The 271,043-nt window shown below is 42.0% G+C and overlaps 2 protein-coding genes, 1 long non-coding RNA gene and 1 pseudogene across 8 annotated transcripts; 1 reads left to right on the forward strand and 3 right to left on the reverse strand.

Annotated features, from left to right (window-relative positions):
- Positions 1-1,358: 1,358 nt before the first annotated feature.
- Positions 1,359-52,107, forward strand: oc90 (otoconin 90). 2 transcript variants are annotated; one of them, XM_039814499.1, is made up of 20 exons: positions 1,359-1,669; positions 3,618-3,669; positions 7,799-7,867; positions 9,133-9,307; positions 10,328-10,434; positions 11,347-11,478; positions 17,246-17,311; positions 19,674-19,763; positions 21,704-21,793; positions 22,830-23,036; positions 27,558-27,776; positions 28,577-28,717; positions 29,735-29,830; positions 38,167-38,334; positions 40,008-40,223; positions 44,404-44,502; positions 45,828-45,999; positions 47,029-47,135; positions 50,044-50,317; positions 51,785-52,107. In XM_039814499.1, the coding sequence occupies exons 2-20, from the start codon at positions 3,627-3,629 to the stop codon at positions 52,101-52,103; spliced, it is 2,790 nt and encodes a 929-aa protein (XP_039670433.1). In that variant the 5' UTR covers positions 1,359-1,669; positions 3,618-3,626; the 3' UTR covers positions 52,104-52,107. The 2 variants fall into 2 exon arrangements, with proteins under 2 accessions (XP_039670433.1, XP_039670432.1); XM_039814498.1 differs by lacking the exon at positions 1,359-1,669 and having other exon boundaries at positions 3,453-3,669.
- On the reverse strand, positions 36,646-50,163 carry LOC120567597. 2 transcript variants are annotated; one of them, XR_005640595.1, is made up of 3 exons: positions 46,991-47,125; positions 45,801-45,991; positions 36,646-37,211 (listed from the first exon to the last, which is right to left on the reverse strand). It is a non-coding gene; the product is annotated as an uncharacterized LOC120567597 (long non-coding RNA). The 2 variants fall into 2 exon arrangements; XR_005640594.1 differs by lacking the exon at positions 36,646-37,211 and adding an exon at positions 49,970-50,163 and having other exon boundaries at positions 45,863-45,991; positions 46,991-47,211.
- A 7,048-nt stretch (positions 52,108-59,155) lies between the features above and the next one.
- Positions 59,156-227,749, reverse strand: efr3a (EFR3 homolog A (S. cerevisiae)). 4 transcript variants are annotated; one of them, XM_039815921.1, is made up of 25 exons: positions 227,640-227,749; positions 227,229-227,336; positions 162,563-162,639; positions 159,104-159,231; positions 156,818-156,968; positions 144,356-144,477; positions 138,956-139,105; positions 118,669-118,812; positions 100,177-100,255; positions 96,718-96,853; positions 93,747-93,824; positions 86,152-86,319; positions 85,742-85,856; positions 83,228-83,279; positions 79,791-79,963; positions 78,016-78,091; positions 77,752-77,913; positions 74,495-74,626; positions 73,430-73,497; positions 72,403-72,530; positions 65,263-65,348; positions 65,106-65,154; positions 64,368-64,471; positions 64,227-64,276; positions 59,156-63,135 (listed from the first exon to the last, which is right to left on the reverse strand). In XM_039815921.1, the coding sequence occupies exons 2-25, from the start codon at positions 227,236-227,238 to the stop codon at positions 63,030-63,032; spliced, it is 2,544 nt and encodes an 847-aa protein (XP_039671855.1). In that variant the 5' UTR covers positions 227,239-227,336; positions 227,640-227,749; the 3' UTR covers positions 59,156-63,029. The 4 variants fall into 4 exon arrangements, with proteins under 4 accessions (XP_039671855.1, XP_039671854.1, XP_039671856.1 ...); XM_039815920.1 differs by lacking the exons at positions 227,229-227,336; positions 227,640-227,749 and adding an exon at positions 212,445-212,549; XM_039815922.1 differs by lacking the exons at positions 93,747-93,824; positions 227,229-227,336; positions 227,640-227,749 and adding an exon at positions 212,445-212,548.
- LOC120568409 lies at positions 88,956-90,741 on the reverse strand (annotated as a pseudogene).
- Positions 227,750-271,043: the final 43,294 nt, after the last annotated feature.

The raw sequence follows: 271,043 nt of genomic DNA on the forward strand, positions 1-271,043 counted from the left end.
AAGCAGAAACTGTCATTATGACTCTAGAGTCACTACTCACTCTGAAGATAATCACACACACTCACACACACACACACACACACACACACACACACACACACACACACACACACACACACACACACACACACACACACACACACACACACAGAGAGACACAGACTTACAATGAAATAAACAATGAACACAGAAACAAATATATACAAAATAGCTGTTCAGAATGTGCAAAATATATCTAGTAGTGAAGCGATGTGGTTCTTTGACCAGAAACCCTGTTTTCTCCCCACGGTTTCTTCTCATAAAGTAACTTACATCAACCTTTTTGGACTACAATGGCCCTAATATGCCGTATCACACACACACACACACTGTCAGCTTTTTAGGCACCTTAAAAAAAGGGGACATTTATTCTAACCAAACTTGTCAATACTGCAGAACATTTGCCAGATGCACCCAAACAAACAAAATAAAAAAATATACAAAATAGCTGTTTAACATAAGAATAAAAGAAACTGAATGGATTGAGTGCAGAATGTGCCAAAAAATATGTGGTTCTTTGACCAGAAACCCTTTTTTTCCCCAAGGTTTTTTTCTCCGAAATATTCTACTTTAATCTCAGTTTTCAGAGTTTTCTCTTTGAATATTACCCCCTCCCCCAGCTACATACATGGTTTTGAACTACCATGGCCTATAACGGACAGACACACACACACACACAGAGACAGACACACACACAGACACAAGGAGACAGACACACACACACAGAGACACACAAACACACAACCACATACACACAGAGAGACAGACACACACACAGACACAAGGAGACAGACACACACACACATACACAGAGACACACACACAAAGACATGAACACAAACACACACACACAGTGACACACACACACACACACCCCCAGCTACATACATGTTGTTGAACTACCATGGCCTAGAACAGCTTTTTTCGGCAGCTGAAACAAAGGAAAATAATAAATCATAATAATTCTAACCAGACTAGTGAGTGCTGCAGGACTCGCCTTTCTGTAATTGGATCCACTTCCTGCATGCATCAGGACATTTGCCCTAAACATCTGTACCACCACCCCCCCACACCCCCCAGATGCACAGATGCACCTGTCCCCACACAATGCCCCCACTATCAGTCCCCCCCCATTATTAAACCCCCAGCTCCTCTGCTTCACTGACCCCCCCCCACACCTGCAGCGGGTCATTGATCAGAACTGCTGCGAGGATCAGATAAGACCGGGTCAACCCCCCACCACCACCACCCATAGCGGGACAAAGGCCACTCTGTGGGTCCCTCTGTTTAGGACCCCCCACCTCTGTTAGAGCCTCAAATACCTGCCCAGGAACCCAAAGCATGAGAATCTGCTGCTCGGGTGTCACCTAATCGCCAATAAAGGCTAAAGCCCCCCCCCCCTCTCCTCTCCTCCTCAGTTGGACTGATAAACAGTTAGCGGAGCTCTGAGTTTATTCTTTCGGGGGAAAGAAGACTGCAGAGCACTAAAATAAAAAGGCTTCCACTCTCTCTATTGGCTGCTAGCCCCCCTCAGAGCCGCGTGGGGTCCCTTACGATGACTCAGCTTTTCACGCGTTTCTTTATTCAATGAAGAGGCCGTAAGTTCTGGTGCCGTCCAACCGCCACTAAGGTAAGACTTTTCAGTTAGTTTGACCTTTTTGAAGCTCTGTTGTTGGGTTAGCGGTTGCACTCGGAGGCTTGTCGGGTTCCTAAATACAGCTCTTACTCTGTGGTGTGGTTGTTTGTAGGCTTCCTGCACACTGGCTGCGTGGCGTGAGCGCAGCGTTTCGGTTGCGTGGCGGCTTGGTGGCGTTTTCTATGTCTTTACACACCAGAAACGTGTGTGACGCGCTGCTGCTGCTGCTAGCCTTGTCTGTACACATGGATGTTTCCCATTGATTTACTGCACTCAGGCAGTAGTATACTTCATGTTAAACATGAATATATATACTGATCTGATTACAGCAAAGACAACGTCGGCAGTATTGACGGCAAAATAGGCTCCAGAATATTTCCTTCTGTATTGACAGGTGCAATATTTGAAAATTGATATTTTTTTAAATTACATTTATATATCTGCATTTATGTCAAAACCTCGAGACTTTCAAACATCAAAATGTCATTTATGAATATGTATTCGTGTCAAAATGACATATAAACAGCTTTTCCTATTATATTTTGCTTGGAAACGCTTCCAAAATAGGCGTCGGTCCTATTTCTAGCACGCACGCGTTTTCACCGCGGCTCGAGCGGCGTCTGAGACGTTCGTGTCACGCAGGCAGCGTGCAAGCTCTAAGCTGTTACCATGGGAGCCGAAATAAAAACAGACACGCCACGCCGCTGACACGCTCACGCCACGCCGCCAGTGTGCGGGAGCCCTTAGAGTTTGTATTCTACAGTATATGACTTAACCCTCGTGTTGCCTTCTTGTCCAATACATTTACTTATTTTAAAAAGAACTTTATTGGTTATTTTTTTCTGTAATTTTTGCTCATTTTCAGCGCTATAAACCTAATTAATATGACACCATAACCAATTTTTTTGCATAAAAACAGGAATTATTTGGACTGTTAGTTAAGATCGGAGGATGTTGAGTGGATCACAGACAGTTTAGTCAGGAGACTGTTTTGAAACCATTTCATTTTTTTTTTTTTAATGCTATAAAATTGAATGAAACCCCTAAATGTAATGGAAGTAATCATTAATTTGTTAAATTGTTGTCTGGGTTCCGTAGAACATACATCCATGTTATTTTGGCGACAATTTGGTTGAAAGAAACCCATATTTCTGTAATTAAATACTTTGAAAACGGGTCAAATTTGACTCGAGGAAAACATGAGGGTAAAGTGAAGGTGGACAAAGCTTTTTTCTGCCTCTTTTTAGCTTCTACTTTTGGTTTTGCAGCCCATTTCCTGTCCGGTTCAGTCTCAGCGTCTCCAGCAGCAACCCGTCCCAGTTAGAGACTAGCTGGTGAACATAGTGGAGCATCTAGCAGCTAGAGAAAGAGATGTTTCCTCAGGAGTTGGTTCATGTTGCTCTGTGTCTGCTGGATGTGGATACTGGGCAGCTGTTTACTAACCCACTAACAACTTTAAGGCATTTATACCCTGTTAGCGTCCACTAAAAGTTCAGTTGTTGCCGCTGACAGACTCCGATTAATATTCTAAGTGTCTGACAACATTATGGAAAGGATCACTACAGAGATAGACCTTTAAAACCTCTTTGAGACCTTTCTGTTTAACCAGAAACAGCTCTGAAGTCGCTAGCGCTAAACCCACCAGACTCCATTTAAAAAAACAGTACTTTTAGCGTGTATAGAGCCAACATATTTTCACATGTAAATCAGTAAACTGTGTGTTTATTTCAACCAAAACTAGAGTTGTGATGGTTGGAAAAGTGGTTTCATAGTCATATTATATATACTGTATAATTGCCAAATTGAAGCTATGCTCTGCAGTAACAATGATCAGAGCAACATTTGTGTCTTTACTCTTAAAGATGGGAGTTCTCAGATTTCCCCCCTTTGCACCTAATTGAATGTTCATCATTAAACAAACACTTTCTCCCTCTGAATGCAGGTACGAGTCATGTTTGTGATATGGATTTTCACGCTATCTGCTCTTCCAAACGGTGAGTTTTCATATAGACACACTCTGATGCATCTGGACCAAAATCCGTCAACGTCTGATTTGATAGATTGCTACAAGATTCCTTTATTAATTCTTAATCTGTGCAAAATTCGACCGGTGCGCAGATGATGTTAAAACCGCCCTTTTTAGAGCCTACTGTACTCCGCTCTGTACAGCCCACTTGTGGTGCAGCTAAGGCAAAACTGAGAAAGCCTCAGAAGGCATTCAGAATCTTTCTCAGACTGCCAAGATTACAAGTGGGAGTCATGTGTTTGTGACTAGTAATGTTCCCACCTTTCATGCTGTGTAGAGAAATTCTATGTTCAAATGTATGTGTCACTTAAAGGTGCAGTAGGTAAGAGTTATAAAACTAACTTTCTGTCATATCTGCTGAAACTGACCCTATGTTCCAGAAGAACTACATGAAGCAGGTCATTAAAATAAATCCAGCTCCTCTGGCTCCACCTACAGCCTGGAGTGAGATTTGCAAAAATCCTCCGCTCCCTGTTCAGAGGCACCAATCAGGGCGGGCAGGGGTGTCTAACTGCGTGTCAGTCACTGCTCATGCACACACATTCATTCTCCCTCGTGGGGGGAGGGGCTTAGGAGACCGTTTTGGGCTTTAGCGGAAAGGGGGGAGGGACTGAGAAGTTGTCGATGTTCACATTTTTTGGCTAAGTCCTGGATCTTCCCAATCCTACCTACAGCACCTTTAACTTATTCAAACATGTAATTATAATGGCTGTAACTGAGCCCACACGGAGTGACACAAGGTACACTTCTTGCTTTTGGAAACATTGGAACAAATGTCTATATGTGTTTTAATCACTTTGATCTTATGAACTTGTGTGTTGAGTTTTACATATTTTTATACTGATGTAGGCCTGTAACAACTATTAAATAATTGTCTAACCGCAATTTTTTGTTTACATAATCACGGTTATTTTGTATAACCACAATTAAAGCATTAGAGCATTTTTCTACTGATATTGGTCACACTATCATTTTGATCCATCAAACGTGTTTGTAATACCTGTGTAGCATCACCTAACAGTAACGTTAGCTCACGTTAGCTAGCCTATGGATTCCTTCCAGAGGACGCCCCACCCTCAGGTGCAAGTCCGGAGGTTGGGCAGTTGAACAGGTGGCTGTCGCTGGGCTGTGGCTCTTTGCCTTGTCCTGCTGATACTCAGGTCCTGGATGACCAGGTGCCGGCCCTAGACTTTTGGGGACTAAGCAGGATTTGGTTTGGGGACTCTCCACATTGCAACATGTTGCCACTGCACTTGGCACTAGACCAACTTGTGTATTGTAAATATTAGTTTAAGCACTCATCATGTACAAATAAGTATTTAAAGACTTATGTGAGACCTATTTAGAATAGAATAGAATAGAATAGAAGATACTTTATTCATCCCCGTGGGGAAATTCAAGTGTCCAGCAGCTCACACATAAACACACACTCGTATACACCACACAGTTCCCTATAATTAATAAATAAATAAATAAATACACTGCGAATGCATACACAAGAGAGTTAAAAACAGAATAAAAGCAGCATAATTATATTATGTCTGCGTTAAGAGTTAATGGGAATTAAGGGGAGGGGAGGTGGGGGGGGGGTGTCATTTGTTGGTGTTAAATAGCCTGATGCCTGTGGGGACAAAGGATCTCCTGAACCTCTCTGTCCTACAGTGCAGCGAGAGCAGTCGCTCACTGTAACTGCTCCTCTGTCCAGCCAGGACGTTGTAAAGGGGGTGCTTGTCATTCCCCATTATGGCGTACAGTTTGTTGCATGCACGCCCCTCTACTACAGTTCTCAGTGAGTCCAGTCTTCTGCCCAGCACTGAGCTGGCCTTTTTGACCAGCTTGTCGAGACGTCTACTGTTCTTGTCTGTCATGTTGCCACCCCAACAAACCGCCCCATAAAACAGGACACTCGCCATCACAGTCTGATAAAACATGAGCAGCAGATCGCTACTAATGTCAAAAGATCTGAGCCTCCTGAGAAAGAAGAGACGGCTCTGTCCCTTTTTGTACAGAGCATCTGTATTAGCGGACCAGTCAAGCTTACTGTCCAGGAGTACACCCAAGTACTTGTAGGTCTGCACAACCTCAATGGCCTCCCCCTTTATGCAGACCGGCTGACAGTTTGGCTTTGACCTCCTAAAATCCACCACCATCTCTTTAGTCTTGGTGGTGTTCAGGAGGAGACAGTTCTTATTGCTCCAGTCACAGAAGTCCTCCACAAGGTCCCTGTACTCCTCCTCCCGTCCACCTCGCACACATGCCACAACAGCCGTATCATTGGAGTACTTCTGGATGTGGCAGGACTCAGAATTGTACTTGAAGTCCGATGTGTACAAAGTGAACAGGAACGGAGCCAACACTGTCCCCTGTGGAGCCCCCGTACTGCACTCCAGCGACCCCGAAACACACTTCCCCAACTTGACAAACTGCAGCCTTGATGTTAAGTAGTCCGTTATCCAGTTGGTCAAGGAGGGGGCCACCCCTATACTTACGAGCTTGTCTCTCAGTACAAGGGGCTGGATGGTGTTAAATGCACTAGAAAAGTCAAAAAACATGATCCTTACATAAGAACCAGGCACATCCAGATAGGCATAGGCCCGGTGCAACATGAAGAGGACCGCATCCTCCACTCCTATATGTTCCTGGTAGGCAAACTGAAGGGGATCTAATTCTTGTGCAACCTGCGGTTTCAGGTGGCGGAGGATCAGCCGCTCCAGAGTCTTCATAATGTGGGATGTTAACGCCACTGGCCTGTAGTCATTCATCTCCACCGGGCGTCCTGTTTTGGGCACTGGTACAAGACAGGATGTTTTCCACAACACCGGGACTTTCTCTGTCTGTAGACTCAGGTTGAAGAGGTCATGGAGGGGCTCCGCTAATTAGCTACTATTTCGCTATTAGCTATTAGCAGCAACTATCTTTAAATAGACCGGCTCTGACATGAGCTCTATTGTGGGACATTTCAAGCGCTCTTGGGGGGCCCTCTGGTAGCCACGGGGCCCTAAGCAGTTGCTTACTTCGCTTATGGGTCGGGCCGGCTCTGTGGATGATGTTGGGCTGGTTAAAGTCATGGAGGTGGGACAGCTGAACTAGTAAGTTAGTGGCTGCTCGTTTACTGTCCTCTTCGCTAGTAACTCACGTTAACGTTATCAATATTCCCCGCCATCGCCAGGCTCGTCGCTAGCGAGCCGACTTTTGAAAAAAGTCTAACGTTATGTGGTCGGTATGCTTTTCTGAAGTACAGTGTCTCTGCTGTCCTTTTCTTTTTAACCCTTTGGGTTTGCTGCTCCGTCGTTTTTAGTCAGCGATAACGCCTCGCTCTTGCATTCAGCCCTCCGCCATGTTTAGCGCGGCGAATGACGTCAATCAGATGAGCCGCCAAGGCAGAAAAAAGAAGAAGCGAACGGAAACTCAACAAGCAACATCAGTAGGCTATTAATAATCGATTATGGTCTGACACTCGAATACAATGCCGAATCAATGCATTGTAAAAATGATTAATAAAGGGCATTTTTAGATATTTTGAATTCCTCTTTAAGGGTATTTGCATGTAACTGATCCCCATGTATTTCATATCAAAATGTTCAGTGCAAATTTAGCTAGCCCTAACCATAGCTTTCTGTATAGCGATGCCCAAAATAGTTCCAAAAGCAATGTGTAGAGAGATCATTTGGCCCTAAAGCGGAAATATTTCTCAAATCTCTTGTGAAAACGTACTTTCACTCAATTGTTTTGCTGCTTGAAATGAGTTTACAAAAGTCTTGGCTTCATTAAAGTAGCGTCCTATGAATAAAATAGTAAATAAATGTCTAAAATGAAATTTTGTGACATCACTTTTTCAGTAGGAGTGTTTGGCAAACATCGCTTGGACTCGTCTTTTGTCCTCAGAGGGTTAAAGAAATATGAAACGGGCCATTTCAAACAAACTCCAGTGTCCTTTAAATGTACATATAAAGCCGCGGCTGACTTTTCCCGTGATGCTTCCATGTGTTTTGTGTAATTATACTAATGTGGCACGTGTGTGTAATAATGTGGTGGTTTACCGATGTGTTAAATGTTAATCAAATCTCAGTTATAATCACATTGGTCTTTGTCTTCAGCGCTGTCTGCCGGCTCCATCTTCTGCCCGGACCCAGAGGCCGGCGACCAGATCACAGATTACATGACTGGTGAGTGGTGACGATGAAACATAATGGCAGCGAGCGGTGTGACACATAAGCTGCTGATTATTATTATTAATGAGTGAGTCAGAAGTCTGATTCATTGGTTCGGTTTGGACCGACAGAACAACAATCTTTGAAATTGGTCCAGTATTAAAGCGTGATCGTTGTAACCGGCAGCCGCAGACCGGGCTGCAATGTAACCCTACGGGGCACGTGTACATCGTCAATTTCTGTCCACTAAAAGTTCTCTTTGTGCCGCTGACAGGCTCATATTATTGTTCTAAGTGTCTGACAACATTATGGAAAGGATCCCTACAGAAATAGACCTTTTTAAAACCTCTTTTGGCGATTTTAGCGATTTTTTTTTAGCATCACCTTCGTCGAAGTTCCAAGCGAGCCGAGTTGAGCTGCAAGTGAGAAGACTACTGTATGTGAGACATGCAATAATACAGTCACAAATATTTGACTTTTTCGAAAAAAATTTTTTTTAAAGCATTTTAATAAACTCTACGTGTCTGGCCCTTGATGTGATTCCTATTTTCCAGTGTGGCCCCTGAGGGAAACTGAGATTGACACCTCTGTAATGACGCCGTTTAGACACAAATACATATTACTAAATGGCATGTTGATGTTTGAAAGTCTCAAATGAAGTCTCAGATGTTTGAAAAGGTTTTGATATAAATGCAGATATAAATGTAATATAAATAAATATATATATATATATATATATATATATATTTATATATATTTTTTTCTAATATTGCACCCGTCAATACAGAAGGAAATATTCTGGAGCCTATTTTGCCGTCAATACTGCCGACGTTGTCTTTGCTGTAATCAGATCAGTATATATTTATGTTTAACATGGTATTTCATTTTATCAATGGGAAACATCCATGTGTCCAGACGAGGCTGGCAGCAGCGCCGCGTCAGAGACCTTTCTGGTGTATAAAGACATAGAAAACGGCACGCAGCCGCCACGCAACAGAAACGCCACGCTCACGCCACGCAGGCGGTGTGTAACCGGCTTAGAACATGTCCTCTGCCACTACTGTTATGGTGTTGTTGACTGATTCCCTGAAAAGCTCCAGTCCTACAGCCTGTGGCCTGAATGATTTTCTGCTCTGCAGGCGCCTCTGTGACTCAGAGAAACAGGATTATCTGTGATGAAATCACTCTGCTCTCCACCTGCGAGACGGAGAAATATTGAGTTCCTCTCACAGCCTCCGTGTGTGTTTGTCTCCTCTCGTTTCCCCGTCTTCGTGGCGCAGACTGCCTCGGCCCGCGCTTCACCTGGCTCCACTCGGTCTTCGATAATTTCCCCGCGCTGCTGGGCTTTGCTGTGAAGCTGCGCTGTGCGACGGGGCTTTGCCCGCGCGACCTGGAAGACTACGGCTGCTCCTGCAGATACGTGGCGGCTGGAAACCCCGCGGATCCTCTGGACACGTGAGTACAACTCTGATCGCAGCGGGCAGTGGCTGCTGCTGGATTTAAAATACAGCGTGGGGGCCGAATGGATTTCGGAGGCCTGGAGGCAGGCATGTGCAAAGTGGACTGGGAGAGTTTTAAAACAGATTGGAATATTTTTCGACTACCGGCTGGAGAGTGAGGTTTTAAAACATTATAGAGCCATTGGTATTCTTAAATACCCCCTCCCATCCCCACGAGGTATTTCATTCAGTTTAAAGGTCACATTTTATGCTTATTTTCTGGTTGATATTTGTATTTTGGGCTTCTACTAGAACATGTTGACATGAGTTTCATGTTCAAAAAGCACTTTATTTTAATGATATACCTGAATAAACCTGTAGTTATCCTCTGTCTGAAATGCTGTTTTAGCACCTGTCTCTTTAAGCCCCCAATTCCACACAAGAAAAGCCCAGTCTGCTCTGATCTGGGCCACGTTCAGCCCCGACAACCACAACTTTACAGACAGCTCTCTGCTGATTGGTTATCCCCTGTGACACAGCGACTAAACGAAAGACAGAGAAAAGATTATGGAAAAAAAATCATAATCACAATTATTTAACACACGATTACTCATTGACTTTTGCAAAGATGTTGCATTTTTTTTTACTTAAAGTAAGAGTGAAACATGGCGGCCTATAGCTCACCTGGTAGAGCGCGCGCCCCACATAGGCTCAGTCCTCGCCAGCGGCTCGGGTTTGAATCCGACCCGAAGCCCTTTTACATGTCACTCTGTCTTCCCTATTTCCTGTCTCTCTTCAGCTGCTCTAAATAAAGAAAAAAAAAACTTGAAGAGTGAAAAAAGTGAAACAAAATAAGACTTTACTCGCAAAACGTAATGTGCAAAATATTAGTTTTGCTCAATGACCTTGTTTTTGTGATCGTTAGGAGCCAGAATCGAAATTGAGATCACAATTAGATTCATTGCACAGCCCTGCAATGATTGTGTGTAACAATGATGTCATTTTAAAGTTGTTGTGTATTTCCTCTTTCCTCCAGCTGCTGTGCGACTCACCGGCAGTGTTATCAGGACGCTGCCCCCTGCAGGCAGCCCCTGCCTCCCCTCCCCGACAACTTCACCTGTTCAACAGCAAACACCAGCTGTGGTAAGACCCACACGCTACGGGACATTTTGGGAAATATGCTCATGTGCTTCCTCGCTGAGAGTTATAAGAGTAAGATAAGAAAAGCACTCATGTGTCTGTACAGTAGAGCTGTCGGTCTTCCTCAATAATACCATTCAAATTCCATTTGTTATTTGTTTTAAATAATCAAATAATATTCAAATATTTCATGCTCATATGCTGTCTGTCTGTCTGTCTCTCTGTCTGTCTCTCTCTCTCTCTCTCTCTGTCTGTCTCTCTCTCTGTCTGTCAGTCTGTCTGTCTGTTTATCTCTCTGTCTGTCTCTCTCTCTGTCTTTCTGTCTTTCTCTCTCTCTCTGTCTGTCTGTCTCTCTATGTCTGTCTGTCTGTCTCTCTCTCTCTCTGTCTGTATGTCTCTGTCTGTCTGTCTCTCTCTGTCTGTCTGTCTCTCTCTGTCTGTCTGTCTGTCTGTCTGTCTATCTCTCTGTCTCTCTCTCTCTCTGTCTCTCTCTCTGTCTGTCTGTCTGTCTCTCTGTCTGTCTGTCTCTCTCTCTCTCTCTGTCTGTATGTCTCTGTCTGTCTGTCTCTCTCTGTCTGTCTCTCTGGCTGGCTGTCTCTCTGTCTGTCCGTCTGTCTCTCTCTGTCTGTCTCTCTGTCTCTCTGTCTGTCTCTCTGTCTGTCTCTGTATGTCTATCTGTCTGTCTGTCTGTCTCTCGGTCTCTCTGTCTATCTCTCTGTCTGTCTCTGTATGTCTATCGGTCTGTCTGTCTGTCTCTCTGTCTGTCTCTGTATGTCTATCTGTCTGTCTCTCTGTCTATCTGTCTGTCTGTCTGTCTGTCTGTGTGACACGAGTCTTGCGTGTCTTTCTGTGTGTTAGATGACAGTCTAACAGTCTGTGGACATTAACGAGTTGTCTGTTCTCTGTCCCGGGGAGACGCTGCTGATGGCTGTCAGCGGAGGTTTTGTGAATGTGACCAGGCCGCCATCGACTGCATGACTCAGAGCGCTTCCAGCTCGGAACTGAGAGGCCTCGCCGCCGCGTCCTGCGCCGCTACAAACCACACAGGTGACGTGTCCTAATACACATGCATAGAAATGTTAGTTAACTGAGAGCAAAGATATTTAGGCCGCGTTCTATTTACCTCGCAACTCGTTTTTTTTACGAGGTTAAAGTCGGAAACACGCCCCCTGACCTCGGATTTACGAGCTCGGAACTCGGACAACCTCGCAGTAGCCCAAAATCCAACACGGGTGCCGCCCCGTATCAACAGTTGTGAAAGCTGCAGTAACATAAAGTTATAAGCACTTCTGTCTTATTTGTGTCACTAAAAATCTCTGAAGGCGCTAGCGCTAAACCCACCAGACTTCATTTAAAAAAAACAATACTTTATACAATGTAAGTTAAGGGCAATTGTCCAGCTTGTATTTACCTTCACAAAGTGCTCATTTTGCCGCTGACAGACTCAGATTAATATTCGAAGTGTCTGACAACATTATGGAAAGGATCCCTACAGAGATAGACCTTTAAAACCTCTTTGAGACCTTTCTGTTTAACCAGAAACAGCTCTGAAGTCGCTAGCTCTAAACCCACCAGACTCCATTTAAAAAAACAGTACTTTTAGCGTGTATAGAGCCAACATATTGTCACATGTAAATCAGTAAACTATGTGTTTATTTCAACCAAAACTAGAGCTGTGATGGTTGGAAAAGTGGACAGACGACCCAAAACGGCTTTTCATAGTTTAGTTTTCACATTTAGTTTCTGTCCACTTTGAACGAAGTGTATTTTACGATGCTAAAATTACTGGTTATTTACATGGAGTCTGGTGGGTTTAGCGAACGCAATTTTGTGGAGGTTTTTATGGTTAAAAAAAGGATCTTACTCTTTAACAGAAAGGTCGACCTCCTTAGAAATCCTTTCCATAATGTTGTCAGACACTTATACACTTAATAATAATCTGAGTCTGTCAGCAGCAAAACGAGCACTTTTGTGAAGGTAAATACAAGCTGCACAATCGCCCTATTAACTTACATTGTAGCTTGTTTCACCGCTGCCGACTGCAGCGATCTCACTTAATACTGGACCAATGTCAAAGATTGTTGGTACCATCAGTCACTTAGACACAGAAACATAGGAAAATAGGGGTTGAAAAAAACGGTAGTTACCCTTTAAAGGTCCCATGGCATGACAATTTCACTTTATGAGGTTTTTTAACATTAATATGAGTTCCCCCAGCCTGCCTATGGTCCCCCAGTGGCTAGAAATGGTGATAGGTGTAAACCGAGCCCTGAGTATCCTGCTCTGCCTTTGAGAAAATGAAAGCTCAGATGGACCAATCAGGAATCTTCTCCTTATGAGGTCATAAGGAGCAAGGTTACCTCCCCTTTCTCTGATTTGCCCGCCCAGAGAATTTGGCCCACCCATGAGAGAGAGACATCATGGCTTTCAAACGGGCAAGTTGGCAGTTGGTCAAGGCCACCCCTCCACCTCCCCCTCCACCTCCCCCTCCTCCTCAATAGCTACAGACACAGAAATGGCACATCCTAAGGAAAGCTCATTGTGGGACTGGCTCTAGTGGCTGTGATTCTGCACCAAGGCTGAATTTCGGGAAAGAGACTTCAGATACAGTATTAGGGGACCACTAAGGTCTATATAAAAGAGACTTCAGATACAGTATTAGGGGACCACTAAGGTCTATATAAAAGAGACTTCAGATACAGTATTAGGGGACCACTAAGGCCTATATAAAAGAGACTTCAGATACAGTATTAGGGGACCACTAAGGCCTATATAAAAGAGACTTCAGATACAGTATTAGGGGACCACTAAGGTCTATATAAAAGAGACTTCAGATACAGTATTAGGGGACCACTAAGGTCTATATAAAAGAGACTTCAGATACAGTATTAGGGGACCACTAAGACCTATATAAAAGAGACTTCAGATACAGTATTAGGGGACCACTAAGGTCTATATAAAAGAGACTTCAGATACAGTATTAGGGGACCACTAAGACCTATATAAAAGAGACTTCAGATACAGTATTAGGGGACCACTAAGGTCTATATAAAAGAGACTTCAGATACAGTATTAGGGGACAAATAGCAAGGGATAAAAGCATCCAAAGAGCACCATGTCATGGGACCTTTAAGATACTGTCCATTCAGTATTTATTTATTTATTTATTAAGCACAATTAAGATCTCAATAGTTCAGAACAGAACTGAAACAAGTTAATACAACATGATGCACTATGCGTCAATAATTTGGACATTTGTGCTCATGAGTTACGACCTTCCCTCTCCAGACGAGTGCGTCAGCCGGGATTTGCGTCAGCAGCGATGTCGGAGCGCCCTAGATCAGAGGGAGCAATTGATTAGGTAGGTGCGCAGATGCCTGAGTCACACCTCTGCATCTCGCAGCCAATTAAAGCGATGACCTCTTGACGTTTAATCCTGCAGTTGCCTGCCCACGCACAGCCGGAGAGAGAAAAAAAAAAAAAAACAGTTCATTTGATCTTTCTCTCTGTCTGAGAGAAGCCGGAGGAGCGGAGTTACAGGAGGTTATTAAAGTGGAGAACTTCACAGGAAAAGTTAAAGTGTAAAGCCGGTTGGGTTGCAGTTTGACAGTTCAGGGGCGAGTTTTTCTCTCGGAATAAATATTTTACTGTTTGAACCTTATCTCAACTTTAATTACGTTTTTGTTGATAAAAAGCAAGTATGACACCCCTCATATGTTGTAGCCTAGTTCTTAAAAACCCAAATTATTGAAGAAAATAAGGAGTAAATCAGGAAATTAAGGTCCAATATGTAATATATTTACTGTAATAAATCCAAAAATGACCCCAATGCGTCATCAGATATTAAGGAAAGATGCTAAGTTGAAATACTATCTTTTCCGACAACAATGCTAAAGCCAGATGGCCTAGAAATCTAGACGCACCCTAGTGGCAGCAAATGTATTGTGCAGTCAGGGTCAGTCTAGGCACTCTCCGTTGGCTTGCGAGCTGGAAAAACCAAATCTTGGTCAGGCCAATCACATCATGTATAGAGTTGGTGGGCGGGGCTTATGGCTGCTGCTGCTGGGAACAGTGGTCTTCTGGAAGACTTGGAGTTCAGCTTTTCTTTGAGAAAAGAACAAAGAACGGCACTGAAGTCATTCTTAAAAAAGGAAGATGTGTTCGGAGTTTTGCCGACCGGATACGGCAAAAGTTTAATCTATCAACTAGCTTTCCTACCTTCTTCGTTGCTCTGGTTGGTTGCAGCGCTATCCTATTGCGTGCAGAGGGAATTTGAAAGACAACCGTTTATCCCGCCACTCGGATTGAGCTCCGTCAATGGTGAGTTCCCAGACCCAACATCTGGATGTGGGTCAGGCTTGTCAGGCTAAAAGCCAGTATGTTCTCCTTTTGAAATTTCCGTTGCGTGACAGAATGTCTGTCTGTGTTTTGGCCTGTGTGTTGGTGTCTACGGCCCAGTCTGACAGCCAGGCCGGGTTGCCAGATATACCTGTAAAAACCTAAACCCCAACGTGACATCATGACTTTGCGTAAACGTACACGCCACTTGTTATCTGTACGCATTTTGAGCTATCCGCGTGTATGTCTACGCCGTATTGACAATGAGGACATACGTCATGGTAGCTTGCTGTCACGTGACGATTTGGGAGGCGTCTGAGCCCGCCCACCAGTTGCCAGGGGTAACAGTGTAAGAGCGACACGTAGACGGAGCAGGAAAGACGGCTCGAGGAATTAGCATCACGGCGAACGGGTTGGGTTTAGGAAAAGAAGAACGGGACGGTTGAGTTTAGGAAATGTGACACGCGGGACCCGTCTCCTGGGTGAAAGTCCTGTGTTTGACCCATCCTCCCCCCCCAACCAACCTCCCTGTGCAGATTTTCACCCTTTCATACTACTCGCTACGGCGTCAATTCACACGCAATCACAAGGTAATGTAAGTCAACGGAGGCCAAATGGCGTTGATATACACGTTAAAAAGAGAGTATGCGTCTTGATAACACGCCAATAATGCCGTACGGATTGGCGTGTCAAACATAACGCCACTTCGTGAGATCAGTCTGTAAACCCAGCGCGCTACAGCTGTAACGTTAGAGAGTACTTCCTGTGTAGCCCTCAGCTAACTTGAATGGGGATTCAATTATGTAATTGCACAGCTCCTCTAGACTTTCCAAATGTTATCGGACTGAATGGATCAAATTCTGATAGTGAAACGAGTCATTTTGGTGCCTAAACTCAACTGTCATCGCCGTAGATGCTCACTTTTTTCTGGCTAGACTCCTCTACCAATACACGGCCCCTGAAAGGAGCATCATCTGGCGGTGCCTGTAGCCGGCTCACGGTCACCTGTTGGCGGCTAAACAACCGCCGCTGATAGCCGGCGTCCCGGAGCTCTGGAGCGGCTAAATACAACCAGCAAATGCTGCTCAGATTTTATCGTTTTATGGCACTATAGACCACACGTGTCAAACTCAAGGCCCGCGGGCCATATCCGGCCCCTTGCTAATTTTGATCCGGCCCCTATATACATTTAGGTTCACAATACATTTTGGCCCAAATACTTTTTGTCACATTTCACAACATTTTTTATGCTTTTTCCAAAAGTTTTTTGGCATTTTCTTCATACTTTTTGTCGATCAAACTGTAAGAGAGAAGACTATTTGAAACATGCAATAATACAGTAAAAGATATTTGACTTTTCCCATGACATAAAAGCAATAAACTCTATGTCTGGCCCTTGATGTGATTCTCACTTTCTAGTGTGGCCCTTAGGGAAGTTGAGTTTGACACCCCTGCTATAGACGTTCACGTTACAAAGCTTTATATTAGTTTAAAATACTTCTATTTTAGGTATATAATACATGGTCTATTGGTGAAGTAGATGATCACTTTATGGGGGTGAACAATTTGTCCCCACCGGGGATAAAAATAATTCAGCAGAGGCAGGGATATGTAGACCAGAAAGGGGGAAATCCCATACATCCCCCCTGGAAAATCGCATCCTGGTTGTGGCGCTCAACAAAATGTCTCCACTAATTTACAGGCGCTGTAGTCTGTATCCACGACGCTCCATTTCTGGACCGCCAGGTGTCACTCTTTTCGGATGTCCATCCCCTTCCTCTTCCTTTGTGTTAGCGTTCTAACCTCCGGTGGATTTCTGAGGACTATGGTTAACTGCTCCTCAGATCTCTGCAGGGTAAATCCAGACAGCTAGCTAGACTATCTGTCCAATCTGAGTTTTCTGTTAAAGACTAAAACTACTTTTGAACGTATACGTTCCACCAAAAGAAGTTCCTTCTAGGGCTGGGCGAGATGGAGTAAATCAGATATCACGATATTCTTGACCAAATACCTCGATATCGATATTGCGACGATATTCTAGGGTTGAAAATTGGTGCTTTTAACAAAATATCTTCACACTTTGATTTTAGATAAATAATCATCAGTAATGTGGACATAATGTCTAAGTGGGGAAAAGGCAGGATTGTCCGGCAAGAACATTTTTAAAGTGGTTTGCTACAACACAATGAAATGTGAACAATTACAGCCAAGTTTGTCACATTTGGCTTTCAAAATATCAACAGTGGGCTGCGAGAAAAAGGGATTTCATGATTGGTGTAACAAAATGAAGGAGAGTTTCTTTAGTTTGTAAGTTTGTAATGAATTCATTCTTTTTGAGTGAGCACTTGAGTTAGAACGGCTGCAGGCTTCATGTGAAGTGACTCTTTGGAGTGGATTTCTATTAAAAGAGAGACCGAAATTCATCCTGTTCGTCTGTCTGCTGGTCTCATCATGTCCTCCATCTCCTTCTCTCCAGATGTTCTCTCAGCGGGCAACGACTCTGCGAGCCAGCAGCTGTCCAACTCTTCCTTCCTGTCAGCAGGTAAAAAAAAAACCTGTTTGTGGTCGAGTTCACTTTGTGAAGCTTTCTGTTGACGCTCATCACATCACTGCGTCTCAAGAGAGACTGTGAGTTTTCAACGATGCCGGAACTGGAGTGTGAAAACTAGGGCTGCAACCAGGGCTTTAAAGGTCCCATGGCATGAAAAGTTTACTTCACGAGGTTTTTTAACATTAATATGAGTTCCCCCAGCCTGCCTATGGCCCCCCAGTGGCTAGAAATGGTGATAGGTGTAAACCGAGCCCTGGGTATCCTGCTCTGCCTTTGAGAAAATGAAAGCTCAGATGGGCCAATCAGGAATCTTCTCCTTATGAGGTCATAAGGAGCAAGGTTACCTCCCCTTTCTCTGATTTGCCCGCCCAGAGAATTTGGCCCACCGATGAGAGAGAGAGAGAGAGACATCATGGCTTTCAAACGAGGAAAGTGGTACTTGGTCAAGGCCACACCCCCACCCTCCACCTTGCCCCCCCTCTCTCCTCCTCAATAGCTACAGACACAGAAATGGCACATCCTAAGGAAAGCTCATTGTGGGACTGGCTCTAGTGGCTGTAATTCTGCACCGAGGCTGAATTTCGGGAAAGAGACTTCAGATACAGTATTAGGGGACCACTAAGGACTATATAAAAGAGACTTCAGATACAGTATTAGGGGACCACTAAGGCCTATATAAAAGAGACTTCAGATACAGTATTAGGGGACCACTAAGGTCTATATAAAAGAGACTTCAGATACAGTATTAGGGGACCACTAAGGCCTATATAAAAGAGACTTCAGATACAGTATTAGGGGACCACTAAGGCCTATATAAAAGAGACTTCAGATACAGTATTAGGGGACCACTAAGGCCTATATAAAAGAGACTTCAGATACAGTATTAGGGGACCACTAAGGTCTATATAAAAGAGACTTCAGATACAGTATTAGGGACCACTAAGGTCTATATAAAAGAGACTTCAGATACAGTATTAGGGACCACTAAGGTCTATATAAAAGAGACTTCAGATACAGTATTAGGGGACCACTAAGGTCTATATAAAAGAGACTTCAGATACAGTATTAGGGGACCACTAAGGCCTATATAAAAACATCCAAAGAGCACCATGTCATGGGACCTTTATATTCACTTTTTTTTATTCACCAGACAACATGGCTACTACATTTTTAAAGTTACCCGCCAACTACCGGCTAGAGTGCTAAGATCTGCTAATCTCCTCCTCTTGGATGTACCGAGAAGCAGACTAAAAACCAGAGGTGATCGAGCCTTCAGTGTAGCTGCCCCTAACTTGTGGAACAACTTGCCAGTCCATATCAGAACCTGCCAAACTGTGGAATGCTTTAAATCATTGTTAAAAACTCATTACTTTTCTTTGGCTTTTCCTAGGTTTGTTACTTTCCTGGTAATTTTTATTTTATTTTAATTTCACTATACCTCGTATATTGTATATTACACGTTTTATTGTTGTATAAAATGTATGAGCAGTAATTTGTTGTGTTTTAACCTGTGAAGCACCTTGGTCAACCATGGTTGTTTTTAAGCGTGCTATATATAAATAAATTGATTGATTGATTGATTGATAGCCAATTTTTTTTCCCAGGAAAAAAATAAAACAGATTACGAGTGCCGTTGAATAAAGCTTGAGAGTGTTGAGATCATATATCGCAATCAACTCTCTCGCGCCACGCAGTTCAAAGTACGTATTACAGCTACGGTGGCCTTCACGCTTCAAAAAGGGTCCGGGAAGCTACGATACCCGTTAGCAGCATTAGCAGCATTAGCAGCAGCTGTGAGTCTATCATGTGACAGCGAAAACGTGAAAGGTGGAGCAGTATGTCCTGTATGTCCTTTACCGGCTAACGTATTTCAAGATGGAGCATGAATATGGAGCGTCTACCCCAGGTCATGCAAATGTAATATTTCAAGCCAAAAGGAATACTTGGAATTGATGGTGGTGATTAATATTCATGAAAAAGGACAAGTTTGTGAACGGGCAACACAGATTTTGATAATAAACAACTAAACACGTTACACATTGGACCTTTAAGCATCCGTGTTTGAAACCTTACATTTCAGAAAACAGAGAAATTTTGTGCTATTTTAGATTTTACAAAATTTTTACCCTATTCACCTGCAGTGTGTTGCCTTCAACTAGCTCCGCACAAAGACTGGAAGACTAGCTCCGTCAAAAGTACAAATCAGCTTCTTTTTTTTTTTGGTCCAATCTTCCAATCACAACACGTGGCTGACAACCCAGCTTTCTCCACCTCCGCTGTGACTCACGCAGCTCGGTGGCCAGTGTGTGTTTGCTCCGACTCGGTCTGAGCCGTTATTGTGTTTGGCCTGCAGAGATGGACCCGCTAATGACCAGCAGCGTGGGTAACCGCAGTGACCTCATCACCCCACCGCCAGGCTCGCCCCTCCTGCTGACGCACGCAGGTACGCTCTCTAATAGTCACGCAGGTCACCGCGGCAACACAGAGACGAGAGGAGGGCAACAGCAAGATGGATGGATGGATTGATAGATAGATAGATAGATAGATAGATACTTTAGTGATTCCTAAGGGGAAATTCCAGGTCCCAGTAGCTTACAGACATCACACACAACATACACATACATCATAAACAGGATGATAAAATGACAAATCCACATGAATAATATGGACAATAAAAGAAAAGATACTAAATAAAAAATCCACATGAATGTACTACAAGGGATGTATAAGCATGGTAAGGTGCTGTATGAGAGGGTGTGTCGTGGTGGTAGTGCAAGTAAGTCCAATAGTGCAAGGATAAAGTCTAGAGACCAGCATTCAATATGGACAATATAAGAGAATAATGTAGACATAGTCATATAAAAACTATAGCAGTGCAAGGATAAAGTTTAAAAAAAGACAGCATTAAATATGGGCATTAGAAGGGAATAAAGTAGACAGTAGGATAGACACAAATCAACAGTCAACATTAAATAGAAGGATTCTTCTACACACTCACTGCATGTCACCTCTCTGCTGTATACGTGGTCACACACAGGGCCCTATTTTAACGATCTAAGCACACGGCATGAAGCGCCTGGTGCAGGTGTGTTTAGGGCGAGTCCAAATCCACTTTTGCTAGTTTGATGGCGGAAAAAAGGGTCCGTGCACCGGGCGCCTGGTTCTAAAGGGTTGTACTTAGTGTCTTCATTAATCAGAGGTGTGTTTTGGGCGTAACATGCAATCAACCAATCAGAGATCATCTCCCATTCCCTTTAAAAGCCAGGCGCGTTTGGACCTTGGAGCATTGCTATTATGATGGAGGATTAATATTTTTATTTGTAATCTTCTGCATGTGTGTGTGCTGCTGTGTGTCCCTGTGTGTGTAACAAGCATAGTGTGCGCGCGCTGTGCACGAGCCTAGGAGCATTTTACTAATGCTCTGTTAAAATAACAATGAAATGCTGCGTTATTGACTTTAGACCAGGTTTTTGTTGGTCAATGGCGCGATCACTTCCCGCTGCCTCATAGATAGCAATACGCCCAGAATGCACGTGAACACACCTCCCTGTAAGACCAGCACGCCCAGAATGCACCTGAACACACCTCCCTGTAAGACCAGCACGCCCAGAATGCACCTGAACACACCTCCCTGTAAGACCAGCACGCCCAGAATGCACCTGAACACACCTCCCTGTAAGAACAGCATGCCCAGAATGCACCTGAACACACCTCCCTGTAAGACCAGCACGCCCAGAATGCACCTGAACACACCTCCCTGTAAGACCAGCACGCCCATTTAGAAGACGTTCTCATCCCTCTCAGAATGAGTTCTAATGCTGATCCTGCGACCAATTGTTTTTTGTCAGATACTTACGTTTTGCAGGCATTTCTGATAAATCACATTCCCATCAGCTTCAGCTGTACTTTGCATGCTAACATGTTAAACTATGATTGTGAACATGCTAAACACACCGAACAGCACCTGCGTCAGCATGTCGGCATTTTTAGCATTAGGGTTAAATCTCAGCAGTGCCCCACTACAGCCTCAAAGAGCCCGGCTGTATACGTTCAGTCTTGTTGAACAGTGTTTTTTTATACTGACATTATTAGCTGTGTTTTTGAGAAACTTAAAGCCATCTGTGTTGCAGAGGAGGTAGAAGAGGAAGAGACGATTCAAACAAGTTACATCCTCTCGTTTCCATCTGTACGTTCTTTTCTAAGATCCTCCATGAAGTACTTCTCTGGCAATCTTGTGTTTTCCCAATCTGCTCATAATTACATTTGGCTGGAGCTAAACCATCCTTCAGCTTTACAAAGCACCCAAAAATTTTTTTTTCCTTTTTTTTTTTTCTGTGTTTGTAATTAATTTGGATAGACATGTCGTGCGTGTCACTTTTGCAGATTTGAATGGGGGTGTGACGGAGGAAGCGCTGGAGCAGGAAGACGTAAATAAGGATCAGACGACCCACAATCCACCAGCAATCAGTCGCGGTGAGCCAATAACACGGTCTGTCTTGATCAGGATTGATAACAGCAATGGAAGAACAGATGGCGATGTGTTTGTTTTATGTGGATGACGTGATAGTGTTTATAATTCCTAGAAGCAGGCAGTGATTCAACCGATGTCCAATTCACAAAAAGAACATTTCTAAATGTTGCCTGTCTGGTCGCTATGAACCGCCACACAGGAAGGGATGCATTTGATCTCTGCTATGTTTGGCATAAACAGAAAAAAAGGAGGAAAGAAAGATAAATAACATCATCTGTCTTGAAAAGTTAATGGTCCCCTCCACTCAAAAATGTGTTTTCCTTCTGTTAATGTCCCCGAAGGCCTGAACTTGACTATCCTGACTTGTATCCGTGCAGGTTAGGTTAGGTTAGGTGACTTTATTGGTACCCGTAGGTGAACTAGTTTTACAGTCTAAGAGGCAGGACATACTTAAAATGTTGTAGACCACAACATAACATACACAAAACATTAAAACATATAATAACAGGTAGTAAAACATAGAAAAAAAGAGGAATAGAAAACAGTACAAGTTTGTCACTAGAGAAGTTTTTATTTTTATTTCTTTAACATTCCTCTCCTAAAGTGTCTTTGCTCTTCCCTTAAAAATCGATTCAAACGGCAACCTAGATTTGGGAGATCGTGATAAGCTCTATTTCAACAAACGGTGGCGTATCCCTTTAAGCAAGATGATAAAAGATTATAAATATGGTTAGACGGGGTTCATAATCTGACATAGACTTTGCTGACTTGAACTCCGTTTACATTTGTCTGCGGTTAGGGAAACTTAGTGTCATTTTGTGACCCCACAGTTGTGTTGTGTAAACTTGAATGCTGGACTTCAGTAAACTTTCTTGACTTTAATCTATCTGTCTCAGTTTTGATCTCTGAGTTCTGGTGTCATTAGTCTCATCAACCAACGCGTGAGGATAACAGTGTGTTAGATAACTGGAGTCAGAACTTCCTCTGGCCTACATTTCTCCAAACTCTCTCCATAACACATTCAGTTCCCTGTTGCAGATTCAGTTCCGTTCGTCTACGACAGAGAAACGCTGAGCGAAGAAGAAGCAGAGCCGGACATACTCTCGGCACTCAGCTTCGGAGATGAAAACACGGTGACGTCTTCAGCACCCACAGCTTCACGCGCTGACACCTCACCTTCCAGTCGGACTACAACCTCCCTGAGGACTACAACTCCCAGAGAGATGGAGAAGTCATCTGAGGAAGGTGATAAAGAAATGCGGATGGTTTCGGGGTGACCTCTAGCTCACTTGGTAAAGTGTGTGCCAGTGGTGGAATGTAACTAAGTACATTAAATGGAGTACTGTAATTAAGTCCAAATGTTGAGGTACTTGTACTTTACTTGAGTCTTATCTACTTCTACTCCGCTACATTTCAGAGAGAAATATTGTACTTTTTACTCCACTACATTCATCTTTTCCAGCTTTAGTTACTAGTTACTTTAGTTACTCCGCTACATTCATCTGTTGCAGCTTTAGTTACTAGTTACTTTAGTTACTAGTTACTTTAGTTACTCCGCTACATTCATCTGTTGCAGCTTTAGTTACTAGTTACTTTAGTTACTCCGCTACATTCATCTGTTCCAGCTTTAATTACTAGTTACTTTAGTTACTCCGCTACATTCATCTGTTCCAGCTTTAGTTACTAGTTACTTTAGTTACTCCGCTACATTCGTGTTACAGCTTTAGTTACTAGTTACTTTAGTTACTCCACTACATTCATCTGTTACAGCTTTAGTTACTAGTTACTTTAGTTACTCTGCTACATTCATGTTACAGCTTTAGTTACTAGTTACTTTAGTTACTCCACTACAGCTTTAGTTACTAGTTACTTTAGTTACTCCGCTACATTCATCTGTTACAGCTTTAGTTACTAGTTACTTTAGTTACTCCGCTACATTCATCTCTTCCAGCTTTAGTTACTAGTTACTTTAGTTGCTCCGCTACAGTCATCGGTTACAACTTTAGTTACTAGTTACTTTAGTTACTCCACTACATTCATCTGTTAAAGCTTTAGTTACTAGTTACTTTAGTTACTCTGCTACATTCATCTGGTACAGCTTTAGTTACTAGTTACTTTAGTTACTCCGCTACATTCATCTGGTACAGCTTTAGTTACTAGTTACTTTAGTTACTCCACTACAGTCATCTGTTCCAGCTTTAATTACTAGTTACTTTAGTTACTCCACTACATTCATCTGTTCCAGCTTTAGTTACTAGTTACTTTAGTTACTCCGCTACATTCATCTGTTCCAGCTTAGTTACTAGTTACTTTAGTTACTCCGCTGCATTCATCTGTTACAGCTTTAGTTACTAGTTACTTTAGTTACTCCGCTACATTCATCTGTTCCAGCTTTAGTTACTAGTTACTTTAGTTACTCCGCTACATTCATCTGTTCCAGCTTTAGTTACTAGTTACTTTAGTTACTCCGCTACATTCACCTGTTACAGCTTTAGTTACTAGTTACTTTAGTTAATCCGCTACATTTATCTGTTACAGCTTTAGTTACTAGTTACTTTAGTTACTCCGCTACATTCATCTGTTACAGCTTAGTTACTAGTTACTTTAGTTACTCCGCTACATTCATCTGTTCCAGCTTTAGTTACTAGTTACTTTAGTTACTCCACTACATTCATCTGTTCCAGCTTTAGTTACTAGTTACTTTAGTTACTCCGCTACAGTCATCGGTTACAGCTTTAGTTAGTAGTTACTTTAGTTACTCCACTACATTCATCTGTTAAAGCTTTAGTTACTAGTTAATTTAGTTACTCCGCTACATTCATCTGGTACAGCTTTAGTTACTAGTTACTTTAGTTACTCCGCTACATTCATCTGGTACAGCTTTAGTTACTAGTTACTTTAGTTACTCCACTACAGTCATCTGTTCCAGCTTTAGTTACTAGTTACTTTAGTTACTCCGCTACATTCATCTGTTCCAGCTTAGTTACTAGTTACTTTAGTTACTCCGCTGCATTCATCTGTTACAGCTTTAGTTACTAGTTACTTTAGTTACTCCGCTACATTCATCTGTTCCAGCTTTAGTTACTAGTTACTTTAGTTACTCCGCTACATTCATCTGTTCCAGCTTTAGTTACTAGTTACTTTAGTTACTCCGCTACATTCATCTGTTACAGCTTTAGTTACTAGTTACTTTAGTTAATCCGCTACATTTATCTGTTACAGCTTTAGTTACTAGTTACTTTAGTTAATCCGCTACATTTATCTGTTACAGCTTTAGTTACTAGTTACTTTAGTTACTCCGCTACATTCACCTGTTACAGCTTTAGTTACTAGTTACTTTAGTTAATCCGCTACATTTATCTGTTACAGCTTTAGTTACTAGTTACTTTAGTTACTCCGCTACATTCATCTGTTACAGCTTAGTTACTAGTTACTTTAGTTACTCGCTACATTCATCTGTTCCAGCTTTAGTTACTAGTTACTTTAGTTACTCCCACATTCATCTGTTCCAGCTTTAGTTACTAGTTACTTTAGTTACTCCACTACATTCATCTGTTACAGCTTTAGTTACTAGTTACTTTAGTTACTCCACTACATTCATCTGTTCCAGCTTTAGTTACTAGTTACTTTAGTTACTCCGCTACAGTCATCGGTTACAGCTTTAGTTAGTAGTTACTTTAGTTACTCCACTACATTCATCTGTTAAAGCTTTAGTTACTAGTTAATTTAGTTACTCCGCTACATTCATCTGTTACAGCTTTAGTTACTAGTTACTTTAGTTACTCCACTACATTCATCTGTTCCAGCTTTAGTTACTAGTTACTTTAGTTACTCCGCTACAGTCATCTGTTCCAGCTTTAGTTACTAGTTACTTTAGTTACTCCACTACATTCATCTGTTAAAGCTTTAGTTACTAGTTAATTTAGTTACTCGCTACATTCATCTGTTACAGCTTTAGTTACTAGTTACTTTAGTTACTCCGCTACATTCATCTGTTACAGCTTTAGTTACTAGTTACTTTAGTTACTCCGCTACATTCATCTGTTACAGCTTTAGTTACTAGTTACTTTAGTTACTCCACTACATTCATCTGTTACAGCTTTAGTTACTAGTTACTTTAGTTACTCCACTACATTCATCTGTTCCAGCTTTAGTTACTAGTTACTTTAGTTACTCCGCTACATTCATCTGTTACAGCTTTAGTTACTAGTTACTTTAGTTACTCCGCTACAGTCATCGGTTACAGCTTTAGTTAGTAGTTACTTTAGTTACTCCGCTACATTCATGTTACAGCTTTAGTTACTAGTTACTTTAGTTACTCCTCTACATTCATCTGTTACAGCTTTAGTTACTAGTTACTTTAGTTACTCCGCTACATTCATGTTACAGCTTTAGTTACTAGTTACTTTAGTTACTCCGCTACATTCATCTGTTCCAGCTTTAGTTACTAGTTACTTTAGTTACTCCGCTACATTCATCTGTTACAGCTTTAGTTACTAGTTACTTTAGTTACTTCGCTACATTCATCGGTTACAACTTTAGTTACTAGTTACTTTAGTTACTCCACTACATTCATCTGTTAAAGCTTTAGTTACTAGTTAATTTAGTTACTCCGTTACATTCATCTGTTACAGCTTTAGTTACTAGTTACTTTAGTTACTCCGCTACATTCATCGGTTACAACTTTAGTTACTAGTTACTTTAGTTACTCCGCTACATTCATCTGTTACAGCTTTAGTTACTAGTTACTTTAGTTACTCCGCTACATTCATCTGTTACAGCTTTAGTTACTAGTTACTTTAGTTACTCCGCTACATTCATCTGTTACAGCTTTAGTTACTAGTTACTTTAGTTACTCCGCTACATTAATCTGGTACAGCTTTAGTTACTAGTTACTTTAGTTACTCCACTACATTCATCTGTTACAGCTTTAGTTGCTAGTTACTTTAGTTACTCCACTACATTCATCTGTTACAGCTTTAGTTACTAGTTACTTTAGTTACTCCACTACATTCATCTGTTACAGCTTTAGTTGCTAGTTACTTTAGTTACTAGTTACTTTACACATTAAGATTACTTCACACAAAAACACATGTAGTTTATATAATCTGATGGTTTATTATAAAGTAAACTAGACGACAATATATAAGTCCAGCTGAGATGATCAGACCGTTAAACACACAAGTGTGTGTGTGTGTGTGTGTGGTGTGTGTGTGTGTGTGTGTGTGTGTGTGTGTGTGTGTGTGTGTGTGTGTGTGTAGACCATTTAACACACAACTGGTTGGATCCTTTGCACTTTTGTACTATGGGAGGATTCTTCTTTACTTTTAATACTTACAGACTTTTACTGAAGGAACATTTTCAATGCAGGACTTTTACTGTAAGAGAGTATTTATACTGGAGCCCGACCGATTAAGGATTTTTAAGGCCGATATTGATACAAATATTTGGTGATTTAAAAATCCGATATATCGGCCGATATATATTTAAAATAAATAATCCAGAAACATATAACAAAATATAAACAGATTTCCCTAACATTAGCTATTTGTAGTTATGTATGAGTCCTCACTTAAATAATGTTAATGCAGTTTAAAAATAAACTTTTTAGTTTTATTGTCACAACAGAACATCAAAATATATTAAAGTTCTGATGAATAAAATGTATAATCTATCTGTAGAAATGTTTTAATTGTTAATATTGTTGATCGATGAACATTTATTAGTGTGAGTTGTTATTATTGTTAATGTCTGATGTCTCTGCAGGTTCAGTCATCGTTACAACTTCATCACTGACAGCAGCAAAACCACAAATCAGTCCACCGGAGGAAATAAAGTCGTTATCTAAAGAGGAAGAAGAGGAAGAAGAAGATGATGATGATGATGATGAAGATGATGAAGATGATGATGATGGTGGTGATGATGGTGGTGGTGATGGTGGTGGTGATGGTGGTGAAGGGGAGCAGGGAGCTTCAGATGAACACGGTGAGTTGAAACCAAGCAATGCTCCTTTAATATCACAGGATCTTCTCATTTCAAAATGTTTGTGTCATTTTATCAGAGTAGAATTTCATGATTTTTTTTACAGGAAGTCGGACAGAGCTGTAGAGACTTCGAATCAGACTTGAGTAACAAAAATCAGGATTTCTTTAGGACTGCTTCCTAAAACTTGAAAACAAAAACCCTTTAACCATCAAATTCGGACCTTGTAAAACCTCAGAACAATGACTTAAAGAAGCCAACACAGACTTGTATCAGTTTTAATTAATCATCAAAAATTGACCATTATAGAGCGCAACAGTGTGGTTCCGGAAGAAAAAAAATCCCGTACGTTTTCTCCATAAGGATTTAGATTATGAGCCATAATGTCTAAACCCTCCGAGGTCGACTGACTGCGAGCTGTGAGGTATTGGAACAAAAGTTTCTGCTCCTGTAGAAGCTAGAAGTCTGTATGAAATCTAAATTCTGTACATGGTCTTGTATCTTTTACCTTTTTTTTTTTTTTTTTTTGCAGTTTTCAAAATGTTTTTTTTTTGCATCAAATCAAGGTTTTGACATTCAAAATGTCTACTTTGCTCAAAAGTGGAGATCTCAACCCCCCCCCCCAATGTTGAACCCAGAGTTTCCACCCTTGCGTGGTCACTTTGTTGCTCAGCGTTCAGCCCTCCCCTTTGCATATGGAGACTTGTGACTTGACTTGAACTCCCCCTTAAAAGCAGCTGTGGTCTGAGGCAGAAATGGTTCTGAATCTGATTAGTTTTTTTATCGTTGTTGTTCTTTCTTAGTCCAGGGTATACTCCCAAATCGGTTTACGACTACCACCGCTAAAACAGCGACATCTACACCGACTGTAACCACGGAGAAGTCCAACGGAGGGAAAGGGAGCTCGACACCGTCTGCAAAGAGAACTTCAGCCTCACAAACAGGTCAGCTTGTTACATATAATGTGAATACACACACACACATAGAGACAGACACACAGAGGTTTGTGACACTATCTATATGGGGACCCGTCATTGACATAATGCATTCCCTAGCCCCTTACCCTAACCTTAACCATCCCAACTAAATGCCTAACCTTAACCCTTACCCTAACCTTAACCATCCCAACTAAATGCCTAACCTTAACCCTTACCCTAACCTTAACCATCCCAACTAAATGCCTAACCTTAACCCTTACCCTAACCTTAACCATCCCAACTAAATGTCTAACCTTAACCCTTACCCTAACCTTAACCATCACAACTAAATGCCTAACCTTAACCCTTACCCTAACCTTAACCATCACAACTAAATGCCTAACCTTAACCCTTACCCTAACCTTAACCATCACCACTAAATGCCTAACCTTAACCCTTACCCTCACCTTAACCATCACAACTAAATGCCTAACCTTAACCCTTACCCTCACCTTAACCATCACAACTAAATGCCTAACCTTAACCCTTACCCTAACCTTAACCATCACAACTAAATGCCTAACCTTAACCCTTACCCTAACCTTAACCATCACAACTAAATGCCTAACCTTAACCCTTACCCTAACCTTAACCATCACCACTAAATGCCTAACCTTAACCCTTACCCTCACCTTAACCATCACAACTAAATGCCTAACCTTAACCCTTACCCTAACATAACCTTAACCATCACAAACTTAATGCCTAATAACACAAAATTATAACAAGCCCACACACACACACACACATACACACATACACAGAATGATTTTGTTAAATGTCACATTCCTGCCATCAGGTAAAAAACATGTAACAGTTTAAAGTGCTAACTTTCCTCTCAATGTAATTCCACACATTATAACCATGTTCATTTTTAATTTCAGGAAGGAAAATGAAGAAACAGAGTTCTTTAATGCCTTGTTTAATCAAGTGGAATGTATAAATGTGTAGCCCCTGAAGGTCTTTGTGCTATGCTCTCCTCAGGTGGAGGAGGTGTCACCTTTCCATTTACACCAGCAGCACCTTCAGCTTCAGAGGAGGCCCGAGAGCAGGCTGGCAGCCCGGAGAAGGCAACTCAGGGTCAGCTCACTGGTTTTCCATTACACAGAGTTTCAGATAGCAGCTTTAACTAACATACTATACTATGATGTTTTTTTTGTCATACTATACTATGACATTTTGAAAAATAAATTTCAACATACTATACTGTGACTCATTTTTGAAAAAAATCATGTATACTATGACTTTTTTATTTTTTTGACATACTATACTAAGACTTTTTTTCGACATACTGTACTACTATGAATTTTTTCGACACACTATCCTATGACTCATTTTCGACATACCCTACTATGACCTTTTTGACCTTTTTCCCGTCATACTATATGATTTTTTGACTTTTTTCGACATACTGTACTATGACCTTTATTTAAAAAATGTCGACATACTATACTAAGACTTTTTTCGACATACTGTACTGTGACTTTTTTGACTTTTTTTCAACATACTGTACTATGACTTTTTTGACTTTTTTTCAACATACTGTACTAAGACTTTTTTGACTTTTTTTCAACATACTATACTATGACTTTTTTGACTTTTTTTCAACATACTATACTATGACTTTTTTCGACATACTGTACTATGACTTTTTTCGACATACTATACTAAGACTTTTTTGACTTTTTTCAATATACTATACTAAGACTTTTTTCGACATACTATACTATGACTTTTATTTAAAAAATGTCGACATACTGTACTAAGACTTTTATTTAAAAAATGTCAACATACTGTACTAAGACTTTTATTTAAAAAATGTCGACATACTATACTAAGACTTTTATTTAAAAAATGTCGACATACTATACTAAGACTTTTTTCGACATACTATACTAAGACTTTTTTCGACATACTATACTATGACTTTTATTTAAAAAATGTCGACATACTGTACTAAGACTTTTATTTAAAAAATGTCAACATACTGTACTAAGACTTTTATTTAAAAAATGTCGACATACTATACTAAGACTTTTATTTAAAAAATGTCGACATACTATACTAAGACTTTTATTTAAAAAATGTCAACATACTATACTAAGACTTTTTTTCGACATACTATACTAAGACTTTTTTCGACATACTATACTATGACTTTTTTTCGACATACTATACTAAGACTTTTTATTTAAAAAATGTCGACATACTATACTATTTTTACTATTAGATTTTTTTGAATACTATACTATGACTTTTTTTAATCAATTACTAAACTTTTCACATACTTACACTTTTTATTAAAACATACTATACTAGACTTTTTTAATCTATACTAGATTTTCCACTCTACTACACTTTTCGACATACTATACTATGTTTTTTACATACTATACTTTCATACTATACATGCTTTTTTCGACATACTATACTATGACTTTTTTCGACATACTGTACTATGACTTTTTTTTACTTTTTTTCGAAATACTATACTAAGACTTTTTTCGACATACTGTACTAAGACTTTTTTCGACAAACTATACTATGACTTTTTTCGACATACTATACTATGACTTTTTTCGACTTTTTTCGACATACTATACTATGACTTTTTCGACATACTATACTATGACTTTTTTTGACAAACTATACTATGACTTTTTTCGACATACTATACTATGACTTTTTTCGACATACTGTACTATGACTTTTTTTTACTTTTTTTTCGAATACTATACTAAGACTTTTTCGACATACTGTACTAAGACTTTTCTACACATACTATACTATGACTTTTTTTTCGCACATACTTGTACTATGACTTTTTTTACTTTTTTTTCTAAATACTATACTAAGACTTTTTTCACATACTATACTAAGACTTTTTTCCATACTGTACTATGACTTTTTGACTTTTTTTCACATACTATACTATGACTTTTTTGACTTTTTTTTCAACATACTGTACTAAGACTTTTTTCAACATACTGTACTTATGACTTTTTGACTTTTTTTTCGACACATACTCATACTATGACTTTTTTGACTTTTTTTCTCGATATACTGTACTAAGACTTTTTTCGACATACTATACTATGACTTTTTTGACTTTTTTTTCGATATACTGTACTAAGACTTTTTTCAACATACTGTACTAAGACTTTTTTGACTTTTTTCGACATACTATACTATGACCTTTTTCGACATACTGTACTATGACTTTTTTTTACTTTTTTTCGAAATACTATACTAAGACTTTTTTCGACATACTGTACTAAGACTTTTTTCGACAAACTATACTATGACTTTTTTCGACATACTATACTAAGACTTTTTTCGACATACTATACTATGACTTTTTTCGACATACTATACTATGACTTTTTTCGACATACTATACTATGACTTTTTTCGACAAACTATACTATGACTTTTTTCGACATACTATACTATGACTTTTTTTCGACATACTGTACTATGACTTTTTTTTACTTTTTTTCGAAATACTATACTAAGACTTTTTTTCGATACATATTGTACTAAGACTTTTTTCGCACATACTGTACTAAGACTTTTTACTTTTTTTCGAAATACTATACTAAGACTTTTTTTCACAAACTATACTATGACTTTTTTTTCGCACATAATATACTAAGACTTTTTTCACATAATTATACTCATGACTTTTTCGACATACTTATACTATGACTTTTTTTTCGACATACTATACTATGACTTCTTTTCGGACAAACTATACTTTATGACTTTTTTTTCGACATACTATACTATGACTTTTTTCGGACATAATTGTACTATGGACTTTTTTACTTTTTTTTCAAATACTATACTAAGACTTTTTTCGACATACTGTACTAAGACTTTTTTTCGACATACTTGTACTAAGACTTTTTTCGGACATACTATACTTATGACTCTTTTTCGACATACTTGTACTATGACTTTTTTTACTTTTTTTTCAAATACTATACTAAGACTTTTTTTCGACATACTTATACTAAGACTTTTTTTCGACATACTGTACTATGACTTTTTGACTTTTTTTTACATACTATACTATGACTTTTTTGACTTTTTTCGACATACTATACTCATGACTTTTTGTTCGGACATAACTGTACTATGACTTTTCGGACATACTGTACTATGACTTTTTGACTTTTTTCGACATACTATACTTGGACTTTTTGACTTTTTTTTTCGAGCATACTGTACTAAGACTTTTTCGACATACTATACTATGACTCTTTTGACTTTTTTTTTGGAGCAACTGTACTAAGACTTTTTCGGACATAATTGTAATACTTCTAAGACTTTTTGACTTTTTTCGAATACTGTACTCAAGACTTTTTGACTTTTTTTTCGACATACTGTACTAAGACTTTTTTCCGACATACCATACTATGGACTTTTTTTCGACATACTATACTTATGACTTTTTTTCGACATACTTATACTATGACTTTTTTTCGGCATACTACATACTATGACTTTTTTCGGTAAAACTATACTATGACTTTTTTTCGACATAATATACTTATGACTTTTTTCGACATAATTGTATCTTATGACTTTTTTTTACTTTTTTTCAAAATACTATACTAAGACTTTTTTCGACATACTGTACTAAGACTTTTTTCGACATACTATACTATGACTTTTTTCGACATACTGTACTATGACTTTTTTTTACTTTTTTTCGAAATACTATACTAAGACTTTTTTCGACATACTATACTAAGACTTTTTTCGACATACTGTACTATGACTTTTTTGACTTTTTTTCGACATACTATACTATGACTTTTTTGACTTTTTTTTTCAACATACTGTACTAAGACTTTTTTCAACATACTGTACTATGACTTTTTTGACTTTTTTTCGACATACTATACTATGACTTTTTTGACTTTTTTTTCTCGATATACTGTACTAAGACTTTTTTCGAACATACTATACTATGACTTTTTTGACTTTTTTTCGATGCAATTGACTAAGACTTTTGTCAACATATCGTATACTAAGACTTTTTGACTTTTTTCGACATACTATACTATGACCTTTTTCGACATACTGTAATTATGACTTTTTTACTTTTTTCAAATACTATACTAAGCAACTTTTTTCGGACATACTGTACTAAGACTTTTTCGACAAACTATACTATGACTTTTTTCGACATACTATACTAAGACTTTTTTCGACATACTATACTATGACTTTTTTCGACATACTATACTATGACTTTTTTCGACAAACTATACTATGACTTTTTTCGACATACTATACTATGACTTTTTTCGACATACTGTACTATGACTTTTTTTTACTTTTTTTCGAAATACTATACTAAGACTTTTTTCGACATACTGTACTAAGACTTTTTTCGACATACTGTACTAAGACTTTTTTCGACATACTATACTATGACTTTTTTCGACATACTGTACTATGACTTTTTTTTACTTTTTTTCGAAATACTATACTAAGACTTTTTTCGACATACTATACTAAGACTTTTTTCGACATACTGTACTATGACTTTTTTGACTTTTTTTCGACATACTATACTATGACTTTTTTGACTTTTTTTCGACATACTATACTATGACTTTTTTGACATTTTTTTCCGACATACTGTACTATGACTTTTTTCGACATACTGTACTATGACTTTTTTGACTTTTTTTCGACATACTATACTATGACTTTTTTGACTTTTTTTTTTCGTATACTGTACTAAGACTTTTTTCGACATACTATACTATGACTTTTTTGACTTTTTTTTCGATATACTGTACTAAGACTTTTTTCGACATACTGTACTAAGACTTTTTTGACTTTTTTCGACATACTGTACTAAGACTTTTTTCGACATACCATACTATGACTTTTTTCGACATACTATACTATGACTTTTTTCGACATACTATACTATGACTTTTTTGACTTTTTTCGACATACTGTACTATGAATTTTTCGACACACTATCCTATGACTCATTTTCGACATACCCTACTATGACCTTTTTGACATTTTTTTCCGACATACTATACTATGACTTTTTTGACTTTTTTTCGACATACTGTACTAAGACTTTTTTCGACATACTGTACTAAGACTTTTTTGACTTTTTTTCGATATACTGTACTAAGACTTTTATTTAAAAAATGTCGACATACTGTACTATGACTTTTTTCGACATACTATACTAAGACTTTTTTGACTTTTTTTCGATATACTGTACTAAGACTTTTTTCGACATACTATACTAAGACTTTTATTTAAAAAATGTCGACATACTGTACTATGACTTTTTTGACTTTTTTTTCGATATACTGTACTATGACTTTTTTGACTTTTTTCGATATACTGTACTATGACTTTTTTCGACATACTATACTAAGACCTTTTTCGACATACTATACTATGACTTTTTTGACTTTTTTTCGATATACTGTACTATGACTTTTTTGACTTTTTTTCGATATACTATACTATGACTTTTTTCGACATACTATACTATGACTTTTTTCGACATACTGTACTATGACTTTTATTTAAAAAATGTCGACATACTATACTATGACTTTTTTGACTTTTTTTCGACATACTATACTATGACTTTTATTTAAAAAATGTCGACATACTGTACTATGACTTTTTTTCGACATACTATACTATGACTTTTTTGACTTTTTTTCGACATACTATACTATGACTTTTTTGACTTTTTTTCGAAATACTATACTATGACTTTTTTTCAACATACTGTACTATGACTTTTTTGACTTTTTTCAATATACTGTACTAAGGCTTTTTTCGACATACTGTACTAAGACTTTTTTATAGTATACTGGACTCTCGGTCTTTGGACCCAACAAATATAGTTAAACAAGCCCACACACACACACACCCACACACACACACACACACGTACACAGAATGATTTTGTTAAATGTCACATTCCTGCCATCAGGTAAAAAACATGTAACAGCCCGGAGAAGGCAACTCAGGGTCAGCTCACTGGTTTTCCATTACAAAGAGTTTCAGATAGCAGCTTTAACTAACATACTATACTATGATGTTTTTTTTGTCATACTATACTATGACATTTTGAAAAAAAAATTTCAACATACTATACCGTGACTCATTTTTTGAAAAAAATCATAAAAAAGTCATAGTATACTATGACTTTATTTTTTCGACATACTATACCATGACTTTTTTTTGACATACTATACTAAGACTTTTTTTTGACATACTATACTAAGACTTTTTTTTGACATACTATACTAAGACTTTTTTCGACATACTGTACTACTATGAATTTTTTCGACACACTATCCTATGACTCATTTTCGACATACCCTACTATGACCTTTTTGACCTTTTTCCCGTCATACTATATGATTTTTTGACTTTTTTCGACATACTGTACTAAGACTTTTTTCAACATACTATACTATGACTTTTTTCGACATACTGTACTATGACTTTTTTCGACATACTGTACTATGACTTTTTTCGACATACTGTACTATGACTTTTTTCGACATACTATACTATGACTTTTTTGACTTTTTTCGACATACTGTACTAAGACTTTTTTACGTTAACTTTTTTCGATATACTACGAGTTTTTTGATGTTTTTGTCGACATACTAAACTATGACTCATTTTTCAACATACTATACTATGACTTTTTTTTACTATACTTTTTTTTTGACACTTTTTTTGTCATACTATAACGTTTTTATAACTTTTATCGACATACTATACTATGACCTTTTTGACGTTTTTTTACTGACATACTATAATATGACTTTTTTACGATATACTATACCTTTTTCAACATTTATCATGACAAATGATCATTTGAGTGATGGAGTGATTTTATTCAAGGACTATCAGGAACAGAAACAAAAATCCAAAAGATAACATGTTCAAGTGAAACCACTTATTTCCAGCATAGTCCCAAGATGAAAACACAAAAAAGCACAAGACATTTCTCACACAAACTAATTAAATCCTGAAATCCATAAACACATCACCACATCTCCCAAATCAAGACAGCTAAAATAACAATGTCATTGCAAATATCATTATACATCTGTTCCATAGTTAGGTCCTAACCTGACCCACTCATATTGAAAGACTTGCTGTGTAGTGGAAGGCTGTTCCACAACATGGCACCAGTGTAAAAAAAAAAATTTATTCACTGGAGGCACTTTGCATATACGACACGCTATACTATGACTCTTCCTGAGCCTGCTGGTCCTGGGACCGAGAGTCCTGTAGCGTCTCCCGGAGGGGACAAGTGCAAAACTGTGGCCGGGGTGAGAGGTGACCTCTGCAGTGCTTTTGGTCCGAGACAGAAGATGCCGTACTACACTGATGCAGTTGGTGAGGATGCTCCCAATGGTGCAGCGGTGACCAGAATCTGAGGAGACAGAGGGACTTTCTTCAGTTTAACATAAAGTCATAGTATAGTATGTCAAAGCCATAAAAGATCTTGTATGTTGTAAAAAGTCATAGTACAGTATGACTTATAGTATGAGTAATACATCCAAAACTCTGCTGCCCGCCTCTTCACCCATACTCGCTCCTGTGATTACATCACCCCCGTTCTCCTGAATCTCCACTGGCTCCCAGTTCCCCAACGCATTCAGTTTAAAGTGCTCCTCCTTACTCACAAAGCCCTCTATGCTTGTTTTATGTGTTGGATTTATTGCTTCATCTGTTTTTAAGCTAAATGTGCTGGTTTTACTGTAAAATGTCTTTGTGTTCCATGTAAAGCACTATATAAGTAAAATGTTTTATTATTATTGTGTCAAAAAGTCATAGTATAGTATGGAGAAAAGAGTCATAGTATGGACCTTTTTCACAGCAGACATTTTGACTTGTCATAGTAGGAAAAGCACAGCTGAAATTGATAACCTTAACGATAGCTCAATTCCATCAAGTGTCCCAGTAAGTAAGAAAAAGGTCTATTGTATGTCGAAAAAAGTCATAGTATAGTATGTCAAAAAAGTGATTAAAAAGTCATAGTATGTTGAAAAAAACGTCTAAAAAGTCATAAAAATCTATATTATAGTATGTTCGAAAAAATGTCATAGTATATTATGTCATAAAAGGTCATAGTATGTCGAAAAACAACATAAAAATGTCATAGTATAGCATGTCATATAACGTCATAAAGAAGTCATAGTATGTCAAAAAGTCCTCAACAATTCATACTATAGTATGTCGCAAAAAGTCATAGTACATATGTTATAAAAATGCAGAGATGATCTGGTAATGCTTTAAACTCCACCAACTATTTTTCAGAAAAGTTGCCTTTCCCCTCCTTAGCTAGGTATTGGCTCCCCTCACTCTGCAATCATTCACTTCCACAGGCCCAGAAATGGTTACCATGGTGACCAAAACACCCTCCACAAGAAGCTCCCGACCAGGAAGCCACCCAGAGGAAACGGCCGCCGTCTCACCCGTGTTACCTGATTCCTGGGAGGAAGACTTGAGTCTGCACACACCTGCTGCTCTTCCTCTCAGCCCGCTGAGCCAAGGTGAGGCAGCAGCACCACACTACCAACACAATCTCTGGAAGAGCATTAGCATAGCATTCACACATTGGCTAAGGGGAACTAATTACAAGTTTGCACCATCTTGGAAATTTGCATCTGTTGCAGAAAGTGTCAGAATCAATTTAATCTGCACGTGAGTGTGATTTCATCCATTCAGTCATGTAAGCTTTAATGCTCATTCCAAAAAACCTGTTTCTTCCTTTCCTCCTGTGGCAGCTGTACAGATGGTTTGGGTTTTATCCGTGCAGGTACTGAGATTATTCATCTCTGAGAGTTCTGCTTTCACCCCCAATACCACAGACATGAATAGCATTTAGTTTGTGGCTTAAAACATTGGGTGAAAATTATATTTAATCAATTCAGCAGCAACATCTCTTCATGAATAATACACTGAACACACTGGAGAAGTTTTTAATATATAGGAACATTTGCTTAAATTTAGCAAAACATAGTCTTAAAATAAGGAATTATATCTTTAACCAGTACAGCTTCACCAAAAACAAGTACATTTGTCCGGATACAAAGAAAAAAAATTAGGATATTTCTTTTTAAACCTATTAAAGATGCAGTAGGTAAGCCTTATAAAACTACCTTTCTGTCATATCTGCTGAAACTGACCCTATGTTCCAGTAGAACTACATGAAGCAGGTCATTTAAATAAATCCAGCTCCTCTGGCTCCACCTACAGCCTGGAGTGAAATTTGTAAAAATCCACCGCTCCCTGTTCAGATGCACCAATCAGGGCGGGGAGGGGTGTCTAACTGCGTGTCAATCACTGCTCATGCACACGCATTCATTCTCCCTTGTGGGGGGAGGGGCTTAGGAGACCGTTTTGGGCTTTAGCGGAAAGCTCAGTCCTTCCAGAAAAATGCGGAGTTTTTTTGTGATTGTTGCGGGCAAAAAACCTTGATTATGCGGCACGTTTTCTTAAAAAATGCGATGGAATATAAAGGATATTTATGCAATTTTATGCGATGAAATTGCGGGAACTTGCAAAAACTGCGGTTTGATGAAAAAGAGAAAAAAAAGTGATTTCCCCCCCCCCCTGCTTTTCAATGATGTTCACGTCGTGTAATTACATCACTTCATAACGTTCCCATGGCAACAGGGGAAAATGGCTTATCTTGTGTGAAGTAAACGCAACATTTTTTTTACTTTCTGCTAAGATATATTATGGGACTTTTTTGCAACGAAAATGCGGGGATTATGAAATCATGCAATATTTTGCGCGGAAATCGGCAAAAGCGGCCCCCGCATAAATATGAAGACTTTAGCTGATTATGCATTGAATTATGCGATCGCGTTTTTCTGGAGGGACTGAAAGGGGGGAGGGGCTGAGAAGTTGTCGATGTTCAGATGTTTTGGCTAAGTCCTGGATCTTCCCAATCCCACCTACAGAACCTTTAATGTCCCGAGTCGTAGGTTTGTCCTCATTCAGGTCTGTTTTAGACAACATGCTCGAGAAGACAGGCTTTTTTTTTTCGAGATGGGATTCGAACCAGCAACCCCCAACATGTGTGTTCTCTATTGCCATGCGCTGTATCCACTCTGCTAGGAAAATTCAGCAAAAATAAAATAAGAATTCATACATATTAGCATCCGCTACTGTTCTCTTAATAACGACTAAATTGGATTCTCTACGCTGGCCGCCGCAGGACAGGAAACTCCCCAATCCACAACGCCGACTTCGACGAGAAGCGTCTCTCAGACGTCGCAGGAAGGAAGCCGAGTCCCCTCCGCCAGACCCCGATCAGAGATCGGCGCCTCCAGCCGACCCACGCCGGCGGCTGAATCTGAGGAGGAGCGGCAGGAAGAGACGGAAACAGCAGAGGAAGAGGAGGCCGACAGCTCGCTGGAGAAAGAGACAGACGGTAGAGTTGGGGCCACACTCAGTACATTTACATGCAAACTACAGTAATATTCCACTATTATTCAGAATATGACAATATTCTGAATTTGATTCAGGTCATGTAAACAGCATGTTCCGTTTGGATATCCAGAATAAGGCCTTGTTCTGAATTTAGCATTTTCCGAACAACCCTTGTGTTGTCCTCGGTTCCAATTTGACCCGTTTTCAAAGTTTTTTTATATCAGAAATATGGGTTTCTTTCATCCAAATTTCACAAACATAACTTGGATGCATATGTGCTACGTTCTTCACAGGTAAAATTCATAATTACTTACTACTACTTACTCAATTTTATAGCATTTCAAAAACATGTGTAAAGGGTTTTAAAACTGTATCCTGACTACACTTCAACATATAACCAATCTGTGATTATCCACTCAACATCTTCTGATTTTAACTATTAGTCAAAATAATTCATAATTTCTGCTTTTTTTTAACTAAAAAATTAGGTATAATGTCATTTAAATTAGGTTTCTTGACCATGAATTAAAAAAAAAGTGTTGAGAAAAGTGACAGAAATGTTGAAAACAGCGTCAAAAGCTTACTAAAACGTTGGAAAAAGCACAAATTAAAAATCATTTTTAATTTAGACCCGGAAGGACAACAGGAGTGTTAAGACTTGTTGGGTGTGTTATTCAGGTTTTAGAAGCATTCCTTGGACATGTATACAGCGCATTCAGAAACTGCGACTCCATCAGGGTTTTTACTGCAGTTCGTGACAGTTTACGGCCTCTTGTCGGTTGGAATATTGTCTTTTTCTGGAATAAGGGCAAACAATTGAATATTATGTGCATGTAAACATAGTCATTTGGCCTCGTCGCTCTTTAAGCCAGGTTAAATGATATTAAATAAAATGAATAAATTAGGCAGGTTTCTTCCATGAGTTCAATAAAGTTAATTCTATTTAATAGGGGTGTAGAAGTAAAATGAAGTAACCAATGACCTGTAATGACAGCCAGAAGAAAACACCAGCCCATTATGGACATTAACCATAAATGCACATATTCCCAATCTCGGGGAGCAAAGTGGATAATTAGAGCAGAAACATCCACAGGAGGAGCTAATAAAAGTAATGGATCTGAGGTTTTCTTTCTTTGCTTCAGGCTAAAGTCGTTTTTGTAGGTTAAACGTGTTTTGGCACTAGTCTTTCCCTCATAGCCAGTAAGTGAGGAGGTTATGTATTATCGGGTCTTGGAAGTCATAAATCTAATTTAGAAAATTGCCTGGTACACAGTCCCTGGTACTGAACTTTTGATCAGTAATTCAGCAGAGAGAGAGAGAGAGAGACAACAACCAAGCAAGAGAAAGAAATGATAGCATATGACAAGTGTGGGGCAAGCTATCAGAAAAATCTACTGGGTTAGGGTTCATCCGTGAAGAGAACACCTCTCCAAAGTGCCAGACGCCATCAAATGTGAGCATTTACCCTCTCAAGTCGGTTACTATGACGAACTGCAGACAGGTAGAGAGAGAGAGAGAGAGAGAGAGAGAGAGAGAGAGAGAGAGAGAGAGAGAGAGATGAACCCTAACCCTGTCACCAGATACTGACTGGTTTTCGGACGCCCCCCGGACCCCACCAATACAGTAAAACTGCACATTTTAGAGTGGCCTTTTATTGTGTCCAGCCTAAGTCACACCTGTGCAATAATCCTGCTGTCTAATCAGCATCTTGATATGCCACACCTGTGAGGTGGATGGATTATCTCAACAAAGGAGAAGTGCTCACTGACACAGATTTAGACAGATTGGTGAACGAAATTTGAGAGAAATAAAACCTTTTGTGTACGTAGAAAAAGTCTTAGACCTTTGAGTTCAGCTCATGAAAAATGGGGGCAAAAACAAAAGTTTTGGGTTTATAATTTGGTTCAGTGTATAATCAGTTGACTATAACGGTCTGATAACATTTGAAAAGTCTAGAAGAGCTGCACGATTAAACCATTTAATCTCCATACAAGTTAGCAGAGCGCTAAACAAGAAGTAGGTTTAATTATACGTCTATGGTATGCAAGAACACATGTTCCCTTGTTTTAAGATGCACAATTCCACTATAATAGACACTATAATGGTTCAACTTTTAGCTTACTTGTGGTAGTTTGGGTTACTCCATAGGTGTAATTTACAGGGGGGATAGGGGGGAACCAATAATCCCAATAATCAAAACCGGTGCAACATTTTACTTTACATAAATAAAGACATTTTGCACCATAACTTGATGCAGAAAGGCACAAATTGTTGCAGAAAATAAATAAATTTCATGCTCAAAATTTCAAATTTGCTCAAAAGTAGAGATCTCAACCCCCCCCAATGTTGAACCCCAAAGTTCCACCCTTGGGTTACTCCCTAAAGATATTCTGCAGAGTTGCAAACTCAAGAGAGGTGTGCAAACATGGATGCAAAAGACCCTTTCTGATTTCCCAGTGGGACTTAGCAGGAGTGGGAGTTAGTCAGGACCTGGTCCTATTTCACGCTAGGCTTTAACATCACTCATGAGCAAAACCCAGACCTATTTATGTGTTACTGGAGGCAGACTGTCCCCAGACTGCGGAGACACTTCATTATTTTCTCCAGGTGTCAGCAGCCGACACTCGGGCCTCAGGGCGCCCGCTCTCATCTCAGCTGCCAACCCTCGCTGTGTGCACCGGAGGTTAGGCTGTGATGAAACCAACACAACGCCATCACTTGTAAAAAGCAGAGGTGACTCACGGCAGCCGTGAGCGCAATGGCTGATGAGGCTTCAGCAGCACAAACTACAGTAGGACTCCGACGAGTCTCTGTAGCACCAGCTACAACTTCCAGGCCCTGCAGAGGGACAGCATTAGGCTGTGTTCACACTTGGCGTCTGTTTTACCTTATGATCCTAGTGTGGAGTAAACCGTGGTTTCAATAAAGTTCTGAGCGCTTCTTTTAAACGCCACCGCTGACTTCTTTTTTGCAGCTCAGATTGTCTTTTTGAAGTTGAAAAAATGTCAACTTTTCTGAAAAGAAAAACCCCACACCCTACGTCAAGCACTTTTTTGACAGCTGACCAGTGACAAGCGGAGTAGCCAGACCTGTCGTTTCCATAACAACAAGAAAAATGGAGTCGGAGCGCAGCGAGTTATATGATATGACGTTAGCACCTCTCTCTCTCTCTCTCTCTCTCTCTCTCTCTCTCTCTCTCTAACTCGCTCCACCACTTTGACTTATCTAATGCTAGCATCTCTCTCTCTCTCTGTTCTTTCTCTAGCTCGCTCCACCACTTTGTTTATCTAACGTTAGCATCTCTCTGTATCTGTTCTTTCTCTAACTCGCTCCACCACTTTGACTTATCTAATGCTAGCATCTCTCTCTCTCTCTCTCTCTCTCTCTCTCTCTCTCTCTCTCTCTCTCTCTGTTCTTTCTCTAGCTCACTCCACCACTTTGTTTTATCTAACATTAGCACCGCTCTCTTTCTCTCTGTTCTTTCTCTAGCTCGCTCCACCACTTTGTTTTATCTAACGTTAGCACCGCTCCACGTAGCGCTCTAGGAGACTGTAGCAGTTGCTGTTGTTATAGCAACAAAAGATGCTCTCGGCTGCTTTGTGGAACCAAAACGCTGCCAGCTTTTCTTTTTTTCACTACAACAGCGCTCTAGTCAACTTTTTCTTGTCAAAAAAGACGTCAAGTGTGAACATAGCCTAAAGGTTATTTAGTTCTATCTCCTTTAACCCATGATATTTTGCACATAAAACACATATAATATACATAACATAAGTGCTGTGGCTCAAATGTTTCTAAAAGAGCTGCAAAGATGAATCGATTAGTTGTCAACTATTACATTAATCCCAAAGTATTTTGATAATCGATTAATCTGTTTGAGTCATTTTTTATCTACATTTATCTCTGATGTCAGCGTGTTAAATGTGAATATTGTTCTAGTTTCTTCTCTCCTCTGGGACAGGAAACTGAATATCTTTGAGTTGTGGACAAAACAAGATATTTGAGGACGTCTTCATGGACTTTGGGAAACACTGATCCACATTTTTCACCCTTTTCTGACATTTTAGAGACCAGACAACTGATCCATTCATCCAGATAATAGCCAACAGATTAATCAACAATGAAAATAATCGTTAGTTGCAGCCCTACATAAGTTCCTAAACGTATGGTTTGTCTGTCGGCAGACTGGGACGTGGCTCAGAAGAGGACGGTGCCGTTCTTCGCCTGGTCCCTGCTGGAGTCTGTTGGCTTGTCCGACCTCCAACTACAGCCAGACAGCAAAGGTAAACCTGTACAACTCCATTTCTTTGGCTGCATCTCACTGAGAAAATAAAGGCTTTCCTTCCTCAGCAATACCTTTAGGCCCCCTGCACACGGGCTGTGTGGTGTTTTCTCTTTTCACACCAGAAAGGTGTCTGACTGCTGGCTGACTGCTGGCTGCTGCTGCTAGCCTTGTCTGTACACATGGATGTCTCCCATAAATATATATATATATATATATATATATATATATATATATATATATACACACACACACTGATCTGATTACAGCAAAGACAACGTTGGCAGTATTGACGGCAAAATAGGCTCCAGGATATTTCCTTCTGTATTGACAGGTGCAATATTTTTTTTTAAACTACATTTATATCTGCATTTATGTCAAAACCTGTCAAAATGTCATGTATTAAATGTATTCGTGTCAAAATGACATATAAACATCTTTTCCTATTCTATTTTGTCTGGAAACTCTTCCAACACGCTTGCGTGTCGCGTGAAAAATAGGCGTCGGTCCTATTTCTAGCACGCCCGAGTTTTTGGCGTGGCTCGAGCCGAGACGTGCGTGTCACCCCGGCAGTGTGTAAGCTCTAACCTGCAGCCGGTGTGCGGGAGCCCTTATACAGAGAAACCTGTTCATGCCTTTGATTTTTAGTAGATTTGACTATTGTGACAGTTTCTTTACGGGTCTCTGTAAAAACATCAATCAGACTTCAACTGCAGCGTCTTCAAAACGCCAAACTCACGCCCGAGTCCTCACTAAAACTGAGACATTTGAACACATTACCCCTGTTCTTCGAGCTTTTAGTTTCTATGCAGCGAATTCATCTTCCAGGACACTTGAGGTCTGTTAAGTAAAGGGTTAAACGTTTCTGTTTGCTATTGGGTTCCCTGAGGTCATGGTCATTCCTACACTCTACACTAGGCTTCTGAAGCTTTTTAAATCTAAAGGTTTTTTTGTATGATTGTTGAATTTTCTCTTTTATTTGCCATGTACATTTATGCGTATGTAAAGCACTTTAAATTGCATTTGTGTCTAAATTGTGCTATATAAATAAATGGCCTTTTCTCTAGAATATCACTTTAACTCCAGATTTGCAGACCTGGCTTAAGCATCAGTGCGCAACCCTTTAATTAATGCATCTTAACTGCATTTTTACAATGTCCAAATCGCTCGCTGGTGTTTTAAGCCCCCAATGTCGACTTCAAGGCACCTAACCCTAACCTTAACCCTGACGTCGGGGGCTTAAAACACCAAACAGCGTCCAAATCCCTTTGGTCAGTAGTTGAAATGCATTCACCGTACCTGGGTTTCCTCCTACGGTCTCCCCAGAATGCAGCCGCTCCTTCACCGTGTTCGGCAGCGACGGGCGAGCCAGGCGGGAGATGGCGGCCCTGGGGGAGATGCTGCACTGCGTGACGGGACGGTGCCCGCATGAGTACGAGATGTACGGCTGCTACTGCGGACAGGAGGGCGGGGGGCAGCCTCAGGACCAGCTGGACAGGTCAGCACATAAGGAGGATAAGCAGCGATTTCTGGTTTCTGCGGGGTCTTGAAAAAGTTTAAAATTTAAAAATCTAAATTTTAGACCTTAAATTTAAAGTCTTAAATTCGCTCAAGTATTGTGTTCTAGGTCTTAAATCATTTTAAACAGGTCCTAATTTTCCTACGTCCATGCAACGCTGCCTCTAATGCTCTTCTTCCCTCCCTGTGCTGTTGTAGTTTTTATCTTTTCACTAGTCCAAATATAATTTGCTGTATTTACGACTACATATGAGACCAACATGTAACTCATACTGCAGCCAATCAGCTTTCGTGTTATCGGCGCGAGTCTTTTTCGGGATTGTACCACAGACATAAAACTGATTTTATTCTTCAGCTTTGGGGAAGTGCAAGTTTAGCGTAGCCTCGTGAGAGCGTCCTGATCTGGCGAGCTCCAGTTTTCTACTCTCAGATCAGTCTAGCATCTTAAGATTTGGGGAAATTTGGAGCCATTCGCCAGACGACCGACCAATCAGCGTTGAGTTTTGAGGCGGGTTTAGGTGTGACGCAACGAGAAGATACAGTATGAGACACGTTTTATCATGATACCATATTATAGTCTATATCGACTCGTAGGACACAGTATTTACTGGTATCACAAAGTGTGCCTCGATACCATTTCGATTCAATTCATAGACCGATACGAGACGATACATAATCTGTTAGATCAATATATATTTACAAAAAGAAAGTAAGATATGATTTGACAATGTCATTACTAAGCTCTTCCAGACATTTAAATTACAAAACAAACTACTCTTTCACATACGCTTAGCACCGCCCGAGACGATTCTGATTGGTTTAAAGACATCCCAATAAACCAGAGCACGTTGTTCTCCCATCCCAGAATGCTGTGTGGACTAGCCAGACCCTCCTCCGCAGCACTGTGGAGGAAGGTCTGGCCACGCGAGACTACTTTTATATGAAGCTGCTTTGAAGCTAATAAAACGTACCTAAAACAACGTTGAACATTCTTCCTCCTCTTCGTCAGGTGTTGCTTCTTCCATCAGTGCTGCCTGAAGCAGATCGGCTCCATGGGCTGCCGCTCGGACAGGACGCTCAACGCTCACGTCTCCTGCGACAACGGGAAACCTCGATGTGAGTACGGCACGTTGTTGTTGTCTGCTACAGCCAGAGGTTACAGCGCCGGGAAACAGGGCAGTCCTAACAGAAGCTGAATTTCAGGAAAGAGACTTCAGATACAGTATTAGGGGACCACTAAGGTCTATATAAAAGAGACTTCAGATACAGTATTAGGGGACCACTAAGGTCTATATAAAAGAGACTTCAGATACAGTATTAGGGGACCACTAAGGTCTATATAAAAGAGACTTCAGATACAGTATTAGGGGACCACTAAGGTCTATATAAAAGAGACTTCAGATACAGTATTAGGGGACCACTAAGGTCTATATAAAAGAGACTTCAGATACAGTATTAGGGGACCACTAAGGTCTATATAAAAGAGACTTCAGATACAGTATTAGGGGACCACTAAGGTCTCTATAAAAGAGACTTCAGATACAGTATTAGGGGACCACTAAGGTTTAATTTTTTTTTAATTTTAGGCCTTTATTTGGATAGGACAGCTTAGACTTGAAAGGGTAGAGAGAGGGGGGAATGACATGCATCAAAGGGCCGCAGGTTGGAGTCGAACCTGTTTTGCTTTTTTAAAGGGGTGATAGAATGCAAAACTGATTTTACCTTGTCATAGTTGAATAATGACAGTTTAGTGGGTAATTAGGACATACATAGAACCTCTAAATCCCATTGACACCTCTTTTCTCTGCAAATCTCACTATTTGAAACTGCCTCTGAAAACGGGCGAATCTCAACAAGCCCCATAGTTGACGTCAACTATTACGGCTCCTCCTCATTTGGCTCTAGTCTGTCTTTGTCACGCCCCAACATTTGCATAGGCTACGCAACTGACCTGAGATCAGTTAGTCTTCTGAATCTAGGTCGTGCAGATCTCAGAAATTGTATACATTGTTCATATGCTATTTTACCATTAAATTCACTTCTGAGACTTTTTTATGCGAGAAATCAACTATGTAGAGGTCAAATACGGCCGTTTTACGAAAATTGATGTCTAATTGCAAATTTTGTCCGACTGTGTGTCGGAGTTCAGAGGCTGGTGCTGCCTGTGTAGCTGCCTCGCCGCTTGGCCTGCCTTCCTCCACAGACCCCGGCCTGCTGTGAGGTAGATGGAGCTCAGTCACGGCTGGCAACCCACAGCACTCCATACTCGCGCAAAGTCACCGTTTTGGGCTAATGGACTAGGAAACGCCGCTGCTCTGACAGAGCTCCAGGGCCTTCAGCTCCCCTCTTCCTGCTAGCTAAATGCCCGGTGTATGTGAGTGAAAGCGCGGTCAGCGAGCTTGTTACGCCAGCATTCTCTTACCACAGGTTCTAGTTAATCTTATAATGTGTGTAATTATAATGTGTTGAGTTATTTAAACAAACGATTGGGGAAATAAACGCCGCTTGTCCGCGAGTCTCATTGATAGAGCCTGCGGCTGGATGGAGCTCTATCAATGAGAGCTAGCTAGCCTCCTCTTAGAATTCCTCTGGAATTCACAAAAATTCATTAACTTGAAATCGGACACCGTTGTTAGGTTTATAAGACATATATTTAGATGTTGTGTAAGTGGCGTGACGAAATTCAAACTGTAAATATACTCGAATTAAGGCGAAAAGGAAGCTAACTATCCGTGGTTTGTAGCTACACATAGCTAGGATTGAAGGGACAGTCGCAGCTAACGAAACACTTTGTCTTCACAAATATTCATTAACTTGAAATTGCACACAGTTGTTATCTTTACAAGACCTTTAGTTAGATTTTGTATAAGTGGCGTGACATGTGTGTAACATGTGGTAAGAGATTGCTGGTGTAACAAGCTCGCTGACGGAGCTCTCACTCTCACACAACGGGCCATTTAGCTAGCAGGAAGAGGGGAGTTGAAGGCCCTGGAGCTCTGTCAGGTTGGTAGTCCCTGCTGTGGGCTGCCAGCCGTGACGGAGCTCCAAGTACCTCATAGCAGGCCGGAGTCTGTGAAGGAAGGCAGGCCGGGCGAAGAGGCAGCACCGGCGGGCGGCGAGGCAGCACCAGCGGCTGAACTCCGACACACAGTCTTACCAAATTTGCAATTAGCCATCAATTTTATGTAAAACGGCCCATATTTGAGCTTTATATAGTTGATTTCTCGCTATAGAGCCATATTCACAGGGTAGTTAAGGGCGTAATAAAATAGCATTCGGGCAATTTTCAGCCCAACCAATGTTACATACCCCATTAGGAGACATTAAGGAACAGTGTAAAATACCCTATATAATCATTCTATCCATTTTCCTCTCACTCTGATTACCTAATGCACATTTACGCACTGTATAGTGGGAGGGGAGGGACGCTGTGATTGGTGGATAGGATATGGAGCAGGGGACTCACAGCGACATAACCAATCACACTATGACAGACGCACCAACCTGCAATGTTTAATTTGAAATGAATGTAGCCTAATGGCAGTCTGGCACACGTGGGTGCTCAGTATTTTCGAAGGGTGCTCGAGCTCCGGAGCGTCCACGGTATTGGCACCTATGAGAGCATGTAAATATGTTCTCGTAGAAATCCAAAATCCAAGTATGAACCTCTAAATGAGCATGGGTCAGTTGAACGCTTATCAGTTCAATTTTCTAAGCACCAAAGGACATTTGGAAAAACAGAAAAACCAAGCATAATATGGGCCCTTCAAAATCTAATTCCTCTTGTGGCCAATAGGATGTAAATGTTTTCCACTAGATTTTAGTCTATTTATTTATTTAAAGAGTCATTTGAAGTTTGGTAATCTGTGCCTTAGTTGACGGGACTCGGTGGTCGATACGTGCTCTACCAAACTCACTTCAACAAAGAGTAGAATAAAGGCCAAACGTACCTTTTGTTGTGAAACAACCCGGACTAACACTGACTGACTGACTGAGGCAGGACGTGTCCCGTGTCGTCCCCCAGGCCACGGCGTCTCCGTCTGCGATAAGCTGCAGTGTGTGTGTGACAAAGCCACGGCAGAGTGCATGGCAGCGGCCCACTTTAACCACAGCGTGCCGGCGCAGCAGTGCCGCGGCCCCGCGCCTCCCTGCCGCCGGGCCAGCAGGCCCCCGAAACCACGGCTTTCCCCTCAGTCCAGCGAGGAGAGCGACGAGCCGCAGGGATCCAACTCGGACGGGAACATCCGGGACACTTTGACGGACACAAACACGCCGCCGCCACGCCGAGAGCAGAACAGGTGAGAAGAGTTCGGAGCTCAAATCCTAGAAGGAAGCCGATCAGTGCAGTTTAGTCTATTATAAAAAAAGAACAGCTCATAGCAGACTTTGTTAATATCTACAAAACTTTATTAGGGCCCGAGCACCAAAGATAGTGTGAGGAAGCTATTGTTTTTGTGAAGATTATTATTATTTTTCTGCCGCGCTATCACATTTATGAGTAACTATGGGTAGTTACTGGGCCCGGGCGGGTCCAGTGGGCTCCATAGCGCCCCCAAAACCAACGCCATGAATGGGATGAAGGTAAAAAAATCATGAAATTTGGTGCAACATTTTTCTTCTCTGTCAGAAGTCAGACAGGCATTCGTTTTTATTTTACAAACACGTTTGAGGACTAAATGGCGCACAAAAACTAACTTTTACAGCCATGTTCAAATTAGTAATTATTTAATTGATATATAGCAGTGTTAGGGGTACTCTGGGGGACTACAGAGGGTCCGTGTCCCCCTAGGGGTACTCTGGAGGCCTGCAGGGGGTCCATGTCCCCCTAGGGGTACTCTGGAGGCCTGCAGGGGGTCCGTGTCGCCCTAGGGGTACTCTGGAGGACTGCAGGGGGTACGTGTCGCCCTAGGGGTACTCTGGAGGACTGCAGGGGGTACGTGTCGCCCTAGGGGTACTCTGGGGGACTACAGAGGGTCCGTGTCCCCCTAGGGGTACTCTGGAGGCCTGCAGGGGGTCCGTGTCCCCCTAGGGGTACTCTGGAGGCCTGCAGGGGGTCCGTGTCGCCCTAGGGGTACTCTGGAGGACTGCAGGGGGTACGTGTCGCCCTAGGGGTACTCTGGAGGACTGCAGGGGGTACGTGTCGCCCTAGGGGTACTCTGGAGGCCTGCAGTGGGTCCGTGTCCCCCTAGGGGTACTCTGGAGGCCTGCAGTGGGTACGTGTCCCCCTAGGGGTACTCTGGAGGACTGCAGGGGGTAACGTGACATTTTTTGCAAAAGGTTTTCCAGTTCCAAGGCTGTAGTTACTTCTACTGACTTTGTCGCTTTTTTCCAAGTTTTTGTCGCCGTTTTTGAAGTCTGTCACCTTTTTTTGAAGGTTTTGTCGTTTGTTTGGACCTCTTCTTGCCTTCCTTCCTGACTATGTCCTACTGTCTTTTTTTCTTCAAAGTTTTTGTCACTTTTTTCGAGTTTTTTTTGCTTTTGAATAGAATTTTGTCACTTTTGTCAGCCTAGTGTTGCCTTCCTTCTTTCTACTAAAGTTTGTATTACTATTTTCGACCTATTCTCGCCTTCCTTCCTTCCTTCCTTCCTTCCTTCCTTCCTTCCTTCCTTCCTTCCTTCCTTCCTTCCTTCCTTCCTTCCTTCCTTCCTTCTTTCTACCGTCTCTTTCCAAGTTTTTGTTACAGGCCTACACATAAAGTCTAACAGTCTGTTTTCGAGGCGTTTTGCAGAACGTATCGATGAACACACATACTGTCTGTCTGCAGTGATGAAGACTCTGACCAGCAGCACGAAGAGACGCCCAAGAAACCTCTGGCTGGATGGTCCGGCAGCTCCACACCCCCCCCTCCTCATCCTCCTCCTCTTCCTTTCTCCGGCAGCGAGGAGACCAGAGAGCCGCCCAGAGAGACACAAAGCGGGATTCAAACCCACAACCACAGGCCGAGTGCAGGGCAGAGCCAGGGCCAAAGACCAGGGGGGACGGGACCGGGGGGTACCGGGGAGAAAGAGGAGGAGAAGGAAGAAGAAGAGGGGGGAGAGGAGGAAGAGGAAGAGGGGGGAGGAGAGGAGGAAGAGGGAAACTAAAAGCAGGGTTTCCCCCAGTGTCTTGCAAGCCTGGTGGCCCACTGGGCCTAACTTGCCCCCCCACCAGGTCTAAGCCACTGGGATTTTGTTGTTGTAATGTATTTCTTGAAGACCTTTTTAAACTACAGTCAGGAGGGCGGCTCGGCTTGGAACTGGGACATCGTCATACTTTCAAATCTCCAGTTAGGTTAGCACTGTTGTTATCATGAGTCTGGGACCCCCCCCCCCCCCCCCCCCTTTTTGGGCCAACCCTAAAATGTGAATGTATTGCTTTCCAATAATAATAATTGTGATTAATTGTTTAAAGATTATTAACAGATGCTTTTGTTCCCAATAAGAGAAGTTGTAATTTATACATTTTTTTTTTACAGATTTGTGACATGAAACAATGTTCCAGAACACATTAAAGAAAAACGATAAATAAAAGCAAACATTCATGTGTTGCATCTTTCTTAAAAAAAAACCTGTAATAAAGACATCACAGCTCGCCGGTATTGATAGAAACAATTTATTTATGTCTGGAACATCAATCTCAATGTACAACTACCTATGAAATAGAGGCTTTGTAATAAAGCGCTGAGGCTCTGCTGCCACTGAAGGAAATCATTTCAATACATTTCATTTCTGTTGGTTCCACATATTTTCTTTTTTTTAAAGTTTACTTAAAGGGGCGCTATGCAGTTTGGGCCATTTCTTCTCTGGTTTCTCGCTTTTTGCTGGCAGGTTTCTCTATAGAGCCCCCCCTACAGGTTTCTCTATAGAGCCCCCCCTACAGGTTTCTCTATAGAGCCCCCCCCTACAGGTTTCTCTATAGAGCCCCCCCTACAGGTTTCTACTTTCTTTCAACCTACGAACTAACTCCGCTATCTCAACTCTATTGCAGATTTTGTCATTTATGATTAAACATTTTAGGGATGAAATGAAACAGGGAGCAGAGTGATTAAACAAATGCATGACAAAAAGTTCCGTCACCGAAACAATAGAAAAGTTAAAGCCGTTTGTATGGCTGTAATCTGTGGGAAAAATGTGAATTTAGGGGCTTCTGCACATGTGGAACCATCAGAAGAAAATAGTAAATTGTCGGCTCTTAAATCAAACTGAGACTTGAGCAGAACCCCAGCGCTGTTAGTGGTTAAAGTCCCCCGTGTGTTTGAAACAAAGCCGAGCTCGCTGTGAAGGCTGAACACAGACACGGTGTCTCTAAAACTGGCACAAAGACACAAACTGCTGCATCACAAACATAAGAAAACATCATCAGAAGCTCGGCTGGTTTTGTTCTTCTGTTCTGCAGAATTCAGCTGGGAAACTGAAAAAAGTCCCCCTTAAAAAGTGAACAAAAAGTTCATCACTTTATTATTTTTAAAGCGATTTTTTTTTTTTTTTGTGTCCAGCATTCTGAAGTAAGGCATGTCAACAGCGAAATGATTTCACCCCTCTTTACTGATTTCATCTCTTGTCTTTAAAGGGTAATTACATTTTCTTTTTTTCCAACCTGGACCCTGTTTCTCCATGCATTGGTGTCTAAGTGACTAATGTGAACAAAGATCTTTGAACTTGGTCCAGTATTGAGCTGGAATGCTGGAACCGGCAGCCGTGAACCGGGCTGCAACGTAAACACACAGGGCAAATGCTCACCGTCAGTTCGCGTCCACTAAAAGATCGCTATACCCAAACCCACCAGACTCCATGTAAATAATCAGGACTTTTAGCGTGTATAGAGACAGCATATCTCCACCAGACTCCATGTAAATAATCAGGACTTTTAGCACGTATAGAGTCAGCATATCTCCACCAGACTCCATGTAAATAATCAGGACTTTTAGCGTGTATAGAGACAGCATATCTCCACCAGACTCCATGTAAATAATCAGGACTTTTAGCGTGTATAGAGCCAGCATATTTCCACCAGACTCCATGTAAATAATCAGGACTTTTAGCGTGTATAGAGACAGCATATCTCCACCAGACTCCATGTAAATAATCAGGACTTTTAGCGTTATATAGACAGCATATCTCCACCAGACTCCATGTAAATAATCAGGACTTTTAGCACTATAGAGTCAGCATATCTCCACCAGACTCCATGTAAATAATCAGGACTTTTAGCACGTATAGAGCCAGCATATCTCCACCAGACTCCATGTAAATAATCAGGACTTTTAGCGTGTATAGAGCAGCATATCTCCACCAGACTCCATGTAAATAATCAGGACTTTTAGCGTGTATAGAGCCAGCATATCTCCACCAGACTCCATGTAAATAATCAGGACTTTTAGCGTGTATAGAGCCAGCATATCTCCACATGTAAATGGATTAATTAAGGGTTTATTCCAACCAAACCAGAGTGGTGATTGTTGGAACAGTGGAAAGACGAACCAAGACGGCTTTAGCGAAGGAGATTTCAAGGCTGTGTCAGGTTAAACTAAAAGGATCTTACTCTTTAACAAAAAGATCTGTCTCTGTAGGGACTGTCTCCTTTCCATAATGTTGTCAGACACTTAGCGTAATAATCGGAGCCTGTCAGCTGCAAAAACAGAACTTTTAGTGGACGGAAATTGAACATAATTGCCCCTTAAACTCACTTTGTAGCTTGTTTTTACGGTCTCGCTTAATACTGGGGACTAGATTATTGTTCCCATCAGTCACTTGGACATAGGGTCCAGGTTGAAAAACAAAAGCAAAGCGATAAAATTTTAAGACTTGATAGTGACTTTAATCACCGGTCAGGAGGGACTTTTGACAGTTTGACACCCAGTTATTCTTAAATACAACATTTTACAAACTAAACATTGGGGGAAAAATACCTCTGATGATCAAGTCGTACCAACACACTAATCTGTGCCGATTCATTTTTTGCTATAGTACCAGGTACACAGTGATCAAAGTGCAAACATCATGTTTCATAATGACGGTTATTAAACTGAGCTAATCGAGCTATATATCTATGAAATATACTTTATTAGAAGTAGCAGAGATGAGTCATTCACAGACTGATGATTGATTTCTGCATCCAGCTAAGCTTTCAGCTGTTCTCAGATCATTTGCCGTACTAATGAGTTAACTATTGACACGAAAGTTGCAGCTCCGGACAGATTCAGGCCCAGATTCACTCCACGCCGATTATTTGGGATAAAAATATGGCAGTTTGAAGATTATCTGTATCCGTTTTAAATTACTGATAACCGGTAAAGTCAATGGTAACACTTTACTTGAAGGTATCGACATATGTCATAACATGTCATTACGTTATAAACAAATCATAAACTTTTATAACGTCTGTCATTAAGTGTCATTTGGTTTTTGTCATGACAAGTTGACATTGTTTGGGTCGTCTTGATTATGACAACTTGACATTAATCAAAGTGACATTACCAGAAGTTGTCTTGGTCATGACAAGTTGACATTAAATTAGTTTGGGATGTCTTTGTCATGACAACTTGACATTAACCAGGATGACATTACCAGAAAATGTATTTGTCATGACAACTTGACATAATGTCATCCTGTTTAATGTCAAGTTGCCTTAATAAGGACACTTCAAAGAAATTTTATGTCAAGTTGTCATGACAAAGACATCCTCTGGTGATGTCATCCTGGTTAATGTCAAGTTGTCATAATCAAGACGACCCAAACAATGTCAACTTGTCGTGACGAAAACCAAATGACACTTAATGACAGAAGTCATAAACGTTTATGACTTGTTTATAACGTTTATGACGCGTTCATGACAGTGTCATGTCAGAGTTATGACAGTGTCATGTCACGATTATGTCGATACCTTCAAGTAACGTGTTACCAAGTTAATTATTATAAAGTGCTCTACTATGGCTCGGCTACAGCACTGTGAGCTGTCTGCAACACCTGCAGACAAACGTTTTTTATTAGATATTTTTTGACTGTGTATTATGTTTAGAGTTTCATCTTTATTTCATACTTTCTCAAAGCATTTAAACAAACTTTTTTTTGTCAATTTTGACTTAAAGATTTTCATTGTAACTGTGAACGCATACCGGTTCCAAATATCCGTTATCGGTTTCATTAACTACTAATAATCGGTATCGATATCGGCCTTGAAAAACCAGTATCGATAGTTTTTAGCCTATACTGTATTTGTTTGCATTTCGGCAGATTGGCGAATGATCCGGTGGATGTGCAGACAACTGTCTCTGGATTCGGACTCTGAGAAGAAGTCAGTGATTTGACCCTGATTGGAGCAATCAGGCGCTAACCTCTTAAAGTGCCTTTATAGCCTCTCCGAGCTGTGTGTCACAGACTCTGCTGAGCGTGCTGATGACAGCCATTGATTACATATTTACTTTTTCATCATGTGTCGGACCAAGGCAACAAGTTGTGCAAATAACCTCAATCAAACCTCAGAGATCTGTGTGATTGTACTGCCAGATTCACACTCTGGAAACTAAATGGTTCTCTGCTTTTTAAAAGGCCTAAATGGCTCTAAACAACACGTGTCAAACCCAAAGGCCCGTGGGCCAAATCCGGGTCCCTTGCAAATTTTGACCCGGCCAACATATCAATTTAGGTCTACAATAAATGTTGACCCATCTAGTTGTGCGCTGAGCATTGTCATTATAAAGACATTCAAAATTCATCGGAATATCAATGCTGGTTAATAAATAAAAAGCAGTTTGATGAAGTGGTTGTTGTTTCCCGGCAGTCTTTTAGAAGGTTTGGTTTCTGTCCCGATCTGAAATGCAGACATTTCTCTGTGAACACAACTTAAAGGTGCTGTAGGTAGGATTGGGAAGATCCAGGACTTAGCCAAAGAATTTGAACATCGACAACTTCTCAGTCCCTCCCCCCGCTTTCCGCTAAAGCCCAAAACAGTCTCCTAAGCCCCTCCCCCCAAAAGGGAGAATGAATGCGTGTGCATGAGCAGTGATTGACACGCAGTTAGACACCCCCGCCCTGATTGGTGCATCTGAACAGGGAGTGGTGGATTTCTGTAAATCACACTCCAGGCTGTAGGTGGAGCCAGAGGAGCTGGATTTATTTTTTTAATGACCTGCTTCATGTAGTTCTACTGGAACATAGGGTCAGTTTCAGCAGATATGACAGAAAGATAGTTTTATAACTCTTACCTACTGCACCTTTAACACTTCAAGCCGCAAGAGAAAATGTTCAACTGTGAAACAGTTTTTGCAGAATAATCGGAGTGAATCTGGAGCTGAGTCTTCTGGATGGAAGAAGTCTGGAAGGATTATGTAACTGAGACTCTGCGAGCTGCAACTTCTGCGGGAACATTAAACTCTGGATGCTAAAATTACCGCTGATTTAACTCTTCTCTGTTGTAAGCAAAAATACCTGACATCCTCTCACTTAAAGATATAATATTCACGAATTTCTCAGCATATTTGAAATGATATAATAGAGAAAGTAACACTGAGACAATTTCTCCCGCGTGGATAAGAACTGCACAATCCCGTTGAAACCCTGAACTGTCGACGTCATCGTAAACGACAACAAATAAACAAGAAATACATTTTCCCAATCTCTACCAGGCAACAATTCAACCGTACAGGATGCATACAATGTACAAAAATATATGATATACTGCTATGATGACACATTCATAAAGGAAGTGATCGTATCTAAGCAAACATCTACCGTTTGAATCGGACTTTTCTCCAAACTTAAAAGCAGTTTCCGCTGCGCTGGCTTATTTTACATCAGTTTGACGAAAAATCTGATTTTAGAAAATACTAATAACTTGTTTAGATGGATTTATATTCCCCGGTTGACGACGAGATATTAAAATACCGTGCAGTTAGTTTATATAATGCATGTTTCTAAGTCAAGCTATGATAACTGTGATATGAAAATCAAAAGAGTTTGCATTTAAAGCTAAGACGTTATGCAGATAAAAATCACTTTAATGCATCGGTGGAGGAGAGTTCTTTATACAGATGGAAAATATCAAAAGGGATTTTTTTATTATTTCGAGGCTGCTCTGCTCAGAAAACTACTGCAAACGCTTCAAGTAATGTGTCATGTTGGGGATCAGTGTGCCAACCTTCTCGTTCAGGAACACAACCTGCGCTCGACAACCTTTAACGTACAAAACCATCTGGAAACGTACAAAAATCCATCAAAACGCAAACAGCTTCAACCTCTTCTCTCTCTTCTCTTACATTCACTTTCCCGTCTTATTTCTCCATCGTTCAGCATCGAATTTAAACTCTAAACAGAGGAAAGGTGCAACGAGAACAAGCCGGACCGAAATTCCGGCAGCAATTTGGTGTTTCCCCCTCTCATTCTCCCTGCTCTGGCGTTTCCCCCTCTCATTCCCCCTGCTCTGGCGTTTCCCCCTCTCATTCCCCCTGCTGCGTTTCCCCTCTCACCCCTGCTCTGGCGTTTCCCCCTCTCATTCCCCCTGCTCTGGTGTTTCCCCCTCTCATTCCCCCTGCTCTGGTGTTTCCGAGCCCCTAAACCGAGACATTAGGAAACCCTTCTGACCCGTTCTGGTTGGTAATCTGCGTGGTTGTGTTTCAGTCTCAACGGCCGCCAAACGGAGACCTTTGGCAACAGCGACGCTGACGCCAAAGTTTCTCCTCTTGATTGGGTTTTATCGACACGACGTCTCGTTCTCTGAGACTAAAGCTACTAACGTTACCATGGCAACTACCAGCAGTGGGCGGAGTCTCCACGCTGCCTCCTGTTTATGCCCAGTATACCAGAATGATGATGAGATATTTTGGTTTGGGCGTGTTAGTTTGAACGGAGATTAGTTCTTCTACTGCAGCTAAAAACACTCCCGTGCACGGAGATACATTTTGACTCAAAACTAAACGCGTAAAAACCAAAATGTAGCGATGTAAATGTAGCCTAATTTTCAGCCGGATGTCCGTCCCCTTCCTCTTTCTTTGTGTTGGCGTTCTAACCTCCGGTGGATTTGTGAGGACTATGGTTAACTGCTCCTCAGATCTCTGCAGGGTAAATCCAGACAGCTAGCTAGACTATCTGTCCAATCGGAGTTTTCTGTTGCACGACTAAAACTACTTTTGAACGTTCACGTTCCACCAAAACAAGTTCCTTCCCGAGACTATTTAGCAGAGGCACCGTGGCTCCGTCCGGTGCTTAGCACCGCTCAAGACGACTGTGATTGGTTTAAAGAAATGCCAATAAACCAGAGGACTACTCCCAAACCAGTCAATCATCTCTGAGTGAAAGGAAACGCTGACCTTTGACCTGGAATAAAGCGTCCGGTGAAGATGTGCTCTGCACAGCTGCTCGTACAAAATGATGGCGGCAAGTTTCCCAACTAGAGGGTTTTTCTTCCGCCACTGAGCTCAGATCAGAGGAGACACCGATAACCATCTGTTATAAACAGATCACAGCTGCAGCTCCAGCAGATAAGAAGCATCTCGTTCCCGAAAAAAAACTGCCTCCTATCCCGCTCTCGCAAAACAAAACACGGCCCTGTGGTAAGTGTTGAAAAAGCACAGATGATTAAATCATCCCAAAATGTCACTGCTTTGTATCCGAAACTCCACGCGGCAGGACGCCTGCTCTGATAACATCTGGGATAATTTTTTTTTTGATTTAGGCATTTTGAAATTATGGAACAGGAGCGGAACGACTTCTGTCTTTGTCTTTTAGAAGCTGCCAACAAAGCTGTGTGGAGCTAAAAAGCTGCGGGGTTCGAAATGGAGACGCAAATAGGCAACGTATCAACTGTGCACAGAGAGTAGAGAACAAAGTCATCCTGCCCTATGAAATCTAATCCCACAGAAAGGACTTCTTCAGCCACACAGCTGCAATTACATGTTGATTCAAATCACAAAGTGAAGCCCCATTTGCACAGGTATTACCAGGGGACAGAGATTTAAAAAAATCACCGCCCCACATCTGCGTTTCACATTTGCACCGAATCAGTGAAGTCTGTATTTTACTTGAATTTACTGACATAATCCCCCACATGTGATGTAAAAACTTTCTTTTATGATTGCCAATGCAGCCAACACGACCCCGAATCACAGAGAAGCTGATTTGAAAGGGACTGATATTATCACACAGCCTCTGTGTTTGGCGACCGTCTGCAATTTGCGGTGGAATTTCGACATGACAAATTACAGGTGCACAGGATTAAGATCACAGACAACCTCTGGAATTATTACAATTTACTAGATGTCCCCAGGTAATACTACACGGAAGTGCTCAGTTTTAACAAGGCATATACTACATTTACAAGCAGTATTTTTCACATACTTGGCTGACTTTGTGCGTACTTCAAAGTGTATCCACTAGGGGGGAGATCAAGACCAGAGCCTGACTTCGGAGTACAAATGGAACGCACTATTTAGCCTGGTTTTAGACCTCTGAATCGCCGGCCACATCTCTGGGCTTGGGCGTGGCGCCCACTGATGCTTATTTCTGTTTTGCTATTTCTGTAATCAGAGCTTTGTTTGTGGGGTTACGTACTGTAGGGGGACGTCATCTTCCTACCTAGCTAGCTAGCTGCCTAACTCAATCCGGGGAAAACAGCTTCAGAAAAACGACAGCAAGTGCGATTGAAATGGACTGAGGTTTTTGTGAGTTGACTTACAGTAATAGGAATTCTTTAAATCATATATTTCTTTATTTTATTCTTGTGAAAAACTGCTGCGGCTAATTCTATGTTGGCTAAAACGTATGTCAGTGGGACAGAAACGTCACTAGCTTCCCCCTAACAAGACATCGGCTAACATGAACACAATGTCGGGCTGAATTGAAACAAAGTGGACAACTAAGAGTTAAACGCAAGTAAATAAGTGCTGAAATGTGTTGAGCTAAGAGTACAGGTACGGAAAAAGTCTCGACATAAGAATGTAATATATTTACATCCCTTAAGAGCTCATTGTGTATGTTCACGACTAAAGACGTGTGAACGATCCAGTCACATTTTATCCCTAAAAGGTCTTTAAAGGTTTTATTCCAAATCAGTTTAAAAACAACATGAAGACATCGGCTGATATAACTAGGGTTATGTTTACACTCAGGCTGGTGATGGAGATTATCTACAGTTTTCCTTTTGTGATCCTGCACATTACACTGAGACAATATCAGGTTTGGGTTTCTGAGACTGTAAACCAATATAGAAGAGAGCGAGGAATGGAAAATGTTGAACACGCTGATAAATAAACTGAGTGAGATTTTCTCTGTCAAATCATACTTCCTAAGGCTATGTTCGCTCTCGGCGTCTTTTTTGACAAGTAAAAATTGACCAGGGCGCTTTGTAGTAAAATAAAATAAAAAAGCTGGCAGCATTTTGGATCCAAAAGAGAACAAAAATTAGCGTCTGCTACAGTATACTAGAGCGCTATGTGGAGTGGTGCTAATGCTAACGTTAGATTAAACAAAGTGGTGGAGCGAGCTAGAGAAAGAACAGAAAGAGAGAGAGGTGCTAACGTTAGATACAACAAAGTTAGTTCCCTGCACAGGGAGCACCACTCATATCATATAACTCGCTGTGCTCCGGCTCAATTCAAATCAATTACATTTTTACAACAGGTCTGGCTACTCAAAAAAGCGCTTGACGTAGGGCTTTTTTTTTTTTCTTTTCAGAAAAGTTGAACTTTTTTCAACTTTAAAAATTTGATCCGAGCTGCAGAAAAGAAGTCGGCGGCGGCGTTTAAAAAAGCTCTCAGGACTTTACTGAAAACACGGTTTACTCCACACTAGGATTATAATGTAAAACAGACGCTGGCAGCTTAAAAAAAGACGCCAAGTGCGAACACAACCTTACAGGTTTACTGTAAGTATAACATATTTAAACCAAAGATGAACCATTTACCAGACAGGTTATTTTGACAGAGATAACGTTACTCAATGATGAAAAAAGGAATTTCAAAAAGCTACTTTGGTCTGATTCGCAAAGGTTTCACACAGTTACGCTGAAGCTCTCCAACATCAAAGTCTGAATATTTGACACTTTCAGGAGCTCTGGAACGCACCACATCCGAAGCCAACCCAAAATCGGCAAGCGTGAGCGAGCCATTTCTACCGAGCAGCGTTGAAAACTAAACACCCTTTAGCTTGTCTCTTTGGAGAGTCTCTGCCAAGCAGTTTATTGCTTTTCTTTTATCTCTGACAACTCAGCTGGTAGTTCTCATGCTTGTATTCCTTTAAATAGCAAAGACTGAGTAGCCTGAACAGTGGTGAGCCTAAAACTAATCTACCTTCTACCACCGGTGAAGTTATTTTCCTATGACAACGAATATATATTGTACGTTTTCACCTATTTGTGACGCCTACTTATCAACATGAGAACACATACTGAAGAGGCAGAAGCTGGCTCTGAATATAAGAGCGTCACACCTAAAACCAGACTCAAGTTTTAAGATTGAAACTGGTTTCAGCCGTTCGTAGGAGAGTGTAATTGTAGACTACGGTGTATGTACTGTACAAGGTGTGAAGCAACATCCGATTAAGCGTCTAGACACTGAAATCTCAAGAGCGGAAGCTGTTCTTTTCTTTTGTTCTTGACTCATAGGTTTTCGTTTAGTTTCAGGGATGAGAGTCAGGCAACAAAATGCAGCAAATCAGTTTATGTAGAGCTGGAGGGTTTAACGCCGGTCTGCTTTAGGCGTAATAATGGATCCAAGTATTTAATAAAGAGCAGAACGAGAGGTTTTTAGAGGATTCAGAAGTAACGTTTTGACATTTTAGGCTCGCAAACGAAATATCAAACTGAGTTGGATTTAAAGATAGAAGAGACGAGATTAAGGAAGTTTAGCTTTTTTTTTGCATAGGCAAACTCGGCTTTATATCAAATTGAAAATGGCTGTTTTGCTGCATTTTGCGTGACACCCTTGTGCTGGTCTGAGTAGAGGAAACTTGTGTAAATTGTGTAGTTAATTCTCTCGTCATTTCTTTTGTGAAGGTGTGCGTGTGTGCGTGTGTGTGAGAGATGTTATTGCTGCAGAGTTATCAGTAGACACACAGGTCTGGAAACTTCATCTCGTAGACGGGGACCGACTGGTGCTGAGTGTGTCCCGATGAGATGGAAACCACTCCGGACGGGCTGGGTGGAGGCCTGGGGGGGGAGGGGTGGGGGGTGAAGGTGGTGATGAGAGAGGGGCAAGATGTTACATTGGGATATCCCATATCACCAATTAGATGAAGAAACTAGTCCTAGAAGGTGACTTAGATGAAGACCTGTCTACTCAGAGATCTTTACGAATGAGCTATACCATTTGAAAATGTTGTGCTGTTGTTCAATTTGTTGCCTAAATAATTTTTTTTAATTTAAGGACATATAAGCATCAGCTTTAAACTGTCAGACTTGGCTTCGACATGTGTTTAGCATATAAGCAGGTTTCCATGGAGGTATGCAGGGTTACATGCTGACATTAAGTATTTTAGTGTAACTTTCTATTGTTCACCTATTAGCATGCTATGTTAGCATATATCCCAATGTATAGCCAGGGTTCCCTCACATTTTCATGGAAAAAAATTCTAAACGTTTCCACGGCATCTCCAATGAAGGATTCAAATTGCATTGGTCATTAGAGAGACATTTATATTAAATGTACACTAAGCCTGCATTATTAGAAAAATTGCCTCGACGCAGAGGGTCCAGGGTTTGAATCCGACCTGTGATGATTTCCTGCATGTCTCCCCCCCTCTCTCTCCCCTTTGCCACCTAGCTGTCCTGTCAAAATAAAGGCGGAAAAGCCCCAAAACAATCTTAAATAAAAAAAAAAAACTTTAAATGACTTTTCCGAGCCTGTAAAAAAAGAGATTTTTTCCGGTTTGCCATGACTTCGTGGTATACATTTGGTCGTAGTTTGAGACGTGTCCTGAGATAAACTCAAACCCACCCTGAAAGCAACACCGTGAGCATAGCAAGAGGAAATGTCACTACAGATGACGCTTCTTTATATTAAAATTAATCACAATGTAATTTTACAAAGCTGCATTCTGTTCAGTTTTCAGTTTTAACTTTAGATTTGCAAACAAGACCACAGAAATGTGTAACAGTTGCTTTGCTTGATGTTCAGCTACAATATCTGACAATGTACAGATACTCTATCAAAATCAAATCCTAAAATCAAGATTATTAAATTTTTATGAAATTGAAAAAGTTATTAACAAAGGTTATGAAAAAAAAAAAAGATGACTTACCTTATTGTAAGTTCAAAGATTTGCGCCAGCCGGTCGTGCAACATGTTGGCCTGCAGAAACACAGCGTTCACAGTGAGCTTAATGAGTTTACTGACACGGGAAACTTCACCGCTTTTCTCTTTCTGAGTGGTTGATTTCTACCTTGGACTCGCAGTGGGCAGCTATCTCCTCAAACGGAGCTTTCTGGAACTTCTCCATCACCTGACGCCTCTTCTCCCTCTCCTGCTCCTCCAGACCCGTGGTATCTGAAAACAGCACAATTGACGTGTCCAAAAAGAAAAGTTACTTAGCTTCAATCCCCATTATTTTTAAGGAGACAGAGAATGCTTATGCTTATTTTCTCTCATACAAGCACCCACGCACGCACAAACTTGTCATATATATTTACGCCAAATTAAATTGTTTTATCTTCAGCAGAACAGTAAAAAAATATTTGGAAAATCTTTTTTTTTTAAGATTATTTGTTTTGGCATTTTAGGCCTTTATTTGCATAGGCCAGATTAGACTTAAAAAGGGGGAGAGAGAGGGGGGGAAAGACATGCAGCAAAGGGCCACAGGAGCAAACCCCTAGACATGGGCGCCCGCTCCACCAGGCGAGCTGACCAGGCGCCCAATATTTGGAATAGTTATAAAAAAGGTGTGAGCTGTATATAAACTTTGACATTGATATCAGACTTCTTCAGCAGTGTCGTGTCCCTTTATAATTCACGGGACATTAATGTCGACATGTTGGCTGCTCGTCAGAGACGCTTGGGGGCCTAAAGGATGATGGAGCTCTTGACAGAAAGCCAATATTTCGTTTGCATTCAGGAAGACACTTGAGCGAGTCCACAGAGACGTGATGGGAGGCTGAAAGACAACTTCTCTTTTGGCTCTCACCGATGGCTTTCTTCAGGGTCTCGAACGTGATCTCCTCCGCCAGCTGGGACTGCAGAGAAATTAAAAAACAAAACGGGATATCAGCAAATTGTGCTTTCGCGAGAACTCTGGATTTCCAGGGTACCAGGGGTGTGTTCTCATGCAAAATTAGACCGACCTTGTCTGGAAGGCTGTTGGACACGATGTCCACTTGAAGGGAGATTGTGTCTACGAAACTCTTCCTCCTGGTCAGACGATCTTCATCTGCAGAACGAGAGACAAATCCACCACAGATTAATATCACTTTAAAATCATGATACTGTATATATACTAGCTTAACAACTAGTGCACACAATGGGCAACTTAAGAAACTCATTTATAGCTAAATGTAATTGCTGGTTTTACCATCCCACCTACTCTTCAGTGTGTTGTCTAACGTAGACTGTTCCAAGTAGGGACACTGAATTTAAATATGATCTGCAGGGTTTTCACTGGCATTATAAGTCTTAGGTGAAGCTCCTAAGCTGAATGAATGTGAAATGTATTCGCATTAAACTAGCTAACTAAAAGACTTTTCTCAGATCTAATGATTGTAGTCAGACTTCTTTAGCAAGTTTTGTCTTTAAGTCTTTTGAGTGTTATCTATTATCGCTCTAGCTTTTCCAACGATTAAGACACAGATATGGTGATAATAACGGTACAAAATAATGTCAAATTGCAGATTTTATTTAATTGAAAAAAATTTTTTTGAGGAAAGACCCCTTAACCCCTCCGCCAAATATGCGGAACTAGTCTAAGTCTTCCATAAACCATGAAAACACCGATCTGTGTTTGTTTTTTTTAAAGTTTAAAAAAAGCTATATTAGGAGTTTCATGGTGCTTTCAATGTTCACAGTGGTATTTAAAATGAATTAAAAAAAAGGAATCATTTCATCCACTTTGTTTTGTTCCAAAGCATGAAAAAATAAGCTGCATACCCAAAAAAAAAAAAAAAAAAAAGATAATCACAACAATTTTGTTATCAGTTGCCAAGCAGCAGTGTGCTCAGGGCTTACATCACAGAAACAATGACAATATGGACTCCGATACTTCCGCTGAAAACAACAAGTCTTAAGACACAGAAAGAAATATCACATCAAACACTAAGATTGGCTATCATTTTTTAGTTTTATTAGTTTTCAAAACTCAGTTTTATGTCAGTACTCAAAATGTCAGACGAAATAGTCAAAAAGTAACACCCAGGGCTTGAAATTAACATTATTTGCTCAGGATCTTCACTGGCAATACATATGTGGGGAATTACATTCTAAATAACTGACATCTTTGAAGTTTCTCAGTCATCCATCCATCCATCCATCCATCCATCCATCCATCCATCGTCGTCCACTTCATTATTATCCAATGAAGGGTTAAATTAAAGGGCAGCTGGACTTGGTAAAAGCTGCTTCAATGACGTCTTGTCTTCTTCAGTTCTGACTGAACGATAGAAAAACCGGGCTAATTAACCTCTGTGGGGCCGTTGTCAAGATGATCGATACCGCTTTGTACGTTACTGCTCCTGGCTGTTGGAACGCCAGTCGCTATGGTCGTTGGAGAAACCCGAGGTCAGCCGTGATCATCTTATAAATCACGAGGTGTCCCTTTTGTGAAACCGTGTATACTCCGAAAGGCAGTGGATGGGGGAATGCAGCTAATAGTGTCGCTTCCTTAGTCCCAAATGTCAGCACTGTCAAGATGGTTTGAGTAAATGGACTGCTTTATATAGATCTTTTCTCCTCTGATCAACCATTACAGGCACCATTCATTCCATTTACACACACATTCATATAGCGAGGGCCGCGGCTGCCATAGGAGCTAAACGTTCATGGCACAGCATCGGGAGCAGAAATGGGGACTCACACAGTGATTTCAGACTTGACTTGAGACTCGTCTTCGCAAGACTTCATCCTCGACTTGGACTTGAGATACGGGACTCGTGAACAATCTTTATATCTAGGAAATGTCTGATGTGTTATCCCCTTCCCAACCCTAGCGCCCGCGAGCACGGTACGTACGGTCGGGCGAGCTAGAGAGAGTGACTGAAGAGAGGGAGCGCCTAGGACAAAGCCGTGAATCAGAGAAATAAAACGATTTTGCCGATTCATCACTAGAAATGTAACTGTAGCAAGCATCTCACTTGCACTGTTATCCACATTCATATTTAGACGCAACAAATGATATATGCAGCTACAAAATGCCTGGAAGTCGGAAGTACAGAGAGTCGTTGCTGTAGAAATGATAAACCGTCTTGTCTCATTGGTGTGAACTGGCAGGTTTCAGAACGCTGACGACCGACGAGTTGCAAGTAGTTGGAAGTCTCAACTCGTCTCGTTGTGAATCTTTGGTGTGAACTGGGCTTCGTATAATGCTACGCTGTGTTCTCTGCAGCCCGGACTGACCGCAGCAGGTGATACAACACTTATTATAACCACTTGAGACTTGGACTCTAGCTCAGAGACTTGTGAGCATCCCTGATCGGGAGGAATTCGGGGGTTCAGGGATCTTGTCCAGGGACACTATGACATGTAGACTGCATGGGCCAGGGATCGAACCACCAACCGTCAGTGGCATGCTCATCGACAAAGAAATAAAGCTTCTTTTCATCCCCAATGGCGATTCCATTTTCCTGACTGCAAAGTGCTGAACCCACTTCGAATCAAAACATACTCTGCAGCTCTCCGCTTTTAGCCTCTTTTAACATTTTAAACCCTTGCCCTTGCTCGGGGAAAAACGCCTAAAATAACATACCTAAAATAAACCATAAATATCTCCTCAACCATTTGGCTCATATACAGTACAGGCCAAAAGTTTGGACACACCTTCTCATTCAATGCATTTTCTTTATTTTCATGACTACTTACCTAGTAGATTCTCACTGAAGGCATCAAAACTATGAATGAACACATATGGAATTATGTACTTAACAAAAAAGTGTGAAATAACTGAAAACATGTCTTATATTTTAGATTCTTCAAAGTAGCCACCCTTTGCTTTTTTGATAGCGCTGCAAACCCTTGGTGTTCTCTCAATGAGCTTCATGAGGTAGTCACCTGAAATGGTTTTAACTTCACAGGTGTGCTTTGTCAGGGTTAATTAGTGGAATTTTTCCCTTATTAATGGGGTTGGGACCATCAGTTGTGTTGTGCAGAAGTCAGGTTGATACACAGCCGACAGCCCTATTGGACAACTGTTACAATTCATATTATGGCAAGAACCAATCAGCTAAGTAAAGAGAAACGAGTGGCCATCATTACTTTAACAAATGAAGGGCAGTCAGTCCAGAAAATTGCGAAAACTTTGAATGTGTCCTCAAGTGCAGTCGCAAAAAACATCAAGCGCTACAACGAAACTGGCTCACATGAGGACCGCCCCAGGAAAGGAAGACCAAGAGTCACCTCTGCTGCTGAGGATAAGTTCATCCGAGTCACCAGCCTCAGAAATCGCAAGTTAACAGCAGCTCAGATTAGAGACCAGATGAATGCCACACAGAGTTCTAGCAGCAGACACATCTCTAGAACAACTGTTAAGAGGAGACTGCGCAAATCAGGCTTTCATGGTCAAATAGCTGCTAGGAAACCACTGCTAAGGAGAGGCAACAAGCAGAAGAGATTTGTTTGGGCCAAGAAACACAAGGAATGGACATTAGACCAGTGGAAATCTGTGCTTTGGTCTGATGAGTCCAAATTTGAGATCTTTGGTTCCAACCGTGTCTTTGTGCGACGCAGAAAAGGTGAACGGATGGATTCTACATGCCTGGTTCCCACGTGAAGCATGGAGGAGGAGGTGTGATGAACGACAACAAACACAAACTACTCCAATATTCCTAGTCTACATGTAGCATGTGTACTCACCATAACATTTCCAGATGCAATGCAAGCAAATAGTTAGCAGAAATGATCAAACCATTTTATTTCTGGGTACAGTATGATGCTACAGCTACACACAACAACTACTGTATCACTATAAACAAATAAACAACAAGGAAGGATTTCTCTAAAGTTGGTCAGCCATCTAAGGGTGTGGGATAGTGGTTGTATGTGGATGGCTCCTACAGTATGTATCTCAATGGGAAGGCATCTTAGCTGGTGGGTTGTTGGTTCTACCCCCTTTTTAGCTCAGTGGGTTTACATCCACTGTCACACAGGACACAATTTATCACCTGCGGATCGGTCATTGAAAAACTGCATTCAACACCCCTCATACTTATAAAGGCATCTTACAGCTTTTCTTACTGCTATACAGCAGAATAATCTCAAGTGTCAAATCAGTAACTCTCTACTACTACTTTTAGTCTCACTGCCACAGAAATGAGAGCGCTGTAATATGCAATTGAAGTCCCACTCATAGATGTAATTTGAAGAATTTTTTAAGAAGGTAATTAAACTTTTTTGTGGAAAAATTACATCAGGCACAAAATATTAATAAGGGGATCTTTAAGCATTGCGTTCATTTGTTATTGGTTCTTAAAAGCATGGATGGAGCCCTCAAATGGCTTCCCCGAAGTGATGAAGATAATCTTTGTTTTGATCTAGCACGGCAGTCTTCTATAATAACTGGAATGCGTCTGCAGTGTTTCCAGCTAAACTAAACCCAGCTTTAAAGAGCCCCTATTATACTCCTTTCAGTGTCATATTTGTACTCTTGGGGTCTACTAGAATAGGTTTACATCATTTGACATTCAAAAAACATATGTTTCTCATAGTGGCCATTGCTGCAGCTCCTCTGTCTGAAACACTCTGTCTGAGCTCTTGGCCCATCTTCCTGAAAAAAAGCCCAGTCTGCTCTGATTGGTCTGCTGGCCCAACATGTTGTGATTGGTCAACCAAATTCAAACAAGCTGCTGGGCGGGCTGTGCTTGCTCAGGCAGCACCTATGGGCAGCGGTAGGTCCTAAAACAGATCTGCTTGAAGGGTCGACGTAGTTAGGTATAGGCATGGGGAGTGGGGATTGGTTAGGTGAAGAATACCAGGGCAAGCCAATCAGAGGCAGAATAAGCACCGGTCTAGCATCTACCATGAGCAGCACATTTGAAAAACTGGGCTGGCTTTCTCAATCAATGACATCACTAGTAGAGGAATTTCAAACAGGAATGTGGGCGAGCCGTTTTTAGGGCAGTTGAGAAAAAGTGCTGTCTGTGGGAGAGATATAAATACATATTACACACTAAAAGATGGGAATAATCCCCAAAAAAAACATAATAGGGGCTGTTTAATGGCAGGAGATCAGGGACAGCAGGTAACCTTGTCTACAGTACGTTTTATTTACTGTCGCTGCACTGACTGCCACCAACGTGATTTTGTTGTGTTCATCCAATGACAATAAAGTATCTTGGATCTCAAAGAGTACACAACTCCACAGCGGACTCGTCTACAGCTCTACTCTAAACGGTTACCTCTGGACCGCTGCTTGCACCTGTGGAGGATTTTTCCTACTGTGTAGAGCACTGATGTTAGATGAAAGCATGTCAGAGGGGAGAAAACAGAAGGTTTGTTAGACCAAAGCTGTGCCAAATAAACACATTTCTAGGCCTGGGTACCAATACCCGGTTCTAATATGGCACTGGCGCCATAACAACCGGTATATACCGGACCCAATAGAAACGCAGATTTCGGTGCCTCATTTCAGTGCCACTTGAATGCCTGTGCTGCTCTCTGATGCTCTGAAACGTTAGCCTACCGTTAGCTAGCAGCTGGATTAAACAGGGTTAAAATGCTGACAGTTAAACGGTGTAGTGTTCTCAACCTGATACCGGATTTATTTGGAGTCTGTTAAATTAAAGTTAAATTAATCAAACTAGGTAAAAGAATGTTATATCTTCCTTGCTTTGGGTTTGTATGGTTTCAAGTTTAGCCCACTCACAAAGCTGGATTTAAAAAATGAAAGAAAATGAGTCTTGAGGATTAATCGTTGCTGCATAATCAGCTGTTGTCCTGATGTGAAATCTCCCTTTTAATTGCCAGGGAGGATGACGCTGACTGTGACAACCTTCTGTGTAATGAAGCCGATCTCACAATGGGTTCTTTAAAGTTGATTTTCTGTTCGCTGAACAACTCCTTAAGCTGTTAATCCCTCAAAGCCTTTTCGGCACGATCTTTAACCAAGAGTGCCAACAGTTCTGCGGGGCACTGAGAGTTTAAACCGAAGGGAAATACAAATGTAACACGGTGTGCCAAAAGACAACAATCTCCATGTTAAATCCTATGATCTGACTTTGTTTAATAACTTGTTCAACTCTGGATAGCTTGCGCAGAGGCTAATGGATCCGAAGTGTCTCTTAACATTACCCCACTAATAATGCCCGAAATGATACCAAAGCGTCTACAGTAGTACAAATAGGTTATGCACTCATAAAACGATGGATTGTAAAATTTGTAAGTACACCAGAAGTTTATGTAAATAACACTTGCCTGCTGGCTTCTGTTCTCTGCTGCTGCTGTTACTACCGGGCAGTAAGAGTGCTTAGGGACATCTACAAATTACAACACCGAAAAGAGATGCAACAAAAATATTTATTAATTTAATGATTAAATAAGGTAATGTCTCCAAACTTACCTCAATTATTACTTGTCTCCTGCTAGTTATACTACAGCACTTACTTTAAAAATAAGTTAAATTAAAAATATTTTTGTTGCATCTCTTTTTGATTTAGTTGTAAATTTATCGTGTCTGCTTCTGGTGTGGTCTGTGTCAAATGATCTGCCTCATCTTCAAATCCTGTCAGATGCTTAAAAAAAATGTATTTAAATAGGGTTCATATTAGTTTTGAGATTTTCTTAAATATGTTTTTGTTCTTTTTAAATAGATTTTATTAATTTTTATCGAAATAGAATATAACCAACATACAAGTGCTCTCTGTGTTCAGAAAAATATCAGAACAGGAAGGAAATAAACCACCATCCAAACCAAAATGACTTCAGGTAGCGCACGACTGTCCTTACCCCAAAAAGTTAAAGAAGAGAAGAAGAAAAAATAAATAAAAATAAATAAATAACATTGAATTAAAAAATAGCAGAAAAATATAAAAAAATAAAAATAAATAAATAAATAAAATAAAAAAGGAGAAAAAATTTAATAAAAAAATTTAAATAAATAAATTAAAAAGGAAAAAAATATACACATACATACATTTTCTTAAATATGTTTAAAAACTCAAAGCTCCAGGCTTCCCAGTTGATTTGCGGTTAAAATGTATACCATGTAATGCGACACCTTCACCAACCTTTATCGTCTGAACATAATTTAAAAACATCACAAAGCTCTGTAAAAGAGCTCCATGTACCTGTGACCTGCGGGATGTAGGGAATGGAGAGTCTCTCTGCGTTGTATCCCGGTCCTGCCAGACACTCGGCCATGTCGGCTGTCTGGAAGTACAGCAGTCGGTCCTCCTTGTCCAGAGATTCAGGGATTCTGGGAGAAAAAAAGAAGGAGAGGGATGAAGACCATTGGTGGATCCCAAGTCTCTTATTTGGTATCTTCTCGCTCGAACCAGAAGTCGTTTTGGCTAGGGGTAGGGGGAAAAAATCGATACAGCATAGTATCACGATATTTTCCGTGGCAATATTGTATCGATACACAGACACCAAGTATGGATCTATTATTATATATGTGTCGGTCAGTTTGTCTGCTAGACAATCCCATTTTGCAGCAATACAATTGAAGTGAGATGAACAAACAGAGAAATTTATCTTTTTAGATAAAACAGATGTTGACAATGTTTTCTTTTGGGGACATAATTTGAAATTGGGAAAAATTTGAAGTAAAAAAAAGTGAAGGCCGTCTCAAAGCTCTTATTCCTGCCCTGAGGAGCTAGGATGGAGGAGGGATCTCTGAGGAGCTATGAGCGAGGATACAGAGAGCAGCCATCTATGTAATTACAATAACAAAAGTGTCCAAAATTATACTTTTTTGATATCTTACAAATAAAACGAAAGTTACGAACTTAAGTACGGTTCTATGAATCCTGGATGACAGTAAGGATGAAATAGAAGCATGTTTTTCTACAGAACCTTACAACGTTGTCTAAACCGAAAAACATTGCCCAGATGAAATACAATTTAAGATCAGCAACACTTTAATTCAAATTAGGGACTTGATCAATGAAAGATTAGAAAATAAGACCAAGAATATGATCAGACATTAGACTCCATGTCAATATTCTGTACTCGTTATACTGAAACGTTGCTTTTTATAGTATATTATAGAGGTTTTATAGCCAGACAAGTCTCTTAATTTCTACAACTGATGTAAAACTGGTTCTGGATATGGTCATGAAACTAAACCTCCAGTCTGCAAAGTAGGACACTTACGGACACTTGTCTCTGAAGATGTGTTCTGGGAGGAGGTGCTGAGCATCCATGCTCCTCAGCTCAATAACCTGAAGAGAGAACAACGGAAACAACAAATATAATTATAAAGAAGAATGACAATAACTACAAACTAGGTTTAACAGCCAAAAACAGTGGAGCAACATCAGCATATTAGTAAACTTAAAGTATTAAATCTTTGAAATTGGTCCAGTATTAAGCGTAAACGCTGTAAGCAGCAGCAACAGACCGGGCTGCAATGTAGCCCTGTGGGGCAAATGTGCATCGTCAATTTGGTCCACTAACAGTTCCGTTTTTGCCGTTGACAGACTCAGATTAATGTGCTACGTGTCTGACAACATTATGGAAAGGATCCCTACAGAGATAGACCTTTAAAACCTCTTTAAGACCTTTCTGTTTAACCAGAAACAGCTCTGAAGTCGCTAGCGCTAAACCCACCAGACTCCATTTAAAAAAATCTGTACTTTTAGCATGTATAGAGGCAACATATTTTCACATGCAAATCCTCAAAACTAAAATTGTGATGGTTGGAAAAGTGGAAAGACGACCAAAAACGTCTTTTCATAGTTTTATTTTGTTTCTGTCCACTTTGAATGAAGTGTATTTCACAATGCTAAAATTATATTTACATGGAGTCTGGTTGGTTTAGCGAACGCAATTTCACAGATGTTTTTATGTTTAAAAAAAGGATCTTACTCTTTAACAGAAAGGTCGAACAATTTTACAAATCCTTTCCATAATGTTGTCAGAGTAGAATATTTATCTGAGTCTGTCAGCGGCAAAACAAGCACTTTTGTGAAGGTAAATACAAGCTGGACAATCGCCCTATTAACTTACATTGTAGCTTGTTCCTGTCTCGCTTAATACTGGACCACTGTCAAAGATTGCTGTTCCCATCAGTCACTTAGACACAAACACATAGGAGTTTTTGACACAAGTTTGGCTCATTTTACAACGTGGTCTCTAACATTCATCAAGATCTCAAAAACGATGAAGCTTGGTCGACATTTGGAGCGACAGTGAGGTCAGAACAAGTCGGTGGTTCACCTTGCTGACGTGCTGGCAGAAGGGAGGGTTTGCGATCATCTGGCTCAGGAAGTTGAGGTACGCCGCCACCAACGCCATGATGCCACAGCGGATGAACATCGGCATGCTCTCCTCGTTAGCCAGAGCCATGTCCTGCATGAACCAATCAAACGTCAGCAAACACGTTGACAATGAGGCATTGTTGTGGGCTCTAACACAGTGTTTGTCAAACGGGGGTGCGCAAGACTGTGAATGCTATGTGAACAAAGCCTTGTGTGGAAAGCTTCAGGAGACCGATAGGAATGAAAGTGGAACGTTTGGTGTGTGTGAGTGCTGCTGAAGTGGAGATTTCTGGTTCAGAGTCTGAGAACGAGACCTTAAAAGATGTGGATTGGAAAATTCTGACATTTTTTTTTTTTATTGAAAACCAATATTTACAGACACAATATATAATCAAATCCTTTGACTACTTAGCATAAATCTACAGATAGAAATAGACAAAGTACAGTAAAATAGACCTAAATGTGTATTTTGGTTAAAAAAAACAAACAATGTTTTTGCCCGCCATGTGTGTCCATAAAGATGTTCCCAGTGAAGGTAGAATTTGTGTGTGTGTGTGTGTGTGTGTGTGTGTGTGTGTGTGTGTGTGTGTGTATGTGTTTGCCTCTTGTCTACAGACACAAATGGACAAAGTGTAGTAAAATAGACCTAAATGTGTATTTTGGTTGTTTGCCTTTCGTCTACAATGCTCCGACATTTGGGATCTTAAACGATAAGATCTCAGCGTGACACAAACAAGAAGCTGGTGATGTGTGCAGAGTCTTTTCACACGTCTCTTCGGTATGTGGGAGGTTTGATTCGAGCGGCGTGCGGCACGTAGCCTCCGGTTTAACGACATTAAGGAACTCTGCTGCTGACAGCGCAGCTACTCGTCATTTAACCACGGAAATATGACACCTGGAGCCTTGAACGCACCATCGTCACATCAGGGATGCTGGAGATTAAAAGGTTGTTGAATCAAGTATCACAATATTATCACAACCAGAGAAGGGGGGGGGGGTAACTTCATGTGGAGTATTTCCATTTTGGGAGACTTCTACTTTATGTCAGCTGGAGATATTGTACTTTTTACTTCTCTACTTTCATCTGAGAGAGCTGCAGTTTGCAGACTTTATATTCTACATTTCAGCTGGAAATCTTAAAACTCCAAAAGGTTTAACCCTCATGTTGTCCTGGGGTCAAATTTGACCAGTTTAAAAAAAAAATATCATATCAGATATATGGGATGTCAAAATCAGTGCGGAAAATGTAAAGAAAAAAGTGACAATAATGTCAAAAAGAAGTGACAAAACGCTGGGAAAACTGTCCAAAATGTTGAAAGAAGTGATAAAAACGTAAAAAACATCGGAAGAAATGTCAACAATGTACAAAAAAAGGTTTAAAATGTAAAAAAAAAAAACGTCAGAAAAAGTGATAAAAATGCTGAAAAAGTGCCCAAAAGGTAGAAAAACTAAATAAAAACGTAAATAAGAACATTTACCCAACCTGTCCTGCCTATGCACCACCTGTCTATACTTTATTGCAATTCACTTTTCTCTTCAGTCAATAAATCTGTCCTTCACCGCCTGCAGTCCATTCAAAATGCTGCTGCTAGGCTTCTTACAAGATCAAACAGGCGTACCCATATCACCCCTTTACTCTGCTCCCTTCACTGGCTTCCTGTAGCTTACAGGATCCAATTCAAAATTCTGACCATAACCTACAGGGCTCTACATGGTCAGGCCCCTGTCTATCTTGCTAACATAATTCATTTACACACTCCATCCCGGTCTCTCAGGTCTGTTAATCAAAATGTTGTCTTGCGTCATCCCGCACGTCTGAAAACATGTGGGGACAGAGCTTTTGAGGCTATGGCGCCCAGACTTTGGAATGCTTTACCAACTAGCATCAGGTTTGCGGAGAATGTGGATTGTTTTAAGGGACAAGTGAAGACTCACTTGTTCAGGCTAGCATTCGGGTAGCCTATGTCTTTTATTTATTTGAAAATTGATTCTGTTGTACTTGTATCTTATTCTATTGACTATTTTTACCATGTTTTATTGTTTATGCACATTGTGACATTGTCTGTGAAAAGCGCTGTATAAATAAAATTTACTTACTTACTTACTTTATCGCATGGCATATATACTTTTCTGATTTTTTTTGCACTTCTGGTTGGACGCAAACTGCATTTCACTGTCTTTGTAACTTGTACTCTGCACAATGACAATAAAGTTGAATCTAAAGTTTCTTTCTTTCTACTTTCAAAGGAGCCCTTGAGTTCCCATTTCTTTATCTTGTGTTCTTTATCTTGTGTTCACAAATGAATGTGTTGTGCCCAAGTTAATTTCTTAAGTTTTAGGACAAAACGTTCTGACAAGAGATGTGTAAGAAACGTCCTCCTACTCTTCTTGCCTTGTTTTCTTTTTCTTTTGACTTCCATCTCATCCTACTGCATTTCCTTTCCCTCCCTTTTCTTCAACTAAACTCTGTGCCTCATCTTCTTTTTCTGCTGGTGCTTTATTGAGGACAATTTATGCCACACAAGTTGTTAAGTTTGACATTTGAATGATAAACTTTTACTGAAGTAAAGGTTTTGGGGAACCTCTCCAATGAATAAACGCTTTCCTATTTATTAATTCATCATCAATACTCATGAGCCTTTTCTGTTTAAATGTCATAGCTTTGTTTCCTTTTTGCATGAAACAGCACAGCAAAATGTTTAAAGTGCTCACATTATGCTTTTTGGCTTTTCCCCTTTCCTTTATTGTGTTATATATCTTTTTTTGTGCATGTTATGGGGTTACAAAGTGAAAAAGGCCAAAGTCCCCCCCAAAGGGACTTACCATCTCCAACAGAAAACACTGTTCACCAACTGCTCCAATCAGCTCTATTGTAGTCCAGCCTTTACTTCAGAGATCACACTCTGCTTCTGACTGGCTAGTAGTCCTTACCTAGCTACTGAGCATGTGCGACTCCCAACAGAGATGGAACAGAAGTGAGATGTCTCACTCTGTAGCTAAAACAGAGAGCTCAACACACAGGGTGAAAAGAGGAGCTGCAGCAATGTGCAGTACAACAAAAATATGGTGTTTTTTGAAAATTAAACCATGCAAACCTATTCTGATACAACCTCTAAATACAATTATAAACCTAAAAATGAGCACAATATGAGCACTTTAACAAAATGCCACCAAATCATATGGGCGAGATGTGCTGCGATGAGTAACTGCGGTTACCTGCAGAGCGATGGAGAGCCGGATGAGGTCGATGACCACTTCCTCGTTGGCCAGCTCGATGGTCAGAATGGCCAGCGTGGTGAAGAGCAGCTCAAAGTTTTTATGGACGTTATCCTCCTCTTTACAGCCCAGGTAGATGTGGCGGTAGAGCTGCTGGCCATGCTGGAGATTCAATCATATAGGACATATATAAATAGGATAGACTTAACACAATATGTATGTACACCGATTCGTATGAAAATAGTAACTTTTAGGATTTTCTACCTTCTTCATGAATGCAACGTCTTGCTTGGAAATCTTCTCTCTTTTAATCTTCAATGCTGCAACATTAGGGATGATTCTGCAACGGAGACACACACAAAACCAAAATTAGTAAATTAGTAAACAAGTCAATTTAAGGTGCTTGTACTTTATGTGAATATAGTTTTGTATAGTTTTTATAACTATAAGCTGCCGCTTAATACTGGACCAACAAAGATTGTTGTTCGCATTAGTCACTTACACACACAAATGCATTGGAAAAAAGGGTCCAGGTTGAAAAATACCCAATCACCCTTTAATTGAAACTAATATTAGACACTGACATTATTAAAAGGTCCTATGACATGCTGCGTTTTAGATGCATTTATATAGGCCTTAGTGGTCTCCTAATACTGTATCTGAAGTCTCTTTTATATAGACCTTAGTGGTCCCCTAATACTGTATCTGAATTCTCTTTTATATAGACCTTAGTGGTCCCCTAATACTGTATCTGAAGTCTCTTTTATATAGACATTAGTGGTCCCCTAATACTGTTTCTGAAGTCTCTTTTATATAGACCTTAGTGGTCCCCTAATACTGTATCTGAATTCTCTTTTATATAGACCTTAGTGGTCCCCTAATACTGTATCTGAAGTCTCTTTTATATAGACATTAGTGGTCCCCTAATACTGTTTCTGAAGTCTCTTTTATATAGACCTTAGTGGTCCCCTAATACAGTATCTGAAGTCTCTTTTATATAGACCTTAGTGGTCCCCTAATACAGTATCTGAAGTCTCTTTTATATAGACCTTAGTGGTCCCCTAATACTGTATCTGAAGTCTCTTATATAGACCTTAGTGGTCCCCTAATACTGTATCTGAAGTCTCTTTTATATAGACCTTAGTGGTCCCCTAATACTGTATCTGAAGTCTCTTTTATATAGACCTTAGTGGTCCCCTAATACTGTATCTGAAGTCTCTTTTATATAGGCCTTAGTGGTCCCCTAATACTGTATCTGAAGTCTCTTTTATATAGACCTTAATGGTCCCCTAATACTGTATCTGAAGTCTCTTTCCCGAAATTCAGCCTTGGTGCAGAATTACAGCCACTAGAGCCAGTCCCAAAATGAGCTTTCCTTAGGATGTGCCATATCTGTGTCTGTAGCTTTAAAAGCTATTGAGGAGAGGGGGGGGGGGGCAAAGTGGAGGGTGGGGGTGTGGCCTTGACCAACTGCCACTTTGCTCGTTTGAAAGCCATGATGTCTCGCTCTCTCTCTCATGGGTGGGGGGCAAATTCTCTGGGCGGCCAAAGCAGAGAAAGGGGAGGTAACCTTGCTCCTTATGACCTCATAAGGAGAAGATTCCTGATTGGTCCATCTGAGCTTTCATTTTCTCCAAGGCATAGCAGGATACCCAGGGCTCGGTTTACACCTATCACCATTTCTAGCCACTGGGGGACCATAGGCAGGCTGGGGGAACTCATATTAATGTTAAAAAACCTCATGAAGTGAAATTTTCATGCCATGGGACCTTTAACAAGTGCACAGCATGTAGAACAACATGAGCAGTGAGCGGTGATACAGTTCATGTATAAAGTGTTGCAGCCCCATCCCTCTGGAACAGCCGATGCTATGTCCCTCGACATATTTAAAAAAAGATAACTCCTCAAACACCGGCTGTTCACCACAGCCTACAACCTCGACAGTAGCCACAGTAATTCTATAAAGTGTCCTTGTCCTTCATGAAAGCTATTATAAATAAAAGTTATTATTATTATTATTATATTGTGTACGTTTGTACCTGATGCCGCGTAACTTGGCGCGGTTGTCATGGCGGTCGATGATGTTGTGCAGGATTTCGAACACCAGCTGCCTCAGCTCGCTGTCCTCCATCAGAGAGATGGAGAAGAGCGGATCCAGGAACGGGGACGGCAACGCAGCGGCCATGGACTTGGACTTAAAGCCAGAGGTTACCTGAGGGAGAGATGAGCGAGATGAGATTAATCCGCAGAGAGGGTCGTTGATTTTCAACACTTCAGCCCGGCTGAAAGGTTACGTTCCCACGCAGCTGAGACCTGAGCTGAGATGTTGACCTTTCTTCACGTAGGTGACGGATCTGATGATTTATGATCAGTGTGAACGGGTGGGGAGATTTTACATTGGATTTGGAACATATGCATGTGCTGTAAAAATGGCTCCTGGGGCCTGTGATCTACATGTAACTTCAGCTTTTATATAAAACTGGTCGGTCAGTGTGAGTGCTCTGCAAAAGAAAGACGAGCTGCATGGACTGCCTGCCCTACGGCATTTTATTCAAAATTAGATGACTTTTAAGATCTCCGAAAGAAAACAAAAACTCAATAGCAAGGCTCCGTATCTTTGTTTCCTTTCCATAAAACACATCTCTGTAGGCCTGGACGATTCGGGGAAAAATATGAATCATGATTTGATACATACTGGCCATTTAAGTACAGTACCACCAAAAATAGTGACATATGTAATACTGGATGTGTGTGAATCACTGCTGGGTGTGTGGGTGCCACCTGTGCCTCCTCGTCTCTCTCCCAGAAGAAGATAATGAAACAGAAGGAGTCGTTGAAGAGTTAACCCCAAAGAGCCAGAGCGCTAAAATGGACACGAAAACTAAATCTTCTTATAAGTATTTCACAGTTTAGTGGTTCATCACATAACTCTAGTACTATTTGTTTTTTCTTATTCCTTCTTATTCTACTTATTCCGGTCATGTCTTTTGTCTTTGTATGTTAATGAAGCCAGGGCTCGACAGTTACGGTTGGCTGGTTGCCCTTGGCAACCCGATTGAGTCAATTGGCAAACATTTCGTGGCCTCTGGTTGCCCCCCTTTGACAACCACCTGTTCAATATTTGTGATGAAAAACAAATCAAAACTGGGAAATCTTATTTCAAAAGAAGTCAATATTTTATTTGGTTGTCGCCGTAAAGTTTAAACACAACATTTCAGCTGTTGTGCGACCGCTTTCCATACATGTGCGTTTTGCCGTGAAAACATACAGGCAACAACATTTTCTGTTCACGTTAACAGCGCATTGTTAAAATCCGGTGCCAACATACGATATCTACTGGACGGAAAAGCAACGCCGATTTCGGTGCCTCATTACGGTGTCGCTTAAATGTCTGTTGGGCATCGTTTGGATTTTAACAATTCTGATTCCAATTCCGATTCTTCCTTTAGATTCCGGTTCTTATTGATTCTTGATTCAGATTCTTTGAGGGGTGGAGTTGAAGGGGGTCACAGGCTTATTTTCACAAATAAGAGTAACATTTTATTTTGATTCAAAGGTTGCAGTTTTACCGGGCTTTTTCAACGTAAAATAAAGCCACACTAGAGCACTGCTTACTTTGCACCATGGCTGCAACACAACAAGCGCCTGGTCGCTACGGAAACCCAAACTTGTGCATGTTAAATTTGGAGCCCATGATCAGATTTGAAACCAAATCCTCCAAACGATTCCAATAAAGAAACGATTCTACTGGAATCGTTAATTTTTGAACCGATTCAAAGTATGAATCAGTTCTCGATCGCCTAACCCTATCTCTGATAATCCGAAACAGAGGTTAAAGGCAACAGAAGCATCGCTGCATGTGACGCTAAAAACACGTTACACAGCAGGTAACGTTAGCCTACCGTTGGGTACAGTAGTAACTGGATTAAACGGTTAAAATGCTGACAGTTAAACGTTGTAGTGTGACTGTATTTCACTGTAGATGATTCCAACAGCAGGACGTTCAACAGTCTGCCACTAAAGCTATGAGCTAAAAGACACAAACTAGCACTACTACTACTAAAAAAACAAACAGACAGGACTAAATGTTGCGTTTACTTAAAACTGGTAAACCTTGTGGTGCATTCAAAGTTACTGTAAAATAACCCTTTTCTCATCTGTTTTTGTAGCCTAGAAATCTAGACCACCCTAGCGGCAGCAAATGTAATTTGCAGCCAGGGGCAGTCTACCAGCTCTGCATTGGCTTGCGAGCTGGAAAAACCAAATTCTAGTCTAGTAATATCTTGGCTTCTTCTTAGAAGAATGTTTGTCCTTCAATCATCATATAGAGTGTCTAACAAAAAAACTTAGAATGAAGTTGGGTTTCTATTATAGAAACAAAGGCTGTTTCTCTTTTAGTGCGAGAAAAACATTTCTGTCAATGCTGGATTATGGTGATATTTTATACATGCATGCAAATCAATCTTCTCTGAAAATGCTGGACTCCGTATACCAGGCAGCACAAGATTTGTAACTAATTCTAGTTTTTGTACTCATCACTGTAACTTGTATGAGAGTGTTGGAGCAGGTTGGAGCATTGGTATATTTTTCTTTTTAAGGCCATATTGTGTAAACTGCCTCCTTACTTATGTTCTCTCCTGACTCCTAAAGTCACTACTGGGAAATGTAATCTTCGATCAAATGGGCAAATCATGTATGACATTCCCCGAACCCGAACTGTTTTCGGTGAAAGTGCCTTTTTTTTGCACCCTCATCCTGGTATAAACCGCAGAATCATCTTAAATTAGATTACCTACCAACATTGATACAGTTTAAAATTAGGATAAAGGATTATTTGAGTACTAAATGCACATGTGCTGCTACTGAGTGCTGCTGGTGATTATGTGGAGATGATGTTAATTTGCCAACTGTTTTCTTTTTCTGTTTTCTGTTGTCTGTTTTTGTTGTATATTTTAAATATGGAACTTTTGTACTGCTGTCTTGGCCAGGACTCCCTTGAAAAAGAGATTCTGAATCTCAATGGGATTTCTCCTGGTTAAATAAAGGTTAATAAAATAAAATAGTCAGGCCAATCACATAGTGTATAGAGTCAGTGGGCGGGGCTTAACATAATGACGACAGAGTTGCGACGGTTCCGTGTGAATTCCCTGCTACTTGAAACAAAGACTAGCGTTGCTCCGGTTGGTTGTAGCGCTATCCTATTGCGTGCAGAGAGAATTTGAAAGACAACCGTTACAACTGCAAATGGTGAGTTCCCAGACCCAACATCTGGATGTTTTAACATTAAAAGTGGTTGCCGGCTTGGCAACCACTTTAAAAAGTTAGCGTTGAGGCCTGGAAGCTCGGGTTTGTTGTTTGCCGCAACATTTACTTTGTCCATGAAGCCACAGTGAAGTTCTGCGCCTTCGGTTAGTTACAAATAAACCAGAAATGTAAAATCAGGTGAAGGCTGGAAGGGTGAGAGAGAAGGACTCACCATGATGAGGGAGCTGAGCAGCATGGTCTGGATCCGCTTGGTACCCTGATGCCTGAGAGACGGCAGAGGAAGAGGACATTAGAGCCGCACAGGTTAACGGGTTAAACTATGAGCTGTCAACTATTAAGTTCATCGCCAGCTATTCTGAGAATCTTATGAACCAGTTTGAGTCAGCTCTGCTCGGCCATATAAACAGGGATCTAAGGCCACGCTGAGGCAAACGTCCAAAACTGCAGCTTCCTCATTTTAATGAAGAAACTACAATCATACAGCTAGGGCTGTGCTCGACTGAAGAAATTCTTAGTCGACTAACACTCATCCAATAGTATCGACTAATCGATTAGTTGATTTAAATCGACAGATCTTTAAATCTGAGTTTCTCCTCAAAGAGTCATGCTAAAAGCACCACTTTAATTCTTGTGTTTACCAGAGATGTGCTCGTACGTTTCTTGGAAATAAGTCATTCAGCATGAAAACAGCATCAGACATGACTAATGGACTAAAGAAATCTAAGTTGACTAAGACTAAAATGACCGATTAGTCGACTAATCGACTAAGAGGGAGCAGCCCTACATACAGCAGAGGCTGCCTCCTCTTAGTCGATTAAGCAGTTTTTCTCAAATGGGGGTACGTGTACCCCAAGGGATACTTTGGAGTACTGCAGGGGGTACGTGAAACTTTAGCAAAAAGGCTTTTTCGACCTTTTTTGGCACTTTTTTTTCTAAGATTGCTAAGGAATTTTTTTTGCTTTACGTGGACCTCACTGTAAGTGAGAAAGATATATGAGACATGGCAATAATCAAAGATATTTGACTTTTTTTTTTAAATAAAAGCATGTATATAAACTCTTCTTCTCATTTCCAGCGTGGCCCTTAGTGAAGTTGAGTTTGACACTACTGTTTTAATTTCCGGCGGCAACGGAGCAATCCCGGAAATGAAACCTCTTCGATACTCGAGACTAGCTGCAGTCCAACAACTGACTGGCAAACATTTACAGTTTAGTAAAAAACTGATACCAGATCTGTTTCTCAGTGTAACCTCAGTGTAACCTTGGTGTAGGCCTAACGTCAGCGAGGAGGAGGATAAAGGCCTGTAAACAGCAGCTGCAGCAGCTCTTGAATGTTGACAGTTTAAATGTTGGGAGTGCAGCACTATCAGACTTCCACTCCGTGACACTGACTAGCTGCGGAGCTCCATCTTTCCTCTCTGGCAATTACCCAAAAAGGAGAGAGACAGAGAGGATGAGGAGGAGGACGGTGTTCGTTTGATTTGGGATTATCTGTTCTTGCACTCCCGGGGCTTGATGGATTAGCTTGTTTTCCTTTCTTTTAAAATTCGCTGCAGGGCGTCCAGGAGGTGAAGTGAGGACGGATTAAGACACAATTCACTTTGGATGGTGTCTCGCGTTTTGGACACAACCGCTGTGGAGCCAGAGGCAGACTGGAGATGATGAAGCAATGCAATCTCATACCTTTTTAAAACAAAGGAAAAACCTTTCCATTTTTTAGCGAGACCGCTGTTGTCTAAACGTAGCCTGTGTGTGTGTGTGTGTGTGTGTGTGTGTGTTGTCACGTCACAGAAATAGTTCATTCCAGACCCTCAGTATCTTAAGCTTTTTTCATACCGAATATTTTTCCAAGAAAAATATGAGCGCATCTCTGGTAAACACACGATTTAAAGTGGGGCTTTCAGATAATTCTTTTTGGAGAAACTCAGTGTTACAGATGTGTCGCTTAAAGCTATGGTACGTAGTTTCTGTAATGACAACAACACTATTGGCGTGTCCACATGATACAAGCCTTACGTGATCGCGCACCACCCCCACCCCCTCCTCCACGCAGTTGCTAGTAGCCAAGGAGGACACGGAGGATTAAAGAAACATGATGCCGGACGCCACAATCTTCTGAACATAGTCATAGTGAGAAATCCAGAGAGAGTGGTGTGGAGCTGACAGTCTTAATTAGCTTTATAGCAACGGCTTGAATGTAACGGACGTTCATTAATATCAAAAAGTTACGCACTAAAGCTTTAAATCAACTAATCCATTGGTCAACGAGTGTTAGTCAACTAAAGATTTCATGGTGACACTTTACTTGAAGGTATCTACATAAGAGACACACATGACACATGAACCCTAACCCTAACCATAACTTGTCATGCCAAAACCCGAATGACCCTTACTAAAAGAAGCGTTATGTCATAAACATATATGACTTGTTTATAATGTTTATGACATGTTCATGACAGTGTCATGTCACTCTTATGTAGATACCTTCAAGTAAAGTGTAACCGATTTCTTTAATAAAAGGACAGCCCTACAGTTGCAGTAAAGCCAGGGCCATGTTTCTATCATACCCTAAAACAGCTGTTGTGTGCAGCCAACATGTTGGCTGCACACTGTCTCTACTGTCTCAACGTTCTGGAGGATTTCGGGGGGGGCAGTGAGCTTGTTTGCTGCAGCAGCAGTTTGAGGGACCCCCACCGGGGGGTGCTGGGATAATGAACGTGACTCACCCGATCTTGACGGTGTCCAAGGTGTGGCAGGGTGTCCCGTACACCGGCACTTTGCCCATGATGAACATCATGACTTCAGCTCGCTGGTAGTCTGGCAGGTTTCCACCGAAAAAGCCTGGCAGGAGGACGCAAGAAGGGATGAGTCAGCGCTCAAACACAAACACATTCTGTCTTCTGGGTGCTTAAAAAAAACCCCGAACCATCAGTAAATACATTTTAAACTTTGTCATAAAGCATACCTAACACAGAGAATTAGACATAAAATGGGATTAATACCTGACCCATATTGTTCATTTTGCATGCCCTGGAACCAGCTCTTTTACATGTTGTATGGGAGTTTCCAGGAGTATTTGATTTTTGGAGATTTGTGGTTATTAGAACACAATAAGGAAGTAAAAAAGCTGCGGTACCAATGGTCTGGATGATGGCGTTCTGGACGATTCTCTCTTCGCTCTCTTTGCCGCGGCCGGACGAGACGCTGGTGCTGGAGTTTCTCCTCGAGCTCTCGCCCAGCTCAAAGTCCACGCTCATCCTCAGGTGTTTGAGCAGAGTGTTGAACACCTCCAGCACTGTGGGCCCTGCAATCACATAGAGTCACCGTAGAGAGATATATTAAAGGCAAAGAATATGACTGCTGCCTGCACTGTGAAACTACCGACTCATTGACAACACGTGACGACTGTGAAGCAGAGATGGAAGTTCAGCTTTGCTTAAGAAAAGTGACTTTTTTTAAAACAATTTGCGCATCTAAAATTTCTTCTGTGCATGTGCGTTGGAAAATATCATCAACTTGGAACACAAGATAAAATCCCGCACTCTGCTCTTGCTACAGCATCACCGTTTATTTACAGAAAACTAACATTTCGGGCCCTCCGAAATAAACGGGAGCGCAGGATTTTTTCCTTTGTTCCAACTTAAGAAAAGTGACAACTTAACATCGGATTTGTTCTGCTTTCTCTTTCACTATAATAGCGTTAAGGCTTAAAACAAATCATCTTATTCCACGCTGTCTGACAGTAAAATATAGTCTGTATCGGTTTGTTCCACTTGACAATGTCTTGTGCATCATTTTATACCCATTTTCCCAAAAGTCACCCTGACATATTTAGTATCTTTGGAAACTCCACTTGACTGACTTAAATCTCTGAGAGTTTGACGAGTGTTTGGCTGCACAGCATCTACTGTATAACATTATGCCTTATTTAAAGTCAGACTGAACCGCATCATTGTGCAAGGCATTTAAGGGTTCGTAAAGGGTTCCCAGAGAACTATGGGACATGCAGTCCTCTGTACCAGATGTGTATCTGTGATGTTTGTGACGTTCACAAACACGTCTTCTCTGGTCCAGTTGTCTTACTTCTCTGGCCCAAAAAAGCAACATCTCGGATTATGACAAACTCTTTGGGGTCATGATAGCATGGAGAGAACATTTCAAAAAAAGACTCAATCTATTTTAAGAAAAATATTTTTAACAATTTTTTTATTTAACCTTTATTTATCCAGTTAAGTCGATTGAGAACAACTTCTCATTTGCAACGGCGACCTGATCACATTCACAGAGTTCCACATTCATACCTGGAAGCTGCCCGGTACAACCCCAGTCTGATCTGCTGGCCACTGAGCAGCTCCACTGGAGTGGTTGGAGGTTAAGGGCATTGCTCAAGGGCACCTCAGTGATGGTAATGAGGGAGGGGCAAGCGCTGCTCTTTCACTTTCCCCACCCAGATTATTATTTTCGGTCTGGGAATTGAACCGACGACCTCCTGGTCACACTTCTTTAACCTCTAGGTCACCACTGCCCTAAAAGATAGTACTTTTTTTTAAAGTACAAAACACTTCAAATTAATTGAAAAGTAGCCAAAAACAAACAGAATCAACCTTCTATGAGCCATAATAAAATAACGTAAAAGGTTTTACAAGTAAAAAAAACAACTTGTATTTAAGTAAAAGTAAAAATACTAAGGTGTAATACTCAAGTAAATATTTTATTGAAGTAAAAGTAGAAATAAGACAAGTAAATATTGTATTGAAGACATGCAATGAAAGAGAAACAACAACCTACAAATATATTGATACAAATATTCACCAAACATTTAGAGCTGTTCATTTTACATTTTTAGATCAACAAACATCATCATGAGCAGTGATAGCCTTCATGGCTAAACAGACCACCTAAAGAAACTCAAACATTTACACAACAACTAATGACAAGACGTCAAAGGACATCCCATAATGGTGGATTGACAGCTGATCGCTGTGCAATGCAGAAATGCCACAACAATTAGCTCTCAGCAACAAACATTGAGATAAAATAAGTTTAGGAGTTAAAACACAAAGTTTTAGGGTCCTATCCTGCAACCGGCGCAGTGCGAAGCCCGACGCGAGTGTCTTTGCTAGTTTAAGACCGACACAGTTGTCAATTTCCCATCCAGCGCCCGCGTCGTTTAATAGCAAATGCACCTGCACCCATGGGCGTGCTGGTCTTACAGGGAGGTGTATTCAGGTGCATTCTGGGCGTGCTGGTCTTACAGGGAGGTGTATTCAGGTGCATTCTGGGCGTGCTGGTCTTACAGGGAGGTGTATTCAGGTGCATTCTGGGCGTGCTGGTCTTACAGGGAGGTGTGTTCAGGTGCATTCTGGGCGTGCTGGTCTTACAGGGAGGTGTATTCAGGTGCATTCTGGGCATGCTGGTCTTACAGGGAGGTGTGTTCAGGTGCAATCTGGGCGTATTGCTATCTTGAGGCAGCGGGAAGTGATCGTGCCATTGACCAACAAAAACCTGGTCTAAAGTCAATAGCGCAGCATTTCATTGTTATTTTAACAGAGCATTAGTAAAATGCAAATATGTTTGTGCACAGTGCGCGCACACTATACTTGTTACACACACAGGGACGCACAGCAGCACACACACATGCAAAAGATTACAAATAAAAATATTACGGTGCAAATCCTCCATCATAACAGCAATGCTCCAAGGCCCAAACGCGCCTGGCTTTTAAAGGGAATGGGAGATGATCTCTGATTGGTTGATTGCATGTTACGCCCAAAACACACCTCTGATTAATGAAGACACTAAGTACAACCCTTTTGAACCATGGGCCCGGACCCTTTTTTCCACCGTCAAACTAGCAAAAGTGGATTTGGACAAGCCCTAAAACGCACCTGCGCCAGGCGCTTCACGCCGTGCGCTTAGACCGTTAAAATAGGGCCCAAGATGTCTTCTGTCTATTTCAGTTCACACAACTCAAAGATGTCTCCAGGAGTGATAGGCCGAAATCCAGCATAGAGCGGGTTAGTGAATGTGGTCTGGACTCTGTGGAGGAGAGTCATGGTTTCAGAGACTCTGTAGAAGGACAGAGTACCTGCACTGTGATCCAGGTACACTCCTACTCTGGAGGACACAGGACCTGAGACGCGAGTTTGGACATTGTTGTGCCAAAAATGGTCTTCGAAAGAATCTAACGCCCAAGATTTGTCATTCCATCCAAATGCACATTCATCCAAGAGCCCGTCTCTTCTGATATTCTTGTACGCGACTGCTACATAAACTCCATAACCTCTCCACTCCACCTCCCAGTAACAACATCCAGTCAGACTCTCTCTACTCAGGACCTTCCACCAGCTGGTGAATCTGTCTGGGTGACTAAAATAAGACTGATGCAGCTTTTCTGTTCCCCTCAGATAATAACAGCCGTGGGTGTGCTGTGTTTGGATCCAGTGTGATTTCACGTGAATATTCTAAGAAGTCAGCTCTGGTTTCGGGCTTTGGCTGTGGCAGTAAAACAGCCAGTTCAGTCCCTGAGATGATTGTCCACTTTTGTCTGAGAATCTCCTGTAGTTTATCTCTGACTTCTGACACGGCCGCAGTCACGTCCTCAAAGTAGCGCCTAGGACGGATATTGATGCTGGATGTAGATTGGCTGAGTGGTGACAGTGAGGGGTAGTTGTGTAGAAACTGGGTGTGATCCTCTGTGTGCGAGAGCTTCTTCAGCTCAGCGTCTTTCCTCTTCAACTCAGTGATCTCCTGCTCCAGCTTCTCCTGAAGCTCTTTGACTCGACTCACTTCAGTTTCCTGCTGCGATCTGACCTGCTGCTTCACATCAGAGCTTCTTTTCTCCATGAGACGGATCAGCTCAGTGAAGATCTTCCCACCGTCCTTTACTGCTTTATTAGCAGAGCGATTGATAGCCTCCACCTCCTGTTGAAGCAGCTTCACATCTTTCTCTCTGTCCTGGATTCTCTGCTGGATGTTTTTTCGACTCCTCTGGAGCTTTTTCTGCCTCTCAGTCCTTTCTGCCGCAGCTGAGACTGTGTCGTGGCCTTTGTGTTCATCCACAGAGCAGAGAGAACAGATGCACTGCTGATCAGTACGGCAGAAAATCTTCATCACCTCATCATGACGAGAGCAGATGTTCTCCTGGAGATTATTGGACGGCTCCACCAGCTTGTGTTTCTTTAACGGAGCTGCGTCATAATGAGGCTGAAGGTGTTTCTCGCAGAAAGAAGCCAGACACACCAGACAGGACTTGAGGGCTTTCAGGTTCCTCCCAGTGCAGACATCACAGGCCACATCTTCAGCTCCAGCATAGCAGTGATCACCAGGACCAGCTTGGAGTCCAGTCTTCTTCAGTTCCTCCACTTAAACTGCTAACATGGTGTTTGTCAGCAGGACAGGCCTCGGTGTGAACATCTGCATGCGCTGACGACAGCTGTAGATTTTCTTACGATCCTCTCCATCCCAGTGGCTTTTTATACAGTTCATGCAGTAGCTGTGTCCACAAGAAGTAGTCACCGGATCCTTCAGAAGATCCAGACCGATGGAACAAGAGAAAATTTCCCGGTCCAGCTGAACTCCTTTCTGTGCCATTTCACCTCTTAAGCCTGAGACACACCAAGCCCATAATCGGCCGTGGGACAGTCTGGCGAGGTCAGTGACTCGAGTCTATTCGGTGTGTCCTGTGCTGTCGTCCGTCTGAGGGGCCGTCGGCCTTCATTTTGGCCGACCTGACCTGTTCAGTCGGAGGCAGGCCAGTCGGGACTCACCTGGAAACGGGGAGCGGAATGAGGTGACTAGAGTCTCTCAAAATCTGAGGAAAATCTTTTAAACTGACCTTTGTTGATCTGAAATGAAGACAGATTCAGCAACTGCACGGCCTATTTCTGGCTTAAAATGTTTTCAGAAACATGTTTTGGTGAACTATTTTAGTACAATATGAGATCGTATTCTGAACGAGCCGCCATGACAGTCTGGCTTTGAATTTCCGGAGAAAACAAACCCATGTGACGCGTTCGTCCAATCAGCTGCCGGTTTTCATTTCTTGGGCAACAATACAGAGTAACGCCGCCTGCTGTTATGGAGACGTATTCTCATTAAATCATCCCTTATTCTGGTAGAAAACATGTTGCAAAATTGTAATACTTAAACCACTTAAGCTATCATGCAAATTTATAGTAACCTGGGATTTGTTAAAATATATTTGTTTCTGTCTGTTTAATAAACAACAAAGATACAACATCTAAGCCAGACAGACCTGGTAGATGTCGGAAGACGTATCGTTTCATTTAAGATAGTTAGGCTAACTTTCTCTTTCTGCTTGCAGTCTGTATGCTAAACTAGGCTAAACACTGGGGCTGGGCAATATATTGATATTATATCGATATCATGATACAAGACTAGATTTCTTCTTAGATTTTGGATATTTGGATATCGTAATATCGTGATATGACATAAGTGTTGTTTTTTCCTGGTTTTAAAGGCTGCATTACAGTAAAGTGATGTCATTTTCTGAACTTACCAGACTGTTCTAGCTGTTCTATTATTTGACTTTTCCCCACTTAGTCATTATTTCCACATTACTGATGATTATTCATCAAAAATCTAAGTGTGAAGATATTTTGTTAAAGCACCAATTGTCAACCCTAGAATATCGTCGCAAAATCGATATCAAGGTATTTGGTCAAGAATATCGTGATATCTGATTTTCTCCATATCGCCCCCAGCCCTACTAAACACACCTTAGATACAACTCTACTAGACACATAGCTGCAACAGATATCCATCTTCTCATCTGCTACATGCTAAATGAAAGAGTTTCCAAAAAGGTCTTTTAACATTGAATCTACAAAGGAAACATTTACAGAGATCTAGGTACAGCATCACGTTCCTCTGCTATTCTACAGCACCAACTCCCAGCCACAAAAACACAACTTGATCGGAATCAGAAACTTCCCCCCCACATATTCAGACTCGCTGCTGGAGATACTTTAAAGTGGATTTGTCAGTGGTGTTATAACAGTTTACTAGCCTGGAAATCCAGACCAAAATCCGAAAGATTAAGGTTCTGGCACTGAGTAATGAAAAGGGCCCAACTCAAGGGGCGGCACCAAGCATGCATTTGAAAATCTCACTGCACGCAATTGGATAACACTATGACCAATCACAACAATACACGGAGTGACGTATCCAGAGCCCCATACGCTTAGCTTTCAGATAGTAGATTAAACTCTTAGCTACCAGCGGAGCTAACTGGTAGATTAAACTCTTAGCTACCAACGGAGCTAACTGGTAGATTAAACTCTTCGCTATCAGCAGAGCTAACTGGTAGATTAAACTCTTAGCTACCAGCAGAACTAACTGGTAGATTAAACTCTTCGCTATCAGCAGAGCTAACTGGTAGATTAAACTCTTAGCTACCAGCAGAGCTAACTGGCAGATTAAACTCTTAACTACCAGCGGACCTAACTGGTAGATTAAACTCTTAACTACCAGTGGAGCTAACTGGTAGAATCAACTCTTGCCGTATCCGGTCGGCAAAACAGCAAAAACGTCCTTCTTGCAAAGGAATGATTGGAGCGCCGTCTTCTGTTTCTCTTTTAGATAAAAAGCCAAGTCTATCTCGTTCATTGTAGCCGCCAAAGCCGTTTCAAACAACTGGTGTTCATCCGTAGTCATCTTGCAATGTTTACTAATGACTTGGACGTCGCAGCGCTGTCATCATCTGTTTAGCTCGCCTCTGGCCCACCTATATCAGATACACCGATGTTAATTAGCATCATTACTGAATGCCACAGTGACTCACTGAGCAAATTCAAATTGTGCTCTCATGAGACAACTGGATTTCCAGGGTACCAATTTACTGGATAATGAGAAAAACAGAAACACCTGTAAAGTACTTTGTATTGAATCCAACAGTATAGTACTTTTGTACTGGAATGGATTATAGTTCCCCAAGTTTCTAATACTTTTGCTCCGTCATGTGTAAATGAGATAAACCAAATATTACAAACACCTTTCAATATATATACAGTATAATATATACTGTATGTAGTTTTAAAAAAATACCAAAGAAATACTATTTTCTAACATTTAAAGGGTTCACCCAAATTCCATATCAGTTTGTGGTGTTTCCATATTGTTAAATGTTATTATTCAATGCTGTGAGCACTACAGACTAAATTATGTCGATTTAATTGACTGTGAAAGCTAAAAACCTCTTGAACTATCTGCATGGATGGATAGCACTAGAGAAGTGAGACCATTTGTGTTTCTGTTATTCATGGCAGGGCTGTTGTATTGGATTCTACTCCATCATTCAGACGTTTCTGTCTTTGTGGTCACTCGGTGTATGTTGACACGTTAATATTAAGATCTGTTGGTACAAACAGAGACATTGTGTTCACCTGGCATTAACATGCATCTCATTCCCACATTGTGTCACGGTCTGACTGAGCTGGAATACAAATGAGCTCAGATTCGCTTTGTGCAAGAGTTTATTATATTTCAGGCTTGCATTTGACATTTCTCTTACTTTACTTGGTCATCTTTGTGCTGCAATTTTGGCCAGGACTCTCGAAAAAGAGTGTTTCTGCAGTATGTAGATAAATACAGACAGACTAAGATTACCCATGACGCTTGTAAATGCCAGGTGTGTGTGGGAGGGAGGGGAAGGCTACAGAAACTGCTCTATACATCCACTTTAAATCTAACCACACTGTCATACTGTACCGAGCCACAGACGGGGAGGAGTCGTGTTTTCACTTTCAAAGGTGAACCCATCACTTCTTTTGGTCTCGGGAATCATTCCTATCCAGGAGGAAGGTTGTTGCGTTTCCAGGGGGACGCAGTACAAACACAGGTTGGAGGAATTAAATACAAAATGTTGGCATGTTCCCGACTGTGCGTTGTCTTGGCGCCACAATGGCGGAACAAGCTTCCCACTGACATCAGGACAATAGAAACTCACAACACATATTTAGACAAAAAAAACCTCCCCTGTTCAGATGCATCTCTGTCCATGAAAAGATGACAAAGAAAACGTATAAATAGAGTATGATTCTGGCAATTTTGGTTGGTATCTTCACGGTTAAATGCACTTATTGTAAGTCGCTTTGGATAAAAGCGTCAGTGAATTTAATGTAACGTAAAAAGGTTTAATTCTTTCTCAGATTTAAATAAACTCACCTCAGCGGAACATATCACTTTCATTTAGCACAGAATTTAAAATTAAGTGAACTTGTTTTTGTTCATTTATTTCTATTCCCTCTCTGACAATCAACCCCCTTTTTGCGGCGGAGGGGTTTGTGCGTTACTGGGACTCTGGCAGCTGGGTTGTCAAGGGCAATAGCTCCTGGTAGGGTCTCCCAAGAGAAACTGGTCCCAGGTGAGGGGCTAGACTTTGATTGACAGACCCCGCTGCATGAATCAGCCCTCCCTGTGGAGGTTTTTTCACGGACACCAGGCGTCCCAGGTGATGGAGAGATTCTATATCTCCTCTGGCTTGGCCCAGATCTCCCAGGAGGAGAACATGTTGCTGATGAGGGGAGGTGGAGGTGGGGTGAAGGAGGCCTTCGAGGATAAAGAAGAGGCCTTTCTGCATTGGTTGACCCGGAAGTCTTCTCAGAACAGGTGCCACAGGGCCAGGAGGGAAGCACCCTAGGGCTACATTTACATCTCTACATTTTAGTTTTGAAGTGAGTTTTGAGCCGAAAGTGATCTCCGTGTACACAAGTGTTTTTATCTCCAGCAGAAGAACTAATCTCTGTTTAAACTAACACGCCCAGACCTACATATCTCATCAACATTCTGGTATACTGGACATAAACAGGAGGCAGCGTGGAGACTCCGCCCGTTGCTGGTAGTTGTAGCCTTGGTAACATTAGTAGTTTAGTCTCACAGAACGGGACGTCATTTTGTTGACCCAAATCGGCTTCATCAGTTTTCTTTGTACTATAGATTTTGAAATAGCTTTCATTTAATGTTTAAAGACCTAATCAGCCGGCGAAACGTTGGCGTCAGCGTCGGTGTTGCCAAAGGTCTCCGTTTGCGGCCGTTGAGACTGAAACACAACCCCGCAGATTACCAACCAAAACGGGTCAGAAGAGTTTCCTAATGTCTCCGGTTTAGGGGCTCGGAAACACCAGAGCAGGGGGAATGAGAGGGGGAAACACCAGAGCAGGGGGAATGAGAGGGGGAAACGCCAGAGCAGGGGGAATGAGAGGGGGAAACGCCAGAGCAGGGGGAATGAGAGGGGGAAACGACAGAGCAGGGGGAAAGAGAGGGAGAAACGCCAGAGCAGGGGGAATGAGAGAGGGAAACGCCAGAGCAGGGGAAAGAGAGGGGGAAACACCAGAGCAGGGGGGAATGGAGAGGGGGAAACACCAGAGCAGGGGGAAAGAGAGGGAAAAACCAGAGCAGGGGGAAAGAGAGGGGGAAACGCCAGAGCAGGGGGAATGAGAGGGGGAAACACCAGAGCAGGGGGAAAGAGAGGGAGAAATGCTAGAGCAGGGGGAATGAGAGGGAGAAATGCTAGAGCAGGGGGAATGAGAGGGGGAAACGCCAGAGCAGGGGGAAAGAGAGGGAGAAACGCTAGAGCAGGGGGAATGAGAGGGGGAAACGCCAGAGCAGGGGGAATGAGTTGGGGAAAAGCCAGAGCAGGAGGAATGAGAGGGGAAAACGCCAGAGCAGGTGGAATGAGAGGGGGAAACGCCAGAGAAGGGGGAATGAGAGGGGGAAACGTAGCAAAATATATTTGTTTTCAAACCAAAACGTAGCGATGTAAACGTAGCCTTAGAGATAGGGTAAGGAGCTCAGAAATCCAGATGGAGGTTTAGGGTAGACCCGGTACTCCTTGCTCCCAGGTGAGTTGGTTCTGGCATCGGATCAGGATGTCCCCTGGGTGCCTTCCTTTGGGGGGTTTCCCCAGAGGTGACCCAAAACACGTTTGAGAGATGATATATCTCATTTGGCTTGGCCCAGATCTCCCAGGAGGACCACCGTGACACGGCCCCCCGGACAAGCAGCCGAAAAGAAGTGGAACGGAAGAAATTCATTCTCTTCTCAAAAGGTGTTAAACTTCAAGCTTGTTTAATTATTAGCCAATTAGCACGTACAACCACTTCAGGGGAACGAAACCACAGAATGGAGGACAGATAAAAGTGAGATAAAAACACATCAGTGCCTTTTTAAACACCTTTATTCTCCGTTTCCACTTTATGTTCATGTGACTTTGTTGCCAAACGGAAAAAAAATCTAACTGAGAGACTGATGTAGGTGGATGTCTGGGTTAAAAATGTATTTAGTCTGACAAATTTGGGTATCAAACCTGGGAGCTCGTGATAACTGTCTATTGCTCAAAGTTGGGACCAAAGCAAACAACTTTCTGATATCTTTATATCTTAAGAAAGTAAGTAAATGTTGTGTTTTGAGCACTTTGTTCAGTAAAAGTGTACAGACATGTTTTGTGTGTTTTTAAATCTCTTCTTAAAACCCACCTCTTCTCCTTGGAAACCACACGTTTTCTTTTAGATTTTATTATTTGATTGTATGGCTGTCTTCCCCTCTTTTTATTTTATTTTATGCCTGTGTGAGTGATGTACTTTATGTCTTTTATTAATCTTCTGTACAGCCCTTAAGTCAACTTGAAAGTGCTCTATAAATAAAGATTGATTGATTGATTGAGATTGCTGCTGTAACTCACCCACTGAGCCTTTGGCGGCGATGGCCACCGTCTCCAGGAGGACCTGGACGATGCCGGCGCGGGCCCGCGGCGTGTTCTTGTTGTGGGTGTCCAGGTGATTCAGAACCTGTTGGATGACGTGGTGGGAGTGCTGAGCCTGGACCAAAGACACAGAGACAAAGAGGATTCAAGACGCGTCCCTCTGCACGAATCTGATCAGAGCTGGAATGGGACTGGCCGCTTTGTCAGCTGCTCCAGATCAGAAAGTAAATCTTAGGTTAATTATTTGCAAATATTTCAACTTAGCCTGGTCCTACCAGACTCTGGTACATAAGCCTGGTCCTACCAGACTCTGGTACACTAGCCTGGTCCTACCAGACTCTGGTACACTAGCATGGTCCTACCAGATCTGGTATACTAGCCTGGTCCTATTAGACTCTGGTCCATTAGCCTGGTCCTACCAGACTCTGGTACACTAGCCTGGTCCTACATAGCCTGGTCCTACCAGACTCTGGTTCATTAACCTGGTCCTACCAGACTCTGGTACACTAGCCTGGTCCTACCAGACTCTGGTACACTAGCCTGGTCCTACCAGACTCTGGTACATTATCCTGGTCCTACCAGACTCTGGTACACTAGCCAGTTCCTACCAGACTCTGGTCCATTTAATTTGTACAGAGAGTCTGGCCACTCTCCATTGACAAGTGTTAACTTCCTTGAAGGTGGGTACTCAGTTTAAGTTTAAAACTATTGGATCTGCCCAGAGCCACTCTGGATCTACCGTAACCAATCGCTAACGTTTGGTTGTGACGTCGGCTTAGCATCGCTAGCGTTAGCCTTAGCCAACTCCTTCACCACTAACGGAGCGAGCTGGAAAATCAAACTGTTCCTGAACCCCGTGGGGAGGAGGGCTACAACATCATGGCTACCAACACAACTCAGCAAAGATTGGTCTTGCTCGGGCTTTAACTTCTGGATATTCGGCAGCGTTGCCACAACGGACCGAATGGCTTCGCTCGCATCTTTCTAGCACACGTCCTCAACGTCATTGTTCTCAGCCACTCCCTCTGTTCGCTGACTAAAGATTGGCCGGAGAAAAACTGCAAATATACCACAAACCCAGACAGTGTACTGAAGGAAAATTGAGCGGGAGTACGTAGGAGGGCGGAGCCAGGCTAATTTAAACTGAGAAGGAAGCAGAAATCCAGCACACTGTCTTTCTGCTGGGTAAACATTTTTAAAATGTTAAATAATGTGGCAAAAATTTGTGAAGTGCTTTGGCAATTAAAAAGTAAGATAACTGCAGTGCATCCTGGTCAATTTTCCCGCTAATGTTTCAGGTCCTTGAAAATGTCCCTGGAGCTGCCGGATCTCAGCTAGACCTCGGACATTAAAAACCACCACCGGCAGCTGCTTTCAGATGGATTTCTCTTTTAAAATGGTCCTAACTTTGTCGTCCTCCTGAGAGCAGAACGTTGGACTACGTTTCTGCAGAACCAACCCCCCCCTCCCCCGGGACAGATCAGAGAGACAAAACTCTGTCAATTCCTGTAACACACTCACACAGTGCACACACAAAAAACAGACAAGACACATGCACACAGTGGCATCAACACACACACACACACACACACACACACACACACAAAAACACACACACACACACACACACACACACACACACACACACACAAAGAAACAGGACACACACACACACACACACAGAGAAACAGAACACACACACACACACACACAGAGAAACAGGACACACACACACACACACACACACACACACACACAGAGAAACAGGACACACACACAGAAACAGGACATACACTCACTCACTTGCACACTCTCTCACTCACACACACACACACACACAGAAACAGGACACACACTCACTCAGTCGCACACTCTCTCTCTCACACACACACACAGAAACGGGGCACACACAGTCGCTCACTTGCACACACACACACGCACACACACACACAGAAACAGGACACACACACGCACACACAAGCACCTTTGATTGTGTTTTATCTGTGGCAGCACCTCAGAGTCACCTGGGAACTCCTGGACGAGCAACCAATTAAACCACACCGAGTAAAGACAGAGAGAGCGGGGGTGGGATGGAGGTCTGGGCTATCAATGAGTGTAGATTGAAAATATAATTGACAGCAGTAATAAATGTGTCAGCAGTCTGATAGTAACTATATAGAAGCTGCGGCTGTGTGTGTGTGTTCGTGTCGCTCAAAGTCCGTTAATAATTAAGGTATTTTGTGAGCTTTAATCATACAGGAACATTAGTCCCTGAAAACCTGTTTTCACATTGTAAAATATTCATGGCTAAATATGCAACAATCTATTTTCTGACATTTTAGAGATCAAACAACTAAACCATTAATCCAGAACGTAATGGACAGATTATTCGACAGTGAAAATAATCGTTAGTTGCAGCCCTAATTACTGTAGTTCTGGTCCAGATTACTGTATGTAGCTGATGCATGTCCACTCGTCTGGCGGTTGGGACTTTGCTTCAAATGCTGGCATTTGTTTTTAAATGATAACTCCTTCAGCTTTAAATACATTTCAAATATGTAAGAACCACTGCCTGGTTCTCCTAGAGACCAACGAGTCCCAGCCCACTAGAGCAGTGCTTCTCAAATGGGGGTACGTGTACGTGGGTACGCAAAATGTTTTTCAGTTCACTTTTTTTCAAAGTTTTTGAAGTTTGTCACCTTTTTTTTTTGAAGGTTTTGTCGTTGGTTTTGACCTATACAAAAGGTATTTGTAAGAGGTATCAAGTTCAATTATTTAATTAGCTGCAGCCCTGAGCCTCTGGCTAGCTTTGGTTAGCAGACCTGTCACAGAAGGGATGTGAACGCACATTTTCAGATGCTAATAAGAGCGCTCTCTCTCCCTCTCTGAAATGACCTGTAACCAAAGTCACGGGCTTATCTTCAGCCTTCATTCAGAGCCAAGAGAAGGTGCAGAAGTCTAGTTTTCTCTCAGAACACTTGAATTACAATTTGCTTAAATGTTATTAGGTCTGCAACTAACAATTATTTTCATAGTCGATTAACCTGTTGATTATTTTCTTGATTAATCGATCAGTTGTCTGGTCTCTAAAATGTCAGAAAATGGTGAAAAATGTGAATCAGTGTTTCCCCAAAGCCGAAGATGAGGTCCTCAAATGTCTTGTTTTGTCCACAACTCAAACATATTCAGTTTACTGTCCCAGAGGAGAGAAGAAACTAGAACATATTCACATTTAACAAACTGGAATCAGAAAAGTTTGACTTTTGCCTAAAATAAAATTACTCAAACCGACTAATCGATTATCAAAATAGTTGGCGATTAATTTAAAAGTTGACTAATCGATTAATCTTTGCAGCTCTAAATGTTATCATCGAATTTATGCCCAGTAGCCTACCCTAACCATAAGTAACTTTTTAACCCAACATGTGTGTACTGTACCTGGATGGAGTACATGATGATTCTGAAGCAGGAAACGGCAAACTCATTGGGGTCCCACAGGTGGTGGTTGTCCAGGTGACTGGCGACAGAAGAAACATAAAGAACATCATTAATATTCTCACTTAAAGGTGCGGTAGGTAAGACTTATAAAACTAACTTTCTGTCATATCTGCTGAAACTGACCCTATGTTCCAGTAGAACTACGTGAAGCAGGTCATTTAAAAAAGAAAGCCAGCTCCTCTGGCTCCACCTACAGCCTGTAGTGGGATTTGCAAAAATCCACCACTCCCTGTTCAGATGCACCAATCAGGGCCAGGGGGAGTGTCTAACTGTGTGTCAATCACTGCTCATGCATTCATTCTCCCTTGTGGGGGGAGGGCTTAGGAAACCGTTTGGGCTTCAGCAGAAAGGGGGGGAAGGACTGAGAAGTTGTCGATGTTCATCATTTTTTGGCTAAGTCCTGGATCTTCACAATCCTACCTACAGCACCTTTAATAAAAGCTCACGAGGGGGGAGTCAGTGGGGATGGATGGATCAACAAAGCGTGTTGGACTCTAGTTTCCCACCAACAGTCAACATTGGTTTCAAAACCTACAAACTCGCAACATGAACAACCCCTGAAAAGTGCATAGTGCTGAAAAGGAGAATAACAGGGGCTCTTTGATATCTTTTAAGCCTTAATCATACGGCCCAGATAGATAGATAGATCGATAGATAGATAGATACTTTATTCATCCCAAGGGAAATTGTAGGCATCCAGTAGCTTAGACAACCATTACACAACACACATATATCTCACATATATAAAAATCGCTTAGAAATTTAAAGAGTTAAAGGTGCTATGGTAGAGTGTGTGCAATGGTGGTAGTGCAAAAGTGAACAGTGCAGGGATTGAACAGTGCGATAGCTCATTATTAAATATTAACTATGACTATGAAAAGACAAGAATGTAAACATAATAGAATTAGAATTGCTTGATAAATATATATATATATGTTAAGAACAATATATAACAGGGAATTAAGTTGATGTATATGTTATGACCAAAGTCCAGATTGTGTAGGAGGGCTAATATAGCCTATAAGACAGTCAGGAGTACAGCAGACATAGATATAATGGTGGTAGGGGCTGAGAGAGACAGGCTCATGCTGAGAAGTCCATTTCTCCCCTCCCCCCTTTGTGTGGTATTGAAGAGTTGGATGTCCCTGGGGACAAAGGACCTCCTTAACCTGTCTGTTGAGCATGCCAGTGACAGAAGTCTGCCACTGAACATGCTCCTCTGTTTAAAGAACGTGCTGTGTAGAGGGTGGCGGTCATTGTCCATGATCGCCAGCATCCTACTCATGGTCCGTTTCTCTGCAGTTGCTGTGAGCGACTCCAGCTCAATGCCGACAACAGAGCCAGCTTTCCTTACCAGCCTGTTCAGTCGCCCAGCGTCTCTCTCTAATGTATAACTGTTTACAGAGCTGCCTGCAGACTCGGAGATAAAGATAGACTGATATAATTAGATAGATGCAGAGGAGGATCAGATGTATTAAAAAAAACTGCAGGAAAACAAGAAGATAAAACCTGAGACATCCCACCATTGATTGTGAGAAAAAAAGGGCATAGAGGGGAAGCAAAGCCAATGTACTTAAAGCTGGAGCCACAGAGATGAGGTGTACACGGGGTCAGAGGTTTTAGAAAACACCACGTGTGTGTTGGAGACATGCAGATGAGCGTGAGCGGCAGATGGAGGATGGCAGATTTAATCATCTCTGTGGGAGCCGACCTGCAGCCTCAAGATACATTCAGCTATTTCATACATCTGCTACTTATGTCTGCAAACAAACACACACACACACCCACACACACACACACGTTGGAGGTTGACTAATTCCCCTACCTGCTTCCAGCTAGAGGAGCTACAAAAACATCTGTATTGTCTGAGTCATGCTAGAGGCTCTGTGAGTCTGTGTACACTAATGTCAGCAAGCATGCTAATATGCTCACAATTACAATGCTAACATGCTATGCTGGTACAATGTTTTGTACCAATCGTTACCAACCAGAGCTTTAACTTGACAGCCCCCAACCTGCCAAAGGCGGGTATAAATTAACTTTGGCGAATAACATTTTAAAGTTACTAGCCAATTTGGCCGGTGATGAATGACGCGAAGGGTTTGAATTTTGAATTGGCCGGATGCAGAAATGATGCGACAAGTCAGTGTTTCCAGATCAGCCTGTTTTGGGCAGTTTTGTGTGTCTTTGGCTTGGCAATGTAATCATTATCTGGCAACACGGCTTGTAGCACTAATCCTACATTTCCCATGAACACTATGTCATGACACGTCAGACAGCCGACAGCTACGCGCCTAGCGTGCGTGGTATTGATTACGAGCTGCGCTGAAATGGAGAAGACGAACGGAACAGAGCCACGCAAACCAGAGGAGCTGAAATTAAGACGTAAACTTAGTTTGGAAAGAAGAAAAAAAAAATGCGGCTAGTGGAAAATGTGATTGGCTGGTAACTTTAAACATCTACTAGCCATGTTGGCTAGTGATCAAAAAAGTTAATTGAAAGCCCCGTTACCAATATTATGTGATTAGTTTTGGGATTTGACCATGAATCAAAGTGTTGGTAAAGTCACATTTTGACCATCGTCCGAGAAGCACGGATATCTGTACCCCAAGATCACAATCCATCCAATAGTTGACACATGATAGACGAGGCATTTCACGTGGAAACGCAAAAGTCACTGTGGCATTTAAGGAAAAGCGAGATCATCACGACAGTCACTGGGGTTTATCGTCAGGTAGTCTCCACAGCGCTGTGGAGTAAGGTCTGGCTACACCACAGATGCATTCTGGGATATGAGACAAAAACACTATGGGTTGTTTGCATTTCTTTAAACCAATCACAATCGTCTTGGGCGGCGCTAAGCTCCAGACGCAGCGACGGTGGATCTGCTAAATAGTCTCGGGAAGGAACTGGTTTTGGTGGAACAGTAACGTGAGCTATTTAATTTAACTGGATACATTGTTTAACCTCATTTGCTCTTATCAGTATATGTATTCAACGATAATTCAGTTTAAAACGGACATTGTATGCTTTTCCGTATTTTCTCTCATATCTACATCATTTAATGACGGATTTTCATGTTAAACATGGCCAAAACAAATAATTCAAATAATGAGGTAAATGTATGTCAAAGAAATCCCCATGAGCTAAAACGTTCAGATTTCCAACCGTTCTGGTCGCATTACTGCTGACACATGTCCGATTGGGTAGTATTTGGTTCAGAAGACTTTATCTGTGATTTTTGACGGTAGAAAGTGCTACTTCCACTGCAATCCGGCGTTAGCATACTGCTAACTATTAAGTAGCTGCATGCCAACGCCAGATTGCTGTAATCTTGGCGGCCAATGTTGGTAATTTCTCCCCAATTTCGGGGTCACGTTACTGCTGGGACATGTCCGGTTGTGTAGTATATGGTTTAAAAGCCTTTATTGGTGATATAGCTGCCAACTGGAAACAAAACTGGAGCGCAGCGGAGATTCCAGGAAAAACGCTGGCCAATCAGAGCAGACTGGGCTTTTTCGGGAGGAGGGGCTTAAAGAGGCAGGCGCTCTAGCAGAACGGTCCCATACAGAGGGTGAATACAGGTGCAGCAGCCATGGGTAGTAGTATGAGAAAGATAAAATGTTTTTTGAACATTAAAGCATGCAAGTAATGAACCTGAAAGGGCTATATAATAGTTCCCCTTTAAACATACTGTCACAGCAGCCATTTTAAGCAATCTGTCAGGATGGACATGAACCAAACTAACATTAGTGAAAGAAAGGCAGAGGAAAGACAGCATTTGAAGAGAGCGAGGAGAAAGAATAAGTTGATAAAGATGGGAACGAGAGGAAAGCAGAGGACAGCGATAAAGAGGATTGGAGAGCTGGTTGTATGGGAACCAACATGACGTCAATCCAAACCCCCAAAACACTCCTCCCCCCCTCCCCGTTAACCCCAATCCCTGCTATTTATAGTCTGAAGACGCTTCCCCTTCCTCCTCTCTGCAGGAGGAGAACTGATTTCTCACACAGACAGAAGCACATCAGCTGTTTAATGGAGAGAAACATTAAAGACTGCAGTGACGAATGTATTCAGTTCTGTTCGGCTGCACCTGCATAACGCCATTATATATACACAGTAATCTATATATTTACTAGGGGTGTAAATCTCAAGTTCTATCACGATACAATATTATATTGATTATTTGGACAGCGATAAGATAATTGCTGGTATCTGTCACGATACAAATTCGATTTGATTCATTTCAGGGGCCCGCGATCGATATGAGACGATGTCATTAAAGAGTAACTACCGTATTTTTCAACCTGGACCTGGAACCTCAACCTATTTTCCTATGTTTTTGTGTCTAAGTGACTGATGGGAACAACAATCTTTGACATTGGTCCAGTATTAAGCGAGACAGCTGCAGTCGGTAGCAGCGAAACAAGCTACAAGTTAAGGGCAATTGTCCAGCTTGTATTTACCTTCACAAAGTGCTCATTTTGCCGCTGACAGACTCAGATTAATAATAAAAAAAATAAAAGTGTCTGACAACATTATGGAAAGGATCCGTTCAGAGATAGACCTTTAAAACCTCTTTGAGATCTTTCTGTTTAATCAGAAACAGCTCTGAAGTTGCTAGCTCTAAACCCACCAGACTCCATTTAAAAAAACTGTATTTTTAGCGTTTATAGAGCCAACATATTGTCACATGTAAATCAATAAACTATGTGTTTATTTCAACCAAAACTAGAGTTGTGATGGTTGGAAAAGTGGAAAGACGACCCAAAACGGCTTTTCATAGTCACATTTTGTTTCTGTTGACTTTGAATGAAGTGTATTTTACGATGCTAAAATTAATGTTTATTTACATGGAGTCTGGTGGGTTTAGCGAACGCAATTTCACAGATGATTTTACGTTTAAAAAAAGGATCTTACTCTTTAACAGAAAGGTCGACCATCTTAGAAAACCTTTCCATAATGTTGTCAGACACTTTTACACTATGAGCCTGTCAGCAGGAAAAAGAGCCCTTTAGTGAAGGTAAATACAAGCTGCACAATTGTCCTGTTAACTTACATTGTAGCTTGTTTCTTTGCTGCCGACTGCAGCGATCTCGCTCTATACTGGACCGATGTCAAAGATTGAATTGAACTGAATGAAACGTGACCTTTGAGTCATGAAACCCTGGTGGATTCCTCTCCATCAGGAGACTTTCAGACACATCAGCACTTAGTTACCTGTCTGGTTTACCAGACCCACCGGGGCACTCGGTCTTTATCTGTCACTGATATCACCACTGAAGCAAGCGAAAAAGAAATGTAAGGAAGAAAGAAAGCACGCAATAAAGGAAGAGAAAGAAAGAAAGCAAAAAAAGCGGGCAAGAAAGAAGGAAAAAAAAAGAAAGAAAGAATGCATGCAAGAAAGAAAGAAAGAATGCAAGAAAGAAAGAAAGCAGGCAAGAAAGAAAGAGAGAAAGAAAGAATGCAAGAAAGAAAGAAAGCAAGAAAGAAAGAAAGCAAGAAAAAAAGAGAGAAAGAATGCAAGAAATAAAGAAAGAAAGAGAGAAACAGAATGCAAGAAAGAAAGAAGGCAAGAAAGAAAGAAAGAGAGAAAGAAAGAATGCAAGAAATAAAGAAAGAGAAAGATGGAGTGCAAGAAAGAAAGAAAGCAGACAAGAAAGAAAGAGAGAAAGAAAGAAAGAAAGAAAGAGAGAAAGAAAGAATGCAAGAAAGAAAGAAAGCAAGAAAAAAAGAAAGAAAGCAGGCAAGAAAGAAAGAAAGAGAGAGAAAGAATGAAAGAAATAAAGAGAGAAAGACAGAATGCAAGAACGAAAGAAAGCACGCAAGAAAGAAAGAAAGAGAGAGAAAGAAAGAATGCAAGAAAGAAAGAAAGAGAAAGTTGGAATGCAAGAAAGAAAGAAAGCAGACAAGAAAGGAAAGAAAAAGAATGTAAGAAATAAAGAAAGAGAGAGAAAGATAGAATGCAAGAAATAAAGAAAGAAAGAGAAAGATAGAATGCAAGAAAGAAAGAAAGCAGACAAGAAAGAAAGAAAGAAAGATAGCAAGAAAGAAACAAAGAAAAAGAAAGCAAGCAGGAAAGAAAACAGAAGGCCTGCAGGGGCCGCAGGATGCCAGCTAGTCTGAAGGCAGGGGTGTGTGTGTGTGTGTGTGTGTGTGTGTGTGTGAGAGAGAGAGTGTGAGAGAGAGAGAGAGAGAGAGAGAGAGAGAGAGAGAGAGAGAGAGAGAGAGAGAAAACAAACCTGACTGGACGGACACACGCTGCAAACTGGAATCAACACTCAGTCAATCCAATAAATTCGCGGGGCTAAAAAGATCTCCAATATGAACCGATGGCCATCACGAGGACTGTCGCCCCCGAGAGGCCTGTTCCTTGGGAGGGTTTTAATCCAAACCAGGACCCTATTCCTAAACTGAACTAGTCGTTTTGGTGCTTAAACGTATTACTTGTTATGTATTTAATATCTGCTCTAGTGTTTTATCAACATTTTGGACACCGATATGGTGATGAACACAAACACAGTGAATCCGTCGTTCGCTACCGGGCCTGTTTGTAACCGCTAGGCTATCGAACATTTGGCATGTTCTTCGCTCATTAGCTTTCTTTTCAAGAGTGAGATAAGAAGACGGCTATCACTCTGAAGTCAGGCTGTTGTTTGCATAGCTTAGCATAAAGACTGGAGGCAGAGGGAAACAGCTAGCCTGGCTCTGGGCAAAAAATGAAAGACACTAGCTAAGTTTCCATCCACTTGTCAATCGAATTATCTGAAGTTCGGTAAAAAAACTCATGCGAATAAAGCTGAGTGTGAAAGTGTGTTTCCATCCAACGGCTTTAAAGCAAATAAAAACCTGTGCGTAATGACGTCACATGCTGTTTTGCGATTAAATTGGTATATCGAATTGATTTGAGACATTTTAAGGTGTTTCCATTCATTTTTGCACTGAATCGCACAACATTCAAGCAAACTTTTGCGAACAAAGTTTTGCTAGAGAAAAGTAGTTGTTGTTGTTGTTGTTAATATTAGAAGCTAAGCTAAGCTACGATGGGCCTTTGGCTGAGGATCTGATCCAGCTCATCAAAAAGGTGGAACTTGCCTTATATTTTCCCTCCGGCACCGCTGAGAGACAACTCTCTTTTTTGAGCCGTGTATCGCTGTTGGAGCGCCTTCCATTTACTCCACAGGACGTCCCACGGCTTGTCGTAAGGGACATTCTAAAACGCTTAACGTGAAAAAGCTTAACGTGGTTTAATGTATCTAAACAACGATCAGATTTTTTTGGTGATGATTGATCGTTGTTTAGGTACATTAAACCACGTTAAGCTTTTTCACATTAGGACTTATAAAGCCAATGAGAACCATGGAGAGTCAACCCCCAGCCGCTCCGCTGCCGTGAAGCAGAAACGCTTTATGTCAGATAACGTCCATAATAATTGGATTTTGGGTTTGATTTTTTGACAGTTTTCCGTGGTTATGAGGGGTAATATGAGAGAGAAATTTGGTGATATTGATCATTGTTTAGGTACATTCAACCATGTTAAGCTTTTTTCCATAGGCTCTATGAAGCAGAAACGCTTAATGTCAGATAATGTCCATAATAATTGGACTTTGGGTTCGAGTTTTTGACAGTTTTCAGTGGTAACGAGGAGCAATATGAGAGAGAAATTTGGTAATCATTGATCATTGTTTAGGTACATTAAACCACGTTGAGCTTTTCCCTCGCCATAGGGCTAATGATGAAGAGAACATTAACGTGAGATAACTTCTATAATCGTTGGATTTAGATTTAGTTTTTTTGACAGGCTTAAGTGTTCATGACAAGATATGACCATGATAAATCTGGTGATGATTGATCGTTGTTTAGATACATTAAACCACGTTAAGCTTTTTCACGTTAGCGTTTAATGTCCCTGTCGTAACCTTTGTTGGTCATTTCCTTCGCAAGCTCCTGATAAATGATGGCATTTCTTAGATTTTTCTGGTAAATTAAATTAAAAAAGTATCTTGTCTCCTTGTTTGTCCGCTTACATCTGTTTTTGTTTTGCAAACAGAGCGGAAATACTGGGCGGAAATGAACTGAAACTTCTTCTTCGTTTTATTGCGGGTTGCAACCATAAAATGACCTAAAACTTAATCGCAATTCATTAATGTATTCGGCAAATAACGTTTCCATCAGCGTTTATCGCATAAGCCGTATATCGATCAAGAGAAAATCCGATGAGACCGAACGTATTTCCTTTGAGTCGATATTCATGAAATTCTATCAGATTTTACTGTTTCCATAAGGCATTTTTCATTTGATATTACTTAATTCGGATAAAAATGTGTGGATGGAAACATAGCTACAGATACTAATTTTCTCATCTCACTCACAGAAAGAAAGAGGGAGCCACTACTGCTACTGAAGGAGGAAAATGAGAAACATTAAAAAAGGAGAGATCTGTGGATACGCTCTCCAACTGGGTGCCTGGAAATAGATTCTTTATGCCACATTTTACCCATACATGTACGTATCTCCTTTCTAATCTATGACGCATTTAAAAAGACAGCGCCGCTGAGAGAGTTGTGTTAATGGGAAGTTCGATCAAGGTCTTTTTGCAGGAAGGAGAAAAGAGGAAATGAAGATGCGGAGCTGGCAACAAATGAACTGAAAAAGCTCCGAGGCAAAAAGGAAACTGAAGGGAGGAAAAAATGATTAAACGCAGCTCGGTTCTTGAGGAGGCCCTACAGATGTCAAGCAGTCGCAGTAATATTATTATGTAATTAATTGTTAATGGCAGCATTAAGAGGCTCGCTCCCATATTGAATTAGCAAGCAACAGTTTCTGCAGATTCACTTATTTACAACTCACGAGTCACAGAAAAGCAACAGTAAAAAACCCTGTCTATGAATCGCAGAAAGACGGTATAAATTGGAACCAATCTTTGGTTCCTTAAGCCCGGTTCAGACCAAAGATTCGATACAAGATGAAACCGTTTTGGAACACCGTAGAGAAAAGCAGTCTGAACCGGCCGTCTCAGCTCGACTCAAACCAGCTGATGGTGATGCTGCGACTCAGCTGGTGGAGTCTCCAGAGGCTGGTTTTAGAACGTAAGAGACGTCTCCTGTTTCTACAGCCAATAGAGAAGTCAGCTGGTCGAGTCTCCAGAGGCTGGTTTTAGAACGTAAGAGACGTCTCCTGTTTCAACAGCCAATAGAGAAGTCAGCTGGTGGAGTCTCCAGAGGCTGGTTTTAGAACGTAAGCGACGTCTCCTGTTTCTACAGCCAATAGAGAAGTCAGCTGGTGGAGTCTCCAGAGGCTGGTTTTAGAACGTAAGCGACGTCTCCTGTTTCTACAGCCAATAGAGAAGTCAGCTGGTCGAGTCTCCAGAGGCTGGTTTTAGAACGTAAGAGACGTCTAATGTTTCTACAGCCAATAGAGAAGTCAGCTGCAATAAAATGATCCATAATCCATTTTATTTCTGTTACAAACTGTTAACGGAGGCTCAACGTGCGCCTGCGAGCACGTACGGTGGAGCGAGTTAGAGAGTGACTGAAGAGAGGGAGCGCCCAGGACAGCGCCGTGAATCAGAGAAATAAAACGTGTTTTTCGCCGATTCATTACTAGAAATGTTACTGTAGCAAGCATCTCACTATCACTAATGTTATCAACATTCATATTTAGACGCGAAAAATTATATATTCAGCTACAAAAAAAGCCTGGAAGTTGGAAGTTAGAACGGAAGTACAAAGAGTCGTTGCCATGGAGATGATACACCGTCTCGTCTCATTGGTGTAAACTAGCAGCTTTCAGAACGCTGCAGTCTGACGCCTTGGAAGATGTTGCAAGTTTACACTCGTCTGTCGGAAATCTTTGATCTGAACTGGACTTAAAGAGTAACTACTAGCCAACTGTTAAATTAATCGACAACTGTTTAAATAATCGATTAATCTGTTTCAGTTTTTAAAAAAAATTCTGATTCCAGCTTGTTGGGACTCTGAGGACTTTGTTCTACCAGTGTTTTATTGAATCAGTCTTGACATTTTGTATTGTGGTGTGGTACAGTGGTCTTTCAATGACCAATAAGCGTAAGCTAACAGAGCTGGTAAATGTAGCATCTAAGGTGGTCGGGGTACAGCTACCACAGCTGCAACATATATATGATAGACGGGTCAGGGGTAAGGCTAACCACATTTTAAACTGCCCTGATCACCCACTCGTTGGCGAGTTTAATCTGCTCCCCTCAGCTCGCCGTTTTATGCCACCTATGTTAAGAACTAGACATGCCAGGGATTCTTTCCTTCCTGTGGCTATTAGGAACCTGAATTCACTTGGTTGATATCTCTTCACATTTTTTTACAGTATGTGATTATGTAATTTTTTATCCTGTCCATTATCAATATGACAGATTTACCTGTGTAGCCTACTGTCCAATCGAATTCTGTATTGGATCTGCCATACATTATAAACACAACACAGGACACACATCAACGCATCAATGGAGACACTCCTTCCCCCAAAACCAATCACAGAATGCGATTGGACAGTAGATTACACAGGTAAATCTGTCATATCTAAACAGTTGTCGATTAATTTAATAGTTGGCTAGTAGTTACTATTTAAGTCCAGTTCAGATCAAAGATTTGCGACGAGACGAGTGTAAACTTGCAACTTCTTCCAAGGCGTCAGACTGCAGCGTTCTGAAACCTGCTAGTTTACACCAATGAGACAAGACGGTGTATCATCTCCATAGCAACGACTCTTTGTACTTCCAGTCAGCTGGTCGTATGGCATCTGGTGGTGCTTTCCTCTGTGTATGTGTTTTTTAGACATCCTGCTGCACACTAAATGTCCTTTAGAACTTGAACTATAAAGTGGAACTTGTTAAATGTGAATATTGTTCTAGTTTCTTCTCTCATCTCTGACAGTAAACTCAATATCTTTGAGTTGTGGACAAAAGACATTTGAGGATGTCATCTTGGGAAACAACATTTTTAACCATTTTCTATCATTTTAGAGACCAAACAACGAATACATTCATCCAGAACATAACCAAGAGATTATTCGACAAGGAAATCAATTAGTTAGTTGCAGCCCTAGCAACGTCGTCAAACTCAGGAACTGAGCTTCAGATTTTTAAGCGTTTCCTCCCAATCAGCAGATGAAAATCCCATCAATCAAACTGTGTCAAAGTGGTTTCTGGGAAGCCTCTCGAGTGATCTCGAATTGATTAGCGGCAGCCATCACAGACAACGGGACCGCAAGTCTAAATCACCGAGAATTAAAACAGAAACTCCAGGAGGTAAGTCAACTGGAGGAAAAGACAATTCCTGCATCAGTCTGACAAAGCTGAAGAAATTCAGAGGAGGGGATTACTGACAACACCGCTTTAGTCTCTACATGGCACGGTCAAGACTTCTTACACTTCACAAGAATGGAAAACTCATCTGACAGTAAGCGCAAAGCTTGCGGTCGCTGATGTATGTTTCAAAAAACAAAAATAGCTAAGTAAAGAAAGCAACTAAAAGATTTAAGTCAGTGCAGCTAATGTTTTTGTAAAACTCACATACAAAATCAAGATTTTTGTGAGTGCTCTGCTGTAATCAGGGTGACTGCCGATCAGTTTAAAAATGCACATATCGGCTCCGATCCGATACTTGCGATCGGGATGGGGACATCCCTAATTTCATAGTGTGAAAAAACTTTATTAACTGTGTCTGTAACCTGTTTATTCTCATCATCGGAGACATCTAAGTTCATGCAAATGACTGACAAAGCTGAAAAATGAAGGGCAGCGACCCAAAAGACTGTAATAGTTGATATCTCCCAACTGGACACAACAAACACCTGTACACATTTCTCTTTGTCTCTTATTTCCTAAATGTCCTTCCCTTCTCTCTCTGGGCTAGATTTATCAAGCCGTTTGCGCCTGTTTCCAGGCGCTAATTGGTCGCAAAGACGGACGTAACCGATGCGGGCTACTTACAAACAGGGCGCACTTGGGTAAAATGGCAGATTGTCTGCCACATGAGCGAGAAGAGACAAGTTGCGCTTTCAATATGCGTTCGTGGGAGGGTCGTGGGGAAGGTGGGAGTTCCACCCAAAAAGGTGGGAGGATAAGCGCAAAGTGCACCTAATTATATATTCCCTGGTGTTTACAAAGACGGTCAGTAAGAGCGCGCCTCTATTCTGCGGGGGAAATTCTCCGCCTCTTTAAACCAGCCGCAGTCGAGTTTCCTCGTAGACCTTTATGCCGCTGGTGAAATGGCAACAGCAATTTGAGCAAGACGAAGACATAGGCGAGACTGAAAATATTTTTAACAGAAGAATCACTTTGTCAGTTAACACAACATCATTTAGCGTTACAGATCAAGCAGACATGCAATATTAGAGTTACTGGAAGAAATCAAAGATGAAATTGAATCTCCCACTCAGCGTTCACATCCCATTCCAGCAGTTGTTAAACTCCTCGCTACATTACAAATATTGGCATCAGGATCATTTCAAACAGTCATAGCATCAGCAGTGGGAATATCACAGTCTGCACTCAGCCATATCATAGCACAAGTACCGCTTTGCTACAGCGCAATTTACGGTATGGTGGGCGGAGAAAGACGCTGATTGCCTGATGGGTGTCAGGGTTGATAAATACTACGCAAACTGTGGAAGCATAGCGTGCGCTATTACCGAACTCGCATAAACGGACGCAGCGCAAACTGCGCTAGTGTTAGTAAATCTAGCCCTCTGTTCTTTATAGCACTTTGTTGTGACAGGCGTTGGGTAAATTGTCAGACCATTATTTTCTCGGACCTCCAGGGCCCTTCCTATTGACTGTAACGTTTAAGTGATGCTGTAACTGAAGCTTATTTTACGCTTGCACTCAATATTTGTCCCGTTTACAGAGTGTCAGTCCACAGCCCGAAATGTTCGATGCAATTTATTGACAGTACCTTTAGATGTATCCAGGGCTGTCAAAGTCAAATTCACTAAGAGCCACACTGGAAAATAAGAATCACATCAAGGGCCAGACATGTAGAGTTTACTGACTTGCTTTTATTTAACTGAAAAAGTCAAAATATCTTACTGCATGTCTCATATAGTCTTCTAAGTATAGTTACTGTTTGGTTGACATAAAGCCCTAAAAAAAGTCAGGAAAAAAGTTCCTTTGCCATTATGGGAGCGTGCCTATGTTCCCACAGCCCTATTTTCCCACATTTTTCAAAATTAGGCCCTATGTTCCCACATTTCCTTTTTCATAAATTTGTATCAGATTTTATCCCCCTAACCCTAAAAAATGTTGCGGGAGGATAGGGCTTAAATTGAAGGGAAATGTAGGAACACAAGACCTAACTTTGAAAATTTATATATATACCATAGGGCTGTGGGAACATAGGGCTGTGGGAACATAGGGCTGTGGGAACATAGGGCTGTGGGAACATAGGGCTGTGGGAACATAGGGCTGTGGGAACATAGGGCTGTGGGAACATAGGGCTGACCCCGCCATCATAGAGTTTAGCAAATCATTCAAAACAATGATTACATTTTTAAAAGTAGGCTACCACACAGCCGACTCACAGCAACCTGTTTCACAGCCTGAATATGCAAAACTCTCTGCTTCTGGGGAATTTCTGTGTCTCAAAGTCAATCTGCGAAATTCTGCTTTGAGTGCGGCGTAATTACAGTTTCTTGTCTTTTTGTGTTGGCGCCCAACTAGAAGGGCCACAATCTATTGTGACGCTAAATTGATATGCGGGCCGGATCAAAATTTGTGAGGGGCCGGATGTCTATGGTAACTTCCGTATTTTCAACCCTATTTCCCCATGTTTTTTTGTGTCTACATGACTGATGGGAACAACAAGCTGTGAAACTGGTCCACTTTTAGGCAAGATCGCTGCAGTCGGCAGCCGCGAAACAAGCCGCAATGTAACCCTATGGGGCAAATGTACTGTACATCGCCAATTTCCGTCCACTAAAAGTGCTGTTTTTGCCAGTGACAGACTCAGATTATTGTTCTAGGTGTCTGACAACATTATGGAAAGGATCCCTACAGAGATAGACCTTTTAGTTATCTGTAATAAAACATCTAAAAAGCAAAAATCCTATCAGATGGGGGTCAAAATCTTATCAAATATAATGGGGTCCGTGGTCTAATTTGTGTCAGTTTAAGAGTCCTTGATGTGGAAAAGTTTGGGAACTATGGCTCTAAAGAACATGAATGTCTTCACACAATTTACAAGCAATCCATCCAATACATGTTGATCATTTTAACTCTCAATCTGTAAGAAACTACTCTCAAACTGTCGGACCAGCATACTCACCAACAGAGTGACATGCCCGTCCCTGGAGCCACACTGCTAGTGAGGCTAAAAATACCAAACAGAAAAAACACACTCATTTAAATATCTGCATGAGCCTTTCCCTCCTGAAGCTGCCGGGAAAACAGCAGCGAGGTGAGGTCGGCACTCTGAGCGGCTCAGCGGAGCAGAAACACACAGTGGCACAGGAAATCTCAGCGGGGCTCCGCCGTTGACTCGGTAATTGTCCAATTTATGCGAAGCGTGCCGAGTGTCGGGGCAAAGCGGCCAATGGGAGCAGCGACAGGGATATTTAGATCCCAGGAGGCTGAGAGGCTGTCGGGGGTGTGCCGCGCTCACAAGGCAGCTGCATGTGTGATAAGAGAGCTAATTTCATTTCCTCTGTGTGGCGGGAAAGAGTGTGTGTGTGTGTGTGTCTGTGTGTGTGTGTGTGTGTGTGTGTGTGTGTGTGTGTGTGTGTATGTGTGTGTATCTCTGTGTGGGACATAATTAATGTAAGTGGAAAAAGATAAAAGGACCAGTATATGTGTCCGTCTGGAGGTGTCTTTATATTTCTGTGTGTGTGTGTGTGTGTGTGTGTGTGTGTGTGTGTGTGTGTGTGACAAAATGAATGTAAGTGGAGAAGAACAAAGGCAAGTATGTTTCTTTGTGCGTGTGTCCGTCTGGAGGTGTGTTTATATGTTTGTGGTGGGTGTGTGTGTGTGTGTGTGTGTGTGTGTGTGTGTGACAAAATTAATGCAAGTGGAAGAAGAAAAAAGGACCAGTATGTGTGTCCGTCTGGAGGTGTCCTTATATGTCTGGGTGTGTGAGTGTGTGAGTGTGTGTGTGTGTGTGTGTGTGTGTGTGTGTGTGTGTGTGTGTGTGTGTGTGTGTGTGTGTGTGTGTGTGTGTGAGAGAGATATACTGTCCTGTCACCTCTCCGGCTGTCTGTGTCATGACTCCAACATGTAATAAAGCAGGTTATGAATCTATACGCTGCACAGTGAGAAGGATGAGGAAGATCTTTGTGGACATTTCCCTTGATATATATAATAAAAAAAAATAAAAAAAAGAATACATTTGCGTTCACATCAGGCACGTTTGCCGCAATTTTAATCTAACCCTGCTTTTATTTCCACCTTTACTTGCTTAATTTAGATGAAAACACAGAGATCTGAACTAAATAACGACGCAGAGAAGCCTGAAAATTAATCTTGCGCCTCTACCATCCCGGCCAACTACAGGAAATGAAAAACACGGCGGCTGGCAGCAGACAGACACCCTTCGTGGTCTGACACAAACAACAACCTAAAACATAAGAGAGCTGCAAAGAAACCTTACAACTATGGCAACACGGCAGGAGCAGCAGCTGGACAAACTGAAAAATGATTTCTTATGGTCGCGAAGAGATGGAAACGCAGAGAAAACACAGCGGCCACCGTTTGGATCAAACAACAGGAATGTGAAGTAAATATTGCATACAAGCAGAATACATAAAAGCTGGCATGCAGTGTGACAGAGTCCACCTCTGTGGCTTGGATTATGAAGTTTGTAAAAGAACGTTTAAGTAATGTGCAGCTCTTTGCCTTCTTCGTTACATTCCCTACTTGTACTGTATATCTCACATTACTTCTGCTGTAGAGATTTTTTAACGCACGTTTTTCATCCCTTCCAGCAGACACAATGTTATAATTTTTGAGTTTTATTATGTGTTGCTGTTATAATATTTCTTCATCTGAAACACAGAGTGATGAGTTACATATCTGCAGCACGTCTTGCCTATTTCGCAGTAGGGGTGGGGGGAAAAAATTGATACACGATAGTATCGCAATATTTTCTGTGGCAATATTGTATCGATACACAGACGCCAAGTATGGATCTATTATGATATATGTGTCGGTCAGTTTGTCTGCTTGACAATCTGATTTTGCAGCAATATAATTGAAGTGAGATGAACAAACAGAGAAATGTATCTTTTTAGATAAAAAAAAAAGATGTTGACAAAGTTTCCTTTTGGGGACATCATTCGAAATTGGGAAAAATTTGAAGTTAATGAATTGCAATATATCGCAGAATAATGTAATATGTTTAAAATCGCAATAATATCGTATCGTGACATACGTATCGTGACGATATCGTATCGTGAGGCCTCTGGTGATTCCCGCCCCTATTTCGCAGTTCATTCACACGAATTGTTGTGCAAACTTTTCCGTACTTTATGGGACGAACCTGTTCACGAGAATGCGTCGTTTCGAGAGTCTGCTAACTGGCTTCAAATTGTATTATAATGACTGAAAAACCAGGGGCAGGAACAATGACCAGCTGGGATGTAATGAACAATCGGTTACACTTTACTGGAAGGTATCTACATAAGCGTGACATGTCGTGACACTGAAAAACAGAATAGGAAAAGATGTTCATATGTCATTTTGACACGAATACATATTAATAAATGACATGTTGATGTTTGAAAGTCTCGAGGTTTTGACATACAGTACAGGCCAAAAGTTTGGACACACCTTCTCATTCAATGTGTTTCTTTATTTTCATGACTATTTACATTGTAGATTCTCACTGAAGGCATCAAAACTATGAATGAACACATATGGAATTATGTACTTAACAAAAAAGTGTGAAATAACTGAAAACATGTCTTATGTTTTAGATTCTTCAAAGTAGCCACCCTTTGCTTTTTTTGGTAACTCTGCAAACCCTTGGTGTTCTCTCAATGAGCTTCATGAGGTAGTCACCTGAAATGGTTTTACCTTCACAGGTGTGCTTTGTCAGGGTTAATTAGTGGAAGTTATTCCCTTATTAATAAAAAAGCAAAGGGTGGCTACTTTGAAGAATCTAAAATATAATACATGTTTTCAGTTATTTCACACTTTTTTGTTAAGTACATAATTCCATATGTGTTCATTCATAGTTTTGATGCCTTCAGTGAGAATCTACAATGTAAATAGTCATGAAAATAAAAAGGAAACTCATTGAATGAGAAAGTGTGTCCAAACTTTTGGCCTGTACTGTAAATGCAGATATATATGTAATTAAAAAAATAATAATAAATATAAATTTTCAGATATTGCACTTGAATATTCTGAACGAAATATGCTGGAGCCTGTTTTGCCATCAATACTGCCGATGTTGTCTTTGCTGTAATCAGATCAGTAGATATTTATGTTTAACATGAAGTATACTGTTGTAGATACCTTCACGTAAAGTGTTACCGAACAATGTGTTGTAAATGGGCTAAAACCTGCTTCTACAACTGATTTAAAAACACCACATTTGATGATTTCTGTTGCACAAATGTGCAAGTTGATATCATCTAATCTGCTTACATAATACTCCTCATTTTTACTTAATTGATCCCCAATGTTCACACACTGTTTTGTTAGACACACAGGCCTGAATTACACACACATGCTCAGGTCCTTTACATGCACAAAATGGAGAGATGTCAGAGTGAGGGGCTGGGCTGCGACTGCTGGACAGGCGCCCCGAGCAGTTGGGGGTTTGATGCCTTGCTCAAGAGCTCCTTGGCAGTGCCCAGGAGGTGAACTGGCACCTCTCCAGCTACCAGTCCACAATCCGTACTTCAGTACGTTTTTTGGGGGGACTTGAACCCTCCTGTTTCCCAACCCAACTCCCCAAGGACTGAGCTACTGCCACCCATGTCGTTACATCAGAGTCCGATACGATACCAGTATCGGAAAAGCCTCCGATACCGCCTAAAATGCTGATATCGGTATGACAACGAGCCGGTGTTCATGCACCGATCCTGATACCACGTAATTTAGCCCAGAAGAAAATCTACTGTAGAAATAGAGATTTCTTTTTACTTTACCCGTGCCCCGACGACTAGCGTTATAAGCTAATTAGCAGTTTGCACATGTGTTATTAACCCCTAGGTTAATTTTGCGCCGGATTTGTCCTTTAACCTGAGCCAGACTGTACAACAAAGATAGAAATCATATCACATCCACACGGGGATAGCAGTATACAGCTGTTCAAACATCATCAAATACATGACAGACTGGTATCGGCTGTAAGTTCAGGTATCGGGAAGCAAAGAATGGTATCGGCCCATCTCTATTTGGTTACAGAGCCACTGAAGTTAAACCACTGTTTGCAGTCTCTCTAACGTTGAGGTACTCACACCAGCACGGGCCGGACGGCGTTGTTCATGTTGCCGTAGGCGGCCCGGCCCAGCAGCTCCCGGAAGCAGCTCTCCGCCAACGCCGCCGGGTTTTCCTCGCCGTCCTGACTCACTGACCCTGAAGGCGTGCTGGGGTGCCCCGCCCTGTCAGACAGAGACACACAGACAGACGAGTTAGAACGTGTATCCACAAGGTGAAAAAAGAAACTAGATAGATAGATAGATAGATAGATAGATAGATAGATAGATAGATAGATAGATAGATAGATAGATAGATTTTTATTGATCCCAAAAAATGGGAAATAACGTTGTTGCAGCAGCAAAATATCAGACACACAGCACACATACAGAGTATACATTAAATAATAGGAAACAATATACATGAAATAATAATTGAATACTACACAAGCAATATTTAAAATATATACAATTTGGAGATAAAATGTACAACTGTTTAAATAGATAAAGATAAACTTAATGTGCAAGTTGGGGAGCAAAAAGCAGCAAGAAAAAGAAGAGAAAGAAACCAGACTGTAAGTATTCAGACGATATATATATATATATATATAAAGCTGTTTTCTAAACTAAGATCATTTCTTGAAGCAGTAAGAAAAGAAAAAGAAAGAACCCAGACAGTGAGTGTTGGGATAAGAAATAAAAAGTGGAAGTAAATCGCTGCTGTGTAAGCGTGTTCCAACATTTACAATCTCCTTAAATCAAGTTTAAAGGAATGAAAACTAACAGCGCCGATTCAATTTGTCAGAAAGAAAAGAAATATCCTGAAGAAGCTCAACGACAACAAGCCAAGAATCACTTCTTCATATCGCACACAAAGAATCTGTGAAGAGACAGAGGGGGGGGGGGTATAAGAGTGCAGAGAGCAATAACATTTAGAGGGAGAGAAAAACTGAAAAGAGAAAGCTTCAGGATATGAGAGATGAATGGAGAGAGAGAGAGAGAGAGAAGTAGAGAGAGAGAGAGAGAGAGAGAGAAGTAGAGAGAGAGAATGAGTAAAGAATGACAGACTAAAGGCGGAGGAGAGTGAAAAGAAATCAATCAAAGCAGCTGGAAAATAAAGAAGGGATCAAATGAAACTATCGACCAGCCTCAATCAGATAGTGGTGTGTGTGTGTGTGTGTGTGTGTGTGTGTGTGTAGTCAATCAGTCTACATCAGGAGATAGAAACACTGCCGTAAAAATGTGTGGGCAAAAAATAGTTTCTAGTAATAAGCCATTTATATAATATATAATAGATAGCTGCACATTAGAGAAGCTGGAGCCGGCAATTTTTGTGGTTTCCCCAGCTACATTTACATTTACATTACATTTTGGTTTTTTAAAGTGGGGTTTTGAGCCAAAAGTGATGTCGGTGCACACAAGTGGTTTTATCTCCAGTAGAAGAACTGATCTCCGTTTAAACTAACACGCCCAAACCAAAATATCTCATCATCATTCTGGTATACTGGGCATAAACAGGAGGCAGCGTGGAGACTCCGCCCACTGCTGGTAGTTGCCATGGTAACGTGAGTAGCTTTAAGTCTCAGAGAACGAGACGTCGTAACCGATAAGACCCAATCAGGAGGAGAAGCGTTGGCGTCGGCGTTGCCAAAGGTCTCCGTTAGCAGCTGTTGAGACGGCAACACAACCACGCAGATTACCAACCAGAACGGGTCAGAAGGGTTTCCTAATGTCTCGGTTTAGGGGGAAACACCAGAGCAGGGGAATGAGAGGGGAAACACCAGAGCAGGGGGAATGAGAAAGTATATATTATATATATATATATATATATATATATATATATATATATATATATATATATATATATATATATACATACACACACACACACACACACACAAAACAAGTTGCAAAAAAGTAAGAAATAAAACACCTTGAATCGTTTCCTGTCTTTATTTTTGGCACCAAATTACAGTAGTAGTAGTAGTAGTAGTAGTATCGGTATTGATAAGCGGCATCGATACCCATCCCTAGTCGCCTATAAACAAAATGTAAACAGGAATATTTTGAGCATTTAAACAAATGTCCAACGCTGTCTGATCCTGCAGCTCTGCACATGAGATTAAAAACTAAAGGTCTTGTGTACAGCTTTGATAGGACACCGAGCAGGCCTACCCTTATGCATTATATTGATTAAATAATGTGATAGTAAATCACTTCCGCGGCAACAAGCCCGATGGAGTTAATGAATGGTCACAGATGGACCGTAGGCAGCCGGGGCTCGAGAGGGAAAACAATGCGATTACTGTCGGCCCACACAGGCGGTCCGGGGGAAATGAAATGCTTATTGCAGGGACATGATAGACAGAAAAAATGAAAAATCTCTCCTAGAAAAACAGAATATGCATGTTTAATGAAGTGGCCAAATGGGATGAGCAAAATACACAGTTAAGGGTTAAAGTCTTCCTGGGGACTGCAGGACATGGTTCAACCAGGCAGATGTAGCATTTCAATTCTAGAGAGGGTCCTGCAGGCTCCATTTACCGCGTGTTAGGATGAACCAAAGGAAATGATGCACAGCATATAGAGAGACGTCTGACTTAATGGAATGGTGCGGCTGTAAAGAAAATGCTCCCAAGGCTTTGAATATTTGGACTTGAAGGTGACTAAATTATTATACTTTTTTTTTTTCAGTTTTATTTGTAAGGGACAATGTGCAATTAAAACATAAATGTAACCATTTGATGCATTGCACCAGATTTAGCCGTAGGCTAATTTACTTGTGCAGTCCCACAGGAAGCACAAACACAAATACAGCATTTAAAAAAAAATCAAACATCGCTCAATAAGTTAAAAAAAAAGTAACAAATAGCAGTATATTACATTTCATATCACAGGGTGCAGCGGTATCCATAGCACACAACACAACCCCCCCCATTCTCACACACACACACACACACACACACACACACACACACACACACACACACACACACACACACACACACACACACACACACACACACACACACACACACACAACACAACACCACACACACACACACACACTCCCCAACAGCCCCACTGGAGAGAAGAGTGACACTAAAAGTTGTGAGGAGTGATTAACAGTGTGCGTGCATTGTTGGGAGATTTTGAAGTGATTTCTTAGATTATCTTTAAAGCTACCAAACAAACCACAGCTTTTATTACTATAGTTTTGTTCTGGGCGGGGGGGTTCAAAACTACATTACAAAGCACTTCACTGTCAGGAGACACAAAACACAGAGACTAAACACATGGCGGAATAATACAAGATTATTTTGTATAATATAAGTATTTTGTGCTTTGAGCGATGGTTGTAAGGTTTACTACGCCCCGAGGAAGGCTCAAGCCAGCGTACGTCTAAATGAATGAAAGGCCTTCGTTATTTTTTTTGGTAACCGACCTTGAATGAAGCGAGGAAGGGAAGCAAGTGAAGGAAACAGGGACACAATTCAACGACCTGAGACGTAGCCAGTGAGGGAGTCGGCATTTCCTCAAGCGGGATTTATATTTCGCCGTAGCTAGGTACGTAGGTACGTGGAGACACAAACCTACCTATTAGTTTAACATGACCAAAGAAATATTATGAGGATCATTTCATAATTTATTTTTAGAGAATTAATCATGTATTTTTGTGAAATGTGTGTATTTTATCAGACAGTCGGGTTAAAAGAGGTTAGAAGAAACAAAGGTGCAGAGAAAGAGAAAGGGATATGTGACGTCAGTGATGAAGAGAATTAAGAAAAAAAGTCAAAGTCATCTTCAAGGTGGCTGCCTGAAAATATAATACAGTGTGTGTGAGAGAGGGTGTGTGTGAGTGTGAGTGTGAGTGTGAGTGTGTGTGTGTGTGTGTGTGTGTGTGTGTGTGTGTGTGTGTGTGTGTGTGTGTGTGTGTGTGTGTGCGCTGTGGAACAACACGAGCATGCATTTCATTGTGAATCAAGGCGAGCTTTTCTTCCTTCTCAGCCTCTGGTTTCTGCACGCCATCCACGTCCGCCTACCCCGAGAAGCAATTAACAGAATCAAACGCCCTTGACCGCGGCTTCCCACCGGGTCCACCGAGGCTCGGTTAGAAAGCACCACAACAAGCTGCCGTGGGGCAAACTGACCACTGCTGTGTTTGGGGAACATTATGTGAAACAAATTTGCAACTGCGCGCTCGGGAAAGGAAAAAAAACGTAACAAAACAATAAAAACACGGTTCTTGGTCCGGAGCGGTTACTCCCTCAGGGGCGCCGACGTCTGACTGGGATGTCTTGGCGAGCGCTGAGTCACACAAATCTGCTGATGGACATTTTGTGCAGCGGTGCTGAGCTGATGGAGAAAACAGAGGTCGGGCCTAATGGGCCGAAAACTGCGGCAACAGCATCAGAACTAATGTCCAGCTGCCGTACAGGAGCTTTCTATTTCTATTCAAAGAGCAGCACGGACAAACTCAACCAGTGTCGGGGAAAGGGGTGTGTAGCAGCCCTGGGATCCAAAAAGAGAGAGTCTCAACTGATGCGCAAGGTGTCTTTTATTTAGTTTGCCAGACCAGCATGACGTTCAACATTCATTTCATCCATCGTCACCTTAGCACCGTGAAAACTCGCTGCGCTCACCAAGGAATTGCAAGACAATATACTAGTACTGTCAAACGATTAAAATATTTAAATCGCGATTAAATCGCATTAATGTCATAGTTAACTCGCAATTAATCGCACATTTTTATCTATTCTAAATGTCTCTTGATTTCTTTTCGTCCCATTATTCTTTTCTCATTTTAATGCTCTTATTAACATGGAAAAGTGGATAGGCTTGCTTTGTGCTTTTGTCGCCTGGCTTTGGGCGAGGCGGGGTGAATTGGCCATCAGCTGTGTGCTCGGCTATTAGCTGTGCGCTCGGTCACCAGCTGTGTGCTTGGCCATGAAGTGGTATTTCAGACTGGACGTGCTGCGATGATAGCCCAGTTCACAACGACCAAACACACACATCACTTTGGTCTTGTCAGTGGAACCATTTGGCAACTTTTTAAAAGTAAACTTACCATTCAGAATCTTATTGGCATCCATTTCAGCGTCTCGCCATCCACTCAAAACATAACGTTAGCCTGCTACTCTTTGGCCGGCTCGCGAGCCCAAACAAGTGTTTGCAGCGTGCCTGTTGTTTAGTTTCCCGTCTAGCTAGATCTGGTGTGGTGTTGTAGTTTTTCTAACGTTACTAGTTGTTGCAACAGCATGTGAAAAAAATGACAAAGTTTGCTAGGCCAAAAACAACGTTAACCTCGCGATAAAAAAATAAATGAATGGGTTAAAATGGGTTTGCGTTAACGCCGTTAATAACGTGTTTAACTGAGAGCACTACGATATACGATAGTGCCTTCTTCCCGCATGAAACGGGCGTCAAGTTCTCAAAGTTCATAAATGAAACAAAATCTCTTAGACAAAATCCTATAGGCCCAAACACAGCTGCGGACCATTCACACCCGCCAGCTACCTTGTGCAAAAACTACGGTGCCACCAAAGGGACTCATTTCAACATTACAGGTGCACAGAATTTCCAGTCAATCACATACACATAACATTATAGCACATACAAATATTTTACCAATAACCCAACCCATACCTATTTGTCATTAAATCAGCAGCATGCATTAAAACTCCAAAGTGGTCCTTTACAATGTGTGATAAGTGATATGCACATAATCTGCAGCTCTAGAGAACCGTTTGGCCTATTTTAGCTCCCCTTTTTTGGGGTTTTACAGTATATTTCCTGTCTGGTTAAGTCTGAGTGATTCCAGCTCTGATAAACACAGCAAAATACTCCAAATAGTAGTAGGAAATGCAAATATCCTTAATCAGTATTAACACAAAGCATACATTTCCCCTGCCAGTGTTTTTAAACTTCAGCATGGCCAATAATCACTGCACAATTCATGGAAATTAGATATTTGAGCAGTATTGCACATTTTTCTAACTATATTATCAAAAATATCACCTAACTTACAATTACTGTGCTCCACAAAAATTTGTTTCGGGCTCGAATCCAACCTGCGGCCCATTGCTGCGTGTCATGCCCCATCTCCCTCCCACCTTTCCTGTTTCCCCAAAAAAAGAGTGGCGGCTTTCTTCTTCAGTTGCTTCTTAACACTAGCCTGACAAGCCAGACCCACATCCAGATGTTGGGTCTGGGAACTCACCATTGGCAGGGCTCAATCCGAGGGGCGGGATAAACGGTTGTCTTTCAAATTCTCTCTGCACTCATAGCCAACCAGAGCAATACTAGTTTGATAGATTTAACTTTTGCCGTATCCGGTTGGCAAAACACCTCTTCCTTTTTTAAGAATGACTTCAGTGCCGTTCTTTGTTCTTTTCTCAAAGAAAAGATGAACTCCAAGTCTTCCAGAGTCGCGGCCAAAGCCGATTCCAAAGACCGCTGTTCTCCAGCAGCAGCAGCCATCTTCTTTGTTTTCAAGTAGCGGGGAATTCACGCAGAACCGTCGAAACTCGTCATTATGTTAAGCCCCGCCCACCGACTCTATACACAATGATTGGCCTGACCAGAGTTTGGTTTTTCCAGCTCGCAAGCCAACAGAGAGTTGCTAGACTGACCCCGGCTGCAAATTACATTTGCTGCTGCTAGGGGGCGTTTAGATTTCTAGGCTATCTTAACACAGATGTTGAACAGTCATTTAGTCATAAATTGATGACGGAGAGGCAGAGACATCAGACAGACTGGAGGGAAAAGTCAATTACTCCGGACTTATTTTCATTCTGACTCTGCATGCCGTGATGACAGAGCTGCGTGTGACTGCAGACATGTGAAAGAGGCGACATAACAATGGGATGGATGCTTCATGATTACAGATGACAAGCATGATAATAACCATGCAGTTTGAACTCTTGATTGTGGGAGGAGATGCGTCACTTTAACAGGCAACCCCCTCCTTTTTTTCTCCTGGACATTTTGAATGATATTGAGCAGGAATGACACTTAGGACCACACAGCGGACCAATGAACTCCTCCAATCAGGGGTTTGTCTGTTGCATGGGAGAAACCTTTGATTCCCTTTAAGAAATGGTAACAACTTGATGCCTGTCCCTTTACAGAGGCTACATTTACATCGCTATGTTTTACTTTAAAAACAAATATCTTCTGCTACATTTCCCCCTCTCATTCCCCCTGCTCTGGCGTTTCCCCTTCTAATTCCCCCTGCTCTGGTGTTTCCGAGCCCCTAAACCGGAGACATTAGGAAACCCTTCTGACCGGTTCTGGTTGGTAATCTGCGGGGTTGTGTTTCAGTCTCAACAGCTGCTAACGGAGACCTTTGGCAACGCCGACGCCAACGTTTCTCCTCCTGATTGGGTCTCATCGGTCACGATGTCTCGTTCTCTGAGACTAAGCTACTAACGTTACCATGGCAACTTCCAGCAAAAGGCAGAGTATACATGCTGTCTCCTGTTTATGTCCAGTTTACCAGAATGATGATGAGATATTTTGGTTTGGGGCGTGTTAGTTTAACCAGAGATCAGTTCTTCTACTGGAGATAAAAACACTTGAGCATTTGATATTTTGACATGGTTGACACTGCTAACAGGACATTTTTACATATAAATGTAGCTACAGAGGCACCAATGTGATCAATGCACCATTGCAGCCCAGTAGCCTTCCGTTAACCGCTTTCTTTCAGGCTTCTGATTGGCCAACATGGCTTTAGGGTTAGGTTTATATTGCAGCCTGTTGGTTTGGCACGCTCTTAAATAGCGCTTCTATGTGTTTTTGCGTTTTCATTTGGACGGGGATTTATTTTAATTTTTTTAACATGCTTGAATGGACATTGGCTGAGGCTACATAACAAGAAGCCTCAGACTGAATTGCCATTTGCCCAGTGCCATCTTTGTTGAGTTATTTTGTTTTGCACTAACCAATCAGCAGCGACTCACTTGATGATTTGTAGAAATGTTGATTTAAGAGTTGGTATTCAATTAAGTCGACAACCTGTACAGTTACTCCAATCTAGTCCACGCTTCTTAGCCATTTTTCTGACACTATTTTGCATGAATGTAGCTCGGCAGCTGTTGAGCAATTTAATTAGATGCCATCTGTGTTTGTTAATGCCTCCTACAAAGCTCTGATTGGTCAAAAGTTTCTCCAACCAGCTGAAATGGCCATCAATAAACACAAGACTAGAACTATTTGAATGCTGAACAAATAGGAGATGTGGGCAGTATGTTAAAAGGTCTGGAACCAGGCTCTGGATAATCAACAGCTGTTTAAAACAGATTTCTCTGGTACTACTTTCTACCAAAGGAATACTTATAAAATCAAAACTGCACTGCTACATTAAACCAGAGGTAACTGAGTACATCTGTTGTCTTGTAATTTAGCTGACATTACCCTTTAAATAGGTTTAAGATTTAAATTCACGAAGTTGGTATCAGAAGAGAATCAAACCAAACTACACAAATCAAATGATGAAAATAAGGATGTTGTGTAGTGACATGAATAAAAGTAAAAAACTAGTGGTTTAGTGCAGTGGTTCTCAACCTTTTTGAGTCGTGACCTCCCAGAATAATGAGGTTGGTGTTTAAAGAAAAGAAAATGAGCCAATACAGCAACAGCCAGATTTGAAGTTGACGTTAGATTTTAATATTTGATTTGATTATGAGATTTTTAAAATATATAACGATGTGTCCTTTCTGTTGAACCACATACATCCTACTTCTCCTCCTTTAAACAATAGACTTCCAGCGTTAGATCTGACTGAACGATGCGCTCGTTAAGTTGCAGACATTAGACCATTAGAAACGGCTGGGATGTGGCCATTAATGCAGAAATGTTCCCCGCGGTGATGAACGCACGGAATATATGCACCGCAATTATATTTGGATTATGTGAAAACTGTACTTCCATTTTAATCGTGAAAGATTAGATGTGTTGACTGGAGTGTTAAAAGCAGGAGAAAGAGGGAAGGAAGAAGCTCAAGGTTAGTATATATCCAAGACGTTCCACTTCCGAGATAAGAGGACTATGGTTAACTGCTCCTCAGATCTGTGCAGGGTAAATCCAGACAGCTAGCTAGACTATCTGTCCGATCTGAGTTTTCTGTTGCACGACTAAAACTACTTTTGAACGTACACGTGTTCCACCAAAACAAGTTCCTTCCAGAGGCTATTTAGCAGCGGCACCGTGGCTCCGTCCGACGCTTAGCACCGCCCAAGACAATTGTGATTGGTTTAAAGAAATGCCAATAGACCAGAGCACATTTTTCTCCCATCCAGGAATACTGTGTGGACTAGCCAGACCCTCCTCCACAGCACTGTGGAGGAAGGTCTGGCAATGAGAAACTAGCTCAAGGTTCACAAGAGCTTCCACTAAAGGGGAATTGTTATGGAGTGTTTTCTCTAGGTTTGTGGAAGACTGAGGTGCACGTATTTGGCGATGGGTTCAGGGATCCTCCTTTAAGAAAATACATCTATTTTACACCATTTTGGACCTATATTACTACCATATGTGTGTCTAACACTTTGGAAAAACTAGAGCAGTTAATAAATAAATAACAATCAAAAGGCTTAAAGACTATACTTGCTATAGAAGTCCACTGGGGACCAACTATAAACATTAGATCTGAGAAAAGTCATTTAGTTACATTCATTCGGGTTAGGTGGTGCCAGAAATGTCTTGGGTGCTGCACTGAAAACCCTGTTATTTAAAGTTTTAGTCTCTTACACTTGGGCAAAACCTCTCAGTTAACACAGGCAAGATGTGGAATTCTTTACCATGGATTATCAGAGAGTGCTGTACTTTTAAACATTTTAAATTTAGTCTGAAAACACAGTTGAAGGACAATCAAATCTGTAGTCATTGAGCTGACGGTTTTCATTTCAAACGTATGAATGAGAATATAGTATTGTTCGTCTGTTTCAGGGAGTTGGTTCATTTTTTTTGTTGTTGTTTTGTTTTTGTTTTCGGTGTTCCGTGCCGTCGGCTTTAATTTGGGCTGATTTGAATTGTTGAATTATGAACAATTTCTCGCTTAAAATGTTTTCAGAAACCCGTTTCAGTGAACTATTTTCGTAAAATACGAGATCGTATTCCGAACGAGCCACCATTATGGTCGGCTTTGAAATTCGGGAGAAGCCAGACCCACGTGACGCGTTTGTCATTTCCGCCGCCTGCTGTTATGGAGATATATTATGTCTCGTGCACACGCAGAACGTACACTCAAGTCGGCGTTGCTTCGGTGTGTTCAGAGGGACTTTTTGGACCGATGGGAGCCGACTGATCAATCTGACTGGCTTTTCTGCCGACGGTTGGCCGTCGGGTTGGTGTGTCAGGGCCTTAAAATGAATCAACGCTGAACATTTTAACATTCCTGAAGGGAGGATTTATTCCAGGACGGTTGGATTAGACTCCTCAGGGTCAATCCAAAGGACACATTTGTCCTGGTGGCCTGCGTTCTGAGACAGGTTGTGTCCTGCTGAAGGACAGGCTTTTGAATTGTTACAGTTCCAGCTCGGCTCACGCATGCAAGTCAAAGTTATTTGAACTTATTCAGTTCAAACTAAGTACAAAGGAAAGCTTGCAGGCTACCTGGCATCATTTAAATGAAAAAAATCCCCTTTTTCATGTGCTAATGATGTTCACAGTTGGTGAAGGTTGTTCTCAAGGAGATTTCTTTGATGCATAGTGTGACACTTTTCATCAAAGAGAAAGCCTGTTAGTTAAAAAGGAGAGCCCAAATTTGCTTTTTGTGATCCAAAATGTATGTTTATATTGCCCCCCAGATGTTATCAGCAGGTTTGACACATTTCTCCACTAACAAAGCTGCTCTGCACACACACGGATGAGGACCCAGGTGCACACGCTGATGTTTTAACCGATCCTGCTGATCAACAGTAGTTGACGGTAAAGTGCCAAGAAATTTAGCCAATACGAGTCAAGGGGATTAAGACAACTGCTAGCAAATATTGTTTTAAACATTGCAGGTTTCAAAATATCCCCCGGGATGAAGTCGGAAAAGAAAGCCAAGTGTTTTCGGAATAGCCTAACAAATCTTTGTTTACCCATCAAGTTGCATTCATGTTCTGTCTGCGTCTTAAATGTCTACAGATGAACTGCCACCGGAGCATCGAGGCTAATCCGACGCTGCTCCAAGAAAGGAGTTGGTCGGAAGACGAAGCAGCAGCGGAGCCAGACGACAGGTATGTGTTCCACTTTAAGCCGCCTACACGTGATAAGTCATGGCTGCAGTTAAGCCCACCTTTGTTGAGTCCAAGACAAGTTCAAGACCAGATCTAGTAAAGATCGAGTCAAGTCCGAATCCAAAAAGGTTTGAGTCCAAGTCCGAGTCCATATGAGACACAGTCAAGACCGAGAAAGAAAGAATCAATTTAGGCCACATTATTTACTTTAAGTATAACAATTTAACTTAAGTCACATAAAGCTGAAGTGCAACTTATACATATTAGATGTTGAGTCTTATTATTGTGGTGTAACAAGACCATTCTGGACAGCCGATGGAAAATGTAACAAAGAACAAGCAACACACAGGTCATGTTCACATTCTTGAACTGAACAAAAGCATATCGTTCTGGACTCGGTCCAGACCAACTAGAATATTTGCAGACGCCAATGGCCAAGTCCGAGACAAGTCCGGGTTCAAATATCAACGAGTCCAAGACGAGTTCAAGATGCAAAATGCTGCTGCTCGCTTTTTAACATATGCATCTAGACATGCACACATCTCTCCCGTTCTCTACACCCTACATTAGCTCCGTTTTAGAATCAATTTTAAGATTTTATTGTTTGTTTTCAAGGCCTTAAATGGCCAGGCCCCGGGGTATTTGTCCAAGATTTTAGCCCTGCCTGAGCACAACCGGTCAATGCGGTCTTCAAATCAACTGGTTTTAGAAGTCCTGAGATCAAGGTACAAACTGTGGGGTGATGGTGCTGTCGCCGTTGCTGCCCAATGACTCTGGAACAAGTTACCCCCTGACATTCACACTATTACAGATGTAGCTCTTTTTAGATCCAAACTCAAAACTTATTTGTTTAGAATAGCTTTTAATACGTATTAGTGGTGTGACAGTTTCCCTCTCCTCCTCCTGTTTCTATGTAACCTTTTCTGATTTTACTTAAGTTTCATTCTTTTTATTGTCTGATATGTTGTTTTATTCTTGGTTCCTGATGTAAAGCATTTGGATACCTGCTGGTTGCTGTAAAGTGCTATATCAATAAATGTTGATTGATTGATAATAGAAAAATGTCTGGAAGTCCGGACTCAAGTACTACAGCCCTTTGATAAGCCGTAAAACCGTTCTGTGCTTGCCGTTCCACTGTGTTCCTATGGGGAGAGCGGTGCGGCCCAACTAGGCGAAGTGCTACCCCTTTGGCGTCGTGCACGGCTCAGAACTGCCGCCGAGCGCTGCGCCCAAAGTTCAAATTATTTCAACTTTGATCTCGTTGCCTCTGACCTTTCAAGGCGCAACCAACTCCAGAAGTAATAATGGAAAAACCCCACAAATCCTCACATTTGTGAAGCCGATTAATGACTTAAACAATTAACAGCTTATCAGGACTGTTATGAATTATGTGAATCAACTAATCAATTGATGATCACTTTTTAGAACTCGTCAATTCTTGACATTTGTCTGTGAAATTCATTAATAACATTGTTGACGAAAGTGATTTACGTCTAGAAAAAAGTGTGTTCTGGATCACTGCTGTCTCAAACGGCAGAAGAGAAAAACTGAAATTTTGTGGATTAGGAACACATTATGAAAAAATGTTGCCGCATACAAAGGCAGATATAGTCATTAAAACTTTGGTGTCTCTGCAGGGCTGCAGTCAGATAAATTTTAACTTCTGCTTAGCATGAGTGGGTGGCGTGTTGAAGCCTCTGAGAGATCTCCAAGTTAACGAGAAAAGGTGCGATAGAGCTGTGTCAACTTTGGAGAGGCAGTGACCGTCAAATGGGAGTTCTTTTTTTACGCGGTTCATTTTCTGAACCGGCTTTACACCACCCTGAACTTGTAGCGACTTGTTTTTTTTTGTTGAGGGGGGTGAACTTATTTTAATTCAGAGGGTTGTGTTTTTCCAAAAGTTGAGTCTGTCTCAACTTTTCGCTGCAGGCCCGCTAGGATTAACCCCTTGACGCCTGAATTTATTCACAATTATATAAACAAAATATTATGTATGTTTCTGGCTCCAAGCTGATGTTAAATTAAGTTGAGATTGTTAATTTGTCTATAGCATATGGAATAGATATAAATTTAGGTATGATGCAAATTAGCGACAACAGGCATTATGGTAAAATTCTTTACAAAATGGTAAAATTAATAAAACAATAGATTTCATTCATGTCACAAAGTTGTTAGAACTTCTAAACTGTAATTGACAAATACATGGATCTTGACAACGGCAAGAAAGAAAACACTCTCCTACTCCTTAACATTGACAGTAGTTTCTTTAGGGTTAGGGTTAGGGGTAGGGTTAGGGTTAATTTTGCTTCCGTGAACCGGATGTATCTCCCACTCCGACCGGTCCTACGAGAAACCAGTGCATGCAAAAGGTTCCGAGGTATGTATCGCCTGTAAAAAAAAACGCATTGGGGGGAATACACACGCTATCTCGCCTGCAGTCGGAATGGAAAGGGTTTGATGCAAATTAGTGACAGTCGGCGTTAAGGGGCTAAGCAATGGTTAGGGTTAGGTGCCTTGAAGTCGACGTTGGACGCACCACCCCATCCTAATTGAAAGGAAAGACCTGTGTTTTTTGCCAGACCGTCGGGCAGCCAACGCAGGCAGGAAAGAGCCTCCCTGTGACACCTGTGGGCGTGAAGCCCCTCCAACACCACATAATGACATGGAGACATCGGCGCCGGTCGGATCACACCCTAACCCCTAAGGTCCTCCACATGTGATGGAGGGAGGTATCGGTACTTGTGGGGCGCAAGCAGAAGAGGAAGAAGAAAAACACAGGGAGGGATACATAGAAAGAAAGACGAAGAAATAAACCGGGTCAAAAAATAGCTTTTTGTTCACATGGAAACCAACCGAATGAGATGGAGAGAAGCAGCCCCGATGAAAGTAAGGAGAGTAGAGGAGACAATAGAGGAGAGGAGCGAGGATAGACAAGAGAGGAGAGAAGAGAGACAAGAAAGGACACGAGAGAGGAGACAAGTAAGGGGGGAGATAAGAAAGGAGAGACAAGAGAGGAGACAAGAGAGGAGAGAGGAAAGGAGACAAGAGAGGAGAGGAGAGTGTATTGATTCCAACGGGAGAAGTGAACGTGAACAAAGATTATGAGCGATCCTTTCGCCCCGTAGTCAAAAAAGTAAATATTGGAGCCATTTATCACAAGCCACATATCTCCAGAACATTCTGACACTAAAATGGCAGTTTTCAGACGGACACGTCATGGCTTTTAGCTGTGTAAATACCTAATGTTAATAATAAATTATGCAAGTATAACTTTTCATCGCTACACTTTCAAAAGAGGCCACGCCCATTTAGGAGACAGGAAGTGTGCACCGTTTCTTACCATTGGTGGCAACATGAAAAGCAATCCCTTTAGTTATAGAGAATCTTAGACTATGCCCCTGTGTATGTACACGGAAGTACAACATGTATCTACATGTTCATATTTTGATTTAAAGTTTACTGAGTCCACTACCTGTAGAAAGGCGTTGTTTCTTGAAAAGAAAACACACAAACCAAAGCTGGAAGTGTTGTACTATAATTCGGGATCTTAAGTTCAATTCAAAACAGGGAGAGCAATCTTTTGCCCGGCAGCGAGGTCAAGTGGTTTTCTTTTGTATAAATATGTATTTTAACTCTTTATTTTTGTCAGTTAAGTAACATTATCATCTTTCCCATACACATTCCATCAGATGGTCTTCATGCAGTATTCTAATGCTGCGTTCCAGGCAACCAGTAACTCGTGTTTTCACAACCTTCTATCCATGAAAGTGATCCTGGAACGGCAGTCAAACCCCTAACTTACTCCCCGTGAACTGGTACCAGATGGTTGTACTCCCAGTTACAGTTTTTGACGTCACACACACATAAACAACAATGGTGACCCCTGTTGATGCTGTACAGACGCCGGTGGTCAACGGTGAGAAATAGAAATAAATAGACATAAATGGGCAACGTAAAGTAATTCCGCACATTGTAATCAAAACAATACACGAACAATACGATTGTGTACTGCTACAAGTTATGTTTATAAAATGAAGCCCAAAATATGTCGCTGACTAGAAATCACTAGTATCAGCTAGCACTAGCTAACGTCAACGTTAGGTAGCTGCTAGCTAATGTCAACGTTAGGTAGCCTAACCTGAACCCTGCCAACGGCACAATGTTTAGCTAGCCAGCGTTGCCCGTGTGCCAAATGTCATTATTTTTTATCATCAGACGCACAAATCTGCTTTACGTGAACGTAACTAAACAGACTTTCACTCAGTCACAGTTTATCTGGACGATGACGTGCTGGAACGCTACCAAGTCGTGAGTCGTGACTTGAAGTCGTAATTTACAGGCTAAAAATTGTGTCTGGAACACAGCATTAAATACATCTAAGAACAACAACACACACAAAGAACAAAGAATGAAAAACCCTAAACCAGCGGTCTTCAACATTTTTTAGGCCAAGGACCCCTTAGCTGAAAGAGAGACCGAGTAGGAACCCCCTACTACTGTACATATATTGTATAAAATTGAGTTGTATGTTAAACTGGGCATGTTAAACTGGGCTAAAATGGATGAAAATGAATAGATATATATTATTTATACATCATGTTTTAATGTTAAACATATATGTGGAAGGCACAGTGAATTCTTAAGCCTAACTGTATGGCTACCTATATTAAGCTTATCTTCAATGTGTATGAAATGAAATGGTTTTCTTTTCACAAATAGGTCAAATTATCTTTCCTAATAATAGGTTGGATTCATATTATTGTATATTTTCAGACATATTTGAATTTTTGAAAAGATTAACTTTCAAAAACATTTTAGACATAATATGGCGGCCCCCCTGCACTTACTCTGAGGACCCCCTAGGGGTCACGGACCCCTTGTTGAATATCTCTGCCCTAAACAACTAAACCTCAGTAACAAAGACAGTCAAAAACACCCTTAAAACAGCACCTCTTGTAATTGAATCAAATCCATAATTTCCTCAAACACCTTTTTATTGCAATAGGCCTTTAATATATACGAGGAAGCGATGCCATACCTGGCTAAATTTCCCTTTGCCATTGTTCAATCTGGTTAATGAGTATATTAGGTAATGTAATTTGCTGAAATGCATGCAGTGCACTCGGCCCTCAATGGGCCCTGAGTTTTAAATAAAGGTTTGAAATGAAATTCAAAGGAAGACGTCTCTGTCATAGGTTTAGTCCATTTCCCTGAGTTGTGGCTTGTTTACATTCTTCCAATTGCGTATTTTTTACTTTACTTTTTTTTCGTACTTTTTTGTGGAATATGGGAGATCAGAGGTAGAGGAGTCAACTGGAAAAGAAAGAAAGAACAGGTGAAAAATGGCAAGAGGAGTATAGGTGAGACGACAGCTGTGAGGCGCAGACACCAAGCTATATATAATAAGCTCCCTGTCCTGACTTATTGGTCTTTTCCATAAATCTTCCCATCCTCAAACACCAGTGACAGCAGAACAACGGCCTCAGTCTCATGAGGAGAGGAGGGGGTGGGGGGTAAACTCCCCAGTGTGACACATCAGCGGGATTTCTTCCTACAGGCCTGGGTTTGAGGGCTGAGTGGATGTAACGAGGACTGAGGTGTGTGGAGGCGAGAGCGAGCCGAGGCTTTAAATCCCCCGGCTCGAGTTCAGACGGGGAGGGGTTTATATTCCTTCAGCCGGCGCTCGCCGATCCAGAGCTGGATTTAGTTTAGATCCCGACTCGTCTCGCGGTGCAGGCGGCGAATGTTAAAGTGGTAAGAGGTGAAACAAAGAGCAGAAAACATACGCCAGGCTCTCGTCACTTTTTGTATCATGAGATACAAACATAGACTGTTAATATCAAAAGGTCCCATGACATGGTGCTCTAGGGATGCTTTTATATAGGCAGGGCTCGACATAAGCAATGGCCCGATGGCCCGGGGCCAGTAAAAACGTATGTCGGGCTAGTTGATCGGCCTGCTGCACCTCCCCGCGGGCCGAACCAGGCCCTTCACAGATTTTGATCCGGCCCGCATATCAATTTAGGTTCACAATCAAATTTTGGCCCACCTGGTTTTGGTTGCTTTTTCAACCGTTTTTCCCCCACTTTTTCCAAAGTTTTTGTCACTTCTTCCAACATTTAGACAGTAAAAGAAGAAGTTACTGTAACCTGAAATCATTTTGAACTTTTTGAGAAAATAGTCACAGGGGAATGCTGGGATATCAGAAGCATTGTGAGCCGCCCAGGTAATATCGGTCCCCATCACAGAAATAGTTCCCTATATAGTGTGTTTTCCATTCTGTAGTGGTGTTCAAATTCTCCGCGGTTAATTTCATTCACTATATAGTCCACTATAAAATAGCCACATTGCACAGCGCTAATTAGAGCGTCCATACGATGTAGCCTACATTTCACTCCCGTATCCCACAATGCAATGCAGTCGTGATTTCCCGGAGGAGGAGAAGAAGAAGCAGAAGGAACCGCGGAAACTGAAAAGGAAAAATGGAGCAGAGACTTTCGTTTCTGAACAGTGGAAATGTAACATGGACCATATATAATATATACAACCTTTTACTCTCCTCCTGAGGGCTCGGTTTGTTTCAGGGACGAATTAGAAGTATTTTAGGTTTGTTTACATGACGCTGGGCGCGCCCGCCTCCGTCACACAAATAACGGCCGCATCTCCTGACGCAGCGATGTTTTCACTGTAGTGTCTGAAATCTGGTTTGGTCGTTCCCTATATAGTCACTATTTAATAAACACTATAGAGGCAAGGCAGCGTCATTTGTATAGCACATTTCTCGGTTTGAAATAGACGGAAACGAAGAAGATAGATGGAACAGAAAAAAAAAATGTGTGTGTGTATATATATATATATATATATATATATATATATATATATCTCGTGGGAATAGTGAGTGAATGAGGGAACGGTTTCCAACACAGCTAGTGACTGTTGTCCTTGAAGGTGGAGTAAAGTTTGAAGTTGCAGGAGAAGTAGTTTACTTTCCTAATTATCTGGAGAGAAAAAGCACCAACCCGTCATGTGTATTTAATTGACTGGGGAGTTTTGGGTGTTGAGGTTTGGCCCATTAATAAGGTCACCTCCACGCTCCAAGAGTTCTCGCCTCGGACAAAATTTCTCCAAATTTCGGGGTGGAGAATAAAGACTTTAGTCACAGTTGTCCCAGACTAAACTCTGTATCAATCAATCAACATGTATTTATATAGCACTTCACAGCAACCAGCAGGCATCCAAAGTGCTTAACATCAGAAACCAAGAGTAAAAACACATATCATACAATAGAAAGAATGAACATAGAAAACAGTAAAATCAGAAAAGGTTAAAAAGAAACGAAGAAGAAGAATGAAATTGTCACACCACTGCTACGTATTAAAAACCTCACTAAACAGATAAGTTTTGAGTTTGGACCTAAAAAGAGCTACATCTGTAATAGTGCGAATATCAGGGGGTAACTTGTTCCAGAGTCTCGGGGCAGCAACTGCAAAAGCCTGATCACCCCACAGTTTATACCTAGACCTCAGCACTTCTAAAACTCGCTGATTTGAACAACGCAATGACCGGTTGTGCTCCCGAAAAGTAAAACTTTCAGACAAATACTCTGGGTATGTGTTTTCAGCATTTGTGTATTCTTTCATGTATAGTGGCTGCCCAGAGGCAACCCCCGAGTGGCCCAGCCCGTGTCTCAGCGCTCCCAACCAGAAAAGCAGAGAAAACCCCCGAGAAAAACAGGGTTTTTTATTTTTTTTATAATTTTTCGGTGAATTTTAGGCCTTTATTTGACAGGACAGCTGAAGACATGAAAGGGGAGAGAGAGGGGGAACGGCATGCAGCAAAGGACCGCAGGTCGGGGTCAAACCCAGGCCTGCTGCGTCGAGGAGAAAACCTCTATATATGGGCGCCCGCTTTACCAACTGAGCTATCTACTACTGAGCTAGTAGTACAGATTGTGAATGCACAATCACTCCGCAGTAGCCTAGCAACTTTCAGCCCAGAACGCAGCCCGACGTTTAGAAAAATGTAGTGTTAACGGCAGAAGTAGTAGTCATGTGATACAGCAGTGTTTCCCAAAAATAGACTAATTTGTAGCGGTGCGCCGCATTATCAACACCGGCCGCCGCACATTGCGTTTTGTAATAAAAACGCTATTTAAAACACGTTCATTCAGCTCCATTTTTCCCCTGCTCTCCTCCGTCTCTCTGTCACTTGTGTCTTGCTCACACACACAGTATGGAGGCTTAAAACACCATCGAGCCCACCGTGCACGCAGCGTCTGTCTCCATCAAGGAGAGAAGACGGCTGGCCAAATTCACAAGTTCGGAAAAGGTTGGGATCTATCTCGTGAACACCTTTACACAATCACACATTAAAAAGTGCCATAAAAATATTTTATATTCTGAATAGAATGTTGTCAGTGTGTTAATGTTGGAGTCCTGACCCGACTCTTAGCAAACAAGCGATTGCGCCCGCTTTAGAAAGTGAACTAGTCGCAAGTTTGCGGTAAAATGCAGTTGGGTTGTCGAGGTCAAAACACTATATGTAGCAGCTGTGAATCAAATAAACGTATTATAAATGTTATGTCATTTTTTACTCTTACACTGAATGTTTGCTGCTTCAGTATTGAAAAGTATTTTCCGCGACTGAAACGGAGCTCAACAGTCCCACCAGTGGAATTAGTTATGTTATTAATTTGTTTACAATATTTTCAGGCTTCAACCAGTGAAAGAGAGGGTCAGGGAGAGGGAGAGAGAGAGAGAGAGAGAGAGAGAGAGAGAGAGAGAGAGAGAGAGAGAGAGATTTCTTTAGGCACCCCCATTTTTCGATACTCGTTACTTTAGAGGCCATTCAATCGGTGCCTAAAAAGTATAGAATTCGGTACCCAGCCCTGAAGACATGCTTAACTTTACCTGCTGAAAAAGCACCACTTTAAATATTGTGTTTACCACAGATGTGCTCATAAGTTTCTTGGAAATAAATCATTCTACATGGAAAAAAAAAAAGAGAAAATTGCTAACTGACTAAGGAAATCTTAGTCGACTAAGACCAAAACGACCGATTAGTCGACTAATCGACTAAGTGTGTGCAGCTCTAGTGTTCAGTACCTGTCCAGGTCTTCGCTGTCCTGCATGTTGAACAGCATGGACGGGATCAGTTTGTCCATGTGCTGAGGCTCCCAGATGATGGCCTGCAGCTCATCATTCACCGTCTTCCTCACCACGCCCTGCAGACCCTTGATCCCAGCCACACGGATCCTGACACGGAAACACAGTCCTGTTAGATAGCTACGACAAGATAATTTAGGGATTCTTCAGTTACAATAGTGATTTTGCTTGACATGAAAGAGATTTTCAGAGAACTAATGCTGTAAAGCACCATCCACCACCACCAAGGCAAATTCCTTGTGTTACTTGGGCTACATTTACATCGCTACGTTTCGGTTTTTAAGCAGAGTTTTGAGCCAAAAGTGATCTCCGTGCACACACGTGTTTTTAGCTGCAGTAGAAGAACTAATCTCTGTTTAAACTAACACGCCCAAACCAAAATATCTCATCAACATTCTCGTATGCTGGACATGCGCGTGCCGGGGTAAAAAGGAAGAAGCACGTTCATGTATTACTTCGCCTGTTGCTGGTAGTTGCCATGGTAACATTTGTAGCTGTAGTCTCAGAGAACGAGACGTCGTAACCGATAAGACCCAATCAGGAGCAGAAACATTGGCGTCAGTGTCGGTGTTGCCAAAGGTCTCCGTTAGCGGCCGTTGAGACTGAAACACAACCCCGCAGATTACCAACCAGAACGGGGAACGTCAGAGCAGGAGGAATGAGAGGGGGAGGAATGAGAGGGGGAAACGCCAGAGCAGGGGGAATGAGAGGGGGAAACGTAGCAGAAGATATTCGTTTTCAAACTAAAACGTAGCGATGTAAATGTAGCCTTACTTGGCAATAAATCCTTTTCTGATTCTGATTCTAAATTACACAAGGAGCCCTCTAACCTGCTGCATTATTAAACATTTTGATTGATTTTATTTGACCCTTTCGTTATATGATACGATACAGCTTTGCACCATACGTTAATTGTTAATGTTGCCGTTAAGAATTGACCCCAAATCAGTTACACAGTGACAGAATAAGTGCTTTCTTCCGTGCAGAGGGTGTAATGCAGAGACATAGAGCTAAAGCCATATGTGAAAATGGCCATGCCAGGTTTTTTTCCCTCTCCCAACTTTGGAGCGTTATTTAGCATGACATGGATTCCTTAGATCGTCTAGTTTCATACGATACCAACATCTTCACTCTAGCTTTAAAACGGAGCCTCATGCTTAGGATTTTATGAATCGATATCACATCGTTCATCGATTTGAAAATCGGAATATCAATTTTGGTTGAGGTGAAGTTGACTCACTTTGTCTCAACTTCCAACTCCTCTTTACATTTCAATATATATACACACACACACACACACACACACACACACACACACACACACACACACACACACCAGTTTCTTCTTCAATCTGCCAGAAACAGGACTGATCAGAGCCCAGATAGTCTGACTTTACTGTTTACTATTTCTGTCGCTGCTCTCTGTTTCCGACACAAATAACTGTACGAGCAATAATATGAGAAACAGTGCGGGTGACCGCGCCTTAGGCCTTATCCAATAACCGCCAGGGAAATTCTATTTGGGATTTCCTCCCCACCTGCTGCGAGACGCCGCCAAATGGAATAATAAAATACAGGGGGAAAAAAAGCTAAGTGAAAAGTCATACTGTTAACAGCGCGGTATCAAGCCAACTCAAAAATAATCCCAGCATCCCCTAGCTCTCGCCCCCAACCACCACCAGCATGCACATGCTCTCTCATACATACAAATGACGGGAGACGAGATAAAAGTCCATTTCTATGCACAAATATGCTCACTCGCCTCTGCAGAGACACAGGTCTCAGCTGCTACAGTCACATTTTTGCAAATAACTGCAGCAATACTCGAGAAGAGAAGTTATTTTCACAATAAATGAAAGAGAGAACTCTTCAGGTATTGTTTTAATACACTGGTCATCTGTATTAGAGTCAGGGGTGGCATCTCAGTGGGGAAGGCGTCCTTTAAATTGCTCTGCGGTGTCACAGCCTCTCCTGAGCCTCACCGCCACCACCAAGCTATTTTTACCAACCTAACAATGCGGCTGGCAGGCAGAGTCTTTGTCTTTCTTGAAAACAATAAAACATTGTGTTTGCCTGACGTCTGGAATCCTAAACAGGCTCATTTTTCTCTTATTAAAAACACAAACTAATTTTAAATTGGTTTACATTCAAGGTGAATTATAAAGCATGTGGAGGAAGGTGGTATTTTGTACAAATTAGGGGTGGCACATTCAAATTTTATCTGCTCAAATACTCTATTACCATTTTTAATTGGCTGTTTATTCATTTCCCGGCTATAATAGAGAGCTCACGTTGTGCAACAATTGAAATATATTATTGCATTTCTGCCAAAGAATACACTTGGTAGCATTCAATTTAATTCAATTAAATACAACTTTATCTATTCCTGTGAGGGCAACTGTACGGTATGCAGCAGCTTGCCAACCAAATTAACAGAACCAAACTAATAAATACAGTTAATAACAAAAACATTCAAAACGCTGTATGCTCAAACACTATATGTGGACTTGGTTGGATGCAGAATCTACAAAGAAACACAAGGCAATGATGCCATAAAAAAGCAAGAAAACAATAAGGGGCCCAATATTGAACCCTGGGGGATCCCACACGGGATGCTAGCTGGAATAGATAAAACATTTCCTAAAGAAACTACAAAACTGGTTGGTTGTTCCGTTTTTGTTGAAAATGTTTTAGTAGTTTTAGTATAGTTTGTGACAATGTACTGTATTTTACTAATATATGTATTTAATATTTGTCTACCCTCATGCATAAATGGGGTGGACGTTGTCTCAGTATAACAATTTATCATCAGAGCGTGTATATTGTCTGTGTGTTTCGATTTGACTGAGTTCTAACGGAGAAGGCATAGTCTGCCGTTTCGGGCAAATAATGTATTTTTTTACATCCCTGTGCTCTCAGGCTCGACTTGGATCTTCTCATTAAAGACTTTGTGTTTCTCTCAAGATATACGATAAGCGTTTCCTGTAGTGTTTTTCCAAATACCATCACCCTTGTTATGCTCCACAAGTTCTAATCTTGTGGATTTGCTTTTTTATGTATTCTGCACTTGACTCTAAAGATTCCTGTGCACCACCCCATTACTCTCAAATAATCTTCAGATAAGTGCTTGCTCTTTCTGCTTTCATTGCCTGCAAAAACCTTGCCCATCAGCTAATAAAACAAATTTTTTTGTCTTACAAACCCCCGGCTAATAGATTAAAATGTACCAGGTGTTGTGGTATCAGAATAAACTTTGTAACCTGTCTGATCGACTGACTGCTAGACTTTAATGATGTAGCTGCATTTCCTGATCACATGCTATTAACTTAGTGAGTACAGTAAGTCTGACTCTTAAATCTATATACACATACAAATACATCAGCAATGTGTCTTTCAAACGCTCTTATTTTAATCTGAGTGCAGCAAGTCTCTCCTGCGGTGGTGTTGTGGTCTCAGTGGGAGGGGGAAGATCCATAAATATGGAAATCAGGAGGAGATGTATTTAATTCTGTATTCACAGGATTCAAGTAGGATGAGACCTGCGCTGGGGGGGGGATTGTGTTACAGCCCCTCCCCTGCCTGGATGTGTTCCTGGTACAATCCATCACTGCATTAAAAGCGGGGGTTGTTTCTGAAAGGAGGTATAGTGGGTGCAGATGGAAAAATGTCTTCGTTATAATAATGAAAAAAAGATGCAACAATGGGCAGCTACACTATCATTTTTTGAAGTGAAAATCAATGTAATGTCTATGCATGTTATCCAAAGATACAGCTTTAACTAAAGCAGCTGATTTCTCCAACTTTAGCTCAATTCCACCCACCCCATGAAGAGAACTAATCAGAGAAAATATTTGCAGTATCAATGATCAATCAGCTGTTTTTGCATGAATGTGAACAGCGCTAACAACGGCTCCAGGGAGCTAAAGAGTAAAATTAAACAATTCATCATTTGGTCGCGGACCGCCTAACTTCTGGAGCAATACATAGATTAGTTTTGCTTTTAAAATGAAGATAATGAAAGAATCTGAAGAGAGAGTGAACAGTCTACACTCATTGCCCCTCTCTAGATTTAATCTGTAATCAATATGTCATCTTGTTTTTAACTCTGGGGATTTTTTGTAAATACTAGAATGCAATGTTGAGATTCCACACTTGATCTGGTGGACGAACCAAGGCAAGTAGTTCAACATAGATTATTTTTAAAATAAAAGTGCGAGGAGGCAAGGATCAGGGTTATACTTTTTTTTGTTTATGTCCATGCAGGAAAATCTTAACTCAAGGTCCACTTCATAGCTAGTCAAACTACTGTTTTCAAGGTCAAGCATGAACTTCTCAGACATACTCTATATTTGAATGTTCTGTCTACTTAGTTGTAAAAATATTCCATGTGTAAAAAAAAAAAGGGGGGGCCCAAAATTGAACTCTGAGGGGTCCCATGCTATCAGCAAAAGATGATAAAATACAAACATTAACATAGAGGAGCATGTCTGAACTACAAACCTGATCCCTTAAAACTGTCAAGAATCACCTGCATCTCCTGCAAGGAGGAAGTGCTTTGTTACTTTTAACACTTAGTCATAGTGGATTTAAATGACAGAAAAGGGGACTGGAAATATTTGGAACAGGTGATTTTCAGTCAACGTTTTTTAAAGAATATAGCTTGTTTAAAAACAGTTTTAGAGCCCTATCTTGTACCGGGCACAGCGCAAAGCCCGACACAAGTGTCTTTGCTAGTTTAAGACCGACGTCGTTTAAATAGCAAATGCACCTGCGCCCATGGGCATGCTTGGTTTTACAGGGAGCTGTGTTCAGGTGCATTCTGGTCTTACAGAGAGGTGTGTTCAGGTGAATTATTGGTGTATTGCTATCTTGAGGCAGCGGGAAGTGATCGCGCTATTGACCAACAAAAACCTGGTCTAAAGTCAATAACGCAGCATTTCATTGTTATTTTAACAGCGCATTAATAAAATGCGCCTAGGCTCGTGCACAGCGCGCGCACACTATGCTTGTTACACACACATGCAAAAGAAAAACAAAAGAAAAATAGTACAGTGCAAATCCTCCATCATAATAGCAATGCGCCAAGGTCAAAACGTGCATGGCTTTTAAAGGGAATGGGAGATGACACTCTGATTGGTTTATTGTATGTCACGCCCAAAACACACCTCTGATTACCGTAATTAAGACACGTAAGAACAACCCTTTTGAACCATGCGCCTGGCGCACGGACCCTTTTTTCCGCCGTCAAACTAGCAAAAGTGGATTTGTACCTGCGCCAGGCGCTTCATGCCGTGCGCTTATATTGTTAAAATAGAGCCCTTAGTGTCTCTGTGTTCTTACCTGGTCCTGGTCTCAGTATCTTCATGAGTAGAGTGGCACATGGCGCTGAACTGGGACACGAAGAAGTCGTAGCGGCGATGGTAAGATGGCGTGTCCTCCTCAATGTTGGCAAACTTCACAAACTAGAGAGAGGACAGGGAAATGAGGGAAACATTCATTAGGGCCTTTATAAAAACTGACGTGCATTATCTAGTGGACTACAAGGGAAGTGATTTCATTAGGGTGTACCAAAAAGTCAAATGTGCACTTTATATAATAAAAGATCGATATTTGGGTACTGTGTTAAGGACACAGTATAGCCACCAAAAATATCTCGACACTATGCTGTATCGATTTTTTTATTAGAAATACTTTTTACTTCCTTATGGTATTTAAGTATTAGACAAATGAGCTTGACAAATATTAAAGATAAATATGGACGTCACATGGGCAGATATTCAATGCTCAAGTGTTGGTTTATAAAAATGTAAAAACTGTCCTCAATCAACCTCTGATTGCCTGCACAGGTGTTCAAACCCCCATTCAGAGGTGAGAGAGGCGGCATAGCTGCTTATTGACTTTTCACCCCTTTAACAATGGAGAGAGAAAACAGAGACACCGAAAACATAGTGACATGCGGAACGTTTCCAGTGACTCACAGTAAAAAATACCGTCACATTCTTGCATGGGGATGAACGTTATAATATGACACGGATGATAATAAGCATTAGAGAGCCCCCCCACCCCCACCCCCACCCCCGTTTGTCCAGGCTATAATTTCCTCCCTCTAAACACGCGCAGAGTGCCCTCTGGAGAGGCCTCCTCTCTCTCCTCACACTCAGCCGTGCTCGAGTGGCGCTCCTCGCTACCCTATCATTGTCCACTGCAACAAATTGCCTCTGTACAGTTCGGCATTGGTGACCAAAACCCTGCCGTTCTACCTGGTAATTTCCTCCCATTTTGTACCTAACCTTTCCTGGGGGTAATGGCTCAGATGGAAGGAGGTACACACAGGAGAGTGGCTTCCCAAACGTGTTACTGCAGCAGAGGAGGGAATCCAGGCGTCAGACACATGTAGAGAGCGGGGAATGATTACTGGGTTCTGTTTATGAGGTGCTGATGGGGAACTGTGATCAGGACTTGAGTGTGGGCGCCATGTGGTGTAGGGGGCCCTTAACTGATTCTGTTTGATTTGGTCATGAAACAATGTACATACCAAATACAAAATTTAGAGTCGGTTTTCTTTTTAGCAGGGGTGTAGCCAGACATTACAATTCGGGGCTCAGCCCAAATCTAGTGGGGGTCCATGAGAATGATCATTAAGCGATTATATGCACTATATTGATTAAAGATTGCCTAAAAATGCATTTGGGTAAACATGACACAATTTTTTTCAATGCTCGTCTCTGTTTTTGGATCCTTTTGACATTTGTATGGCTTATTTCAACCTTTGACACTTTTGTCCTTTTGTTGCTTTTTTTACATCCTGTTTTGTATGTAGTTGTTCTGCAACTGTCTTTATCATTCTGAAACCAGAACACGACAAATGTTGAGGTATTTATATAGCTATATTTAAGTTGCATAACGTAGGTAGGGTTGCTGCACTGATTTGTCAGTCCAGTCAGAAAGACTGAGGGGGAAATGACAAAGTCAAGAATCGGGGCTTTTGAGAAAACATTCGGGGCTGGACCCCCAGGAGCCACACCCCTCGCTCCGTCCTTGCTTTTTAGCCATGTTGGCTTCCATGGAAAACCGCTGGATTGGTGGGTCGGTCTGTCGTTTCACCACTTTTGGTCTGGTTTAGTGCTAATCCAGCTAGGGCCTTATAGATAAAAAGATGCCTGTAAGTATCCAACTTTTGGAGAGAAGACCACCCAACCCTGTCGTATAAAATACAATGCCACTTTGGAGAAAAGCATCTGCCTAATGAATATAATGTAATGTTGAATGATATAAAGTCTGGTTTCTCTTTTGCAACGGAAATAAGCGTAATGGTATTAGCTTTGTGTATCTGGGTAATTTTCCGCTTTTAAACTTGTAAAACACAAAAAAACACTTGAGGCAATTTAAACAAATGGATGGAATTTCCATTTCAGTTGAACAGAAGACTGAAGCCTTTCACGCGGAGTGAAAGTGCTTTAAGTGAAGAGGGAATAATACTGGTTGGAGCGGAGGTTTCATCATGTAAATACGAATATTTAAAAAGCAACAGGCTTCCTGCCTCACTGATGCCTCGTGGCAAAGCAGTTAGGATTTTTATACAATGAGAAAATTAGAGGCTGATACAAACACCGGCGCAATTTGTTTTGCCTCCCTCAGGCCATTTTAAAGAGCTCAATTTAAAAAGGAGGCATTAAAAAAAAAGTCCTGTGAAAAGGAATGGTTTAACTTATCTATGCATACTAATGACATAAGTGCTAAAGAGTAGAATCCATTTACACCAGCATCGCCACTTCAAGTTGATCATTAAACCTTTGCACAGTGAGCATTTGGAAACATCAAAGTCAATTACAAACTAGACGTTTTTCTAATTAAGTTTCCTCTGAAATCCTCCTATTTTACGTGTCCAACACTCACTTCCTGTAGTTTTGAATGGTGACTGGAAGATGTCTGAAGCTTCAGCAAGAGTCACAGAGTTTTCGACTTTCTAACATTTCTTTCTACAGTAAAACCTAGTGAGGCACTGAGACCACAGGTTCAATTATTTGCTGATGATAGCAGTCTTAAAAAGCAGTATTTCTTCAAGCAAACTGTCGAAATAAAACACTTGCTTTAACAACATCACAGTGAACACGCCAGCAAGATAGATTTTCAATAGCCTTATTCATAACCTTCTTATACAAATTTCGCTGCATTGAAACACTGTCATGCATGTGTCCATTTAAGCACTCCTCCCACTACAACTTAGAAGCTCCTCCATCTTGGATCTGGCACGGATGTCAATGAATGAGCAGACCTTCAGTCAGAGAGTGACTAAAATAGCTGCTGTTTGGCTACATAGAAACCATTTTGAAAGTTATTTGTTTTCATTTTTAATAAAAACAGCAGGCTGTTTCTGTAACTTTAACTCTAAGTCTAACTTTAAGTTATTAGGGCAGCAGTCTCACATTTACAAACTGGCCTATTGCCATACATGTCCACAAGAAACCGAAAACCAGTCAGTATCTGGTGTAAGGGTTAGGGTTCATCCGTGAAGAGAACACCTCTCCAAAGTGCCAGACGCCATCAAATGTGAGCATTTACCCGCTCAAGTCGGTTACTATGACGAACTGCAGTCAGGTCGAGAGAGAGAGAGAGAGAGAGAGAGAGAGAGAGAGATGAACCCTAACCCTATCACCAGATACTGACTGGTTTTCGGACGCCCCCCGGACCCTACCAATACAGTAAAAATGCACATTTTAGAGTGGCCTTTTATTGTGTCCAGCCTAAGTCACACCTGTGCAATAATCCTGCTGTCTAATCAGCATCTTGATATGCCACACCTGTGAGGTGGATGGATTATCTCAACAAAGGAGAAGTGCTCACTAACCCAGACTTAGACAGATTTATGAACAATATCTGAGAGGAATAGGCCTTTTGTGTACGTAGAAAAAGTATTAGATCTTTGAGTTCAGCTCATGAAAAATGGGGGCAAAAACAAAAGTGTTGGGTTTATAATTTTGTTCAGTGTATAAAGAGTTTTTTTTCTGGCCTGGGCTGCTGCTGCTTTACTGCTGACCCTGTTGGCGTGTCAGCTTGACAGTTTGAGGCGAAGGAGGCAGACGGTTTGGTGACTCAAGCCAAGAAGTTGGACACCGTAGCCTGAAGCAAAGTTTTCCCTTGGCATTAGCTGTGTTTATTTCCTGTAACCCCATCACAAGTGACATTTCTGCACCTCCGTCTCGTCAGTAGGTGACAGTTTGTCAACAGAAAGTACACAGGAAGTTAACAGCAGTTTGGAGGAAACTATCAGGAGTCCTAGCATCTGCAGTTTATCAGTGTTGATGTCTTGTGTCGCAAACAGAGCGCTGCCCCCTGAGTCCCTGACTCAGATAATGATGACGATTAGCGGTTAGACTGGGCGGTTTTTCCCTCTCAGTTCTCAATTTGGGCTTAACGATCATCAAAAATCTCGTATGTCTAATGTACATTATATGCTTCATATGTAAGTGAGAACACATCTGAAAATCTATGTCAAGACCTGATTCATCGAGCATTGTCCAGAGTTTAGATGAGAAAACGGAGACGACTTGCTGTTGGTAAAGCACATTTCAATTCCATTCAATTGTATTCATAGTGTCAAATCACAACAAAATTATCTCAGGACACAATACAGATAGAGTAGGTCTAGACCACACTCTATAATTTACAAGGACCCAACAATTCCCCCCAAGAGCAAGTATTTTGTGCAAAAGTGGAGAGGAAAAACTTCCTTTCAACAGGCAGAAACCTCAGACAGACTTTGACTCTTGGTGGGCGGCCATCTGCCGCTGCGGACACAGAGACACTGATACAGATATAGAGAAATATGATTCATAATAATTACAGCAGCTGGTATGATGAACCGTGGCATTTACAGTAACAATAAGGATAATAGAACTTTGACTAGAAATAATAGTAGTGGCCGTGCAGGGCGTAGAGCAGGACCACGGCAGCAGCTGCAAAACATGATTTAGGTGCCACCCTAGTCCAAGGAAATCTGTGAGGCAAGAAAGCATAAGGACTACGGGGAAGCCCTCCCTCACACTTTCAGAAGTGTTCAATTGGTTTATGGTTAAAGGTCCCATGACATGGTGCTCTTTGGATGCATTTATATATGCCTTAGTGGTCCCCTAATACTGTATCTGAAGTCTCTTTTATATAGGCCTTAGTGGTCCCCTAATACTGTATCTGAAGTCTCTTTTATATAGACCTTAGTGGTCCCCTAATACTGTATCTGAAGTCTCTTTTATATAGACCTTAGTGGTCCCCTAATACTGTATCTGAAGTCTCTTTTATATAGACCTTAGTGGTCCCCTAATAATACTGTATCTGAAGTCTCTTTATATAGGCCTTAGTGGTCCCCTAATACTGTATCTGAAGTCTCTTTTATATAGGCCTTAGTGGTCCCCTAATACTGTATCTGAAGTCTCTTTTATATAGGTCTTAGTGGTCCCCTAATACTGTATCTGAAGTCTCTTTTAGATAGACCTTAGTGGTCCCCTAATACTGTATCTGAAGTCTCTTTTATATAGACCTTAGTGGTCCCCTAATACTGTATCTGAAGTCTCTTTTATATAGACCTTAGTGGTCCCCTAATACTGTATCTGAAGTCTCTTTCCTGAAATTCAGCCTTGGTGCAGAATTACAGCCACTAGAGCCAGTCCCACAATGAGCTTTCCTTAGGATGTGCCATTTCTGTGTCTGTGCTATTGAGGAGGAGAGAGAGAGGGGGGGGGGGGCAAGGTGGAGGGTGGGGGTGTGGCCTTGACCAACTGCCACTTTACTCGTTTGAAAGCCGTGATGTCTCTCTCTCATGGGTGGGCCAAATTCTCTGGGCGGGCAAATCAGAGAAAGGGGAGGTAACCTTGCTCCTTATGACCTCATAAGGAGAAGATTCCTGATTGGTCCATCTAAGCTTTCATTTTCTCAAAGGCAGAGCAGGATACCCAGGGCTCGGTTTACACCTATCACCATTTCTAGCCACTGGGGGACCATAGACAGGCTGGGGGAACGCATATTAATGTTAAAAAAACCTCATGAAGTGAAATGTTCATGCCATGGGACCTTTAAACTGGGCACATGCTGGGAGAAATCTGGGTAATCTCGTTTTCTTTCGGTTCTTTTAAATCGGATCGGGGGAACAAAAAAAAAGGAAATGTGAAGAAGATTGAACGGACAGATTTTCTTGGCAAACGACTGTCTGAATGTGTGGCACCTCCGGCCCCACAGGCTATAAATAAAGTCCCCTGTGAGTCTGACTCAGTGGCTTGGTGTGTCTGAGTGTGGACTGATGAGTGTCTCCTCTATTGAGACGGAGTGGAGGGAGAGACACTTCTAGCCGTCGCAGCCTGCCAATTTCTTGTGATAAAGTAAACTGGCAGATACATTTGGAAACGGTGACTGGCTGGCGGCTCAGACAGGAGAGACACACACACACACACACACACACACACACACACACACACACACACACACACACACACACACACACACACACACACACACACACACACACACACACACACACACACACACACACACACACTCATGCTGGGCAGGGTAAAAAAACCAGAAACACTGTTCTTTTGTAAGAGGGAGAAAAAGTTACATTGAAGGTGATAAATGGTGCGTGTTTTCTTGCAGTGAATATGCCATTCTTAGATTGATTAGAAAACCTTTGTATAATATTTACAGAATGATTTATCACCTCGTCCCCCGAGGCTTTTCTTTTTCGTCTGTTAGTCAGCAGAAAAGTTACTGCAAACATTTCAGCGCAGCACTTCCTCCCACTTTGATCAAGAAAAAAGAACAAGCCAAACACATTTCTGCCTAAAAGACAATTTCTCCCAATTTGCTTCATTTTTTTTTATCCTTCTGCAAAATCTGTCTATTATTCACCAAATTTGTCGAAATATATATTTTGATGGGCCTCGACAAGTCAAGAAAAACGAGCAGTCAGATGATCAGACATGTTGAAACCAAACCACGGTGAAAATGATTAACCTAAGTATCTTTTATAAACATCTATCGCAGTTAACAGACCCATAATGTCCACATAATCAACACGGTTTTCCTGTTCAATGACGGATTATTAGAAACATTTCAGGTGTTCTCACTTTTAGTTTGACCTCCAAGTAAAGTGGTTTTAGATCAGTGGTTTTCAGTGGTTCAGAGACCCCCCAGGGATCCTTGAAGGGGTTCCAGAGGGTACCCAGCAAAAAAGGGAATCATTGATTTTCACTATAATTCAATCCAGAAATAACACAATGAGACAACGGGACCTATTTCAACGATCTAAGCGCCTGGAGCAGGTGTGTTTAGGGCGTGTCCAAATACACTTTTGCTAGTTTGACGGCAGAAAAAAGTGTCCGTGCGCAGGGCGCCTGGTTCTAAAGGGTTGTTCTTAGTGTCTTCATTAATCAGAGGTGTGTTTTGGGCGTAACATGCAATCAACCAATCAGAGATCATCTCCCATTCCCTTTAAAAGCCAGGCGCGTTTGGGCCTTGGAGCATTGCTGTTATGATGGAGGATTTGCACCCTAATATTTTTATTTGTAATCTTCTGCATGTGTGTGTGCTGCTGGGTGTCCCTGTTTGTGTAACAAGCATAGTGTGCGCGCTGCTGTGCACGAGCCTAGGAGCATTTTACTAATGCTCTGTTAAAATAACAATGAAATGCTGCGTTATTGACTTTAAACCAGGTTTTTGTTGGTCAATGGTGCGATCACTTCCCGCTGCCTCAAGATAGCAATAAGCCCAGAATTCACCTGACCACACCTCCCTGTAAGACCAGCACGCCCAGAATGCACCTGAACACACCTCCCTGTAAGACCAGCACGCCCAGAATGCACCTGACCACACCTCCCTGTAAGACCAGCACGCCCAGAATGCACCTGAACACACCTCCCTGTAAGACCAGCACGCCCAGAATGCACCTGAACACACCTCCCTGTAAGACCAGCACGCCCAGAATGCAACTGAACACACCTCCCTGTAAGACCAGCACGCCCAGAATGCACCTGAACACACCTCCCTGTAAGACCAGCACGCCCAGAATGCACCTGAACACACCTCCCTGTAAGACCAGCACGCAGATGGGCGCAGGCGCATTTGCTATTTAAACGACGCGGGCGCTGGAAGGGAAATTGACACCTGCATCGGTCTTAAACTAGTAAAGAGACTTGCGTCGGGCTCTGCGCTGCGCCAGATGCTAGACCGGGCCCAGAGTCTTCATGAGACAATGTATAACTATTGTCACAGCTTTCATACACTTTCTGTCACAAAACATCGAAGAGCAAAACTCCGATCGGAGCAGGGACCCTGGGACAAAATGTTATCAGATGGGGGTCAGTGGTCTAACGGGTCAGTTTAGGGGTCGTTGACTTGAAAAAACTTGGGAACCACTGGTCTGGATCATCTGGAATAACTGTTGGCTATTCTTTTTCCAACCGGTCTAATCATGTGACCGGACATTGGGCGATAGAGGCCATGAGGTCGATTATGTTCTTCAGCCCGCTGTGAGCATCTCTGCAGAGGAGTCTCCACAAAAACCCAAATGTCTGGAACTAATGAGTCCCAGCTCGGGCTCCACAAACACCAGCGCTTCGTTCTCCTCGGCGAAGATGTAAAACAGACATTAAACAGAGCATCTCGGGCCGGCCGCATGAGGGAAATTTAATTAACACGGCTCTTACCTAAACCAATCCCCCCCACACACACACACACACACACCTCCTCCACCCTCCCAACTCACCTAACTGTCTCTGCATCCCATCTCCTCCTCTGTCAGACTCTAAATACCACACATAAATAATGCAACGGCTTTCACATCTGAACCCACGGCTCCGTTGTCTGCTCAGATGAACCACCGACAATGGCAAGGACGACGGGCTCAGAATAGGACGTGTGAAGACGGAAGAAGTGTGGGGGGGGCGGGGGAACAACAACTTTGGGTTCACCTTCAGAAGGCTGCGGAGGAGAAATGGGGCTGACATTTTGCTGGCGGCTCATAGAGGCAAATAATAAGGAGTCTTTTCACAGGATATGGTAAAGGGCCATTTCCACCGCCAGAGTACAAGTTAAATTAGGTATTTAACCGCTGACATCAACCTCTGGGCTGCAGCTGACGGATGGCTTTTATGTTCCGTTTTCTTGCATGTGTGCGTTTGGTTGCTTCATGTTCATTTGACTTTGGCTTCACAGCAAATGGGCTTCTCTCATTTTAAGGCAACATTTTGAAATTAACAACCTGCACACACATGTACAGAATCTTAACGGAAACTGCTTTGAGAATTATAAGCAAATAAATTATAAATTTATAGGAGGCTATTATGTCGCCCGGCTGCTCAAACTTGGAGGAGGGTACTCCAGCGCACAGAACTTTTTGATAAAGAGTATAATAAGTAGAAAGTACAAAACAAAGAGTATAATAATGGTAGAACACTTGATGTCAGAATGATGGAAAAGCCATGCAGACTTCAGGGTTTCACTTCACGCGCTATATTATAGGGGAAGAAATGATCACACTTTAATTGTAAAATCACTTCCTTTAACCTCCAATCAGTATGTGAAAAAAAAAACTTTTGGGGCCCTCTCTTGTACTCAGCGCAGTGCACGACGCAAGTGTCTTTGCTTGTTTAAGACCAGTTGTCAGTTTCCTGTCCAGCGCCCACGTCGTTTAAATAGCAAATGCACCTGCGCCCATCTGTGGCCCATAGAGCTGGGCAATATATCGATATTGTATTGATATCGTGATATGAGACTAGATATCTTCTTAGATTTTGGATATTGTAGTATCGTAATATGACATAAGTTTTGTCTTTTCCTGGTTTTAAAGGCTGCATTACAGTAAAGTGATGTAGTTTTCTGAACTTGCCAGACTGTAAGTAACCGTTCTTCTATTCACCTTTACCCACATAGTCATTATATTCACATTACTGAAGATTATTCATCAAAAATCTCATTGTGTAAATATTTTGTGAAAGCACCGATAGTCAACACTACAATATTGTTGCGGTATCGATATCGAGGTATTTGGTAAAAAATATCGTGATATTTGATTTTCTCCATATCGCCCAGCCCTAGTGGCCCATGGGCGTGCTGGTCTTACAGGGAGGTGTGTTCAGGTGCATTCTGGGCGTGCTGGTCTTACAGGGAGGTGTGTTCAGGTGCATTCTGGGCATGCTGGTCTTACAGGGAGGTGTGTTCAGGTGCATTCTGGGCATGCTGGTCTTACAGGGAGGTGTGTTCAGGTGCATTCTGAGCATATTGCTATCTTGAGGCAGCGGGAAGTGATCGCACCAGTGACCAACAAAAACCTGGTCTAAAGTCAATAGCGCAGCATTTCATTGTTATTTTGACGCCTGCTTCACCTCGTGGAGTTGTGTTGGCACAGTGCTCGTGCCATATATGATCTGCTCACGTGCTTTCACTTCACGGACGAGCAGATCAGTTTCTTCTCCTGAAAATCTCTCCTTCCTGCTCAGCAAATCCTCCATCATAATAGCAATGCTCCGAGGTGTTTTAAAGGGAATGGGAGATGATCTCTGATTGGTTGATTGCATGTTACGCCCAAAACACACCTATGAATTAATGAAGACACTAAGTACAACCCTTTAGAACCAGGCGCCCGGCGCATGGACCCTTATTTCCGCCATCAAACTAGTAAAAGTGGATTTGGACACGCCCTAAACACACCTGCACCAGGCGCTTCATGCCGTGCGCTCAGATCATTAAAACAGGGCCCTAAATCTTTTGTCTGTACCACCAATCAAATGAAAGTTGATCTATTTTAATCTTTGATTTATATCTCACAGGCTCATTTCATTTTTCAATAGAAACATGCATCTATTTTCACTACGCAACGTTTACATTTCCTTACCACATTTCCAATTTTCCTTATGCGTATACAGTATATTGTGATGGCCGACATGTCCGGAGAAGTGATTTAAATAAATTCATATATTTTACCAGCTGATGGTCTTAGTCGACTTACACTCATAGAGCTTTGTAGAAGACTTAGGGGCGCATAATTTGGCGAGGGGGTTTAGGCGTCCTTCCTCAAGAAAATATGTTTTTCAATAAAAAAAAAAAAAATCCAATTTCTCCCATACGTTTTGTGTCTCTTTGTGGAATTGTGTGTCTCTTTGTAGTCGTGTTGAGTCTCTTTTTGGTCATTTCGGTTTCCTTTGGGGTTGTTTTGGGTCTCTGTGGTCACGTGGCGTCTCTTTGTAGTCGGTTTGTGTCTTCGTGGTAGTTTTGCGTCCCTTTTTTCGCATCATTTTGGACCATTATTATTCCCATATCGGTGTCTGAAACGTTGGAAAAGCTAGGGCAGACAATAAATAAAAAACACTCAAAAAGCCTAAAGACAAAACTTAAAGAAGTCCAAACTACAATCATTAAATCTGAGAACAGTCTTTTAGTAACATTCATATGTCTTTAGGCGATGCACCTAAACCTTATAATGGACAATATGATTGTGTCAACTAATCCATCAGTCGATTTAATCAACGTGAATGTCATTAATCTGTAAAACTGAATTTCTTTCTCCACAAAGAATCATGCAAAAGCATTACTTTAAATCTTGTGTTGACCAGAGATGTGCTCAAAAGCTTGGAAATCAATCACGCAGCAAGAAAAAGGCACAAAAAAATGACTACCTTCAGGAACAGAGCACCCTGACACAGAAAATACTTTCCTTCTTTCCTTCCTTCTCACCATTATCGTGACCTAAAGCCTGCTCCCTGACAGCCATGTGTTTCAAAGCCCTTTCCAGGATTTTCCCTGGCATTATAGGTCTGGGTGCAAGCCAGGGGCGGAGCTAGGCTCTCAGTACAGTGGGGGCGGAGCTTCATCACGGAGCCCTCTGCTACCCAAGTCATTTTAAAATCTAAAACCACTGTAACTGTACTCCCTGGATAAATATTGTCTAATTTTTGAGAAAAAAAATAAATTAAAAAGCTATTTGAGAAAGAAGCAGACAGAAGGGGGGTTGCATTATGCATTTGAAGGTTATACTGTCGCACTGACTCAAGAACGAAATAACGACGTGAAAAAATAAAGACAGCGTGGCCCATGATGCAAGGCGGTAAATAGAGTTGTGTTAAAATTTGCTTTGCAGTTTGTTCGAAATACAAATGTAACTTCAATTTAGTTTTTTGAATGTGTCTGCTTAGAATGTAGTGATTTGTCGCCTGGTAATTGTTGTTGTGCTGGTTTACCATGGTAACCGTGAGTTTAAGGGACTGTTACGTTTGATAAGAAGAGCTGGATTATCACAACGTGAGATCATATGCGGTAATAAGCTTCTTTCAGCTAATAATCTGCATGTGTCACTTGGCAAGGCCCCCCCCCGTTATCGTCAAGTGACGCAAGATCGGCGGCGTTTGAGGAGGCCCCGTAATTGGCACGGGTCCCTGGGGCAGCCGCACCCAAGCACCCACGCTATCTCCGCTACTGGTGCAAGCACCCGAGCCGTTTTGGGCGGCCACCTAAGCCATATGAATGTGACTAAAGGACTTTTCTCAGTTTGTCCCCATTGGACTTTTTTTAGCAAGTATAGTCTTTAAGCTTGTTGAGTGATATTCATATATTATTTGCTCTGGCTTATCCAATGTTTTAGACACAGGTACGGTAATAATAACTGTCCCAAAATGTTGGCAGCGGTTAAACAAAGAAAAGGCGATTACTTAAAAAGTACTGCGAGTTGAAAATCGTGTAATAGTTGTTACAGGCCTACCGCCATTGTAATGTTCTGCTGTCATTTCCTGTTCTAACCAGACTGAAGGTCATTTCTCTTACCGAGTTGGTCCCCAGGACCTGCAGGTCCGGCTCTCTGGACTCCAGCAGCTTGGCCACCATTTGCAGGAAACTCTCCACGAAGGGTTTGATGCTCTGGGAGTGACAGGCCATCAGCAGCTGGTCCAGAGCCTCCATGGCTATCACCACATTCCTGCACACAGGCCATCCAGACTGGAAATTATCATTAGTTTCTTAAGGCGCCTACACGTGATAAGCCATTTGCTCGCTGCGTATGCGCTAGGCAGGGCGCTGAGCGAAGCGCAGAGGGCAAAGTGCAGCGCAGGTATTCGTCATCAAGGGTGGCAAGGAAGCTATTTCCCGTTGCTGGGTTAACGACAGCTGTTATCTCATTGGTTGCGCTTTCGAAAGGTCAGCAGCAACTAGGTCAAAGTTGAAATAATTTGAACTTTGAGCGCACCGCTCTCCCCCGTAGGAGATCAACGGAACGGCCGGCGCAAAGCGGTTTTACCGTCTATCACGTGTAGGCGGCTTTAGGGCGCTTTCACGCCTATAGTTCGGTGGACTGGGTGCGATTCGGGGGTGAAGTTGCAACATTGTTGCATTTCTCATTTGGTTCGGTTTGCGTTCACACTGCACTTTGTCAAACGCTGTAAACACACGGCACGCGGTGGAGGCGGTCGCTTGTTTATTGGACAGAATGTCCGAAAACTCGCCGACACTGCTCTCAGAAATAATGGAGCAACACCACATTTATAACGTCTCAGGTTTTCTGGTTCTGCTTGGGGGGGGAGGAGTGGGGGCGTGATCACAGAAGGCTTGTATGATGCTGACGCGCCGACTTTTTGTTGTCATTACGTAGAATTCCTCATGGAGGAGACAGAAACTACGCACTATAGCTTTGCTTGTTTCTAATATTTTAGAAGAAGGCGAACAATGTGAGCAGTTGACAGACAGCGAGTGAAGAAGAGATGATGATGTCACACAGACGACCAGCGATGTGTGCTCAGAACAGCTTATGGATCTGAAAGTAATCATCCCTTAAAATCATATAGAGGTTAGAACTGCAGGCTAGTAAATGCTCCGTTTTTGGTTCACTTCCTGTATTTTGGGTCGGATCGCGTTCTCACCTGAAGTGAACTGAGCTCTAGTTCATTTGGAAGTGAACCGAGACCCCCCATAATCAAGCGGACCTGTTTGATCCGCACCAGAGTTCAGATGAGCTTTCACACCGCCCCCAAAACCAACCGGACTATCAGACCAAAACGCTCCAGGGTTGGTTTTAGACGGACCAAGCGAGACGGAGTGAAAGCAACCTCAAAATGACCACTGACAAGCCAATAAAACAGGGGACGGCCTCCTACGCTCAGTTTCTGGAACGAGCTCCCAGAAAACTGCAGCTCCGCCGCAACTCTCAGTTCTTTTAAAATTTCTTTAAATAATTGTTCATTTCTTATACTGAAGTTGCATTGTTGAAACTGTGTGACAAACTATAAAAGCATATAAAGAGAATTAAAAAGCGAGACCGGTGGGACCGGCCCGTTCTGGATTACATGTCTAGAGCAACGGCTTATACATTGTCCCACACTGGCAGCCTAAAGTTTTCGTATTTTATCTGCTTTTATATTTTTTATTGTTTTAAACTGCTCTTTAAATGTTTAATTTCTCATACTGCATTGTAACTTCTATTCTCGCACTTTATCTGTTTTTAATTTTGTAATCAATTTCTAACTGCTCTTTAATGTTGTATGTAAAGCACTATGAATTGCCCTGTTGCTGAAATGTGCTGCCTTGCCTTGCCACTAGACATGAGCCAGCACACTGGCAGGGAGAGGGATTTCTAAACTGCACTTCCTCTCCTTGACAACTCATAAAAAAAACAGCTCATACCGCGGGAATGGTATGATGGAAAATTTGAGAGAGAGAGAGATGTGTTTGCACTCCGGCTGTTAGCTTCTGGGAATAAAAATCACGGCCAATTAAACAGCACCGCTGACGTTATAATCACTGTATTGATTTGGGACTGCCAATCTTCTTTTAGAAAATACATGGGGGACATTTTTGTCTGCACAGTGGCAGGAAGAGGGATTTCTAAACCACACTGTCTGTCTATCCTTGACAACTCGTAAAAAAACAGCAACGGTATGACAGAAAACTGGAGCCGTTTTTGAAACCCTTACTTCGCCCAAACCGCGGTAGACCTTGAAACCGGTAAGCAGCCCCATGCCTAGGTTGTATGAGCTACAGTTCTCCAGTTTTGGAGAAGCGGGCAGGAGTTCTTGGGCGAAAAAAAAAAAGGAAAACTCAAAAATCCAATGAGCGACTTACCCGTAGCGGTGTCGCACCACGTCTCGGCTCAGCCTCTCGGCCAGGTAAGCTCCGATCCTGTCCAGTTTCTCTGGCGCCGACACGGCGTAGAAGGTCAGCTTCTCCATGTCCGATTTACTGAGGCCATCCTGGAGACACACACGGGGCAGTCCACAGGCACGTGGGTTAAGAGCTGCGGTGACTAGTCGACTAATCCATCGGTCGATCGATAGGAAAATTATCACCAATCGTTAGTAAGTCATTTTGCATGCAAAAATGGCAAAGAATGCTGTTTTCAGCCTCTCATATGTCGTCGCTGGCGATTGAAGACCTTGTACTGTATGTCCAGAACACGTTACTGTATTGTGTCAACAGTTAAAACATTTTTTAGTATTGTATATGGCCTTTTCTTTTGCGGGGTGCAAATGTTCCACCAAAACAAGTTCCTTCCTTTCATCGCTGCGTCCACAGCTGGGGCAATTCTAGGATCAGACCTATATTACCTATATTACCATTGCACTGAACTGCCTTGCACTATATTTAAATTTAAATCTTAACTGTTATTGTATATTCTTTTGTAAATTCCTATTGTATTGTTATACTGTATACTTAACAGTATTATTTTTATATTTCTTACTGTCCTTTCTGTTTTTAGTGAGTGTTGTACTTTGAGAGCAAATATTAACCGGAGTCAAATTCCTTGTTTGTTAACACAAACCTGGCCAAGAAAGCCGATTCTGATTCTAATTTCGGGGGGCTCAGCCCCTAATGAGAATGTGACACGGATACAGTGCCCGAAATCAGTAATTTCATTAGCCGATAATCTCTGAGCTAGCTACTGAACAACAACGTTGATGAACACTATGATGAAACTAAACCTGAGACTTTCTAAGTCTCAGTAATAACGACCAATTTGACACACTGTTCTAACATTCAGCAATTTTAGTTGCTTGCGTTTCAATTTGGGTTCTGATCTGCGCCATGAAATGACCAACTTCTTCTCTGGGGACTACCGACGTTAAACTTCCCAACCGTCTCCTGCTCTCCCTCTGACAGATCAGATAGACACTCAGCCAAAGGCGGGAGTCTGGCACAACCACCTCTGATTGGCCAACACTACGTTTCTGTTAACCCTTTCCTTGACGGGGTTACAGGTGCGTAGCATCGGCGACAGCCACACAGGGTACTAAACCTGTTTCAGGCCCTTTGAACCTGTAACTGTTTGTCCTCGGTCACTAACAGACAAGTTCGCAAACTCTCACTTTAAGCACTAATATTCAGTCCTTCCAGAAAAATGTGGAGTTTTTTTGTGATTGTTGCGTGCAAAAATCCCTGATTATGCGGCACGTTTTCTTAAAAAAAAAGATATTTATGCGATGAAATTGTGGGAACTTGCAAAAATTGCGGTTTGATGAAAAATAAAAATAAAAAGTGATTCCCCTCCTGCATAAATATGCGGACTTTGGCTGATTATGCGTTGAATTATGCGATCGCATTTTTCTGGGAGGGACTGAATATTAAACAAGGGTCTAAAATCGCCAATGGTCCGAAGCTTGAGATTGTGATTGGTTCAAAGTAAACCTTCTATCCCAGAATGCATCTATGGTGTAGCCAGACCTTACCCCCCAGCGCTGTGGAGATAGGTCTGGCAATGCGAGACTATACTGTATATGACAGCAGCCAGCCGCCAGCTTATATAAATATATTTGGTTTTCAGCCCCTTGGCAAGCCATAATTAAATTGACCAGGGATCGACCGTCCAAGCATTTCCATTTCCCACTACAACTGTTTGCTTACACCAAAGGCACTTGAGAAGATGATGGGGGGAGGGGGGGTGGGGGGATGTAAGTTTAAAAAAAAAACACTCCCTTGTGTATGGGGCAAACCACAAACACTTAAGCGTTGATTTGATTAACAAGGGGTCGAGGAATCAAACGGGTGATAATAACTGGCCATGGTCCTGTTATCCAAGCCGTGTCACATTTAATAACCAGACTGATTAAAGTCTGGGAGCGTCCGTGTGGCTCCGTGGCCCTTTAATCACGTCTGTGCTGTGGCTGGGAAGCTCTCCGGCGGCGGAGGTGTCACCGGCTCTCCACGGCAATCTCAAGACTGGGGTAACAACTGGGCACCAATCACAGTGTTAATAACGCTGCTAACAGCCCGCACTGGGACCGCCGCATGCTGTCTGATGAGGTACAAGACTCTCTGTTTTCTACAGTTTTCTTGTCCTGTCTTTACTTTTACATGTTTTTCCCCCTCTGTATTTCCTGTTTTAACCTGTATTTCATGGGTTTTAATTTGTGTTTCAAATTGTTCCTTGACTATTGGTGCTTTCACAAAACATTTACACAATGAGAGTTTTGATAAATAATCATCAGCAACGTGGATATAATGACTAAGCGGGTAAAGGCAAATAAGAGAACACTTAGGCCGGCTACACACTGGCTGCGTGGTGTGAGCGTCCAGCTGCGTGGCGTGTCCCTTTATATTTCTTTGACTTTGACTTGACTTTGACTTTTGCTAGAAATAGAACCGACGCCTATTTTTTCACGCGACACGCAAGCGTGTTGTGTTTCCAGGCAAAATAGAATAGGAAAAATGTTTAAATGTCATTTGACACGAATACAAATTAATAAATGACATTTTGATGTTTCAATAAATGCAGATATATAAATGTAATTTAAAAAAATTATAATTTTCAAATATTGCACCTGTCAATACAGAAGGAAATATTCCATAGCCTATTTTGCCGTCAATACTGCCGACGTTGTCTTTGCTGTAATCAGATCAGTATATATATTTATGTTTAACATGAAGTATACTACTGCTTGAGTGCAGTAAATCAATGGGAAACGTGTACAGACAAGGCTAGCAGCAGCAGCAGCGCTGCGTCACACACGTTTCTGGTGTGTAAAGACGTAGACAACGCCACACAGCCACCACGCAACAGAAACGCCACGCTCACGCCACGCAGCCAGTGTGTAGCCGGCCCTACACTACTGTAATGCAGCCTGTAAAACCAGGAAAAGACAACACTTATGTCATATTATGATATCCAAAATATCGTAAAAAAAAATGACAATATCTAGTCTCATATCACAATATCGATTTATATTGATATATTGCCCATTCATACATATATGTATACATGCATATCTAGGTGTGTTTTATGCTTGTATACATATGTTTTCTTTGTCTTTGTGAAGCACTTTGGTGCAAACCTGTATGCTTATAGTGCTATATAAATGAAATAAATTTGAAACTTTTACATACATCATTGTACAAAATGTACAGAGCTGTAGCCTCGAAATGCTTAGAAAACATAAACATTTAAAATGCACGACAAACATGAAACTAAACAAAACGAAAATTTCTAAAAAACAAAAAATCAAACGACTACAATTTCACTAAAACTAATGACCATTCTCGACAAAAAAAAAAAGATGGTTTATAGCGTGACAGCTTGCAGTGACTTACTTTGGGGTCCTCAGGGAAGATATTGTCCACCAGGCGTTTGTACCTCGGCCTGAGCGGCCCGCAGCAGCCACACACTCCTGCAACACACAACGACAAAGACGCGGCCGTTAGCAAAGGGCACACGGGGCTCCTGACATTCGGTCATAAACTGCTGCCGTCAGGTCTGACTGAAGAAAATGTGCATCAGATAAAGGCTGCAGGAAGCCTAGAGACGAGAACATTTTGATGAAAATGGAAGCTTCAAAGACTTGAGAGCACAGACCGCTCTGGGAACACGACAGTGAAAACTTTAACGAAGTGACGCCCCCTTAACCTTACTCCATATACCCTCCTAACTCCAGGTGATATTAAAGGGGCGCTATGCAGTTTTGGCCATTTGGCCGTTTTCTCACTTTTTGCTGGCAGGTTTCTCTACAGAGCCCCCCCTACAGGATTCTCTATAGAGCCCCCCCTACATCTTCGGAATAGATATTTGGCAGCTCCTATGTTTACTCGTGTCTGACTCCTCTCTCAGTCAGTCTGCCGTTTTTTTCCCTTTCTCTGTTCCTCCGATAATGATTTCCTAGCTTTCTGCTTCTTTTTGCCGGCTCAGCCGTGACGATAGTGTGAAAAACTCCATCTCTACCTTGTTAGCCGGTTCCTGAATGGTGCGTATGTGTGCAGTGCCGTGAAGCAATTAGTTACATCGCGAGACCTGATATCACGCCATACATTCGCCAGCTGAAAGTTGCAAGGGTGGTTTTCCGATCACAGGCATTGAAGGGGCTAAAAAAAACTGCATAGTTCCCCTTTAAGCTCCTCTGCTTAAGGGTAACTTCGTTTTTTTCAACCCTATTTTTCCATTTCTGTGTCTAAGTGACTGATGGGAACAACAATCTTTAACATTAGTCCAAGCAAGATCGCTGCAGTCGGATGTCAGCAAAACAAGCTACAATGTAAGTTATTGGGCAATTGCGCACCTTCAATTTACATCCACAAAAGTGCTTGTTTTGCCATTGACAGACTCAGATTATTATTCCAAGTGTCTGACAATATTATGGAAAGGATTTCTAAGGAGGTCAACCTTTCTGTTAAAGAGTAAGATCCTTTTTTTAAACATAAAGACATCCACGAAATTGCTATCGCCAAACCCACCAGACTTCATTCAAAGTTAACAGAAACAAAATAAAACTATGAAACAATCACCACTCTGGTTTGGTTGAAATAAACCCTTAATTCACCCATTTACATGTGGAAATATGATGTCTCTATACACGCTAAAAGTACTGATTATTTACATGGAGTCTGGTGGGTTTAGTGATATTGGAGCGGTTTTTGGTAAAACAAAAAGGATCTTACTCTTTAACTAAAAGGTCTATCTCTGTAGGGATCCTTTCCATAATGTTGTCAGACACTTAGAATAATAATCTGAGTCTGTCAGTGGAAAAAACTGAACTTTTAGTGGACCAATATTGATGATAAAAACAGAAACTCTCAAAATCAAACTGCCAATATTGTTGGCAGTCATTAAGTGGTTTCCTGTAGATTGGTAGTTTAATTTAAAAGAAATAATGACACTTTATGATCCATTTCTGTGTAAAAGGACCGCACACACTTCACGTAAAAAATATAAATATTAGACTGTCCTATTTTTACAATTGTAGAGCAGATCTCCGGAGCATACGCACCACTACGCGCTGCTCTCGTGTCCGGTGTCGCCAGTTTCACTGATTATAGTGAAAGCGTAGTGTTGGAACATCCGCTCCACATACGTTACGCATGCAATGTAGCCCGGCCCGTTACTGTACATTACTTCCTGACCACCACAGACATAGGAACTCATAGAGCCGGGGTTATACATGTAACTACCGCTTGGAGTTGTGGTGCTAAAAGAGTAGCAGAAAACCAGTAAAAGATTTGTGAATGTTCCTTCCGGATCAATGAGCGTGGCCATCACAAATGACATGAAATGTCAGTGCTTTTGTGTCTGAAGGGGCAGCAGACCACAACTGAAAGGTCACAGCAGCATTCAGCTCCTCTGACAGACGATCAATGACGAAAGCCTTTTAGCATCAGTGACCAATCTCATCAAGTTCAAACATATCAAAAAAGGGAACATTCTGGGCTGAAAGAACGCAAAGATGCTGAACTCGAGCCACTCTGCTGGAAATATTACAACGTTAGAAAACATCACTACTCTATCGGCCTTCAAGCAGAAAGCAGCCAAATTCTCAAAATAACTGCATTTACAAATTCTCTCCAAAAATGTATTAAATTTCTGTAACTACTTTTGCCATTCCATGCTAAAAAAAACACATCATCCAACTAGATGTTATCAACCTTATTTCCTGCAAGTTCTTACAACGTGTAACGTTAGACAGCCAATCACAGACATTATTAGATCTTGGTAGAAGTATGCTGCGTGCTTATTGGCTCACTGACACTGATGAGATTTACTCCTTTGGGTATTGAACATTGATATCTAAAGACGAGGCATTTTTTCGACACTCGATACTAAGGAGGCAAGTCGGTCAGTGCCTAAAAAGTATTGGATTTGGTACCCAGCCCTACAACCAGTGGTGTAGTCTACCTGATACGCAGGTATACCCATTAGGAAAAGGTCAAGGATTTCCGTATACCCACTTACAAAAACGTAAGGATAACGTTACGTACCCATGATTGTTTTGTGTGAGAACTTTCACACTTACAGTATGTTCATAAATTCACCCGTCTGTGTTGCGAGTCACCGAGGAACAACTACACAGTTGCTTGGCGGTCATTCTCTGCGCAAATTTGAAATTAACTTACGTGAATCACTAAAGTGGATATATGAAACGAAAGCACATTCAAACTACACTCTTTCAGTGTTTTGGTAAGCCTGCCCCTGAAGCTGTACTGCAGCAGACGTTAACGTTACAGAAACTACAGAAAATGAGCCAGGTCAGGCTGATGCTTTACGCGGTAACGTTACAAAAAACCTATGGAGTTGTTGCTCTGGGACAGGCGAGTACTGTATATGGCTGGGAGGGAAAAAACTACAGTATACTTAGTACAAAAAAAACTAGACTACACCACTGCCTACAACTATTAAATTAATCGGCAACTAATTCGACAATCTATTAATCCGTTTGAGTCAAAGTAAAACCTGTGTGATGTCAGCTTGTTAAATGTGAATATTTTCTAGTTTCTTCTCTCCTCTGGGACAGGAAACTGAATTAGAGCTGCGACGATTAATCGATTAGTTGTCAACTCTTAAATTAATCGCCAACTATTTTGATAATCGATTAGTCAGTCATTTTTTAAGACAAAAGTAAAAAATTTCTGATCCCAGCCTCTTAAATATGAATATTGTTCTAGTTTCTGAAACTGAATATGTTTGAGTCGTGGACATAACAAGACATTTGAGAACGTCATCTTGGACTTTTTGGGAAACACTGATCCACATTTTTCACCATTTTCTGACATTTTAGAGACCAAACAACTAATCGATTAATTGAGAAAAAAAATCAACAGATTAATAAACTATGAAAATAATAGTTAGTTGCAGCCGTAAACTTAATATATTTGAGTTTTGGACAAAACAAGACAGTTGAGGACGTCATCTTGGGCTTTGGGAAACTATGAACCACGTTTTTTACCATTTTAGAGACCAAACATCTAATCCATTCATCGAGATAATAGATAATAATCCACTATGAAAATAGCAGCCCTAGATCCAACCGAACACGTCTGAAACTAAAGCAAAGTTCTGCCTGGTTACCTGTGAGAGTCACCTTTCCCTCCTCAGACCCAGAAAATGAACTTTAGGGAAGCGGGGGGGACTTCATTTCCCACGAGCCCCTTCTCAGACAAATTTATGTAAGGTAGAGGGTACACCCTGGGAGCTTTGTAAAGACCTCTCATGCGATGTTAGGTCACCTTAACACCTCTAGAGTTAGACAGCAGCCCCCCAGGGGTCTGGAGAATAATGAGCTTCATTAAAGCAACCTTTGCAGAACGAGGGCTTTAAAGCGTTCATTATGGATCCTGCCATTACCCGCCACATTAGAGCGCAGAGCGGCGGGGGAGCTACTGTGGGAGTGTTACTGTGACCAGGGGACTTCAGCTCTGAGGGTGAAGATCTGAGGAAGAACAAGTCGACGGACCTCTTTCTGGGTGGTGGAGCACAAAACAGAACGATGACAGTAGTTAACTTCAAGAATGCCTTTCAAAGACTATCCTTCTGCTAGAGCCGTTAATCAAGCATCAGGCTTTGAAATGGTCTCGCATTGCCAGACCCTACTCCACAGCTTTGTGGAGTAAGGTCTGGCTATGCCACAGATGCATTATGGGATAGGAGAAAAAAAAAAAATTTCTTTAACCTTCATGTTGTCCTCGGGTCAAATTCGACCCGTTTTCCAAATTCCTATATCAATTTTCTTTTTACTACCCAATTTTAATTACCCAAAATAACATGGATGAATCCACACAACGCTCTTTGGCAAGTACAAATCTCTACTTTCATTAATTATGGGGTGTTTTATTCAATTGTATAGCATTTAAAATAAAAATTTTAAGTGGTTTCAAAATAGTATTGAGTAAAAGTTGACATATTCCAGTCTGTGATTAGCCATCAACATACATTCCTTTAATTTTAGTCTAAATAAGTCCTAATTTCTGCCTTTCTAACTCAAAAATTAGGTATAATTTCCTATATATATGAGGTTTATGGAGCATAAATTCCAAAAATAAGTGTAAAACTAAAGTTAATAAGTTAGTGTTACGTAGTGTTGAAAACAAAAAAGGGAAAAAATCGTAAAAAAAAGTTAAAAACATCAATTAAAAAAAGCTTCAACAAAAATGTTGATTTTCAGTTTTGACGGGAAGACAACACAAGGGTTGTACCAACAACAGTCGTCTTGGGTGGCGCTGAGCTCCGGACGCAGAGACGGTGGCTCTGCTAAATAGTCTCAGGAAGGAACTGGTTTTGGTAGAACATTTTACATTACATTACATTACATGTCATTTAGCTGATGCTTTTATCCAAAGTGACTTACAATTGCTATATATGTCAGAGGCCGCACACCTCTAGAGCAACTAGGGGTTAAGTCTCTTGCTCAGGGACACATTGATGATGTATTGCAGTGGGAAGTGAACCCGGGTCTCCCACACCAAAGGCATGGGTCATATCCACTGCGCCATCACCACCCATTATTTGCACGCCGCAAAAGAAAACGCCACGTACAATATTAAATGAAGTTAACTGTTGACACAATACTGTACCGTGAGCTATTTAAATGAGCCGATACATGGTTAAACCTCATTGGCTCTTACCAGTGTATCTCCGTGGTTACTTCGTCCACAGCAATCCCACCAATCGGTCCCAAAACCTCCCGGTTAGAGAGGAAAAGCCCTGAACATATTCTTGGTAAATATTTACCATCATTCCCTAAAAGAACCAAGCACGCCTGCCTTGTTGCACGATCCAAATGTTCTTTAAAACGTGACATTTTTAGCGTGTAGCTCGCTAGCTCAAAGTTTGTTGTTGTTTCCCGAAGAGACCGGCAACACACAGAGGGTGGAAGGAGACGGGCATCTGTCCGCCGATTATCCAGACCAATAGGATCAGGCTTAAAAGTGACTTAACGATGGTTACGTACCAGCTAAAAACTAGTAGCATTTATGGGCAGATTTTAGGTTATCACAGATGTAAAATGAATTCAAGATATGGGGTGTCTCATGTCTTGAATTAATTTTACATCTGTGATAACCTAAAATCTGCCCATAAATGCTACTAGTTTTTAGCTGGTACGTAACAATCGTTAAGTCACTTTTAAGCCTGATCCTGAGATATATATATATATATATATATATATATATATATATATATATATATATATATATATATATATATATATATATCAAGGGGCCTTAAATATGTATGTATGTATGTATATATATACACATACATATTTAAGGCCCCTTGTAGCACTTTTTCCTCACTACAGAAACATTATGGCAGCCTGTGCTGGTTATTTATATCTTTAATGACCTCCACACTTGAAAAAGGTGAAGATGCATATATGATTACGCACATGCAAGCCCACACACGCATGCTGGGCTCTTGCAGAGTCGCAGCGTGTGTGTGTGTGCATGTAGACGTTGAAGATGAAGCGCAAGCACCTGGGAAGCTGCGCCGAGCGTTCGGGGACAGCAGATGGATCAGCCCCGAGGACGGAGCCGCAAAGACGGAGGGGATATGACAGCTTTTCTATTTCCATCCTCATTATTCGGCCTCTGATTCGCTCCTTTGCAGCCACTCGGGGTGAAAATGAAACGACCTGTTTGAGAGTTGTTTGGGTTAAGTGTCTGACTGAGGGAAGGTGAGAGCAATGACGACAGAATACCTGGTGTAATACTTTGTGTTAATTTTCTCAGCAGGTTGGTAGAAAGAAAGTTCAGTCAATCTTAAAATGCGGCAAAGACAAAATATTTGGAAAATTGAATTTCAGACAGATTTTTCAGGACTGCAGACTAGGGGGGTGACCCCAAACAGTCGAATATTCAATGCTTCGATGGAAAGAACCTGATTCAACTGCCAGTCTCACAGTCACTGTAGCTGGATGTCATTTGTAGCATCGAAATATGAATGTGGCTAACGTTAGTGATAGTGAGATGCTTGCCACGGCTGCATTTCTAGTGATGAAATGGCGAAAATGTTTCTCTTCACTCGCTCTCTTCGGTCACTCTGTAGGTCGCTCCACCATTTACCGCGCTTGCGGTTGTCGTCGAGCCTCCGGGCCGGTTCAGACGGTTCAGAACGCTGCAACTTTTCCCTGCAACGTCCTCATTTGGTTTGGTCTCGCAAGTCTTTGAAGCTTTTAATGAATTCCTGTTAAAGTGGGTAAATAAATCCAACTGCCCCTTGACTAGGGCTGTTGGAACGAATTCCGAAAAGTCGAATATAATTCAAATAGTAAAAAAAAAAAAATCAATACTATTCGAATGCTGAAATTACTATTCAAATGTGCAGGTACAATTAAAAGACGTGTGGCAGGGGACTTTTAAACATATTGTGATATTCTGCGATATATCAAGATTACCTTTAACTTCAAATTATGTCCCCAAAGGAGGACTTTGTCTACATCCGTTTTGTCTTAAAACATCCATTTCTTTGTTCATTCATCTTACCATCTACTGGACTGAAAAACCCACTGATTTATTATTTCAGAACTAAAGAGTTCAATTCTCATGTGCATTTCATATAATAAAAGATCGATTCTTGGCGCCTAAGTATCGATAGAAGTTTTGCCACAGATAATATTGCAATACTTTGCTGTATCGATTCTTTCCCCCAGCCCTAACTCATTGTCCAACTTTTTAACAGAGACCATCTGCTGGTGAAGTCTTTGAGATGTGGTTCAAGTTTTTTTTTTTTAAGTGTTTATTTAATTCTTTCGGTTTGGTTTCATTTATTTGGCCTTTTGGATATTTCTCCAATTTAATATGGAGCTGTATAGATTTTTTCCCCCCACCCCTACTGTTATTTGGATAAAACAAGCTAACCTGAAGACGTTCCCTTTAACTTTGGGAACTTCGGATGGTTCCATTATGCTTCTGACACCGGCTAAATTTACATCGCTACGTTTTGGTTTTCAAGCGGAGCTTTGACCCAAAAGTGATCTCCACGCACAAGTGTTTATAGCTCCAGTGGAAGAACTAATCTCTGTTTAAACTAACACAGCCAAACCCAAATATCATTCTCAAATACTGGGCACATACAGTCACTGTCGGTGTTGCCAAAGGTCTCTACGTTAGCAGCCGTTGAGACTTCAACACAACCCCGCAGATTACCAACCAAAACAGGTCAGAAGGGTTTCCAAATATCTCGGTTTAGGGGCTCAGAAACACCAGAGCAGGGGGAATGAGAGGGGGAAACGCCAGAGCAGGGGGAATGAGAGGGGGAAACGTAGCAGAAGATATTGGTTTTTACCCCAAAACGTGTGTGATGTAAACGTAGCCACAGACTAAACACTTCTCTGATAAAGTGATGCAGAAAAACAATCGGCAGTTGCCGCCCCAGTCTTCCTTTTAAAGTATTCTTGAGCTTTTTATAACGCTTTACGGCATTAAAAAAAAAACCGGTCAAATCAATTTCCTGCACCCACAATCTGACTGCGTTCAGCCCCGGTGAACTTGTTTACGTTTGTGCGGAGGCACCAGTGGCGGAAAAGGAAGGACAGCGGCTCCGGATTACATTAAAACCCATTCTGGCTAAGAGCATCGTAGCTGCAATACTGTAATAGAGGCGATGAATCAATTTGAGCATCCAGCAATAGATCTGCAGAGAAGGCTGCATAATCAGAGCGCAGAGGGGGCCGCTCAGATCCAGAGATGGTGGTGGTCACACGGACTGATAAATTACACCCCCAACACAACTTACTCAGCTGGCTGAGAAGAGCCCATTACGGAGGATCAAATCCATCATCCTGCTGCGAGCAAACACAAAGGCAGGGAGGAATTCATAACAATGTAAACGCTTACACAATGGCCCGCTGTCACACGTACAGAGATATAATTTCAAATACGTACCAACACGGGAGACTCACAAATATTTAAGACACTATGAGCAACGTGTTTGACTGAATGTTTGAATCTATATCAAATAATGGATTTGGTCCGAAAGTCCGAACCATCCAAAAAATGCTTTGTTATCACGTGTTTTCATCAGAGTCGGGTAAAGATTTTTCATCATGGAGCTGACTGCTGCTACGACCCGAGTAGCACCTGAGCAGAGGACTAACATAATATAGATTCTTTTTTTTTTTATTATTGATTCTCACATAGGAGATCTGGATGCACACGAACACACAAAAACACTGAATGAATAGACAAGAGTGGAAAAATACGGAGAAACGAACACATGCACCCTGAAACTGAAGGCAGCAGCTCAGGTTGTATGGTGACAACTGAATAGAAAATGTACAGTTTGGGGGTTCCCTGGATGGTTTATATTAAACTGCCAAAGGACATATTAATACACATATTTAAGGCCCCTTGTAGCGCCTTTTCCCAACTAAAGCAACATTATGGCAGCCTGTCCTTGTTATTATGACCTTTACACTGGAAAAGGTGAAGATGCATATATTAATACACACCCACAAGCGCGCGCACACACACACACACACACACACACACACACACACTTCGAACTGTTTGGAATAATAATGCCAACACAGATTTTCAAAAACGGTAATTTTTGAAAAATATAATTAGATGTTTTTTTATTTAAGTAAAGAATTTTGAACCTGACTTCATCCAATGTTCACTGTTCTGTTCTGGAAATGTTTGCACATTAGCACGTATTCAATAAGATGATACCTCATTTGCATATTTAAACATAACATTTGCGAAAACTTGTAATACAATACGGTGTTATAGCTCATTTTCTTTCTTTACTGTATTCTATTTTAAATCGATTTAAAATGTTTGCATATCTTTTGAGGCTGTCGGAATTGCGTAAATAACGAGGTAACGCAAATCACTTTTAACGCCACCAATTCTTTTTTAACGCGTCATTAACGCACACACGTTCTGTTATTTCCCTCCATAGTTTGGGAAATTGGGAGGCGATGCAGCAAAAAACAAAGCTCCTTGAGCACAAATGGATAAAGTTGAGTTTCAAAGCTCTTCCAGATGGTTTCTCTTCACGAGACTGAAGTTACGTCCAGGCTCAAATATCATTTAAAGTGCTCATATTATGCTTTTTGGCTTTCCCCTTTCCTTTATTGTGTTATATATCTTTTTTGTGCATATTATAGGTTTACAAAGTGAAAAAGCCCAAAGTCCCCCCCAAAGGGACTTCCCATCTCCAACAGAAAACACTGTTCACAAACTGCTCCAAACAGCTCTGTTGTAGTCCAGCCTTTACTTCAGAGACAACACACGTTATAATGCTCGCCTAGCTGCTAGCATGGCACGCCCTCATACTCTGCTTCTGACTGGCTAGTAGTCCTTACCTAGGTACTGTCAGGGCACACCCTCATACTCTGCTTCTGACTGGCTAGTAGTCCTTACCTAGGTACTGTCAGGGCACACCCTCATACTCTGCTTCTGACTGGCTAGTAGTCCTTACCTAGGTACTGTCAGGGCACACCCTCATACTCTGCTTCTGACTGGCTAGTAGTCCTTACCTAGGTACTGTCAGGGCACGCCCTCATACTCTGCTTCTGACTGGCTAGTAGTCCTTACCTAGGTGCTGTCAGGGCATGCCCTCATACTCTGCTTCTGACTGGCTAGTAGTCCTTACCTAGGTACTGTCAGGGCACGCCCTCATACTCTGCTTCTGACTGGCTAGTAGTCCTTACCTAGCTACTGTCTCACTCTGTAGCTAAAACAGAGAGCTCAACACACAGGGTGAAAAGAGGAGCTGCAGCAATTTGTAGTACAACAAAAATATGGTATTTTCTGAAAATTAAACCACATAAACCTATTCTGATACAACCTCTTAATACAATTATAAACCTGAAAATGAGCATAATATGAGCACTTTAAGCATTTACAAATTGAACAATATCCCTTTTAAAGTACATCTAGAACAGATAAAAAATGGGCGATTAATCGCGAGTTAACTATTGACAATCATGCGATTAAAAATGTTGATCAATTGACAGCCCTAATATATGTATTTGTCCTATGTTAAGCATGCTGCATTCCCTCTCTGCTTGAAGGGTGCTACACAAAAATGAACTGCATACTTAAAAATAGGGCTCAAATAAAGCTGTGAATGGGACATGATGGAGGGGTTTGGCGCCCAACCTACCGGAGTTGAGCAAGCCTCGCCTGTTGGAGGCTCGGCTGTAGTTGAAGGCTCCGTCGGCCTCAGTGCGAGGCACCTGCCTGTACCTTCGCAGGATCCCCCGTCTCAGCAAGACACAACAAGACGGCATGACTCAAAGTAACTTCGATCAAACTGTGGATTATTAGCAGTCAGACATAGGAGTCAAAAAAGCCTGGCTCTTCAGAACGCCACAACGTAAATCCACCACGAGATAGTCAGGCTGTCCTTTTATCAAAAAAGTTCCCGCTGCATCTCGCCAGGTAAGACCAACCAACAGACGCACCACCACCACCACCAACAACAACGCTGCAGCTTCAGCTCTCTACAGATTCTTCCTGCCACAGGAAACATCATCTCTCTGATGAACAACACGCTCCGCCAATGGGACGTCCGCATGAGCCGCGTGTCTGTCAGCGCCTGGGATTACCCCCTTCATCCTGACAGAGAAGACGAGAAGCCGCTGGGTCTAATGCGAGGCCTGTCGGCAGCGGCTCGGGTTACCGGCCTCGGTGTTCAGAGAGGAAAACGTGATGCGGCACACAGATGGAAGACAAAACTGGAACCAGGAAAGAATCAAGAGTTTTCTGTGACTTCACACAAGTGATAATCCCAATCAATGAGCTCAAAGGGACAAATTAAAATGATGATACAAGTGGCCGGATCACTGTGGGCCTTCTGCAGTAACTGGATCTCTTCTTATGCCATGTAAACAAGAAACCGGGTTTCATCATGCAAGCAGACAAAGAGGAACCTGGTTAAAGGGTAAAATCTTTTCCCCACCTGGACCCTATTTCCATACATTGAGGGTTTCCCCCACCATTATAAGGTTCAGGTGCAGCACCCGAGCCTTTCTGGATACCACCCTAGGCCGAATGAATGTCACTAAAAGACTTTTCTCAGCTCTAAAGACTATAGTTGACTGCAGTAGTACTTCCTTAGCAAGTTTTGTCTTCTGTGTTATATATTTATGATCTGCTCTAGCTTTTCCAACATTTTAGACACAGATATGCTAGTAATAAAAAACGGTTCAAAATGATGAAAAAGAGATGCAAAATCACTACAAAAAGGGACACAAACCAACTACAAAGAGACGTCAAATACCGACAGAGACCCAAAACAACTCCAAAGAAAACACAAATGACCAAAAAGAAACACAACATGACTAGAAAGAGACAAACAAAAACCCACAAAGGGACACAAAATGTATGGGGAATTGTATTTTTTCAAATTGAAAAACGTGGGCGCCTGGGTAGCTCAGTTGGTAAAGTGCGCACCCATATATAGAGGTTTACTCCTCGGCGCAGCGCTCGCGGGTTTGACTCTGACCTGCGCCCCTTTGCTGCATGTCATTCCCCCCCTCGCTCTCCCCTTTCATGTCTTCAGCTGTCCTATCAAAATAAATTATTATTAAAAAAATAATGTTAAAAAAATTCAACATTTTCTTGAGGAAGGATGCCTAAACCCCCTGCCAAATACACGCGCCTAAGTCTTCCAAAAAGCCGGGGAAAACACAGCTGTTGTTTTCAAAGTGACTGATGGGAACAACAATCTTTGAAATTGGTCCAGTTTTGAGCAAGACTCGAAAACAAGCAGATGCAACGTTAATGGCCAATTATACAACAAGTAGATCCGACCGGGCAATCTGATTGGTCAACTAGACATTCAGAACCTGCTCCAATCAGCACGACAGCACACCCAGAGCCCTTTGCAGAGTTGATTTAAAAAAAAATGTTTTTGAAACATTTGTATCTATGGAAATAATTCAGGAACCACAGTGAAACACACAGACACTCACTGACATATTCATATTCATATTCGGTGATTCATCGGGTTAAACTACCCAGTGTTTTTACAACGCTCTGGAGTTAACCGTTGTTTGGATCCGAAATGTTTGGATCACATCAGCTGTGCTGCTGACTCTGCGCTGTGTTAAAGGTGCCCTACCACACAAAACCGTTTTTACTTCCATTTTTTGAAATCTGTGAGGTCCATATGTGTTTGTGTTATGTTGTGAATGAACTGCTAGCTCCTCTGTCAGCTCTAGCCACTGAAAAGAAATACGCGGAGAAATCAGGGCAATTACAAAAGCTGGTCAGTCTGATATCATGTTGCCTGAGCTCATTACTATTCATGATGATGAATATTCATGAGCTCACCCAGTTGCACTGGGTAAAGGATGCTGACAGCCAGGCTCTCATTGGCTAGCTGGCTAGCTGTTGAATATTAATGAGAACTGGCACAAATCGAGCTGAGTCTTCCTGCAGGCTTTCTATACCACGCTAGAATGAAACAAAGTAACCAAGGCATTTCTTCCACAAAAAATGTTACAGAGTCCATGGTAGAACTTCAGACATTACCACAAAGTCATGAAATATGTGTGGCAGGGCACCTTTAAAAATAGCTGCTACATGTGAATTTCGCGGACGAACAGGAGCTAAATCTATCGATGGATTTTGTTTTTCAGCAGATATCTTAGTTACAACACTATCAAGCTGGCAAAGCAGTTTTGGGGTTATACTGTATGTCCCCGATACTGCCCATATACATATACATATACACATACAGTGCCTTGCGAAAGTATTCGGCCCCCTTGAACGTTTCGACCTTTTGCCACATTTCAGGCCTCAAACATAAAGATATAAAACTGTAATTTTTTGTGAAGAATCAACAACAAGTGGGTCCCAATTATGAAGTGGAACAAAATTCATTGGCTATTTCAAACTTTTTTAACAAATAAAAAACTGAAAAAGTGGGCGTGCAAAATTATTCAGCCCCTTTACTTTCAGTGCAGCAAACTCTCTCCAGAAGTTCAGTGAGGATCTCTGAATGATCCAATGTTAACCTAAATGACTAATGATGATAAATAGAATCCAGCTGTGTGTAATCAAGTCTCCGCGATAAATGCACCTGCTCTGTGATAGTCTCAGAGGTCCGTGTAAAGCGGAGAGCATCATGAAGAACAAGGAACACACCAGGCAGGTCCGAGATACTGTTGTGGAGAAGTTTAAAGCCGGATTTGGATACAAAAAGATTTCCCAAGCTTTAAACATCCCAAGGAGCACTGTGCAAGCGGATAATATTGAAATGGAAGGAGTATCAGACCACTACAAATCTACGAAGACCCGGCCGTCCCTCTAAACTTCGCTCGGACAAGGAGAAGACTGATCAGAGATGCAGCCAAGAGGCCCATGATCACTCTGGATGAACTGCAGAGATCTACAGGTGAGGTGGGAGACTCTGTCCATAGGAACACAATCAGTTCGTATACTGCACAAATCTGGCCTTTATGGAAGAGTGGCAAGAAGAAAGCCATTTCTTAAAGATATCCATAAAAGTGTCGCGTAAAGTTTGCCAAAAGCCACCTGGGAGACACACCAAACATGTGGAAGAAGGTGCTGTGGTCAGATGAAACCAAAATCGAACTTTTTGGCAACAATGCAAAACGTTATGTTTGGCGTAAAAGCAACACAGCTCATCACCCTGAACACACCATCCCCACTGTCAAACATGGTGGTGGCAGCATCATGGTTTGGGCCTGCTTTTCTTCAGCAGGGACAGGGAAGATGGTTAAAATTGATGGGAAGATGGATGGAGCCAAATACAGGACCATTCTGGAAGAAAACCTGATGGAGTCTGCAAAAGACCTGAGACTGGGACGGAGATTTGTCTTCCAACAAGACAATGATCCAAAACATAAAGCAAAATCTACAATGGAAAGGTTCACAAATAAACATATCCAGGTGTTAGAATGGCCAAGTCAAAGTCCAGACCTGAATCCAATCGAGAATCTGTGGAAAGAACTAAAAACTGCTGTTCACAAACGCTCTCCATCCAACCTCACTGAGCTCGAGCTGTTTTGCAAGGAGGAATGGGCAAAAATGTCAGTCTCGATGTGCAAAACTGATAGAGACATACCCCGCGACTTACAGCTGTAATCGCAGCAAAAGGTGGCGCTACAAAGTATTAACTTAAGGGGGCTGAATAATTTTGCACGCCCAATATTTCAGTTTTTTTATTTGTTTAAAAGGTTTGAAATATCCAATAAATTTCGTTCCACTTCATGATTGTGTCCCACTTGTTGTTGATTCTTCACAAAAAATTACAGTTTTATATCTTTATGTTTGAGGCCTGAAATGTGGCAAAAGGTCGAAAAGTTCAAGGGGGCCGAATACTTTCGCAAGGCACTGTACATCCCATATTATTGGAACTTCAGTGATGCGTCGTGCCTAGCCGAATCACTGTCGTGCCAATAATGATGTTAAATCAAATCTTGTGTAATATTGCTTAATTGCGCACCTTCAATTTCCGTCCACTAAAAGTGCTGTTCTGCCAATGGCAAGCTCAGATTATTTGAAGTGTCTGACAACATTATGTACTTAAAAAAAAAGAAACTCCGCATTCAGAGGAAGGATCAAAGTAAGGCAGGCAAACGTCATAAGCTTGCATCCACAGTCTTTGTATAATTACTCTCCCTATCAGAGTTGGGATAGAAAAGTTCCACACTCCAGCTTTAAGTCTAGATGCTGACGGTTTCCTTTCAGCCAGAAGTATCCACACAAACACCCGCACACACCCCGTCCAAGTAAATCTCACCTCTGGCGCCGCTGTGTACTTTCATCTACACCTAAAACCATCTGTGAGGCGCTTAATCTACAAGATTAAAGCGCGCCCTCAGCCCTCCTGATTAATTCCCCGTCCTTTGACAAGCACATGAAAGCCATAACGGCATTCATCAACATATTCAACAACATCTTTCTCCCTTGTTCAGCTCAAGTTTTTTGGGGGGTTGGAGACGAGTGTGCAGATTGTTAACGCCCCTGTGGGGGTGACGCTGCTCGCCGACGCCACGCCGTCCTTGGAGAGGAGAAACAGTAATAAATGAAGTCAAGTCTGAGAAGATGGAAGTTTGATTTAAATGAGCGGTGAGCGAGGCCTGAAGGAGAGTGATGGGCAGCAGAGTTTGGAAGAAAATGTTCCTGGTTCAAAGCTGGGCGGTACAATATACAATCCTGCTTCTAACGGACTAGATGGGGACAATTTACACATTCAGAGCTGCTACAGAGCCAGTGAAAGATTTTGATTTGATTTATTAAGCACAGAGACAAAGAACAAAACAAAAATTATTAATTTAAGAGACATTAAGTAATAAAGGATACGCAAAAGAAACCCAGAAAACCTTCAAGGGGCTTGGCATGTTGGGTTCCCTACAATTATTGAACAATACATAACATGAAGAGCAAAATAAAACTATGACTATGTTCAGAAGATTGTGTCTTCCGGCAACTTTCGTGCGCAGAAACTCGAGTTAAGGTAACGACCTCTTCTGAAGAGTCCTTCTTGGCTACTAGCAACTGTTTGGAGGAGGGGTGGGGGGGTGTGTGATCACAGAAGGCTTGTGTCTTATGGACGCGCTGACAATGTTGTTGTCATTACTTAGAATTCCTCATGGGGGCAACAGAAACTACGCACTATAGCTTTAAAACCACAGCCGTCCAATGAGACCTACAGAAACAATGGTATTCAAATCTAAAAGTGTTATATATTTAGTCAATCCAAAGTCATGAGTGGACACTTATTTACATGTCCATAGGAAAAAAGTTTAAGTTGGATACGGCACAAGCACTCTTCACACATACCACTCAAGTTTCCTGCAAATGTCCAGAAAATAATCAAAAGAAAATACGAATTAATGCACCCTACCATCCACTAATCAATGAATCTGTTAGTTGTCAACTATTAAATTAATCGGCAACTATTTTCATAATTAATTAATCCCTTTGAGTCAGTTTTTGAGAAAAAAAAAATGTCTGATGTCAGCGTGTTAAATGTGAATATTGTTCTAGTTTCTTCTCTCCTCTGTGACAGAAAACTGAATATCTTTGAGTTGTGGACAAAACGAGATATTTGAGGACGTCATCTTGGACTTTTTGGCAAACACTGATCCACATTTTTCATCATTTTCTGACATTTTATAGACCAAACAACTAATCGATTGATCTAGAGAATAATCGTTAGGTGCAGCCCTAATTATTTGGTTAAATTAAATAAAGGGCAGATAATCATCACAAATAAGAAGCTATAAGCAAATTGAGCAGTTTTGCTTCAAATAATTAGAATGGGTAAACCCAGCCCGATCTAGACTGGGTAAACCCAGCCCGCCCAATCTAGACTGGGTAAACCCAGCCAAATCTAGACTGGGTAAACCCAGCCCGATCTGCCGCCGATCTGCAGCTCAGACTGGAAACCTGTACATTATTCTATCCTGCTTCCGTTACAAATTTGCGGGAACCAATCACAAACTGGCTTATCCACCTGGCGCGCTATTGGTTGGTTTAACACGTTGACGATAGAGAAGTGACAGCAAACGGCTTTTTGTTTACATTCAACATGGCGGCCACCAAAGCGCAGCAACCAGTTGATAGGATCATCGGTCTGATTGGTTGAAGGACTATCCAATTGCGTACAGAGTCATTTGAACTATGCCCGTTGATCCCGCCTCTTGTGAAGTAGAAAATACAGAGCAGACTCCCCAGACTAATGTTCAATCTTAAAAGATTGAGCTTGGTCTGGTGATAGCCAGACTATCAAATAATGACTTAATATCAAAATAGTTGGCGGTTATTTTTTCTGTCAATCGGTCAATTGATTAATTATCATTTCAGCTCGATGCTCGCTTTGTTATAGTACCACGGTCCATGAATACTGTGCTATTTGTGAACCAAAACAAGACACAACAAAGTTGACTGAGACTGTATATGATATTTAGTCTATTAAAATACATCTGACCCAGACTGAAGTTCTCAAACTAAAACCACACAGGACTCAAAAAGACCAACTTCAGATTAAAAAAATGATCCCACTTTCCACATCCATCTTGAAAATGGCCATTGTAACTGTCAGAGACACAGAAGAGCAGTAAAAATGAAGAATCATGACTCTGGAGTGATCAAAAGTTGAACTTCAACACTATCAAAGTGATGGCTGACAAGCACAAAGACCTTCTCATAATGATCGGTGGCTGTGAGCCTGTAACACTTATACATGAATATCTGTTAAACGCACGCACAAAAAGACTTATTTATGCGATTTGCAAATGGCCAAAGTGTTTGTTTGCTTTGAAAATCATGGCTCTCAATAGCTGGTTGCCTCATTGACTTGCATTACCACGTTCTGCTTTTGAACCCTGAAGGGCACATGCACACACAAAAACAGATGACCCATAAATTTACAGCCTCCCTGTCGCTCTGCTTCGGCACCGGCCAGACGGATATCTAAATTTATACTGCTTAAAAATCTGTTTTTGTCATCTCTCTGCAGCCTGGAGTTCTCGCCGGGTTCAGCAGTCCGTCAGCGGGAATATCTGACTGATTTCTCAGGAAGGAAACAAAACAGAAAAAAAACTCCTCAAGGACTCTTTTGTATATTGTATGAATCCAGGAAAGGTTGACTTACTGCACTAACACTGAACACGTCATCCTAGACCTTATTTATCTTTGCTTTTTCCATTCTTTGATTGATTCCGACCAAGACATTCATATTTGTCAATTTAATCATGAGTCTTGCTCGCTATGGTGTGCTTAATATTACTTTTAAGATCTGAAAGTAATCCTACAAAATGACTTTCTTGTTTGGTTTCGTTCTTACTTTCTTACTCGGAACTTAAACGTTTTAAAACTAACAAAAATCAAGTATTATTTGAGGCCCTATGTTGTACCAAGTGTCTTTGCTAGTTTAAGACAGACGCAGTTGTCAATTTCCCGTCCAGCGCCCACGTCGTTTAAATAGCAAATGCACCTGCGCCCATCTATGCTCCCATGGGCATGCTGGTCTTACAGGGAGGTGTGTTCAGGTGCATTCTGGGCGTATTGCTATCTTGAGGCAGCGGGAAGTGATCGCGCCATTGACCAACAAAAACCTGCTCCTCCTAACAAGACCCCTCACGTTCACAAAAATGCCTTAAATTGAAATTGGACACAACTGTTAGCTTTGTAAGACCTTAGGGTAGCTGTGATATAAGCGCAGTGACGAAATTCAAACTGTAAATATATTCTAGTTATGCTGGCAGCCGCCCAGCTCCGCGGAGCCCCGTAGTGCAGTAATCCACAAAGGGTGACTTTGCCCTGGGTATGGAGCCCAGCAGGCTGCCGCTTTCTCGTCAGACTGTGTAGAGCTCCTCAAGTCCAACACGTCTTACCAAATTTGCAATTAGCCATCAATCTTTCGTAATTAATATAGCCCATATTTAATACAGCCCATATTTGAGCTTTATATAGTCGATTTCTCGCATAAAAAAAGTCTCAGAAATGAATTTGGTAATGAAACATTGCAGTGTCTGAAATATGAGAACTACTGTCTCGTCTCGAATGTGTGTGTATGGGGATTCGCTCAACCAATCAGCTCGCAGCTCATCTAAATATTCATGAGCATACCATATTTGGAAGAAAAGCTCTTGTTAGAAATAGGGCCAAAACACAGGGATGCATAAGGGCCAATAAAATATCAACCAGGCCATTTTCAGCCCAACCAATGTTACATACCCCATTAGGAGACCATGAGGAACAGTGTGAAAAACCCTATATAATCATTCAATCACCCCTTTAAAGGGAACGGGAGATGATCTCTGATTGGTTTATTGCATGTTACGCCCAAAACACACCTATGAATTAATGAAGATACGTAAGAACAACCCTTTTGAGCCAATGCGCCCGGTGCACGGACCCTTTCTTCCGCCGTTAAACTAGCAAAAGTGGATTTGGACACGCCCTAAATGCACCTGCACCAGGCTCTTCACGCCGTGCACTTAGATCGTTAAAATAGGGACCATGGTGTTTGTAGGGTGCATTTTTTGTGTGGTCTTTGATTTGTTGGACCTGCCCTGGAAAGTCAAGTGATTCTGTATTGTGACAATGCACAAGATTCAACATTTGATAAGTGCCACAGTTTATGGGTCAATGATAACAGTTCTTTGTAAAACTGAGTCCAGTCACATATCCAAACACTTCTGTGACCTTTTCTGAATCTTCAGCATTTGAATTTCTGATGTAGCCACCAATGTATTCACCGATACAACATCTAGATATGGGTTGAATAATGCTATCCGATCCAATGTTTTGTCCGGTGGTTCTGTGATTCACAGCTGCCTCTTCCAGCTCCAGTTGTGTCAACCCCAGTGATTGAATACAAGCTCAGATAAAGAAACTAGCACGATTTAGCTACTGCAACACAACCCAAACAGACTAATCTCATGATGTGGTGTATGTATGACACGCCAATTCGTATGCCATTATTGGCGTGTTATCAAGATGCATACTCGCTTTTTAGCGTGTTTATCAACGCCATTTGGCCTCCATTGCCATTACCTTTCGATTGCGTGTGAATTGACGCCGTAGCGAGTAGTATGAAAGGGCGAAAATCCGCGTAGAGAGGTTGGTAGAGAGGTTGGTAGAGAGGTTGGTAGAGAGGTTGGTAGAGAGGTTGGTAGAGAGGTTGGTAGAGAGGTTGGTAGAGAGGTTGGTAGAGAGGTTGACGACGACTTTCACCCAGGAGACCTGGGATCGTGTCCCGCGTGTCACGTTTCCTAAACTCAACCGTCCCTTCCTTCTTTTACTAAACCCAACCCCGTTATTATTTTCCAAAACCCAAACCGTCCGCTGTATACGGCGCTCAAAATGTGTACAGATAACACGCCACTTGGCGGTGTGTATGTTCACGTGATCACACGCCACTAGGCATGTACGTTTACGTCCGCTGTATACAGCGCAGACATACATGCGGATAGCTCAAAATGCGAACAGATAACACGCCACGAAAGTGGGCGTGTATGCTTACGTGAAGTCATGATGCCATGTTGAACCAAAACGCTGCCAAAACTTCAGGGGTAGGGTTCATATTTTTTCATTTACGTTTCACAAATGCCAACATATGGACTGTAAAAAGATTGCATTATTAAAAATAAGACTCTCGCCTTTTCGTTTCCCACAGGAAACTGAACATTCATTGACCCGGTTTTGAAGGTGAATCAAAAATCTCCTTGAAACATCTGCTTCCAACCAATGATCTAATCCAATTTACACAAGCCAGGTTGCTTGCTGCTTTACATTCATACTTTAGGCTTCAACCATCTGCCTCAGGCAGTCTCCTTAAGGACTTGACCCCCCCTTGACATACATACTTGATTTCGGGGTTTCATAATGCATATTCCAGGCCATGAAGAGTTTTTTGCGTTTCGTGCCTCTTTATATTCAGCCAATGTCTCAGCCATGTTCACCGGTCAGGAATACAACACAGTCCTAAGCCAGTGTTAGCATTTCTCAGCTTTAAACATCCCTATATTCAACTGGAATGAGTCCAGTTTTTGCATTGGTCCTATTTCTTGGTCAGATTTTGGACATTGACCTGAGTACTGATCCCCGATTTTTACAAAAATAAGTATAATAGAATAAACAAGGCGCAGAATGGCACATGCAAATTAAGAAGAAAAGTATTTCCCAACGCACTCGCAGTTCTTACATTTTTTTTTGTAGAACTCATGGTAGAACTGTAACTTTATCCAGTTTATTTTTCTGAGGCGAATAGAACGGGCAGCTACGTGCGGGGTCTGACCATGCTGTATTTGTTGCTATCACCTAACAACAGTCTCTACGTGAGGAAAGCTGTGAAAGGTGTAATTTTCGGAGGAATCCTAGCCAAATCAGTCGAATACATTGATGCCATTAACACAAAGTTTAGGAGCGCAATACTGATGATTTAGTGTGAAGTTCCTGTGACGTGACGTTTACAGTCTACGGTTCAGACACACGGAAAAGCTGTGCAGCTTCAGGTTTATGGACGCGCTCTGCTGTCGAAATTCTGCGACAGATGTGTCGCGTTTGTGCTCCGAAATTCCACGCGGGGAGGTTGGTTGGGGGGGGTGGATGTGTCAAACAACACAGGACTTTCACCCTGGAGACCGGGGGATCGTGTCCCGCGTGTCTCAGAAGCAAAAGGCTGAAATATGTGGCATTGCAATAGCGACGCATTCTCTCTAAAGAAGTAGGCTGTTGACAAGCAAAGCATATGACTTTGACACTGGAGAGTTTGCATTGTAAAGTTTTATATAACCATGAACACAATCCTTCCCAAACCTGAACTACGAATACTTTTAGTTGCCTATTCCTGACCAGAAATCAAGAAAGAAACCGCAGATCAGAAAATGCTCATTTGAATCTACATTGTTTTCCTTCTGAAAAAGGTGACACATTTCACCAGTAAATTCCTGAGTCTGTGTTGTTTTTCAGACAACGGCAGCTTTTAACCGTGTTTACTCCAGTTGCTAGCTAACGGTAGGCTAACATTACCTGCTGTCAGGTGTAGTGTTACCTAGCTAACGGTAAGCTAACGTTACCTGCTGTCAGGTGTGGTGTTAACTAGCTAACGGTAGGCTAACGTTACCTGCTGTCGAGTGTAGTGTTAATTAGCTAACGGTAGGCTAACGTTACCTGCTGTCGAGTGTAGTGTTAACTAGCTAACGGAAGGCACCGAAATCCGCGATGCTATTCGGACCGGTAGATAACGGTTGTTAAGGCACCGGTGCCTTATTACCGGGTCTCGGACCGGACCCCCAAATAAAAACTCTTCGGATCTACACGATTCACGTGGATGACATTTTCCCGTTCAAAACGGCGATTTCCGCCGAAAAGCGACTAGTTTGCAGGTATGGTTTTCAGGATTTGGAAAGGCACTGATAATGTCCTCAGAAAAAGCTTCAGTTACAACTCAACAGAAGGCTGAAACTAACTTGCAGAAGTTGTCCCGACTACCTTCAAACCCAGGTTCGAATTATTAACTCAACTTTATGATCCAGCTTCCATTTATATCTTGACCTACATTAAATGAGTCTCTACCTTAATACCTTTTTAAAAATCATTACTACCCTGTTATTTTCATGTTGTGTTGCACCTCCTACTCATCGTTTAATCGTTCATATAAATCAGGTTAAACTGCCTCTGTATCACATTAAATGTGCTATATTGTATCTTGCTTTATGTAATTGCTTTTTCCGCCCACAGATCCTATTGCACAGCTGGCGTCTTCCTTTATGACAATGTGCAGAATTGCCTTGGTCTGTAGACCCATATCCAATTTGGGGGAACATGCAACATCAAATCTGAATCTTAAGTGTCCTATCTGATGCTTCCCTCACAGACAAGACTATATCTTTAAGTACGGACCTCCCACCAGCGGCCACGGTTGGTTGTCATTTACACGATACAGTTTAAATCGATCTTAAACAAAAACCACAACAGCTACAGCATTCACACCTTTCGCAGAAGAAAATGAAAGGCTTCCGTCTCACGTGTCATTGCGTTGTTCCCTCGTGATGATGTCATCACGTTACGTGGCGTCCGGTGCAGAACTGTGTGACACCATTCTGTTGCAGATGAAACCATCAAAACGCCTTTACACTCTGCTCAAAATTTTTTGCATATGCACATCTCAAAAACAATACAAAAATATACATAGTCAATATAACTTCTGGAGTGTTAAGAAAGATTTTGTTCATGTTTCTACATTTAGAAATCTTCTCGATCAGTGTGTTTTGGGTGTTTATTTCAACATGACATCGTGACTTTGCGTAACTTTCTTAAAGCCAAGTGGCGCGTTATCTGTACGCATTTTGAGCTATCCATGTTTAGGTCTAGGCTGCATACAGCGGACGGCAGTCTGCAACGTCATAGCGTAAACATACACGCCACTTTATACAGCCGCGTGGCGTGTTATCGCGAGGCTACGGTTGGGTTTAGGAAACGTCACACGCGGGTTGGGTTTAGGGAAAGAATAAACGTGGAAAGGAAACGTCACACACGGGACACGATCCCCGGTCTCCTGGGTGAAAGTCCTGTGTTTGACCCATCCTCCCCCCCCGACCAACCTCCCTACGCAGATTTTCGCCCTTTCATACTACTCGCTACGGGGTCAATTCACACACAATCGCAAGGTAATGTAAGTCAATGGAGGCCAAACGGCGTTGATAAACACGCTAAAAAGGGAGTATGCGTCTTGATAACACGCCAATAATGGCATACGAAATTGGCGTGTCATACATACGCCACTTCATGACATCAGTCTGATTTTATTTAGTAAAATTGGATGAAAACTCAAACCAATTTTTGTATTTTTTTTTATTTGACACAATTTCAATACATTTAATAATTATTAAATATGTATCGACTTACATGACCTTCTAGCTTTGGTTGTACAGATTTAAGGGATATGAAACATTTGAAGCTACTCCGAGAAATGTCATCACAACAAGCAAAAATACCAATGTAGGCACTGGCGGGCCGATTAGATTGCGTATTGAGTTTTTGTGCCTTTTAACATATTGTGAAAGTACTGTAGATTCTGATGAGTCTCTTATTCTGGGAGAGCAAAAACATGTATGTTTGAGCCTCAGACAGAGGTTATTAATTGGTGTTTCCCATTATTCATACAGTACAGCGATTTCAGATGGATTGGAGGGCATCAGATATCAAATAGTATCGTCTTGAGCTTATCAACCATCCCTGCAGCACTGCCTTATAAACATTCAACCAGTGACCAGAAAAACACCCTGTACCTAGCGATAAATGAGTTCCGCTCGAATTGAATTATGATCCAGCTGTAGATAGTGGATTTGTTGCGGAGGCGGTGAAAGATCAGTATTTCTCATTTAAATATTCATGTACGGCAGACAAAGGGAGGAAATGGAAACCGAGTCAAATGAAATCCCAGGGTTCATGTTTCCGAGACGGAGGAAGAGGAGGACGCAGGTGGCGGCAGCGGAGGACGGGGAGCAGGAGGGTGTCACGAGAAACTCGAGCTCAATGGAGGCACTTGGGTGGGAAGGTATGACATTTTGACGCACACATCCACAATCTCGGCACAGCAAACGGACAAAAGAATTGTTTTTTCAAGACCACTACTATACAGAGAGCACAATGAATTGAAATGATTGCACACAGACTAACAAAAACAAAATACTCTCCAAAAAAGTATGTGAAATCCTGACAATTCAAAGGAAAGGAAGGAAAGTTCATAGACTTAGATTTAAAAAAAAATTAAAAGTACCGAAAACTATCAGTTATTTAAAGGAACACGCCGACTTATTGGGAATTGAGCTTATTCACCGTAACCCCCAGAGTTAGACAAGTCGATACATACCCTACTCATCTCCGTGCGTGCTGCAACTCTGTCTGACAAACTGGGAACTATATTCTCAGACAGGCTTGCTGCGAGCATATCACTCCACCCAAGTACTATATTCTTCCGCCTCAGAATATAGTTCCCGGTTTGTTTAGGGATAGAAGATGGCTGTGTCTCATGTTACGTTGTTTTTTGTACATGCTCTGACTCTACAAATCACAACATGTAAATAGGAACATGTTGGCGTTATTTTGTCACTTATTCGGAGCAGTAGGATTACTGGAACCATTCACCTGCCTGTTCTGTTATGGGCTGATGCCGCTGGAGCCGACAGACAGCGTTACAGCACGCACACAGATGAGAAGGGTATGTATGGACTTGTCTAACTCTGTAACTGAGGGTTACGGTGAATAAGCTAAATTCCCAATAAGTCGGCGTGTTCCTTTAAGTGTGTTACTGTCTGACAAAGGCCCTGTAATGGGAAAAATTACATTTAAGCATGGTTCCTTATATTTTTATGTTTTATTTCTACTTTAATTCTCTCACATTATTGAAAGACAGTTTATCTCAGTTTCTGCTAAATTGCTGAGACGTTCAGTCTGGAACATGATGTGAGCACTGTTTGTCTGAACAGATAGGGGCTACAAGATCACCCTAAAACTATCTCTAGTTTTCCCATGCCAGTTAAGATGTAACTGGGGGGGGGGGTGAAAGTCGTACAGGGAGGAGGAGGTGAGATGACTCCGAGATGTCTCTTGTATTTCTTGATTTTCTTCATGTGTATCAGATTGCCTGTAAAAATTGTAGTGTCATAATAATCCAAGTGTGTGTGTGCTGTCACTCTGAAGATGCATATAAGCCTGGTGTTTCTGTTCACTCATTGGAGAAACTGACTCCACACTGGGCTGCGGCCTTTTGTGAAATCATGTTGCTCCTATTTGCAAATATATCTTTAATAAAATACAAAAACCCAACTTGGTTTTAGTCTCAGACGGTCTTATTAGTTTCACTTTACTAAACTTTGAAACCTCTTCCCCTGCTGCAAAGGAAACTTCCACTACAGCCCCAACACAACCAAAACATATTGGAGTTAAGGGCCGATCACACCAAGAACGATAACTATAACGACAACTATAAATCTATAGTTTTAAAAATTATTTCTAACTCAAGTGGATAGTGGAGTCCACACCACGACAGTGGAGAACTAGACCGTTGGGATCACTTTCAGAACCATTTGATGAACGATAGAAACACTGACAGCCAATCAGAATCCTTCTGAGTTTACAGCCTGGCACGGCGGAGAGAGACACTGACAGCCAATCAGAATCCTTCTGAGTTTACAGCAGTACTTTAAAAGTATTTCTCGTGTCACAGAAACCACAGAGAGTGAATCTTGCGATTATCTTACCGTTGGCGTTTGCTTCGGCGCCCCGGGGATTGCCGCTCAGGACTTTTTTGGTTCATAAAATGCACCCGAATTCACAAATATGTGGGATATTACTACAGACATTCCTGTAATCGTACGTTGCAACGTCTGCTGTGATGTATCATTATCAGCTGGAGCGTGCGGCGCGTGCCGAACGTCGCCATTTGCAGAACGTTCTCGCTCAGCAGTGTGGACGCTCACATCGTTATAGTTACCGTGGCATGGACGGCCCTTTAGAGTGATTTTAGAGAGATAAGTGGTTCTTTTAGGGTTGTTGGATAGCCTTGAATTCCCTTCCTGATTCATTGTGATATTTGGATGTACCAAAGATTTTCAATTTTAAGTTTAAGATACGATGTTCTCAGGATTTTTAACGGATTCACGATGCACCGTTACATCCCTACTGTTTAATGTAACCAAGACATCATAAAAGAAATACATTTAGCTCAGTTTTAAACAGAGATATTGACATTTCTTGTCCTGCAAATCACCAACCAGGTCCCGCCCGTTTCTCCATTTTTCTCAAGAAAGGATGCTAGCAGCAGGATATAAGCCCATTACATCAATCATCTCAACATGGTGTCCAAACCATCACAATTTACTTAAATGAACAACATGACCTCCAGATCAAGCAGTCCATTGCCAAAAAATCCACAGGAACTGCAAAATGACGACTCGGCAGGGAGCAAAAAAGATTTACAGGGGGTTTTCAGCACTTTAGGCTACCGGGGGTCCTACTCAGTACCAGAGAGGTCTGGCTTATAGTGAGGACCCTCAGAGTACAGCCAGTGACATTAGGGCTTTTAGAAACACATTAAAACAGAAGCTGCCCTGTCTCCAGCCGGGCGGTTTCATCAGTCTGCCACCGAGGGGGTAGCGCACGCCGAACAATGACTCCAACGGACGAGCCGGGAGATCCATCAAAAGCGGCGGGGAGGGGGGGACGATTGCCGCACCGGTCCATCCATCTCAGAGCGAATTACAGCCACCGCCAGGGAGAAATCAACCACGGTAGGAAAGGAGGAAGAGGGTGAGAGGAGAGGTGAAGAGAGTCAGGGGGGGGAAGAAGAAAGGGAGTGAGAATAAGAGGCATGGAAATAGAGAGAAAAAAAATATATGAAGGATGCAAGGAAAGAGGGATGAGAATGGAATTAAAAAAGAAGACAGGAGGAGGACATTGAGAGTTGGTGGAAGGGAGGAAGGAAGGAGGGACGAAAGGATGGAGAGATGGGAGGGAGGATGGGGACAGATGGAGCGTGGGAGGTGGAGAAGAAATTGATGCAGGAAATATAAATTAATGAAAAAGCAAGAGGGAAAAGAAAGCAGAAGGCACAAGATAAGGGAGAAAAACACGAAAGTAGAATGACCCAGAGGGTCTCATAAAAGTGAGAAGAAAGGATGGATTGATGGATAGGTTGATGGATGGATTGATGGATAGATTGATGGATGGACTGATGGGTGGAGGGGACGAAGTAGACGATGAGAGAAGAGGCTGGTTGGGCTATCAGGTGAAAAATGAGCCCAATACTCGGTCTGTTGTCCCTCCTCCGTCCAGCCTCCACCCTCCCCTCCACCTCCACATGATTAATCTCTGAAGAGGCTCAAGACCAGGTCATCCATCACCAATCTGATGTCCTAAACACACCCTCGGCACACAACACGTCATCCAACAACTATAAAAAAAACTATTCCTTCTTATTTATTGATGCTTAGATTTTCCCAAGTGAGACGCTTTCAAGAGGATCATGAAACTCAATGAAATGTTCAACCCAGGAAGAGAAATAAAAAGGGCTAAAAGCTCCTCAAACCAGCCTCCGTCTCAGGGTTGGGGGTGGGTTAGAAGCTCATAAAAGTGTAGCTGGTGGGCGTCCATGGGGGGGGGGGGGGGGAGGATTTAGCCGAAGATACCTCCTCATAAATCCTCCGAGAGCTCAGGAACCTTCGGCAGTTTTGAAAGGGTTGTATCTCAGTTCATCCTTCAGCTCTTGGGCAGAACGAAGAGCCAGTGCTCTCGGCGGTGACACGCCCACTGACCCATTCTCTACAGTCAACGGTTTATTTTATCCAGGACCATGGTCTTTAACCAGGTAGTGCTAGTTGACAGCCTGACGTGGATCCTACTCAGATTCTAGTCAGAATAGGAGTCTGATGCTGCTCCATTGGGCTGTGATTATGGGGCGGGTTTCAACCGAAACCAGGAAAGAAAATGCCTCTGCACTCAATCGGATAGACCTACAACCAATCAGAGCGACGGAGACACACGTCACAGAAGCTGCAAGTCAAAGGCTGTGTCTCAAAGCGCCTACGTGCACACTTCAAACACTTAGTTTTAAGTATATCGTGTAGATGACGCAAAAAGTTTAGTGCACTGAAAGTACCCAGATGACCCCCTAAAAACGGTCAAAAAGTTCAGCGTGGAACGATGGGCCCTACTCGCACTAAACGGGCGCCATCTTGACTAAGAAGCGGAAAGGGGAGGGCCCAGGGACGTCGACCGGCAGCTGACTGGACGAACGCGTCACGGGGGTCTGGCTCCTCCCGGATTTCACAACCGAGCATGATGGCGGCTGGTTCAGAATACGATATCGTATTTTACGACAATAGTTCACCAAAATGTGTTTCTGAAAACATGTTAAGCGAGAAGCAGGCCGTGCAGTTGCTGAATCTGTCTTCATTTCAGATCGACAAAGATCAGTTTAAAAGATTTGCATCAGATTTTCAGAGGCGGCGAGCCGAGCCGACCGCTCGTCATTTCCGGTAAGCGTTTTAGCATAAGTGTTCCTTTTGGGACAATACTAACCATCGAAAGTGGCCACTACGGCAGGACGTGGTCAGTGCAGATTCACTGTATGCCGAATGAGACACAGCCAAAAAGGCAGGCTTCGACAGAGCAAAGACTGATGCTATATGCTTTTTAGAGGTTTGTGTGCAGACATATCATTCAGCCTGGTTCTTGTGATGTCACACAGTGTCAAAGTGCTGTGGAGACCCGGTGACACCGACATGATGAGAAAGTTTCCCCGGCTGCGAGGGAAACGTAATTGGCGTGCCACGGCAGAACAGGAAGGACAGCGGAGGCTCCGCAGATCCAGTTATTAAATCTGACGGGACTGTGATAAACCAGACAAAAACAACTGATTATCAGCCGTTTGATTCCCGACCTCCGCTAATTAAATCGCTGTCCAACAAAACAGACGTCGGTTCCCAGCACTGCCTGCGTCATGTGATTCACCAGGAAATCATCAGAGTGTGGAGGAGACTAGGTGCCTTCAGTCTGTCCTCTGGTTCAACTTTGTGCTTCAGCTCTCACTCTGGAAACTCCCAACCCATATAAGGACCCTGTGTGTGTCACGTTTCAGCAAGCAGACACACTCCATATACACACGCACACACCTCGATAAGACATCTTGTGCATGCTCAGATGTCTTTGCACGGAGTAAATACTGTGGACAACTCAATATCCATCTCGAAGGTCCCAGATGGCAGCGGCTGCTTTACGACAGCACTACATGCAGTCAGTCATGGATGAACACAAATCCTCGCAGGAAAAGCTTTCTGCTGCATTTGTATCTATCTATGTGTGTGTGTGTGTGTGTGTGTGTGTGTGTGTGTGTGTGTGTGTGTGTGTGTGTGTGTGTGTGTGTGTGTGTGTGGTGTTTGCCTTGAAGTGAACCTGTCAGAACATGTGTATTAAAGTGCATGTAGATGTTGAAGAGTGCCGGTACACGTGTATGTTGGTGTTGGGTCTGAAAGGTTAAAAATCACAACAGAAACACGTGAAGGGGAACTGACCGGCAGATGATGGACCGTGTGAACTGGTCACTCACTGTGCTGCTGCGTAGGGTAGAGTCTGGTAGGACCAGGCTAATGGACCAGAATCTGGTAGGACCAAGCTAGTGTACAAGAGTCTGGTAGGACCAGGCTAATGGACCACAGTCTGGTAGGACTAAGCTAGTGTACCAGAGTCTGGTAGGACCAGGCTAATGGACCACAGTCTGGTAGGACCAGGCTAGAGCTGCCCCCCCCCCCCAGCACCACCCAATATACACAGTAGTGCTTCCCCTAGGTTACCTGCTTTAGTTACCTTATTTCCTTATAAGCAAACAGTGCTCCCTGCACATAAAAACACTATGAATGTGAACTTTGCCTCGTTCATGACAGTGCACAGAATAAATATAGAGGAAACACAAAAGACACATTGTATAATTGTTGTCATTTTTGGCATAAAAAAGAAGATCTCTTGACTCCTATCCATCCATCTATCCATCCAGCCATCCTTCCATCCAGCCATCCATCCTGAAGCCCTGCCAGCTATGTTTGATATATTTGCAGAGACCAACCAGCAATGCTTTTGAAACCCCACCATATCCCCCTGGGGGAGACAGTAACTGAGACCTACCACCGCCTAAAGAGTCCTTTACTACATCTGCAGTATGAACACAGTGTGTGTGTGTGTGTGTGTGTGTGTGTGTGTGTGTGTGTGTGTGTGTGTGTGTGTGTGTGTGTGTGTGTGTGAGACGCCTGAGTTGATGGCACCTCCTCTCATATCTGACAGAGTGTCGTCCACTGGCTGTGATGAGATCACGGTGATGAGGTGTCAGCGCGATAATGAAAATGAAGAAGCTCTGAAGTGTTTGCTGTGAAACCTGAGGGATGGGAGGGGGGGGGGGATTCTCTGGGAATATCTCTGCTACTTAACTCAGCTTTCAAAAAAAGACAACAGACACGAGTGACACCGACACAGATGGCAGCTTTGAGAGGAACCTCAGTGGGCCACGTCTGGAGTAACTTTAAAACTGCAGAATGAGTGACTGAAGGTCAATATGTTTTAAATGTCAAGAACTGCCATTACTCACAAACTCATTCACATTTCGCAGGTTGCAGAATCTCCACAAGGGGGAGCAGTTCAGTGACTGATATCAGTCCTGCACCTGCAAACCTGCTACGGAAATGTAGACATGTTGATGTCGCCCCCTACAGGTAAAGGAAAGTTACAGTAACGCAGGTACCTGAGCGACTTAAAGCTATAGTGCGTAGTTTCTGTCCCCCCCCCATGAGGAACTCTAAGTAATGACAACAACACTGTCGGAGCATCATCACGACAAACGCCTTAAGCGTGAGTTATGGTCCTATGGAGGCTCCACACAGAGCTTTCACCGTAGCCTACGTAAGTGGCCTGATGTTTAGACTTGTGTGCTGTGTGTGCGTCAAGACGGCATGTGTGTGAGCGAGGGAGAAGTGAAAGAGTGCTGACTCTAGAGTCCTAGTGAGAGAACCAAAGTGTCTCCCCTGTGTTTTCTGACCACGGTGGGAGATCTGGAGCAGGAGAAGTTAACCCTCTCCTTGATTTCTTGTTGTTGATGGACAGGGGTGTCAAACTTAACTTCACTAAGGGCCACACTGGAAAAGGAGAATCGCACCAAGGGCCTGACATATAGAGTTTATTGTCATGCTTTTATTTCGAAAAAGTCAAATATCTTCGACTGTCTCATTATATAGTCTTCTCACTTACAGTTTGGTCCACATAAAGCCCTGAAAATGGCAGCAAATAGTTCCTTAGAAATCTTAGAATTTAGCAAATCAAGCAAAACAAAGATTACATTTAAAAGTCAAGCAACCTGTTTTAATTTCAAAAACTTTCTGCTTCTGTGGGAATTTCTGTGAGCCTTAAAATCGGCAAATCTACCCCTCAGCCATATCGCCCAGGCCTAGCAATTAATCAAATTTTGATCACGATTCTTGAATTCGGCTCCTCGCGATTACAAAAAAACAGAGCAATCGAGAAAAAGGATTATTCTAAAAGTGCAACAGGAAAAGTATGAAGGGATATTTTTACAGTTCAAGGTGTTTTTCAATGTCGGTTTGTTTTTCAGGTTCAATAAATGCAACGTCTTTCCAGAAGTCAACGAGTAATCATGATAAATGCTCCGGATTTCAGTATTGACAAAAAAATTATTGTGATCATGATTCTATCCATAATCTAGCAGCCCTGGGGCAAATGCATCTGTCTCCCCAGCATTTCAAAAACATAAAGCATTTATTTGCGTCTCTGAGTAGTTCAGGACAAGCCCCAAGTCTCCGGGGATGAGCCTGAAAGGCATCAAAAGACTTCTTCCATTTTCTATCTGCAAAGCCCTGGATATCATGTCCTCTCACATGGGGCGTTCAGGCTGAGCGACGTCCAGCTGTGATCATCAAAAAAACCAGAAAAGGAAAAGGGATCAAACCCCTGCTTTGATTTTCCACCCCCAGCGTGCCGAGATACGAGTCCGTCAAAGAAAAAAAAGAACATAAGAGAGGAAGAACCGGTGAAACAGGTCTCCTGGCTCCTCCGGCTGTACAGATCCCGCTACGTTTAGTTTGATTCCTGAACACGAGAGTGAAATATGACCAATCCAAATGTTTCTTACAAGCAGAAGCAGCTGATGAATCGGATGAACAGACCTTACGGTAACGGCAAGTAAAGTGAGACGGTGCCGAGTACGGGAAAGCACAGCAAACATTCAATCCTAACCCTTTTAGCAGCTGATTCCTCGCTCAGATCAAATGGCCGAAGAACTGAATGGGGCTATTTCTATTTTTTCTTCTATGTTTAATCCTATTGCGGGGGTTTCAGAAATGTCTTAGAGCGTCATAACAGATTGATTGGGCTGGATTTATATCATTTCTAAATCCAGAAATGTATATGGAAGTACGCATAAGCGTCGCGTACAGCAGCTATTTTTATTTCGGCGCCCATGTTATCCAATCTGTCCGGCCACACCGGGCGCATAGCGGCGGCGGCGCGCGCGCTGAAGCGATAGTTTCGGCGTCTCCTCCATTTTATGGCGCAATACGCGAGCGTATGTGTCAACCCCGGCAGTTTGATCATACAGGAAGACCACAGTGCAGCCGGATGCTTTACCAAAATAAAACACATTTCAAAATAAAGCCGCCAGGTTCGTGGTGATTTTGGCTATCTTGACTTCTCGCAGTGAGACACGCGATGAGGCACACGGAGAGAGAGAGACCGAAGGACGGACGCATGCGCGCGCGCACACACACACACACACACAGCTGTACTATTATTGTGTTCATGTTGTTGCTGATGTCATCAGTGTTGTTCATATTGTTACATTGTGTTGACATGACGAATGTTAACGTAATGTTTTATTGTCTGCATCCTCCTGGACTACTGGATGTAGAGAGAGAGAGAGAGAGAGAGAGAGAGAAAAAAAAAAAAAGAAAAAAAAAGAGAGAGAGAGAGCATCCTCCTGGACTACTGGATGTAGAGAGAGAGAGAGAGAGAGAAGAGAAACATCCTCCTGGACTACTGGATGTAGAGAGAGAGAGAAAAAAAAAAAAGAGAGAGAGAGAGAGAGAGAGAGAGAGAGAGCATCCTCCTGGACTACTGGATGTAGAGAGAGAGAGAGAGAGAGAGAGAGAGAGAGAGAGAGAGAGAGAGAGAGAGAGAGAGAGAGAGCGCCATCCTCCTGGACTACTGGATGTAGAGAGAGAGAAAGAGAGAGAGAGAGAGAGAAAAAAAAAAAACCGAGAGAGACATCCTCCTGGACTACTGGATGTAGAGAGAGAGAGAGAGAGAGAGAGAGAGAGAGAGAGAGAGAGAGAGAGAGAGAGAGAGAAAAAAAACCCATCCTCCTGGACTACTGGATAGAGAGAGAGAGAGAGAGAGAGAGAGAGAGAGAGAGAGAGAGAGCGCATCCTCCTGGACTACTGGATAGAGAGAGAGAGAGAGAGAGAGAGAGAGAGAGAGAGCATCCTACTGGATGTTAATGTGTAACATGTGTCCCTGTTTATGTGCTTTAGCAATACTGTATGTCAATATGGTCATGCTAATAAAGCCTCTTTGAATTGAATTGAAAGACGTGACTAGACTTCAGGTTCCTCGCTGAAAGACACGTCAGCAGTTCAAATAAAGCTCTGGTCTGCAGGGACCCTCTCAAAACTCCAATTTAGAAATCCTTTCTGCTGCTTCCTCTTTTTATTGACTCAGCGTCTCAATGAGGCAGCGAGCAGACTGCCAAAAGCCACCGCCGGCAGACATCTAACAGGCATATGGTGCTGTTTACGCAACACCACGCGAGTTTACTTGTGCTGAAGGAACACATCTGCTGCACCCACAACAGCCCAACGATGGCTCCGTCTCAAGGACAAATGAGCCAAGAAGGAGAAATCGGTTACAAAATAAGAGTTGACTTTTTGGTCTATATTTCAGACGTTTAAAGCACTGCAATGGGGAATAAAATAAGACAGAGCTGTTTTTATACGGAGGGAAATTGTTGTGCAGTAGTTGCAGTGCAAAGTATGAAACATGCCTTGAGCAGATACTCGGTTAATCCTGACGAAAAGGCGACAAAAAAGGTGGCGAAAAAGCGACAAAAAAGGCAGCAAAAAGGCGACAAAAAAGGCAGCAAAAAGGCGACAAAAAAGGGCGACAAAAAGGTGGCGAAAAGGCGACAAAAAAGGCGTCAAAAAAGGCACCGAACGTCATATTTCCCTCCTGTTGTCCTCGGGTCAAATTTGACCCATTTTCAAATAGTTTCTACAACAGAAATTTGGGTTTCCATCAACCAAACTGTCAAAAGAAATAACGTGGATGATTCCCTACAACGCTCTTCACAAGTGAAATAAATGATCAGTTCACTACTTTCATTGAATTTGGGTGTTTTATTACATTTTATAGCATTTGAAGTTTTTTTTTTTTTAATGAAAGAACACTGTAAAAAAGTGACAAAAATGTCGAGAAAAAAAAGCTTCCAAAACGTGGGAATGAAAAACAACAACAAAATTTGTTTCTTAAAGCGCAGAAGATATCAACAGAAACATCTGAAGTGACAAGAAAACTTGGAAAAAAGACGCGTTTCCATTTTAAATTGTGACGCAGAAAAACAAAAGTTTGCATGGTCGACGGGAAGACAACACGAGGGTTAAATATACAAAAGAAAAGAATAAAAACTAGATTATCTGTTTAACGAGCAGAAAACAATGCTGATTGTTTAGTAGTGTCTTAATACAGCTCTAACTGGCTGTAAAGAGCCATGCATTGAACCGCGACGTTAATATCAATGAGATAATATATTACAGACAGTAACACATTGTTTCTTGTGAATTACTTGTGCGTGTGCGGGGAAATGTGATTTCAGCGCAGGTATGGCGGACTCCGCCTATAACAAAGAAAACGACTATATAGAGAGGTAATTACAGAATATAATATGACCTCTCACTGTGCCTTCAGTGTAACTGCTTGTCATATAAATTGTATGGTATATGGTAATAACACGGTCCGCTGCATAAGCATAAAACGTACCATTTCGAGTGAAAAAACGAACAGAAAATCCAAAATAAGTCAAAGGTACAAGACTGTGTACATATCGTCATTTCAGAGCGAAGGAACTACTCATCCCATAAACCACCGCGCACCACTGAATAAAGGAAGCTACGTTAGTTTAGCTAACGGCTAATTCGGCTAACTGTTAGCTGAGACAGCATGTAATAACGTTAAAAGACCCTCAAAATAAAACCTGAAAATAACCGTTAAAATATATAACGGCTGTTACATCAGCTGTAGCCTGCTTTCCCCAGTGTTTAGTTTGAGTTAAGGTTATTTTAGACTGAATCAAGCTGTCAGCTAGCAGTTAGCCGAATTAGCTGTTAGCCAAACTAACGTTAGCTTCCCGGCGGGGGCTAACGGCAGAAGCGTGGAACAGATCGTGATTCGTGCAGTGTCGTAAATCCTCGTGACGGATCGTGCAGGCAGCGCGCCCTCCTCCCCCTCCTCACCAGCATGAGTTCCACCAATCAGAGGCGTCACTGTGGGATTGTTCAGGATTGTGGGTAATGAAGTACTTCTCCAAGACATCGCGAATAAAAGAGGTTTATCTCAAAACAAGGTTGGTGCCCCATGATTTTTGGCGTCTATATGATCATATATAATCGCTTAGTCACATCGGCATGCTGGTTTTAAGTCTACCATCGACGGTTACCATTTTATGGCTTATATACTCCAATTTGTCAATGGAGAAATTGCATTGTATTTTTACTTCCGGAACGCTGTGGGCGGGACTGTTGAGCTCTATATCGGCCCAAGAGTGCATCAGCCTTTCTGGCATTCGCCAGAACTGCCAGATTGCCAGCCCGCCCATGTATGTATATGTATTTTAATGTTATTTGAGCCGGCCCTGTCAAGGACAAGTTTTTCTTATCTCATCTCCTACAGTCCAAGGGGACAGTTAAGAAAGACAGCAGCCTGTACACATGACGTGACTGCGGAGAGCGTCCAGCAGCAGACCGAGGCAGCGGACCGTGTAATTACCATATACCATACAATTTATATGACAAGCAGTTACACTGAAGGCACAGTGAGAGGTCTTCAGGTCTGAGAAACTAGGGCTGCACGATATGAGGAAAATATCTAATTGCAAATATTTTGACTGATATTGCGATATGATTCACGATATTAGAGGGAATAATCATTTTCACTGATTTTTTTTTTTTAAATGAGTGTGATTTTTGCGAGGATCTGTTCCAAACAAAGAGGTTTTCTTTAGTCTGTAGGATACAATTTGTAGGCCAGGATGTCTCTGCAGCACCAAAATGGTTTGACAACAAATTTGGAACTATTGGGTACAGCCCTACTGTACTCTACCTTAAAGCTACATTGTGTAAGAATTTCTCCCATCTAGCGGTAAAATTGTATAGGACAACCAACTGAATATGACATTCTAGCCCCTACCATTGCGATCGCGTTGTAACTCCTACGGTGGCCGTATTATTCCAAGATGTACGACTTCGTCCGGGAGTGTTCCTTCCAGCGTAATAATAGTTTTAGTTTTTTTGTTATTTTGGAACCATTTCATTGCTAACATCAGCTATCAGGTTCCCAAACGAATGCAAGCTAATGTTAGTAAAGTATCAGCGGGATCCTCCATCTTCAACAGGCTTTCAAATCTGCCGGCAGATCGAGTAATCGCCCCCTGGCATTCGTCACGGTGCCACTGAGTGTAAAAGCACGAAAGGCGGAGGTATGTCCCTCTTTGGCTAATGTATTTTAAAAGATGGAGGCGCAACATGGCGGCAGTCATTCGAGCGACGCCCCGTATATATTCTGAATGATTCTGAATGGCAGATTCTACGCTTACGGGAATACTTTGATTAGTTGGTGGAAGTAATTACACATGAATGAGCACATATTTGTGAAAGAACGTTTTTTTAAGAATCAACTCAAAACATTACTCAATGGACCTTTAAATAAAGCTTTTTACAGGCTTACAGTCTTCAAACCTGTGGGCTTTATTGTACATTTCCGTTGGTTCATACACCGACGCATGGTTCGGGTAGATTTACGTTTAAGATTTTGGAAACATTGGCCTCATGGAACCAAAAACAATTGATCCGAGTCTCCAGCATGTGATGTTGAATAGACAAAACGTTGTGGAGCTGCTGCCGATGACCGTGTATGGAAACTAGAGTTAGTGGAAACTGTGGCTCCGTTCTGGCTGACCGGCCAGAAACAGACGCTCATTTTCTGCCTCCAAACAGCAGAAATATGAACAAAACGCAGTCTGGGTTCATTCAAATGCAGTCAACGTGGCACATTTAAAGGCCATTACACCTGGCATCACACTCTTCGTATTATTTATTTCCAAAAAAATGGGATTTACAGAAGGGGGATGATATATACTTCACATGTTTTGCCCTGTTATGACAATTATATGGTATATTGTGTACGTACAAATGGTTCATGAGAAATTTCTTGTTAAAAAGTTTAGTTTATTCAAAAAACTTAAAGCGCCCATATTATGCTCATTTTCAGGTTCATAACTGTATTTTAAGGTTGTACCAGAATAGGTTTACATGGTTTAATTTTCAAAAAACACCATATTTTTGTTGTACTGCACAGCTCTCTCTCACTGCTGCAGATCCTCTTTTCACCTGGTTTCTGTTTTAGCTACAGAGTGAGACCTCTTTTCATCTTCTTCTTCTGTACTATCTTTTATTGCACTCGCACATGCTCAGTAGTTCAGATGTAGATCATGTCAGCTAGCTAACTCTAGAGACAGTAAAAGAAAGCCTGTTTCTCCAACTTTGGTCAGTTACAAGGCAGGATTAGCTGGGAGACTTCTAAATGAGGGCGCACATGTAAGTAGGCCTGTCACGATAACAAATTTTGCTGGACGATAAATTGTCCCAGAAATTATTGCGATAAACGATAATATTGTCATCGAGAGACCATTTGCATCTAATATAATGATAATGGCATAATAATACAGGTACACCTTTTCAAAGATCAATACACTTTTATTTCTAAATAATATTTAACACTGGAACTGGAAGACATTTTAAATATCCAGAACATGTCTTTGATCTCCTTTAGTATGTCGTCTTTCACGCTGATGTACAGTTGTGGAATTGCCGTTTGTGACACAAGTTCTCAGACTACAGACTCTGTACTACATTTTACAATTATTTAACTCTAAATATTAAATTTAAATAATATATAATTAATAAATTAAATCTATCTGTATGGCTATCTGCCACATGGCGCATAAATGTACCAAAATAGTTCTGTTTTTCAGTCTTCATTTTGGCGGGCGCGGCTTCTGCTCCTCTTCAGGTCGGAGCTTCGGCTGGCGGACACACACACACACACACACACACACACACACAGGTGCAACTCTGACATACTTTCCACCTCCGTGTCCGCGGACAGCTGTAGACTTGTACCGTTAATGTTCTGTGCATTGTCGGAAACATGCAGCCACTTTCCTGAAACCGCCTATGACTGACCAGCGGGCGTTATGTCCGGAACCCGTCTCCACAGTCTCCACCTGCAGGTTGTCAGCTGTGTGGTTTGGATTGAAAGGGAGAAACGAGACGTCAAATAACACGGTGGATATCGCTCATATAGGCCTATTACTTTTTGACGGCGCCTTAACTGCAAAGTGCTGCCGGGGAAACCCTGCTCCAACTCTCAACTAGCGTTTGTCTGTCTCTGTCTCTCTGTCCGCAGTCCCCGCCCACAAAGACCATGCGACTGACAAGAGGGTTCACTCCTCGTTACGCTAAGGAACCGAGTGGTCCTCCAGTCTCTTTGGTAGAGAGAGACGAGGAAAACAAACAAGCATGCAAATGGAAATTATCGCGGCCGGAAAAATTATCGAGCTCATTTTTTTTTATCGTGCGATAACTCGATTTATTGACTATCGCGACAGGCCTACATGTAAGTAGTTCTTTTGTAGATTATGGTGAACTTGTGTGTGTTGTTGCAGTGCTTTGCTATTGAGAACGACGTAGCATGCTAGCGTTAGCATGCTAATGCTAACGGTTAGCATGCTAACGAGCTAACGGTTGTGGTTAGCCAGCTCATTTCGGACTGTGACGTCACAGTCCGAGCCGATTTTGAACAGCTCACCAGGAGACTGAAGGCAGGACACATTCAGAAACCGTATCTCACTCAAAACAGCATGGATGGATTTTTTTCAAAGTTTGTATGTGTGTGGAAGCACCAGAGACACAAAAGAACACCCCAAATCCCAGAAAAAGTGTTTTTTTCATAATATGGGCACTTTAAAAAAGTTATATTAAAGGTTGATTTGATTGAATTGGTGTTCCTTCAAAGATAGTGTAATAAAATGCTGAATGACAGTTATTTATAATGACTTCTTCGTTTCCTTCCTAAAGTGCTCATATTCTGCTTTTTGACTTTTCCCCTTTCCTTTATTGTGTTATATATCTTTTTTGTGCATGTTGTAGGTTTACAAAGTGAAAAAGCCCAAAGTCCCCCCCAAAGGGACTTACCATCTCCAACAGAAAACACTGTTCACCAACTGCTCCAAACAGCTCTGTTGTAGTCCAGCCTTTACTTCAGAGACAAACATGGGTCACTTTGTAACACACGTTATAATGCTCACCTAGCTGCTAGCATGGCACACCCTCATACTCTGCTTCTGACTGGCTAGTAGTCCTTACCTAGGTACTGTCAGGGCACGCCCTCATACTCTGCTTCTGACTGGCTAGTAGTCCTTACCTAGGTACTGTCAGGGCACGCCCTCATACTCTGCTTCTGACTGGCTAGTAGTCCTTACCTAGGTACTGTCAGGGCACGCCCTCATACTCTGCTTCTGACTGGCTAGTAGTCCTTACCTAGGTACTGCACATGTGTAGTCTATCTCCTTGACCTTCCACTTCCGGGATTGCTATGTTGCAGACGGAAAGTCCGCCGGATTTCACTCATTTAGGCCGGATGTCCGTCCCCTTCCTCTTTCTTTGTGAGGACTATGGTTAACTGCTCCTCAGATCTCTGCAGGGTAAATCCAGACAGCTAGCTAGACTATCTGTCCAATCTGAGTCTTCTGTTGCACGACTAAAACAACTTTTGAACGTACACATGTTCCACCAAAACAAGTTCCTTCGATGTAGCATAGTATCGCGATATTTTCCATGGCAACACTGTACCGATACACAGACGCCAAGTATCGATATGTTGTTATAAATTATATGTGTTGGTCAGTTTGCAGCAATAAGACTGAAGTGAGATGAACAAACAGATGTTGACAAAGTTTCCATTTCGGGACATCAATTGTAATTGGGACAAAAATTTGAAGATGGGGAAAAAGGTAATAAATTGCAATATATCGCAGAATACTGCAATATGTTTAAAATCGCAATAATAATGTATTGTGACATAAGTATCGTGATGATATTGTATCGCGATTTCGAATCCTAGTCCCTAGTACATAGTTTGTTGTTTAGGTTTTAAAAGCGATGGATTGATCACCAAAAATCCTCCGGAACGCAAAAACAAATCTGGTTGGAGAACCAAAAACTACAATCTGTTAAAGAGTATGCGAGAAATACTAATGCTAGCTTCACTTACAATTTATGCAAAAACAACTCACTAACTAGTCAAAGAACCAAAAATACGCAGTCTCATTAAATACTGCAAACTAAACAAGTACCATGAATCATAAACTCAGCAATCAATATTTAGGAACTAATAACCCTGCTTGTTTAGTCATGGCTTTGCTGGATCTTGGCATGCTCGATCAATACCTTATTAAGTTTAATCATGTGTGTTTGTGCTGGGGTTTAATAAATATGAGAAGCTGCGGAGGCATTGAAGACGTCGGTGATCCAACACCAGACTCAATAATAACTTAGTATGGTCATATTTTATTTCAACTTCAGCACAACACACCAACACAAGCTTGTGTTGTCCTCGGGTTTTATATATATATATATATAAAAAATTATATCATAAACATGGGTTTCTTTCAACCAAATTGCCCAAAAATAACATGGATGCATGGATGTGCTTCGAAGGTTAGATTCATGATTACTTTCTTTGAACTTTGGGTGTTTTATTCAATTTCATAGCATTTGAAAAAAATGTTAGCAGCTATTTTTATATCGGCACCCATGTTATGCAATTCATGGGCCCGCACGCTGTAGGGGTCGTTTCGGCGTCTCCTCCATTTCTTGCGCAAGACGCAAGCGAATGTGTCAAGCCAGACAGGAAATCACATACAGGAAGACAACAGTGCAGCCGGATATGGTCATTTTTGGCCGTCTTGACTTCGCACAGCGAGACACGCGATTGGACGCACTTTCTATGATAGAGAGAGAGAGAAAGAAAGAGAGAGAGAGAGAGAGAGAGAGAGAGAGAGAGAGAGAGAGAGAGAGAGAGAGAGAGAGAGAAGGATTGCTTTGTGATAGGCGCGTAGAAATACGCGTCCGGCATGATTTAAGACCTAGAACACAATACTTGACTGAATTTAAGACATTTTTAAAAAGGCATACACATACACATTGATTTTGAAACTTTAGACTTTTTAAGACCCCACGGAAGCCCTGACCAATGGTCAACCCTGTAATATCGTCACAATATAGACATTGATGTACAGTATTTAGTCAAGAACATTGTGATTTTGGATTTTCTTCATACCGCCCAGCCCTAATCCTGACATGACTTTAATAATTTTAATTGTCTAAATTCCTGGTACAAAATGTTTTTAGCAGTGAGCTTCATGAGCAGCGAAGGGTTGGAGTCAGAAATAGCCTTTGTTTTTGTTTTTTTAAAGAAGTTGTGTGTCTTTTAAGCCAGAGAAAATCCAATTAACTGAGATTGCTTCTGAATGAATCTCTATCAGCGATCACATCTTCGGGATCTGCCACAGACTGAATTAAACTGATCACGTTAAGACTTTTAGCCGTGGGCAAATCAATTAATCCTGCAGCAAAGAAAGAGGACTCGGTATTCTGGGAAGCACAGCGGTGTCAGTTTACCCCCCCCCCCGATTTCATTTGGAAATGTGAGAACATTTCTCAGGCGTTGAATACGTCCCTGTGAGGCTGCGAGTGTGAAACCGAGCATGTAACAGGAGCCCAGATCAGATAATAAAAAGGCACACATCGCCAACATCTGACCCCCAAATTCATCCGACTTTCATCTTTGAAAATATTTAACAAGCGCTTCATTATACGTCAGATTTGCATATTTATTCACTTTGCTGTACACAGCCTGAGATTCATTTTCTACTCTCATTTACTCCTCTCTAAACTTTGAAGAAGCTCTGTTGAAGAAATAGTCTGAGATTTTGGGAAATAAAACGTATTCGCTTAGCTGCTTAGCATAAAGACAGGAAGCAGGGCGAACAGTTAGGGGTTGGGGGGAAACTATACATAGTATCGCAATATTTCCCGTGGAAAAACTATCGATACACTGGTGACAAGTATTTATCTTTTATATATATATATATATATATATATATATATATATATATATATATATATATATATATATATATATATATTGCACATGAGAATTTCACTTTTTTAGAATTAGAATATTAAAATCAATTGCTTTTTCAGTCAACTAGATTGTGCAGTTAACTTGTTTTTAATTAAAGATAGAACAGATGTTGACAAAGTTTTCCTTTGGGTACATAATTTAAAGTTGCTCCACAGCGCTGTGGAGGAGGGTCTGGCGAGTCCACACAGCATTCCGGGAGGGGAGAAAAACGCCCTCTGGTTTATTGGCATTTCTTTGAACCAATCACAATCGTCTTGGGCAGCTCTAATCGCCCAGCGCCTCTGCATTTTGGTGGAACACGTGCACGTTCAAATGTAGTTTTAGTCGTGCAACAGGAAACTCAGATTGGACAGATAGTCTAGCTAGCTGTCTGGATTTACCCTGCAGAGATCTGAGGAGCAGGTAACATAGTCCTCACAAATCCACCGAAGGTTAGAATGCCAACACAAAGAAAGAGGAAGGGGACGGACATCCGGCCGAAAAATAAGGGACATCCGGAGGAATATCCAGCGGCAACGGAGCAATCCCAGAAATGAAATGTCCTTGATGTAGACTAGGCCTCTGGTGATTCCCAGCCCAAGCAAACAGCTAGCGTGGCTCTGTCCAAAAGATAAGAAAACTGCCGTACCAGCACGTCTAAAGCTCATTTACTAATCTGACTAAAGTTATATCTCCTTTGTTAATCTGTACAATAACAAATTGTCTAGCCTGTGTGTCAGATCCAACTGAAAGAACCAATACTTTTATTCAAACGGATATGTTAAATTAAATAAATAAAAACCCTTTCCTGCAATTAATTCAGAATTGTGCACAGAGTTCATTCCAATATTAGATTGAGATTATCAGCTAGTCCGTGATGATGCAACACTTAAAAAAAACCCGGGCCAATAGATTCACATCATCACTACAGTACGTGAAAACAGCCCAATCAAAATGAGGAGTCAGAGTGCATACACACACACACACACACACACACACACACAAACACACACATCAGTTCCTATAAAGCCCTTTATAACCCAGGTTTTAAATAGGCCTCCATTAAAAAAAAAAAAATTAAAACACCCATCTCATTAAGCAATTTCAGGCTCTGGCTGTGTGGAATGACTTCACGTTGGATAAATAAATTTGTGAAATTGGACCTAAGTTTCAGAAAAGAATGATATTTTTTTTTTTTAAACGTCACAGCAGTCAAGCAGATGAAAGACTGCGACCAGAGGAGCAAAGAGAAAACAGAAACTGGACTCAAATTAGAAAGAAGTACTGCGTGGCCGGGTTTGTTCAGTTGGTGGAGCGGGCGCATATATAGAGGTTTACTCCTCGACGCAGCGGCCGCGGGTTCGACTCCGACCTGCGGCCCTTTGCTGCATGTCGTTCCCTCCCGCTCTCTCCCCTTTCATGTCTTCATCTGTCTGGCTAAACAACTGCTGGCATCCCGGAGCTCTGTAGCCGGCGTCCCGGATCTCTGTAGCCGGCTCACAGTCACCTATTGGCGGCTAAAGAACTGCCGTTGGTAGCCGGCATCCAGGAGCTCTGTAGCCGGCGTCCCGGAGCTCTGTAGCCGGCTCACAGTCACCTATTGGCGGCTAAAGAACTGCCGTTGGTAGCCGGCATCCAGGAGCTCTGTAGCCGGCGTCCCGGAGCTCTGTAGCCGGCTCACAGTCACCTATTGGCGGCTAAAGAACTGCCGTTGGTAGCCGGCATCCAGGAGCTCTGTAGCAGCTAAATGCAACCTGCAACTGCTGCTCGGATTTTATCGTTCTATTGCACTACAGACGTTCCTACCGAGGATAAAAATAATTCAACAGAGGCAGGGATGTGTGGACCAGAAAGGGGAAAAATCCCACACATCCCCCCTGGAAAATCGCATCCTGGTTATACCCACCTCAGTACGAGCCACCTTCAGATAGAGAACTACAAATCAAAAATCCTTGTCTCATTGAAAATGTTAATGTACAATACAGGTCAGGAGGAGGAAGAAAAAAAAAAAAAAAAGGCGGAGGGATATCTTCACACTCAGGACAAAAATCACATTTGATTTTCTGGCTGAGAGGTTTCCCACTTGTCAGACTTCATCGGATCAGGAGTCTGCAGAGAACCTTGAAGCGTAAGTGAAAGCAGGGCTGATCTGATGCTGAAGTCTGTATGTCTGACCGATTGTTTTGGTATCTGCAGAGCCAGTCCTGAATCGCTCCAGTGCACAAACAACGGCAATTATACGTTATAAGTTTGTGAAGAGGATACACAGATTTTGATAATGAACCACTAAACACGTTACAGACCGGACCTTTAAATGTCTCTTTTCTCAGGATCCATTCAAATAATGATCAGAAGAGTAAAAGGCCCCGACACCCCAAGACGACCGCCGGCCGTCTCAGCGATCGGCGCCCTAGTTTGTGCGGTTGAGCGCAAAGAGTCAGCCTTCGTCGGCCTTTTTGCGGGGTCGGCCACGGTCGGTGGTCTGCTGAACAGCCAATCCATCGGATTGCCATCCATATGACAAATGTGTCTGTTTTCCATGAGCAGAAGCAGCTTCTACAAGTTGTTAAGTTAGGGAGCTATGGGATGCTCGTTTATGTGTTGGGGGATTTTCTCTTTTTTTGTGTTACTAAAGCCTTTCACAATGTTCTTTTACCAAACCCAACCTTTACACGCATGTGTTATGTTGCTAAAATAACGACTGGTCTCAACTTGTAATGCAACAACTCTCTTCCTTTATTCCCGGGAACCCGAAGGCACAAAAAACAGCACACACCTACGGTGGCCTCTCAGTGTCAAAAATGTGCAACGTGACACAGGCATGCTGAATAATAGAACTAACAATGTGCGACGTAAAACAGTCATCCTGAATAACATAACTAGAGCTGTATATATGTATACTCTATGTATTACATGAACACAACAGCATGTGATGTTGTTCTCGCGATAGTACGGCACGTTCCTGCGATAACACGCGACGCCACGTGGTGTGTATGTTTACATCCGCTGTATACAGCGTAGACATACACGTGGAAAGCTCAAAATGCGTACAGATAACACGCCATTTGGCTTTAGGAAAGTGGCGTGTATGTTTACGCAAAGTCATGTTGGTGGTGGTCAGTTTGCAGCAATAAAATTGAAGTGAGATGAACAAACAGAGAAATGTATCTTTTTAGATAAAACAGATGTTGACAAAGTTCCCTTTTGGGGACATCATTGGGGGGGGTATGTTTAAAATCGTACTAATATCATATTGTGACATAAGTATCGTGACATCAGTAGGTAGTATCGTATCATGAAGCCTCTAGTGATCCCCACCCCCCTCCCTCCTAATATTAGTTTGATCTGCCATTCTATCGGGTTTTGCAAATCATAATGAAGTGTTCTGAATTTGAAATAAAAGCTGTAATTGTTATCTGTGCTGATATTTAAGCTCAGTGCTTTGTAATCAGCCTACAGAATAGGTGGTTAATATGAATGCATGCTGCATTAGCAGTATGTGTGTATATCTAAAGAGGTCAGCTGGTTGTTAGTGGGTCTTGTTTGCATGTGTGGGTCAGTCCTGTATGTTTTACAGTCAACTATTCTGACATGTGTGCCGTTCCTGTGTGCATTCGTCAAGTGTGTTTGTTTGTGCATACATCTGCAGGTGTGTGTGGGTGTGTGTGTGTGTGTGTGTGTGTTTTTTTTTTTTTTTTTTTTGTTTTTTTTTAAGCAGCGTGCTAGCAGGCTGGTTGGGATTGACTTAATTGAGCATGAAAGACAACAGCTGACCTCTGGTGCTTCCACGCTGCCGCCAATCAAACATCTGCCAGCCCCGAGGCTCAAGGACGAACGCTAACCACCGAAAACACACACACACACACACACACACACACACACACACACACACACACACACACACACACACACACAGTCCTTCATGCTCAGATTCACCTGTGGACACAGTCTGCACACCGACAGTCTGCCTGCACGCAGACAACTACGCTAAGTCAGAGATCTTCAACAGGGGGTCCGGGGCCCTCAGAGTTACTGCAGCGGGGGCCACACAATTCTTGTTAATTCTTTGAACATTTTTTTCAAAAATTAAAATGTCTCAACGTGAATCCAATATATTATTAGCAAATATAAATCAGCCTATTTGTGAAAAACAAACACATTTATGATAAGCTTACCGGCCTATATGTAAGGTAGTCACTAAGGTAGCCATCCACAGATACAGTTCATCCTAAATATTTACTGAGCCACATTTATGCCAACAAATACTTTATTGGCTTAGTATTCTATGCACTAAACAGGTATGTATACTTTAGGCTGCCCAAACATTACTGTAGGCCCAGTTTATTATGCAACTTCATTTAATACAATCTAAGTAGTAGGGGGTCCCTGCTCCGTCTCTCTTTAAGTTAAGGGGTCGTTGGCTTAAAACAAACGTTGAAGACCACTGCTGTGAGGTTTCTCCATTTCTGGATGAGGAACGTTTGAGTTACAAATGTGTGAATATCTCAGTAATCTTCCGGACTAGCAAGCTTGTTTTTTCAGTTGATTTATTCAACATTTCCAGTCAGAGTGGAGAAAATTACAGAGTAGAGCATCAAAGATTGATCGATTGAGAGTCAAACTTCTCTGATGTCAGCTTGTTAAATATGAATATGTTCTAGTTTCTTCTCTCCTCCTGGACAGCAAACTGAATATCTTTGAGTCGTGGACATAACGAGACATTTGAGGACCTCACCTTGGGCATTTTCTGACATTTTAGAGACCAGACAATTCATCCAGAAAATAATCCACAATGAAAAGAATTGACTATGAAAAGAATCGTTTTTTGCAGTCCTAGTATGGAGTGCACTATGGAATAGTATGGAAGGTTGTTGATGAGGTTACTGGGACTACAGTCGCACCATTCAAATGTTCACCTGGGAATAAATGTGAATGTTTCAGAAGAGTTACCTCCAGAATCTGTGCTAAGCTAGGATAGTTGGAGCCGGTTACCTCCAGGATCTGTGCTAAGCTAGGCTAGATGGAGCCGGTTACCTCCAGGATCTGTGCTAAGCTAGGATAGTTGGAGCCGGTTACCTCCAGGATCTGTGCTAAGCTAGGCTAGATGTAGCCAGTTACCTCCAGGACCTGTGCTAAGCTAGGCTAGCGGTGGGGGCATCAGACAGAGTTACAACACGCACAGAGATGAGAAGGGTATGTATGGACTCCTCTAACTCTGGGGGTTACGGGGAATAAGATAAAGTCCCAATAAGTCGGCGTGTTGCTTTAACAGGATGAGGTGCAAAACTTCCAGAACACAAATCAAGTTTGGGAAAATATTAAACTTGATTTGCTGAATTTAAACCATAAAAAAACATTACAGAAAGTGTTTTTTCCCCGATTTTATGCGCTCTTATTTGGCCATTTGTTATCTGATTACTGGATTTAGTTGGTGAGAAGGAGGAAGAGGAAGGTCATGGATCTATGACATCGCTAAGACCTTCCTGAGCTGTATAAGATTATGCTAATAACGCTTCTGTCCTGGAAACTGCAACAACCTTCGCGCTAGAAAGCTACACGCTGAAAATGTCAAGTTTTGTAGATCATTTGGACGGTGCAACGAGGCAGGCCTGCTTGGTTCTTTCGGGGAATGATTGTAAAGATTTACAAAGAATATGTTCAGGTCATTTCCTCTCTAACGGACGTTTTGGGAGCGATTGGTGGAGATTGCTGTGGATGAGGTACACAGGGAGATAAACTGGAAAGAGCCAATGAGGTTTAATCATGTATCAGCCAATTTAAATAGCTTACGTTACTGTATTATGTTAACAGATAACAATTTAATATTGTATGCTGCGTTTTCTTTTCCATGGTGCAAATGTTCCACCAAAACAAGTTCCTTCCTGGGACTATTTAGCAGAGCCGCCGTCGCTGAGTCAAGAGCTTAAGACGATTGGTTTAAAGAAATGCAAACAACCCACAAAGTTTTTCCCTCCTATCCCAGAATGCACCTATGGTGTTGCCAGACCCTACTCCACAGCGCTGTGGAGACAGAGCTGGGTATGCGAGACTGTCCCGAAGAGACCCACCCGAAGCCCAATCTGCATAAACTGTGATTATGTCGCCATTATGACATATACACACACACAGGCTTCAAACATACTGACCAGTGAACACCTCTTAATGTCTGCACAGCCGGGCTGATTTCATAAAAATGTAATACCAAAAAATAACCTCTTGCAATAATAGTTCATATTTTACATACACACATATATAAATTAAATACCCTGAGAATCAACACATCAATTTGGGCTCATTTTAGAATTGTATGATGTGTGAGTCATCCCGTACGACAATGCAGCTGCTGAAGTGACACAGCAGCTGCTGTGATTCATAAAAGCAATAACCGGAGCTACGATTCATCAGCATCACACGGTGGCCCCGCCCCTCCCCCTCACTCGCTGCCACTCAGATTGGTCTCCAGGTGCGTCTGTCAGGCATTACCGGAGAGCTGATTGGACCGTCGGGGGGAGGGGCGAGTGAGCTTCGCCGGTTCAGACACAGAGCAGATCAATGGCCGCTGCCGCCGTGCAGGCTTGTTCACCAAGACACAGACCGTGACTCTGTTAGAATCCCTTACTCTGTCACTGTCACACACACACACACACATACACGCGCACACACACACACAAACAGGCAAGGAACAAATTATAAAGCTGCCCCCTACCCGACTCGTTGTTCTCTGAATCCATCTTGTTGGAGGCGAAGAGGAGGATGGCCTGCCAGGTGGACCTCGACTTCTCAGTCTCTCTCTCTCTCTCTATGTGTGTGTGTTTTCTCTCTCTCTCTCTCTCTCTCTCTCTCTCTCTCTCTCTCTCTCTCTCTCTCTCACACACCGACTGTCATCCCTGACCTTGCAGTGTTTGTGTTTCCCCTCGCCGAAAGCAGCAGCAGTTCTGCAGTGGAAGCTAAGCTAAAAACACTCAGAACCTCTCGGTATTCTCCTGAGAGACAATGGGAAACACGCGCGCGCGCGCGCGCACGCACACACACACACACACACACACACACACACACACACACACACACACACACACACACACACACACACACACACACACACACACACACACACACACACACACACACACACACACACACACACACACAAATGCAGATACACAAAAGCACACACAGACACAAATGCAGACATACACAAACAAATGCAGATACACAGAGGCACACAAACAAATGCAGATACACACACAGACAAATGCAGATACACAAACACAGACACACACCCAAACAAATGCAGATACATAGACACACACACACAAATGCACGCACATACATCACTGTTTCCTGGGACTGTGTGGGTTTATGTGTGTGTGTGTGTTGGGTCTGACGGTGTTTTAATCATCCTGATTGGAGTATAATTATGCAGATTTACTGAGAGAGGGACTGCTGGTGAAGGAATTTAGCATTTAAAAATGTGCGCTTGTGCGTGCAGCGGCTATTTGCATCCGTCCAAGTGTGTGTGGGCCTCTGTGGTTGTGTAACAGTGTGTGTGTGCGTGCTTGAGCTTCTATCTTTGTGTCGAGCAGGTTTTAGTTTTAGACCTTGGGCATGAGCACATCTTTTGAAAGAAAGTAGCAGAGCAGCCGGAAAAGTCAGGACATTTAGAGAAAATTAGGACTTCTTTGTTTTGTTTTTAAAAGCGAGGACATTTTGGGAAGGAGAGGACAATCAATTCATGATGAATTGGGGGTAATGAACTCTGAAATGTCATAAATTACCAAAAATTCATGAGCAGTTAACTATTTATCAAGTTGTTTTTTTGACATTTTGGAAACCGCAAAGAATTTTGGAGCGAGAGGATGATTTTGGAGAGTATAGAAGGACAGATTTTTGGAAACCTGATATTTTTTCTACGCCAGGACATTTTTTATAAGTGGTTTTGAAAATTGAGGATATTTATCAAAAGTAATTACAGCTTTTTTGAAGGGAGGATATTTCTGGAAAATGACAACATTTGAAATTTTTTAGCAGCTCAACACATTTTAGACGTTTATCGGTGTTTTTTGCCCCCAACGGTGCCTTCACCATTGAGCATTTTAGACACCTAAAAACATCTGCATTAGTTTAATTGGACGGTACATTTAGGACATTTAGGGGGGGGCCGCAGCAAGGTTCAAATCGCCCACGGGACCCAATCCCAATGCAGCCCTCTACTCTGCAATTGAGTTATAAATGTATATCTGTGTGTGTGTGTGTGTGTGTCTGTTGGGGGGGGGGGGTGTATCAAGCACTTTGTGCTATATGAAAAGTGCTGTATAAATAAAGTCTGTTTGACTGATTGATAAAATTATACGATAAATGGAGAAAACAATTGCTTTGTTCCCCTCAGCAGTCAGCCTCACCAACAAGGCCCTGGACCCCCACTTACACTGACTCTGAACACACCCCCCGCCCTCCCTAGTCACTACACATCTTGGACTTTGCATATACTATATATTCTTTGCAAATTCTGCACTCAACCCTTTCAGCCTCCTTTTTTCTTACGCAACAGTTATTTTGTATGTATACTATTTGTTCTTCTGTATTTATTGTGCATTTCATATTAATGTTTAATATGTTTGTTTACGTATTCTCCCTTAACTAAAAAAGGCAACTTCCACATAAGTGTACCTTTTGTGGCAATGAAACCGTTCTGGTTATGCAAGAGGGAAACCATGGGGTCAGTGTGTTGAGACATTCTCTCACAGACTCCACAAACACAGCATCTGTCACATCCAAAAAAGGCCAGGCCGCGGCGCCGGAGGGGATCGCCCAGCGAGCGCCTGGGCTGCTACTGTGCCCGTCGCATGTGCTCTGGAAACAAAAAGCGCATGATCCACTGAGAGCTGAACGAGAGGAACTGGATGACCCGACAGTCGGAGCGAAGACGGAGAAGTCAATTTAGCAGCAGGGAAAGAAACGTAAAACATGATACGGAGATGAAAGGCATTGTGGGAGCTGTAGCGGTAGTAGAAAAGGGGAAATTGGCATATAGTACATACTAGGGGTGGTACGGTTCATGAAAAAACATCCGAAGCGCTCGGTTTGCTAGTCTCGGTCCGGAGCGTGTGTGTGCCGTCCACTGTTAATGGTCACTAATCACTTCCTGCCGTAGTGCCCACTTTGGACACCTGTGTTAAAACACTTCCTGGAAATGACGAGCGGGATGAGTTTGACGAACACAACCCATGGCAGCTGATTGGACGATCGCGTCACATGGGTCTTGCTGCTCCCGAATTTCAAAACAAGACTGTCATGGCGGCTCTTTCCGAATACAATCTCGTATTTTACGAAAATAGTTCACCGAAACGGGTTTCTGAAAACATTTGAAGCGAGAAATAGGCCGTGCAGCTGCTGAATCTGTCTTCATTTCAGATCGACAAAGGTCAGTTTAGAAGATTTTCATCAGATTTTGAGAGACACCGAGCCGACCGCTCCTCAAGTGGAGTGGGGTGCTGCTGCTGCTGCTGCAGGTCACGTCACGTGCAGAAATGTCAAGTGGGAGAGATAAGGAAGGCTGCCCAGATGCGCCAGCGTCGTTTATAGTCTGGTGTGTGGGAACATTTTGGATTTCATGTTACCTATGATGAAATAAAACAATAAATAGAACTGCCACTGTGTGCATGTATTGTGCAACATGCATTCAATATGCTAATTTTAGCTATATATCATATGCTGAAGTATATTCTGGAGTGTTAAAGATTAAAAAGAAAAAATAACAAGAACCGTACAGAACCGAAAACCGTGACCCTAAAACCGTGATAGGAACCGAACCGTGGGTTTTGTGAACCGTACCACCCCTAGTATATACTGTATGAGTCTGCACCACAAAACAGGCAGTACTGTATAGTTTCTATTAGTCTGGATCAACAATAGTGCTAATTTCCAGAATAAAGCCTGGCATCTTCCGCTCTCTTTGTGTTAGCTAGCAAGCTACACGCTTTTGTTACTGTGTTGGGTCTAGGGTTCGGTACCTTTCGCATCTGAACCAATACCACTACCGGTACCTGGAATTCGGTTCCGGTACCCAACAGTACTTTCCCTCTATAATTACAAAAAAAAAAAAATATTTCAGTTGTAAAAATAATTCCAAAACTATTTACTTAGAACATTCTGTTATTTATTTAAAATATTTTACATGGACAGAAATTAAACACAAACAAAAATAAAACCCCTCCCTCTCTCCTCCCAAACCCGTCCCTACAACCTATTAAAGGGATACGCCACTGTTTGTTGAAATAGTTCTTATCACAGTCTCCCCTAGCTGTAGATAGGTGGGCCAACGCATTTTTTGTGCATGCATTGTTTTAGTCCGGTGCAACACCGGCAGCGGCGCCGCTAGTTAGCTTAGCGTAGTGAATGGAATCCTATGTTGCCGGTTAGCATGTTGTGAGTAAAAATGAGCCAACAAAAGACAAAAAAACAACCTAATTACTTGCACTGAGACAAAAAATGCGTTGGCCCACCTATCTACAGCCAGGGGAGACCGTGATAAGCCCTATTTTCGGTGGCGTATTCCTTTAAATTGAACAATAATTCTACTTTTATTCTTGTACTTGTATATGTATATTTTAGCCTGTTTTATTTTCATCATGACCGTTTTTAAATGCTCTTTAATGTTTCATGTAAAGCACTTTGAATTGCCTTGTTGCTGAAAGGAACCTCAGCCTGTCAGTCAGTCCCCAGGGCACAGAAACCACCGTTGTGCCTGCTCGTGTCAGAGGAAGTGTAACGTCAACAGCACCGCGACCGCTTTCGCCTCGCCATTAATATCATATCGCAGCGAACACTGTCTGCGTGAAGTTTGGAAAAGCGGTAACCACACTTGAAACCACGTTATCGGCGTCGCCGGGACTCTCTGGGACTTCAACAAAACTGCAGACCCGACGTAGTTTGCTCCGTCCGCACCTCTGCTCTCTGTCAACATGCAGAGAGGACAGATAACTTTGCGCTTACTCTCAGGTACCAAAATTAGGCACCGTTTGATTTTACGTGAACCAATACTTGGTAGTACCGACGTGATGCGGTCGGTACCAGTAAAAGTACCGGGTTCGGTACCCAACCCTTGTGTCAACAGTTAACTTCATTTAATGTTGTATGTGGCGTTTTCTTTTGCAGGCAGCAAATGTTCCATTAAAACAAGTCCCTTCCTGAGACTATTTAGCAGAGCCACCGTCACTGCGAAATGCACCCAGAATGCATCTGTGGTGTAGCCAGACTTTACTCCACAGCGCTGAGGAGACAGGTCTGGCAATGCAAGACTACGTCCATATTAACAGCAGAAGATTTGCAATCTACGTTTGGATAAGGATTTTTTTTCGGGACGTGCGGTTCCCTCGAGTGAAGGTAGGCAGGTTAAACTGACATCAGGCCGACACTTACGTAAATATCTGCATGTTAAATGTCACCCACATCCCACAAAAAATATCTGAAAGCTGAGGAGAAAGAGTAAGAAATTACTTTTGTATGAACTTTCAACGTCAACTTCAGTCCAGAAAGTCCTTCACAGTAAGTCACTAATCTATCATTTCGACTGGTAGGGTTTTTCCATTGGCACTTTTAGCTGCACCGTGGATCGGCTGCATTTCCATTTAGAAAAGACAGCCTCGCGTGCCGGATTTAATAGGCATCATAAATTGTTGCACTGGTTTCCTTCCTCAAGATTTATCTGCGTAAACCTACCTTGAACCAATCCTCCCATCCTCTTGTGCCTCTTTCTTATCTATCTACTCCAACGTCAACTAAGCGAGTGGAGCGACTGTTCTCATTAAATCTTGAGAACATTGTGAACTGTACTCCTGCTTCGTGTCACTTTGTTCTCCGAGCGCTTCAAACTGCTTTTCGTGATCAACTCCCAGAGGTCCAGCCAGGAGCTGATAGGACGCAAACAGGGCTTTAAATAAGGGATGCACAATATGTCAGTTTTTTTTTTTAAATCATCATCGCGATATTAACTGGCGCAATACAGATACCGCGAAAGGCTGCGACATGTCGCGGAAGATACTCAAGAGATTTTTTGTGTTAGTTGAAAGAAAATATCAGCAGTCATTCTTTTTTTTATAATTCAATGTTCAATTTGTTCAATCAGCAGAACTGAGAACACTTTAATATCCGTTTATTTATGTCAGGAAATATATCGTGATATTCAACATTATAACCTATCACATATTTTTTCTCATATCGTGCATCCCAACTTTTAATTAACTTTTTTTAATCACCAGCCAACAATGGCTTGTACATTTTTCAATTTACCAGCCAATCACATTTTCCACTAGCCAAATTTCTACTAATTTCAACAACTTTGAATAACTTAACTACTTAATTTCATTCATAACCCACGCTAGACACATCACGACATGGTGTTCATGGGAAATGTAAGATCAGTACTATGAGCAGTGTTGCCAGATAAAGATTTCATTTCCAAGCCAAACGGACACCAAAATGCCCAAATTTCGTGGTAGCAACATTTCTGCAAGCCTGGTCCTACCAGACTCTGGTCCATTAGCCTGGTCCTACCAGACTCTGGTCCATTTCATTTGTACAGAGAGAGAGAGTCTGGATCTGCCATAACCAATCGCTAACTTTTGGTCGTGACGTGGGCTTAGCATCATTAGCGTTAGCCTTAGCCAACTCCTTCACCACTAACGGAGCGAGCTGGAAAATCAAACTGTTCCCGAACCCCGTGGGGAGGAGGGCCACAACATCATGGCCACCAACACAACTCAGCAAAGATTGGTCTTGCTCGGGCTTTAACTTCTGGATATTTGGCAGCGTTGCCACAACGCTTCTCACGAAGTGTAAAGTTTTTTGCACACATGAACTGTGACAAAACAAAACAAATTGGCTGTACCAAACATAGATTGTTTTTGGCACCTATAGCAAGTTGCGCATCACCACAAGCCTGTAAACATAGAGGCTTCTATGAATAAAGACAATAAAGTACATACTGGCCATTTAAGTACAGTAGGCTACCAAAAAAGTGACCTATAACACAGTGAACTAAATATGGCCCTGATACAGGCTCTATCTGAACTCCTTGAACATATCTTTACATAATTAAAACATGTTAATGTAAAATGCTTTCAATTAATAATTTTAAAAAATCTAAGTCTTTTAAAAATTAAATCGTGAACAGTGGTGAATAGAGATCACGATTTTAAAACAATTTATCGTGCAGGCCTAGGAACCACGCGGCGCTGATTTGCGTTTCCTTTACCAGTTTAAAACACTGATATTTCCGACAACATCAAGATGTTTCTTATTGAAATATTTCAGCATTGTTTTTGTCATTTTAAAAACGCTGTTAGAACTACAAAAAGCACTGAAAACATGACTCACATGAGCATATTATTTGAGACACTCTTGTTCCTATAAAGTCTTGTCATTCAACGAGACAAAAAGCTAGTTCTGTTTCAACATCAAAGTTTCCCACTTTCATTCGGTTCCTCCGATTCAGTACATCGTCATTTGCATATAATACTTCTGTCTGTAACCTGCACATGAAGGCTTGTTTTTTTAACTCCAAAATGTAGTAATTTGTAGTATCGAAGTGAAAAGCATGAAGGTATTGACTGAAGTAAACCTGTGATTTAACGTGCTGGTGCTGTTCTGCTTCACTGTATCTCCGTGCCGACACCTGTTTGGTGTTGATAGAGACACAAGCAAGCATCCGACAGCCAAACGGGGCCGGAGGAAAACCGTAAAATCCTCCACAAAGTGCTGTAAGCCGGGCGTCACACAACGAGCACACAAAAGATAAAAGCTTCCCCTCTCTGCAAAGAAGACGCGACTGGCAGGGGGGGAAAACAGAGGGGAGGCACATCTCCTTTGAAGTTATATTTAGGACAAATCCTCCCTTTGCAGAACAAACCGTCTTCCGCTATGCATTCAAATCACAGCCGACAAACGGAGGGAGGAATCGACCTCAGAGCACAGGAACCGACTGCACGCGTACAATTAGCCGTCGGAGCATCTGAAAACGCCCCGCTGGCTTTGATTCCTTCTGCATCCCAAATACTCCCGTTGCACCTGGGATACAGATGCATCATCGGACACAGTTTTTAAGATCTGAACACACGGAGAAGCGCCGCAGCAGGTGGTCCAGATCCGTTTAGACACATGGACAACAAGCTGCAAATGTAGAAGCACTTCCAACACATGAGGAAAATATCAAAATTGCAATAGTTTTTGACTGATGTTGCGATTGCGATACGATTCATGATATTGGAGGGAATGATCCATTTTTTCATCTCATTTTCATTGAAACACAAATAAAAATGTATAACTATAGTCATGTAGTGTGATTTTTGCAAGAACCTGTACCAAACAAAGAGGCTTTCCTTTAGTCTGTAGGATAGGATTTGTAAGCCCAGGTAGGGCTGGGCGATATGGAGAAAATCAAATATCACGATATCTTTGACCAAATACCTCGATATCGATACCGCAACGATATTGCAGTGTTGACTATTGGTGCTTTCACAAAATATTTACACAATGAGATTTTTGATAAATAATCATCAGCAATGTGGATATAATGACTAAGTGGGTAAAGGCAAATAATAGTTACAACAGTCTGGTAAGTTCAGAAAATGACATCACTTTACTGTAATGCAGCCTTTAAAACCATGAAAAGACTACACTATTACAATATCCGAAATCTAAGTCGATATCTAGTCTCATATCACGATATCGATATAATATCGATATATTGCCCAGCTCTAGGCCCAGGACGTCTCTGCAGCCCCACAATACTTCATTCAGAATGGTTAGACACATATTTTGCCTTTAACAAATATTGCGCCCCCCTGCGATTTGGATGTTGCACTAGTCCATATTGCAATTTCGATAAAATTGCGATTAATTGTGAAGGAAATAAACCTCTGAGTGGTTGTTGTTTTTAACAGCAGGAGGACAGAATGAAGATCTGTCCGCCAAATGTATAACTTAATGTTCATGTTTAGTTTTTAACCACATAGCATTTCTTATAGCAATTGTTATTGAACAATGAGTTCCAATAAGTGTCACTTTAAAGTGCCCATATTATGCTCATTTCAGGTTCATAATTGTATTTAGAGGTTGTACCAGAATAGGTTTGCATGGTTTCATTTTCAAAAGACACCATATCTTTGTTGTACTGCACATTGCTGCAGCTCCTCTTTTCACCCTGTGTTCAGGTCTCTGTTTTAGCTACAAAGTGAGACCTCTCACTGCTGTAACATCTTTGTTGGGAGGCGCACATGCTCAGTAGCTAGGTAAGGATCACATCAGCTAGCTGTTTCTCTAACTTCAGTCAGTACAAGGCAGGATTAGCCGGGAGACTTCCAACTTTGCGTGGAATACCTGCAGAATAGGGACATGGAAGTAGTTCTTTTGTAGATTAGGGTGAACTAGTGTGTGTTGTGTGTTTTGCCATTGAGAACGAGCTAGCATGCTAGCGCTAGCATGCCACGGTTAGCCACCTCGTCTCGGCTACTGACGTTGAAAGCCCTCCAGATTTCGAAACAGCTCACCCAGATACTGAAGGCAGCACACATTCAGAAACCGTATCACACTCAAAACAGCATGGATGTTTTTTTTACAAGTTTGTATGCGTGTGGAAGCACCTGAGACACAAAATAACACCCCAAATCTCAGAAAAAGGGATTTGTTTTCATAATATGGGCACTTTAACTGCCAATCATACAGCTGTGCAGACCGAGTGTCCCACTGGGACCACAGGACGGAAATGAAGACGACTCTCTGCGAAATGAGGTAAACAGGAAAACAGGAAGGCCTCAACACCATAATGGGGAAAGTTTAAGAAAAGGATTTCCCAGCAGGCATCCTTTCATCCATCCATTTATCTCTAAAAAGATCCAACCGCGTTGTTATCCGACTCTCCATTCAGGCTAAAAACGAGCAGCGGCAGCAGCGAGGGCGACGGCAGCGGGTTTGTCCTACATAATGACTTAATTGAAGTGGTTAGCACTTGGAGGATAATGAGAGCCTCCAGACCACAACAGACCCACGAGTGAGTTAGGAAATGGAGCAGCGCGCACACGCGGAGGAAATCAGTGTCGATTATTAATAGCAGCGGCGCCACGCGCAGCACTCAGACAAATCAACGCGGGTCTGTCTCCTTTCTGTCTCTGTGGGATTAGACACCATGTGTTCATTTCATTTGTCCAACACACACACACACACACACACACACACACACACACACACACACACACACACACACACACACAGATACAATTAGCAACTATAACTGAAATATATTGAATTCAGCGTTGACCCTAAAACAGAATTTGTCCTATTTCCATTCTACTACATGAGTGCGTCAGCTAGGGCTGGGTTAAAATAATCGAATTTCCAATTAAAAATCCATCTTTGTTTTGAGTGATTTAATATTCCTTCATAAAATCCAGACATGGATCTTTTAATATCTGCCTTTTCACCATGGATGAAGAAGTGAAAAGTACTTTAAACTTTTTGGATGTCAGTTGCTAATGTTAACATTAACCTGGTGCATTATAAAACATATCTGAGGGCTGCTTCTTGCTTAAACAATTTACAGCAGTAAAGTTCTCTGAGAATCTCTTTCATATTGATTGTGTCTTCCGAGACTAAGAATACATTTTCAGTCTCAACTTTTGGGTGAAGAAACACGAACGAAAAGTGCTCTAAAAGGACATTATGGGCATTCTGGGCGTGCTGGTCTTACAGGGAGGTGTGTTCAGGTGCACACTATGCTTGTTACACACACAGGGACACACAGCAGCACACACACATGCAGAAGATTACAAATAAAAATATTAGGGTGCAAATCCTCCATCATAACAGCAATGCTCCAAGGTCCAAACGCGCCTGGCTTTTAAAGGGAATGGGAGATGATCTCTGATTGGTTGATTGCATGTTACGCCCAAAACACACCTCTGATTAATGAAGACACTAAGAACAACCCTTTGAACCAGGCGCCCTGCGCACGGACACTTTTTCTGCCGTCAAACTAGAAAAAGTGGATTTGGACACGCCCTAAACGCGCTTCGCGCCGTGCGCTTAGATTGTTAAAATAGGGCCCTAGGACTTCTACATTCCCCACAATTAGGGATAAACCACTCCGTTACAGATTACTGCTGGGCTGGGTAGCAGTAGGTGACAAATTAAAAAGGTATCAACCGAAATAACCCAGCGCCAGGTTATATGGAAACTTCTCCGGTCAAACGATACCTGCATTCAATCCTTTTTGTATGTTAATTGGTGGTGTAAATTAAACCATGTAAACCTATTCTGATAGAACCTATAAATACAATTATGAACCTGAAATGGAGCATAATATGTGCACTTTAACTTCTTATACTCATAACCAGTATAGGTACCACTGTTTTAGATGATGCCCAGCCCTAATTACTGCTAAAGTGCACCACTGGGAGTAATTACAGACACGAGGCCCGCATGGGCGGCAGACGACGCCTGCAGCGAAAAACGCAAACATCCAGACACATCAGCAGTCTGAAATACCACCCCCAACTTCTCACCCTCCAGCACCGTCACATCACACCGCGAGGGGACTTCTGGGGCCTCAGAGATTCTGCTTTTCTCATCCTACTTTGTCTCAGCAGCAAAGTTGTCTTTTTTCCAGAGAGAATGGCTCTCCAGTAAACGGCAGCTGGTTACCTGCCAGAGCAGCTGCTGCTGGAGGCGGAGGAGAAGAAGAAGAAAGGCGAGGGCGCCCAAAGTTCAACTTTCCCAAAATAGAAAACACTGTCAGACATGACAGCGCACACGCTTTTCCAAAGTCTCGTATCTCCTTTATTTACGCTACGCTCCACTAGGCGTGTGATCGAGATTAGCGGGGCCAAAGTCAGGACGATGAAGTGAAAATGAAAACGGCGAAGGAGGCGGCTTAGGGAATCGGAGGATTTACAACACGTGCGATTGTTGGAGTACGTCTTATGCTGCATTGTATTAAGAGGATCTGTAATAAAGCCGCTGTATTCACAGCTGACAAAGTTACAGAGGGTGCAACACAATGGGGGAAAATGTTGAATTATTGAAGAAAAAAAAAGATGAAAAATTAAAGCTAAACCTCCACAGCAGACAGACAAAAAATAAAACCTCTGTCAGACGGGAATCCCTGAGACAGAAACACTTCATGGGACTAATCTTTCTACGGGCGGCTGTTTGTGGACATTAAATTACCTGGAGCAGTTTACAGCCTGCTGCACAAGATCAATGGGACTTTGATCACAAGGTCCATATTAACTATCGAGCGTTACAGCAAACTCGTCAAGGGGCGTTTTTTTATTACGATATATCCCTCTATAAAATATCCTGTTAGAGCTTCGGCACAAGGTACATTTTATCAAATGGCTTGTTTTTGTCTGAAATATTCAGTTAACCCTCGTGTTGTCTTCCCGTCGACTATGCAACTTTGTTTTTTTCTGGGTCAAAATTTTACGTTTTGGATCTTCTTTCGACATTATTTAGTCACTTTTTCCGATGTTTTTGTCTGTACTTTTCTGCGCTTTTTTGTGGTACATTTTTATGGGACTTTTTTTTTTTAAATGCTATATAATTGAATAAAACACCCAAATTCAATGAAAGTAACTGATCATTTATTTTACTTGTGAAGAGCGTTGTATGGCAGCATCCATGTTATAATTTTTTACTTTTTTAAAGAAACCCACATTTCTGATATAGAAACTTTTTCAAAAAAGGGTCAAATTTGACCCGAGGACAGAAGGGGGGGGGGTCAACTATCATGGAGGACCAAAAGCATCACCTCCTCCATCCATATGAGAGGCTGAGACTCGGGAACTTTGGCATTTTTTATGCGGTCAATCGACTAATCCATTAATTGTGTCAGCTCTGAACTCGTCACTTTGTTCAGTCGCACCATTTCTAGACCCCACACAGAGACTACAAAAAGAGAATCCAACCCACGGATGTTTTTCCCTCTCCGGTAAACACCTTCCCAAGTCAAAAAATATCTGTATTCCAAGAATTCCCTGAACTGTGAAGAATCAGGTATTCCAGTAAGTCTTCTAAGCCTGAGCACAGGTTGTAGTCAGGGCCTTAGAGGCGACACTGGCTGTGTGTACGTTAAGGATTAAAATAAAGGTCAGTCAAGCTGCAGCGCATGCAGAATGTCAACAGCTGCTCCGAAGTGATGAATAGTCAAGTGTTCAGCGGTAGGGCTGGGTACCGAATTCGATACTTTTAGGCACCGGCCGAATCGCCTCCTTAGTATCGAGTATGGAAAAATGCCTCGTCATTGAATACAAAAGTTCAATACCTAAGGATTAAACCTCTTTAGCGTCTGTGAGCCAATAAGAACGCAGCATGCTTCTATCAAGATCTAATAATGTCTGCGATTGGCTGTCTTAACGTGACGTCGTCATAGAGACACGTCAGACAGAGAATGTGTAATGTTATTTCCTTTTTGGTAAAATGGATTTCATAAAAAGTATCGTTCAGGAACATGTATCAAAGTCACGGTATTGGTATTCGGTACAAGCATCGGAAATATTTAAACGATACCCAGGCCTATTCACCGGATGATTTGGCTGCTCCACAAATGCAGCATCAGTTGCTAGCTGTTGCAAAGATTAGCGTTTCAAAAGCCTTGGAGGATTACATTTTGGGTTTTCATAGAAAAATAAGTTCATAAAAAGGGACTTCAATCCCACCGAGTCACACTAAATATAAAACACAAAACGAGCTCCTGAACGCGCACTCATCAGGCGACTGAAACACGTTTCTACACTTCTGTCAGTATCTACAGACACACGTTATACATCAGGGGTGTCGTTAGCATTAGTTAGGGCTGCACGATGCGAGGAAAATATCCGATATGCGATGACGTGGTTAAATATCGCGATAACGATATTACTTGCGATAAACAGATATTGAAGAGTGCTCAATTCTGCATTTCTGCTGCTCTTAGTATTCTGCTAATTACAACAAATCGCTTGAATTTAAAACAAACTGAACACTGAATTGAATATAAAAGGCAGCACTTAAAAAAGAATGACGATATATTGTGCAGCCCTAGTATCTACAGACACACATTATACATTAGGGGTGTTGAAATTAATCACTGCATCGATGCATGGCGATGCGGACCTGGATGATGCTGCACCGACGCAGTTACAGACCATAATCGATTATTGCCTACTGATGGTACTTGGTGACTTGTCGCTGCTTCTTGTTGCCTGCTGAGTTCAGACTCCACGACATTCAGGAAATGTCTTTTTTAAGAGCTGATACCAGCTCATACATACCTGACTGCTTGAATTTGTTGATGAAAACCATGTGTAGTAATATATAATAATAATAATAATAATAATAATAATAATAATAATGATTTAAATGATTAAGTGAGGCCCTTTCACCTTTGGCATCAAACTGATTTTACCACAAATCCGGTCTGAGTGAACTTCGACCTGTGAAATCACATGACTCATCAATGTCGAGCCAATGTAAGAAAGGGGAAATGACTGACCTCTAGTTCAAGATATATGTCATTTATATAAGTGTATATGTAGTTCAAGATGTATGTCATTCATATAAATGTATATGTTTGTGTATATCTGCAGTCAGACACCAGAAGCAGAGAGGAAGGCGTTCTGATTGGCTGCACTGCACGTAGGGCAATGACAGAAAGTGATGACAATAAAAGGATAATAATAGGAAGTTCTACAATTCACAACTTCCTGCTGTAAGCCATGCTAACTCCCACTGTGTATGTTTACAACCCTGCCCATGCCTCCCAACTGTGCCACCCAAGTACAGTTCACCTGTTCTCTCCGTCTATAGTCTGGATCAATGGAAGTGCATTGCCATGATAAGCGTGGCAAGCCGAAAGCTGAGGCGCGTTTGCTCTTAAAAGATCAGATACATTAGTAGCAGCTAGGGCTGTGCTCGATTGAAGACATTCTCAGTCGACTAACACTCATTCAGTTGTATCTACTAATCATTTAGTCGATACATTAGTTGATTTGATCGACAGATCTGTAAATCTGAGTTTCTCCGCAAAGAGTCACCACTTTAATTCTTGTGTTTACCAGAGATGAGCTCGTACGTTTCTTGGAAATAAGTCATTCAGCATGAAAAAAAGCATCAAACATGACTAATGGTCTAAAGAACTCTAAGTTGACTAAGACCAAAACGACCGATTAGTCGACTAATCAACTAAGAGTGAGCAGCCCTACTAGCAGGACAGCAGGTGATACAGAGATAACAGCAGAAGCCTACAAATGCCACACACAAGCGGTGACAGTGAACGCATCACTGTCACTTTCAACTTCAACTGGTGTCTGTTATACAGTAATTAGGCGAAACTGTGACAGATACACTGTAGGGCTGTTTTACTAACTTGTCAACACACACACACACACACACACACTCTCTCTCTCTCTCTCTGTCACTGTCACACACACACACACACTGTCACACACACACAGCTTACCGGCTGGCATCCTGGTGCTAATGTACCGCAGTTCCTCTGTTTTGCCGAGCACCGATTGGTCCTGCGTTAGTTAGCCTCCATGTAGCTTCTCCGGCTCTCTCACTTCACCTGGCATCGGAATGACAACCCGTTAACGTCAAACCCACCCGTGTGTGAGTTCACCCGACACAGTTAACAGCCGCTTTAAGTCAGAAAATAAAGACACATGAAGCGCCTCTGACCATTAACGCGCTAAAATAAGCTGTCCGCTGTGACTGCCATAGACAGTAACAAGCCTGTAAACACTGAAATGTCCACAGGAATTAGCCGCAGAAGCTAACTTAACGTCTGAGTAACGTCAAAACTCGGGTTCACAAGGAAAGCACACACACACACGGAGACATTTCATGGGGTTAAACCCGGTGGACATACCTGTAGGTAACGTTAAACAGCAAGCTGGCCAGATAACCTCCTACACATTACTACAGTGCTTCCTGCTTTACGGTGACAGACAACACGGAAGTGTGTGCTGCTTGCTGCAGCACGAGCAGCCCCCCCAAAAAAACACACCCCCCCGCTCGGCTCCACCGTTCAGAGCCCACGGAGGAGCCCAGAGAGAGCTAATTATAGCTGCCTGCTGCAAGGTGTGCAGTCCGACCATAGACTTCGGTTGGTTATACTGTAGCCTGTATGGGTTAGTTAGTGCTACTTGTGTCAAAGTAGCCTATATGGGAATGTGTGTAAGATGAAGATTATTACTAGAAGAAGAAACAATCATGTGTTCTTTCACTGTATACTAAAATATTTTGGGTAGATGTTCAACATCTTATAAGATTTAACACTGGGCACTCAGTTCAATTTAAGGATAGATCTATTTTTATTTGTTTTGAATAGGGCTGGGCGATATGGAGAAAATCAAATATCACAATATTTTTGACCAAATACCTCGATATCGATACCGCAATTATGTTGTAGTGTTGACTATTGGTGCTGTCACAAAATATTTAAACAATGAGATTTTTGATGAATAATCATCAGTAATGTGGATATAATGACTAAGTGGGTAAAGGCAAATAATAGAACAGTTACAACAGTCTGGTAAGTTCAGAAAATGACATCACTTTACTGTAATGCAGCCTTTAAAACCAGGAAAAGACAACACTTATGCAATATTACGATATTACCATATCCAAAATCTAAGACGATATCTAGTCTCATATCACGATATCGATATATTGCCCAGCCCTAGTTTTGAAGACAATGAGATGGACAAATATGCTGTCTGTTTTTGTTCAATTAATCTTGTTATTGGGGAAAATTCCACATTCACGAGAAGAAATGGGCGGACTCCAAACCAAGAACTGCAACGGCAACACTATAAGAGACATTAAGAATAAGAAGGCAATTAAGACTGTAATTGTGTTTGATATATTTCTCATGTACCGGTGATACATTTGACTTAATATGTACTACACTTTTCTTTTTTACTTTTTTATTTATTTTCTACATATATTTTTTTTGTATATGCACCTCTGGTATTGACTTTTTTGTATATATATATACACACACATACTGGTGATGTACCTATGTTCTTTACTAATAATAATAATAAAAAAAAATCAAGATTATTGAAACCTTTATTGATTCCCAGAGGGGAAACACAGGTGTTGCAGCAGCACAAGGACAGAAATAAGTAAAACAATTAGAAATATATAAAATAAAATGATATTAAAGAGCAGTTAAAAAAAATTTAAAACATTTGTTAAAGAGAATATAAAAACAGGGGGTCACTTGCGCACACAACAGGGTGTTCAACGCACCCCCCGTTTCAGTTGAAAAGAAACGTGTTGCTGCTACGTTTTTGTCGGGGCTGAACGTGGCCCAGCTATTACAGGTATGAAATACGAGAGTTAAAGTTACGGTGCAGCGTAAGAAATGAGCAATTACTTTAAAAAGGCAGCATCAAAAAAGACAAGTCGTCAGCCATGATTTAAAAGAACTGAGAGTTGCAGATTTCGGGGAGTTTGTTCCAGATAAATGTGGTGCATAAAAACTGATAGAAAACAGCTCCAGACCCAAAGTACACTAAAGTATGTGGACAGGGTCAACATGGGTCTGATCGGCGCCCAGATAGCTCAGTTGGTAGAGCGGGCGCCCATATATAGAGGTGTACTCCTCAACGCAGCGGGCCTGGTGTTTGACTCTGACCTGCGGCCTTTTTGCTGCATGTCATTCCCCCCCATCCCCTTTTTTTTTTTTTTTTTTTTTTTTTTTTTCCCCTTTTTTTTTTTTTTTTCATGTCTTCTGCTGTCCTAAAGTTGTCAAAAAATTGGTCTGTTATAGTTGAAACCAATAAAACTGCCATGTTTAGGCCACTCGTGCTAAATCTGTACACACTCATGTTGTCTTGAATCTTGTTAGAGCCTTGTATCACACACACATGCACACTGCTTACACAGTTTACTGGTCTACATCAGCCCATATGCACAACCCCTCCCTCCCTCCTCCCCCCAGCCTGGACTGAGGTCTACCTTAATAACTTAAAACTTGAACAATGGCTGTAACCTTATTACTTCCTTGCGTTTATGGACTTATTTGCACTACCACGATGCACACTCTCATAGAGCACCTTACCATACATCCCTTAGTACATTCATGTGGATTTTTAGATATTTTTTGCACTTTGACTACAAACTTTTCTTTTCTTTTCAATATTATTCATGTGGATTGTCTTTTTTATCATCCTGTTTATGTTTATGATGTATGTGTATGTTGTGTGTGATGTCTTTAAGCTACTAGGACCCTGAATTTCTCCTTGGGGATCAATAAAGTATCTATCTATCTATCTATCTATATATCTATCTATCTATCTATCTGAAGAAAAGGAACGGGCCTGAAGCATTTCTCATTAAGATCACCAATGAGACCAAAAATGTCAGCAATTAACTCTAACTAAAAATATCTCCCTGAGCTGATGAGTGAATGTGTGTATGAAAGTGTGCTGGTTGTGCTTTTTTAAGCTCTTAAGGACCTTTGCTTCTGCCGTCCAATGGACTTAAGAGGTGATTAAAGGCTTTGCCCCCCACAGATGGCACGCCAAGCGTCTGCTCAAGTCAAATGACTGACAGCAGCCAGCGGCACTCCTGCCTGACACCAAAATAAATACAAATAATTGAGATTGAGAAGAAAAAAAAAAGAAAGATTCTGCCCGTGTAATTACTCTAATGCAGCGACGTCCACGTGTCGCAACAGTGTGGCAGAGGTGGATCTGCACACTGCAGGCTTAAAATAAAACCCATCAACATGAGCAGATTTAGCAGTCAGACAGTAAGCAACACTTCAGACAGGAACACATGTATACTGTTTACTAGTGGGATGTACTTGTTGGAACGGATGACTCAATTTTTTATTTATTTTTTAAAATAATTTGTTGGGTCTTTTCCCTTTATTCAATAGTGCAAGTGGATTGGCAGGAAAGGGCAGTGGTGTAGTCTAATGTATTGTAGTGGGTATACTGTACTGTATATTGACCAGAATCTGCCTTTGGGGGAGAGGGGGCATATCATAGTGGGGGGGGGGTCTGGGTGTCCTCCCCCAGGGAAGTTTTGAGCATCAACGACTTCATTTCCTGTATTCTGATACACTTTTATGCACCAATATATGGTGGACATACCTTTATTTAGCCTATGTGAAGAAGAAAAACACAGATGACCATTTAAAATATATAAAAAATATAATGGAAAGTATGTTGCGTGTCATTGGGCATTGTTAAGTGGGTATATGGAAATCCTGGAGCTTTCTTAGTGGGTATACTGCGTATACCTGCGTATCACGTAGACTACACCATTGGGAAAGGGGGAGAGGAAGAGAGGGGATGACACGCAGCCAAGGGCCACAGTTTGGATTCAAACCCTGGCCGCTGCAAAGGACTCAGCCTAAATGGGGCGCCAGTCTTACTGGGTGAGCTAGAGGCCTCCCCGATAACCCAAATGGGATAGCAGTTAGGGAGTGAGAGATTTGAGTGTGATTTGATGAGCTGAAAGGCTAGACGGCTTTAAATCTGTGACGGTTTTATTTTTATCCATTTTTATTTTTTTTTATCTCTATAGCATTAACATTGTAACAGGGATCTCCCGTGCCCTCTACCAACCTTGTAAAGCTGCTGAACTCCATTTTGCCTGTGTTGTCCCTGCCAGAGGCGGGGCTGGAAGGGGACCATGGGGTGGTAACGCCACCATTGACGTCCGTCAATACCCACCAGGTCCGGATTTGTTGCGGCACGTTGCGGCCATGACTGACAGCTGTAGTCACGAGGACCCACAAGTTCTTGCGAATTCACGTAGAATAGAACCACAAAACCACCACCAGTTAGTTTCCATCCAGAGGAGTAGAGGGGGAACAACTCTGTGCTGTGTTTTCAAGGTGTAGTGCAGGGAGATATGATCTGCCGTGAGCACGGGGGATTTTATTTTGAAAATTAACCGGATATTTATTCTGTTTCTGTGCTCGACTTCCTGTCCCGCACTATCTGCCGTGTGCTAAATTGCTGCGGAGTTCTCTGGCATCTGGCAAAAATAGAAGCAAAACTGGTTCCCTTAAGTAGTACTCGCAGGAGAACACCTGTTTCCTGGGTGAAAGTCTTGTGTTTTCTCCTTAACTTCTCCAGGACATGAACACCTGTTTCCTGGGTGAAAGTCTTGTGTTTTCTCCTTAACTTCTTCAGGACATGAACACCTGTTTCCTGGGTGAAAGTCTTGTGTTTTCTCCTTAACTTCTTCAGGACATGAACACTTGTTTCCTGGGTGAAAGTCTTGTGTTTTCTCCTTAACTTCTTCCGGGACATGAACACCTGTTTCCTGGGTGAAAGTCCTGTGTTTTCTCCTTAACTTCTTCAGGACATGAACACCTGTTTCCTGGGTGAAAGTCTTGTGTTTTCTCCTTAACTTCTTCCGGGACATGAACACCTGTTTCCTGGGTGAAAGTCTTGTGTTTTCTCCTTAACTTCTTCAGGACATGAACACCTGTTTCCTGGGTGAAAGTCTTGTGTTTTCTCCTTAACTTTTTCCGGGACATTCACACCTGTTTCCTGGGTGAAAGTCTCATGATTTCTCCTGAACTTCTTCCGGGACACGAACTCTGCTCCCTGGCTTGAAAGCCCTGTGTTTTAGGATCTTCGCTCTTGATACAGCAGCAGTCGTACTGTAATAAATATGTGGAATACATACCAATTACAGTGCTTTACTTTTGTAGCTATATGTACGAATTCATGAGTTCATGAGAACAGTCTGGTATTGTCTCCAGTATAGACTCCATCTTTAATGTTCTTTCAGTTCAGGAGGCAGCGTTGTGCACTGATCCTCAGCAGAATATTGACATGTGTTGTCAGCAAACAGGTGAAGTCAATGATACGTTGAAACAGTCCCAGTTTCCTCATTAGCTGGTAGATGGCTGCTGATTGTCTGGCTGCTTTGGGATGTTTTGGTGTAGTAATCAGAACCAGTTTACTTGTTGAGTGAACTTGATTAACAGGCAGACTCTAGATCAGTTTGAGCGTTTCCTGCATCTAGGGATCAAAGCTGCCCACGCAGAAATCCTTATGCTTACAGCTTTTCCACTAAAGTTAACTGGTGGGAAGAGACGAGGCTTTAGACGAAAAACGCTCCCATCGGTTGTTTGTTCAAGCAGCAATTACGAATCATATAATTATTGTTAACTAACATGCTAGTTAACATTAGTTATTAAACTTAAACAGCTAATGTAAGTCGAAACTGCCTGCGAGCTTCTCCTGTACTATACGGTAATTCCTCCACTATGCGACAGAAAGTTGCGTGATTATGACACAATCGTTAGCTTATTTTTACAGAAACGTCTGCTACGGAGCCATAACGTGAGGTACAGGGTAATGGAGCCTTTTATACATTGTCGTGTTTCTTTAGAAATAAACAACGGACAAATAGAGTCTTTAAACAATTCAGATGTAAAGTTATTCGCTGTCCAAGTGACGTCAAAATGAATGGGAGTCAATGGAATGCTAACAGCGAGTGAGTGCTAGGTAGCATCAAAATGGCGCCATAGGAGGTACGCTTTGTAGAGACTGGCTTACCCCCTTGCAAATTCTGCATAAGTAGGCAGGTTGTGGCTTAGCCCCGCCCATGACGATCGTGATTGGTTTAAAGAAATGCCATTAAACCAGAGCACTCTTGCTTCGGATTAGAGGGTGGGAATAACTCTGGGTGGGAAAACTGAGCGAGTGAAATGTCCAAAACAGCCTGCAGAAAACAAGACTTTTGACAGTTTTATGTCAATGTCATTTCAAACTGACTCTTAGTCATGAAGAATCCCTTTGAGCTGAATGAAAAAGACATTTAAGACAGTTTATAAGACGGTGCCTTTGAATCTAAAAAGAGATCTTTTGCTGCGTTCAATACCTGGAAAGGTGCCGTATTTTACTCTCAACCTACATTTTTTTATTATCAACCCAATCGATTACATAATGTAGCTCAGTGAAAGAACATAAATGTGAGAGCAGAGTGAAATAAATATCTCCTCGAGAGGACTCTATGAGCAGCTATTCACTCTTTTATCGACACACTTTGTACATCCATAGTTTGAAAAAACACTTTGCTGCAACAAACAGTCAAAATCCAAAATTGCACACGCACATATTGCTATTTGCTTCAAATGTTTACCTGTGATTCATCCTCGAACATAAAAGGGAATACATTTTTATAGCAAACAACACATAAAAATGCAATCAATCTGTCTCACTTCATACATCTCTCTCCACACACACAAACACACGCACACACCTTCACACTCTCGTCTCCGCGGCGCCCAGAGGTGGAGGTGAAAAGTGCTGTCGAAAGCCTCCGTTTGCACTTCAAAGGGTTGTGTGGGTGGAAGACAGAAGCCTGCGGTGAGCTGCGGCAGAGTCATATAAGCAGCGACTGCTGGAGTTTAACCTCCTGGGAAACATCCTCGGCGTCCGACAAACACCGGATCAACTCTGACGGATGTTTAACATCGAGCCTGGAGGAGGCGGAGGGTTGGGACGGACGGGTCAACGGTCTCAGAGTTACCATCAAATCTGTTTTATAACCTTTATGTGTTTGCACAGTGAGGGGTTTTATGTAGAACTGCCCAGCTGACTGCCACGGGACGATTCGAGGGGTGTAGACGGAGATCTTGTGATCAAGTGAAAACTACTTGAACACATTACTGTAGATGCAAATTGTCAATGACGTTTTCAAAAATGGATGTGCTCAGGGTGCGATTTGTGAAAAGCAGTTTTTTGTTTGTTGATAATGCACAACAGAACAAAACATGCAAGAATTAAATCCCCCTTCCAATACCACCGTGGATATCGGCCAGCCGTGCCAAAACACTTATTTATGAACTTCATTATCCAACGGAAAATAATCTCAAAATGAAACCGCACAACGTGGTGTCAACATAAAACGTAACGCTTTCAAGCCGGAGAGAGAAGTTCACTTTGTGTCGAAAACAAAATACTTTCACGCAGGAGTTGCTCGTTCGTTCCTCGCGGGTGGTTTTAATCCAAACCAGGATCTTTTTCCTAAACTTAACGAGTCGTTTTGGTGCCTAAACTCAACTCTCATCGCCGTAGACGCTCACTTTTTTCTGGCTAAACTCCACTACCATCCACGGCCCCTGAAAGGAGCATCATCTGGCGGTGCCTGTAGCCGGCTCACAGTCACCTGTTGGCGGCTAAACAACCGCCGCTGATAGCCGGCATCCCACCAGCAACTTCTGCTCGGATGTTATCGTTCTATCACACTGTGTTCACGTTACAGCGCTTTACTTAGTTTAAAATACTTCTATTTTAGGTATATAACATATGGTCTTTTGGTGAAGTACTATTGATCACTTTGAGGGGGGGGGATACATTTTGTTGCCTAGAACATTTTGAGTGCCAAACACTTTTTTAACATTTCCTGCATTCTGGTGAATTTTTATGCATCAATTTATGGTGCAATGGCCTTTATTTATGTAAAGGAAATTATTATTCTCCTGTATTGTACAGGTACCACGGTACTGTACATCTCAACATCAAATCGATTAGAGAATGAGACCTTGTTAAAGCCAGAAGCTCCAAAGTGTAAATCTACATAAATCTATCTTTATTTTTCACTTCCTGTCTTGTTCTTTAACCCCCACGACGTAGCAAAGTAGCCACAGTTCTTGTTTTCTGTTTTTTGCAGACTGATCTCCTGAAGTGGCGTTATGTATGACACGCCAATTCGTATGACATTATTGGCGTGTTATCAAGACGCATACTCTCTTTTTAGCGTGTTTATCAACGCCGTTTGACCTCCATTGACTTACATTACCTTGCGATTGCGTGTGAATTGACGCTGTAGCGAGTAGTATGAAAGGGCGAAAATCCACGTAGGTAGGTTGGGTAAAACACCAGACTTTCACCCAGGAGACCTGGGATAGCGTCCCACGTATCACGTTTCATTCGTGTCCCGCGAGTCACGTTTCCTAAACTCAACCGTCGCTTTCTTCTCGCGGTAACACGCCAAGTGGCGTGTATGTTTACGCCCACTGTATACAGCGTAGACATACACGCGGATAGCTCAAAATGCGTACAGATAACACGCCACTTGGCTTAAGAAAGTGGGCGTGTATGTTACGCAAAGTCATGATGTCATGTTATTTTTTTGAGGGGGAGTACCTCTTCTAAATATTGGAGGAGACACATCCCCTGCACCCCACCCACGAAATCTATGCCTATATTTGTCTCTAACATCCCCGACTATTATGACCCTGTAGGTTTGTTTGTTTGAATTTTAAGGAGGCTTCAGATATCATGCAGAGTAATGTCAGGACGCCCTGGCAAACCAGTAGATCAACTCTATGAATTCTTATTTTATGACTTTAAGGAGTGGAGTTGCACCCAGTTCCAACACATAAAGGAGACATTGGGTGTGACGAGCAGAGGAGGGTTGGGTGTGAATATTTTCTTTGTACAGATGTGATTGTCTGAGAACAGTCACACATAAACCTGTGATTTGACGGACTCTGCAGGATTACATGACTCATACATACGGACGCCGTTTGTTTCTGAAATGTTAAAACATTTACACGAAAAATACCGTTCGGCCCAAGGTGACATCTTCAAATGTGTCCAAAACCCCCAAAGAGATTCAGTTTACAATGAATAATGACAATACACTGCTAATGAAAAGCAGCTAGGATCTCATTGGAGAAGCTGGAACCAAATAATATTTAGCTTCTCTGCATATTTTGTCTGTAATTCATGGCTTTCAATAGAAATTAGTGGAATTTTGCCATGAACATCTTTAAAGGCCGTCTTCTCAAAATTAGTTTTTTCTCAAACTCTGAGCGAAGATTTTCCACTTCTGTTGCACTTACATACACCACACTTTACAGTCATATTCCTACCTATATTTTAAAGGTTTTTACAGAGGGATTTGTTGATATATCATTCTTGGCCTGATTTATATGACATGTTATGCCTACAAATAGGGCGGAAATCCAGTTTTTAAGGCTATTGGCAGTATTTTCTGATTTACTGGGTAACAAAAGGAAATATTCATAATCCCCTCTGTAAATGTCTTTTAAATGAATATATAAACAAAAGAATTTTGAACCTTTCGAAGAAAAAAAAAAAAAAACACCGTGGCGTGTCCGTTTTTATTTCGGCTCCCATGTTAACAGGTTAGAGTTTTCACACTGCCTTGCGTGAGGAAAACGTGTGCATACTAGAAATAGGACCGATGCCTATTTTTCACGCGACACACAAGCGTGTTGGAAGGCGTTTCCAGGCAAAATAGAATACGAAAAGATGTTTATATGTCATTTTGACACAAATACAATATAATAAATGACTCTCTAGGTCTCTAGGCCTCTAGTCTCTAGGTTTTGACATAAATGCAGAAATAAATGTAATTTAAAAAAAAGATAATAATAAATAATAATCGATTTTCAAATATTGCACCTGTCAATACAGAACGAAATATTCTGGAGCCTGCGCGAGTTCCGTAGGGCCGAAGAGTTGGTGACAATTATCTTTCTTTTCAGCATTTGTGCACATTGTCCCTTAACTTTGACTAACCAGATTTATTTCCCATCCAAACTCGTTCTCTTTCAGCTTTAACCGCTAACACCAAGCAACTTCAAACTCAGAGATGAACAGCACAGAACAAAACTGTTGTGCTCTGGGTGTTCACGCCGCCGTTTCATTTTTGTCAGACGCGAAAGGTGTTGCTGCGCCTGTCTCTCTGCTGTGTGCCTCGTTCTTCATCAGACGGATAAGAATAGCAGCGTGGAGATCAAGGTGTGACGGGAGCTTTGCAGCAAAGTGAAAGTGGGGAGAAAAGTGCAGCCTACACCTGTAACTGTGAGATCAGAGTTTCTGCAGGGAAGGAAAGTTTCAGAAAGTGGGAAATGACTGTCGCGCCTGAATTAGGAAATAATAGACACAAAGCTTGATCTTTTTCTAAACATAACCAAGTAGTTCTTGGGCCTTATCCTAATCAAACAACGTGTTTGAAATCATAACGGTTCTCTGGTGTAGAAATGAGGGCAGAAAGCGCTCTAAGAGAACACTTATTAGAGGGTAGGAATAAACCACCAATATCACCGTATGGTTTAGAGGACTGATTATAAGACCATGCATATACACAGGGCTTAACATTTACATTTTTGATCACCAGCAAACATGGCTAACATATGTTTAAAGTTACCAGCCAATCAGACTTTCCACTAGCCACATTTAGATTTTTTCATAACTAACTTTACTTTAGCGTTCGTCTTCTCAGTTTCAGCATAGCTCGGTATCGATACAGCACACACTAGGCACGTAACCAACGGTTGTATGACAAGTAATGACGTAGTGTTCATGGGACATGTAGGGAAAGTACTACGAGCAGCGTAAACATAAAGATTGGGTTTCCAAGCATAACACACACAAAACCGCCCAAATTTCTTGGCAGAAAAAAAGACTAATCTGGCAATCTGCAATCATCGTTTCTGCAGCTTGATTCGAACCGACACAGAGTTATTCGCTTCATTCATCACCAGCCAAATTGGCTAGTAACTTTGGGGTCAGCCCTATGTTCCCTCAGCCCAATGGTCCCACAGCCCTATGTTCCCTCAGCCCAATGGTCCCACAGCCCTATGTTCCCTCAGCCCAATGGTCCCACAGCCCAATGGTCCCACAGCCCTATGTTCCCTCAGCCCAATGGTCCCACAGCCCTATGTTCCCTCAGCCCAATGGTCCCACAGCCCAATGGTCCCACAGCCCTATGGTCCCACAGCCCTATGGTCCCACAGCCCAATGGTCCCACAGCCCTATGGTCCCACAACCCTATGGTCCCACAGCCCAATGGTCCCACAGCCCTATGGTCCCACAGCCCTATGGTCCCACAGCCCTATGGTCCCACAGCCCAATGGTCCCACAGTAGGGGGATAAAATCTGATAAAAAGGAAATGTGGGAACATAGGGCCTAATTTTGAAGAAAATCTTAGAAATGTGGGAATATAGGGCTGTGGGACCATAGGCACGCTCCCGTACTTTACAATGTTGATTTAAAGCCCCTCCATGAATTTATACACGTATATGCAGGAGCTAAGATTTGGGGTTTCCGAGTTTCATGTTGATCCAAACGCTGTTACAGGAAACATTCTACCTCAATATAATAAATATATAATAAAGTCTTTTTGAAAAGGCCTAATTAAACTTTGAAACATGTCAGCTACAGTCTGAACTCTCTGTCTCTCTGTCTGCTGAGTTGTAGCTGTAGGAAATCTGCTGTTAAGACTTTGGCTCCCAGACGTCTCTGGCAGGTCGGTGTGACGAGCCGATCGGTGACACCGCAGCTGATGAGCCGAGGATGCCGGAGTCCCAAAAGCACAGAGCGAGAAAATAAAACCGACTCCAATCAATGTGTGTGTGAGTCGAGGAAACTCTGACAGCGATGAGTCACCCCCCACCCGCAGAGGGACGGGACGACGGAGCTTGACGATGGGAGTTACTCCCGAAAACAGCCAGGTGGAGGGACGACGGGTGTTTGATGACCTGCAGAGACACCGCACACACACACACATACACACACACACAGAAAGATTACTTTTCTTTGGTAAAATGCAGAGGTCTGCAGACCAAATGATCCAACTAGTGTCTGAAAAACTGACCTGAGAAGGACAGGGAATGGGAATAAATCAAGAATTAGAACATTGTCAGATACTGAAGCATATTTCTAATGTCTGCATGGATGGATAGACTGATTAATGGACCTGCATGAAGCTGGATATTTTGATGAAGTATAGTATATTTTCTTTCTTTCTTAAAGAGTAACTACTGTTTTTTTCAACATGGACCCTATTTTCCAATCTTTTTGTATGAACAATCTTTGACATTGGTCCGGTATTAAGCGAGAAGCGGAGAAACAAGCTACAATCTAAGTTAACAGGGCAATTGTGCAGCTTGTATTTACCTTCAAAAAAGTGCTCGTTTTGCCGCTGACAGGCTCAGATCAATATTCTAAGTGTCTGACAACATTATGGAAAGGATTTCTAAGGAGGTCAAGTAAGATCCTTTTTTTTTTTTTTTTAAACATAAAAACCCAGCAGACTCCATGTAATAAACAGTCATTTTAGCAATGTAAAAAATGGCCACATAAGTCATTTGTTTAGGCAGCGATTACAACTCATATTTAGGTTTCTAGTGGCGACGCCCTCTAGTGGCCGGATTAGTTATGACGGGAGCAAATCAGGATGTAAGGTGAGTAGAGCCCCGGGTATGGGGCGGTGGATGTATAGGTGTAAATTACTCGCTCACAGGCCAGTGCAGAATGAATGGAGGTCTATGGAGCTATAGCCCTCAAAATCCACTTTTCTCAGGATATAATTTTTGGTCTAGTAATTTGAATGTTGCATTTGAAAGGGGAGGCTAAGAAAATACACACTGCTGGATGTTAGATTTTTTTTAAAGTGGCTTTTTTGTTCTAAAAAGCCTTTTAAAATGTCAAAGGAGTCATACACATATACGGTCAGAGATACTGCTTTACGGCAAGCTCTGAGTCACTTCCTCTGTTCTCTTGAGGCATCGACAACACAGCTGATAGGTTAGACTCTCCCTGTTAATACAACACAGCTGATAGGTTAGTCTCTCTGTTAATACAACACAGCTGATAGGTTAGTCTCTCTGTTAAAACAACACAGCTGATAGGTTAGTCTCTGTTAATACAACACAGCTGATAGGTTAGTCTCTGTTAATACAACACAGCTGATAGGTTAGTCTCTCTGTTAAAACAACACAGCTGATAGGTTAGTCTCTGTTAATACAACACAGCTGATAGGTTAGTCTCTCCCTGTTAATACAACACAGCTGATAGGTTAGTCTCTGTTAATACAACACAGCTGATAGGTTAGTCTCTCTCTGTTAAAACAACACAGCTGATAGGTTAGTCTCTGTTAATACAACACAGCTGATAGGTTAGTCTCTGTTAAAACAACACAGCTGATAGGTTAGTCTCTCCCTGTTAATACAACACAGCTGATAGGTTAGTCTCTGTTAATACAACACAGCTGATAGGTTAGTCTCTGTTAATACAACACAGCTGATAGGTTAGTCTCTCCGTTAATACAACACAGCTGATAGGTTAGTCTCTGTTAATACAACACAGCTGATAGGTTAGTCTCTGTTAAAACAACACAGCTGATAGGTTAGTCTCTCTCTGTTAATACAACACAGCTGATAGGTTTCTCCCGTTATACAACACGCTGATAGGTTATTCTCTGTTAAAACAACACAGCTGATAGGTTAGTCTCTCCCTGTTAATACAACACAGCTGATAGGTTAGTCTCTGTTAATACAACACAGCTGATAGGTTAGTCCCTGTTAATACAACACAGCTGATAGGTTAGTCTCTCCCTGTTAATACAACACAGCTGATAGGTTAGTCTCTGTTAATACAACACAGCTGATAGGTTAGTCTCTCTCTGTTAATACAACACAGCTGATAGGTTAGTCTCTCCCTGTTAATACAACACAGCTGATAGGTTAGTCTCTCCCTGTTAATACAACACAGCTGATAGGTTAGTCTCTCCCTGTTAATACAACACAGCTGATAGGTTAGTCTCTCTCTGTTAATACAACACAGCTGATAGGTTAGTCTCTCTGTTAATACAACACAGCTGATAGGTTAGACTCTCCCTGTTAATACAACACAGCTGATAGGTTAGTCTCTCTCTGTTAATACAACACAGCTGATAGGTTAGTCTCTCTGTTAATACAACACAGCTGATAGGTTAGACTCTCCCTGTTAATACAACACAGCTGATAGGTTAGTCTCTGTTAATACAACACAGCTGATAGGTTAGACTCTCCCTGTTAATACAACACAGCTGATATGTTAGTCTCTGTTAATACAACACAGCTGATAGGTTAGTCTCTGTTAATACAACACAGCTGATAGGTTAGACTCTCCCTGTTAATACAACACAGCTGATATGTTAGTCTCTGTTAATACAACACAGCTGATAGGTTAGTCTCTCTCTGTTAATACACGTGCTAGAAAGAGGATCGCTGATGTTTTAAAGACCACGCCGAAATATTCACTCTGACATTCTGGTTCTGCATCGGATGCCGTAAAGCGGGATCTCCGGTCGTAATCAGTCCTTCACTGACCAATCAGCATTCATTAGCAAAATGCTAGCGTGTTATGGGCAACAACGACTCAACCTGTAAGAAATCCAAAGGAAATAAGTACTCGTTCATTCAACTTTCGACCTATAACCCATGTTGAACTTGCAAAAACTCCAATCAAATCTGAGATTTGTCAACGGCAATCAGGCGAAAGAAACACATTTAGCTGTCTAGCTCCATAGAGTCCCATTCATTCTGCACTCGCCCGCGATCACCCCCAGTGGAACTCTGGTGGAACTGCAACCAAATTTGGTACAATGGGGCAGAATAGGGAGTGAACAGGCTCTCTGTAGACGGGCTCTGCTGACGCCAAAAGTCGTTGTGATGGCTGCCACCACAGATCTGTGTCATAGTGGTGTCCCGGCATCTCCCTCTAAATGTGTTGACATTAAGTGAGCGAGGCAGGCAGTCTGACGGTCCGTCAGTACCCAAAATTCTCCCCCAGCTGCTTTCCAAAAGCTCCTCGCCGTTGACAACAGTGCTGTCTGCTTTTTTTTTTACATGCCTCATGTGGGTTTTTTTAAAAGCACGTTGGAGTTGTCACAATCTTTGCCCGTCGTTTTCTTATTTGTGACGTAACGGCTGCAGCTGGCGCTGAGGAGAAGCCTTTTGATTTCTCATCCCTGAGCTAGCTGACATTTATTTCACAAACACTTGACATTTGGAAATGGGCTCCCTCTGTGAGCGCTGTGTGTGCACACTTGTAACCCCCCCCCCGTGTCCTCTCACACGCACACACACACACACACACACACAGAGGCTGGTGCCATTAGCAGCTTTTGTACCGAGCAGCTGGACTCTTTGGACTGAAATTGACCGAGGTTTCAGCCACTGAAAGTAAAGTCAGTCAGTCTGAGGCTTTTAGTCTGCCAATAAATCAACACATTCTGATCAAAGGCCCACCAAGAGCCAGGGTCTGACTGAGGTTTCTGTCTGTAAAAAGGAAGCTTTTTGTACCAAAAAATAAGAAGGCAAAGATCCGTAAGGAGGAGGTCGTGGGTGGATGTTTGGGTCCTAAAACACAGGGCTTTCAAGCTGAGGAGCAGAGTTCATGTCCCGGAAGAAGTTAAGGAGAAAACACAAGACTTTCACCCAGGAAACAGGTGTTCATGTCCTGGAAGAAGTTAAGGAGAAAACACAAGACTTTCACCCAGGAAACAGGTGTTCATGTCCTGAAGAAGTTAAGGAGAAAACACAAGACTTTCACCCAGGAAACAGGTGTTCATGTCCCGGAAGAAGTTAAGGAGAAAACACAAGACTTTCACCCAGGAAACAGGTGTTCATGTCCTGGAAGAAGTTAAGGAGAAAACACAAGACATTCACCCAGGAAACAGGTGTTCATGTCCTGAAGAAGTTAAGGAGAAAACACAAGACTTTCACCCAGGAAACAGGTGTTCATGTCCTGGAGAAGTTAAGGAGAAAACACAAGACTTTCACCCAGGATACAGGTGTTCATGTCCTGAAGAAGTTAAGGAGAAAACACAAGACTTTCACCCAGGAAACAGGTGTTCATGTCCTGGAAGAAGTTAAGGAGAAAACACAAGACTTTCACCCAGGAAACAGGTGTTCATGTCCTGAAGAAGTTAAGGAGAAAACACAAGACTTTCACCCAGGAAACAGGTGTTCATATCCTGAAGAAGTTAAGGAGAAAACACAAGACTTTCACCCAGGAAACAGGTGTTCATATCCTGAAGAAGTTAAGGAGAAAACACAAGACTTTCACCCAGGAAACAGGTGTTTGTGTCTCGGAGTACTACTTAACAGGACCGGTGTGTTTAATCTAAACCACAAACTTTTTCTAATCATAAATAGTAATTTTGGTGTCTAAACTTATGCTGCAACGACAACGACTTTTGTAGGCTAAATTTAACTGCAACGGCCGCTGAAACGACCGTCGCCTGACGGTGCTCTGCACCCGGCTCACAGTCACCTTTTCCCGGCTAAATTTACCTGTAAAGACCGCTAAACGTTACGGTCATGTGACCGGCCGGGGGTCGCCGCAATTTCATGCAATATCATACGAATTGTTGTGCATAAGTTCTCGTACAATATCCTACGAACTTGTTCATGAGAATGCGTTGGCTCAAGTTAGATAAGGAGAGTTGAACAGGAAAGCTAATGTGCTCTGTTGTTCAAACTCTGTGGCTCTTGTTTTGTGTTACTGCTTTAGGTAAGATTTGATTGGCTACGTTGGAGTTAAGTCTCCATCTACATAGAACCTTCCCTTGAATAAATGCAAAACCACTGGAGAGCCATCAGGAAAACCAAGTATTTATTGTGATTTTTTTCTCCTTTTGGTTTCAGATTTTTACTCAAAGAAGGACAAGAGCTTTACAGAGCACATATGTCTGCTCCTCTGTGTATTCGAAAGCAGTACACTTCATCCTTCACTCGTGCAGGCCGACCATCTGTCTTTCTTCTCTCGCAGTAGTTTGGGAAGCTCTGAAATTAAAACTGCCGTTGCTGTGAAAAGTAAAACTCAGCAGGGAATTCAGTTCGATCACTTTGTCAAACAATGACTCACCTTCTATACATCACACAGTCACATGGTCTCAATCCATTTTTAAAATAGATTTTTCTTGCTTAGTGGAAACGAGAAGGATGTCGCAGAGCACAGGCAGAATGTGGCAAACAATTACTCAGAAAAGAAAGTTGAATCAAACAAATTGCGGCGGTAGCTTCATATTCACTGTACAGACATGAGAGTTGTATCAATCTTCAATTCTTAAAGGGGCGCTACGCAGTTTTGGCCATTTCTTCGCTGGTTTCTCGCTGTTTGCTGGCAGGTTTCTCTATAGAGCCCCCCTACAGGTTTCTCTATAGAATCGGTCGTCCGACCTGGGTATATGGGCGAAAGACTAATCCAACCTACAGCTTCAGAATAGATATTTGGCAGCTCCTGTGTTTACTCGTGTCTGACTCCTCTCTCGGTCAGTCTGCTGTTTCCTCTTTCTCTATTCCTCCGACAATGCTTTCCTAGCTTTCTGCTTCTTTTTTGCTGGCTCAGCCATGACGATAGTGTGAAAAACTCCATCGCTACCTTGTTAGCCGGTTCCTGAATGGTGCGTATGTGTACAGTGACGTGAAGCAATTCGTTACATGGCGTGACCTGATATCACGCCATACTTCCTGACGCTGAGGCCGGCGGTTCGCCGGGCAAAACTTGCAACGGTGTTTTTTCTGCTCAGAGGCGCTAGGGGGGAGCGAGACGACCCCCATTCAACCCCCAAAAAAGTCATATAACCATTCCAGTGACTCCGAAGCTGTTCAGTTAAGGTAAATTAAGCTAAAAAAAACTGCACATTTCCACTTCCGGTGGACCACCATGGGACCCTTATTCAGAAAAAAATATGTATGGTAGTAAACGGGGAGAGAAATGTATTAAGTAGTCAGTTTTTAGAAAGAATACTAACCCCAAAGTCTCTAAGTAGCGTCTGTCTGAAGCTACGATGTCTGTGTGTTTGGTACAGGGATGTAATGGGACTCGCACAAGCAGCGGATCTCGCTCTTATCTTTCCCTTCTTGACTGATGAACAGGCGCTGGAAAAAACACATCAGGTAAGACAACGTTGAGTGTGTTGTGGAACATAGCTGAGCTAGCTAGCTAGCCAGCAAGGTGAGGTGTATTGTGGGAGATCAGAGATGTAGTTCACTGAGCGGTTTCACACAAAACTAAGTGGTACTACGACAAACTGAGACTTTCTTCACTTGCAAAATTATCTTTTAAATTGACGAACATCATATATGTATAAGCCATGGCTCAAGTAAATCAGAATCAAAAAATAATTAGTCTCTCCCCGTTCACTACCGTACATATTATTTCCAAATTAAGGTCCCATGGTGTCCACCGGAAGGGGAGGGACTTAGTCTCTCTATTGGCAAGAAAGCTACCAAATTCTGAAACTTTTCCTTTAATACTTATTCTGAACACATGATAGTGATAGGGTACAACCCAGGTCCCTAAATTGCATCCACGTTTCCTTACCTTTCTTGTGTCTTAGTCTGTCCCACTGAGGAAGCATGGGAGAGATGCAAGGAAATCATGTGAGGGAGAGGAAACAAGGAAATGTGTTTTTAGAGGGATGAGACGTCCTTCCCTCTGAAGCGTTTTGTCTGCTGTATAGGTGGAGTTAGCAGCGGCTTTAAGCTGCACGGCTTCAGGGAAGGCTGCTCTCTGTACCCTCGCTCATAGCTCCCTCAGAGATCCATCCTCCATCCTAGCTCCTCGCGGCAGGAATAAGAGCTTTGAGACGGCCCCCACGTTAGGAGGGCCAGAACGATTTCTGGTTCAAGCGAGGAGATATCAAATAAGAGACTTGGGAAGCAGCCCCTATCATCACTTGCCAATAAGTTTAAAGAGCCAGCCCAAAAGCGACCATTTTGCCCTAATAAAGGCCTTAATGGCTGAAACATAGGCATATATTCAATGACTTTATAGCCAAGAAGATAGTAAAGGCTTCTTGAAGTTTACCCAGAACGATTTCAGGAGCGAGGAGATAGCAAATAAGAGAACTGGGAAGCAGCCGTAGACTTACATATCCTTGTTTTTTCAGGGGCTTCCATTTTTAACAAAAGGGGGTCATTCAAGGGAGTAAACACATTTCGAGAGCTAGACCCTTGATTTTTCTCTACACAGATAATTACAGAGAACACAAGAGAGAGAGAGAGAGAAACAATAAAAAAACTTGAATGTCAAAGTTTTAACACTAGTGGGGATACATATCCATATAACATTCTTAACACAGTACAAGCTGTTACAGTTTTAATTGCTTTGTGTTTCAGAGAGTGTTGAATGTATTCTTTGAACTCATTGCTAAAGGCAATACAGCATGGTTTCATTCCTGGGAACGTTCATAGAATTCAGAGAATTTGGCCATCATAATAATAAGATAAAACATAAATGCATGAGTACTTTTCTGTTGATTATTTTCCAGGAGACCTAACAACCCATCTCTCCAAAGCAAGACAAAACTCTCATCAATATTCCCAGTAATAAAAGAACGAGAAAATCTTGCCAAAATAAATACACAAGAGTTTCTTGAGAACCACAACAGAAACTACAATTCAATCAGGAGAGACTTTGTTGCAGATATGCAGAAGTTGATTTGTACATATGCATAATATGAAATGTACAGAGTCTTTGGAGATTAGACTCCATCGTATAAAATAATTTTTAAAGGTGTAGAGAAGCCAAGACATATCCCGCTGATATGAGTCTAGACACTAGTGGCGGCGAAGGAGCCCGAAGACCAGACCGAAGGACTCGACAGGAGCGGTCAGCCGGAAGAAGACCCAGGGTGGCGCGGGAGATGGTAACTGGAGGAGGAAAGGGAGGAGGAGGAGGAGGGTTGCACGCTTTGCCTGAAATGACAGCTGACAGCAGCAGAGAGAGAAACAGATTTAAAGCAGGGATGTAATGCTGTGATTGGCTCGTTCTGATTCATGGCCGATTCTGATTGGTTTAACTGAAAAGTGAACGGCTCGAAACAGCTGATCAGTATAAGAAAGAGAGAGAGGTGATGAAGTTTAGAAGTCTTCCTGAAAGAATTTACGCTAAGCTCCATTTCAACAATTTTCTTAAGTCTAATTTACCATACCCTCACCTGTGCACAGCTGGGGGGGGGGAAATGACAAACATGACTTTGTGGGTTGGTACTTTCGTCAGAATATCACTCCGTCTCAGCAGCGTTTACTCTTCTCTTGTAGCCTCCCAGTGTTTGTGATTAAAAAAGACATTGCCTGGTGATGAAGTGATAATAAAGTGATCCTGATTTTAGATTCTGCAGGGAGCAGTGAGCAGGAATCAACACTTGGCGAAGTGTTAGCGTGTTAGCACCAACCTGATCTCGCAGAATTCGGTGAAATGAACACTTGGCCCCTTAACTCAAAATCTGTGGCAGTTTCGGAGAATCGCAAAACATTCTGTGAAATGAACATGTATCGCTGAAAATTACGTGATGGGCCCACAGAAGAATTCCGTTAAATAAACACGACCGCTTAAGTTAAGGAAAAGGTCGTTGGTGGGCTTACGGTTCTGTGACACGCGGGAAGAACGGGACGGGAAAAGGTTCTGGGTTCAGGAAAAGAAGAAAACCACTTTAGGAAACGTGACACGCGGGACAAGAACTCCAGTCTCCTGGGTGAAAGTCCTGTGTTTGACCCATCCACCCCCCCCAACCAACCTCCTTACGTGGAATTTCGGCCTTACATACTACTCGCTACCGTAGTCGCTCCTAATGCTACGTCATCTTCTCATTGACTTTACATTGGCATTGTTTTCCGTGGTGGCCACACGGAATTTTCACACTTTCCGTGCCACCACGTAATGAGCTGTTCTGTGAATTCTTTGAGACCAGGCTGGTTAGCACGTGTGTTGTCGTTCAGGGTTGCCCCCCCAGATGCTCTGAGCGACAAGGATCCCTGTTTGTGACTCCTGAGCTGGGTGTTAACAGGCTCAGCGTTTCAAAAACAAGACACAGTTAGTAATATAGTGTGAGCTTAGTGATATAATTAATCCTCTGAGGTCTGAGGGCATTTTCAGATAACTTCTTGAATTCTCCGTTTAAGGGTATTTGAATATTACTGATCCCTGTGTGTTTCATATCAGAATGTTCAGAACAAACTCAGCTTTCTGTATAGTGATGCCCAATATTGGTCCAGAGCAATGTGTAAAGAGATAATTTGGCCCTAAAGCGGAAATATTTATCTCAAAAGTCTTGGGTTCAGCAAAGTAGTGAAATATATGAATAAATAGTAAATAAGTGTCGACAATAAAATAATATCACTTTTTGAGTAGGAGTGTTTGTCAAACATCGTTTGGACTCGCCGGTGCGTTTTTTTGTCCTCAGAGGGTTAAGATATTTTATTGATACACAGGAGGAGGAATTCATAGTACAGCAGCAAAAGATGGATACAGAAATTATTTTGTGGGATACATTTATCCTTTATTTCCCTAAACAGATCAAGTAACAATCTTGATGCTCAGCGCCAGAATTCTTTATTTAGGGAAGAAGATAGAAAACAACAGCGACAAATCATGACCCAGTTATTGAAGGTAATACCCAGCCCTTGTTGTGAGAAGAAGTTGTAGTTGTAGTTGTGTAGGATATTAATTGTAAGAATGGCCTGTGAATTCTTCATATCATCAATGAGAGGCAATATTTCGATTTATTTTACACAATGGTCTCAGTTTCACGTGTTTCATCCATCTGCCTGTCATTTTCACATTTCAGAGTGTCCGTGGAGGGCCGCACATTTTCCTGTCAAGTTTGCCTTTCATAAATCCCAATTCTTGCGTAGAGAGCAGCGTACATCTTCTTTTGTACGCCACGTTTATAAATGAGGCCCCAGGTCTGGCTCACAGTCGGTGTTGAATGGGGTTGAGGTCAGGGCTCTGTGCAGACCAGTCCAAGATCTTCCATACCAAACTGGGAAAACCATTTCTTCACGGAGCTGGTTTTGTGCGAGGGGAATTTGTGGTGAATCATTTTATTCAGGCTGCTCTATTTCGACATGTACAGTGTTCTCTGTGAGGCTTATTGAATTTCCAGTGAAATAGACGTCCCTCGTGCAGTAAAAGCATTATGCTGCTTCGAGTGCAGTGTGGTCTGTGCTCTCGAAAAGCTCCGGGAGTTTGATATATTGCATTTGAAGTGATGCCGGTATTAATAAGATCAGACGTTTTGTAAGTCGAAAGTGGAGAGAGGCAGAAATGCAGTGCCTGGAAAGGTTGGTAGGAGTGCACGCTGAGAATGTACAATGATGCTTCAGTCCATGTCACACATGAAAAAACGGGACTGTTAGAAAAGGAGCTGACTGTTTACTGTGGTTATATTTATATTGGAAAAAAAAGGTCTGGAAGGTAGCACAGGCCACCAGTTTCTCTTTTCGTGAGATGTGCTGTAACATTTGGATACTTGGCTTAACCTTTTATTCAATTCAATTCAATTTTATTTATAATGCCAAATCACAACAGGAGTTATCTCAGGACACTTTACAGATAGCAGATACCACACTCTTTAATTTACAAACACCCCAAAACCCACGCGCAAGCATTTGATACGACAGTGGCGAGGAAAAACGTCCCTTTTACAAGCAGAAACCTCCGACAGACTCTGGCTCTTGGTGGGCGGCCATCTGCCGCTGCCGGTTGGGACACGGAGACACTGATACAGATATACAGAAATACAGAGACACGTATACAGATATGAAGAAATATGATTCATAATAACTACAGCAGTTGGTATGATGAACAAATACTGTATAGTTAAAATAAAGAAAATAGAACTATGACTAGAGCTAATAGTAGTAGCAGTGCAGGGCGTAGCAGGGCGTAGAGCAGGACCACAGCAACAACTGAAACCCCTTGCAAACCAACTTTCATACAACTGTATTTGCTTCTGTAGCCATCATGCCTGCTTTACAGAGTGACACAGCGATATTAGCGACTGTCAGTGTTTTCCCTAGGATTCTGGACGACTAAAACGTGTTTCATGCTTCTTGCCTTCAGCGCGTTTCGGGCGGTGTAGACGGAAACCATGGTCGCCTCGAACCGTCTAGTTGTTCATACTGATTTCGGTCAAAGTAACTCCAAGATCAGACTTCTTCCCTTCTGTAGCCAAACCCGGTGTCTGCGTTGTTCCAAAATCTTGGGAGGTGCACTGCTCGGTGCTCAGACCCTCCGTGCACAGTCGCCTAGGCCGCAGTTGTGTCATATCGCTGTCCACACCGCCCTGACCGTGCTAAACGCAAGAAGCATGAAATACGTTTTTGCGTTTAGTGGTCTTACCTTGGGGGTCAGCCCTATGGTCCCACAGCCCTATGTTCCCACAGCCCTATGTTCCCACAGCCCTATGTTCCCACAGCCCTATGGTCCCACAGCCCTATGTTCCCACATTTCTAGGACATTTTCAAAATTAGGTCTTGTTTTCCTACATTTCCCTTCAATTTAAGCCCTATGCTCCCACAACATTTTTTAGGGTTAGGGTTAGGGGGATAGAATCTGATAAAAATGTATGAAAAAGGAAATGTGGGAATATAGGGCCTGATTTTGAAAAAAATCTTAGAAATGTGGGAACTGTGGGAACATAGGGCCTGATTTTGAAAAACATTCTTAGAAATGTGGGAACATAGGGCTGTGGGAACACAGGCATGCTTCCCTGCCAATCAGCGTCCGGCGAGAGGCTACTGGCAGCTACGGGCCGGGTTTAGGCGTGTGTGTGACGGCCGCGACTGCTCGTTCAAAACAACAATGGTGGACGTGATAGATGGTTCATCCAATCACCTGCCAGGTATTTTTTTAAAGTGCCTTCCCTTTCCCAAACTGTCTCCAAAGACACCTTTTTTTTTTAGATAGTTCTGTGTAAACAAACCATCTAGCTCGTCAGGTTATTAGCGGTCCTCCGTCAACAAAATGTTCAGGTTTTCCAATTTAAAAAAAATAGTGGAATGAAATAGCGGGGTTTGAGGATGTTATCAGACATACAGATTATTTTGGTATCATTAGGGACCAAGATTATTACCAAATCTTTGTCTAAAATGTTGGAAAAGCTGAAGCTGATAACAAATAAAAAACATTCAAAAAGCTTAAAGACAAAACCTGCTAAAGAAGTCCACTGGGGACCGACAATAATTATATCTGAGAAAAGTCATTCACTTAGTTTTGATGCTCACATTGATTTTTACATTTGTTTCGGCTTAGGTGGTGGTAGGGAAAACCCTGACTGTAATTTTGAACACTCAAACTGCAGTGTGTTCTCCTCCTCTCTCACTTTTACTGGAAGGATCGTCTATATTTCTCTTCTTAGCATCACTGATGCTATCTGTTCGCCAGAGGATTGTAAGAGGAGAAACCCATTACAGCCCCAGTGGTGTGGCTGCATGATTACATAATCACTTTTGATATCATAGACGCATTACAGCGAAAAAAAAAAAAACCCTTAGGGGAAAAACAAACCACATTTCACAGGACACACTCCGCCCACTCTCAAAACCCCCCCAGGTCTCCTCATCGAGCTCCATGAAGGTTTCTCTCTTCGCAGAGCTTCAATCAGTCTGTGGCACTATGAGCACAAGCCTCCCAACATCCAGCCCGCCAGCTCCCAACGTGGAACTACTTCCTGTTTTGCTGCTGTGGCACACGCACCCGAGGCCCTGAAGGGAAAGCTCTGATCCCTGATTCGAGGAGAAAGTAGATCTCCGGCTGACAAAAAAAATGACATCTTCAATAATGTCAGATGAAATGATGAGGCAGAGAGCCGGAGGGGTAAAAAAATAAATAATAAGTGTACTTGTTTCTATGTGTTCATGTTTGCATTAAGTGTGAGGTCACACATCAGGGAGTGGATGTATGTCTGTGCTGCTGTTTGCATTCAGGCCTCCCCTCACTCTGTGTGTGTGTGTGTGTGCGTGTGTATGTGTGTGTGTGGGGAAGATTTCGTTCATTATCACGAGAGAAGCTGCCCTTGAAATTGTCTTCATATACATGTTTTAAAAAAAAAAAAAAATCTGAATAATGTTCCCTATTTTTTAAGGAAATGCACATTTGTTTGACATCACTTGACAGGCTGATAAATACACAAACAACAACAAAATGGCAGACAACGTTAAAATCTACGGAGTCGGGCAGGTGTAATGGAGAATCACTGGAGCTTAATGTCCAGTTAGTGTTGCACCGGGAACTGAATTTACAGGTTGTTGTGTTGCAACCCAGTCTCACGGCAGTTCGTGAAATGGTCACGTACTTTAATCTACTGATTTGTGTACACAGACAAATCATCTCTTTTTTTTTTTGTGATGGTCAGTTTTTTAAACTAATGTATTTCAACGGGAAGCATCTTTCGTGATCACAGCACGATTCAACAACAACACGACGGTTGGGTTTAGTAAAAGAAGAAAGCGATGGTTGACTTTAGGAACCGTGACACGTGGGACACGATCCCCGGTCTCCTGGGTGAAAGTCCTGTGTTGTTTGACCCATCCACCACCTCAACCAACCTCCCTATGCGGATTTTCGGGCTTTCATACTACTCGCTACTAAACAATCGTGCTGTGCTCATGAAAGATGCTCCTCACTGAAATACATTAGTTTAAAAAACAGCTGACCATCACGTAAAAAACGACATAAACGTGTCCGTGTACGAGAATCAATAGATTAGATTACATAACCACGTTAACCACGTTACGGCAGTTCGTTACATTCACGAACTGCCGTGAGACTGGGCTGTGTGTTGTTATGGAGGAGCACCCAGACTCTTGCGTTCAAGGCGGAGGGCCCCATTCATTCCTATGAGAGTTGCTCAGTGGCGCTTGAAGCCAACATTTTTTAAATGACCTGGATGAGTGGCGCTGCTTCCGCAATATGGGGGCCGCAAGTTTTCCTAGGATGGTGAAGGAATATCCCACCCTACTCTGCCTCAGATTGGCTAGTACTTGTTGCCTTCGTTGGTTGGATTGGTTAGGTTAAGGCATGAGGAGTAAGATTGGTTAGGGTAAGAAAAATACCAGGGTAAGCCAATCAGAGGCAGAGTAGGCCAGGACATTTGTTCGCCATCCTAGGAAAAGCTAATTTGCATGGGAGAGCAGGCACACTAGAGACCTCCGCTGGCCGAGCTGGCTACTGGTTTAGCGTTCCACTAACTTGAATGGGGATTAATGCTACGTTTACACATGGCCAGCTATTTTCATAAACGGACATTTAGAACGTCTACGTTTTCAGAAAAGTGTTCGTTTACATGTACCCGTGTATATATGCTGTCAATGCCGTCAAGAGCATGCCAAAGCTAGGTGGCAGTGTAACGAGAAACTCAAGCCCACATTAGCCAATCAGAATCCCGAAAATAGCAACAACAGCAACCAATCACTTCCTCTTTCTCTCTCTTGGCTGCCTAAACCTCCGTTTGCCTCAGTTTACGTGCAAACGACGTTTTCCAAAATCTCCACTTTGGCCGGAGGTTTTAGAAATAATCGTTTTCTGTGATAAAAACTGTTTTTTTGTGTAAATGAGAGGCCAAACTGCAGGAAAATATCTGTGTCTTCCCTTCGTGTAAACAGGGCCTAAACGTTTTAATCGTACGGCTCTTCTATAGATTTCCAAATGTTATCGGACTGAACAGATCAAATTCTGATAGTAAAATGAGTCATTTTGTGGGGGTTGTGACGCTTGGAAAAATGTATCCACTGATGTACAGATCTCCACGTCAAGTCCTGTTCGCACGGGACTAGTATTACCTGTGTATCTCTAGTAATTTGTAATAATTGTAATAATAATTGTTCTTTATCCCATGAAAATGTCTGTAATTTGTCAAGTAAAAATTACCATATTTTGCCAAACACAGAGGTTGTGTAAGTGTTAGTACTAGTATTAGTTTTGTGTGAATCGGCATGTCTGTAATTCAGGAATCGTATTGGCTGCGTTGGCAATTATAAATAATGTCAGTAAATTGCAGATGTGCTGTTAATAAATTTGGTCTCTTTCCTCTTGGTCTCCCCCACTCATTAGATGTTTCAGCAATACTGGACAGCTTGGGCTCTAATCAGTTAGCTGCACATATGTCACCATGGAGCCTAATGCTGTGCAAAATAAACATCGTCTAGACAATGTAATCTAAGTGGCTGCTTGAGTTTAATGCAGCTACACAGTCCATGGATAAACTGCAGTTATACGGCATTTGTCTATCCGGAAGTGAGTTTTTTGTTAGCGCGACATCACTGAGGCTGCTTCCCAAGTCTTGAAATGGAAGTCCTTCTGGCCATCCTTCCTAAAAGCCGTCTTAAAAAGCTCTTATTCCTGCCTCGAGGGGCGAAGATGGAGGATGGAGGATGGATCTCTGAGGAGCTATGAGCGACACACGATAGCAGCCTTTTCGGAAGCCGTGCAGCTGAAAGCCGTCGCTAACTCCCCCGTTCAGCTGATGAAATCACGTGATGCTTCAGAGGAAAAAGACATCTCATCCCTCGAAAAACACATTTCCTCGTTTCATCTCTCCTCGCATAATTGTCTTGCGTCTCTCCCATGCTTCCTCAGTGGGACGGACTGAGACGCGGAAAAGAAAGGGAAGCCAGTGAAGTAAAAACGTGGATGCAATCCCTTTTACATAGCCTATGATTCAGTCTATATTGTTTTTGGGTGAGATGTTCCTTACCAGCCACATGGAGAGTTTATCTTTAGGTCTCTTCAAGAAAATATAAAATGACTTATTTTCTAAATAAAAAAAGCTTCCATTGTGTCAGACACACACACGGCGTACTGCTGTAAACAACCCTCCCTCACGCTAACTGCCACCACCTGGGGTCACCACGATGACCTGATGTCCTTCTGCTTCATCATAGTCCAATTTTCCTGCTCGACTGACGAGTCACACGTTACTCCGATCAAAGCACCACCCCCGCCACACTTCTTCTCCGTCTCCTGTTGTTGTTGTAGCACCTGAAACACAGCTGCCTGCTTCTCTGGCGCCTGATCAACGGCCAACACCGAGCGCTCCTGTGTGTGGGCGGCTGCTGCTGCACCGCTGCTGTTTGCATCGGCCTTCATCCAACCGTTCTTCCTTCGCTGCCTGGCGTAGACGCACACTTCTCCGTGCTGGCTGAGCCGCCACGCGCCATCTGCTCCCATCAGGAGAGGGTGATTGATGCACCGCCCGTATAAAAGCTACAAGGATGACTCATCGATTCCCCGCAGCGATGGCTGCTGCAGTGAGAAAGTGTGTGAGTGTGTTGTTTTAAGAAACACATGACTTTCTCCTTCTCTTCTCCATCTCTCTCGCTTCTCTACTTCTAGACCTGTTTTGGGGCTTTAAAGCGCGGAGAACAAAGCGACGCGATGCAGGGTTCGGTTCACGATGTTTTAAAGGTTTAATCAGACACACGAGGATATACGTATTCTCTAACAATCCCTTCATTCATTTAGTTGCGGTGTAGTAAGATAAGAGAGTCAGGATGGGTGGAGGGACTGTTCACACAGATTGGAAAACAGTGTTGCACTCTAGGATCCATAAAATGAATGGGAACGACTTTCTTCAAACTTCTCACAAAAGGGAATGTAACATTATTCACAACACTTAATGATAACTTGTCCAGCTGGCGGCGCCGATAACTGAGGCAGTCAGGTTTTTACACTTCCAGAGTTGAATTAACAGTAGTCTATATCCACGACGTTCCACTTCCGGGTTTGTTTGCCGGAAAATCCATCGGATGTCACTCTTTACGACCGGATGTCCGTTACTATCCGCTTTCTTTGTGTTGGTGTTCTAAACTCTGCAGGGTAAATCCAGACAGCTAGCTAGACTATCTGTCCAATCTGAGTTTTCTGTTACACGACTAAAACTACTTTTGAACGTACACATGTTCCACCAAAACAAGTTCCTTCCAGAGGCTATTTTGCAGAGGCACCGTGGCTCTGTCTAGGGCTTAGCCCCGCCTAAAAAGGATTATGATTGGTTTAAAGAAATGACAATAAACCAGAGCATGCTTTTCTCCCATCACTGCTTTGTGATATTAGCCAGACCCTCCTATGCAGCGCTGTGGAGGCAGGTCTGGCAATGCGAGACTAAATTAACAGTGACTGATTTGCGCTCACCTTTACAGCGATGTCGAAACACATCTCAGCTGTGAAAAGACGAGACAGTAGATTATAAGGCACTTTTATTACTCCAGTATGTAAGTCAACGCTGCTGACTTGGGTCAAAAATCGGGGGACAGTATTCGGTCAGACTGGGGCTCCAGTTGTTATTAGGGTTGTTTTTTCACCATAAAGTAGTTTTAATGCCCGGTCTTTTCATTCTGTGCATGTAAACGTACGGTTTTGAGCCTTCCTTAGCCAGCGCTATCTCCACAGCGCTGTGGAGTAAGGTATGGCTACACCACAGATGCATTCCAGGATAGGAGAAAGAAACACTCCAGGTTGTTTGCATTTCTTTAAACCAATCACAATCGACTTGGGCGGGCGCTAAGCTCCGGACGCAGCGACGGTATCTCTGCAAAGGAGTCTCAGGAAGGAACTTGTTTAAGTGGAACATTTACACCCCGCAAAAGAAAACACCTCAAACTATATTAAATGAAGTTAATTGCGAGCTTGTGACCGGGAAGTTGTCTGTTCAATCCCCAGACCGAAAGGATAAAATTTGGGTAGGGAAAGTGAAAGAGCAGCGCTTGTTCCCCCCTCATTACCACTACCGAGGTGCCCTTGAGCAAGGCCCTTAACCTCCAACCGCTCCACTGGAGCTGCTCAGTGGCCAGCAGATCAGACTGGGGTTGTACCGGGCAGCTTCCAGGTATGAATGTGGAACAGTGTGAATGTGACAGGTCGTCCTTGCAAATGAGAAGTTGTTCTCAATCGACTTACCTGGATAAATAAAGGTTAAATAAAAAATTTCAAAATGTATTTTTCCCATAATACAGTAGCTGTTTAAATTAGCTGGATATATGGTTAAACATCATTTGCCAAATTTGCCATTTTCACCATGTAGTTTGCTAGCTTGATTGTTGCTTCTTATTATTTTTCTTATTATTATTGGCGCAGTGGATATGACACGTGCAGTGGATATGACACGTGCCTTTGGAGTGGGAGATCCGGGTTCGATTCCCACTGCGATACATCAACCAGTGTGTCCCTGAGCAAGACACTTAACCCCTAGTTGCTCCAGAGGCGTGTGACCTCTGACGTATATAGCAATTGTAAGTCGCTTTGGATAAAAGCGTCAGCTAAATGACATGTAATGTAATTATTTTTTATATTTGAGACATTAACACACACAGAGCGAAAGGCAAGGTGCAAAGCCAGGCTATATATTTTAAATGTACTTCCATTGATTCAGACTACTTACCAACTAAATACAAAAATATGTTGAATAATAATAGATTTCTATGTCTGGCTAAGCATGCCTTGTTTTCCCACCAAGTGAAACATGACAACATTTGACCACCAGTCCAGACATGTAGGCTACAGTCTTTTTTTCCGTGCACCAGAGCTCTCTTTAAAGACATGACGTCTGATTCTTAACAGAGATCCACAGGACCAAGACTTAGAAAGGCCCCTTCTGGAGCATGCCAAGGATTATACATATTTACAGTGGCAGTGCCTTGAGCAAATGGTTGCCAGAGGACTCAGAATTTCAAGTAGCACTTCCAGACATAGCAGACATTTTTTCCCCGTTTGAATGTCATCATTATCATCTGGAAAAACAAACCAACCTAGAGGGAGAAACAGAGCAGATAATGAATCAAACACAGCAAACGCGCTGGTTTTGAGCTCTCTTTATGCCTCCGTCTTTAATTTGCTTCCCAGACGCATTTTCATATCTGAAAGCAGCAGCCCCCGGTAGCCTCACATTGTGCCGTTGCCTCTGAATGCTGAGCTGTGATCAAATTCCTCATTGAGATGCAGATGAAGGGCCAACTTGCTTCAGGCTTCAGATCGTGGCTTTGGAGGCAGCCGCCGGGGTTGTTTGTTCTCCCCTCCGTGATTTCAACGCATCATCCGCATCAGAGACTAACAGGATCTCCTCCTCCTCCCTTTTCACAAGCAGCTGCACAGCCACTTTACCTCTCTGTGGCCTTATTGTGCTGTGTGAACCTGTGTTAAACCCCACTCGGTGGAGGCCCACAATGACACCGGGTTGGTACATAATCTCTCGGATGCAAAACCCACTCGTGAGGGTGAAAGAACACAATGCAAGTACAAAATAAAACGCTGGACTGTAGAATTGACACAATTAGAGATTAGAGAGGTTTTCACAGGACCATTCTCCTATGTGAACCTTGACTCTGGAACCATGTCATGCTGGCGGTTCCTGTCTCGGGGAAATATATTCAGTCTAATCGAGTCCGAAAGGGTCTTGTTGTTACGCAGAAGGTCTCGGATCCGTGTGACACAATGTTTCTCTATTCGGGTCAAGTGTATTTTGGTTCAGGTCTAATTAGTCAGACCAGGTCTGGATGTCCAAAGGTCCCTCTTCGGATCGGAACGTTGGTTTATGCACCTCGTCTTAGGGTCTGATTTGGACATGGTCTGACACCTGACAATACTTCAACAGAATAAATTGTAATATTTGATCTTAATTTAAAATGTATTGACACATTGTAGACAGTGTCATAGATGAGAGAACGTTTCATACTGAAACCTAAGGGTTAGGGTTACTGAAAACTAACCTTAACCCAGTACACTCTTCATTTTGGACTGTACTATGAACGGGAGCGTGCCTATGTTCCCACAGCCCTATGTTCACACAGCCCTATGTTCCCCCAGCCCTATATTCCCACAGTACTATGTTCCCATAGCCCTATGTTCCCACAACCCTATGTTCCCACAGCTATGTTCCCATACCCATCTACAGCCCTTTATTCCCACAGCCCTATGTTCACACAGCCCTATATTCCCACAGTCCTATTCCCACACCTATGTTCCCACAGTCCTATGTTCCCACAGTACTATGTTCCCATAGCCCTATGTTCCCACAGCCCTATGTTCACACAGCCTAACCCTAAAAAATGTTGCGGGAGGATAGGGCTTATATTGAAGGGAAATGTAGGAACACATGACCTAATTTTGAAAATGTCCTAGAAATGTGGGAACATAGGGCCTAATTTTAAGAAAAATCTTAGACATGTGGGAACACAGACCAGGGGGAACATAGGGCTGACCCCCTATGAACATATCGGATTTGAACTGAATCAAGTCTTATCTCTGCTAATGTATCTGTTTTTATTTGCGCCAAGGGTTTTAATTACAGGTTCCACCAAGCGTGAAGCAAATAAAAACTGCCACAATACCCTGATTGGGAGCGGATAGCTTTTAAATGTGCGTGGGCGATATTAAAATGCATGGTTGAAGTAACTGGACAGTGAATCAACCTTTTGTGAGGAAAAATAGATTGTTCAATGCAGCGTATAATTATCAGAAGCGAAAGAACGCAGCAGAATACTAAGTCCATGGTGTGAAAAGAATAGAAAGTTATCAGTGATTTACACTTTGGAATAAATTAGGGAAAGAGCAGCGAGCGTCGTCAGCGTCGGCGAGTCTACTTTCTTTGGATATGCTAATATCTGGAAATTTAACAACCACAGCACTTGCTCTTTTCATGCTTCTGTCCTTTATCTCTGTGTTCGTGCTAAAGACAAATCTCTCCTCACAGTTGTGCAGTTTTGAAACACAGGGTTTGAGTCATGGGATTTTTGAAAGCCATTGCAGATATTTTAGGGAAGTCGGTGAACTTTTAATCTAAAAGATGGCGGGTGAGGGGGTTGGACAAATGGGTCAAGGTGGTCCTTATACACATTTTTTGTTGGAGACCTCTGAGAGGCTGTTTAACCAGAATATGTGTAGAAATTTTAACATGATTGTTGCAGCTTTAAAATTCGTCTGATGACATGGAAATGCTGAAAAACTAATTCATTGCAGTACTGTGATTCTCTGTCTGCGTGGGTCCAAACGTTTTTGCCGCCAATCGAAAAGAGACCGGCATATCCCACATGTCTTCATCGGAAAATGCGATATTTAGAAAAAGCTCTAATTCGGAATATACAAGACCTCAATACAATACTCAATACATGACCTGTATCAAACACTAAATATTGTCATCTACGGAATAGAAGTGGAATATTAGTGTGCATGTAAACATATTCATTGTAGCAAGGAAATGGGTTGGTATACTTAATTAGAGAATGGAGAACGAGTGGCACCCGTAGGTATGGGAAACAGGTGACTGGAATCCTAATTTACCTCTTGGACGGACGGGATCTGGGATTTACTTTAATAAAATGAAAACAATCAGGTCTCAGCATATTTTCGTACAGTATAGAAAGTATAATGTTCTGTTTATGACCCTGCATTGACTCATGGGGATGAATCTTGCAGCTTCTCAGACTCCCCATTCCCCATTTGACCGGATCGGCGGCCCGGGCACACTGACAGCATTTAGTTACATCCTTTTGTTGGAAAGCAAGACGGACATACATGGCTCTGAGGGCCTTTGAAAAGGGAACCTATGCCCTCTTTTGCAGACAAGAAGCCGTTTTGTGGCACATGCACACCATTAGCCGGGCACAATGAAGAGCCCTCGAGGTCCTATACGTGGGGAATGGGTGAGAGGAGCGGCACTGCGAAGGCATGAATTATATATAAATATGTTAGTTTATTTGTTGATGGTGTCCTCCTCAAGCTATTCCACAGCAGACAATCAGCTACTGCAGCTGCTTAAAGGACCATTCGGCTGGTTTTTAATGTTACGCACCATTAACTGCAGATCAAGGATACTTTACACTATTATTGTTTCAAGAACAGTGGTTTATCTAAGTTTTCAGATCAGTAGATTATTAGATAATTATATACTACATTTGATTTACACTATATGGCCAAAGGTATTGGGACACCTAGGCTCCTTACAGCACACAACAGTCAGTCCCTCCAGAAAAATGCGATCTCATAATTCAATGCATAATCAGCCAAAGTCCGCATATTGATGTAGTGGCTGCATTTTTTCAAATACGCTGCACTTTCGTCGCATAAATTGCCGATTTCCGCGCAAAATATGCGGGATATGATTTCATAATCCCTGCATTGTTGTTGCAAAAAATATAACATATATCTTAGCAGAAAGTTAAAAAATGTTGCGTTCACACAAGTATGCCATTTTCCCCTGTTGCCATGGGAACGTTATGAAGTGATGTAATTATGCGATGTGAACATCATCGAAAAGCAGGGTGTTGGGGGGAAATCACTTTTTTTTCCTCTTTTTTATCAAACCGCAGTTTTTGCAAATTCCCGCAATTTCATTGCATAAAATTGCATAAATATCCCGCATATTCCATCGCATTTTTTAAGAAAACGTGCTGCATAATCAAGGATTTTTGCCCGCAACAATCACAAAAAAACGCCGCATTTTTCTGGAAGGACTGAACAGTGTTCTTCCAGCTTTGTGTCAACAGTGTGTATTTCTCTCCTGTTTGACCATGACACAAAGCAGCTCCATATAGAAGTTTTTTTTGTGTGTGTGTAGTTTGGTGTGTAAGAACAGTCTACACAGAGCTTTGACCTCAATCCCATCCAACACCTTTGGGATAAACTATAACACTGACTGCCAGCCAGACCTGATCGCCCAACATCTGTTTTAGACATCACTAATGCAGCGTTCATATCAGAGTTATTATAATTAGTTTCCAACTTGTATATCCCATTCAAGTCGACTTTCAAGCCCTAACAAGGACTTGGAAACTCAGATGTTCCTTAAGGATGCGATAAATCCGACTCTTCACTTACTATTTAACTTGCACGACAGCTGGAGAATAGTCGGATAACGCATTGCGCGAAAAATCCATTTTGTCAGACTTCAAGTAATGCGTGTGTTTCTAAATTACCAGCTAAACAACCAATCAGCTACTGATGCAGTTCTGGCAGCCTGGTTAGGATGGTTGATGATGAATGTGTGGTCAATGTGTTAAACAACAATGTTTCAGATGTAAGGCACAGATGGTTTGATAATCAATACCAGGTATGTTTTTAAACTAAAAGCCCGAGTAATTCCAATGGTTTACTCTGTTGTTGTTTATTACAAAAAAAAAAAAAAAAAAAAAAAAAAAAATTAAAAAAAAATTTTAACACATACACACACACTACACTGCCGGAATTACACACACATGCTCAGTACCTCTACATGCACTAATGGAGAGATGTCAGAGGGAGGGAGCTGCCCATGGAAAGGCGCCCCGAGCAGTTGGGGGTTCCGTGCCTTGCTCAAGAGCACCTTGGCAGGAGCCCAGGAGGTGAACTGGCACCTCTCCAGCTACCAGTCCACCACCATACTTTGGTCTGTATGGGGACTTGAACCAGTATCCCAACTCCCTACTGACTGAGCTACTGCCACCCCCATATGGAAGTGCCCGAAAACCAAACATTGCCAAAGACCTTGGTTTAATTTTACATTTAAGTGATATAGTCTTATATACACTACAACATCTGAGGACACATCATCATCTATGATAAATACTTCCAGGGGCGTAGCACAACATTCTGGGCCCTGTAGAAAGGCATTTTCTATGTGCCCCTCCCTGCATCCACAGCTATTCATTCTAGCATCTTTTTTGGGCCCTCCTCACATGAGGGCCCTGGGTACTCAGTCCCCTTCCCACCACCCACACCCCCAGTCCGACGCCCATGAATACTTCACATCACCACAACATTTCAACAAGCTCTGTAAATGAATCATATAATTTTCAAAGCGATTCTCTTATCACACACTAACAGATGCCCTTGGCTCCAACAATTCTCTCTGAGTGAAGTGTTTAACCTTTCTCAGAGTGACTGCCTCCTAACAGACGCTGTCATTTCTTTTTTTTTTAAATGGAGAATTGTTTCCTTCTTCATCCGAATAAGAATATCACACCGTCCCGGGTGCTTCTCCTTGTCTCTCCGATGACACGGCTCCAGACGGACAGTTGTCTCGACACCTCGCGACTTCCCCCTCACCTTCCACAAGCTGAAGGGAGCCCGATACTAATTAGAAAGGCCGCCATTTATAGCAACATTTCACACATTTAGATCACAGTTCTGCTTGCAGGCTTCGCCAAAGCCTCGATCATTAATAAGACAATTCATGTCCAAGAATCTGAGTGAATGCTGCATTGTTAAAGCAAAAAATAACAAATATTACATGGCACGGCTTACATGAAAATGTGAGGTTCTGCTGTTTTTCTCAGTTTCACATGATTACTGGTTCGCTGTAAAGTGTCTTTCGCTATTTTTGAGACAAACATATGCTTCCAAAAGCGGCCTTAAAACTGACTTAATTTATCATTTCAGTTTGGGCCAAGTTATGTCGTCATTTCGATAAGTAACATTAACATTTGTGAACTCAACAAGTACATTTCTGAGATCTGCGAACACAAACCAAGACAAAGACAACCAGTTAGGGATAATAAAATCAATCATATCGAGAAGTCTAATAATTAGTCAGGCTTGTTTTCCAGTTTTCGTTCTCTCTGGAGAAGCGTTACGTAACCAGGAAAAATCCATTTTCATAAGCTAAGATAAGAGAGATATGATAGACTTTATTAATCCCACACTGGGGAAATTCCTGTGCTACAGCAGCTCAAAAGATTATTTTTTTTTACACTCATCAGAATAACACAAATACACATTAAGTAGATATACAGTCATGTGAAAAAATTAGGACACCCATTAAAGTTGACTAAAAAGAGGAATAAAAAAAAATCATCTTTTGGAAATTGATCTTAATGCCTTAATTAAAAAAATGAGGAAAAATCCAACCTTTAAGGACACCAATTTCCTTTGTGAATGAATAATTTATCGTAAATAAATAAATGTTCTTCCTTAAAATACAGGGGGCATAAGTCAGTACACCCCTATGTTAAATTTCCATAGAGGCAGGCAGACTTTTATTTTGAAAGGCCAGTTATTTCATGGATCCAGGATACTATGCATCCTGATAAAGTTCCCTTGGCCTTTGGAATTAAAATAGCCCCCCCACATCATCACATACCCTTCACCATACCCCCAATCATCAACACCCTTACCATACCCCACATCACCACATACCCTTCAATACCCCCACAATACCACATACCCTTCACCATACCCCCATCATCACATACCCTTACCATACCCCCCATCACCACATACCCTTCACATACCCCACATCACCACATACCCTTACCATACCCCCACATCACCACATACCCTTCACCATACCCCAATCATACTATTATAAAATCATACCCACAAATTTCAAATATTATACCACATCATCACATACCCTTCACCATACCTAGAGACTGGCATGGTTGTATGTCAGTTAGCCCAATAGCTGGTTTGATTTGCATTGAGAGATGTTTTTATGGAAATTACCCCATGTCAATCTCTAGGTATGGTGAAGGGTATGTGATGATGTGGGGGTATGGTGAAGGGTATGTGATGATGTGTGTGTGTGTGTGGGGGGGCTATTTTAATTCCAAAGGCCAAGGGAACTTTATCAGGATGCATAGTATCCTGGATCCATGAAATAACTGGCCTTTCAAAATAACCATCTGCCTGCCTCTATGGAAATTTAACATAGGGGTGGACTGACTTATGCCCCCTGTATTTTAAGGAAGAACATTTATTTATTTACGATACATTATTCATTCACAACGAAAATTGGTGTCCTTAAAGGTTGGATTTTTCCTCATTTTTTTTAATTAAGGCATTAAGATCAATTTGCAAAAGATGATTTTTTTTATTCCTCTTTTTAGTCAACTTTAGCATGGGTGTCCTCATTTTTTTCACATGACTGTAGGAGAAAAAATATACATAAAGTATAAGAAATAGAAAAAATATAGTTAGTTATAATAATAATAATAATAATAATAATAGTAATAAAACAAACACAATAAACACCCTTGTATAAACAGACAGTATATATACACAGATGACTAAGGTGTGGATGAATAGTAATGACATATTGCAGGTAACAAAGAGTAATAAATAAATAAATATGCATAGTGCAGGATATTGTCCAGTGATGGCTCATATTGCAGAAACAGCGAGCAGTGCTATGTTATGATGTTGCATTAAAGAGTCGGACTGCTACTGGAATGAAGGACCTGCAGTATTACTGAGGGTGCAGCAGTCTGCTGCTGAAGGAGCTGCTCAGGGAACTCCCAGTCTCATGTAGAGGGGTGAGAGGTGTTGCCCATGATTGATGCCAGCCTGGCTAACATCCTCCTCTCCCCCCCCTTCTCTATGGTGTCCAGAGGGCAGACCAGAACAGAGCTAGCCCTCTTCACCAGTCTACAAAGTAACTGCTGATTTTAAAGTATTAATCAACTCTTCCATAGATCTCTATAACTCGTAACGGCAATGGACAGATATTATTTACAGATATAGTTTACCTCATGCCATTGTATGTGTTTATTTAATCGTCCACCCCTGGACAGGAGTGTTAGCATGTAGCTACGGATGCATGAACTAGGATCCTTTACAACGTAGTCTCGCATAGCCAGACCTATCTCCACAGCGCTGTGGAGTCTTACCGCAGATATATTCTGGGATAGGAGAAAGAAAAATACGATCTGGGCTGTTTGCATTTCTTTAAACCAATAACAATCGCCTTGGGCGGCGCTGAGCTCCGGACGCAGCGACGGGGGCTCTACTAAATAGTCTCAGGAAGGAACTTGTTTTGGTGGGACATTTGCACCCCGCAAAAGAAAACACCACATACAACATTAAATGAAGTTAACTGTTGACACCATACAGTAACGTGAGCTATTTAAATGAGATGATACATGGTTAAACCTCATTGGCTCTTACCAGTGTATCTCCGTGGTTATTTCGTCCACAGCAATCTCCACCAATCGGTCCAAAAAACGTCCCAGTTAGAGAGGAAATGCCCTAAACATATTCTTTGTAAATCTTTACAATCATTCCCTAAAAGAACCAAGCAGGCCTGCCTTTAAGCGCGATCCAAATATTGCTGTTTTCAACGTGTAGCTTGCTAGCTCGAAGTTTGTTATTTTCCCTGACATTGCCAGACCTTCCTCCACAGCGCTGCGGAGGAGGAAGGTCTGGCTAGTCCACACAGCATTCTGGGATGGGAGAAAAAAACGTGCTCTGGTTTATTGGCATTTCTTTAAACCAATCACAATCATCTCGGGCGGTGCTAAGCATCGGACGGAGCAACGGCGCCTCTACAAAATAGTCTCGGGAAGGAACTTGTTTTGGTGGAACATGTGTACGTTCAAAAGTAGTTTTAGTCGTGCAACAGAAAACTCAGATTGGACAGATAGTCTAGCTAGCTGTCTGGATTTACCCTGCAGAGATCTGAGGAGCAGTTAACCATAGTCCTCACAAATCCACCGGAGGTTAGAACGCCAACACAGAGACAGAGGAAGGGGACGGACATCCGGCCAAAATGAGTGAAATTTCCGTGTCAACGGAGGGATCCTGGAAGTGGAAAGTCGTGGATATAGACTAGTTGTTTCCAACACACAGAGAGTGGACATCCAGAATATTATGGCTTTATCCTGGAAATGTACTCCCGTTGATCCAGTCTATTGAAAACGTGACCAGCAGTTTGATGATCTCTTTTGTATTTCTTTGACAGTGTGTGTGTTTTCCATGGTTTCCTCCATCAAGGAGATTAGCTCCTGAATCGTCAGTGATTTTGACCTTTTGAACTCTGCACTGTTAGATGTTGATAATGCTGCTAATCCGTCTGGGGCTCTGCTGGAGCCTCAACAAAGAGGAAATATCACACAAAGAGGAGCAGATTGCCTCCTCTACGTCTATTTACAATGAGGAGAAGCAGACAATCACACAATGCAATATTCCCTCCTATCCTGCCACACACACACACACACACACACACACACACACACACACACACACACACACACCCTTCCACCAGGTCAACCTTACTGGATCACCATTATCACATCTGGACCAGCCTGAGCAAATCCCTTCCATATTTTTGTAGTGAGCATAAGCCAGTGTGTGTGTGTGTGTGTGTGTGTGTGTGTGTGTGTGTGTGTGTGTGCGTGCGTGTGTGATGGCACGAAGGCTGAAATGATGCTGGCTGAGCCTTGGCAGCTCGCCAGCAGCAGCTCGTCCGGCTCTATTGTAGAGAGGAGACCAAAAGAACAAATGAATAACAGAAAGCAAAATGCAAGCCAACAGCTCTCTCTCTCTCTCTCTCTCTCTCTTGTGTGTGCAGCACAGAAACCACACAGTTGCTCAGTGAGATCTGTCATTTTCAGAGAACAAAGCCGCTCGTCCAGCTGTGCGGCAGCGTTTCGCTTTTGATTTCTCCTCCTCAAGTCAGAGATGTCCCTCCTAAAAAGTCACTCTGTCCATTTCTGCTCCGTTCATTCTCGCTTACATTAATCGAAGTCGTATTACCGCAAAAAAAGGGAGAGAGTTGTGTATTAGACGAGGACAGTGTGTTAACTCACATTCAAAAACGCTGCTCTTTTGCTCCACTATCATGCTAACGCACAATTAACGGCACATCACCCAGATGCTAAAACAGAAAATGTTGTTATTGAAGAGAATAATATGTTCCATGCAGGATTTGAAACCACAAGCTCTCCTTGCAGCCTTGCTTGTGTTTTGCGTGTGTGTTTTGCGTGTGTGTTTTGCGTGTGTGTGTGTGTGTGTCCAGAGATAAGACGCCAAGGTTACAGCTCTGTCCTGCCTTCGGATCCAGCCTATGATCTGCTACCATCAATATGATCGATAAACAGCAAGACGCTCGAGAGCATTCGACTCAATTATTTATCACTAAACCGTGTCCCCAGTTAGCAGATCGATACGGCTGCTATAATCAGCTTTCCAATGAAGAAAAGTAGCACACCACGTTACATATTATGTTCCCTTTATGATGTCCCTGCGCCAAATGTTTTATGTGAGTGTTGTTTTTTCTGGTTTTTCTTTATCACGAAAGTTCGTGCTGAGGGTGGCGTGCTTGGTACGTGCTCAGGCTGAATTACAATGACTGATCAGCTATGAAATATTACAGGGAAATGTTTACACAAAACATGTTTAAAACCACTAATGCGATAATGGCATGTTATCTGTCAACATTTTTTTGGTTTCTGAAACCTACCTACATTTTCAAAGTGTCCTACGGTCTTCCAATCTGGTCTCTTATCACCAAGGAAATTACTGAACCAATAGCACGACTATACTACCGAGCAGATCCCACAGTCATCTCCCAAAGTGGTCTCACCATTGCATTGCGCTCACACGCACAAACGCTCGGACTTACCAGAACTACATAAACAGCCACGCTATTGCATTTTATTTTCAGATTCAAAATAGCTCTTCACCAGCACTTACAGCTCTTCTCCCGACACACAACATGAGGTCAGTCTCACAGGCTCTCATTCCAGTTCCCCCCCATACAAAAACAACTATGGTCAGAAATCATATTTTTTTATACTTACATCAAAATTTGGAATGACATTCCCCATCACATTCGAACACTATCATCCATCACATATTTTAAAAAGTCAACATACATACAAACAGTTTCTTCTTGATAGTCACACTTGCACACCTGTACAAATGTTTTTGTCCCCATGTGCCGAAGTTGTGTTCAACGTTCTCTGTTGCTGCAGAACAGGAACCTGCTGGAAACCAGTTTTTAAACTGAGTCAGGCCCGTTTATAACTCAATTTGTAACTCAATTGATGCTTTTAAATTTCCCTGTACAATAAATGGAATGAAATGCACTAGAAGCGATGCTTTCGTAATGTTTAGCATGTTAACATGCTAGAAAGAAGCACCTTTGGGCAATTGAATGAATATAATGAAATGTAAAGGGCATGTTTAACATGATGGCAACGTTAGCAGGTAGCGTTGGTAGGTCGTGTCAGTAGGAATGAAAAAGAAAAGGTGACTCGAAAGATCCTGTTTATTGACTCGTGCTAATTCTGTAATTCAACTGAAACCAGCCATTTTGACTGTCCAGAGTCACTTTGAAACCGCAGCCGATTCAGTTTCTCCTCATACATAATGTATAAAGCGATTCAATGCAGTTTTGTCCTGATAAAAAGTGGTTGTTTTTTAATCTTCCCAACATTTTGACATTCGGCCCAAAGCTTCCCAAACATCCTCGGCCCAGACAAGCCTGTTAAAAGTTTGACTTGTTGGGCCAACATTTCCTCAGGCGCGGGAATTTAATCCTATACAGCATGCCGATAACTCTCCACCCGTCCCTCCCTGTCTGCACTATTTTCCACTAGATTGGGTAAAGTCTCCTCTCTATAAGCTGATGATCCCTTTGCTTAATAAAACTCCAGAGAATGATACTTGGGCTGTAGTTAAGCTTCTTAACCGAGATCTCTGTTTGAAAGTAAAAAGTAGACTATACTGCTGTTCATAGTTTTGATGGGAAAAAAAAATCCTCACAGAGAGATTACAGATTCACAGATTTTGTTCTTTAAATATTAAGGATTTTAGTGTTGCTACCAGGGATGCACCGAATCCAGGATTCGGATTCAGATTCGTGCCGAATGTTGGGCTGTTTGACGGGGAATTTTTTCCCACCGAACCGAACCCTGCGCTTGCACTACGCAAGTGGACGTAGTGACGGCGCCGTTGATTACAGGAAGGTGTTTACGTAGGTGGAGCGTTCAATGCAGCAGGCTGTGAGAAAGTGGACATGGAACTGGTGAGCAGAGAAAGTTGTTGTTTGGCAGAACTTTCAGTCAAAAGAAGGCCATTCAAGTCCAGCTACATGTTCAGTTTGCAATGCCGATTTGTCTGGTGGTGGCGAGGACACAACATGGCCGTTGTTACAACATCTGGTCTGAAACATCTGAAAGAATACGAGTTGAGCATGAAGGAATCTCCAGACAGCAGCCAGAATGCAGCAACTTCAGGTACGGCAAAGGAAGGACAGTCACTGCTAAAAACTGGTGTTAACCAGACGACCATTACCAGCTTTGCTAGCCCTACACCTGGGGGTAGCCTACTTTATGGGATTATAAATCTAAAAGGCTAATATTTTGGATATTGATTGGATCTTGAGATAAACATAGGCCTGAACTTTCAGGCCTATGGTAATTGTCAAAATATTTTTCTCACTTGTCTTCCTGGCATAATGTTGCCTATTCTTTTTTTTCTTTTTTTTTTACAGTTAAAATGATAAATACACAGTTCATTCATGTGTTTACTGTGTTAATGGACTGAGGATGGGAGGAGGATTCGGTTTCGGCAGAATCTTAACCAGTGGATTCGGTATTCAGCCGAACCCCAAAAATCTGGATTCGGTGCATCCTTAGTTAATACAAACTTGTTTCAACTGGGAAGACGAGATGACACCATGCTTACCCAACTGTCCACTTCATTTTGATTACAATTTTGAAGCTAAAATCTTCTGACTGCTCCTAAAGTCTTGTGCAGGACTGAGGTTGGTCAGAGTTTTTCAGCTCTGGAGCTCTTTTTTTAGAGTTTTAGATTTAGGAAAAAATGTTAAACACTTCTCATGCTCATAAAACCTAGTTGAAAAACTTCTAGTGTGTCATATCAGCTTTCATATCATTTAAAAAAATAATTACCTTAATGGTCCCCTAATACTGTATCTGAAGTCTCTTTTATTTAGGCCTTAGTGGTCCCCTAATACTGTATCTGGAGTCTCTTTTATATA

This window comes from Perca fluviatilis, chromosome 11 (assembly GCF_010015445.1).
Source record: "Perca fluviatilis chromosome 11, GENO_Pfluv_1.0, whole genome shotgun sequence".
NCBI classification, from domain to species: domain Eukaryota; kingdom Metazoa; phylum Chordata; class Actinopteri; order Perciformes; family Percidae; genus Perca; species Perca fluviatilis.

Bases quoted from the DNA above. Each gene is read 5' to 3' on its own strand.
- oc90 (XM_039814498.1), top strand. From the start codon at position 3,612: ATGCAGGTACGAGTCATGTTTGTGATATGGATTTTCACGCTATCTGCT. The intron at 28,718-29,734 runs GTCAGCTTGTTA...TGCTCTCCTCAG, and splicing joins AACTTCAGCCTCACAAACAG to GTGGAGGAGGTGTCACCTTT. The intron at 44,503-45,827 runs GTAAACCTGTAC...CGGTCTCCCCAG, and splicing joins ACTACAGCCAGACAGCAAAG to AATGCAGCCGCTCCTTCACC.
- efr3a (XM_039815920.1), bottom strand. From the start codon at position 212,469: ATGGATTCAGAGAACAACGAGTCGG. The intron at 65,155-65,262 runs GTCGGTCTAATT...ATTTCTCTGCAG, and splicing joins CCAACAGCCTTCCAGACAAG to TCCCAGCTGGCGGAGGAGAT. The intron at 63,136-64,226 runs GTAAGTCATCTT...CTCCCCCCCCAG, and splicing joins ATCTTTGAACTTACAATAAG to GCCTCCACCCAGCCCGTCCG.